Source organism: Balaenoptera acutorostrata, chromosome X (genome assembly GCF_949987535.1).
Source record: "Balaenoptera acutorostrata chromosome X, mBalAcu1.1, whole genome shotgun sequence".
In the NCBI taxonomy this organism is placed as follows: Eukaryota; Metazoa; Chordata; class Mammalia; order Artiodactyla; family Balaenopteridae; genus Balaenoptera; species Balaenoptera acutorostrata.
In genome coordinates this window covers 9,932,719-10,221,076 of record NC_080085.1, presented here as the reverse complement: position 1 = coordinate 10,221,076, position 288,358 = coordinate 9,932,719, and the positions used below count along the sequence as shown (strand labels likewise).

At 42.2% G+C, this 288,358-nt stretch overlaps 3 protein-coding genes across 4 annotated transcripts in view; all 3 read right to left on the bottom strand.

Moving 5' to 3' along the window:
- Nucleotides 1-9,911, bottom strand: part of TLR7 (toll like receptor 7) — a 22,474-nt gene extending 12,563 nt beyond the window's left edge. The window contains exons 1-2 of the mRNA XM_007180334.2: nucleotides 9,829-9,911; nucleotides 9,366-9,466 (exon numbers count right to left, since the gene is read on the bottom strand). Coding sequence (XP_007180396.2) covers nucleotides 9,366-9,368 — 3 coding nt within the window. The 5' untranslated portion in view covers nucleotides 9,369-9,466; nucleotides 9,829-9,911. The remainder of the gene's footprint in view (nucleotides 1-9,365; nucleotides 9,467-9,828) is intronic.
- A 17,042-nt stretch (nucleotides 9,912-26,953) lies between these two features.
- PRPS2 (phosphoribosyl pyrophosphate synthetase 2) lies at nucleotides 26,954-53,047 on the bottom strand. The gene is made up of 8 exons (XM_057538579.1): nucleotides 52,796-53,047; nucleotides 47,358-47,541; nucleotides 39,526-39,624; nucleotides 38,398-38,522; nucleotides 32,305-32,478; nucleotides 31,260-31,419; nucleotides 29,457-29,563; nucleotides 26,954-27,430 (listed from the first exon to the last, which is right to left on the bottom strand). Exons 1-7 carry the CDS (start codon nucleotides 52,915-52,917, stop codon nucleotides 29,471-29,473), a joined length of 957 nt encoding a protein of 318 aa, XP_057394562.1. The 5' UTR covers nucleotides 52,918-53,047; the 3' UTR covers nucleotides 26,954-27,430; nucleotides 29,457-29,470.
- A 52,809-nt stretch (nucleotides 53,048-105,856) lies between these two features.
- On the bottom strand, nucleotides 105,857-283,802 carry FRMPD4 (FERM and PDZ domain containing 4). Of its 2 annotated transcripts, none has more exons than XM_007180337.2 (16): nucleotides 283,687-283,802; nucleotides 201,480-201,640; nucleotides 196,876-196,978; nucleotides 152,218-152,263; nucleotides 143,790-143,894; nucleotides 141,100-141,207; nucleotides 136,305-136,436; nucleotides 131,583-131,702; nucleotides 125,497-125,633; nucleotides 122,045-122,171; nucleotides 119,472-119,561; nucleotides 118,582-118,764; nucleotides 116,393-116,531; nucleotides 110,919-111,986; nucleotides 109,267-110,556; nucleotides 105,857-107,649 (listed from the first exon to the last, which is right to left on the bottom strand). In XM_007180337.2, exons 1-16 carry the CDS (start codon nucleotides 283,722-283,724, stop codon nucleotides 106,325-106,327), a joined length of 5,172 nt encoding a protein of 1,723 aa, XP_007180399.2. In that variant the 5' UTR covers nucleotides 283,725-283,802; the 3' UTR covers nucleotides 105,857-106,324. The 2 variants fall into 2 exon arrangements, with proteins under 2 accessions (XP_007180399.2, XP_057394185.1); XM_057538202.1 differs by having other exon boundaries at nucleotides 107,521-107,654; nucleotides 283,687-283,790.
- Nucleotides 283,803-288,358: the final 4,556 nt, after the last annotated feature.

The window sequence follows — 288,358 nt, the reverse complement described above, 5'->3', positions numbered from 1 at the left end:
GATGACGCCTGCCACCTCCTGAGTGCAAGGTAAGTGTCTGCTGAGTAAATCAAGGCTTTGAACATTCATAAAATCCCACGGAAGGCTCAATGATCATAAATAGTAAAGTCTTTCCAAAGATCAGATTTTTGACAAGGGGACGAGGAGAGACCAGGAGGGCTGGGGGCCTCTAAAAGAAGGGTTGAAATGGAAAGAGAGCCACAGAAGAAAAGGGGATGGAGTCAGAGGGAGGCTGTGGGAAGCAGACCCGCAGAAGAACTCTAGGCAATCTGTTTTCTCAGAAGTTCTGCCCCCTTGAGCCCAAAACCCTAGTGAGAGCACAGAGCTCATCTGTCTCTCCTGGGAACAGACACAGCCAGGACGGGACTGTCCCCGTCTTATACTCAGTCGCTGAGTCCCAGCCCAAATGGCCCTTGGAACGCTGTATGCAAGGCAAGCCTTCTCTCGGCTCTCTGCGCAGGCTGCCTGGAACTCACAGACGGACCCTGATCAAGCAGGTGAGGAAGAAAACTGAGTCAATGAACAAAGCCTTTCTAAATTTGTTATTACAGAGAAATAATACCTTTGAGGCTTCTGAACGAAAAGATATTCTTGAGAAGATGACTTCAAAATGTGAAATATTCCTTTATTCCCGTGGAAATTTCTCCTTTCAAACCATGGGGAACTACCTGCTTCAGACTGAAGCTAAGACCTTCGCTTCAACTAATGCTATTTTTAAATGTAAGCGTTCGTTCAGCATAACGCCAGGTCTCTTTTTTTTTCATTTCATACAAATAATCCACGTTATTTTGTTTTTTTTGCTTTTTTGGCAGTGATTGCCCAAAACATAAGTCTTTCAGGAATTTGATTTGTAAAATAGCATAATACACCATAATAGGCCCGGCTTTAGTCATGAATCATAGCTAATTACACACGCAAATACACTGGGTAAATTTGGATGCTCAATTAGTGAGCTAATTATGGTAAAAATGGGAATGTTTGATTCTGTATGCACAGGTGTTCTGTTCTCTCAGTAAATCATCTCTTTTTGTTAAAATGGAAAATGTAGAATTCATGTTGAACCATCATCATACAATCATTTGTGTTTGTTTTTTTAATAACAACTGCCATTTATCAGGTATTTATCATGTGTCAGATGCCAAAATAGATACATTGTTTATATCACATCACTGAGCCCTGACAATGAAGGTGAAGAGACATAAATATTCCCATTTCACTGATCAGAAAACAGAGATCAGAGAGGCATTTTCAAACCAAGATTCAAACTCCATTTTGATCAATTATCTTCCATACTGTTCCACTTGGTATGATGCATACCTGCATCTTGGTTAATTTCCTTTTCAGTTAAAGGGTTCTTGGCTGTCTAATGTTTTGATATTGTGCTATTTGGAGTTTTCATAAGAAAATGTCCAAATATTAAGAAAAGACATTTATGATTTGACTGGGACCAACTCGAGGGGAAAAAAGAGACTTTTCGGATCATATATTTCTTATGAGTGCATTCATGCCCAGTAATGCTATGTTAGCATAGTTTATGAATTTATAAATTTAAAGGCAGGCTGAGCTTTAGCTTCATAATAAAGAAGTATATGCTCACGTAGTCATTCAACAAACATTACTGGGAATCTCCTCCATGCAAGGCACTACGTTAGAGGCAGTAGGGGAATGATAATGAGTTACACACCATTCCTGCCCAATTAGGAACCAAATTCCTCCACTGCTGCGTCTCAGAAGCCGTGTATATTCCCAAGCAGAGAACTCTCTACTTTCAGGGAATCCACGGCAGGGGAGAAAGAAGAGTTTGTGGGATGGGGGCTAGTCAGGCCTAAAGGTAATGCTGCCTGCCCACCCTTCAAACAGAAGCTTGAATACACAACCCTTTGAAGAGGCGACACGTGTCCCCTTAGATGCCTCATTTTTGTGGCAGGACTGTATTCAAAAGTGTATTCTCCTGATGTGAGATCCATTTTAGATTCCTGCTAGAATGTCTACGGTTGTAGAGCTATGACTCCTAATAGGAAAACACATGGACTTAGATGAGTCTAACTTTGTGCTTTGCTGACTGTTTTTAGCTTCAAGACTTTGCAAGCTCCTGACATGGATGCAATCTGAGGAGACAGAAGGACAGATGGCAGGAGGGAGGAACTGAGTTTAAGTGGTTTGAGTTTTGCAACAAGTTAGAGGAAGACCAGGATTAGTCTGACTTCTCATGTTTATGTATTCTGGGGCTTAGCTCCTGTGAACTCAAAGTCAGATCAGGAGTCAGCCTAGAGATTATCACAGTAAGTGAAGTAAGACAAATATCATATGATATATGTAGAATCTAAAAAAAATGATACAACTGAACTTATTTACAAAATAGAAACAGACTCACAGACATAGGAAACAAACTTATGGTTTGTTTGGGAAAGAGAGGAGGGATAAATTGGGAGCAGCGGATCAACATATACACACTACTATATATAAAATAGATAAACAACAAGGACCTACTGTAGAGCACAGGGAACTCTACTCAATATTCTGTAATAACCTACAATGGAATAGAATGAAAAAAAGAATATAGATACACACACATATGTATGTATGTATAACCGAACCACTCCGCTGTACACCTGAAACTAACACAATATTGTAAATCAACTATACTTCAATAAAAAATAAATAAAAATTAAACTTAAAGAAAGTCAACCGCTCTGATGAACACCTACTGACTGAATTCTCCTAAACCTTGACTTTCTCATCTACACACTATGGCGACTGAGCTAACTGACCTCAATGCTCCTTCCTAGCCCCCCAGAACCTCAGGCTGCTGTTCTTTCAAAACGGTCTAAGCAGGGCTTCACTGGTGGCGCAGTGGTTAAGAATCCACCTGCCTATTGTAAATAGAGCTGCAGTGAACATTGTGGTACATGACTCTTTTTGAATTATGGTTTTCTCAGGGTATATGCCCAGTAGTGGGATTGCTGGGTCATATGGTGGTTCTCTTTTTTTTTTTTTTTTTTTTTTTTAAATTTTATTTTATTTTATTATTTTTTTTTTTTTAAATTTATGGTCGTGTTGGGTCTTCGTTTCTGTGCGAGGGCTTTCTCTAGTTGCGGCGAGCGGGGGCCTCTCTTCATCGCGGTGCGCAGACCTCTCACTATCGCGGCCTCTCTTGTTGTGGAGCACAGGCTCCAGACGCGCAGGCTCAGTAGTTGTGGCTCACGGGCCCAGTTGCTCTGCGGCATGTGGGATCTTCCCAGACCAGGGCTCGAACCCGTGTCCCCTGCATTGGCAGGCAGACTCTCAACCACTGCGCCACCAGGGAAGCCCTGGTGGTTCTCTTTTTAAGGACCCTCCATACTGTTCTCCATAGTGGCTGTATCAATTTACATTCCCACCAACAGTGCAAGAGGGTTCCCTATTCTCCACACCCTCTCCAGCATTTATTGTTTGTAGATTTTTTGATGATGGCCTTTCTGACCGGTGTCAGGTGATAGCTCACTGTAGTTTTGATGTGCATTTCCCTAATAATTAGTGATGTTGAGCATCTTTTCATGTGCTTGTTGGCAATCTGTGTATCTTCATATATACACTACCAAATGTAAAATAGATAGCTAGTGGAAAACAGCTGCATAGCACAGGGAGATCAGCTCGGTGCTTTACGACCACCTAGAGGGGTGGGATAGGGAGTGTGGGAGGGAGACGCAAGAGGGAGGGGATATGGGGATATACGTATGCATATAGCTGATTCACTTTGTTATACAGCAGAAACTAACACAACATTGTAAAGCAATCATACTCCAATAAAGATGTTAAAAAAAAAAAAAGGCAAAAAAAGAATCTGCTTGCCAACACAGGGGACACAGGTTTGAGCCCTGGGCCGGGAAGATCCCACATGCCGTGGAGCAACTAAGCCCATGCGCCACAACTACTGAGCCTGCGCTCTAGAGCCTGCAAGGAACAACTACTGAGCCCATAAGCCACAACTACTGAAGCCCGCGCAGCTAGAGCCCGTGCTCCGCAACAAGAGAAGCCACTGCAATGAGAAGCCTGCACATGGCAACAAAGAGTAGCCCCTGCTCGCCGCAACTAGAGAAAGTCCACGCAGCAACAAAGACCCAACACAGCCAAAAATAAATAAATAAATTTAAAAAACAAAAAACAAAGAGGGAGGGGCCCCAAGCCCACGCCAAGGATGCCTACAGGGCCTAGTCGGCCATCCCAACAAGGAGCGGCAGGCCGATCCATTGCAAGTTTTTCAGCCAAAGAGTGCTACGGTCTGACTTCATGTTAGAAGGATCACGCTGGTTGCTGTGTTGAAAGAGACAATGAGGGGAAGCGTGGAGACCAGTCAAGAGGCTATTATGGTAATTCAAGCAAAAGCTCCAGCTGGCAGGGGTGGAGGTGGTAAGAACTTGCCAGATACTGGATAGATTCTGAAGGTGAAGCCAAAGCAAATATGACTTCCAAGTTCTTGGAAGAATGTGAGGGCAGGAGCTGGAGGCGGCAAACATTTCTGGGAACAAAGATACTGGTGGTAGTTCCCGGGGCCAAGAGGGTCAAGAGGATATATTTGAGGATGGGAAGCGGAACAGCATGTTGTAATGCTGGTGAGAGTGGGAAAAAACTTCCCAAAACCCCCATCATTAATAATAATGCCGATGAAGATGCAGGAGAGACAGGGGAGGGTGTGGGCGCGTTGAGCCCGGGGAGGAAAGCAGGGAGGTGGCCCAGCGCACTAGCGGGGAGACTGGCTTTGGCAAGGATTATGAAAATTCCACCCTTAGTATAAGAGTCTGCAAATTGGTTCACCTATTTGCATCTTCCTTTGAACCTGGGCAGGCTTTTTTCCGTATCTGGAGGAGAGCAGCCGAAGAAGCGATGTTGCAGACTTGCCAGGCTGGGACAGAAAAGGTGGGAGAGTTTCCACCTCACCAAGCGCTCCTTCTCTCCCGATCTCTTTGTCTCTCTCTCCACTTGAACTGGAGCTCTGAGCCACCAGCCTCGGAAGAAGCCCGGGGACAGCACAGCTGCCATATTGGAGAGACCACGTGGAGACAGTGGCAGCCCACAGCTCTGGAGTCTCCCCATCCAGCCACCAGACCTGTGTGGGGGCGAGTCCAGCCCCAGACACCGACTGCAAGTGGGGGACACACCCAGCGCCAGAGCCGCCTCAGTGAACCCAGTCAACCCGTGGGCCCGCCACACGTAACACTCCAGGACAGTGGTGGTATCAAGCCAGTGGCTTTTGGGGTGATCTGCCACGCGATGCTGGGTAACTTGACAGGAGGTGAGGCAGGACGGGTGGATGTAGAAGCTCTAGGCGGGCACACAAGCAGAGGGGAGCCGGTGGGCCATCCCTTCCAACTGCTCTTCCAATTCTCTGGTGCGCTCGGGGAAGCAGGAAGCTGGGTTATCAGCTAAGGGTGAGCAGCCGGCACGAGGGGCTGCGGGTAGAAGAGAGGGGAAGGTGGACAGAGCCCTCCAGGAAGAGGACGTTGGGTGTGATTACCTGGTGGCAGGTAGAACCTCTCACCTTTCTGTATTGCATCGGTATTCCCCTTCCGGTCTTTATTATATAATTTTGCATGGCTATGATCTGGTTAGATTTAATGACTTGCAGCAAAATTCTTCTCCATCCTCCGCTCATCTACCCAGTAGCCAGTCTGAAGGCCAACATACCAGACAAACCCTGCGGGCTGCTATGAGCCAGACTTCAGGGGACAACACTAGGTGCCCTCAGCTACTCCTCCCATTTATTTTCAAGATCACAGAGCAGAAAAAAAGCCAAGTTGCCTGAGTTGAAAAGGAAATGTTGGAATATGCAGTTCTGGTGGAGGGAGTCACCGAAACCAAGCTATGGAAGCAAAGGATGTCATGGGGCGGTGGGGATCCCGCAAATGGATGGGCTGCGTTGAACCAGAGGTGATGGCCAACTGGAGAATCAGGAGAAAGAAACCTGCAAGAGGCAAGGAGTGGGGAGCAATTGTGGGAAACCCTTGAATTTGAATTCACTAACCTTTTGTCATGTTGCCATGACACTGAATTGTTTGAGAACTAGATGTGCATTGTATACATCACCTTAGGGGCTAACGGAGGGCAGAGAATAAGGGAAGTTATGTGCTATTGTTTTATAGGCCAGCCTCCACTGGGAATTTCCCTAAAAGACTTATGACCAAATATCCCCTTTTCGCAAATTTTGAAATACTCCTAATTATAGGCTAACCTCTGTAAAGTATAATTACCATGGACATCAAAGTTTCATTATATAACAACCAAAAAATTAAGTACAAGGATATAACCCACTTACTTAAATAAAGAGACTTTTTATCATTTCCCTTCTACCATTTTAGCCCAACAGACCTAGCTTTCAAAATAAAAGAGTAAAATGATATAAAGTATCTTACATAAATTAGGAACTCAACAGCTACTATGCATCTCAACAGGCACCAAAGACCGTAAGATATTAAATCTTACGTGACATTATACCCTATCCCCCTTTTTACATAAATCACAATTGGCACACTTTTTTTGTAATGGGCCAGTCAGTAAATATTTTGTTTTGCAGGCCACATGGTCTCTGTCACAACTACTCAAATTTGTCCCTGCAGGGCAAAAGCAGTTATAGACAATATGTAAACAAATACACAAACAATAAAGCTATCGTGGGCACAAAAATTTGACTTTAATATAACTTTTATGGGCCACAAAATAGTATCTTCCTTTGAGTTTTTCAATCATTTAAAGAGATAAAAAAAATTCTTAGTCTGTGGGCTATACAAAAACAGGTGGCAGGCTGGATATGACCCACGGCCATCACTTGCCATCCCAGGCCTAAACTTTGGTGGGCTTCAGAGATATAAATGATCTATTCTTGGGGTGCAAAGACACTGGTTGGCTCATCTGTAATGACTGTTTTAAATTTCAACACCATCTTCCCTACTTTTAAACCATCAATTTTGATTAATTTAGTATACGAATTCCTTATTATCTCTTCGGCGATGAAGAACTTTGCTACAGTTAACTACTGTTGTTTTGGCATGTTCCCTCTAACACTCATCTCCCCCTTCCTGCATCTATTTCACACAGTGAGAAGCAGTTCAGTACTAGCGGGGGCTTCGTCAGTGGAGAGGTTTGATTGTCAATCCTTATTCTGCCACCTGAGCGCTCTCTGACTTCGGTGAATCACTTTCCCTCCTGAGCCTCTGATTTCTCAACTGTCAAATGGTTAGAACGCAGGGCTCTCTTGTGAAACTATTAAGAAAAATAGGTAACCCACTTACTCAGGCAAACCGTCATCACAGATTAACCAACATTTAGTAAGTGTCTAGTATGTGCATTAAAAACATCAGGAATATACGATACTTAATTTCTAGCTTGCTTTTTCCATTTACCATTATATCATGAGTATTTTCTTATGTCATTCACTATTCTTTTAAGAAATATGATTTGATGGTTACATAACATTCCACTTAATGGGTGGACCACAATTAATTAACCCCTTCCCAACACTGGACATGAGATATTCTCTTTGCCATGCTGCATAGACTATCTTCGTAAATTGTTTGCGACATCCCTGATTGTTTCTTTAAGAGTTTCTAGAAGTGGAGTTTCCATATCAAAGGGTCTGACCTATAAGTATTCATAAGATTGATTGATTCATAAGATTTTCCTATGCTGTTTGGCCTTTTCTATTTCTTCTTTTAAAAGTTGTTTTCATCTCTTTCCTTATAAAAGATGTCCCAATTTTTTTTCAGGAGTAAATTATCATAATTGAAGCCCACGGTGACTGACTGTGTCCCGGGTGGAAGTGTGCGCCGGGCCGGCTTGGTCGAGGTAGAGCAGAGGGGTCTCGCTACCAGAGTCGAGCTGCCCAGCCAAGACCACAAGCTCTTACCCTCTTGAAGCCCCAGCTCCCTCATCTGTGCCTCACAAGGCTGCTTGGAGGGTGAAATCGACACAGAGACATCCAGCCCTTAGCATGAATGCTCAGTTTGTAGTAAGTGGTCAATAAATGTGACCTGTCTTTATTACGATCAATCATATCATGCCATCCCTCAAGGGGCAAAGGCAGATGCGGGCATGGGTTTGCCTAAAAATAGACATCTGAGCTTCTAGGAAATGAAACTTTAAGCGGTTGCTTCCTTTGCAACATAGTGCCCTGTGGTTAACCCTTCATTAGACCTTAGACACGAAATGAGCCCAGGCGCCAACATTCAGATCCAGAAGTTAGAGTGGGTTCCTGGTGCAGGCACTCCATTGTGTCTAATTGGCGGTGACAAAATCATTTCAAGAAAAGGTCACTGATGTCTTTTTGTGAAGAACTTTGGGCATACCTAATAACGCACAGCACTTGCAAAGGATTTGAACATATATTTTGTTATCTGAGCCCCTGCAATGGCCCTGCAAGGCAACTGGAGAGGTGCAGTAATGATCATTTTATAGCCAAAAAAAGTTGAGCTTCAGAGGGCTTAGGTGATACGCCCAAGGTCCCCCAGGTAGTGACTGGGAGAGCCAGCACTGACAGACCCTCTCCTCGACTAAACTTTAGTCAGGCTCCTCTAAGTCACTAGGCCTTGATTTGGGGGCTTCTGTGTCCGTGTGGCCAGTTTTAGCAAGAATCCTGTTAGGTCAGTTTAGCAAGAATCCCTCACCACGATATCTGATCATCCTTGCTATCTGATCAAGCCTCTCATCCGTACCATCCCCCAGGTGATACCCCATCTCCCCGGCCCGCTTTCAGCAAGAGCCCTGTCAGGTCGGTCCAGCCAGAACGCCCCCTAACCCTGATGTTTCCTCTTAGTAATTTTCCAACCACTGACCCCCACTCTGCTCCTGGCCTATAAATCCCCATGTGTCTCTGCTGTATTTGGAACTGAGCCCAGTCCTATACTAAGGTCTCGTTGCCCCACCTGCTTTACCTACTGTCCGCTTCTGGTTTCTTTGACCATACGCGAGCCCAGGCTCCTGTATTCCCTGTCCTGCCCGCCTCCCCCGCTGCCACACACACATACTCGTTCAGACGCCACCAAATGCTAGAAAAGGCAGAAAGGAACTTCAGTGATTTCTACGGCGTTAAAGCCAAAAAGGTGAGGTGAAGAAAGTTAGACCCATAGAAGCTATTTCCCCAATTCAAACGACCGCTCCTCCTCAGGGTGGGATGCAGTAACTCCTGTTGGAAGTTGCACAGAGCAAGTATTGATTAATCTGAAATTACAAAAGACCCCCATGAGTAATCTTGATTGTGAAAAATCATGGAAGAAGTTTTCCTCAGCAAATAACCGAAGTACAGATACTTCAACATCTCTCTTGCCAGCCGGTTTCAGTTCTTCCCACAAAAAATGACAGGTAACACTTTTTAGGGATCTCTTAGCTGTCCTTACCATTTTTAGTCTTCTTCCAAAATGAAACAGAGAGGTCTGGTTGAAGAGAGCAGAGCATGAGAGGTGTCAAGATCAGCCTGAGATGGACCCAATAGCATCAACTAAGGTAAAGAGAAAACACCAAACTTTACATTTCAGAGACAGCAAAGTACTGAAGCTTCAAAGCGTGCTGGGAGCATGGCTCTAATACATGCTGCTGAAAACACCTATTAATAGTATTTACTTCCTGAAAGTTATCTAGACTAGAGACACACTCCAGAAAACCATTTCTAACATTATTCAAAAGTCTGACTTTATCTTCGAAGAAATGACATTTGAGACTACCAAAACTCATTAGATTCTAAAATAAATTTTTCTTTTGCATATGATTTGGGTTCCCTCTTCCTCGCCTCCCCTCTCTCTAAGAATGGCTCATAGATCTAGTTATTTAAATGATCTGAGTTTGTCCCAGTGTTGAAAATACCTTTCTTGGCTGCATGGAGTGATTCGAGGTCTGGAGTCTTCTGAAGTGAAGAGACAGGCTGCAGGAAACCTAGAGTCACAGAGACTCCAGGCTGCCAGCCGTGGAGTTTCCAAGTGCAAAGACAAGGTTAGGGGGTTGGGGGGAGGAGCGTGACTATTTAAGCCATCGCAGGCATGAGGTCTGCAGAAGCAGCAGGTTCCTCTTATTTCTACCACCACAATCGGGACAATGTCATGTCTAAGTCCAAGCAACCTGGTTGATCGATCTCCTTTTTGCTAGGAGTTTCTGCACCTCAGCACTACTGCCATTTTTGGTGAGATAATTCTTTGTGGCATCGTAAGATGTTTAGCAGCACCCCTGACTTGAACCCACTAGACGCCAGTAGCACTGCCCCTTGACAATCACAGATATCTCCAGACATTGCAAAATATCCCCTGGGGGGCAGAAGTGCCCCAGATTGAGAACCACTGTTCCACAAGTATCTTTTTTTTTTTTTTTTTTTAATGAGGATCTTGAATCAGATGCGTATGTTTGATTGATTGATTGATTGATTGATTGATTTTGGCTGTGTTGGGTCTTCGTTTCTGTGCGAGGGCTTTCTCTAGTTGTGGCGAGCGGGGGCCACTCTTCATCGCGGTGCGCGGGCCTCTCACCGTCGCGGCCTCTCTCGTTGCGGAGCACAGGCTCCAGACGCGCAGGCTCAGCAGTTGTGGCTCATGGGCCCAGCCGCTCTGTGGCATGTGGGATCTTCCCAGGCCAGGGCTCGAACCCGTGTCCCCTGCATCAGCAGGCAGACTCTCAACCACTGCGCCACCTGGGAAGCCCCGTTCCACAAGTATCTTAGAGACACGTCTAAATTTCCCTCATTCTGTCTTAGGCCCAGCTGAAAGGGACTCTGGTTTCTAAGCAGGGGCAGAGCTTCCAGTTGGTTCCCTCGCTTCAATGAAACGAGGGCAGCTGCACTCGCAGTCCAGGGTCATGTAAAACCTGCTTCTCAAAGTGGGCTTCCCGGGAGAATCACTCCCTTCTGAACTGATTATTGGCGCCTTTTGGAGGTAGAGTCAAAATATCAGTAGTTACGTTTAAAGGTCTTTAGTCCGCCTAGTCGCCCCGGAGAGAATTTGAAAATTGCCAAGTGTGCCACAAGAAACACAGCTGACAGCCATCAGCCATCAGGGTTAATCTACTGAATTGAAAAGTCAATAGTGCCCCAGATCAGCTGAAAAACTATTAGATACAATAATAAGTGATCTTTACTGAGAGTTTATTATGAACCAGACACTGTTTTAACTGCCTAATATGTATGATCTCATTAAATACTAAAAAAATGAAGTAAATATCTTATTATCCTTTTTTTTTAAAACAAATAATGGAATTAATGCAGAAAAGATACTGGACTTTCCTCAGGTCACATACCATGTAAGTGATAGTCACACAAGCAAAAATCAAATGCCCTCTTAGCAAACCACTTTGCCACGCAAACAATATGTAAAAATCAATAGCTTTCTCACATATAAACAATAACTAATCCAGATGGATAATAGGAGAGATTCCACGCAAAACAGCAACAAAAATATGAAATACTTGGGAAGAAAACTGACGTGAAACGCTTGGGAACGAAGCAGGTGGTAGACGGGCAGGGTACAACAATGCCTTACCTAGTAGGCTGCTGGCTATGGATTTGCCCCTCAAATCCACTCTCCATGCCTTCCCACCCGGCTCTGTGTCCCAAGAGGCTGAGCTGTACAAACTTCATCACTAGCTGGCGGACTTCCGGTTGGGTCTGGCCAATGGGGAGAAAGGTCAGAGTATTTACCCCTGGGCTCCCTCCCTCTCCGATGCTGTGGGCTGGCTGCCACCCTGCAACGATGCTCTTGTCAGGGGACGCTCCCCTCATGGCCACTCTTCCTGAATTCCACTAACTGTTCCTCCGCCTTGCCACTTTAAGCCTGGGGTTGTGAAGACTCAACCCTTGAAACGCTGCACCACTGTTGGGGATTTCCCTAAATCCTGTCCACACTGTCATGAATAGTCACTTTGCAAAACTCATCAATTTCTGACTCTGAGTGTGCCACTTGTTTTCTGTCAGGACCCTGGAAGATGCAAAGAAGATGTAAATAGATGAAGAGAAATAGATGGTTATTAGGGCTAGAGGTCACAGCTGGGCATTTTTCATTTATCACAAAGATTAGGGTTATGTTATCCATAAATGTCATCTCCTCTGGATAGTAAAGGGTACATGACCAGATATCTCTCATAAAAATGAGGCATTGGATCTGACTGGGTTAAGACCCCTGGTGAGAATAGTCAGGTAACTTCTGAATGAAAAAGTAACAAGGGGAGGATTTCTCTTCTCGATCTATAAATGCATCATAAACGCTGCATTGCCTACAATGGCATAGTGCCAGTACATCAGTGAAAAGGAGGAGATAGCAAAGTTAAGTAAAAGCACACATGGGAGGGACCTCCCTGGTGGCGCAGTGGTTAAGAATCTGCCTGCCAATGCAGGGGACATGGGTTCGAGCCGCGGTCCGAGAAGATCCCACATGCCGCAGAGCAACTAAGCCCGTGCGCCACAACTACTGAGCCTGCCCTCTAGAGCCCGGCAGCCACAACTACTGAAGCCCGAGCGCCTAGAGCCCATGCACCACAACTACTGAGCCCACGTGCCACAACTACTGAAGCCCGCACGCCTAGAGCCCGTGCTCTGCAACAAGAGAAGCCACCGCAATGAGAAGCCCGTGCACCGCAACCAAGAGTAGCCCCTGCTCGCCGCAACTAGACAGATGGCCCGCGCACAGCAACAAAGACCCAAGGCAGCCAAAAATAAAAATTAATTAATTAATTTTTTAAAAAAGCACATATGGGACATTAAAGTCACATCAATGGCAAAAGGAATTATTAAGATAAAGTTGGGCAACTGGCTTAAAGTTTAGAAAAAAATTAAGCTGTAGTCTTACCTTGTTTCTTACATCAAAATTAATTTCAAATGGCTCAAAAATTTAAACGTAAGACATTGAACATTAAAAGTACTGGAAGAAACCACAGATAAATATTTTTATAATCTTGAAGTGGGAAAGTCATTCTAAGTATGACAACAACAAACGAACACCAACAGCAACGACCCCCGAGTCTGAAAGAAAACATCAAAAAATTTGACTACATAAAAATAAATCTGCTTACTCATCTATAAAGTGAGGGATGAGGCTGTGTGATCAGTAAAGGCACACCCAGGTTTTATATGGTAAGATCCCGAGAGATTATGATACGATTATGCTTTCTTGTATTGTTATTTATCTTTGATTCTATCTGCTAGGTCCCCAATGATATTGCAGATCCCTTGAGTTAAGGATGCATTGTCCCCAGTATCTCGTCCAGAGTTGGTATTTAAAAATCATTCTTCATGATGATAAAAATGAAAGTGATCATGAAAATAAGAAGAATTTGATCACTTAGGTCAGTTTTGAGAAGAAGAGCTAGTCGTGGCCCCCGTGAGCTACCCGCATCTGGGTGACGTCGTGGGCCCAGGCCCCCCCAGGTTAGTTAGCTCAAGAGAAATGACTGGATGAAGAGGATAGAGTGCTTCTATTCATCTTGGGAGGACAGGCCTCTCATTGGCTGGGATACCTCATACTCGGTTTTCTAAGTCTCACCGCATTTCTTTTTTCCTTTTAGATAGAAACAAAGAAGATGGAAAGGGCCCTTGGTGGGGAGTTAAGGTTTAGTAGAGGGTTGGTAAATTTAGGAAGTTGGGACATGCCAATATTAAAAGATTCTTTGTTGTTTGTCTGAAGTTCAAATTTAATTGGGTATCCTGTATTTTATCTGGCAGCCCTAGTTTAGTGTCATATTTTAATCTAGGGAATTAAACATTGAAGGACTCCTAAGATTAAGTTTCTGAAATTAAAAGGAAGTCCAGGCTTAAGTGGCATCCAGAGTGGTGGGTGAACAAGTATACAGCTGAGTACAGAAACCCCAGGTTTGAGCCCCAGTGCTGCCATCTGACTCTGACATAGACATCAAAGGGGTTGAGTGGAAACTTAGCATCATACATACTCTCCTAAAGCTGTTGGGAACCTAAATAAATCCCTTAAATAAATTGCTCTAGTCCAGCTAATGCTGTGTTCCCAGCATGGGGAAGTATAATGTCTTAACGTTTCTCTATTTGGGCGAGCATGTGAATACAAACAGGACCCCACTGCTTCCCCAATTTCTGTTGGCTGTTTCCACTCTTGCATGCTGAAAGTCAGGGTTGGCTTGAGGAAAAGGAGAGAGAACTTTAATGACAAGTGTCATAGTATTTTTATAACAAGGCTGAAATGTTAACCCTTTCAGTTAGATAGAACCATGAACGTTTTTCAAATAAAACTCTTTACTAGAAATTTTCAAACTAACACAACATTGTAAAGCAATGATAAAACTAATAAAACCCCCATAAAAACTAATAAAAAAAAGAAATTTGCAGATACCATGAGCCTGCTCTTTGTAAAGGACACGTGGAAATAGAACACAGCCTCCATAGCTCCTTCGCATATAGTATATTTTTAGCATTGTAAAGTCCCAGTGTCATAATTAACCTTGTCTTTTGTTTCATTCCCCCCTTTTTAAAAAATTTTTAAAAATTTCTACTTTATTTTTTTTAACATCTTTATTACCCCCCCCCTTTAAACTGAAATGTGAAGCACTTCTCTGCTTAGTCCTGTAAGTTTCATTTTACCTTGAAATGAAAGTGTTCTGAAAAAGTCCTTGACAGGATATGCAAATCCATATAAAAAAAAACCTTCTTTCGTGTTGAGGGCTGGTCCCACATAAATATTAGAGTTTACCAAATGAGTCCAAAGGGTCAGATGCTTTGAAAAAAGGCCCTGATGCAAATAATGGAGTGGATGACTTAGTTAAAAAGAGAAAAGGTTATTTATGGAGGTAATGGTCGCTAAGCAGCTCTGCCTGCTGCCTTGGAAAATCAGAAGCAGTTTTGCCAGGTGGGCATCACAGATAATCCCTCTTGCCACTTGGTTTTCGTAGACTCATAAGTGGATTCATTAGGACTGAGGTATAGTGGCAAGAACAATTGCTTGGGATACGAGACATGGCTTTGTAATAAAAATGTGACCTCACACCCGTACATTCCTTCATGTTTATCACGCCATTGAGTTAGAAGCTCCATCACTCGCAAAGCCTAAGAATAAAACACCTGTGAGGTGTCTATTGTTTTTAGTTATTTATTTATCTATCTATCTATTTATTTATTTCTGCATTGGGTCTTCATTGATGCACGCGGGCTTTCTCCAGTTGTGGCGAGCAGGGGCTACTCTTTGTTGTGGTGCACGGGCTTCTCATTGTGGTGGCTTCTCTTGTCGTGGAGCACAGGCTTTAGGCACGTGGGCTTCAGTAGTTGTGGCACGCGGGCTCAGTAGTTGTGGCTCGCAGGCTCTGGAGCGCAGGCTCAGTAGCTGTGGTGCACAGGCTTAGTTACTCCGCGGCATGTGGGATCTTCCCAGACCAGGGATCAAACGAACCCACGTCCTCTGCATTGGCAGGCGGATTGTTAACCACTGCGCCACCAGGAAAGTCCCGAGGTAGCTAGTGTTAAAACCTGGTTTGCCCCCGAGGAAGCTGATACTCCAAGAAGTCATATATCTAATATGCAAAACCGGGTTGCAATTCATGTTTTTTTTGACTCCACTGCCCATGTTCTTTCTGAAAGTCATCTAATCAGCCAGGACCTCAGCAATTCAACCAGATAATAACAAAAAGTCCTTTTTGAGCTTATTTTCCATATTTGATGTAACCGTTCATATTAAAAGCTATCATGTTTCAATGATTTATTGCTGTGTAACAAACCACTCCAAAATGTATCGGCTTAAAACAGCAACCGTTATGTTTGTTCACCGTTCTGTCATTTGGCTGGGGCTCTGCTGGGCTGTTCTGTTTGTCTCAATTGGGGTCTTCCATGAGGTTGCAGTCAGACGGCTTTGTTCACCTGTCTGGTGCCGCAGTGGGGATGGTTGGGAGGCTGTGACTTCTTGCTCTTTTTCTTTCCATGTGGCTAGAGTGGGCTTCTTTTCATGGTGATTAGATCCTAAGAGTGAGCATTTCAATACAGATAAGCCCAAGTGTGCAAGCACTACTAAGCCTTGTTTGCGTCATCCTTGCTAATGTCCTACTTATTGGCCAAGCCCAGAGTCAATAAGGAAAGGCACTCCGCAAGAACGTGAATATTGGGAAGCATGGTTCATTCAGAACCACCAAAGTGATGGTCTACCACTTGTGATATATACAAGAGAAAGGTAAAGGGATATGTATTTAAGGCAAAATCTGTTGTTTCAGATTCTTTGAAGGATAGTGAATTCAAAACATTTTACTTTAGAATACTATGCAGCCTCTAAAAGTCATGTATTAGAATACTGAGTGAGAAAGGGCAGACAGCAGAAGCAAGAAGAACTACAATCCTGCAGCCTATGGAACAAAAACCACATTCACAGAAAGATAGACAAGATGAAAAGGCAGAGGGCTATGTACCAGATGAAGGAACAAGATAAAACCCCAGAAAAATAACTAAATGAAGTGGAGATAGGAAACCTTCCAGAAAAAGAATTCAGAATAATGATAATGAAGATGATCCAGGACCTCGGAAAAAGAATGGAGGCAAAGATCGAGAAGATGCAAGAAGTGTTTAACAAAGACCTAGAAGAATTAAAGAACAAACAAACAGAGATAAACAATACAATAACTGAAATGAAAACTACACTAGAAGGAATCAATAGCAGAATAACTGAGGCAGAAGAACGGATAAGTGACCTGGAAGACAGAATGGTGGAATTCGCTGCTGCAGAACAGAGTAAAGAAAAAAGAATGAAAAGAAATGCAGACAGCCTAAGAGACCTCTGGGACAACATTAAACACAACAACATTCGCATTATAGGGGTCCCAGAAGGAGAAGAGAGAGAGAAAGGACCAGAGAAAATATTTGAAGAGATCATAGTCGAAAACTTCCCTAACATGGGAAAGGAAATAGCCACCCAAGTCCAGGAAGCGCAGAGAGTCCCATACAGGATAAACCCAAGGAGAAACATGCCAAGACACATAGTAATCAAACTGGCAAAAATTAAAGACAAAGAAAAATTATTGAAAGCAGCAAGGGAAAAACGACAAATAACATACAAGGGAACTCCCATAAGGTTAACAGCTGATTTCTCAGCAGAAACTCTACAAGCCAGAAGGGAGTGGCATGACATATTTAAAGTGATGAAAGGGAAGAACCTACAACCAAGATTACTCTAGCCGGCAAGGATCTCATTCAGATTCGATGGAGAAATCAAAAGCTTTACAGACAAGCAAAAGCTAAGAGAATTCAGCACCACCAAACCAGCTCTACAACAAATGCTAAAGGAACTTCTTTAAGTGGGAAACACAAGAGAAGAAAAGGACCTACAAAAACAAACCCCAAACAATTAAGAAAATGGTAACAGGAACATACATATCGATAATTACTTCAAACGTGAATGGATTAAATGCTCCAACCAAAAGACATAAGCTTGCTGAATGGATACAAAAACAAGACCCAACACAGCCAAAAATAAATAAATAAATAAAAATAAGCTATCAAGTTAGATGTGGGTGAGATAAATAAAAAGGGGAAAATATCTGGAGAGTCTGTACTCAGATTGCTGTGCATATGTTTTTAAGTTCTCACTCCAGTTAAAATTAAAAAAAAAAAAAGATAAATAATAGCTAATGTATTCCAGGTACGGTTTGTGGAAGACAGGTAATCCTGGACCCATACTCAAGGGGTCTTGGCCCTACCTAAAAACAATTGGTGAATATAATTGTCAGGCACTGTGAAAGGTTTGAGATAGTACCATCCTTGCCAGCTAACAAGTTCATCTGCCACAGGTTCCTGGATGCTGATAGAATACAAGAGACTCCTGGGTCAGGGACAACGGACTTTTAGCACTCGTAGCACAGCAGGTACCGGTTCCCTTTGTCCCCCCAATGCCACGGAGTGGCTCTGGGTGGATGCTATGCATGAAGTGGGTTTGCATCACAGCTGAGGAACCCCGAGTTTAGAGAACCCAAACATTTGTAATGGGCTGCAAGCAAACCTCACTGAATTTTGCCCAGAGGGAGGCACTGTCATTATTAGACCGGACAGCAATCAAACCTGCCACCTGCCCCAGACAGGGACGCTACCTCTGTCTTCCAAAACTATCCACTATCTTCTGCTTGCTATATAAACATCCTTGAAAAGATTATCCAGAACCAAGGCTCTCAATGACTCTGCTCATGAGATGTACAGAACTGCAAGAGACCCGTGGAGAACTGTCTCCCCAAATAAGTCCATTTGTATAATTCAAGTTAAAATACAATATTTAAGTCACGTATAGATCCTTTTTTAATAAGAGTCCTTGGGTGTGGAGAAAAGGGAATCCTCCCATACTGTTGGTGGGAATGTAAATTGGTGCAGCCACTATGGAAGACAGCATGGAGGTTCCTTAAAAAACTAAAAATAGAACTACCACATGATCTAGCAACCACACTCCTGGGCATGTATCTGAAGAAAACCATACTTTGAAAAGATACATGCACCCCAGTGTTCATAGCAGCACTATTCACAATAGCCAAGACATGGAAGCAACCTAAATGCCCATCAACAGATGAATGGATAAGGAAGATGTGGTACATATATACAGTGGAATACTACCCAGCCATAAATAAAAGAATGAAATAATGCCATTTGCAGCAACAAGGATGGACCTAGAGATTATCATACTGAGTGAAGTAAGTTAGACAGAGAAAGACAAATATCATAGGACATCATCTCTATGTGGAATCTAAAAAAATGATACAAATGAACTTACAAAACAGAAACGGAGTCACAGACACAGAAAACAAACTTATGGTTACCAAAGGGGAAGTGGGGGGAGGGATAAATTAGGAGTTTGGGTTTAAAAGATGCACACTACTATATATAAAATAGATAAACAAGGTCCTACTGTATAGCAGAGGGAACTGTAATAAATATCTTGTAATAAACTATAATAGAAAAGAATCTGAAAAAGAATATATACATATACACACACATCTATAAAACTGAACCATTTTGCTGTACACCAGAAGCTAACACAACATTGTAAATCAACTACACTTCAATAAAAAAAAAATAGACTCCGTGATTTAATTGACTTTTTGTTGCTGTTGTTTTACTGACCGATGGTGTTGAAAAATAAGGTGTTAAATAAAACTGCTTCTATTACTTTTCTCTTGCTTCCAGCTTCCCTCCTAAAAACACTTTTTTAAAGGAGATTCCCATATTAATAAAATCAATGGAAATTCCTTAGATATTAAGGAGTGTGTGTTGAACCCATTATTACAAATGATTAAGTATTGTTAATTTTAACATTTTTTTGGTAATAACTCTATTTCCACCAATGGAATCTTATACTTTGTGTTTCTAGAAAATAAACATTGTCTTTTTCTGTCCATAAAACCAAAGCATTAGAAACAATTCAAATATTCCAAGTTACTAAGTGCCTGGCAATTATAGTTTTGGGGTAAGTGAAAACAAATATCAGAAATCTCTAATCTAGGTACATTTGAATCTTCAGATAAACTGAAAGCTGCTATTCTCTCCAAATGTCCGCAGAGTAGGCGTAACTTTTCAGCTGAATACAAGAATTACAATTAAGTGTAATTAAATTGATTGTAACTTACTAGAGTCAGAACCATCTTCTTCAAGAAGGAAAGGATCGTCCCCTGCGCGATGCGTGGGGGTGGGGTGGCGCGTGCGCTCGGCGCGCAGCACGGACTCAGCCATCAGGGATGGTTCAAACTTGGCTGCACAGTGGCATCACGTCATCGAGGGTCTTTAATAAACCTGATACCTGGTTGCTCCACAGGCCAATTAAGTCAGAATCTCTGGGGGGCAAGGCCCAGGCATCAATTTCATTTTCTTTAACAGAGGTGTAATTGACATATAGAATTATTAGTTTCAGGTGTACAACATAATGATTCAATACCTGTATATATCGCCAAATGATCACCACTATAAGTCTAGTTAACATCCATCACCACAGTTATACATTTTTTAAAATTAATTTCATTTTCAGCATTATTTTAAAAAGCTCCTTAGGTGGCCCCATATGCAACCAAGTTTGCCAACTACTAAACTAGAGGACTTAGCCTTACAGTGTAGTTCTCAAACTTCAGTGTATCAAACCCCGTGCCTGCCACACCCCTACACCCAGAGTTTCTGACCCAATAGGTCTGGGGTGGGGCCCGAGAATTTGCATTTCTCCTAAGTTCCCTGGCAATGCCGCGAGCCCAGGACCACACTCTGAGAACCACTGCCCTACAAAATTACCGGCACCTTAAAAACACCCATGACCCAGGGTTGTTATTTTAAATCTCCCCACGTTAGCATGACTATGAAGAAGGACCAGGCAAATGCCGTGAGTGCAACGAAAGACCTTTTTTTGCAAGAAGGAAAGCGAACAACCAAATCTGCAGAAGCAAGCATTCCAGGTTGATGGAAGTTACCGCCCCATATTTTGTGCTTTCTCTCACTGCCCTGAGGCTTAATGATAAACTCCTTCACCCTCGTGAGATAGTGATCAGAATGTTGGAGGAAACACCTGGGCTAGAGGAAACACCTCCAGTGGCAGAAGCAAGAGGCCCATTTACCACCCACAGCATTTCTTCTAAGGAACAGTGTGACCTTAACTGAGCCGGTCACTTCGTCTCTTTGGGCCTTAGTTTCATCTGTAAAATGAGTCTCAAATGTTCCATCTAACTCCGAAATCTTATCAATTCCACGACATTTGACAAGAGAGGTGAGTTGCTCTACGGTTTGACCACGTTAGACTCTGGCCATCTTATGAGAGTTCAATCACGGAAGGGCCAGGATACCCACCACCTGCAAGGCGCACGGGAATCTCTGCTCTCTGGATGTCACCGTTGAAGTCAGACTAAAATTCAGTCACCTCTTTAAAGATTACCTTAATCAGTTTCTTGATTCAAACAAAAAACGTGTCAGGCATATGGATGGATCATAAAATAAGTGGCTTTCGTGTCAGGCATATTTCTGTCTTTGACCAGAACAACTCAGTTTGATAGCTAACAAGCCAAAAGAATGATAGATTCCACAAACTTGTGTGGCCTTGTCTTTTCCCATCCCAACCCTATTTTTTATATATAGGGTGATGTCTCCCATTTCCTTCTTGAGGGGCCTCTATTCTTCCCAGTCAGAATTACGCTTTTCAAACATATACCCCCCTTTTTATTTCACACATGATAATATGCTGCACATACTTCTTTGCTGTGTTTTTTTAAAAGCGGGTTCCGCCTTAGCAACAGTTCTGCAGCTGTGCAGTAGGGATCTCACCCCATTTCATGGCAGACGTAGGGATCGGTGTTTGAAGCCCTGCATCAAAAGGATAATGCAATTATTTTGGTGTCAAATTTCATGTCGTAGCAAACACCGGTGTTTACGTTTTTAAAGTGACTTATGATTGCCACTGTCTTATCCACTTCGTTCTAAAATGCTTTTCTACTTGAGAGTGGACCAGAGGCCAGGGGCCAGGATGGATCTCCTCTGGAATTCTGACCTGAACGTCAGGAAGAGGATTAAGGAAGAAGGTCCTGGTTAAAATAAATCAATGGTTCTCAACCAGGGGCGATTTTTGCCCCCAGGGAATATTTGGCAGTATCTGGAGACATTTTTTGGGTTGTCACAAGTGTGTGTGTCTTGGCCCCCAGGGAAGAGGCGGTGGGCTACTACTGGCATCTAGAGAGTAGAAGCCCAGGATGCTGCTGAACACCCCACGATGCACAGGACGGCCCCATGACAAGGAATTATCTAGTGCAAAATGCCAATGGTGCTGAGCTTGAGAAACCCTGAAATAAATTATCCTGATATACACACTATTACATATAAAATAGATAATTAATAAGGACCTAATGTATAGCACAGGGAACTCTTCTCAGTACTCTGTAATGGCCTATATGGGAAAAGAATCAAAAAGAGTGGATCTGGGGCTTCCCTGGTGGCGCAGTGGTTGAGAATCTGCCTGCCAATGCAGGGGACACAGGTTCGAGACCTGGTCTGGGAAGATCCCACATGCCGTGGAGCGGCTGGGCCCGTGAGCCACAATTACTGAGCCTGCGCGTCTGGAGCCTGTGCTCCGCAACAAGAGAGGCCGCGATAGTGAGAGGCCCGCGCACCACGATGAAGAGTGGCCCCCACTTGCCGCAACTAGAGAAAACCCTCGCACAGAAACGAAGACCCAACACAGCCATAAAAAAATAAATAAATAAATAAAGAGTGGATCTGTGTATTTGTATAACTGAGTCACTTTGCTGTACACCTGAAACTAACACAACATTGTAAATCAACTATAATCCAATAAAAATTTTTAATAAATAATAAATATGTGCAATTCCCCCCCCCCCAAAAAAGAAAGAAATTATCCTGGGAGGCAAAAGAAAATGGCCAGAGGGACAAAGGGGGGCAGGAGCGGAGGGGCTCTGTCCCCGAGGGGAGGTGATTGACCCTAGAGAAAGCCTGCTGCGCCCTCCTTCATCCAGCTTCCCTCCCCCAACCCCATCCTGAAACGCCTCTGTCAGGGACCTTGAAACGTTTATTGAAGATAAAATTGGCTCTGAGGACAATATGTAATAAACTTAAGAAGCTAATAATCATAGGAAAAAAATGATTAACAGCAGAAGCGCACCAGAAATGGCTATGAAATCAATAGAGTATCTTAAACAGGTTTTTAAGCTGGAAGAGATGGAGTCATGCACCTTTTAAACAAGCGCTCCTTTGTTCTATTTACATTTTAATGCTGAGTGTGACTGTCTTGGTAGACTTGACATAAATGATTCTGACTGTAGATTTTTTTTTTTTACAATACTGAAAGAGAAATACACCAACAAAAATACTAAAAAAAAACCCCCCAAAACAAAAAAACAAACAACAAAAACCTCGCACTGTTGCCGTTGCTCCGAATGAATGATCATGTCTGCAAGGGCAGGGCGATCATCCTCCCACGTTGCCTACATCACATGCTTGTGTATAAAAAAATCCATGAAAACGCTAATGGCTTAATACATGTAAGCCTTGGTCACGTTATTTCATTTATCTGGTATTTACCTCAGAGCCCCATCCTAACACAATGGCCTCCTAGTAACTGCTCCATCAAGAACGAATGGGTGAGTGAGTGTGAGACCCCCTCCTTCACTTTGCCCGTGGAAGACATCATCAAGACAGCCCAGAAGACTACAGATACAAATCTTCCATTTGACATCTGTCTGAGCCAAAATGTTCATAAGAGCCAAAAGACAGAGGAGCAAGAGGTATTTCTCAGATGAATTATAGTTCCTATAACTTGCACACATAAAACAAAACACCTCCAAATGACAAGGGTCGAGACCGCATTTACGGCCGCACCAATGCAAGTCAGTAAGAAATTACTGAGTCACCAAAAACCAGCCTTCTTGTGCCATGGTTTTCCTCCATGTGCTCTTTTATTTTTTTTAATCTTTTAAAAAATTATTTATTTATTTATTTATTTATTTTTGGCTGCATTGGGTCTTCATTGCTGCACGCAGGCTTTCTTTGGTTGCGTTGAGCAGGGGCCACTCCGCTACGGTGCATGGGCTTCTCATTGCGGTGGCTTCTCTTGTTGTGGAGCACGGGCTCTAGGCACGTGGGCTTCAGTAGTTGTGGCACATGGGCTCAGTAGCTGTGGCTCGCGGGCTCTAGAGCGTGGGCTCAGTAGTTGTGGCGCACGGGCTTAGTGGCTCCACGGTATGTGGGATCTTCCCGGACCAGGGCTCGAACCCGTGTCCCCTGCATTGGCAGGTGGATTCTTAACCACTGCGCCAACAGGGGAGCCCTTTTATTCATAGGACACTGTTCATGAATTGTGTCTTCATTGAAGTGTTGCTCTTTGTAAGGCTATGAAAGCCGTCAGTGGGGAAATGAACGCACAGTTACTGCCGAGAGGGGTCTGTCCCTTTCAATACTTCAGGAGGCTGCTCTACAGCCCTGGTCCTGAAAACAGGATATTCTGAGGCTTCAGGACGTTTCGGGTCCTTCCTTGGTTCTTCAGACAAGTATACTGTCGGTGGCACTTCCTGAGTTCTTTCTATAGCAAACATACACTAAAATGTGCCCCCAAAGAATCCCTCTGATGATTTGACAAAGTGACACAAGTTCGGTCTAAGTCCTCACAATTTTTCTGTAACTCATGGTCAGTCTTAGCTTCGAGGCAAGAAGATAGTAGATTTAACACTCTCTGCATAGGGAAAATCAGAGAATCATGCATCCTCAGACACTGAAGGTCAAGTGCTCACAGACCTAAGAATCCCTCAAAGCACAGAAGGGCGACGTCCATCAGCAAATATTTAGGGCACTCTGCCTTCTGCCTGGACTGTTCCCCGGGGTCTCTAAAGACCACTTATGGCTTTAAAGACAGCTCTGCCAAAGGACTGGCAGTCAAGCCAGGTCTTGAATGCGTTTCCTAAAGGTGTCCCCCCTTTTCCCTCTTTTATTTGTGACTACAGCCTTCAGCTTCTACAGTTAATTGACAATGGATTTTTTAAAAACTGTGACGCCACAGGTCGTGGGCACGTTGTTGGGCTTGTCATATAGCCTCCTTTGTGTTGCAACTGGCACAAGATCAGAGCCATGCTTGTGAGATTCCTTAGCCAAGGTGGTGCTGGGGATCCAGAACTATCCACGTTAGAAGAAAGAGAATGAGAGTGACCGAGCACCCTGGCATGCCCAGGACTGCAGGCTTTCCTGGAATGCAAGACTTCCAGAGGTAGTACTGAGATAGTCCCCTGCAAGCCCAAACAAGTTGTTCACCTGGTAGAGAAGGAACCATCTTTGCCACATTAGGACCACAGCCTTCAGTTAGAAGTAGTCCAACTAAATCTAGCATAGAGGTCAGGGCCTGTCCAAACTGCTGGGGACTTTAGCAATCATCTACCCCTTCTTTTTCACAAAGATACTCAGACTCAGAGTGGTATAGACATTTTCCCCAGGTCACACAGCTTGCTGGTAGCATGTCAGGAACCAGACCCTAGATCGCCACAGCCCCAATTTAGGGCACTTTCCACTGCATTACACTTTTTGCTCTGCCAGTCTCTTTCTATTGCTCTTGTGGAATGAGTTCAGCTGGGTTTTCTTCTGACCACAGGACTTAGCAGTTAGAACAGTGAAAACTGCTGTTTATATTGGGCACTGCTTTTTTTTAATGTTGTGATAGTGAATGGAATCAGGCTGCTGTAAACAGCCTCAATTGGTCACCATCTCCATTACCACATGTCATCCATTCCTGTCATTTCTACAGCCCAGCAAAGTGTCTTCAACATGCAACCATTTGTCATCACCAAATGCTACCCTTGGTGGAGACGGTCACGTGCCAGGACAATGTACCCCTGGGTGAGTGGATCGTGTTTGTGACTAGCTCACAGGCACATGGATTAGCATCTAGAGAGTGCATGAAAATCTTGCTTCTTCATACTTCGATTCTCTCAAAGGGAAGAAATAAGATGCCTGTTCTAAAAACTGAGGTTAATGTACAAAACCATCGGTTCTAAGCTCTTTACAGATATCATCTCGTTTACTCCTCATCACATCTTCTGAGAGAGGTACTATTATCCCATTTCACATACAAGGAAACTGAGGCACAGAGGGGGTAAGCAACTAGCCCAAAGAGGGTTTGTTGTTGTCGTTGTCTTAACTCTAGTAAGTGCTGGAGTCTGTTTCTGAGCACCACGCTCTTTCAGGAGAGAAAACAAGAGTTCAGAGGTGACAATACATCAAACCAATCCAGAACATGGACTTGGAAAGCAAGGGAAAAGGTGGAGGGCTGTGCTCCCGGGGTGCAGGAGATAAACCAATTAGGTGAAGATCTGCAGCGAAAAGGAGCCACTCTGTCAACTTCTGCACGCAATGTACACAAAGGATAAGGCAGTACGTTTCAGCCCAACTTCCATCTTCACTGGCTATCCTCACTCTAACATAAGTACCAGACACCCTGTGCTGTCCTGCTTCAGCCCATGCTGGAGTACAACCAGTGGCTCTGGAAAATTCTGCTGTGAAGTACCATCGGAAACAGCAGTCCCTTCACAAAGCCCTGTCTCACCTCCCCAGCCTCATTCGACCCTCTGAACCTCTTAGTATCGCATCTTCCCCTTGGATGCTTAGCCCGTCCAGCCAGTAGGCCAGCTGGTGGGTTGGGTAGGACCTGCCATATGAAATCAAACACTTCCAAGGAGGCACGTGTGACAGCATTAATGAGGTGAAACTGTAAAGTTGGTGAAGTGATTTTGGTGTTTCCATCTCTCCATTTTCTTCCTCCCTTCTATTACATTTTATCCTGTTTTGTCTTAAAACTGTGATCTTCTCCAGCTGACTTGGTTTTAGTTCTTTATATTTCACTGGGACTTTTTAAGACAAACTGTTGCCACTCTCAGCATTACCCACACTTTAAAGCTGAGCTTTCCTGGGAGAACCGTAATTAGAAGTTTACTTTGTCCAGGACTTCCCTGGTGGTCCAGTGGTTAAGACCCTGCACTTCCACTGCAGGGGGCGCGGGTGTGATCCCTGGTCGGGGAACTAAGATCCCACATGCTGCACGCACGGTGTGGCCAAAAACAAATTTTTTTACTTCGTCCCCACGAGAGTAACTTAAAGTATCACAGAATAGGTGACAGTTGTTTTATGGGAGCGGGAAACTCAAACTCTTCCTGGTGCTTCTGAAATCAAAGCATGTGAAAAACTTCTATGGGGCTTACATTTAAGTTTGGTCCATTCCAACCTATGGATATTGAACACGACTACTTTGATGTATAAACACACAGTGCAATCTTCAATTTTATAGGCAACGTCTAGAATTCTTACGTGGCCCAGATATTATGCTTTGGGGCAAGGAGACTTCTCATCAGTTCTTCGGAAACACCTTCAGAATGGAGAAGAGCTGACTTCAATGAACTTCTGGCTTTTCTGTAACTTTATATGCTGGGCTACAGCCATGATGTAGCAAACACTTCAAGGTACCCATCAAAACACATCACTCCATCAAAACATATTACTCCACAATGATGATACAAAGTATGAAAGAAAGAAGGAGCATGATTTTATTGAAATGTTTTTAGTACAGTGTTGGAAGATCTTCGAATCCTGTATTCTAAACCAATACAAGCACTGCAAATGATGTAGTTCCGGAATCTATTTGACATCATATCTACCAAAGGAAAGTTATAATACAAATCTCTTTAAGATTGGTTAATGTAATTTAAGTTGGAAACTGAGCAACTTTGGTATATTCATATTTCTCTGGCTCCCCTTTTTGGCTAGATGTACGCCAAGTCAACCGCCATGCAGCAGAGTCAGACAGGACCAATGTATTTGGTGGTTTCACTGAAATGTTTCCACATAAGCAGCAAGGGATGCACAAGTTCTGGGATTAAGCTGCTCTCAAGGCCGTCTTCATCATCTTTTTTGAACTGGACCATCAAAATAGTTAAGGTCTACATTGCCGCTGCGCAGGGCTACGTCTAGTCTATTTGGTTGATAGATGTACCAGAAGTACTTTAAAATACAAAAGTGGAGATAAATAACCATAGAAACAATCAGTTCTTAATTCAGAGAATGACAATACCGATTTTTATATCTTTATCTGAAGATCATTATTTTAAAACTAGCTCTGTGTGTTAGACTCTTAAATCTTGGACGAAATGACTACCTTTAAATCAACTGGTTTTAGTCATTGTCAACATGTCTACACTGGGATGCCAAGCTGTCTACCTGCGTGCGTTCATAACTACATTTTCATTTCTCTATGCATAGAAATTTCAAGAAATACAGATATCACTCATTTGTCAAAAATAAAAATTACATACATCTAAACAGGCTCTTTACATATCTCAAATCAACTCTTGTCTAGATAGAGTCCATCGTATCGCATAGCTGACCCTAACCAGGCTACGCTATGATTTTTTCTCAAAAGCCCACTTAAGGTACAGCAGAATGTTATAGTTTCTGCAATGACTAAAACGATACTTTTAAACTTTGATTCACCCTCTGCTGTAGTGAAGTTTGAAACCTTAAAGATTGCTATTCAGGTTTCTTAACAACTTAAACAGATTTCATTTTTCCACCCACAGAATTTAGATCAGAGACTTTCTTCTCTTCAAGTTTTGAGATTCAGCAGAAGGAGGAGATTGTTATTTATTATTCCTGGGCTTTGTCTGTGCAGGGACATTTTCTTCTTTGGGGGCGGAAGCACTCAGTTGGTTGTCCACCAACGCGCACTTAGGGAAATTCAGAGTCGATGCTTGCCGCCTGCCACCGGGGATGGCGGCACCTCACTCAGGAGTCACCAAAAGCCACCTGTGGATAAAGCTATCTTCCCTCCACCACCACTCCCGGGCCACCATTTGAACATTAACTTCATGGAGCAACTAATGTTTCCTTATTTGTCCTTTTTTTGTAGGCCTTTCTCACCCACATTTTTCATGTAACAGCTTTAGTTAAAATAATCTGTTGCCTAGGAGGCTTGCTACTTGTGATTACAAAAGGCAAAAGACCATGAGATCAACACTAAGGAAATAATATTTAAATATGTATTTGGAGGCACCCACAAACAATTCACCTTGTTCTCATGTCAAAAGCAAAACAGAGATCAGACTAGTAAATGTGAGGGGACTTAGGGAAGAAGTCTTTGTTGTGATGGAAATCCACAACATGAAACTCTTGGAAAAAAGGCAAAGTAAAAGCTAGAGCTAAAAACAGGACATTAAAAAAAACAAGATGGCAGGACATGAGGTGTATCTGGGATGGACACAGCATGGATGTGACACTGAACTTGCAGACTACCTCAAAACAGTTTCTCAGTCAGCTCTATTGCTGAACATAATTTTGGAATTTTAGAACAAGGTATTTCAGAGAAGTGACAGTTATGATTTTTAGAAGTGGCAATAAAAAAATACTGAACTACATTGTCTCTGATATGTCTAACGTTTATCAGAAATAAACGTGTCAGTGGCCATCTTCAGCTACATAAAATTTGGTCCAAATTAAGCATGATAACCAAAATGGCTTATTGGAAACCTGCTCACTAAAACAAATACTCAAAATTCAGGGTATTACAAATTCTCTAAGGTTCACTTAGAAGCAAAAGGCTAATTCTCTACAGGGTTTCACCCAAATGTCCATAGGCATTATCATTCTATATTTACACAGAGGCTTTAACCTGAGGTGACCTTTGGTAACCCTGAAATACATAAACTATGAACTTCCACAATGGAATTATAAACTTGAAAGTTGTGGCCTCAAAGCACTGACAGAACAAAGGAAAAAAAGGTCACGTATCAGAACAAATCAAGATAACAAAAACATTTCTCATTTAAGACTGCTCACTTAAAGATCAAATAACCACTGCCCTCCCCACCAAACTGAAAATAAATGGTCGAGAGCTTTAAGAGGGGGAAAACCAGTGGACCTTGGAGTATACAAAGATCTGATGCTTTTGCATTAATATAACTGCTTAGTCCTAAAGCTAATAAATCAGACAAATGCACGCAAGTCAGAAGCCAGAGCAGGCTTGCTTCCACACCTCACATCCTGGATTTACAGTGGGACGTGGCTGAACAGGTAAGACACAGATTCACCGTTGTGGGTCCTTCGAATCGCCTCGGCCAAGATCATCGAAATGTCAATAACCTAAACACCAATGAAAAGACAGAAAAGAGGAGAGGAAAGTGGGACATCTCAGTCATGTTTAATTAGAAACTTAGAAGCCAGAAAGCCTAGAAACGCTCTCTCCAGCACATAAGATGTGCTGCTATCGAACCTCCCCGCAGCCATTTCTTCTGAGAGGACAGACAGTTTTGGGTCTGTCTTCAAATTACTATCCTGTACGGGATCCTGGAAGTGAGATTTTTCAGTGCAGATACTTCAAAGGCTTTTCAGGGCCGCTGTTAACCAGACACATCCTTTACTTTGGGTGCTTGTTGTTTTAAAATTAAATTTACTCAATCATTATGTGGTAGGTTTTTCTCTCTCTTGGTTTCTGAAAACACAGAAACTGTAACGTCTGACAGCACAGCTGTAATCATCTAACTCTGGGGTCAGCCTGAGAACAGCCACAGACAATACATAAATGAATGGGCATGGCTGTGTTTCAGTAAAACTTTATTTACAAAAACAGATGGTGGGCTGGATTGGGCCCGGGGGCCTTAATTTGCTGACTCTCAGCTACTGAGAATCAGACATGAAAATCTAAGGCATAGCTATTTTGACCATTTTCTAATGAATCTCCTGGTGCCGAATGAACTGTGTTGCTCTCTGATGGATGAGAAATCACGAAGCGGATCACTCTGACCCATCTTCATGCTCTAATGATGGGCATGGAGGCTTCCAGCAATGAAAGGACTTGCCAAGGTTCACCAAGACATAGAGGCAAAACGAGGACTCAAACCCCTTCAACTTATTTCAGGCCAGTTGGTGTAAAGTGATCACTGCCAACTCTCTGGGGGCCTCCCGAGTCAGGAGGGAGAGAAGGAGTAAAGCTCGGAGACCCCTGGCACAGCCAAGCTGCTTCTTTGTGTTTTCCTCCCCCATTTTAAAAACCTGTGGCAAAATACATGTACCACAAAAGTTGCCATTTTAACCATTTTTAAGTATAGAACTCAGTGGCATTAATTACATTCCCAGTGGCGTGTAACCATTTCCCAAACTTTTTCATCGTCCCAAACGGAAACCCTGCACCATTAAACACTAACTCCCTATCCCCCGCTCCTGGTCACCACCACTCTACTTCCCCTTTCTATGAACCTGACTACTCTAGGGCCCTCAGGAAAGTGGAATCTAGTTCACACGTCACACAATATTTGTCCTTCTGTGACTGGTTTCTTTCACTTAGCATACCGCTTTCAAGGTTCATCGATGTTGTTGCACGTATCAAAGTCTCCTTCCTTTTTAAGGCTGAGGAATATTTCATCGTATGAAGAGGCCACACTTCGGTTAACCATTCAACTGTCAGTGGACATTTGGTCATTTCCACCTTTTGGCTACCGTGAATAAGGCCTGCTGTGAATACTCGTGCATAAGGTTTTGTTTGAACAGCCGTTTTCAGATTTGGAGGAATAACCCTAGAGGTGGACCAGGGGGGTCATGTGGTAACTCTGTTTAGCTTTAGCACAGCCTGTTTCTTAATGTTCTTTACTTTGGCTTTATTCACTTACTATTTATAACTTTGACCTCTGCTGGCCCCAGCCTTTCCCGGACATCTAACATGTTATCATACCTTCCCATCACGGGAAGCTACAACCTCTACTGACATCTGCTTAGCAAGTGGTCACACACGCAAGATGCTAGTTGCCTCCCTGCTTGGCTCTGCCTGCAGTGTAGCCAGTACCTGAATCTTGGAGCAGTGTTTCATTTTGTCCTCTTGGGGAATAGTGTTTGTCACAACAACAGCCTCAAAGGCGGCATTATTTATTCTGGAAATAGCTGGCCCAGAGAAGATCCCATGGGTAAGGATGGCGTAAACTTTGGTGGCTCCGGCCGAGAGTAGCCTAGAAAATAAAAGAGAAAGAATTAAGTGCACACAAATATTCCTGAAACATTCTCCCCTTAGTGTGAATTTAAAAGCAACAGTGTGTTCCATAAAGGAGAACAGGAAACCAATTTCACTCACATTTATCAGTCTAAAACAGGATCTTTTAAGGTTATGTGCTGGCCAAACACTTTACATTCCCTTAAATAGGGGATTATCAGCCTTCACATCGGGCCCGGGTAATTCTTTGCTGTGCAGCACATCCCTGGCCTCTAGCCAACAGCAACGCCCCTCCCCTCAGCTGTCACAACCAAAACTGTCTCCAGATATTGTCAAATGTCTCCCAGGGAACAAAACTGCCCAGGTTTAAAAGAGTAAAGCCAAAATGTCACCATGTTGCCATACAATCAGTACACAAAACTGAGGTATTATACACTCTTTGTTCCGTTCTGTCTCTGAAACCTGCTGTGCATTCTACCCTCCCAGCGCATCTCAGGTCAGACGGGCCACAGTCCACGCGGGACAGCCCAGCTCTAAGTCCCTGGAAGCCAACAGCTGAGAAGGCTGGAGCGAAGGCGAGCCAAGGAAGCGAGGGCCTGAAGAGGCCGAAAGACTGTCTTTTTCCTCCTGTGCTCAGTTTCAGGAGAAGCACCTTCTCTGAACTTTTTAAAAAACACACTGAAAGTTCAACCTTGAAAATGAAAACCAGGCCATAAAGGGCCACAGTTTTTTCCCTACCGAGAAAAAAAAAAATAGGCCTAGAATTGACTTTGGTCTGAAAAGCTACTACTAAGCTATCAGTAATAATTAGGAAAAGTGAGCCTAGTTTTTAACAGCTGACATTCTTCCTTTCTTAATGAGACGCCCCACCCCTCTCCTCAGTGGTCCCAAAGCACGCGCATACTTGTCCGCAGCGTGGCAGATGGTACCGCATGTGTCGGCCATGTCATCCACAAGGATGGCCACGCGGTCCTTCACGTCGCCCACCAGCACCATCCGGTCCACTTCATTGGCCTTCTTCCTCTCCTTGTGAATCAAGGCAAATTCCACATTCAACCTGTCTGCGATTGACGTGACCCTGCTCAAAGACACAGACAGTCACAGACTCAGAGAACAAGCTTATGCTTACCAGGGGGGAAGGCGGCGGGGAGGATAGATTGGGAGTTGGGAATTGACATGTCCACACTGCTATATTTAAAATAGATAACCAACAAGGACCTACTGTATAGCACAGGGAACTCTGTTCAATATTATGTAACAACCTAGATGGGAGAAGAATTTGAAAAAGAATAGATACATGTATATGTATAACTGAATCACTTTGCTGTACACCTGAAACTGACACAACATTGTTAACCAACTATACTCCAATATAAAATAAAAAGTTAAAAAATATATATAGGGAAAAAAATTAGACTAATTCTGAAAACGTATTCCCAGAATATTAAAAAACTCTAGATTTATAAAGACACAGACAGATACATCAAACACTGTCAATACAAAAAAAATTGTGTTCTTCATAGCTGTATTTTAGGACTGTCGTGACCAGCCATACTCAAGATAATGCAAGAATCAGGCCTCCCTTGCAAAGCCAGGCCTGGTCTGGGATATGTATTAAGCAACCCAAGGGGAGAAACATGCTACGATGTGGCCTTGCGTTTGTGGCAGCTGGGGAAGAAAGCCAGGGCGCCTTGACCATGGGCTAAAACTCCTGGCTAAGAAGCTGACACTCAACAGGTTAGTGTTCGTGGGTACCTTTTAAAGTCAGGGGCACAACTAAAAGCAAGTTATTTAGAAACTACTAACTGCTCGGTGTAGGGAGCGGCCAGCGGGGACAAAGTCCTGGTGAGCGTAGCCATGTAATCTGTACGCTTAGGACAAGGGGCTTCACTGGACTCGAGGCCTCCAGAGATGGTAATCACAGGGCAAATGCTCAAAAGTCATCAGCTCTGAAAGGCCTGAACTGGCAAAAGGAGGAGAAAGTGGCCGGCCAGGCCTGCTGGTGAGCCCGGAACATTCTAGATTTTTCCTGTGAAGAATAGATTTCAATGATGAAACTTAGCGCAAAATAACTCCATAGACATAAGGTGACATGAAGATTTTCCTGTTTCACTTTTTGAAATGACGGTCACTCATGATGCAATTCAGCTGAAAAACTTTTGATTGAGGAACCAAAACATATACACTCACACACCCTAATTTAGTATGCAGTGCCTGGAGGATACAACCTCTGGACGCTTTTTAAGTCCTGGTCCCATTCACTGCGTCCTCCTCAGCTGGCAACCAAGAGTGGCGCCCCATGGGTGCTCTGATCAAGCCGAGTGTGGCCAAGTCGCTGAGAGGAACCCACTTTCTGGGGCCAAGAGGGCAGCATGAAGGGGACTGTGTACCACAGGTTACCCCTGCTTGTTTCTGAGAACATTCAACAACCAGTATTTTTTTAAATTGTGGCATATACATATATATATATATATATATATATATATATATATATAAAATAGAATTTGAATGCTGACCAAAATTTTGCCCCATAATCGCCCTAAAACATATACTACTATCTATATGCCAATTCATAAAAGATAAGCCATTTAAACTCCCATTAAGGAAAGCTAGTTTCTCAGAACACAAGACAGGTTTTCCCAAGAAAAGACTCTTGAACACCTTATGTATGTGCGTATATATTAAAATTTTGTTTATTTGTAAGGACCAGGAAGATCTTGGTACTGTGGGGAAGCGCCACCAGTTGGGGCTGAAGTTCCGAAGCAACTCAAGTCCAAGCATAACCTGCGTTCTACCATGTGATCCGCTCTCCTAAGCCTGTGCACAAACACACCAGCAGGGGGCGCAGAGGCCTGTGTGGGAAAGAGGCTGAGCTATGCGGTTTTGGGGGGTGGGGACAGGCGTGGAACATGAGTGGGGGAGCTCCAGCCACTTCAGGTACCCAATGGTAACATCAGAAGCAGAGAATAAAGGAAAATATCCCTGCAAAAAGCCCCCTGGGTTGCGAGAACATTCCTATTTCTCCGCAGGTTCCAACTCTTCTTTTCCTGGTGTATAACTGAGACTTAATACCTATTCCTAACATACGATGTTGAGACAGTGCATCATACAGAAATCTTGGGTGGAAAAAGCTAGGACAAAAATAATACATAGTTTGATTTCCATTTCTTCTGGATACACTATTACATTCTCTTTAAAAGAAAAGCGAAAAAAGTCAAATCTGAATTATTTCGTTTCACCAACTTCCCAGACCAGTTTTACGTTAATATTGACTATCTCAACAGTGGTGTGTTTCCTAAGGTTTATTTTTTTCTACCCACAAGTGACCTCTTGTGGCGATATTAAGTTTTGTGGAGATACTACGTTGTACCTGGAACAAATCAAGCCTCAAAGTTTTTTCTACGACAAGTTCCAATTTGTCAGATAGATATCTATTTTTCTTGGTGAAATATGACTTCTTGCATCAAAGAAGCCACAGATAACGTCAACTGTATGTATCATGCATTACCTGCGAGGCTATTTTGTCGGTTGGGGAACAGCTTACTCCAGGATATGAGGATGACAAGGATGTGTAGCAAAAACTGGGGAGGAATGGAGGTGGTAACAAATCTGAAATGCACGCCCCTAAAAAGCTTGCCTTTCCCGGCAGCGAGGGAGCAGGGGCGATCAGAGCGGAACTACTCTGAAGGAGATCTGAACAAAAACAGCATCTTGCTGCTGGCCATTTCCTCTGGCTAGCTGACTCTGCATTTTTTCAGCAGGAGTTGGCAAGTAGATGGGGGAACCTGGTATATAATAAAAGATGGTATTTCAAATCAGTGTGAGAAAAATTGATTATTGAATAGTTTTGGGGACAATTCAGATAGCTGGGGACAGGGGGAGTTGGATTCTTAATTCACTCTTTATTCCAAAACAGATTTCAGATGGAAGAAAAATCAAAACATGAAAAAGGAAAAAAGCAACCCTTAAAACATATGAAATCATGGGAGAAGAAAAATGTTAAGGGTGATCCTTCATAAACCCAGAAGCCATAATGAGAAACAGAGATAAATGTGAGTACATAAGAATGTTTTAAAAGTCTTGCAGAGAAGAAAAATACAAAAAGGGAAGAAGTGAAAAACTTGGGGACTTATTTGCTACACACGAGAAGCAAAGATGTCACTTCCTGCCTGCACAGAACTCCTAACAAGCCAGAGGAAGAGGCCTCTAGCTGACAGAACATGCAAAAGGTATGAACAAAATATAAACGTGCTAGAAGGAGCGCTCAACCTTATGCACGCAACTGGAATTTACAGGAGGAGATGCCACGTATCACTCAGCCGATCTGTAAAGTAAAAGAAGTCCGATCATCTGCTGTGTAAGCAAGCCTGTGTACAAAGTCACTGGCATCCATACTTGGGAATGTCAACTGGTCTATCTTCTTTTTTTTTAGTTGAAGTATAGTTGATTTACAATGTTGTGTTAGCTTCTGGTGTACAGCAAAGTGATTCAGTTATACATATATATATATTTATATACTCTTTTTCTGATTCTTTTCCATTATGGTTTGTTACAAGATACTAAATATAGTTTCCTCTGCTATACAGTAGATCCTTGTTGTTTATCTATTTTATATATAGTAGTTTTATCTGCTAATCCCAATGGTCTATCTTCTTTCAAAGACCAAATTTTGACCCTGTCCATCAAAACCTAAATAGCTCATGCCCCTGGACTTGGCAACAGCAGTTCTAAGAACGCATCCTACTTGTACAAGTATATGAAATGTGAAAGTGAGTGTCGTGCTGCAGGAATGTGCCTAAGAACATAAACAACAGCACCTACTAAAGAGGAACGAGAGACTGGTTAAAGGAATCACTACATCCGCACCCAAGGGACTATCACCCAGCTGCGAAAACCAAGAAAGCAGACCTACTGCACAGCTGCGGAACTGTTGCTAAGGCGGAACACGCTTTTAAAAAAACACAGCAAAGAAGTATGTGCAGCATATTATCATCTGTGTGAAGTAAAAAGGGGGGTATATGTTTGAAAAGCGTAATTCTGACTGGGAAGAATAGAGGCCCCTCAAGAAGGAAATGGGAGACATCACCCTATATATAAAAAATAGGGTTGGGATGGGAAAAGACAAGGCCACACAAGTTTGTGGAATCTATTATTCTTTTGGCCTGTTAGCAATCAAACTAAGTTGTTCTGGTCAAAAAAAGAAATATGCCTGACACGAAAGCCACTTATTTTATGATCCATCCATATGAACCGCCCAGGGAGACAATTCCCTAGACACAGTGGAGATTAGTGGTGGCCACGGGCTGGAGGGAGAGGGAGTGGGGAGTGACTGCAAATGTCCTGGAATTAGACAGTGGTGACAGGTGCCTAACTCTGAATACACAAAAACCACTGACCTGCGCACCTTAAACGGATGAATTGGAGGTATGTGACTTACATCTCAATAAAGCTGTTACTAAAAACAAGTTACATCTCATGCTCTCAACCCATGTGTTCCCCTCTAACCTTCGAGCAGGCCAGTGCATTCGCCTGCAGATTCCACTGTGTGACTTCAGTAAGTTTCTAAGTAACTGCAAGCATTTCCAAGAGAAATTACTCCAAAATGTTGCTCACATTCCCCTGTCGTCTTAAGCAGACAACACTCGGGGCTGCTTGCACCCGAAGGGGAGCTTTTAAGTTCGATTCTAGGTCCTTAGCTTGGCCATGGAGGGGATGAGGGATGGGCATTTGCATTTTAAAGATGTCCCCAAGCTTGATGGTCACCGCTCTCTCGTGGCAGGTTTATTAGCGTGCACAGACTTTCGAGCTTCCTTGCTTTCTCTCAGGACTGGTGGACGGAGCTCTCTTTCACCTCTCCCTCCCTGACGGAGGCCCCTGCCGGGGCATTAAAACTCCATTCCGCTCTTTCCCCCCCACAGAGAGCAGCTGCGCAGTTCTACAAGGTGACTCTGACTGAGTCGCCGCGCACAGTAAAGCACTCTGCATCGGCGTTCCATCATCTTCACCCCGATCCTCAATGTCTGTACTGATTGCTCTTTAATTCCCTGAGTCTCTGCAAAGCCCCCTGCATTTGCTGCTCAGTACCGTTAGTTATGCCATTCACTGCACCTGCGCTCTGATACTTTTAGTGCCATGTCAATTTCCGTCCAACATCCTCCTTTTACAGCCTAGCAACTATCCTGTGAGCCCACGGGGCTGGCTGCCCGCCGCCCTGTTATCTGCAGGCGCTGTGGCTCTCTGTGGGCTGAGCCCCCTCGGCTTCCTAACTGGGATCGTCAGGCACAATGAGGTGGTCTTCAGCGGGGAGTGCTTACTGAACAGCTGGGCTTGTGGAATTCTCCCTCGGCCGTGGCTCTGTGGCCTGGGGTCAATTTTCCCAGCATCGGGAAAGATTGGCTTTCCTCCCCAGGTTGCAGGGAGGGGTCTCCCTGCCATCTCCCTTCTCTCTGGAGGCCCCCATGAGGGCATGGGCCTCTCCCAAGCCACCCGCCTCTTCCTGGATCTGACACCCATACCCCAGGCCACCCCGAGCGTGGCTGTCAGCCTTCTTTATTTCTTGGCCACAGACATCTCCCTTTCTTTCTGGCTGCTCTGTGGACACGGATTTAAAAATTTTTCTATTTTGGCTTCCATTTCTAAGTGTTTGTAGTAAGAAGAACTAGCTTGGTCAATCGTGTTGTTAAGTAAAAGCCTTATTTTCCAATTAGGCTCACTGCTTTTATAATCAGAAATGAAAACTTAAAAAACTCAAAACATTCTTTGCTAAAACCAAATGTCTGTGTGTATTTTTTTTTTCTTTCATGAGTGTTGAAATGTTAAAGAAGACAGCTCTCTGCTCTGGAGGTGAAGCCTGTTGGTTACTTACTTGCTCATTTGCAAAATAAACTGTTCAGTAATTTAAGACATGCTTCCTCATCTAACACATACGGAAAGGAAAAAGCAGTCGGCAAACACACAAATCGAAATCCGCCTTGTGCCGCCTGGGCCTGTGCAGTACCTTTTGGCGCCCCCGGCGTCAGGTGAAACAATGATGCAGTTTCTCCACTCAGTGATGTTCTCCCGAATCCACTGCAGGACCGCGGGCTCCGCATACAAGTTATCCACGGGGATATCAAAGAACCCCTAAGGGGAGAAGCAGGTGTCACATTAATTACGGAGTTTTTGAAAAGATCTTCTCTTTCATGAAATAAAACTTGATTTTTTTATTCAAAAGAAGCCTTTTCAACTGACTCCCCTTTTTTTCTTTTTTTTTTTAATTTCTTTTTTTTAAATTGAAGTATCGTTGACTGACAAGGTTGTGTTACTTTCAGGTGTCCAGCAAAGTGATTCAGTTATTTATATATATATGTATTCTTTTTCAGATTCTTTTCCATTATACAAGATACTGAATATAGTTCCCTGTGCTATACAGTAGGCCCTTGTTGTTTACCTATTTTATATACAGTAGTGTGTATCTGTTCATCCCAAGCTCCTAATTTATCCCCCCCCCCACCTTTCCCCTTTGGTAACCGTTTTTCTATGTCTGTGCAGACTCCCTTTTCTTAATTCAAACAGAATTAAATCAAAAGATAGGTAAGTTCCAGAAGCAGATTTCAGTTCAATACGGGGACATGGTCCGTTATCTTATGATCAGCTCTATCCTAAGGAATAGGAGAATGGTTTTGTAGATCAGTGGGTGAGAGGTTTGCTGTTTCTTAAACACCTTATTATAAGCCAAATAAGTCAACATTCACTATATCACAGAGTATGCATAGTGTAATTTGGCCTGTTTACCAGATTACAGAACTAAGTTATGAAGAGTTTTAAAAAACCTACATTACGACTCTCCCATTCTAATTATTTTCCAGAAGTTGAGATGGAATTATAGAGTTTACTACCAAGAAGCCATTCCTGCTCCTCCAAAAGTGAGTAGAGGGAAGGTAGTGCTGGAGACAGGCGATATCAACATTAAATATATTTCTAAGTTCAGTAAAAAAGATGAAAATCCAAGAGTTGCCCTATACAAACTTAAAAACACACGTCGTGTTACCTCCTTCAAAAATTATTTAACTAACAGGGTGTTAGGATTTAACCACTTGCACTAAGCCCCCACCATAACCAAGGACAACAAAGAAAATGCTGGAACCTGGATCTGAGAGGCATGCAGGTCCATGGTGATGATGTGATCCGCCCCAGCGACCGAGAGCATATTGGCCACAAGTTTCGCCGAAATCGGAGCACGACTCTAAAATATAAAGGCACGGATTTTATAACAGGGGAGAGATGGAGACCTCCAGATTTCTCCCACTAAGATTTATAGAAGAAAGAGGAATCACAGATGCTTTATTACACGTGAAGAAAATTAACTTAATAATTCAAAATTAATACTTCAATAATTTAAACTTAGTAATTTAAATGATTTCATTATTAATAAAGAAAGTTATAGGTTATAATAGCAAAAGATACTCATCCCGTTTTATTCACCAAATATTAATTATTTACATCTACTACTGTGAGACAGTGTGCCTGACACTGGGTATAGAAAACAAATATCAAAGAAGCAAATAATTAATCATAAATACATGTAATATCACAATTTATATAATTCCAATTGTGACAACTGTGCAGAATAACAGGTCCCGGGAGAGACAGACAGACAGACAGACAAGAGCATGAAGGGCACCAAGTTAAAAGACACTGGTTGTCAGAGGCCCCTCTGAGGAAAGTGCTTTTTAAGGCGAGGCCAGCAGAAGCGGAAACCAGTGTTGCAGCAAGAGCAGCCCATGTGACAGCATGGAGGCCGAGAGATCACATCCAGGGACAGAACGAATCCTAGCGTCGCTACAGGCAGTGGTCCAGGACAGAGTGTGAGGGGATGCCGGGAGCGAGGCAGGGGCGCACCCTGCAGAGCCCTGAAGGCCAAGGCCAGCCCTTAAAGACGAGTTTCTGCACTACAGCTGGGAGCGAAGGCTGTTACAAATTCGACAAAAACCAGATCCAAGAAAGAACACCTTAAGGTGATGGATAATTTGATATTCAGAGAAACGGACGCAGCGTGACGCTGTATCCTCTCTGAAGGTACCCAACTTCTCCATAGCTTTAGGGTCCACACCATAAATGACAGACAGTAACTCTGTCCACGTCAAAACAACCCAAGGGACTATACAGGCGCGAGGAAACCTAGGGAGAGAGCTCAGCATTCTGCTGTGAACAGTGTTATTCCTATACAGCACAGAAAAGGAAATGTAAGCTTAACAGAAGATTTCATTCAAACTCACAATGTCACATGTCAATTATATCTCAAAGCTGAAAACAAAAAAGATTTCATTCAAAATAGTAACAAATGATCTCTGTTAAATACACAGACACAGACACACACACACACAGTATATTCATGTAAAAACACACAGGAATTATATCACAATGTGAACAGATTATTTTTATTTTCTCTAATAACACCATTCTTTTATAAAAAAGAAACCTATTACTTGATGATAATACACACACACACACACACACATTTTTTTCACACACAAAGAATGAGAGGAAACAGCCCAAATGTTACCAGTAGATGTTTCTAGAAAGTGAGATTATGGGGAAACAGTTTTCTAATTTTTTAAAAATTGTTCAACCTGCTCAACTACGTCACGTTTTCATCGTGTTAGCTCCCCTGCTCTGGTCCACATTGCCTTTGGGATAAAAAGCCCTCCCGCCTGTGCGGCTCTAGCTACTGAGACCTGGTCCGCTCCACCCCCATCCCTGTGACTCCAGGAGGGGTCCTCCCCGCAGTGGGGACTGGGCCCGCTCTCTCCCTCTTCCAGAGAACACTCTAAGCCTTGCCATTTACACCTGCACACCCACCTTACCCTTATTCCACCCGCATCTCTGCAGACCTGATGTGTTTGATCCTCCAGATCTGGTTCCAATCTCCAAACTTTAAGGTACTCCGAGAAATCTCAAGAGAAATGATCTATCCCTTCTAAAGGGACACAGCATTTGGTCCCCACCATATGGGACCACCTTATGCCGCCTGCTTAAAGACTGACATCAGAAGATATTTTACATAGGATGCATAATTCACAACTAGACTATGCGTCCCTCAAGGGCAAAGAATTGGTTTTGGAGATTTCCACATCACCTGCAGTCCCAGCTCTGTACCTTGCATATGACAGTTCTTCGATAAATATTTAATAACAGGATCTCTGTAACACCAAGTTTCCGAGGCTTAGTCACTCACCTCACTAACTGTGAGAATTATTTAGCCTAACAAAACTCCAAGATAATTGAAAGAACAAATCGATAGCTGGGAATCTGACTCACAATGCTCATCAGTTTGGGGCTCTTCCTCTAAGCTGATAACCTACGAAAAGAGTCCTCTGCTCTCCATGGCGTTCTCTCCATGGCGTTGAGCATTTCTTACTTCTGAGAGCCAAAGCACAGCGGTAATTTTTTTTTTTTAATACATTTATTTAGTTAGTTTTGGCTGTGTTGGGTCTTCGTTGCTGCACGCGGGTTTTCTCTAGTTGCGGCGAGCGGGGGCTACTCTTCATTGTGGTGCGCGGGCTTCTCATTGCGGTGGCTTCTCTTGTTGCGGAGCACGGGCTCTAGGCGCGTGGGCTTCAGTAGTTATGGCGCACGGGCTTCAGTAGTTGTGGCGCACGGGCTCAGTTGCTCCGCGGCATGTGGGATCTTCCTGGACCAGGGCTCGAACCCGTGTCCCCTGCATTGGTAGGCGGGTTCTTAACCACTGTGCCACCAGGGAAGTCCCAGGGGTAATTTTTAAATTCATACTTTCTGATCTTCTTCTTCAAACTCTGTTTTCAAATTTGGTTTTTGGACCGTCTTTCGCAATTTGCCTCAACCCCCAACTGCATCTTGCAGGAAAAATGATTCACAAGTTTCAACTGACTTTAGAGCCAAGACAGAGAAAAATTTGTATGACATTTCAACAAAGGTAGTCAAGGTACAGCAACTGAAGATAAAACGTTCGACTCCTCTAATGAAAAATGGATAAAGGTCAAATATTTTGTGAGCCAGACCAACCTAGACAAAGTCTCTCCAGAGAGTCCAGATTTTATTTAACGTATCGGCTGCTGCCCTGCTAAAAAGTGTAAACTTCGCAGGCTTTAAAAATTGACAAGATTGTAGAAATTTGTGTCAGCACAACTGTCCTCAAATTTTCCAGTTAAGAAATCAAAAGAAACTATTTGATCATTGAAAATAGAACATAACCTTGAAAATCTGGGGGAAAAAAAAAAAAGCTCCAAGTCTTCTACCCCCTCAAAAGTAATTATTTCCAGCTGTGCCCACATCATACGATTTTTAGCAGGGAAGGAAACTAGCAATTATTGAGCACCCACTATAGCAGAGGTCAGGGGACTGGTGCCCATGGGCCAAGACAGCCCATGCTCTGTTTCTTCACAACCTGTGAGCTAAGAATGGTTTTTAGGTTTTAAAGTGGTTGAAAACCAATCAAAAGCAATATTTTGTGACATTTGAAAAGTATGTGAAATTCATATTTCAATGTCCATAAATAAAGTTTTATTGGAACACAGCCATACCCTTCGCTTACATATTAAATATGGCTGTTTTCACACCAAATGGTGAAGTGGAGCAATTTCAACAGAGTCCCAGTGGTACACAAAGCCTCAACAATCGGACACCTGGTTCTTTTGGGAAAGTCTGCCCACTTGTGTGCCAAGCACTTTATAAATAGTACCAAATACCATCCTTAACTTCCAGAGGAGGAAACTAAAGACACAACAGAACAAGAGTAAATAATGGCACTAAAGGTCAAACCCGAGTCCACCTGACTCCAAAGTCTTACCCCAGAACTCAGACCACCCTGCACCACACTTTTTACAATGAATACTATATGTGTCATCATGAAACCTTTCCTCCACTGTCAGAACTTGCCCCTGGTTTCTTGCACATACAAATAAAAGCAAAAATAAAATTTGACAGATGTGCAGCACTTGCTTAAAAACAAGCAGTGAGGTTAAAAATAATGAAACGAGCTTTGAATCTGGTTAAAAGGCTCTAGCTTTTTCTGCGCTTCTTTGCAGGTAACTCTAAATAGATCGACTGCACAGAATTCCATTGTGTCTTAGACGCCACAGACAGTACAGTCCTATGGGAAGGAAAGGACAAGTCTGTGGGGCTCCCCAGGGCTCCTCCAGTGGCTGAGGAGGAGAATTTCTTTCTGAGCCCATAGAACAAGTGTGGCCGACGACTTCCCATCACATTCAAACACTACGTGGCCTTTAGCCTACCTAAGTGAAGCCAAAAGCGGGGAGAAGTGTTTTCCCCCATCACCCTGGGTCTCCTCATCACTCACCCTGGCTGGTATATGAATTACATATAGGCTCAGGCCATTTCTCTTAAGTGCTTACTAAATCCTTTGTTACCCTCACTTCAAAAGTTTCCTGATACAAAGCCAGCCCAGTTGGTCTAAGTAAAGAAATGAATAGTTAGAAAAGTTATTAGCAGCAATTTAAAAAGTCCAAAAGCACACCTCAAATAATAGACAAAATTAAAGATTTCCCTTTCGACCAGCATGGTGAGAGAAACAGTCTCTCTCCTTACTGCAACAAGAGTCAGCTTGACTAGAGATAGGTCAGAAATGATAGTGCCAGAACAATCGACATGTCCTGGCTGCCTCCAAGGTCAGTCCCAAAGAGCCAGGCTATACAAAGGGTGGTCAAGAGTCAGACTCACCTGGGACAGTTGGGTGAAAACTTGTTTCCTGGCATCATTATTCACAGAATCCCCTTTCATCTCTCAAGTAGCCTGACTTAGATGATAAATGATGTAATAATGACACTATCTCAGAGCTTGAACTGTCCCTAAATACCCACTTATTCACACATCAGTGACCTGTCAAGGCCCCCTGGAGTGGGCTGAATGGTGGCCCCAAAGATCTCAGGTCCTAACCCCTGGAGCCTGTGTGACTGTTACTTTATTTGGAAAGAGGCCCTTGCAGATGTGGTTTTACTAAGGATTCTGAGATGGGGAGATTATCCCAGAGGGCCCTGGATGCTACTGTATGTATCCTTAAAGAGGCAAGAGAAGCCCACGTGAAGATGGAAGCGGAGGTCAGAGGGATACGGCCTCATGCCAAGCAACGTGGCAGCTGCCAGCAGCTGGAAGAGGCCAGGAAGGATCCTTCCCTAGAGCCTCCAGACGAAGCATGGCCCTGCCGCACCTTGATTTTCAACTTCTGGCCTCCACAACTATGAGAGAATCCATTTCTGTTGTTTGAAGCCACCCAGTTGATAGCAGTTTACTACAGCAGCAATCGGAAACTAACAGAGGCCTCTGTGATTCCTTTTTTGCTATCAGCTTTCTCCAACAATAAGGTGCACCATTTCTGAACTCCAGATTCCCTCTGCTGCTACTGGCGCCGTCTCTCAACTGCTATCATGGCCTTGCCTCTGTGTTGCTGACGGTGACCAGCTTACCTCTTCCGTCAGCGGTTAAGTTCAGAAAGTCGTGGAACTGTCTGATCGGGGTAAAAACGAAAAGCAGCTACCATGTCGTTTTCAAGAAACACACTTACAGCAAAGTGACTAAGGAACAGTGAAAGGAAGGAAAGAAACTGGTACTCAAAATGGCCCCCAAAAGAAAACCCATCTCAATGTCCAACAATAGGAACATGGATCAAGAGACAGTTGAACAACACAGTTCCAGACAACAGTTAAGCCCACTGGGGCTTCAAGAGCTCTGGAGGGCTCTCCGTCAGCGTGGTGACAGAGGGCAATGCTGGCAAGTAGAGGCCAGAGGCCAGGAGTGCCGTCACATCCCCTGTGTGGCGGAAGGACACCAGGCACGCAGACCATGCTAGTTTCTCTATGCGACAAAGACTTCATTATGATTAAACATAAGAAACAAAGTTTGAAAATACAATCTTGGAACAAGAGGTAACTGCCAATCAGATACTTGCAAACAAAAAATGCAGGTGTCTCAATATTTCTATCAGTTAAAAAGAAAGTTAGGGTTAAAAAAAAAAAGAAAAAAACAAAACCCCCAAAAAAACCCCAAAAAAACAAGTTAGGGTTCCAAATCGTTACACAGTGGGAAAGGGCCAAGTAATAATAAAAGGAGTAATTTACCAAAGAAGCAGCAATGTATCAAATATCTTAGTGCCAAGTGCAAAAGCTACTAGAAATAAAAGGAAAATCTGATGACAAATGACAGAATACAGAATTTACTAAACCTCCTGTTGCATGGAAGAGAAATGGTAGCAGAATATGAGCTTCCCTATGACACAGACAAGAATGAAGATGCTGAACAAGCCCATGGAAACACACAAATGGGAGGAAGAGCTAAGACAACAGACTACACTGACGGGACGAAAGAAAGAAATTGAAATTTAGCAGCTAAACACACACATAAAACTTGCAAATCAAGTTTAGAATAAAAGCAGCTCCATAAATGACAAGTGGGAGGTCATATGCTTCACAGAAACAGGTGGGACCTCAGGTTTGGGCAGCTCACAAGCTAAAGTCAAGTCACAAAGTGACAGACACACACACAGCCCCCGCCAACACACACCCCAACATTTCATGGCATGTGGCAATTATCTGAAATTCACATTTCAACGTCCATAAATATATGTTTTATGGATTTATGTTATATGGAACTGAAAGGATTGCCGCGGAACCGACCATCTATTCATAAAATACAAGGCGGACAACAGTTTAAGAGTTGCTCCCCATAGAGAGTTGAATGGTATCCCCAAAACTCACGTCCACCCAGAACCTCAGACTGTGACTTCATTTGGAAATCGGGTCTTTGCAGATGTAACTAAGGTGAAGATAAAGATGAGGTCATTCTGGATTAGGGCGGGCCCTAAATCCAATAACTGTCCTTTTATAAAAGACGAAAGGACACACAGAGACACAGGAAGGCAGCCATGTGAAGACAGGCAGAGATGGAAATGATGCTACCAGAAGCCAAGGAATGCCAGGAGCCAAAAGAAACAGGAAGAGGCAAAGAAGGCTCCCCCAGAGTCTTCAGACGGCGTGCAGCCTGCTGGCACCTTGACCTCTGACGTCTGGCCTCCAGGACTGAGAGAGCACATTTCTGTCATTCTAAGTAAGCCTGCCAGTTTGTGCTCATTTGTTTTCGCAGGCCCAGCAAAGTAATACAATCCCCTTTCAAGTTCCCCTCCAACTCCAAGTTCTCTGATTCTTCTTGAAGGCAGAGGCCGTATCTTCTTCAGTTTTTCTAGAAACTCACAAAGCCTCCTACAGTGCTAGTGTTACAAAAAGAATAATTCAACAATATTAACTTCATTCTTCTTGCAAGGTTAAAAAGAGATAATGGTATAAATTAAACTTGGTATCTTGAGATAACTGTAGACTCATATGCAGCTGTAAGAAACAATGCTGAGATGGTGCAACCTTGCCTCAGTTTCTCACGGTACCATTTTGCAAAACTAAGGTAGGATATCACAACTGGGATCCTGACATGGATACAATCCAGTGGTCTGCTCAGGACTTCCCCCAGTGTTTTATAGGTGTGTGTGTGTGTGTGTGTGTGTGTGTGTGGGTGTGTGTGGGTGTGTGTGGGTGTGTGTCTAGTTCTATCCACCACCACAAAGATACAGAATAATTTCATCACAAGGACTATAGTAATGTGTGTGTGCGTGTTTGTGTTTAGTTCTATCCCCCACCACAAAGGTACACAACAATTTCATCCACTTTCATTATATGTAAAGTATAATAATTTCATATTATAGTAATGGTATTTTCATACCTGCAAAAATACACTTTATCTGTTTCTATATGTACAAATATTAACGTGATGGCTGGTCCAAAGACAAACCTTTGGTAAAGCCAACCAGAGAAAGCATATTTACTCCATGCTGACAGTAGAGAGCAGACATTTCCCGGGGATTCAGAGGTACACAGTGAGAAAATAAATGTAGCCGTTAAGGCAGAGCAGGTTCCTCCAACAGGAGCCCCGCCCCCATACCTTGTCCTTTTTGTCTTGGCGGGCGTAGGGGAAGCACGGGATCACGGCGGTCACCCTGGAGGACGACGCGATCTTGCAGGCGTTGATCATGATGAGGAGTTCCATCAGGTTGTCGTTGATTTCTCCACAGCCACTCTGGATGATGTACACATCTTCTCCCCTCACACTTTCGCCAATCTCGACGCTAGGGGAAGGAAGATGCCACCCGTTAATAGGAAAGCATCCCTGTGACCACCCCCAGGGTTGTGATTCCCTAGGACTTGGCAGGCGGTGGTCCTCGAGGGTATGACTTCTTCCACTGAGAGGAGACAGAGCAAAATCAGCGAAGGGACAAGTCACACGGGCGAGGTCCGGGGAGACCAGGCACAAGCTTCCAAGAGTCCTTACCCTCGTGGAGTCACAGAGGACGTGTGAATTCCCCCGGCAGCGAGCTGTGACAACACACGTGAAGCACTGACTCCCGGGGAAGCTCGTCAGAGACTCAGCGCCTGGGGTTTTACTGGGGGCCAGGGACTCGGTGTTAACCACGTGGTTTACACTGTTCAGCAGTGAGCTATGCCCACAGGGAATGGCGGGAAACCTCACGAAAGCTAAGCTCCCAGAAGCCAGCCAAGGGCCACCTTGCAAAGGGACCTTTTTCATATATGAGGGGATCCCATATGCTCTTTAGAAATTGTCTCAGGCCTGTTACATTAACTCTTTTTGGCTCAATACTGTATTTTAGTTTTTCACTTTCGTTAACGTTACACATACACATTGCTTAAAAAACTCCAATCGTTCTGTAAGGCTTAAAACAAATAAACAGCCCAGAGGCAGCCAATTTCAACTCTTGATATGGTCTTTAGATATTTACCTTCAAAGTCCCTCCCTTACGTTTGTATTGCTTCATCTGGATTTTTCATCTTAGGCATCACGTGTTGACTTCTCACTACGGAGGAGGAGGATTTACCTCTATCTCCTCCCCATCCCATCACCCGCACCCGTGTGCAGCCTTGCCATCTCATCTTGCCATCCTCCTGACATAGATCAGCATCTTCCAACTAAATCTGAGAGCTACATTTTAACTGTGTCAGTGCCATTCAGAGCTGAGTCATACAGTAAACTGAAAACCAAGTTTGTATTTCCCTTCTATGCACAACTTTTGGGGGTCTGTTTACCCTGGAGGAAATTATCCAACCTCTTCATCTACTAAGTTTTCCAAGTACTGAATACAAATGGCAGCCTCAACACTTGGCTAACAAACTAAATCCCACAATGTCAATGTCAAAGGCCTCGAGCGCGATCTCCATTCCTCGGCCTGCCCGAGTCTCTCCCTGAGCTGGCTCTCTTTCCACCTGTGCACAGCTGTCTCCTGGGATTCCCTCCACCCCTCTCCTGCCCTCGATTTCCCACTTTCTGTGCCCTTTCTGGGTGCACTTCCTTGTTTTACTGATGGGCATCCCCCAATAGCTTCTTGAGAAAGAGCAAATAGGAGCTAAAGTCTTTGAAAATTGCCTACCAGAAAGTTTCTGTATTTCAGGTATAGGATTCTGGGGGTTCAACAAGAGAACGAGTCAGCACACTGGCATACATACACAATTACCTGTATCCCGTCTCTTGCAATCAGAAACCCATTATACCCAATGGTATTGTTTTATTAAAAGAGCTAATTATTTCTAAAGAAAATGTAAATACAAATGGCATTTTGAATACCATATACCAAGCGGTCTATCTGAATCAACAGAAGCTTCTACCCAACTTTAAATAGAATAATTAGAAGACAAAAATGCCATTTTTCAAGTTGACAGGATCTGAAAATGAGTTTTGATAACAGTGGGACTTAACCCCGCACGTGCTCTGCCATGGATGGAAAGAGTACAATGCCAACCTCGGGAAGAGCATGTGACAGACCGAATTCTACATACTCCCTCCAAACTCGAGTACTAGGGAGCTAAGTGTAATGCCTTCGTGAACATCACATCAACTGTGAGGCGAAGTCAACCTGGAAATCACAGTATCATAGGGCTCAGGGGTCAATTATCTATAGCCCGTGAGCTGAGAATGGGGTGGGCAGAATAATGGCCTCCCAAAGACGTCTATGTTCTAATCCCCAGAACCTTTGAATATATATGTTCGTTTATAGGGCAAAGGGGAAGCAAGGTGGCAGATGGAATTAAGGCTACTAGTCAGGTGACCCTAAAACAGGGAGATTACCCCCGATTATTCTAGTTGGCCCAATGTGATTACAAGGGTCCTTAAAAATGCAAGAGGGAGAGAGAAGAGGTCAGAGAAAGAGATGTGAGGACTGACGTAGGGTCAGAGACGTGCTATGTGGCTGGCCCTGAAGATGGAAGAACGGGCCAAGAGCCAAGGAGAGTAGGCAGCCCCTGAGAGCTGGGAAAGCAAGGAATGGATTCTCCCCTAGAGCCTCCAGAAAGGAACACTGACCCGTGATGGACTTCTAACCTACACAACCGTAAGATGCAACAGCAGTTGGAGCCACCATGGGTCCACGAAGCCTAAAATGTTGTCTGGCCCCTTACAGAAAAGGTTTGCCAACAACTCCTGGTGTTATGACTGTTTAATCCCCGAATTTCAGCTTCTTTAGCCTATTTTTTTCTAAGGAACCTCAATCCCCATATGACTAGCGGTCCAGGGGAAGACAGAAAATACATACAATCACCATGGCAACTTCTCCCCAAAGCTATTCCTGCTTCTACTCGTAAAGATGGTCACGACTGATCTTTACTCTAGGCCTTTTAAAAACTGTGGCCAGGCGGCAGCGTCCACTGGTCTTTACTGACCCTGAAATAAGAAGGTTGATGAGTTTATCTGAGCCAACAACGAATGGGTGTGGTAATTAAAAGACGGCCACAGACTAACGCTTTTCCCATCAAGAAGTGCAGTCTATGGCCTCTTCCCCCGGATCTGGGAGGACTCCGTGCTTGACAACACAGTGTGACAGAAGTGACGATGCACTGACTTTGGGGCCCAGGCCTTAACAGACTGAGAGCTGCCACTTCCTGTGTTTTGGAATCCTTGTGCTTGGACCCCAGTTTCCATGCTCTAATAAGGAAGCTCCAGCAGCCCTGTGGGGAGAGGTGCTGAGCTTCCTAACCAAGCTCCCAGGCCAAAGCTAGTGCCAACTTACCAGCCATGTGAGTGAGCCAGCTTAGAAGTGGACCCTCCAGCCCCAGATGCCACCACACACGGCAGAAACAAGCCTTCCTTGCTGAGCCCTGCCCAAATGCAGGTCTGAGAGTCAAATAAACAATTAGTTTCAAGCCGTTAAGCTCTGGGGTGACTTGTTACACAACAGATAACCAGAACTTTGGGTCTCAGGATCCAGCTGGCTGCTCTGGGCATGTCAACTGACCAACCTAACGGGTTACAATAGACTTTCAGACACCATCATCAGTGCTGTCCTAGGACATCACTGTGGCACTTCAGTGATCAATTGTAAAGCTGAAGCCAATGTCTTCCTGCAGAGCTTAAATAATTTAGAGATGAGAAGGTAAAATCATGAGGCTCTGTGTCCAATTAGATAGTGTTTTTACAATGGGTAATGGGAGGAGTTCAGGACCAGGCGCCAAACCAGATTTCTGGTCTTGGTTCAGGGAGAGAGTCAGGAAGGGGCCCCTGAACATGAACGGTATCAATTCTCTCTTCCTTTTGCCCTTCTGCTTCTCACCTCTAGGACCACATGGTAAAAACCAGATCACTAGTGCAGTATCTGGTACAGGGAGTCCTCTTTATAAAAAAATCAACCTCTGGGCCTAGATAGTTCATGGGAAAGAGAAAAGTCAGGAAGTTAACCTTTTATAGTCTAGATATTAAAAACATAAAATGTAACTATATAGCAATTCCCAGACTTCATGCTGAGTGGTTTCTGACACCTCATGATTTCTAATTATTGAGTGGTAGTTATAAAATACTCAAAACCAAATAAAAATTTTTCCTTGACTTATATGACACCGCCTCCGGGAGACAAACTATCATCCCATTCTTCTGAAAGCTACTGCAACTTAAACAGGACTGCCAGATATTGTGGCATTCAAACCTGAATACACTATCCTTCTCCAGAGCCCTGGACTTCCTCTGAGACCTCTGGATAAAACTCTGCCAAGTGGAATTCTTTAGCTGAAGGACTCGTGCATTAACACCACCTGATACTCATTCACAAATGTTTCTTCACTTATATTATCATCAGGGTTGTGCAGTGGTGATTTCCCACCTGGAAGAAGGGTTTCCCGTAGCCTAACAAGCTGAAAACAACAACCTCCACCTTCTATGTAATAATAATAACCCCTCGGTATCTAAGCAATCTTTGCCCACCTCAAGGGCATCAAGCTTCTTCTCCGATGTTTTCTCCTAGAAATTTCTAGTTCTAGGTTTTACATTTAGGCCTGCGATCCATTTCAAGTTCATTTTTGAAATGGTGGGAAGTATGGATGGACTTTTTTTGGGTTTTTTTGCAGCTGCCAACAATTGTTCCAGCACCGCTTGTTGGAAATGTTGGCTGAACTGAATCTTTGCCAAAGATATCAAAATGATCGGTAACTCAAAAAAAAAAAAAATCAGTAAGTGAGTACAGTGGAAGATACTTAAGGGGGGGGGGAGAAATGGGACCAACTTGAAATTAGTCAAGAGCTGCGTGGACTCAGGCAAGTGGAAAAAAAGGAGACGCTGGTCCAGCTTCAGAGGGGGCCACCAGCCTGACTTCACTGAACAGAGGCGACCGCTTCCTGTGGACCTGAGACATGGGCAGCAGTTACATTCAAGCCATGGCCTTGCTGCGGGACACAGCAGAGTCCCAGGACGACGAAGAAGCTGAAAAGAAAAGGTCCATCATCTCTGAAGCAGAAAAGTTAGCATAGGGGATCCCAGCACGTGAGCCCTGGAGTTCTCAGATTCTTTAAACCCTTTGCAGGACCACAGCCTCTGGAGAACTCAGAAGTCTGCACTCTGGCAGCTCAGCACTGTCACCCGGGAGCTTTTAAAAAGCCGACCCCGCAGCCCTCGGACCGGAATCTCTGGGGCAGGGCGGGTAAGAGGCACTTTCAACGGCCCCAGGCGAATCCAGCGCGCAGCCGGGGCTGGGGACGTGGGCGGGACGTTCCCTCGCGCGCCCGTGGTTTGGGATCGGCCAGGCAGGAACGCGGACCTCGGGGCGAGCACGCCCAGGCCCGTCCCTCCCCGCGTGCCCCGCGTGCCCCGCGGTTCCCGCCAGCTGCGCCCACCTCCTCCCGTGCCCTGTGACCGCCCGGAGGTCGCTCTTCCGGGCTGGGGCCGCCCTCTTCGGCTTCTCCCGGACGCCGCGGCGGTGGCGCGGAGGCCGCGTAGTGGCCGTCCCGCCCCGGAAGGGGAGCGTGCAGCCGCGGAGGGGGTCCCAGGTAAGCGCCGGCGCCGGCCCGGCACCGCAGCCGCGCGCCCAGCGCCCTCCCCGGCCCGGCCCCCACCTGGTCTCCTGGTTGCTGAACTTCTTGGTGACCACCTTGCCCAGCTCCAGGCCCAGCCGGTCGGCCACGCGCTGGGACAGGTCCTGGTGCGAGCTGCCGCTGAAGAGCACGATGTTGGGCATGGTCAGGCGCGGGGCTCCAAGCGGCGCGGGGCGGCGGAGGCGGCGGTAACACGGCAGCCGGCGGCGAGAGCTGGAAAGCGCGACTGGCGGACACCGGCAGGAGCGGAGCTAAGAGGAGCTGGAGGGGGCGGAGCTGGAGGGGCGGAGCTGGGAGAGGCGGAGCGGGAGGGACGGGACTGGAGGAGGAGGAGCTGGAGGCGGTGGAGCTGAGGGAGGAGGAGCTGCGGGGTGGGAAGAGTGGGAAAGCGCAGCCGCGGCTCCCGGAGGAGGAGCTGGAGGGGGCGGAGGCGCGGCAAAGCGCAGCCGCGGCTCCCGGAGGCGGAGCTGGAGGGGCGGAGCTGAGGGAGGAGGAGCTGCGGGGTGGGAAGAGCGGGAAGACGCAGCCGCGAGCCGGGTAGGAGGAGCTGGAGGAGGCGGATCTGAGGCAGGAGGAGCTGGAGGCGGAGGTGGAGTGGGAAAGTGCCGCAACAGGACCCGGAGGAGGAGCTGGAGGAGGAGGAACTGAGGGAGCGGCGCGGGGGAGGAGGAGCTGGAAGGGAAAGGGAGGAAGCGGGGGCGGGAGGGGAAGGGGTGTTGGAGAGGATGGGGGCGGGAGGAGTAGCTGGAGGAGCGAGAGAGGGAGGGGCAGGAGGATTGGAGGAAGAGCCCGAGGGTGCTGCGAGGCGGGGGCTGCGAGGCGGGGGCTGCGAGGCGGGGGCTGCTACACACCGAGGACGGTAGGATGAGAAACCCTGGGGGGCCTGGCTCCGTGGGAGAGCTCCAGGCCCTAATCTTGACCTTTCTGGCCTGCTTCGCGGGGGAGAGTCAATGAACCAGATTAACTGGGCACAGAGGGAGGGTGAGGGAAGGGAGATGAAAGTGCCTCGCAACCAGGAGCGACCCCCCAACCTGGAATACCCCCAAACCCACTGCAGATCACTGGTGCAGATCACAGGGGTCTGCAAACTGGCCTGCAGGCCAGATCCACATGCTGCCTGTTTGTACCAGAGAGCTAAGCATTATTTTACACTTGAACATTTGTGTATGTATGTGATAATAGCTACAATACCATTGAACCCCAATTAAGAGACATATTATCCCCTTCAGAAAGGAACTCCTTTCCTCTCATTAGTGGGTGTGTACTGCAAAAAATTGTACTCTATTATTACAGTTTAGATTTCATAAATAAAAACATTGTGAATTTTTTTCTCTCTTGTTATATAAGTACCTACATAATATCCTCTCCATTTTGCCTCTTGGCCCTCAAAGGCTAAATTATTTACCATCCAGTGCTTAGTCAAAGAAAAGAACTGTCCAGGGTTCTTGAAAAATTCACAGCGCCAGTGACCATCTGAGCCCTGACCCCAGGTGGAGGGGGCAAGGTTGCTCTCGACGTGATGTGCGATCGAACAAAGGCCCCTCCAGATTCCTCATTTTTAGGTAGATGTGGTGGTCCTTGTGCCAGTTTCGCAACCTCCTGCCTGTCGCTCTCTCAAAGGCCTGACCCCAGGAACGCAGTCCGCCCAGGTGGCCCCCAGCTGAAGCCCTCCACACCCCTGGAGGCCCCGCCTTCCCTTCCCTCCCTGCAGACAGGAGCAAAAAGTCTTTCTCAAGAAGCAAATACACTCCCAAACCAACCTCTGGGCACAAACCAAATGTCGGGGAAGGGAATGTGTTACATGGGGGTGGAGGACTCCCGTGTTGATGATGCTGGTCACAGTTTAATGTTCCTCAATGAAAACAGATTAAACAGGTTCGATAAATGGCTGGGTTTTACCTAATGTTGCCAAGAATTGGCTCTCCATCAAGAGAAGGCCACTCGCAGGTGGGCTGTAGCCTGCTCTAATCTGACTTCATATTTTTGGGATTTGGGGGATTGTTGGGATTATTCATATCATTGGAATTTTTCATCTGGGTCCATGTACTTTGCAAATTAGACTGCCTAGCACATCACGTGTTTCTTTTAAACTCCTGCATCTGCCTGCTTACCAAAAAATTGTCCAAAGCGTTAATTATGGCAGCACCTCTGCCCCTTTTTCATTCCGCCTGGAGATGTATATGTGCTCTATTAATTTTGGGGGGAAAAAACCCTTCTTGCAATGCCTTATCTATGTATTCTATGGATAATTACCATAGCAATGAGATTTATACTCATACTCAAACATATGTTTAAAATTTTTATTGAAGGAGTCTGCCAATGTAATTATTTTAAACTCTCCTAATAAAATTTACTACCAACAGTATTACTATAATTTTTATGTCCTTAAAATTTCTCTCATAGACAAAATATATACACATTCTTCTCAGAGGGAAAGTGGCTTCTTGTTGGCATGGTGGGGCTGCAGTTCTTTGATAACAAAACGGATGGACTCTATAAAACAGTAGAAGTTAAAGCCCCTGTCCTCCAAGTCTGTTTATGGTCGGGCACTTGGAAGCTATGATTGAATTGTCACAAACCATGACTTCAATACTACCAGGGAGAAGCAATATCTGGGTTGGGGCAACTAATAAAATGGTTGTCGGTACAACACTTTGATGAGTTACTATGCTTAAATGCTGAGGGTAAACAAGGGGAAATATCCCACTGGGATGGATGAGAGTCATCTAAAATCACCATGAGTAGCAGACTGTCCAGAAAGCTGATCTTTATTTAAGTGTGAACACTTTCTCTCCCAAGCGCCTTTATCCTTGATCCATAGCACCCAGGTTGTGGGGACCTTGGTCTAGAGCGGGTCTCTCAGCCTTGGCACTACTGAGATTTGGGCTGGGTAATTCTTTGTTGTGGGCCCTGTCCTGTTGCTTGTAGGATGTTTAGCAGCATTCCTGGCCTCTACCAGTAGCACCTCCCCACCAGTTGTGACAACCAAAAGTGTCTCCAGACATTGCTAAATGTCCCCTAAGGAGTAAAATCACCCCAGGTTAAGAACCACTTGTCTGAACAAACCACTGACCCTTTCTTCCTCCATGTGAGCCTTTCCTTAGAGCTGCTTGGGCTTCCTCACAGCATGGCTGCAGGGTTCCAAGAAGATAAGCCTCAATGAGCAAGAGCTTATCCAGCCTCTGCTTTTATCCTGTTTGCTAATGTCCCATTGGCCAAAGCAAGTCACGTGGCCAAGACCAGCATCAAAGTGGTATGGGACAACATAAGGGCATGAATATTAGGTCCACCAGTCCACCAGCTGTCTACCCCAGTGCACTGACTTCTTGGACAGAATGTGGAGTTGAGGAAGCCCCCAAGAAAACGGAACACACGTTCAAAGACTCAAGACCCAGAGGATGAAAAGAACATCTACTATGTGTACATAAAATCTTAGACCATGAACATATTGTAAAGTATTCATTATTTTAAGATAAAATGTTAGTGGAGAAAATTAAAATGATAAGATATTTCCATTGTTGACTTCTGTCTTCATTGACTCATGGATAGGGCTGAAATGGGAAAGCACTCATTTGAGTTTGTGAACAGTTTCACATCTTGTATTCCCCGCATCATTTAGCCAGGTTCTTTCTGTATAGTGAGAGCTCTAAATATTTTCTGAATGAATTTATTTTCAACTATCCTAGGGCTGAGAATTGGAAGAAATGGCCCAAAGTCACATGGCTAGTAAAAGGCAATAAGGGGATTAGAATGCAGACCTTCTAGCTCAGCCCTTTGTTCTCTGGAACAGTGCTGTCCAAAAGAAATATAATACAAGCCATGTATGTAATTTACATGTTTAGTAGCCATATTTAAAAAGAGTAAAAAGAAACCAGTGAAGTTATCTTAATAATACATTTTAACCCAATATATCCCAAAATATTATTACTCCTACTTGTAATCAATATTAAAATTATTCATTAGATATTTTCCAGCTTTTTCATACCAAGTGTTTGAAGTACGATGTATACTTTACACCTACAGCGCATCTCAATTTAGACTTACCATAGTTCAAGCGTTCAACATCCGCATGTGACTGGTAGTTGCCATATTAGAGTGAGAAGCTCTAGAACACTGGTTCCTAAGAGCAATGCCAAGACACCCTGATGCATGCATTCTATCAGGTGTTTTTATTAGGAGTCTGACACTTTACAACTAATTATAAAATGCTAATGTTTATAAATGATTTAAATTATAAGTTAAAATGGATGCAAGTTTATTCTTCAATTAGTGGCATTTTCACTCATAATCAAGTATTTTTCCGATTTTTATTTCTATATCTTTTACTTTCTATTATTTAAAGAAAAATAATTTTTAAACAGAGAGGAGAGTAAAATGAACACCCATAAACCGATCACCTAGATTTGGCAGCTGTCACAATTTTGCTATATTTGCTTCATCTGATTTTTTCTGAAGTGTTCTAAATTACAGTCATCGTATATTCACCTGAAAATTATTTAGTCTGCATCTATAAAAAGATATGGATATCACATAATGTATAAAAATTAACTCAAAATGGATCAAAGCCCTAAATATAAGAGCTAAAACTATAAAATTCTCACAAGAAAACATAGGTATAAATCTTCATGGCCTTGGATTAGGCAATGATTTCTTTATTATGACACAAAAAGCACAAGCAACAGCAACAACAAAAATAGATAAGCTGGCCATCAAAATTAAAAACTTTTGTGCTTCGAAGGATACCATCAAGAAAATGAAAAGGCAACCCAAAGCATGGGAGAAAATGTTTGCAATTCATATATCTGATGAAGGACTTGTATCTAGAATGTATAAACATGACCACAACTCAATAAAAAGACAAATAATTCAAAAACGGGCAAAGGAACCTGCACATGGACGTTTACAGCAGCTTTATTCATAGCTGCCAAAACTTGGAAGCAACCAAGATGTCCTTCAGTAGGTGAATGGACACATAAACTGTGCTGCATCCAGACAGTGGAATATTATTCAGTGATACAAAGAAGTGAGCTCTCAAGCCATGAAAAGACACAAAGAAACCTCAAATGTGCATTACTAATTAAAAGAGACGGAAAAGGCTACATAGTGTATGATTCCACCTGTATGATATTCTGGAAAAGGCAAAACTACGGAGACAGTAAAATGATCAGTGGTTGCCAGGGGTTAGGGGGAGGGAGGGATGAATAGGTAGAGCACAGAGGATTTTTGGGGCAGTGAAACTATTCTGTATGATACTATAATGGTAGATACATGTCTATACGTTTGACCAAACCCACAGAGTGAACCCTAATGTAAATTATTGACTTTGGTTGATGATGATGCGTCACTGTTGGTTCATCAATTGTAACAAATGTAGTACTCTGGTACAGAACGTTGATAGTTGAAGAGGCTACCATCAGTTGTAACAAATGTAGTACTCTGGTACAGAACGTTGATAGTTGAAGAGGCTACCATCAATTGTAACAAATGTAGTACTCTGGTACAGAACGTTGATAGTTGAAGAGGCTATCATCAATTGTAACAAATGTAGTACTCTGGTACAGAACGTTGATAGTTGAAGAGGCTATCATCAGTTGTAACAAATGTAGTACTCTGGTGCAGAATGTTGATAGTTGGAAGAGGCTATCATCAGTTGTAACAAATGTAGTACTCTGGTACAGAACGTTGATAGTTGGAAGAGGCTATGCGTATGTGGAGGTATGCAGGAACTCTGTACTTTCCACTTGATTTTACTGTGAACCCAAAACTGCTCTAAAAAAGTCAAGTCCATTAAAAGAATGGAAAAAAAAAGTAGGCCAAGGATCTGAATAGATATTTTTCCAAAGAAAATATACAAATGGCTAATAAATACATGAAAAGATGATCAGCCATCAGGGAAAGGCAAATGAAAACCATAATGATACCACTTCACACCCATTAGGTTGGCTATAGTCAAGAAGACAGATAATGACAAGTGTTGGTGAGAATGTGGAGAAATTGGAACCCTCGCATACTGCTGGTAGGAATGTAAAATGGTGCAGCTTCTTTGGAAAACAATCTGGCAGTTCCTCAGTTAAACACAGAATTACCACCTGACCCAGCGATTCTACTCCTAAGTATATAGCCAAAAGAATTGAAGACAAGTACTCAGAGAAATAGTTTACATGAGTGTTTATAGCAGCACTGTTCCCAATACCCAAAAGACGAAAACAACCCAGATGTCTATCAACTGATGAGTGGATAAACAAAACGTGATCAGTCCATACAGTGGGATATTATTCAGCCATAAAAAGGAATGAAGTTCTGATACGTGCTGTGACATGGATGAACCTCGAAAACAGTATGCTAAGTGAAAGAAGCCAGACACAAAGGACCACATATTGCACGATTCCATGTCCAGAACAGGCAAATCCATAGACAAGTAAATTAAGGGTTACCTAGGGCTGGGGGATGGGAGGATGGAGGGTCTAGGGGGTGATGGCTAAGGCGTGTGGGGTTTCTTTGGGGGTGATGAAAATGTTCTAAAATTGATTATGGAGATGGATGCACAACTCTGTGAATATACTAAAAGCCATGGAATTTTATACCTTACATGAATAAATTGAATAGTATGTGAATTACATCTCAATAAGAGATATTTTTAAAGATAAGGACATTTCTTTATGACTCCAATACCATGATCACATCTAATATATTATGTCAGGTTGTCCTGCTATTAGGGATATTGAGGATGATACTGATTTAAGGTGGTGATGGTCTGATTCCTTCATTGTAAGGCTCTTTTCTACCCTCGCAAATGCTGATTTTCTAATTCTATCATCCCTTCCTGTCTACAAATATTCACTGGAATTCTCCAGTAAAGAAGAGCATCCCTTCATCTTCTACAGCTATACGTGGTTACCCTAAAATATAGTTTGTACTAGAAAATAAAGACAAAATTTCATTTTCTTCCTTTTAATGACCAGTTTTCAGAGTACGGAGTTTGGTATAAATGCTATCTCCCACTGAAAGGAACCAGGGTCCTTGGAGATCTGGCAGGTCCAAGGTCTGGGGCAGGGGATGGACAACATGACCCAAGACACCCTGCGTCAGCGCTTTCCAAGACGGGGAAGACTATGTCTGCAGGATCAGGGAGCCGGCTTGAAGTGGTTACTTCTCATCAAAAGTGGGATAGCGTGAACAGCAAAATTCATGGACTGATAATGGCCTAAAATGTACAAAATATCTAAAAAACAACAAGTTCATAACAGTAGGCATAAAATGAAAACCAGAAGTCAACCTCACGTGGACCCAATGAAGATGAATATTAAACTAATTCCTTTCCATGAAAATTGGTCATTAAAAGAGTTCGCTTTCTTGAGAGGCAAGGTGAAGGTGGAATTAGCCGATTTCTCGGGTAATTACATATAATCTGAGGCTGCCCAGGGGAATTTCCTTTTCATGTGGGTTGGATCAGTCACATGGGTTGGAAATTAGATCAAAGATAAAGACTCTGGTGCCCTCAGTGAATCTAAGAGAGCTGGATACGGCATGCATAATTCAAGCAGAGGAGTCCAGCAAGTTAAGTGGCACAGGAATTCCCAACCAGGGCAAAGATGGAAGCGTGAGGAAGTTTTATAATGGTGGTGCCAGAAGGTTCTTCAAGGGGATAGAGGGTTTTTGGGATTGTGAGAAGGTGGGGGAGCATTCTGACAAGAGGAGCAACACAAAGTCAGTTAAGTTGAATTGAGCTTCATTTTAGTGTGAGCCAAACAGAGAAGTGAAGGCTCTAAAGTAAGGACCAAAAAAGCAACTTGCTGCAAACCCTTTCTAGAATAAGGTAGCCACAGAGAGAAGGAATAATAACGTCACATGTGCATGTAACACTTACTACACTGCAGGCCTTCACATCAACCCTATGAGCTTGGTCTTATGACTCTCATCGCCGTTTCACAGGTAAAGAAACTGGGAAACAGAGCAGTTAGGTAACTTGCTCAAAGTCACACAGCTATGTAGCGGAGCCAGGCAGCTTTTACTACTGCACCCACCGCCTCTTACATCATTCCACCATGTAAGTGGGAGCAATTGAAGAAGGCTTTCCATTTTAGATCCATGTGATGTATAAAAAGGGTACTTCTTCCTTATGATAATATTTCTCGCTTCTAAAGTATCACAGTAACACAATCTTGATAAAGATTATCCCGCCCACCCAACGTTTCTTGGGATGTTGTTGGAATGCCTCGGCCTCTCTTGTCTTCTTTGATCTTTCTACAAGCTCTCTTTGCCAACATCCAGGCCCATGACCTGGTAAATCCTGATGATTTACATGCTCATATCTCCAGCTCAGACCTCTCTCCTGAGGGCTAGGCTTGAACATCCAACTCTATAATGGGTGGGCAAACCAAGGCCAAATTCTGTTCACAGCCTGTTTCATTAAGAAAGCTTTACACACTCACATGCAGATGAAAATTTTCATTGACATGTTGTCTATGGCTGCTCTGTGCCACAAGGACAGACTTGAGGAGTTGTGGCAGAGATCATGTGGCTTTAAGGCCTAAATATTTACTCTTTGGTCCTTTACAGAAAAAGCTGGGCCTCTTCAATGAGAAGTCTTCTTCTCCCCCCGCTCCAGCCTGCCCAGCTTTATTGAGGTATAATTGGCATATACCTTGTGTAAGCTTAGAGTGTACGATGTGTTGATTTGATACACTTATATATTACAAAATGATCACCACCATAGTGTCAGCTAACACCTTCAGCACATAATTACGATTTCCTTCTTGTGGTGAGAACAACAAAGATCCACTTTCTTAGCAATTTTCAAAAATATAATACAGTATTATTAGCTATAATCACCATGCTGCACATTAGATGCCCAGAGCTTATGAATCTTACAGCTGAAAGCATGTTCCTGTGGCCAATATCTTCCCCTTTCCCCCACCCCCCAGCCCTTGGTTCTGATCTTCCCATTACTTTTCATGTGCCGAGGCCGTTAGTTCTGTTTGCAAAGTCTCAACCTCAAGTCCGTTCACTTCTGTCCGTCTCCATGGCCACCAGTCAGCCCCGGCCTTGGCCTCCTGCATGATATTTGGTCCCAAGATCTTTGCCTCTCCAGTCCCTTTCCACGCAACAATCAGAATGATTTTTTTTTTTTAATCAAAGCTAATTATATCACGTCACTCTCCTGCTTACAACCTGTCAATGGCTTCTCACTGTGCTTGGAATTTGGCCCTGCTTAACCCTCCAACTTCACGTGCCCTCACTGAACTTCAGCTTCTCTTGTCTCCTTCCTACAACACAAACAGCCCTCCTGGCCACAGAACCTTTGCATATGTGCCTTCCTCTCTCAGGAAGCTCTTTCCACTGACTCCTCCATCACAGGCTTGGCTCCTTTGATGTCCTGGCCTCAGTTTATAAATGTCACTTCTTTAATCTCCCCACAAACCACAATTCTCTTTCCTCCCCTCACTCCCGCTCCACTTTTTCTTTACCTCCTTGCTCCCTGTGTTGACTGCCTTCATAGCATTTACCTTAATCTGTAATTATCATCTTGCTGCTTTTAGCTGCATATTACCTATTGACTAGACTGTAAGTAACACAGTCAGGGATTGGGTCAGTCCTGGTCACAGATTTATCCTCAAAGTCTAGCACAGGGGTTGGCCAGATGGTAAATATTCTCAGCTTTATGACCATAGGGTCTCTGTTACAACTACTCAAGTCTGCAGTTGTAGCACAAAAGCAGCCACACATGTAAATAAATGCACGTGGCTGTGTTTCAATAAAACTTCATTTATAGACACTGCAATTTAACTTTTGTGTGTCATGAAATATTATTTTTTCCCCTCCATATTTCAAAATGTAAAAACCATTCTTAGCTCAAAGGCTGTGAAGAAACGGGGGGCAGGTTAGATTTGGCCCCCAGGCTATAAGGAGTTTGACAATCCTTCATCTAGCACATTGCTTGGCAGATTCTCATCATTTTTGTTTTTCTTTTTTGGGGGAATAAAGAAGACAGGCAGGGAAGAACTTAAAAATCAGAAATATTCTCCAACCAATACTCCTTAAATTTGCGTGTGGAGAGAGCAAACACATGGTTAAATGAAAATGTGATTATTTTGCAATTGACATGATCAACATAGACAGCAACCAAAAGTCCCTTCATCATTTGGCATCTTCCTAAAGATCCACTTCTCTTTATGCTGTGCAGACAGAGCCACTCTCATAAACACTCCAGCGATAAAATAGGAATTAGTATCAAGTGACCCCTAGAAACTTCTTAGACCCATGAGGAATAACTCAACAAAACATGTTTTTCTGGACACACACACACACACACAAACACACCCTTCATCTTTCCAGTTCTATCATTGACTTTTTGTCCCTCTGGATTCTGAATTGCCCCATCCTTTTCTTCTCTTTCCCCAGAATATTGAGACACTTTTCCTTGGAGGAATTGGTAGTGAATGCAAAAATAGCACCCAGTTTAATGGTGCATCTGCTCTTAGTTGCGGTCGTTTTGTTCTTGGCCTCGTTCTGTAGACCGCCACCCTCTTTTCCTGCCATCATTCACGCCATTAGGGCTGTGATGTAACACCATTTCTCAGAGGAGTCATTTAAAAAGATACAAACTGTTTACGCCACCTAATGAATTTAGCAAAGGTAGTGGGGAAATGTTGAAAACAGTGTTTTCTTTGTATTCATTTTAAAAGTGTTTATTTTTGAAAATAGTGTTTATTTTTTAAAACAGATAAAATGAATACTTTTGGAAACCTTTTTCTTTTTCTCCAAAATAAAATTCTAAAGTATGTCAACGAGTTCAGCATGTACTTTCTGAAGGTTTATCATATATAAGAATCTGATTTACAAGCACAGCTTTTTAACAAAAAAAAATGTTCATTTCCCTGAATGCCAACGTATGATAACAACTACCTACCTATCACTTCTCAGAAGCGTGATATGATTTTCTTGATCTTTTAAAAGAGGAATAATGTGACCTTATTCAGGCTTGAAAAAGCTTCAGCTCAAGTGTCTTTGGGGAAAAAGCCACTCTTAGTCAATTATTAAACTCCATTGGCACTCCTTCAAGGTTACACTATCATGGCAAGAGACAGGCTGCAGCAAGCCACGATCAGGAATTTTAGTTCCAGCACACACCTCTGGAATATTTAGACCCTGAAACTGCAGGTGCTTTAAATTAAGTCAATAAAATACATTTAATAAACGCCCATCTTGTGTGAAACACAAAGCATCAAGTATAAATCCTATCAGTTTAATATAGAAAAAGTAAGGCAGCCAAGGTCAGTGGTGGGCAAGGATTTGAACTCCCTGTTTTCTGTGTATAAGTTTGATTTTTTTTTTTTTAAACATTGAAACACAGAAGATAATTGCTCACTCTTCGATATTGGATAGGGTGAGATGTCCTTTGGGAACCAGTGGGATGCTAAATATCTGATGCCAGGCCACTGGTGAAATGAATGTATTTTACGACTGCAACAGGAATAAAATTAATATAAAAATCATACGTAAATAAAATTATAAGTATGGTCCCTTTTAGTCTCTAAATAAACTAAGCTGTATCATCCAAGACTGCTTACCAAGTAATCTAAGGGGTACCATATTGCTCCTTAATTTTCTAATACTTTCCAAATCATTCCTGATTTTTAGAAATTGTCCACATGATCTTTTGTTTGATGCAGCTATGACCAGCTAAACGACGCGCCTGTCTGAGCTGTGATTTGACACAAGGAACCACGTCTAACTCATCCAATGATGCCCCCCTTATATGGATGTCACTAGGGCCCCAATGGCAGCTGTTGGATTTGTTGCAGCCCAGGGGCCACCAGGCTAGGTACTCCAGATCTCAGCTGGCTCAGCCTGTGGGTACCAGAGCTTTCTACATGGCGTGGAAACTATGAGAGAACTATGAAACGTGAGAACTATGGTTCTTCAGACATGGGGCCACCAACGCCCCCTGCTCCAGCCTGCTGGGCACCGTACACTGGCACTGCCCCCCCCACCTGCCTTCAAATCTGCCAGAGAGCCGTACTGTCTGGTGATTTCGTATCTAATCAGCAGAGAATGTATGTTAATAGCAACCATATTATTCTCAGTGCTTAATTCACTTTCAACTTTTGATGAACCAATAGCAAATTAATAACATTTTCCAGCTACTTTTTCTAGCTGGGATAGTAACATATTTAATCTCTCTATTAATTTACCAAGTCATGCAGCCTCCCCAATGATTGGTTATCATGACATTCGATGACATGGCAAAACCTGGCACTAAGTTTATATTAGAATGCACGTTATTAATCATTCTTACTAGTCATAGCAGCTGCTATCTTGCTGTTTACCAGTTAGTAGAGAAATACAACAATTTCAGGTTGAAACATGAAATGACCGATACTGAACCATTTATGACCTACAAAAACAGCTATTTCATGTGATTCCACCTGGCAGTTCTAACAACTTGAATGCCAGTACTCTAGAGTACACTCTCTGATAAATACGCTTTTCTCTTGGCCAGTGGTTCTCAATCAGGGACACATTTGCCCACTAGGGGACATGTGACAATGTCTGGAGACATTTCTGTTTGTCTCATCTTGGGGGCTAATGCTGGCATCTTGTGAGCAGAGACCAGGGACACAGCTAAACATCTTACAATGCACAAGACAGCCCGCCACAAAGAAGTATCCAGACCAAAATGCCGAGATCGCCGAGGCTGAGAAATCCTGCTCGAGGAGGATTTATAGACTAGATGGCCATGTATGTGTGTGTAGTTGCGTCTTACAGCTATAGCTCTTTCCTTTTCTTCTGGCCCTTTATTTGTGCTTAAACTTTACTAGTACACACCTTCTGTTTCATTAACTTGGTGAAGAAAAACCCACTGAAAATCAGAAGCTAGGAAACTGGTAGACCAGAGATGAATACAGAAGGCTTCCTGTGATTATAAAACAATATCTTAAGAGAAATTAAATGAGTGATGCCACTGTCTGCTGTGCCAACACGGAATTCAGGTCTATACCAGTTTGCTCTCATTTTCTTCCAAACTTGTCACCTACAAGCTGCCCTAACAGACCCTCTGATCTACCGACATTGGTTTACCCAATTGTCTTAAGATATCTTGTTCTTTCTGGAATTTTTGCTTTCATCCTCCCCACACCTGAACTCAGTTGTATATTAGACCTTCTTTCTCACTTGCGCCACTTACTACAGTAATGTTCATGGACAACTTGCTTGTTCAATGTGCGTTTTATGAAGTAGTTGATTGGACCTATTTTACACATGTTCTTTTATATACAGTTGACTCTTCAACCAGTATGGGTTTGAACTGTATGGGTCCACTTATAAGCAGATTTTTTTCAATAGTAAGTACCAGAGTAAGGGGTTGATTGAATCGTGGATAGAAATGAATCTCAGATCTGGAGGGCTAAAGGGCCAGCTATAAGTTATACACAGATTTACCACTGCGAGAAAGGTCTGGCCACTAACCCCCGTGCGTTGTTCAAGGGTCAACTGTAGTTTATTTTTAAATAAACTCTGTGTTGTGGAATCATTTTAGATATACAGAAAAGTTGCTAAGCTAGCATACAGAGTTCCTACAAACCCTTCACTGAGTCTCCTCTTACGTTCAAATCTCACAAACCAGGGCCCACTTGTTAAAACTAAGAAATTAACAGCGCTTCAATGCTACTAACTAAACTCCATATCTGATTTGATTTCACTACTTTACCATTATGTTTTTGGTTATTTTCTTCTGTTCCAGGATCTGATCCAGGACATCACATTGCATTTAGCGTGGTTTTTTTCCTTTTCTTTTCTTTTCAATTGAAGTATAGTTGATTTACAATGTTCTGTTAGTTTCAGGTGTACAGCAAAGTGATTCGGTTAGACATATATATATGTTCTTTTTCAGATTCTTTTCCATTATAGGTTATTACAAAATATTGAGTATAGTTCCCTGTGCTATACAGTAGGTAGTTTTTTTTTTCTTTAATATTTCTTATAGAGAAGAGTTTTTGAAAGAATAGCGATTGCCTCAATTTCTATTTCAAGGCAAAATGCAACCTGGAAGAAAACTTCATACTCTAGGCCACAGTTAGGAAACCAGTGTCCTGCGGTTCTGTTTTCTTTGGTCATCGTAGCAATGTCTCTGCATTGTTGCCTTTCACTTGAACAAGTTGCTGACTTTTAAAATAGAGGAGATTTCATCTAAAAGCCAGATCTTTGACTTCACTTGAAAAATCAGGAGATCTGGCAGCAATGGCCCTGCTTTTGTGTTGAGCCACAGTTGTTTGTCCCCAAGTCGAGGCTGTCCCCATTTGGGGGGCAGCAATCTCCTCTCTGCCACGTCCCAGCAGGCTCTGTTTTATCCCCACGGAGGCCAAATGTCGGCTGTCACTTTTCGTCTCTTTATGCCTCTGTTTGTCATTCCGCCCAGCCCTAGTCACACATTTCCTTTGCTGTCTTGGCTCTTGCAGGCGGCTGATTTAGCTTGTCTACCTCTAAGCCTTAGGACCCATGTAAATTAGAGGGCAAATAGCTGTCTGGCTCCAATAATCTTGGGCCTGCAGCTCAGGACGAGCCTGCATTTGGAGAAATTTAATTATCCTCGTAGACAGTGAAAGTGCTTTCACTGTTGAAGAAAAAAAAAACCCAAAGAGCATATCGAATAGGTCTGCACCAACGTTGCCTTAAGTTGGAGGCTGTTCTTAAGCAGGGGATTCTGCACCAGCCTCAGCAGAGCCTGGCAGTCAGGCCTGAGATGGGGGAACGGAGACCCAAACTGCACTCCTTATGGCAAAAGACCTGCGCCCTGCCCGGTACTTTTAGAGAATTAAATAACATCCCAATTTTAAAATGAATAATGCAGCCCTAAGAAAACAGGTAGCAGTGGCATTGCCGAATTTTAGATTTTTGTTTCAGATACTGTTGGTTGGCAATTCTTTTTTCCATTTGAATTGTATGCATATGTAGCTTGAGGTTTGCAATTTTAGTTTAATTCCCCAAATAATCCTTATTTTAGAAATATGTTTATATTTTCAATTTCTTCCAGAGAAAGGCCTTCTTATTGTATCATCATTGTTTTGGTAATAATTTTCCATTTTTATTGTGCGTTTTCTGTATAATTTGGAAAACCTAAAATATGGAAAGTATATTGGTCTCATGGAGAAGCATGTTGAAGGGAAGGAACTAGAACTTACTATTTTAGCATGACTTCCAGTGAACTTGTCTTTCTAACAGTAAAGGAAGTTCACAAATATTTCACTTCTTCGTTATTTTAGTGATACGTCTACTAAGATCATATATGGTTAATTTTTAAATTTGGGGGAAAAAACTCCAAAGGAATAGCTTCTTACTGTCTTGAATTAAAGATTACTGTATGCAAATCAGACCTTTAACTGTCTTAATAAACGAGTGTTTGACTACAGTTACAAAGATAGAAAAACTCAGAAAAATACTGGGGAGACTTCTGAAGAGAGAAACAAGGTTTTCCCTAGAAGTTTTCCTTTCCACGGCTCCCATACTTTTTCATAAAGGAGAACAGTTTGAATTGTGCCTGTTATTTTGAATGATGAAGAATAAAATCGCCAGTCACAAACTGTTATCCACCTATCTTCTGGAAACAAAATTATAAAACTATACTTATCATATTTGGCTTTCATGTATATTAAGCCCATATTACGCATTCTCCAAGCACTGTGCTAAGTGTTTGCATTCATTATCTCAACTAATCCTCACAAGAGCAGAAGAAATGTGAGTTACTATCCCTATTTTACAGATGCATAAACTGCAGGGCAGAGAGAGGAGGTCATGTGATGGACAGCTGGCAAGCGACAGAGCTGGGATTTGAACTCACGTGTATCCGCTCTCCCGAGCCTGTCCAGTGAACTACTGCACACACCATCCCTGCCCACTGCTATGGCTTTATGTTCCGTGCTTCCTACCTGTTAAGAAAAAGGAGCACAAAAGCATTTTTGTGTCCCCAGCCCTAGTCACCCCTGCCATTTCCATGAGCAGGAAGCTGGGTTCAGGGGTCCCCTGGCCTCTGGTTTCCCTGGCGCCTGCCTCCTGACCAGATCTCAAAGGCTCAGAGCTGGAAATACAGTAAATGCATATTTCCAATTCATATGCTTGTTTAGTCTATCCCCCTTCCTAAAGGGATCTGGGGCAGCACAGAAAGATGAAAACTGAACATACTAATACAAGATTAAAAACAGCAAGTGGATTTGGAAGAATTATGTTAGAAAGCCAATATCAAAGAGAACATTTGAAACCCAAAACAGCTCAGAACTTCCGGGTGGGCAAAGGAAGCCAAGAAGGCAAAGTAGTGTATGTGACTCCCCCGAGGAACGCTGGAGGGATGAGGGCCGATCCCCAGACTCAGGATTCTGAAAGAAGCGTTTTGACATTTACTAAAGATCTGGTTGTAGGAAGAAGTGAAAGGACCACCTGGCCAGAAGCTGGAAAAGCTCAGCTGCTCTGTTCTTAATCCATCAATTTTACGAGCTGTTATACACGAGGACAGACAATCCAAGGCAGCAAGAAAGGTTCATTCCCTTCCCTCCCAGGAAATGCTGGGTGATCCCCAACTGAAGGAGGCTTATGCTCACACATAAACATACTTCAAAGGTCATTTGAAACACAGAACTGATAATATATTTGCGAAGAGATCAAACATGTATTTGAAAATAAGGAGAATCAGTCTTTGCACAGAAAAATAAAGGCGAGAATGATGCTGAAGGTTGAGAAAGGGTCAGTGTGGATGCTCAGGGGAATAAACAAGATCTTTCCATTAGCAGAGCTGTTCATGTTAAGAGTACAGGCACGAAGTTCTTTTGAATATGGATGAGCTGAAACAAGCCTTTTTTTTTAAAAAAAATGTTCTCAGAGAAAGTATTTTTAAAAAGAAAGAAAGAAAAAAACAGATGTTCTTCATATGTCTGGAGAAATGACCTAGAACCAGTATGAAGCCATCCCAGGAGAAGCGGCACTGGCTTAGAAGTGACAACCATTAGGTTTGGCTGTGAGGACTCGAAGACTGAGCTGGTGGGTTACCGGCTCTCATGCCAGAAACACAAGTCAAGGCAGGCATTTCTATTTCTTCTGCAAGGTCTAGCATCAGAGCAGCCCCACCCTGTTACAGAAACAAGGAGGGGCTGTGATTCACATCACTAACCACATGGCTTCTGGAGTTGTGCAGTGCACAACCTGTGCACCCATACATGGCAACCCTGAGAAAGGGGAACCCCCAAGGGGCTTTGCAAAGTTTCTCTTTCTTTTTTACTGTCTGCTGGATGGACAAGTATACAAATAAAGAGCCAATGACTTGGACAATACTTCAGAGGGCTTAGCTTTAAATTAAAAATGATGCTGAAAAGGTGACTGTAGAATTGGGTTTTTAAACTAAATAACTGAAAATACAGAAAAGGGCTTTGTTATCTTAAGAAATTTTGTGGCAATTTTTTCTATAAAGAGGAAGCCTTTCACGCAGTAAATAATCATCTCATGTAATTAGAAAAATACAGGGGCTTCCCTGGTGGCGCAGTGGTTGAGAGTCCACCTGCCAATGCAGGGGACATGGGTTTGAGCCCTGGTCCGGGAAGATCCCACATGCCGCGGAGCAGCTGGGCCCATGCGCCACAACTACTGAGCCTGTGCTCTAGAGCCCGCGAGCCACAGCTACTGAGCCCACATGCCACAACTACTGAAGCCCCTGCGCCTGGAGCCCGTGCTCCGCAGTGGGAGAGGCCACCACAGTGAGGGGCCCGGGCACAGCAGCGAGGGGTGGCCCCCAGCTCGCCACAGCTAGAGAGAGCCCGTGTGCAGCAACGAAGACCCAATGCAGCCAAAAATAGATAAATTTATTTCTAAAAAAAGAAAAATACATATTTTTCGACATTCAATTTGCTTAAAATGAAGACCATTGAAATGCGTGGCTCTGGCTCTGAGTGGAGCCCTTTGCCCTTTCCACTCACACATCCAAGATCCCACTCAGACCCTCACACTCTCAGTCGTCACAGTGCTACCTCTGCTAGTAGCTTGTGCTGCGTCAAGGAAACAAGAGGCTCCTATACGGAAACTGAGAGCAGCCAAGGAGATGGCTGTGCTTACTACACACGGATTAGATGAGATAATCTATGCCGAATGCTCTTGCCAACAGTGAAGTGTCATGCTCACATAAGACACCATTGCATGGAATTACAGGCTAAGTACCCACAGGCTAGTGGTCCCTATGGGTGCCTGCACATGGGAACCCCTGGGGGAACTTCAAAAATTCTGATGCCTGGGTCCCTCCCAGAGATGGAGATTTCCCTGGTCTGGGATGTAGCCTGGGCTTTGGAATTTTTTAAAGACCCCCAGGTGATGTTAATGTGCAGACAAGTAGGGAAGAGGAACAGGTTTGCTCTGCAAACTTAGCTTCCAGCCACACCCGAGCTCCCACCATCTGGCTTGACAAATGTCAGAACCCACTGCCACAGTCCATTTCTCCCCCTTTCTCCAGGCAAACCTGTCACTGGTCCCTTTTGCATGGGTAACTATGACAACAATGATGAAGGCGCACAGTATAACTCAGGGTACTTCCCTGCCTGAGGACTTCTTAGGGGATACCCTTGCTGGATTACAGCACACTTGACAGAGAGCTTAGCCATCAATTTTTCTGATGTCTCTTTTCTTTCCTTTCCTTGCATGTGCCATGTACCATCTTGAAACTTTTGGCTGAACTACATTTCATTTTTGCATCAAATATTTTTGACCATCTGCTCTGCATAAGGCACTTACACCTCGCATTTCAAGAATCACATCACAAATAATGGCATGTTCAAGGGAGAAGATGTGCTATTACTTTGGCCACTAGATGGCAGGAATCTTAAGCCCAAAGCCCACAGTAAATCAGAGCATTCTTACTACAAAAACAAATCAATGGCCCCTAGGTGAGGATGGGACAGGCTTAGGTGGTGTTTTAAGGGAAATGCAGTTTATCTTTCAGGCCTCTAGACTTCCCTTTCCCCCATACGTTTGGGGGGCTCTGCTCCCATCAGGTACAGCCGGACCCCACCTGGGTGCGTGCCTCCCCGTCCTCTCCTCCTGCTGGGAGCTCCATCTCTCCTGGTGATCAGAATGGCGGGGTGCGCAAACTAAATGGTGGACCACGTGGATTACGCCAATCCCAGGCCAATGTATGCAAGCCTAGACATTTCCTTGTCAGTTCTCGCAGGTGAATATGGCTTTTTCTGCTTCCGTTTCTGTAGCCTCAGGTCAGCTAGGCCCTCTCCCTAAGCTTGACCCCTTGCGGAGACTATGTCCTTTTTATGCCTCAACTAAAATCCCCGCCCCCTAATTTTCAGCCCCCGAGTTATAAATTGGAACCGCTCTTCTCTAGCAATGACTCAAAGTGGTTTTGATACAGTTCGGTGGGACAAAAGATGCCTGCAGGACACCCATCTGACTCGTTCCCACTTTCAATGGAGAAAAGACATAAGTGGTAACAAGAGAATGTTGCTTTATAAGCATTTTTGGCTATAAACCTCTTCTTTAGTAATAGGAACGGTGAAGACTACCAAAATCTGCCTAATCCTTCCCGGGGCCCTGGCCATACCACACATATGAAAAGGTGTTTGGAAGTTGGGAAAAAAACAGTTTGAGCATGTTATTTGAAAATGCATATAAAATATTGTTTTAAAATAAGTTCATCAGAGGTCTCCTGATTTTTTTCAGATACCTGTAAATCTCCCAGTGGCCTTTGCTGTGAGGTGCGGGCACGTGGCTGAGTTCTAGCCAGTAGAACTTGAGCCGAAGCGACAGTGAACCTCAAATACTCCTCCACGGCCTTCCTCACGTCCTGCTGGCTGGAATGATGATGATAGAGCATGCTGGGAAGCCAAGTGTTGAAGCCGGGGGAGCTGCTGTCAGCCTGGGTCCCTGAATGACTCTGTGGAGCAGAGCCCCTCTCTTCCTTCTCCCCACTAACCCTGTACCCTGCACCCCCCTCAACTCCTATCCCTTCAAGTGTTCTGTGAATCAGAAACTTCTCTGAGTGTGAGTCATTACACTACATTTTGGATCTACTTGTTACAGCGATTTAGCTTACAACAAAGCATGTGGATGACTATATCTCAAAAACAAATTCACAAGAGTTGGGGGGAAAAAGCAAGTGGATGATTCCTATTTGGACTCTCAAGCTTAGGCACCTTAAACCTCGCTCTGGGAAAATGATAGGTCTCTCATCAGCATATATATACTTGGGTGGACGAAGTAACTGACAGGCTAGAGTAATACTTTACAACGGAAAGCAAAGAAAATCACATTCAGGGCAACATTGATTGTGTGCTCAGATCAATGTTCTTCCTGAAAAGTTTGGGAATTTCAGCTCTATGCAGGCTGTACGGTTCACAGCTTTCATTGTAGAATGCTAAATTAGAACTCTTGGTGAACCCTAGTCACATGCTAATTTTAATTCATGAATACCTTACTTTAGTAACTTTTTATGACTTACTTAGATGGAGAGCCACTTGAATACAGCCATAGATTAGAGGGAGATAGCAGCTTGGCGGTGGGTATGGATTGAGAGGAGAATCAGTGACCTGGAGAATTCTTCTAGATTTCCCACTACCCCGGACCCTGGATGAACTGTTTCGCCTCCCAGAAGCTAAGTCTTCTCACTTGGAAACCAAGGCAGTTGCAAGTACTGTAATCTCTTCCAGCACGAACGTGTTATGATTCTCCAGTCATTCATCTTTTGGTTTTGCTTTTTTTTTCAATTGAGTTTTACTTTTTATCAGTTAAACACTGATGGTTTAAAACAGGGGTTGGCAAATTGTTCTGCAAAGGGCAAGATAGGGCATATTTAAGGCTCTGCGGGCCACAGGGACTAACCCAGCTACTTAACTCTGCCCCTGTGGTGGGGAAGCGGCCAGAGAAAATAGGTGCCAATAAAACTTTGTTTGTAAGAATAGGCAGCTGGCTCGCCGGCCATAATTGCCGACCCCTGGTTTAAAGGGCCAAATACTTTCCTGCCAGGGCCCACAGTGCTTATCTGTGCAGTTTCCTACCCTGCACACCCCTGTGCTCCCCAATCCCCCCCTCCTGCAGCTCCAGTGTTTCTTGCCCAGATACAGCCACTTTCAACCCTTCCTTTTTTCTCCCTAATTAACCTCTGTATCTCTCAGTAATACGGATACAGAGCAAGCTCTGCCCAGGAAGCTTGTGCTGGTTCAATAAGCCGTCCAGGTGATTTACTTAAAGCTTGAGACTCCCCGCTCCAGAGGATTTGCTTGGTTATTTCCAGTATATGTAAAATATTGTTTAAAAATACATTTGCTTTTCTCTTAAGCCCAGTCTTCCTGTCACCAGCCCCACCTTTATCACTAGTTCTAGAATTTTCCTGGAACCACATCCTCTTTCTCTTTCTTTTGGACTTACTCCCTCATTTAGGGAGAGACTCTTCCACTAGCTTCCCGAGAAATGGGGCCTGGGAAATATATTTTTGCGGTTCTGCAAGTCTGAAAATGTCTTGAGCGTACATTCACACTTAAGTTCAAACTTGGCTGGATGTAGAATTCTTGACTGGAAATTGTTTTCTCTCATTTTAAAGGCTCTGTTTGATATACTCCTAGCTTCCATTGTTTCCGTCGAGAAGTTTTTGTATGAGGTTCTTTTCTTTCTTCACTTTCCCTCTCTGGAAGCTTCTGTGAGTTTCTCTTTGATCCTAGCATGGGTCGTAGCGTGGTTCTTTTTCCACCATTGTACCAGTCCCTCAGTGGATCCTTTCATTTATGGCCTTCAATTCTGGAGCAGTTTCTTTTTTAAAATTCATTCACTCATTCATTCATTCATTAATTTATTGCTGCGTTGGGTCTTCGTTGCTGCACGCAGGCTTTCTCTAGTTGCGGCAAGCGGGGGCTACTCTTTGCTGCGGTGCGCGGGCTTCTCATTGCAGTGGCTTCTCTTGTTGCGGAGCATGGGCTCTAGGCACGCGGGCTTCAGTAGTTGTGGCATGCGGGCTCAGTAGTTGTGGCTCGCAGGCTCTAGAGCGCAGGCTCAGTAGTTGTGGCGCACGGGCTTAGCTGCTCCGCGGCATGTGGGATCTTCCCAGACCAGGGCTCGAACCCATGTCCCCTGCATTGGCAGGCGGATTCTTAACCACTGCGCCACCAGGGAAACCCTGAAGCAGTTTCTTAAATTACTTCTATAATGATTTCTTTCCCTCCATTTTTTCTGCTTTCTCTTTCTGGAACTTCTCTCATTTGGTTGTTGGACCTCCTGGAGAGATACTTTTTATATCTTTTAATTTTCCATTTCTTTATCTTTTTGTTCTACTATCTGAGAGCTTTCTTCAATGTTTTCCTCTACTGAGTTTTTCATTTCTGTGTTTATATTTCATTTCTCTGTTTCCTCTACTGAGTTTTTCATTTCTGTGTTTATATTAGGTTGAACTATATGAAATTGCCAAATTTTTGATGACTTTCAACCTTTAAAAATGGCAATTTCATGTGCTGCAGACCGATATTTTAAATTTCCAAAACATACTCTTGTTTTCTGATTGCTTCCCTTCATTTTGACAGTGTCCACTTCTCATTTCATGGATGTAATATCTCCTCTGATCTCTCTGAGGCTCTACGAATGGTAGATCTGTTGGTGTGTTTTTATCTTCCTGTGTAGTCTTTCTCCCCAGTTACTTTTTTTCTGTCTAATTGTTTTGTTCTCTAATTTTCACATTAGAAGTTTTCCTTCACTGATAATAATATCAAATAATAAAATCAAACATCTTTAGAGCACTTACTATAGTAAGTGCAAAAACTCTTTTAAGTGCTTTAAGAATATTAACTCAATCTTAACAACCGTCCCAAGCTGTTGGAGATGAGGAAACAGGTTCAGCTATCTAAACTGTCTGCTAATATTTGAGACAAGGCACTAAAGAGAAGAAAAGAAGCTCTGTGCAGTGAGTGGGGCTTGTCAACCATGGGTGTCATTGAGAGCGATGGGGCCCCCTGTGGTGAGCAGAATAATGGCCTCCACAGGTATCCCTGCACTAATCTCCGGAACCGAACCCGAGAATATATTACTTTACATAGCAAAGGGGGACTTTGCACATGCAACTAAGTTAAGGATTTTGAGATGGAGATATTCTCCTGGATTACCCAGGTGGGCCTGATGTATTCACAAGGGTCCTTACAGGTGAAGGAGGCAACCAGGAAAGCCAGAGTCAGGGGAGATGTGACAATGGAAGCAGAGGTTGGGGTGTTGCAGGTCCATGAGCCAAGGAATGCAGGCAACATGAATCATTATGTCGTACACCTTAAACTAATATCAATATAATGTTATAGGTGTCAATTATATCTCAGTAAGAACGAAAAAAAACCCAAACCTATTCTTTGCTTAAGGGGGGTTTGGAATGGAACAGTGCTTCATTTTAATAGACCATGTTCAACTGGAAATCCCGGTCATTGAATTGATTTTTGTGTGTTTCAGCAGAGACCAAAAGAAATTAATAATGTGAAAATCTGATTTTTCAAAACATACACAACGTCCTTTGAAAATAAGTCAAATTAGCTATAGTATTCCATTTTAAGCATTCTAAAAAATATATTAAAACTTTTAAAGTTAGTAACAAGTCTGTATTTGAATACCTTTCTTCTTTTTTTTTTTTTTTTTGGCCGAGTTAGCATTTATTTTTTTTTTGGCTGCACTGCGCAGCCTGTGGGATCTTAGTTCCCCGACCAGGGATTGAACCCGGGCCCCGGCAGTGAGAGCACCGAGTCCTAACCACTGGACTGCCAGAGTTAACATTTCAGACCAAGTCTTTCTGATGCAGGAGCCCAGAGCCATCAAGCTGCACAATACCCAGAGGCTCTATTTGCACAAAATAATAGAATTCAATATGACTCCAAGGAACAGCGTCCCAGAACTGTGAGGCTCCCCCTTCCCCAAACTCCTTGTGTCTCTTTTTTTCCTTCTAGTTTTATTGAGACATAAGTGATATAATTATACCGAGGTATGATTGACATGCAGCACTGTATAAATGTAAGGTGTACAGCATAGTGACTTGACTTACGTACATCATGAAGTGATTATCACAGTAAGTTTAGTGACCATCTGTCATCTCATATATGTACAAAATTATAGAAATAGAAATATTATTTTTCCTTGTGATGAGAACTTTAGGATTTCTTCTTTTAACAACTTTCAAATATATCAATCAGCAGGGTTAATTATATTTATCATGTTGTACAGTATATTCCTTATTCCTTATTATGTATCTTATAACTGAAAGTTTGTATCTTTTCACCGCCTTCATCCAGTTTCCCCTCCCCCTAACCCCTGTCTGTGGTAAGCAAAAATCTGACTTCTTTGTCTATGAGTATGTTTGTTTGTTTGTAGTCAGAGTATAATTGACCTACAGTGTTATTTCTTGGTGCACAACGTAGTGATTTGATATCTCTATGCATTTCAAAATGATCACCATACAAAGATATCATGTAGTTATTGACTATATTCCCCACACTGTACCTTTCATACCCCCGACTCATTTATTTTGCAACCGAAAGTTTATATTTTTTAATCTACCTCACCTATGTCTTTCCTTCACCCTCCCCCTCATCCTCTCAGGTGATGACGTGTTCATTCTCTGTATCTATAACTCTTTCTGTTTTGTTATATTTGTTCATTTGTTTTGTTTTTTAGATTTCACATATAAGTGAAATCATACAGTATTTGTCTTTTTCTGTCTGATTTATTTCACTTAGCATAACCTCTAGGTCCATCCATGTTGTCACAAATGGCAAGATTATATTCTTTTTTATGGCTGAGTAATATTCCATTATAGATGCATATAGATATAGATGGATAGATAGATCACAATTCCTTTATCCATTCATCTATTGACAGGCACTGAGGTTGCTTCCATATCTTGGCTATTATAAACAATGCTGCAATAGGGGTGCATATATCTTTTCAAATTAGTGTTTTCATTTTCTTTGGATAAATCCCCAGGAGTGGATTTTCTGGATCATACTGGTTGTATTTTTAATTTTTGGAGGAATCTCCATACTGTTTTCCATAGTGGCTACAGCAATTTACATTTCCACCAACAGTGCACGAGAGTTCCCTTTTCTCCACCTCCTGGTCAACACTTGGTTATTTATTGTCTTTTTTTTTTTTTTTAATTTTATTTATTTATTTATTTATTTAGGCTGTGTTGGGTCTTCGTTTCTGTGCAAGGGCTTTCTCTAGTTGCGGCAAGCGGGGGCCACTCTTCATCGCGGTGCGCGGGCCTCTCACTATTGCGGCCTCTCTTGTTGCGGAGCACAGGCTCCAGACGCGCAGGCTCAGTAGTTGTGGCTCACGGGCCCAGCTGCTCCGCGGCATGTGGGATCTTCCCGGACCAGGGCTCAAACCCGTGTCCCCTGCATTGGCAAGCAGATTCTCAACCACTGCGCCACCAGGGAAGCCCTATTGTCTTTTTGATAATGGCCATTCCAACAGGTGTGAGATGATGTCTCATTGTGGTTGAAGGTGTTTCTTTGAAGTCTACATAGCAAATGACGGATTCATGGTCACGATCTGCAGAACATACGGCAAAATAGCACTGTGATGCTCCATCTAAATGAGCAGTTCATTTAGCCCACGTGAGCGCATTTTGCACTTAATTTATTCTCACAAGTTCATCAAGATGACGTGCTTCATAAAGCTAGAATATCCATAGAGGCGACACGGAGGTTCTTATGTGGACTAAGCCATAGAAGGCAACAGATGTTTCAAATGATCTCCAGCCCAAATAGCATCCCTTCCATGCTGTTTGGCAGCAACTTTAAGGCCTTATATATCTTTCAAAAAGATCCCAAGTTCTTGGTTGAGAAAAATTACTGCTCCTTCTCAAATGGGCCCCCCTATTTCCCACAGTTTTCATAAAGTGAATTGCTATTCCATGTAGCTGGAAATAAAGCCTGACTCTTAATCTTTCTCAGATGGATGTGCATGCTATAAACCCCTCTTTCTCTCTCAAATCTCACATCTAAAGCCTGTAACAAACAGAAAACCATATTTTAGAATACTTACCTTTTCTGGTCCTTAAAGCATGGGCCCTGGACCAGCAGTATCAGTATCACCTGGGAACTTGTTAGAGATGCAAATTCTTCGCCACGCCCCACCCCCAGGCCTAGTGAATCAGAAAGCTTGGGGCTGGGACCCAGTGTCCTAACAACTCCTCAGGGATCGTGTTGCACACTCCAGTTGGAAAAGTCCTGTTTTAGAGGACTGCAGGATAAACTGACAGCTACTTTAGCACCTGGCACAGTGTTTGACATACTGAAGATAGATACTCAATACATTTTTCAGAGAAGGAACCTAAGACTCACTTAAGACATACAATATTGGAGGAGACAGCCTAACAGGGCATAGTACAGGCTTAATACTTCTAAAGGATCAAAAGAATCTGAACATATATATATATTCAGTTATATATATATATATAACTGAATCACTTTGCTGTACACCTGATACTAACACAACATTGTAAATCAACTATACTTCAATTAAATAAACCCAAAAACCTAACATAAGCTGAGATTTGCCTTTCTGGCTCCACCATCCAGAAGCTTAGAGCTGCACGTGAATTCGGACTCCCTTTGTCCCCCTCCCATGGGGCCCTTTATTTTCGACTGACCCCACTATGCCTTTGGCTTGATCATGTGAGCAGCCTCAGAATCTTGGGAAACAGGCCAGGTATAGATTAGAGATAAGGTGCGTGAAGGGCCACAGGCAGCCCCGAGGCCAGGGTCAACGCACAGAAGCGAGGCTGGAAAAGTGACCTTTGATCACTCTGGCTCGCCATGAACACGAGGAAAAAGCAATATGCGGGGGCCGTTATCAGCTTGCACCTGACAGCAGGTCAGCTTGGGCAGGGCTCCAGAGCATTTGGTGTCATGGGGGTGCCAGCTGGAGCTGTGGGAACGGCAAACATGAACTTCTGGAAGGCCGAGATGAGCTCCTCTCTTTGATCAGCTGGACAGCTTGGGGGACTGGGGAGCTCAGTGAGGCCTGTCCCTCCCATTGGGGGTGCACCTGGGCTCCTTCTGTGGCCAGAACACTCATGGATCCTTTATATCCTGCAGCTACACTGAAGGAATTACTGGGATCTTTCCAGCAACTGTATCCTTGTCCTGTTGGGACAACCAAGCAGTCATTTACAACAAAAATGACTGACAGGTGGTGGTTTTAAAACGTGCCTGGAGGAGAGGGTGTGGAGAAAAGGGAGCCCTCTGACACTGTGGGTGGGAATGTAAGTTGCACAGCCACTATGGAGAACAGTCTGGAGATTCCTTAAAAAAACTAAACATAGAGCTACCATATGATCCTGCCGTCCCACTCCTGGGCATATATCTGCAGAAAACTCTAATTCAAAAAGATACATGCACCCCAATGTTCACTGCAGCACTATTCACAATAGCCAGGACATGGAATCAACCTAAGTGTCCATGGACAGATGAATGGATAAACAAGATGTGGTACATGTATACAATGGAATATTACTCAGCCGTAAAAAAGAATGAAATAATGCCATTTGCAGCAACAGGGATGGACCTAGAGATTATCATACTAACGGAAGTGAGTCAGACAGAGAAAGACAAATATCATATGATATCACTTATATGTGGAATCTAAAATACGACACAAATGAACATACCTATGAAACAGAAACAGACTCACAGACATAGAGAACAGACTTGTGGTTGCCAAGGTGGAGCCGGGGGGAGAGAAGGATTGGGAGTTTGGGATTAGCAGATGCAAACTATTATATATGGAATGGATAAACAACAAGGTTTCTGTACAAGGAACTATATTCAATACCCTGTGATAAACTATAATGGAAAAGAATATAACAAAGAATGTATATATATGTATAACTGAATCACTTTGCTGTGCAGTAGAAATTAACACAACATTGTAAATCAACCATACTTCAATTAAAAAAAAAAAGCCCACATATTCTTGCGAATGTATTCATTTTACTTCATCTTAAAACAATAATGGACTCCCTCTTTCGAGAACACCAGAATCACAACTAACTGCTGAACAATCATCGACAGGAGGACTCTGGAACTCACCAAAAAAGATACCCCACATGCAAGGACAAAGGAGAAGCTGCAATGAGACGGTAGGAGGGGCGCAATCACAGTAAAATCAAATCCCATAACTGGTGGGTGGGTGGCTCACAGACTGGAGAACACTTATACCACAGAAGTCCACCCACTGGAGTGAAGGTTCTGAGCCCCACGTCAGGCTTCCCAACCTGGGGGTCTGGCAACGGGAGGAGGAATTCCTAGAGAATCAGACTTTGAAGGCTAGCGGGATCTGATTGCAGGACTTCTAAAGGACTGGGGGAAACAGAGACTCCACTCTTGGAGGGCACACACAAAGTAGTGTGCGCATCAGGACCCAGGGGAAGGAGCAGTGACCCCATAGGAGACTGAACCAGACCTACCTGCTAGTGTTGGAGGGTCTCCTGCGGAGGCGGGGGGCAGCTGTGGCTCACCAAGGGACAAGGACACTGGCAGCAGAAGGTCTGGGGAGTACTCCTTGGTGTGAGCCCTCCCAGTGTCCGCCATTAGCCCCACCAAAGAGCCCGGGTAGGCTCCAGTGTTGGGTCACCTCAGGCCAAACAACCAACAGGGAGGGAACCCAGCCCCACCGATCAGCAGACAAGCCGATTAAAGTTTTACTGAGCTCTGCCAACTAGAGCAACAGCCAGCTCTACCCACCACCAGTCCCTCCCATCAGGAAACTTCCACAAGCCTCTTAGATAGCCTCATCCACCAGAGGGCAGACAGCAGAAGCAAGAAGAACTACAATCCTGCAGCCTGTGGAACAAAAACCACATTCACAGAAAGACATGATGAAAAGGCAGAGGGCTATGTACCAGATGAAGGAACAAGATAAAACCCCAGAAAAACAACTAAGTGAAATGGAGATAGGCAACCTTCCAGAAAAAGAATTCAGAATAATGATAGTGAAGATGATCCAGGACCTCGGAAAAAGAATGGAGGCAAAGATTGAGAAGATGCAAGAAATGTTTAACAAACATCTAGAAGAATTAAAGAACAAACAGAGATGAACAATACAATAACTGAAATGAAAAATACGCTAGAAGGAATCAATAGCAGAATAACTGAGGCAGAAGAACGGATAAGTGATCTGGAAGACAGAATGGTGGAATTCGCTGCTGTGGAATAGAATAAAGAAAAAAGAATGAAAAGAAATGAAGACAGCCTAAGAGACCTCTGGGACAACATTAAATGCAACAACATTCGCATTATAGGGGTCCCAGAAGGAGAAGAGAGAGACAGAAAGGACCTGAGAAAATATTTGAAGAGATTATAGTTGAAAACTTCCCTAACATGGGAAAGGAAATAGCCACCCAAGTCCAGGAAGCACAGAGAATCCCATACAGGATAAACCCAAGGAGAAACATGCCGAGACACATAGTAATCAAACTGGCAAAAATTAAAGACAAAGAAAAATCATTGAAAGCAGCAAGGGAAAAATGACAAATAACATACAAGGGGACTCCCATAAGGTTAACAGCTGATTTCTCAGCAGAAACTCTACAAGCCAGAAGGGAGTGGCATGATATACTTAAAGTGATGAAAGGGAAGAACCTACAACCAAGATTACTCTACCCGGCAAGGATCTCATTCACGTTCAAGGAAGAAATCAAAAGCTTTACAGACAAGCAAAAGCTAAGAGAATTCAGCACCACCAGACCAGCTCTACAACAAATTCTAAAGGAACTTCTCTAAGTGGGAAACACAAGAGAAGAAAAGGACCTACAAAAACAAACCCAAAACAATTAAGAAGATGGTCATAGGAACATATATATCAATAATTACCTTAAATGTGAATGGATTAAATGCTCCAACCAAAAGATACAGGCTTGCTGAATGGATAGAAAAACAAGAACCATATATATGCTGTCTACAACAGACCCACTTCAGACCTAGGGACACATACAGACTGAAAGTGGGGGGATGGAAAAATATATTCCATGCAAATGGAAATCAAAAGAAAGCTGGAGTAGCAATACTCAGATATCAGATAAAATAGACTTTCAAATAAAGAATGTTACAAGAGACAAGGAAGGACACTATGTAATGATTAAGGGATCAATCCAAGAAGATATAACAATTATAAATATATATGCACCCAACATAGGAGCACCTCAATACATAAGGCAACTGCTAACAGCTCTAAAAGAGGAAATCGACAGTAACACAGTAATAGCGGGGGACTTTAACACCGCACTTACACCAATGGACACATAATCCAAACAGAAAATTAATAAGGAAACACAAGCTTTAAATGACACAATAGACCAGACAGATTTAATTGATATTTATAGGACATTCCATCCAAAAACAGCAGATTACACTTTCTTCTCAAGTGCGCACGGAACATTCTCCAGGACAGATCACATCTTGGGTCACAAATCAAGCCTCAGTAAATTTAAGAAAATTGAAATCATGTCAAGCATTTTTCTGACCACAATGCTATGAGATTAGAGATCAATTACAGGGAAAAAAATGTAAAAAACACAAACACATGGAGGCTAAACAATATGCTACTAAAAAACCAAGAGATCACTGAAGAAATCAAAGAGGAAATCAAAAAATACCTAGAGAAGGGCTTCCCTGGTGGCGCAGTGGTTGAGAGTCTGCCTGCTAATGCAGGGGACACGGGTTCGAGCCCTGGTCTGGGAGGATCCCACATGCCACGGAGCAGCTGGGCCCGTGAGCCACAACTACTGAGCCTGCGCGTCTGGAGCCTGTGCTCCGCAACGGGAGGGGCCGCGATAGAGAAAGGCCCGCGCACCGCGATGAAGAGCGGTCCCCGCACCGCGATGAAGAGTGGCCCCCGCTTGCCGCAACTGGAGAAAGCCCTCGCACGAACCGAAGACCCAACACAGCCAAAAAAAAAAAAATACCTAGAGAAAAATGACAATGAAAATACGATGACCCAAAATCTATGGGATGCAGCAAAAGCGGTTCTAAGAGGGAAGTTTATAGCTATACAAGCCTACCTCAAGAAACAAGAAAAATCTCAAATAAACAATCTAACCTTACACCTAGAGGAACTAGAGAAAGAATAACAAAGAAAACCCAAAGTTAGCAGAAGGAAAGAAATCATAAAGATCAGAGCAGAAATAAATGAAATAGAAACAAAGAAAACAATAGCAAAGATCAATAAAACTAAAAGCTGGTTCTTTGAGAAGATAAACAAAATTGATAAGCCATTAGCCAGACTCATCAAGAAAAAGAGGGAGAGGACTCAAATCAATAAAATTAGAAATGAGAAAGGAGAAGTTACAAAAGACACCACAGAAATACAAATCATCCTAAGAGACTACTACAAGCAACTCTATGCCAATAAAATGGACAACCTGGAAGAAATGGACAAATTCTTAGAAAGGTATAACCTTCCAAGACTGAACCAGGAAGAAATAGAAAATATGAACAGACCAATCACAAGTAATGAAACTGAAACTGTGATTAAAAATCTTCCAACAAACAAAAGTCCAGGACCAGATGGCTTCACAGGTGAATTCTATCAAACATTTAGAGAAGAGCTAACACCCATCCTTCTCAAACTCTTCCAAAAAATTGCAGAGGAAGGAACACTCCCAAACTCATTCTATGAGGCCACCATCACCCTGATACCAAAACCAGACAAAGACACTACAAAGAAAGAAAATTACTGACCAATATCACTGATGAATATAGATGCAAATATCCTCAACAAAATACTAGCAAACAGAATCCAACAACACATTAAAAGGATCATACACCATGATCAAGTGGGATTTATCCCAGAGATGCAAGGATTCTTCAATATACGCAAATCAGTCAATGTGATACACCATATTAACAAATTGAAGAATAAAAACCATATGATCATCTCAATAGATGCAGAAAAAGCTTTTGACAAAATTCAACACCATTTATGATAAAAACTCTCCAGAAAGTGGGCATAGAGGGAACCTACTTCAACATAATAAAGGCCATATATGACAAACCCACAGCAAACATCATTCTCAATGGTGAAAAACTGAAAGCATTTCCTTTAAGATCAGGAACAAGACAAGGATGTCCACTCTCACCACTATTATTCAACATAGTTTTGGAAGTCCTAGCCACGGCAATCAGAGAAGAAAAAGAAATAAAAGGAATCCAAATCGGAAAAGAAGAAGTAAAACTGTCACTGTTTGCAGATGACATGATACTATACATAGAGAATCCTAAAGATGCCACCAGAAAACTACTAGAGCTAATCAATGAAGTTGGTAAACTTGCAGGATACAAAATTAATGCACAGAAATCTCTTGCATTCTTATACCCTAATGATCAAAAATCTGAAAGAGAAATTAAGGAAACACTCCCATTTACCATTGCAACAAAAAGAATAAAATACCTAGGAATAAACCTACCTAGGGAGACAAAAGACCTGTATGCAGAAAACTATAAGACACTGATGAAAGAAATTAAAGATGATACCAACAGATGGAGAGACATACCATGTTCTTTGATTGGAAGAATCAATATTGTGAAAATGACTATACTACCCAAAGCAATCTACAGATTCAATGCAATCCCTATCAAATTACCAATGGCATTTTTTACAGAACTAGAACAAAAAATCTTAAAATTTGTATGGAGACACAAAAGACCCCGAGAAGCCAAATCAGTTTTGAAGGAAAAAAATGGAGCTGGAGGAATCAGACTCCCTGACTTCAGACTATACTACAAAGCTACAGTAATCAAGACAATATGGTACTGGCACAAAAACAGAAACATAGATCAATGGAACAGGATAGAAAGCCCAGAGATAAACCCACACACCTATGGTCAACTAATCTATGACAAAGGAGGCAAGGATATACAATGGAGAAAAGACAGTCTCTTCAATAAGTGGTGCTGGGAAAACTGGACAGCTACATGTAAAAGAATGAAATTAGAACACTCCCTAACACCATACACAAAAATAAACTCAAAATGGATTAGAGACCTAAATGTAAGACTGGACACTATAAAACTCTTAGAGGAAAACATAGGAAGAACACTCTTTGACATAAATCATAGCAAGATATTTTTTGATCCACCTCCTAGAGTAATGGAAATAAAAACAAAAATAAACAAATGGGATCTAATGAAACTTAAAAGCTTTTGCACAGCAAAGGAAACCATAAACAAGATGAAAAGACAACCCTCAGAATGGGAGAAAATATTTGCAAATGAATCATTGGACAAAGGATTAATCTCCAAAATATATAAATAGCTCATGCAGCTCAATATTAAAAAAACAAATAACCCAATCCAAAAATGGGGTGAAGACCTAAGTAGACATTTCTCCAAAGAAGACATACAGATGGCCAAGAAGCACATGAAAAGCTGCTCAACATCACTAATTATTAGAGAAATGCAAATCAAAACTACAATGAGGTATCACCTCACACCAGTTAGAATGGGCATCACCAGAAAATCTACAAACAACAAATGCTGGAGAGGGTGTGGAGAAAAGGGAACCCTCTTGCACTGTTGGTGGGAATGTAAATTGATACAGCCACTATGGAGAACAGTATGGAGGTTCCTTAAAGAACTAAAAATAGAATTACCATATGACCCAGCAATCCCACTACTGGGCATATACCCAGAGAAAACCATAATTCAAAAAGACACATGCACCCCAATGTTCATTGCAGCACTATTTACAATAGCCAGGTCATGGAAGCAACCCAAATGCCCATCGACAGACGAATGGATAAAGAAGATGTGGTACATATATACAATGGAATATTACTCAGCCATAAAAAGGAATGAAACTTGGTTATTTGTAGCAATGTGGATGGATCTAGAGACTGTCGTACAGAGTGAAGTAAGTCAGAAAGAGAAAAACAAATATCGTATATTAATGCATATATGTGGAACCTAGAAAATGGTACAGATGAACCGGTTTGCAGAGCAGAAATAGAGACAGATGTAGAGAACAAACATATGGACAGCAAGGGAGGAAAGCGGCGGGGGGTGGTGGTGGTGGTGGTGGGATGAATTGGGAGATTGGGATTGACATGGATACACTGATGTGTATAAAATGGATGACTAATAAGGAAAAATAAATAAATAAATAAACAGTAAAAAAAAAACCCAAAAAACAAAATAAATTAGTCACAGGCATAAAATGTACAGTATGGAAAATATAGTCAATAACAATCTAATATTTTTGTATGGTGACAGATGGTAACTAGAGTATAGTGGTGATCATTTTGTAATGTATAGAAGTACTAAGTCAGTATATTGTGCACCAGGAATTAATATAGTGTTATAGGTCAATTATACTTCAAAGACAAACAAACAAACAAACTCATAGAAAAAGTGATTAGATTTGTGGTTACCAGAGGCATGGGCCAGGGGGAAGGAGAATTAGTGGAAGGTGGTCAAAGGGTGCAAACTTTCAGTTATAAAATAAATAAGTACTAAGGATGTAATATATAACATGATTAATATAATTAACATTGCTTTATGTTGTATATGACATTTGTTAAGAGAGTAAACCCTAAAAGTTTCACCACACAGAAAAAAACTTTTCCTTTTTTTAATTTTTGTATCTATAGGAGATGATAGATATTCACTTAACTTATTGTGGTCATCATTTCATGATGCACTTAAGTCAATCATTATGCTTTATGCCTTAAACTTATACAGTGCTGTATGTCAATTATATCTCAATAAAACTGCAAAAAAAAACCAGTAACGGCTAACGTTTATTAGGGCTTATTATAGGTCAGACAGTCTCCTAAAGACATCTATGAACTCATGTATTTCTTATGAAAACTATATGATAGCAGCTGTTTTATCCCCATCTTACAGATAAGAAAACTGAGGCGCATAAACATTAGGCGACTCACCTGAAGTCAAGGCTGGGATGCGACAGAGCTAGGAAAAAGGGAAATACAGATTTTTTATTCTATTAACTGGAAAAGTGTTTCTAACTCAAAAATAACTTCTAAAATCTACAAAATAAACACCTAAGTACAAAAAGATTTCTTTTATTAATGAAAACTTTTACAGTGATAAAAGACCTGGTTTATCTATAAAAGCAAGGCCCTACAGGAAAACTTTCCTTAATAAAGCTTGTGATAAAGAGCAGCAGTAAAAACACTTACCTGCAAGAATAATTCTACGTAACATTAAATCTGAAAATTAAAAAAAAAAATCATTTATAGCTCAGCAGCCTAGCCAGGGATTTGTCCCTGGAGAGTCATATTAAGCATTGAATTATGCGTCTCTGTTCTCAGCGCTACCTGGAAGGGTATTCTATTCTAATGATACTTCAAAGCAGCTAAAATTAGAGAATTAGCAGAAAGCCAGGGCCTAAAGGGCTATTTGGAGCCCAGGGTTTATTACTTTTATTCATTCAATAACAAACATTTAATGAGTATCTGCTCTTTGCCAGGGGTATCTCTGGTTGCTTGAGAAACTATAACTCATCTTTGGCCTCAAGGAACTCAGAGTCTTAATGCAATAAAGACATACCATTGCAGCGCATGAGTAAAAGACAAAGGTCCAGTGAGATGGGAGGTCAGACTTGCCTGGGCGGGGATCCGGAAGGTCAGAGAGCTGGGCCTACTTCATCTGAGTTGCGAAGTTCAGGCAGAGAAATTGAGGCTTGAAGAGGTTCAGAAATGACCCAAGGGGATGTAAATCACAGCTTCAAGACGCAGAATTGGAAGCCAGGTCTTCATACGCCTGATCCAATGCTCCTTCCTCCTTACCAACGTGAGGACAAATCTCAAATATAATGGGCTACCAACTCACTCTCATGTGGCAGATGGTTCCAAGGTGCTCCGGTTTGATCCTCTCATATCACCTGGGGGAACGTTTGGACTCTGGCAATCATGAGGGAATTGGTCATTGATTATGATTGTTTCAAGGTGACTCTTAGAGCAATGGTTCCCAAAGTGTGGACCCCGGACTAGCGGTGTCAGCCCCACTTGGGAACTTGGTAGAAATGCAAATTCCCTAACCCCACCCCAGACCGGCTGAATCGAGAACACTGGGGGGGGGTGTCCTACAGGTGATACTGATGGAGCTAAAGTTAGAGAACCACCATCTTAGAGAAGTTTAGGAACACTTACTTTCACATTTGTTTGCTTGTTGATCAGTTGTCCAAATGTTGTAGCTATATTTCATGCATTTGGTTAGTAGCGGGGACTAGGGTCTTGCTGCTTGCATGGCTGGTGGGTGAAAAACATCACACTAGCTGGGAGCTTGTTAGAACTGCAGCATCTCAGTCTGCCCCAGACCTCCTAAATCAGGATCTGTATTTAAAAAATGCCCAGGTGATTCATATGCACGTTGAAGTTGGAGAGCTGCTGGGCTAGATAACATCCATTTCCAAAGTTCAGGTTGTATAATTCTGTGAGTTTTAATGTCGTCACAAATCAGATTGTATTAAAAGTTAAAAAAAAAAATACAACTTTCCCCCTGCCCCCTGGAACGGTTTCATCGCTGTGGTAATACAAAAAAAAAAAAAAAAAAAAAAAAAAAAAGCCCTTGGCATTTCAGTTCATTTTTTAAAAAGACATTTATTTGGTGCTTGCTGTGTGTCACGTATTCTTCTAAGCACCAGGAATACAAATGTGAATAAGATGCAGGTACTTCACTAAGCAGAACAGATTGAAAAACAAAACCAAAAAACTAATACCATGTGCGTAAGGCAGTAAGAGAAGCGTTAACAAGACACAAGGAGCTCAGAAAAGGAAGTGTTGCTCTTGAGTAGGGTTGGAGGTGCAATCACGGAGGGCTGCCTGGGGAGGTGACCTCTGAGGTGTGACTGGAAAAACAAGTAGGACTTCATTAGTCGGACAAAGCAGAGGAAAGACTTCAAGATGGAGAGCTATTTTCCTTGGAAAAGGTCACTTAAAACTGTAATTACAAATTCAAGAAGTATTTCTCAAAAATCAATCATTGTTATACTTTTAATCTGTACCTATTCCTGGGTTGCCTCAGGCACTTATGACCACTGCTCTGTCTTCTGCTCTATATTCTCAAAGACAGATAAAAATGTCTTCCTGGATTTAGTTATTCTTTCCATTATGCTTTTTCATTTAAGATACGTTCAAGTGTGATTTAGTGATATTTTTACATGATTAAGTGTTATAATTATAATGTCTTATCTCACATCCATTTGCCTTTAACAGTATGAATATTGTATAATAGAAAAATAATTCTAAAATATAGAGTAATCCTTTACTTATAACATGAATGGGTGACATATACAGGCTAGGTTTCAAAAATAAAATTTTTTTCCATTCAAACTGCAATTTACTCCCAGGAATGTAATTCTTATTTAATGAACCTGAAAATAAAATGGTACTTTCACCCCATCACACACTAGAGAATGCAATTTACATATATTGCTCAATTTCCCCTGACCCCATCAGCTGGGTGGTTATAAAAGGGATCAACTTAATGGAAATTAACCATGGCTTGGCTGCTCTTATGCCCACCTAGTAATGTAAGATTTTTCTTTCCTGTTAATGTCTCATCCAGTTTTTCCTGGGAGTTCTTGATGGTACCTCATAGAAGTTCACCAACAGGTCTGCCCAGAATGTGTGACACCTGCCTCGTTCTTCTGCCTCAGTTTGGCCTTGTTGTGATCTGCTCCCTATGAGCTGGTGGAGAGCACCTCAGCCTTTCCCCACGCCACATCACCACAATAGAATCTGTGTCATGGCCAAGGGTGTTCCCCCTGAGGAGTCCCAAGTGAGCCAGGGGCAGAATGTATATAACTTTGATGTGATACAAATCACCGTCCCCAGTCTGTCCACCCTTTGTCATTCTATGCCTCAAAATATGCTGCTTGTTCCACAGGGTCTGATCAGAGATTTGATGCTGAGGAAATTGTCTACACCCGTGGAGAAAAATAAAAGCGGATTTCCTACTTCCCTTCATATTAAAAAAAAGTAGATTTCAGGTGGATTAAAAACTAAATATGGAGGGGAGAGATAAATTAGGAGTTTGGGATTAACAGATACATGCTACTGTATATAAAATAGATAAACAACAAGGACCTACTGTAGAGCACAGGGAACTACATTCAATATCTTGCAATAACCTACAATGGGAAAGAATCTGAAAAAGAATATATATAATATTTATATATATATATATATATATAATATAGATATATATCACTGAATCACTTTGCTGTACCCTGAAACTAACACAACATTGTAAATCAACTATACTTCAATTTAAAAAATAAATAAATAAAATAAAAGTATATGTTAGCAAATGTAAAAAAAACCCACTAAATATGAATGGTGAAACTACAAAGCAAATAGAAGAGAATGTGGGAGGATACATTTCTCATGGAGAATTGAGGAAGGACTTTTAAACAAAACCCTCAAGGCGTACATCATAAGATTAAAGATTGGTGGGCTTGGTTATTTCCATACTAAGCTTTTCTGTTTTTAAAGGAAACTATGGACGAAGATTACAAATGATGGATTGGGAGAAGATATTGGCAATGTCCCAAACCAATGAAGGCTTTACATCTAAATGCATAAGAAACATCTGCAAATCAACATAAAAAAAACCCCCAAAATACTCGATTGAAAATTGGGCAAAAAACATGAAAAGGAAATTAAAGGAAAAAGAACCCAAATGGTCAACAACGCTATGAAGAGAGGCTCAAACTCTAGAAATCAGAGAAAGCAAATTAAAACAATAAAGAAAGATAAATCCACAAAAAAGGCAAAGTCAGAAAGCTGGACAATGCACACTGTTGATGGGGTACATGAATCAACGTCTTGTGGGTGTGTAGACAGGTGCCACGCATACCGTATAACCCAGCATTTCTGTGTCTCTCTGTGTGGGTGTGTGCTGCTTGTTGTTACACAGGAGGATGTATGATGATATTCGTCTCAGCTTTGTTTGTAGGAGAGAGCCGAAGGTCATTAGGTGTCCACCCCTGGCGAAATGGACAAGTAAAGGTGGTGGATGTACGCTGTGGAATATTTTACAGCAATAAGAAACCAGGGGGGCCTCCCTGGTGGCGCAGTGGTTAAGAATCCACCTGCCAATGCAGGGGACATGGGTTCGAGCCCTGGTCCGGGAAGATCCCACATGCCGCGGAACAACTAAGCCCATGTGCCACAACTACTGAGCCTGCGCTCTAGAGCCCATGAGCCACAACTACTGAGCCTGCGTGCTGCAACTACTGAAGCCCACGCGCCTAGAGCCTGTGTTCCGCAACAAGAGAAGCCACTGCAATGAGAAGCCTGCACACCGCAACGAAGAGTAGCCCCTGCTCTCCTCAACTAGAGGAAGCCCGCGCGCAGCAAAGAAGACCCAGTGCAGCCAAAAATAAATAAAGAAAAGAAAAGAAAAGAAAGAAACCAGGATCTGACCAAAGAGTACACATAGCAACATGGGAGAGATCTTTCAATAATAATAATAATATGAAAATAAAGATCAAGATAATTAGAATGAGATCTATAGTACAGTACCATTCTTATTAAGTCATGATACATGCAAAGAAAACAACACTACATTTTTCTTTGAACTTACCAGAAGACGTGTTATTCAGACGATGGGCCTCCTGAATTGATCATTTAATTTCTTCCATTCCCTTCCTTCGCCCTCCCCTTCCCTCTCCCACCTCTTGGTCTGTTTGATTTATCCAGGTTGTGTGTGTAACTGTCAGTAAACACCCACGACCAACATTTTTCTACACTGTAGTCATGCTATCATGAAGAGGAACAGAACAACTTATAGAAGGTTTAACATGAGCCTAGTTACTCAAGAGTACTTCTGGGTCCTTTGGTTTGGTTAGTGTTGGGGAATATATAATTTATTGCAGAGAGAGCAATCAATCTCTCTTTCTCTCTTTGATCTCTATCTCTCTCATCTCTATCTCTGTATCTCTCTGCTTATCTCTCTCTCCCTAAGAAACCAGCCAGCCTGCTTTGGTAGCCTGCTTAGAAGGAAACCTCAGATACTCAGGAACCGAGCAGAACTGGAGAAAGCAGATGCGGAGCATCTTACACAGCCTGATGCTCGATTGCTTATCTTGCTCTTGCAATCGCCATGGATCGTTGGGCCTGCCTAGGAGGGAATCAATATCTGGCAAAGTTGAAGAATACCTATCCATTTCTCAAATTCCACACTTGAGCATACCTCCTGAGAAAAATCACAACACGTATGCACAAAGAGACAGGTACAAGAATGTTCATTGCAGCAGTGTTTTTAATAGCAAAAAATCGTCAACAACCTAAATGTCCATTAACAGCAGTATCTAAATTCTAATATGCAATAGATGACTGTAAAGCAATGAGGGTAAATGAAGGAAAGCTCTCTCTCTAAAAGGCATAGATCTTTTAGAAACTGATGTTGAATAACAAAATCAAAGTGTGGAAGGGTATGTACAGTATGATACCGTTTACATAAAGTTTAAAAGCATGTCAAACAATATTACACATTTTTAAGGACATGTAATCATGTGGTAAATATATGAAGAACTGCATGGGACGGATGGATACAAAAGCAAAATCAGGCTTGATGATATCTGAGGAGGGAGAGAGACACATGGGACTGGGGAAGGTTACTCAGAGTATTCCAACTGTCTCTGATGTTTATTTCTTTACAACAAAGATCCAAAGCCATATGGTAAGTTGCTAGGATCTGACAAATCTGGGTGGCAGGTACATAGGAATTGACTGCAGAACATTCTAGATAATAATGTATGCTTCAGGTGTGTCATACAAAAATCACAATACAAATCGATGTTTGCTAAAGTAGAGAAACGAAGCTACCCACACATGTAGTCGTGTACACGTAGATCACGGCTGGGTCATGAACTATTCACCCATGACCTCCACATAGTCCATTGCTCACATTGTAACCAAATCAGAAAAATGTCAAACCAGCGCTCTGTAGTGCATTATAAAGAAGTTCATGAAAACAATGTAGCTGATATCTCTGAACAAATATCTGTGAGTGGTTTGCTCTGTTCACTGAACACTAGATAATGGCTAGAGAGAAAACTGAGAGGAAAAACAGAAATAATAGAAGGGAAACAATCTAGAATTGAAGAAAGGCGTGAACTCTCAGCAGGAAAAGAGGCACTAAATTCCAAGCAGAATGAATGAAAGAAAATTCCAGACCTAGACACAACCTTGTGAAATTCACACTGCAAGTAAACAGAAGAAATGGATCTGCAAGGCGATGGGGGATACGCTAAAGGAACGAGAAGAACATTTAGCAAACTGACTTAAAAAGACAGTGGGGCAATGACATCAATCCAAGGGATGTCACTTTGAACCTGGAATCCCATATGCAGCCAAATGATCAGTTAAGCAAAAGGGCAAAGTAAAGGTATTTTCAGACATGCAAGATTCGGAAAGGTTACATTCCATGTAATCTTTACGGGAAAATTCCTCTAGGCAATACTGGATACAGGAAACTGTGGAGTCCCTTCTAAGAAAGCTGGGAAGGGAAGTCCTAGGATGGTATTTATTCAGATAAAAACAGGTTTATACTAGAAAAGGAAGTCAAATGGCTCTGGCAGGGGGGATGCCTCCAGGAAGAGCTTATTCCATGGAACAGATAACACGATTGAGATGCCGGACCGTGTTATGGCTTTGGTGGAAGCACACGGGACAGATTAAACATGGCTGCAGACTCTTTGTCACTCCTCCACCTGAGAGGTGCAGTCTAAATCTCTTCTTGATTCTGGTCTGGTCTGGTGACTCAGTTGACCAATAGAAAGTTACTGAGTGACATTCCAGACTAGGTCATAAGAACTGAAGCTTCTGCCCGGTTCTCTTGGGACCCTTGCTCTTGAGATGCTCCATCCTGGAAGCCAACCGCCGTGTAAGAGGTGCTGCTAGCTCGAGATTGCTGTGCTGTGAGGAGCCCCAGCCTCATGGAGCGGCCCCATGAAGACCCTGTTTGACAGCCTCCAGTGAGCTCCCAGCCAGATGCTAGCCACATAAGAAGTCATCCTGAAGCCCTGTCAAGCCTCAGGTGACTCTAGCCTCAGTCACCACCTGAATGCAACTGCATGAGAGATTGCAAGTGAGAATCACCCAGCTGAGCCTATCCCCAGACCCAGGAGAGATGCTAATAGTTCTTTAAGCTCCTACATTTTGGGGTGTTTTTTTAACGCAGTGCTAGATATTCAGAACAGCACATTTTAATTCTATCAGTAAGAAAAAAGGAAAACCTATAGAAACTTCAGGGTAAGTATTTTAAAAACCTAGGAAGTAAATACAGAGGAACCTAAATATGACATGATTTTGAAAAATCAATGCTATTTAAGGAAAGACAGTCTATCTTATTTTGATGCTTTGAACATTCTTTCAAATGACTTGGGAGCCACGATATTGAGTGTGGATAAAAGGAATCCTCTTAGCACAATAATCATCACAATACAAACGCTGGTTACTGGCTTGCAAATTGCAGATCCAACCGAAGTCAAAGCGTGAATGACTTCATTTTAATGACAGAAATGAAAATGTTACCAACCTTGACTGGGAGGAAACAGTAAGACACACTTGCCCTTCTAAGAAGGAGGGATCAGCTTTAGTTAAAGGGACTCCATGAAGGAATCACACTGAACTTCTGTTAGGCATATCTATGAATATTCTGCCTGCTACAGAACTTCTCCAGGTTGAGTGCAATTCAAATTGTGTTCTGTCTTTCTCGTCTTATGAAACTTCTTCCCTTGACGTCTCCTGATGTTGAAAATCCAATCTCATGAGAACTCTCTTAAATATGTATGCAGCCTGTAGTCATCTCTTTTGGAAATATTAATCAGAGCCTCTCTGTATTTCAATATTTAAACACATTTTAAGTCATTTCAGGTTCAGTCACAGGACAAGGTTTAGTGCAGAAAAGAGTCGTGCTTCTTAAATTCTATCTGTTGGTAATCATTTAATACAGTGATTTTCAAACTTGAACACGCATTAGAATTATCTGGCGGCTTGTTCAATCAGATTGGTGGGCTGCCCCCAGAGCGGGAGTCAGCAGGTCTGGGTGGAGCGCAGGAATCTGCATCTCTAAGTTTCCAGTGGGTGATGCTGCTTGCTGCCTCTGGTTCAGGGGCCGCACTTTGAGAACCACCGATTTAAGGTGTAATGAATTCACAGTTCTTCTTTCCTTCCACGTATAGGGTTCTCTGTTTCACCTTCTAGAAGAGCTCTGGATAACGTCATGGTTTTTGCAAAAGCAGTTGACCATGCTGTTTTTCCAGGCTGCAGTGGTTGACAAAATATTGATCCCTAAACACTGCGGCAAACATTGCTTTTCATAACAGTGTGAATGATGTCAATGTGATGGTACTGATGGCCTAAGATAGGAGGAAGGAGTGCAGAAGTGGGGAGGTGGAAAGAAAGATCGACTGTGGGAATAATTAGCTCCATTCCACGTCGCTAAGGAATCAACAGAGACTGTCTAAAGATGATTGAACAAGAAGCAGAGATGTAACTATAATATTTAAAGTTAAATAGATAATGAAGAATAGACACAATAATAATATCCCTATTAGACATTGGTTAGGGGAGAAGAAGGAAAGGTGAGGGGTAACATAAATAAGTGAATTCCTTATCTTTCAAGAGGTGATTGGTAGAAATTGTCCAAAGTCGGTAAGTCATCCACATGGCGTGGCAAAAAAAAAAAAAGTTGGTAAGTCAACAAATTATATTATTTAGAATTAAGGAGAAAACCACTAGAAGAACTAAAAATACAAACTGGTGAAATGGGTTGTCTCTTGGAACTGGGACCAAGGGTGCAGAGTTTGGGATAGGAGATGCTTGCTTTTTCTCCCTAAGTTCTTTGGTGGAATTTAAGCTTTTAAAAAATAATGCTGTATTTATTTGATTAAAAACAATCAAGCTATCTACTTGGCCAAAAACTGATGAACAAAGTTGCAATTCCGAGTTCAAATCTTGATTCTGACTAACATCCATGATTTGGGGCAAGCTATATTTGGAGTCTCTAGCCTCAGTTTTCTTTCTTAAAAAAAGGATGACACCTCGAGAGGTACAAACCATTAGGTATAAAATAAGCTACAGGATATATTGTACCACATGGGGAATGTAGCAAAAAAATGAAAAGTAAAAAAGGGATGATAATAGTAATTTCTCAGAGGTTGTTCTAGGAAATAGATGCAATAATTATGCATGAAAGTCATTTGGCATAGTACCTGGCACATTTGCCTGATTAAATATTAGGTGCTGTTATCATCAATGTCATTATAATCGTACCAGTAACAGACTGGAACCAAATTTTCAGTAGTGAGGGACAGAGGCAGAATGGAAGCAGAAAAGACAAATCTGGTCCATGCATGTATTTCTGGGTTATGTGACACTACATTTATTTACATCACAGGCACGTGCACAGGTGTGTGTGTGTGTGTGTGTGTGTGTGTGTGTGTGTGTGTTTGCCTTGTCACAGCTTTCTCAGAAATCCAGGGAGTATGACGGAGTACTTCAGTATAGTCTGATGCAACAATATAGCTTTACATAGCTTTGGAAAATAAAGGGAGAGAATAAAGGGTCACAGAATCTAGAAAGAAATGAGCCCTGCTTCATATTCATCTCTGCTGAAGCCCACAGGGAGGAAACAGCATCCTTTCAGGGTACTCTGGCCAGGAGTTCCAAGTGGTCATGGAGGGCAGTTGAACTTCAATGTGTGGGCTCCACTCCCAGATGAATAGCTTAGGAGCAAGTGACCTGGGGCCATTCATCCCCCTTCCCCTAAATACTTGAGAAAGCCACGGTTATGTTGGTTAAAGTTCAGCATGTTTTACAGTTCATCTGCCAGTTTAATTGTTCGATGTAACCTGACTTCAAAGTCATATTTGACTGTAAAATGAGTGCAGTGAAAAAAGTCATATTGCCACAGAAAGTTTACCTATGGATTTACCACTGATGCACAGGTCAGTACATCATAATTATTGGAGTTTCCAGCCCCAGAGAAATTTGGCATATTAACATGGAAACATATCTAGAGAATGGGCCAGGGCCAGGACAGAGAAGGCCAAAGGCTGTCCACGTGGCCTCTGATGACTTATGTCAGAGCTCCGGGTCCTGAAAGCCTTTCAAGTTTGTATTTCAAGTGTCTACAATATTTCTTCTGTTCAGAGGAATATGTGATCTGTTGAGTTTGTAGCTGAAGGAAAAGCCTTGGATGGCATGGCTGACAGACCCCAAGGTGGTCCCCATGATTCCTGCCCCCTGCTGTTCATGCCCCATATGGCCCTCTCCTGTTGAGTGTGGGCAAGACCTGGGACATGCTTCTAACCAATAGAATATGGCAGCGGTGAAGTAATTTTGGAGATGTACTTAAGGTCCCCAATCAATTAATTCTGAGTTGATCAAATGGGAGTTTCTCCTGGGGGGACCTTACTTAACCCTGAGGTCAGAGATTCGCTTTGCAGGCTTGATAAAACAAGCAGCCATACTGGAGCTGGCCCTGTGCCATGGGACTGTGGGCAGGCTCTCTGACCTCACGGCAGCCTCTGGTCTCCAGCCAGCAAAACAAGAAAATGAATTATTCTAACAATCTGAATGAGCTTGGAAACAGAGTCACCACTAGCCAAGCCTTCAGATGAGGATGCAGCCCAGCCACAACCCTGTTTGCAACCTTTTGAGAGCCTGGGCAGAGGACCAGTTAAGCTGTGCCCGGACTCCTGACTTCCAGAAACTGTAAGATAATAAATATGTGTTATTGTAAGCTGCTAAGTTTGTGTTAATTTGTTACACAGCAATAGAAAACTAATACAGAAGGGTGGAGTGGGAGTGTCAGGGGAGACAAAGAGGGCAAAGAGGACAAAGGCAGGAAATAATAGATAGTGGAGATTAAATTTAAATTGGCTTTCATCAAACTCTGAGCTCACATCTTCCTTTATTCCTTTCTACTCTGTATATATTTTAGACCTCAGAATGGATTGGGCCACATCTGAGTGGCCTTGGGATGAGGCTTGGAACCCAACCAAGAAGGAAGTTGGGCCCAAGAACTGGTGGAAAGATGGGGAAAAGCAGAGGAAAGTTCCAGCTCTGGACTGAGGGCTGGTGTGGCATCAGAGTGTGTTTTCAGGAGGGACATATTTTAGGGAACAGAATGCACATGCTGATTGTTAGGTCAGTATCTGACACAACACTTCCCATACGCCAATGCCTATGTTAATCATCACCAACTAATGTGTAGTCAAAATTTGCAGCAGATTTTCAGATCTTGGGGAAGAAACAGTCATCCATGCAAATCACACATCATCATCTAAGGCATCCAAAGGCTAAGAACAAGTGTTGTTTGAGTCTCTGTGTGTGTTGGCATTGTTCAGGGGCACTCAGGTGTCTTTTTACTTAGGGCTTACCTGGGGTTGAGGAAAGGATTTGGGTCAGAACTCGTGGTCTAACGAGGGATAGTCTTCATCTGCTACCGTTTCCATTACATACACCATTTACATGTCTCTAGCAGGGCCTGTGTGAAATGGGTGTCATGTGTACTAACTGATCAGAGTTAGTTCCTTCCCCCCAAATCTAGACAAATCTTCCCCAGCAGCCTACCCGTTTCCCTCTTAGAATTTGCTGCCATCTGTCATTATTCTGTTTATTTTTTACCTTTTTGTCTGCTTGCCTACTAGAGCTTCATTATCCAACAGGGTAGCCACTAGCCACAGATGGGTGTTTAAATTTAAATTAATTAAATTGTATAAAGTTAAAAATTCAGTTGCCACATGGAAAGTACTCAATAGCCACATATGGCTATTTGCTACCATATTGTACACCAACGATTTATAAAATTTCCATTATTGTGGAAAGTTCTACTGGACAGCGCTGACTGCTACCCGTTTAGCCATTTTCACCACGGGCTTCAGACCCTTTAAACACCTGAGTACAGGCAGTCCTCACTCTGCATGGGTCTGATATACGTGAATCTCCATTAACACTGTTTAGCTAAACACCAGTCCCCCAACGACATGGTTTAAACTTCGGTTGCCATGGTATGTTAACTGTGAATAACTGCATAAAGTACAAATTTTGCTACTAGCTTTTTTTCTGTTTTTTTGTAACCTCTTTATTGGAGTATAATTGCTTTACAATGGTGTGTTGGTTTCTGCTTTATAGCAAAGTGGCTACTAGCTCTTTAATCCAAAAATCACTATATAAGTAAAAGCTGTGCATGATGATCAGTGACCAATCATATCACTTCTTTCAAAGTCTGCCAGTGATTGGTCACTGAGCACCTGCTATTCAGTTCACGCACAGACAGCAAAGCACGTCGTCGTGCCTCCTCCCTTTATCCTGAGTGATAAAGCCATATAACGTTTTATAAAAAATGGATGATTGAAAGAGGGAACTGGCCAATAAGGACGAGAGCATAACAAAGAAGTAAAAAGTGGTTACTCTGGAAGTGAAATTAAAATCAAATGTAAACGGAGTAATAGAAGAAGTAGGTGACTGTGAGAATGTTATCACTGCCCTCATTTGAGATTGTAGACATACAGGCCAGAGGGATGCAGTGAAGGCGAACTTAGTGACATAAATAAGGGGAGTGGTTGTGATGAAAAGGATGAAGCTGTCCCCGAGGAAGTGACACTAGGGAAAAAACACTCACATTAAGGAACTCTTAGAGATACTGCACAACATTGAAAGCCCCAATGATAAAATATTGGAAGCCGATCCACATTTAGAAAGGAGTATGAAAATTTGCCAAAGCATAGAATAGATGCTCATTCCATACTGTAAGTTACATGATGCAGAAAAGGCAAGCACTGTTCAAACTACTCTATAAGGTTTTACAAAATGACCCATTTTAATTCTCAAAGTTTCCAATGTTTTAAATTACTGTGTACAGGTACTAAATAAACAGGCATTTTACTATATTTTTCATATCCCTATACATTTATAAATGATAGTAAGAGAATGATATTTTGACAAAAATCTTTGTAAGTCACGGAACAACTGTAATTTTTTCTGATTATTAAGATCACTTTACACATTTTGGGCTTGCATGGTCATCTTTACAGTCCTGCACCATCACGCAAAGTGAAGACTGCTTATACTTCCTTTGAACCCCTCCTTTCTTAAGGAATAACAAAGCATTATCCATTCTAGAATGGGCACTCCCTTTTTGGCAGGGACCATGTCAATCATATTCATCACTGTACCCTGCCTCTGGCACCTAGCACAGTGTTTGCCCAGATTAGGACTACTGCCGAAGCTAGTTCCGCCTAACGTTGTACGTGATGATAGCGCAAACGGCATTCTGGACCAGAATTTTGGTTTAGACTATAGAGTGGAAAATGAGGGGAATTCCCTGGCGGTCCCGTGGTTAGGACTCCGCGCTTTCACTGCCGAGGGCCCGGGTTCAGTCCCTGGTTGGGGAACTAAGATCCCTCAAGCCTTGTGGCACAGCCAAAAAAAAAAATATATATATATATATATATATATTTATTTATTTATTTAATATATATATATTTTTTTATTTTAATGCTTTAAAATTAACGTGTAACATAAAATTGAGATGCAATTATAAATATGGTGGAAAGATTAGGAAAATTTCACCCGAAGGCAGCAGGTTAATTTCAAGCTGAATGGTGAAATAAGCTACTTGTGATAATTGGTTATCTATTTCCCTCAGCTAAGCAGGATTTAATTAATTCCATTATTTTCTGCAGCAGAAACAGTTGATAAAGACATGGATTGTTCTTCCATGGATTTCCTATGTACAGGCTTCGAAATTTATTTATTTTTTAAATTAAGATGAATGGATAAAGAAGCTGTGGCACATATATACAATGGGATATTACTCAGCCATAAAAAGAAACGAAATTGAGTTATTTGTAGTGAGGTGGATGGACCTAGAGTCTGTCATACAGAGTGAAGTAAGTCAGAAAGAGAAAAACAAATACCATATGCTAACACATATATATGGAATCTAAAAAAAAAAAAAGGTTCTGAAGAACCTAGGGGCAGGACAGGAATAAAGACGCAGACGTAGAGAATGGACTTGAGGACACGGGGAGGGGGAAGGGTAGGCTGGGATGAAGTGAGAGAGTGGCATGGACATATATACACTACCAAATGTAAAACAGATAGCTAGTGGGAAGCAGCCGCACAGCACAGGGAGGTCAGCTCGGTGCTTTGTGACCACCTGGAGGGATGGGATAGGGAGGGTGGGAGGGAAACGCAAGAGGGAGAAGATATGGGGATATATGTATATGTATAGCTGATTCACTTTGTTATAAAGCAGAAACACACCATGGTAAAGCAATTATACTCCAATAAAGATGTTAAAAAAATAAAATAAAAATGAAAAAATTTTAATACAGTTTCTAAAGGTTACTTTCCAATTTTTGAAATGAAAAAGTGAGAGAGGTAGGCTAAGGAATAGGCAGAATAAAAAGTGTCCAACTGAGTGATGTTCAAGTTGTTATGAATAAAAATTCAGTTCAAAAGGTAAGATTCCAACTCTTTGATCTTTCAAAGCTGAGAAGCTATTTCTGTAATCTGACTTGAAAGTTTTATCATAGTTTTTGGAATGCCAGAGGGGAAACCTGCACAGAAATCCATAAAACCAAACTGAAAACTATTCTCACAGACAGACACACACACCTATCTACTCAAACACCTGTCCTGCACCTCTATACACCCAACACACTCACGCACACACACACCCCCCAAATCAACCACTTTCACAGCAGAGATAAAATCAGGTTAGAGGAGAAATAATGTAATAATATCCATGTATTTTGATCCCTATGAAGATTCCTAAATATTTGGAAGAGGTGAGGAATCACCTGAACATAGCTAATTTGCTTTTTTCTCAATTTCAAAAACAGTTAACACAATTATGAATGGTGATAATCAGTCCAAGAGAAAAAACTTTTCCATTGCCAAATGGAGAGTAATCCAGGAGGAATAAATTAGTGTGACATCTTGAGTAGCTCAGAAATAACATTCAGAGAATAACTGACATTTAGAAATATATAAAAGAGGAACAGAAATGAAAATTGTCTTTCCTAAGACAAATTATAATGAAAGATGAGATTCATAGCAAAAGGAATCAATCTATTGTAATGTTGCTGTAGCTGGTCATTTCAATATTGTCAGTTTTCTTTTTTTCTGAAACATAATTTCTTTTGTCATTAGACTAATATCAGCTGGGCTGAGGGGTCTGTGTAATTTTAATGTCTAAGGCAACTGCATTAGTTGCTGGATTTTACTAGAAGCCTAATACTGTGGCGGTGGTTCATCTGACCCTTGTCTTTCCATGTCAATCAGACCCCTCCGGCCAATCCACTTACATAAAGTATGGTGGAACTGAGACTCAGGAGAAGGGCAAATGTGTTCAGACTAACTCTCTGAGTCAAAAGTGAAACTCCTAAACACCTACAATAATAATAACAATAGCATAGATATAGAAAAAGCTGAAAGCAGATGCCCCAAATTGTCGACAATGACTGTCTTTGGGGGTTGGGTTTATAGGAATTTTCACTTTCTTCATCATTTATTTCTGTAACATATTAATTTGGTAATATTAGGGAAATATTAATTTTAAAAAGCGTGAAAATGGCATTATGATTATGTTTTAAAATTCTTATCTATAGGAAGTGCTTACCGAAATATTCATGGATTAAGTGCTATGATGTCTGGGATTTGCTTCTACATACAGTTTGGAAGGAGGTGCCTAGAAACAGAGAAAAGATTGGACATGAATGGGTGTGTGATCAGTACATATTGATTCATTATATGATCGTGCCTATCTTTGTATATGTTTGAAAGTTTTATAATAAAGGATGAATAAAAATGATAGGCGGTACATCTGGAAAAATAGGCTGGGGACTAAATGTAAAGGACCTCAGGGACAAGGAAGTTTCATTCTCTGCTTCAGTGGTCTCCGAACTTTAGTGAGTGCAACCCTACCTGCGACAATATTATTGCACACATGCATCAGGCATATGCTTATTAATTAATTGATTTATTTAAAATGATGTACATATACCACTGTACTCTTATGCCATTATAAAACATACACAAACATAAAAAAGGCTAGATAAAAATAAACACAAGTATCATTCTAATACATTCTTCCTACACTCTAGTGGACCTGGACCCCACTTAGGAGCAGCACATTTAGCGATTGGGGGGCTCTTGAGGTTTTCTAAGTAGCAAAGAGTTTGTTTATAAGAAACAGAAATGTATTGGAGCACCCAAAGGTAATGGGAGATTGGTTAGAAAGACCCAGAGCTATTTCACTGAGGCCTCGCAAAGAACTGAAATGGACTGGGGTGGTGTTCTAACTGTACATGTGATCGAACAAGGATCATCACTTCCTCGTATATTTCTTTTATACATATGCAATACACTCATGTATTCTGCAGAGTCAGGATACAATACGTATATAAAACAAACAGCCCCTACATATTACCTTGGGCAATATATTTAACGCAATGCTTATGATGATAATAATATCTAACACTGAGTACTTACTCTTTGCCAGGTATTGCAGTAAGAACTTTCTATACATAATTTTACTTAAAACTCATGACAATCCTATGGAAATAGATCTTATTATTGACTTCCATTTTACTAGAAGGAACTTGAGACTGAGGAAAATTGATAAAGGGCTAGAAAACGGCAGAGTCCAAATTTAAATCAAGAAGTTTCTGACCCCAAACCACATGTCCTTAACTACGAAACTATATTGCCTCCATAGGGAATTAATGATAGTGTCCAAACCATAAGATCGTCGTGATGATTAAATGAGATAAGATATATGATATGTTTAGCACAATGTCTGACATAGAACACAATCCTATCAATATGTATTTTCGTATACAGAATATTTACCAAAAATTTTCACAGTAAACATCATTAATATTTCTCACTATCAAACACCAATATTTATAATTGTAATCAAATAATGTTTTATTATTTAAACATTATAATAACACGTCTAAACTCCTTTTGTTTGCTACCACCTATAAATATGTGTGGCTTTTGTTATTGAGTCTCTATGGAACAACTGACGAGAGAGACAGCAACTAGGGACTGTGTTATGCCTACAGAAATGGAAATATTTGCACTGGGCACACTCCTGTCATATTCTAAGAAGCCACCTACATAAATAGGAGTGTGTGTAGCTTGAGCACTAAAAGAGCCACGAAGTACATATGTACATATCAACTTTATTTTACAATTGCAGACTTTGCATCCTTTTGCTTTGACCCAAAGATACATTTTTAGAGAGACGATGGTTCTAAAAACTTCTTTGCATTCTGTCAGGTTCACTTAAAGCAGTCAAGTTTACCACTCTTTCCCCCCGCCCCCAGCTTTCATATTTCTATCAGTCAATCCAGATTAGAACATTTCATAAATACTTTTATTATTTATTTAAGTATGGCTTCCATATTAGAGTAACTATCTTTCCCTGATTTTCTGGAACATTCCAGATTTGAAATTTTGTCCCAGCGGTGTTAGGTTGTCATTGCAAATTTGGTTGGAAGCATTGGCTCCCGTAGAGGTGATGCACGAAGCTCTTTGCTTTACGTTACTGGACCTGCATTTACTTGTGAGGATCATTAAATGTTCCTTTTCATAATTTTGCAAATACTTTACTAAATGTTCTGTCACCCTGAAGGGAATTCTAGAGAGACGGTGTCTTTGGTTTGTATATTTTGACATTGATTCAAAGCAGATCTCTCTTTTCATCAAACAATTTAATTTTGGTATTATTAATTCCTTTCCTTGCATGCAATTAGATAGTCCCTAAGTAGGTATCACCCAGGAACCTGCCCCTCATTCCCTCTGTTCTTCTATTTGGGAAGTATTTTAATTCTGGAAACATCATGAAGAGCATTTGTGTTGACACAATAGAATCCACTCCCACCCCATTTCTAGCCCAAATGGCGTAAGCCAAAATGAAATATGTAGGATTCCTGGAAAAAAGCATCAGATAACCAAACACTATGAGCAAAAAATTAATTTATTATATATATTCTCTAATAATTCATAATAGCTTTTTGAATTTTAAATGTCTTTTTGCTATTTCCAATGCTTAAAAATCATAGTTTTAAAACATAAGTACTGTTTTATATACATGGTGATTTTTCTTTTCTTTTCTTTTCTTTTTTTTACTTCTAAATATGAATGATATGGTCTCCAAGTATCCACTTGGAAGGAAAGGGGATAGGATTCATTGTTTTGCTCCAACACAGCAGAATTTAAAGTTTCACATCACATACCTGGAGTTTCGACTATATGAAAAATAGCCAAAGATCACCACTTTCTTGTATATTTCTTTTACATGTATATATATGTATAATATAAACAGAATACATCTGGATTAGTACATTTCAACTTTTCATCAATGTGACTTTTATCTCCTATTTCATATAAAATAACAAAATATACAGAGAGAAGAAAGGAGACATCTGTTCATCGTACACATAAAGTAAATAAAAGTTCATGTATGGCTTTGCAAAGGTAGATTATGACGTGACTTTCATACTTTATTTATTTAAAAGCATCTTGAGAGAACGTGTTAGTGTGCTTACGAGAGCGGCCATGGTGGTTGAATGTCGCATTGAGAGTCCAACATTGGGATCCCCAGTGGTCTTTCCGGTGGCTGCCTCGGCAGCTTTCAGGAGACAGATGTAGTTTATGACCACCTCATCGATCTTCGCTACAATTTCCTGCCGCTGTGTCTCTGAGTTCACAACTTTAACTAACCGCATGCAGGCCTCTGTTAGGCAACAGAGCACTTGAAAGCTGGAAGTCATAGCTAGGAGCATCTCCTCTGGACTTTTCTCGGCCATTGCCATTTTCCTGCAGGCACTTCCCAACTGTCTGGACTCAATGGATAACAGCTGCTTGTACTGAGAAAGCGTTAGGTCATACGCTTCAAGGCGTGACTCCTCTTTCTTCCCCTTGGTCGCCCTGACAAGGCAGAGCAGCTCATTGGCATCATTCTGGGCTGCGAGGAACCCATCGGGCATTGCATATGCGCTCTCCTTAAGGGCATTTATCCTTGCAATCCGGGCATCAAAAGCCAGGTTGCTGAAGTCCACATCATCTGGGCCACTCAAGTCTTCGGCCCAGACCTTCAGCACTGAACCTCTGGACAGCTCCCCTCCTTTCTTCTGAATTCCAACAGCCAGGGCTGGGCTGGTTGGGTCCGGCATGGCTTGAGCCATCTGTGGTGGAAAGAGGCAAGAGACTTGGAGGGTGGCCTCTCCCTCCTCCTCATCCTCGTCACCATCTTCATCCTGCCCTCGGTTCAGGAAGCAGTAGCTGAAAGGTCCCCGGCATCTCCAATTGCTGCCTTCCAGCTTCCGCAAGGGCAATGTCCTATACAGCTTTGAGTTTTTGTGAGCCGCTGGGGACCTTTTGTGAACTTTCCCCTCAGAGCTAAAGTGCATCGAGCTTTGGGAAAAACTTTTGGTGAGCTTCTTCCCTAGGGGGAGTTCTGCTCGCCTTTCTGAACTGGCCTCCTGTGCTTCTGTGATACCTGGACACTTTAAGCTGACTGCACCTTTGCTTCTCTCCCGGAAGGTCTCCAAACTTACAGATCCCGAGAGGATACTGCTGCTACGTCTCAGAGCCCTCTGGCTGGGGGGTGCCCTGAGGCTCCCCCCTCTCAGATCCAGGGGCCACCAGCTCACAGCCTCTCCGTAGGCCTGGTTTGCTTGGGAGAAATCAGTAGGGTCTTGATTTGGAATTGGCACCTTTGATTCCGAGTGAATGTTTGATGGTAGCAGGGTGGGATCAGCTTTAGGATGTTGAGACCAAGCTGAAGGCATGCCTCCTCGTCTCTCCTTCCCGGGCTCTGTCAAAGCTACACTAGGGGTAGTAGGAAAACAGAGAGAATCATTAAGCACCTCATGGGTGGTCATTTTTACTAAATCTCTATGTGATGTCTGTCATCTCCCAAGGATGTACTCTAGAAGAGCTGCCATCTGCCAGGGTCGACCTGCTTTCCAAAGACGACCTCCTGAAATCTTTTAATAGATTTTAATTTTAATATAGTTTAAGAAATACTAGAATCTCTTATTCCTGAAACTATTGATTCATTTGGCGTTGTCTAGAAATCACAAATATTTTGAGGGAGACAGTGGAATTTTATGAATTGCCTTGTTCCCAATATTTATCTATTAAAGCTTAGACACATAATGAGCAAACACACATCTTACATATAGATTATTCAAACATATTTATGACATTTAAGTTCCATTTCAAGGAGTTAGGTTAATCCCGGCATCGGTTACCTTCTTAAAAAGAAGTGACCTAATTTAATTAATGCAAATTAGGTATATTCACCTTTTAAAGAGGACCCCATGAGGTTTGCCTGGTACAGGGTTTGAAGTTGAGACACTGGGGAAAGTCCCAGAAAAGTTGTCATGTGAGGACAATTATCTCCACCTCACAGAATTTTTGTGAGAAGCAAGAGGTTAAGTTAGGTGAAAGCTCTTTGTAAACTGCAAAGTGTCCTTTAATGAGTTTAGAGGTAAAGATGCTAGTTGGGAGGTGAGTTTAGTAACATTCATAGACGGGTTTCCCAAGGCAGGTGAAGCCAGTGGTGAGTTTTGAGAAAGGCGATAATCTTAAAACGGCGGGAATGGAAATTAACCAATATAAGGTCTCACTAACATCTATTGACCTATATGGAAAAGACGCTACTGAGGATATAATTTGAAATTGGAAAGTATGAAATAGTGTCTGCTTTTGCCACACGATGGCCGGCCAAGTGGATCTCGGAGACGGATAGGTGCCCACTGGGTGGCAGAATGGTGAAGGCGGGCACAGAAGGTGGCTGTGTTCGTGCTTCTACCTGCGTCTATATTTTATTATTTTGGGGAAAATAAAGCACCTCATCGTGCATCCCCCCCAAACCTTCTAGACACTGCGGTAGGCCAGACACTTCAGAATCCTCGTCTAGGAGAGTCTTACAGAGTAGGGAGGGCTCTGGAAGTATTGCTGAGAGGCAAAGGATCTTCCCCAATCTCTCCCACCTCCCAGATCCCCTGCTCTAACTTCCTTCCTTGCCTCTTGAAAAGGAAATGGCAAAATGAGAAATCCGATATCTTGAGAAGGAAATCAAACTTTTGCGATTCTAGGCAATACGATCTTAGAACTAAAAGTTGCACTGGGCGCTGCTGAAAGTCTACATTTAGAATTTAGGGAAAAAATGCTGCTCCATCAAATTGTAAAAGCAAGACAGAGCAGGAAGCTAAAGGCCAAAAATGCCATTTCCACTACCGTCCAGACCTAGAAACTTCAGTATTTATTCAACACTGGGGGAACGAAGATTGACACTTAACCTGGCCACAGTTCTGCAGCCTTTTTAAAAAACCCTTTTCCTTTTCTTCCAGACTTTGTTTTTAGGGTTTGTTGTAAATTTGGTTTACGTGCTCCTGGCGGGTAACGCAGGGCGCTAAACCCATCATTGCTGTACCTGTGGTTTCCTTAATCTTGGGGAGTCGATGACATCCGTCTCTCAAAGTGCCAAACAGGGGTTCGGCATTAATGGCCGTGTGCAGGGCAGGCACCGTCATCCGCGGACACATCCCTTCTGTCTGTGGGTGTAATTCCTTAAAGGCGGCTCCGTGGTTGGGAAGCCCGGTGGCTCTCTCCTCGGAAGGGATGTAGCTCACGCCTTTCCCGGAAGCCTCAGGAATCAGGTGCTTCCCCATGGAGGGGCAGAGCGGAGACTCCACCGGAGTGGCACAGGTGCTGCCGCTGCTACCCGTGCCACAGCCCGCGTCCACCGAGGAGCCTTGAGAGCTCTGTAGAGAAAAATGGCCCTCGCTCTGCAACGACGACATCCGCTTGGCCAAGTGGTAGTCACAAAGGCGGCCCACGCTCTCCTCCGCCGCGGGGAGCTTGGGAGGATGGTCACAGGTGGACAGGTCAGCATCGTCCGGGTTACCCAAGTCTTTGGCTGAAGACACACAGGTCACCTCTGTTAAGAAGTGGTCCCGCTGGCCAAGTCCTGAAACCTCAATGGCTTCTCCATCAGGAGCCCCATCGTCCTTCCCTTCGGTCTCTGTGGTTCCCATGGCCAAAGCTCTGGGAAAGGTTATCCCTGTTGCTGCTTCCAACCCACTTTTTTCAGCCATAGCCCCCTCACTGGCCACGTACCATCTTTGGCTGTCCTTGCGAAAGGCAGTTCTCTCCAGGTTAAAAGTGCTCAGGTGTTGACTGTCCCTTGAAGACACACTAGCAAATTTACCTTTGGCGTCCTCCTCCGCCTCTGCCGTTTTGGTCCCCTGCTGTTTCTTCCCTGGCATGCTCCCATTAAGGGATGCTTTCCCCTCCCCATCGGCCGGCTGGCTTTTCCTTTTGCTGGTGCAGGAATATGCCATCGGCCCAATGTGCAGTTTGCCAAAATAGTCAGTGACTGACTTAGTCTCCATGGTTTCGGGCTCCATCTCCATGTGGTCCGAGTGAAGTATCTGCTTGGAAGGCACAACTTTGGGCGGGAGGTCGCTCACCGGACGGGCAGGGAGGGCGTGGGAGGCCTTTGGAGGCAAGGCCCCAGCTGGGCTTTTGGAGGTGGGGAACTCTGTCTGCTCTTCCGCAAGGGGGTGGTAGCCTTCGTGAGTGGCCAAGAACATGCGGGAGAGGTTCTCTGACTGCTTCTGGGCCGTGGCCAGTTCAGAACTCTCCGTCATTTCAGAAGAGTTAGTTTCATTGCCCGAGTCTGAGGAGGACTCAGGACTATAAGCCCGCAAGATGGCTACACCTGCAGGCCGTAAAAACAAGAACCGGTTAATGGATGCGTCACAGGCACTAGGAGACATGTAAGAAAATGGGACTCACTATTATTAAAACAAAAAATACCAAGTTTTTCCCTTTTCAGTAAGGACTCTGAGTTTATTGCACAGCTGTTCCGGAAATGGGGGGGAAAAAACGTGCCACGTGTTTTAAAAAAAAAACCACCAAGGACACCACACACACAAAAACCCCACGATGGTAGTTTCAGCACGTTTAGGAAACGGGACATGCGTGACATGAAGGACACATGACAGGACTCCAAGGGCGGATGGCTTGAAAGGATGAAATGATATGGCTATCAGTGAATAAATGTAACAATCGTGAAAGAACCTGAATTGTCACTGGTCTGCTGATCTTCTGACACGGACAGAGCTTCTAGAGTGTCCAGCGTGGAAACGACGGCGTTATCCAGGCCCTTCTCACACTTGCCCTCGGCGCTGGTGGGCACAGTGTCGATAAGGGACACGGGGATCTCGTCGTTCTGCAGGGTGCCACCTGCCTCCTTGTCCTCCAGGAAGGAAGCGGCCTGGCTCTGAGAGTCCTCCTCGTCGGAACTATCTCTGAAGCCAGGCGGAGGCGCGGCGATAGCCATGTTCAAGGAACGCAACAGGAAGTCATCCTCATTGTCGTCCCCTTCGGGAGGGGGCAGGGACGTGAGGTCAATGATGTCATCGCTTGAGCCAGACAGGTTGAGGATGGCCGGCTGGTTCATCTCTCCCACCACGAGGTCCTCCTCGCAGCTCACCTCGTCCTCGTCCTCCGCGTCATCGGTGTTCTCTGCGTAACAGATGTCGTGCAAGAGGGGCTCCTCTATGCCCTGGGCGGCCTCGAAGTTCTTCACGTCGCCTATGTTTGCATACACAGAATTGGCCACGAACTGGATGCTCTCTGCGTCTGGAGTGAGATCCAGGCTCTTCGTGTCATTGGCACCGCTGATGTAGAGATTCCTCTGCTTCTCCAGCAGTTCCGGACTCTGGTCCAGTAGTCTTTCATAGCCGAGAGTCGGGGGAGTGATACCATCATCCAAGGCGAGATCTCCAAAAATAAAGGACACTTTAGCTCCTCTTGGAGGCTCCTGTGCTTTCTTTAGAGCTTCTGGTCCTGAGAGAGTCAACAGGGACCGCTGAGCTAGACTTCTGTAGTCGGCCTTGCACGGAGCATCTCCCGGCTGGGTCAGCTGCTGGCTGAGCTCGTCTGCGCTATAGGTGTTGTCCATATACAAGTGCCGGTGGTGGTCTTTTGGACACAAGGTACCATCCGGAATCTCAACTGCCTTCTGCTTTGCATCTATGTATGTTATCTGCGCTTCTTGCTCCCCTTCGCCAATGAATGTGGTCACTTGGGGTATACAGTTCCAATCTGGGCCAAGGAGGTTATGCTTGCCTTTATTTTCAGTTCCTAAAGAGAAAGAGTCATGCAAAGACACATTACTGTGCTGTCTGGTTTCTGGGGGGCCTTCTCTCTGTTTCTTAACTTAACGGCTTGTAGCACCACTTTTGTGAATACGGTTGTTATTCAGCTTTCCAAATACGGTAGCGGTCGATTTAGGCTTCAGGTGCAAGGATTTCTTGGTTAGGAGAATTGATACTGCAGAAAATAGAATTGCTATTTGATAAAATAGAATACCATCCGAGAGTAGGGAACTACAGTTTACTTCCATCTGATCTCTGGTTCTAGCATTAAAAGGCCTCGTTTATGTCTATAAATGTGAATATACAACATGCCTTTAAAATTCCTTAAAGGCGATAGTCCAATAGGCTGTTATTCCAGAAAACAGATTGCCCTTTTCTTTGTGAGATCTAACATTTCCCGGTTTGTACAGGGAGATGTTGGACTTTTTCCTCATCGAGTTAAGAGAAGGTCAAGGAGCCTCATACTTCTACCACGTGTTTTAGGAAATATTGTAATGATAAGGTAATAATAAATATATACATATAATGTATATTAATAAAAACTAATACTACACATTGCAATGGTGGCACCAAAACTTCTCTCTTTAGCCTTTTCCTGTCCTTGTGGGTGCGCATATTTTTTACGCATAAATGCCAGTACGCATGCCTGTAAGCACACACGCACACACAGGTAGGACGTAGAAGGTGGAGCATTCACAGGTAATGTACCCTCTCTGCTATTTCTACGCATAGTTAATACTTTGATGAATTTCCATTTTTACTTGTATCGTGAAAACTCCTGAAGATTTGTTTGATGTTCTTCAAGAATTAAAATTGCAAAACTCTAATTTAAATACCATTGTTTTCTTTGATCTTCAAGGGTCTTCCAATAGAGAATTCGGCTGCGGAGATTCTGCTCTGATATTTACCAAGACAGGGCAGCGAGTCATTGTGTCAATACTGCTTTGTCAGTTCCAGAGGTGACATTCTGAGGAAGTGTTAGGGTCACAAATTGTCCCATTTGTTTCCTCAAATTGCCCTCTGGCCCAAGTTTGAATAATACTGAAATCAGATATACAAGAGATACGGGAAAAAAACCAGTTTTACTGAAGAGGTTTTGGCTCTCTCCCAAATATACAATGGACTCAATGCTGCACAATGTTCCGAGTCATCTTACTCAATACATATATTTTTATGAATAGCAGGTAAAGATAAAATTTTGAAGACACTGAGTTACACACCAGCCATACTTACGTGCTACCTTATAACAAATACACCTGTCGGGGTTCAGCACTGTTTTATTAACAGTGGCATGGATTATGACTGGCTCTGTGTGAGTGAGAGAGAGTGTGTGTGTGTGTGTGTGTGTGTGTGTGTGTATGTGAGGAGTGTGGATTGTTGGGAGGAGGGAGAGTGGTTCAGCAAAGTCATGAGACAGCTCTGGGTTTAAACCAGGGGTTGGCAAATTTTCTCTGTAAAGGGTTTAGGTTTTGTGGGCCAACAGCTCAGTTGAGCAACTACTCAACTCTGCTGTTATAACACGAAAGGAGCCATAGATGACACATAAGCAAGTGGATGTGGTGACTTGAATGGTGACCCCCTCAAAAGCTAAGAATGTGACTTTATTTGGAAAGAGTCTTTGCAGATATAATTAAGGATCTTGAGATGAGATCACCCTGAATTATCTGGGTGGGGCCCTAAAATCCAATGGAAAGTGCCCTTACAAGAGAAAAGCAGAGGGAGATTTGGGCCACACAGAGAAGGAGGGAAGACCGTGAGAAGACAGAGGCAGAGACTAGAGTCATGCAGCTACAAGGAATGCTGATGGCCACTAGGAACAGGAAGAGGCAAGGAAAGATTCTCCCTGGAAACTCTGGAGGGAGCGTGGCCCTGCCAATGCCTCGATTTTGGACCTCTAGCCCCCCAAACTGTGAGAGCACAAGTTTCTGTTATGTTGTCCCCAAGCTTGTGATACTTTGTTACGGCTGCCCTAGGAACCTAATACAATGTACAAGTTTCAATGAAACTTTATTCACAAGAGCAAGATTTGATCCATGGGCCATACTTTGCCCACCCCTGGTTTAGACCAACAAGAAATCTGAATAGGTCAGCAGGCTAAAAGCAAGTTAATAGACTTTCCTAAGGCTCAGAGATGCTTAGCTATGTGGGTTCAGGGATTCTGAAAGTACTTGAAGGGTTAATTTTCAAGATAGTGAAGAAGAAATAGGGGCTTACTGTTCCTGGTTAGAGATCTTGATGAAGGTCTTTGATCAATTTGAGACAAGAAGAAAATACATACTCACTCTTGGCTTCCTTCCAGGAGGGTGTACTGATTTGGCTTCTGGAATGGTTTTGGAAACACAGAAGGATGTCTCCTTCTAGGGACGAGCTGGCCTCAACAGACTTTGCTCTGTAATAGTTTTTGAGTCTCAGGAGATCTCTGGGGGATTTCTGAGGAGAAGGGAGCCCTTTCAGCCATTAGAGGATCCTAAGTCCCGAGCTGCAGCTCTGCTTGGGTCAACCAGTTGCTTTTTTGGAGCGTGCCATCTCTCTCACTCGTCCTCCCTTATTAAACACGCACACGCACACACGCCCGCCCGCTTGCGTGTGCTATTTGGAACATGTGCCCTCGCCCTCATTCTCACTGTCGAACCGAGAGAAATTACCGAAAGGTTGAAGTTCTAGTCTTTCTCCACAATAATATAATACTTTTTGGAACTACGTTTTTGCCTGTTGAAACTCTGTTCAACATCACATTGTGAGTCACTATAAAGTGGACAGAACTGAGGCCCCTCGGTTCTGTAACCATTTGTAGAACGGTAGGTTTGGCTTTCTTTTTGTACCCATACAAACTTAACAGTCCGTGGGGAAAAGGTTTGATTTTCACAAGAAATTTTACGATTTTAAGATTTAAGATTTTCCAATGTGAAAGGATTGTGTTAAATTGCGGAACTGCTCTTCAGAATTTCAAGCGTCAGCGTTCAGTTGCTCTAAATCTCCTCGCTCAATGAAAACATGTGGTCGTAAAAATATTTACCACCTCCTTTTTGAACCTACTTATTTTTAATCATTTGTGTCTCTTAGAAACAACAGACACTTCGAGGTGGGGTGGGATGAAATCTAGCCGCAAGTCCCAGCTGCCTTCCAGCAGGCCTTGCTCACCTCTCTTTCTCTCTGGTTTTCCTTTACCCTTTGACGGCAACTGTTTCCACTTAACCAACCGTCACAATAAACTGCATGCCAGTCTGTCTGTGTGCCCAGCTACATATTACTATATATTCATGGAATAATTTCTGTTTTCTGCTAAGTTTAAAACGAGGGGATCTTCCTTCCCTTCTTTTTCCTTTCCCCCTTTTCTCTCAGTAACAGTGACAATAAAATATGTTCTTAAGAATTTCCCTTTCTTTTAAAAGAAACCCTAATTATGGAGCCCCTGATTATACTTTTTTCATGGGTCAGTAGCTCTGGCTTGAATGGTAGGGTCTGTCCATCAGCCATATTTCCTGAGGGTCCACTATAGATGGAGGAAAAAATTCAAACACTGAAGAAAAAGGTTCTAGAACATGCAAACTATTATATATAGAATGGATAAACAACAAGGTCTTACTGTATAGAACAGGGAACTATATTCTATATCCTGTGATAAACCATAATGGAAAAGATTATGAAAAAGAATGTATATCTGTGTATGACTGAATCACTTTGCTGTACAGCAGAAATTAACACATTGTAAATCAACTATACTTCCATAAAATAAATTTCAAAAAAAAAAAGTTCTAAAATAAATAAAAACCATCCACCCTCAAAGAAACTATCAGTTTAACAGCTGCAGCCCTCCTTATCCTCACTTTGGAGCTATTTCTCCCTGTCAAGTCGCTGAGATGAATTATTTGATCTTTGCCATTTTGATGCTTCTGCTAAAAAGCGAAGATGGCTTCCAGGGTCCCTTCTAGAGTCTGAAGTACAAGGGCTGGGCAACTCTCAAGTCTTCCTGTTGTAAGGCTCCCAGAATCCTGGAACCTTAACTAGGGACCAGCCCTAAAGCTGGGGGCTCACAAGACCTACTGGGCATTCCATCCTTAGTTCTCTGTGCCCTGGCTCACCTCTAGAAGAATGAGGCAGTAAAAACTTAGCCGTAAAGGCTGAGGCCTACACCCTTCACAATAATTAAATCACTGCTTTGGAAGCATGCACCCAACATTGCCAAGTGATGTGTAAAATATGATGGAAAAATCAACATCTTCGTTAAAAAAACCTAGACCATATCAGAAGTAATTGGAGGGTTTTGTGTTACATTTGGACCCTAGATGTTTTTATGTGTACAATTTTAACTTTTCAAGAAATATCCTTATTATTGTTGTCGGTGGCGTGGGGAAGGGAGGTCGGTGCCTCGTGAGTTTAGGAAGAGAATACCTGTCTCCTGGGTCCCTGCGTTTTTCTTGTTGGCCATGTTAAATATCGACCTCCTGGAATCCACAAGCAGCCGGTAGTATCCAGCCGTTAAGCAGGCCAGGTTCATGGCATCGGAAGATTCCATCAAGAGCGTGATGGGCTACACAAAAGAGAATGTTTTGGTTAAAACCATTCCTCCTTTATAACCTCCCTCAAGGGACAACGGCTACGTTTGTGCTTATGAAATGTGAACAAACGGAGTTTTGGAGCGACTGTTTCATTGAAGAAACACAAATGGGGAAAGGTCAGGTATAACAGAGAGCCTGACTGAAAAACGTTCAGGTGACAACATTTTGAAAGCCTAGACATTTGGAATCTTTCCCAAGTCATATTGGATTTAAAAAAAAAAGACTGGCTTTGTTCCAAATAGTTAATATTTTTAAAAGTCATAGTTAAGGAGTCAGTTACTAGTTGTGAACCCGCCATCTGAAAAAAAATCACAGGAAGATTAAGTTTGGGTTCGTGGTGAAAATTCATGTTGAAGTGAAGCAAAAATCAAGTGGAAATTACTGCTAAGACTGAATGAAAAGTGTCAAAGAGATCCAGGAAAATGATGCTTTTAAAAGAAACTGTAAATTCAGAGGAGGGCAAAACAGACATGGGAGTTGAGAAAAGGCCCTGCCAGAACTTTCTGGAAACTATGAGGTTACCATATAACTGGACGTGGATCTTGGGCATATAGGGAAGCAATTATCCTCGTTGAGTAAGGAAGGGTGGACTTGCTGGTGTGTTCTTGTGGAAAGAGAGAGAAAGTGAGAGGGAATTAAGGGAGCAAAGAACAAGCAGACACCCAGAGAGGCACAGTAACAGCGAGATGACAGGTCTCTTGCTTTCACTGCCAGGGGTAGCACCCTGGCCTTGGCTGGTGAAACCTAATTTCCATCCAAAGCCCCTATACTACTTGATGTGCTGCCTTTTCCTTCCATTTCAACTGTGGTCTCCCTCCAAGCCACCCCACAATTCTTTTCAGTAGGCAGGAAACCATCCATAGGGTCTTGTCACCCATTTCTGTTGGTGATAGATTATCCCTGTTATCAGGTCTGTGATGACTGCACCCGATATACCCTTTCTTCCGCCTGTTTTCCATGACAGGCTATTGTTCTCAGCATCTTCGGTTATGGACCGGGACAGGCACGCCAAGTCTCCTCTTGGACTTTCTTTGCCATGAAGTCAAGGGCAGCGCCCTGGATTCAGCCCATGAAACGCTCAGGCCAGCACGCCTGAGCTCCATGCTCGCCCTTTCACGCTCGTCTCTTCCTGCTGCACAGCACACCGAGTCTCCTCTTTTGCTGTGCAGAAGCCCTTTCCCACATCCTCCTTTACTCTTAATCCGCCCCTCCCACGCCCTGGTGGGCAGGAGGCTGGGAGCGGGTTAGGGGTAGGGGTAGTTCTCACAGCACCCCTCCTGGTTCACCCTGTTTCCTCTGTGGACTCACTGTCTCTCTTTGGATCCAGTGCCTTTTCTCTATAGAAACATCAGATACATTAACACTGCCAAAATCCAATGACTCATCTATTACAAACTGGGGCAAGAAGGTGGGGACAGGGGACCTGGATTACTTCCTGTCAACTTCTGTTTGGGGAGGAAATGTCTGCCCTCTGAGGACAATCTCAGATAGTTGTTTCAAATGAAATGGCCGTGATATTAAAGGGGCCAGATGTTCAGCCAGCACTAATTGCTAGAGCATGAAAAGACAGATTGACTAAAATACTGTTTCTCCAAAAGAATAAGCACATACAGATGCAACCTAACAAAAGGGAAAGGGGGTTCTGAACAAAGTTGGGAAAACTCTCCCTGACTCTATACAAGAGCCACAGATTCTAGCAAGTAAGTCGGGAGACGTGTCCCCTACTCTCCATGTATGGTTCATGCACTCTGGAGCCAGAAGGGACTTTAGAAATGAACTCGCTTGCTTTCTCACGTAGAGGTGAAGAGATGGAGCCCAGAGAAAGAGAGTGACTTGTCCCCCAATCACACAGCTATCTAGTGAGGACTGGAGCCCTCACACCTGAGATGGGTGGACTTCTGCACCCGTTGCGCCTTCCATGCGCTGCACATGTTGCAATTTTGCCTGCTTTATAAACATCAGCAGCATTATCAGGAAGCAAGGCCATGTTCAAGGCCACGTGTCAGTGTCTGAAAGACTCACCTTCACGTCCAGCACATGGAGCTCCACCCTCACCAAGCTCTCCTCTTCAGTAAACATCTCAATCCTATTGACGTGGCTGAAGTCAGCTAAAAGAGCCACCAGATTGGTTTTGGTGTTTATGACATGGCTTATGCCATAGCGGGGCCCCACCAGGAGGGTCACTTCTGAGCGTTTCTCGGCCTGCTGAGAAAGAGACGTCGACAAAATATTAAAAATACTAGACCTCTGGGAATTCCCTGGAGGTCCAGTGGTTAGGACTCCGCACTTTCACTGCCCCGGGGCCCCGGGTTCAATCCCTGGTCGGGGAACTAAGATCCCGCAAGTCGTGTAGTGCGTCCAATAAATAAATAAACAAAATTAAATAAAAATACTAGACCTCTGAAGCACCAGGCAAAGTTGAACCTGAGAGTCTGTTTTTATAAGATCACATTTTCTTTAGAAAGTATTCCTGGGTTACATTGTACTAAATCATCCAATCAGAAGAACCAGATATATGATTGCAGCGAGGCTCTGATAAATTATGAATAATGTAGAAAGTAAATGCTATCATAGCACATATATTCATTATCATGAGAAGCTTTTAGAAATGAGGATTTTTTTCCTCTTTTTGAAATCATTCTGGCCCAGTGATTTAAAAGGAGGCCACTGTGAGAGCGCATTCTCTCGGCTCTTCACATTTCTTTTTCTAGGGCATTCTGCAGTGGCGTTATCTAGCTTAACATTTCTTCTGATATTTTCAGACTGGGGTGCAGTCAATTAGAAATAAGGGCTGGAAAAGATTCACAGCTGATTTGCTTTTGTCATCAAAGACAGCTCATTCAAGAGAGCCTAGGCAGTGACATTTTGCAGGCCTCTGTGGCTTCCATGAAAAAGCAAGGAAAAGAAATTACCACTAATGTTGCCTTGAACACACGGCCCCCATACAGTCGAAGGTCACTGAGGAACTTGAGATAATGGACCTTGGCTTGCAGTGCGGAGAGCTGAGGAGAGAAAAGAAACCTCAGGTGTTCACTCCATCGGGTGTGACTATGTTCCTGCTGGACACCAGCCGAAAACAAGGGCAAATGAGAAGAATGCTTCTACTGCCAACAGATGGGGTGTGACAAGGGCTCTTCATGAGGAATGAAAGTAAACTGCTCTGTATTTGGTTTCCTGATCAAGGGCCGCAACAGGACATCTAGATTTAAATCTTTTCGTTTTGGGGGAAAAATATGGATTTGCTGGGCCAGAGCATTCAACAAGTCAGAATGAGATGATAGAGTTCTCCACTGCAATGGCTGCCTGCAGAGTTTGTGGGAGCTGCTGTGGGTGTGATTGAATACACACCTGCAATCCATAGAAAGCCTTTTAAATGGGCTCTTCACTCCCATCTTGTTTCTTCCAGTCTTTGCAAGTTTTTAGGGAAAGTGAACTTTCTGAGCACCAATCATTGTGGAAACGTTTGAACTCACTATCTAAGTCAATTCCAAGAAATGACTCCAAGAATTCAATTCCAAGAATCTATTGATTCAATTCTAAGAATCTATTGAGTTTCATGAATGATTGACAAATGAAATTTTATCCAGGTAAAATTGATCTTTATAAAGACTTAAAAATGCAGATTCCCATATCCTGAAAAAGTACTTGATTGAAAAAAGTCCACGTTTCAATCTAAAATATGATACAAAACTACTAGACATGAAATGGATAAAACAACAAGGTCCTACTGTATAGCACAGGGAACTGTACTCAATATCTTATAATAAACCATAATGGAAAAGAATCTGAAAAAGAATATATACATATATATATATATACACACACACACACATATGTGTATAATTGAATCACTTTGCTGTACACCTGAAACACTTTAAATCGACTATCCTTCAAAAAAAATTTTTTTTAATTAAAAAAAAAATGAAGAAAGAAAAAAAAGTCTGTGTTTCATACCAAATGTGGCAGGAAAGTTTGTTAGGGGTGAAATTTTCCAACGAGGTGTAGAACATCAAGTAGCAAGGACTGTAAAACTCTGTTTTCAGTTGCAGATAACTTGCCAACTCATTTATCAACCGTACCTCAATGTGCTATCCTTTATATAATTGTAGTTTAGAACCAATCACCCAGCCGACTTCTTTCAAAAATCCAAAGCACTTTGCAAATTGATTTGAAACCAAACCACTCACTCTTAACTAGAAAAAAAAAAGACCTTTATAGAAGGACAGTGATAGATGGACTGATCTTAGAGCAGTTTTCCAAATTATTACAAAACCAGTGGGCCAGGCTTGGAAGAAAATCACACCAAGTCAATTAAAAGAAAGTAGCTTTGGGCAAGTCAGAACTGATACTTAGAACATCTTGACCCATGACATCCTGCTATATTTCCATAAGCTGAATGCTTACAGAAACTGGGAAGTAAGTCAAAGGTGGCTGATAGTGTGTCAAAGTTGATCACACGTTTAAAAAAGTCATTGGGGGTGAGGGGGGAGCAGAAATAAGTATGTGTTAGCCAGTAAAAAGGACTTAAAATCAGATACTAAGACCAAAGAACTACCCACACAAATGATTTGTATTAGAGTCACACACGTTTCTATGGCTGATGTCATTGAGCATCTGTTCTTGGGTTGTCAGACTGCCTCCAATTTTATAGGTCCTGGATTTTAAGGCTCCTTCTCTTTCTGGTTCCTGAAACCCTTTGCTTTTATTACCAATAAACATAACTCTCTATTCTGACCAACAGTATATTTTAAAATGTCCTTTGTGTCTCTTTTACTTGATTAAAAAAAAAGGAGATTTTAACACTAATGATGGTGAATGACAGAACTAAGTTTATCTTCTCTCTAAAAGTAAGATTTAATTCAGTGGTTGTCAATTGGGGGTGATTTTGGCAAAATCCAGAGACGTTTTTGTTTGTCATGATTGAAGGGGTGGGTGCTACTGACACCTCACGGGTAGAGGACAGCGACGCTGCTAAACATCACACAGCGCACAGGACAGCCCTTCTTCGCCAACAAAGAATGATCTGGTCCCCAATGTCAATAGAGCCAAGGTAGAGAAACCTTGGTTTAATTCATGTGGCATCAAGTCTACAGGGACCCTTAGTAGCTGCTGTGCACTTAAGCTGGTCTGAGTGGTAAGCGAAAAGATGATGAAAATAAGAAAATATTGTGCAATTCTATCCTCTAATCCCAAGGTCTCAGAGGCTTTGCAAGGTTCTCCTGCATGCACACGTGAATGCACACACAGTCCGTACAATAAGGAGTCTATAGCTTGCAAGGAATAAACAGGCCTCCATTAGAATACTTAGCTTTCATTTAGTCTTAGAAACATGTTAATAGTTAAAAAAAAAGAAGGTTATATAGTGTTACATCCTCTGCAAATCTGGTGCTAAGTATTTTATTCATGGGCTAATTTTAAACATTTAAAAAAATGTATGCAAGCCTCTTTTTAAAATCCATTTTCTATTAAGATGCAAATGTGATACCTTTTTACCGGGTGGTACCAAGTTTTGATTTGCTTTGACAAGGTGTGAAAGTGCTTTCTTTATGTTCTTCTCTTTCATGCTTTGCAGCACAGCAGAGGGAAGAAAGGTCTCTAATCCCCATTCTTTTCTGCAATAAAGAGCATATCTTTAATTTCACATTCTTGTGATGATTAGGTATCTAAGACAAAATGGCACTCTGATGTTTGTTGGAACAAATGAACTCTTGGTAAGGCAGGGAATGGAGACAAGTCCCCAATTTGGGAAGCAACTTTTAATTTATACTCAGGAAACATACTATTTGATCATTAATCCATATGTTTGCATTTTAAAAGAAATATATTCTTCACTCTCCAGAGAGAAAGCTAACGAGGCATTTGGTACCAACGGAAATTGAACAGACACTTTATCCAACCCACCTCTGAGTCTCTTAGAGTTCATTCACATATCTGAGTTTGTACTTCCAACACCAATTTCTCTCCATCCCTTTGTTTATTCCCATTGTCACCTCTCCCTGTCTGCCCATGCTCTGTCTTTCTGTCTTCTCTTAGAAGGACAAATATAGCTCCTTCATGCTCCCAAACCATTCCTTCCTCCCCATCTCCCTCATCAATGGCGATTTCTCCAGAAACACACAATTCTCTTTTCTCCCACCCAGATAGTATCTATCTAACTCCCTCCGTCAACATTTCTTGCTGAGGAGGGGAGGGGGTTGCTGGTGTGGAGTCAGGGTAGGGTGCAGGACCCTTAAGCATGTCTGGTACTGACAGGGAGATGCAAACATCACTCATAGGTGTGGATATACAAGGAAAAAAACAAACAAATGGGCCTGGGCTAGTATATTCTTGCCAAGAGCCCATGTTCCCAACAATGACTACAACCCTATCCTAGGAAGGTTCCATATTTTGAATTCTAGGAAATTTATCCTGATTGGTCATGTGCCCAACCAGTATCTTCTAAATTATGTGAAGACTTTCGAGAAGGTTCTGGTTATCTCTCCGGCTCCAGATCCTCTCTAAAGAAGGGTAGGAAGACAGCTTTCCCCCACTTGACCATTCACACCCTTTTCACTAGTTAAGATGGTGTTTTTTGTGATCACTGCTTTCTTCCTTCTCCTTCTCCTTCTCCTCAACTTGTACTTATTATTTTCACCCATCATTTGGCACTCCTTATGGGCTACCCTGTAATTCTACTTGTATCATTATTTTACATCATTACTTTTCATTCTCTGTCTTGTCTTTATAATCAGATCACAAATTCTTCAAAGGTTAAGATTATTATTTACAGTATTTTCTTTTCTCTTAGTATAAATACAGTAAGTCCCCTACATACGAACCTTCAAGTTGCAAACTTGCAAAGATGCGAACGTGTATTCGCATCAACGTCAGGCGTGAGTGAAACTGCAGCTTGCCCTCCGTCTCCTACTGCTGACGGTCCTTCAGCTCTACCATCTCCTACTTCCTCTCCCTCCTCCAGTCAGTAACTCTTCTTGCCTGTTCACTAGATGCCAGCCCCAAAAGTACGCCAGCTGTTGTACTGTACTACTGTACTTTTCAAGGTACTGTACTGTAAGATTAAAAATGTTGTCTTTATTTTTGTGTTTGTGTTTGTTTGTTTTTTATGTATTGTTTGTGTGCAAAGTATTATAAGCCTATTATAATACAGTACTATATAGCCGATTATGTTAGTTGGGTACCTAGCCTAACTTTGTTGGACTTAGGAACAAACTGGACTTAACCAATGCGCTCTCGGAACGGAACTCGTTCGCATGTAGGGGAATTACTGTATCACATAAAATGCTCAATGAACATTTGTTGGGTGAATGAATGAATGAATGAGAACATTAATTAATCATCATAGACTCTGCAAGGTTCTTAGGCAAGTTAGTTATCTCTGGAAGTTTTTGATTGTACCATGCTCAACCTGGTAAAATGTGGGTACAGAAAGTAGGAACAGAAATGCATTTCGGTTGTCTGAAAATCATCTCAAGTTGTGCAGGCCACCTTTTCAAGTGGGATCCAGTTTCATCTGTTCCTAAGAACCTCAGAAAGGGGAATGGATGAGTGTGTGAATGGATCCACTCAAGCGCGAGACCCCTTTGTGAGCCGAATCTCTCTCGGGCTCCAGTCCTGGCATGTGTGGCAAGAGAGAAAGAGACAAACCATCTGCAAAAAGGAGTGGACTGAGATTGGAAGGCCTGGGGTTCTCAAGCTGCACACAAGGATCTGTCCCTAGGCAGTGACAGGAGAAGCGAGGGTGGCAAGATCAGGGGCGCTGGGAGTCAGCAACCTGGTGCTCTCATCTTCCCATCTTCTCATCTCTGCAGGCTCGCAAACCCATTAAGAAGACGTCATTTTACTCCGTGGGGGTCGACCTGGGGCTGTGGAACTCAGAAAGGCTTTACAGGCAGCCCACGGGAAGCTTCTGTGGGATGTGGAGTTTCAATCAGCCATACGCCACTTGGAGGTGGAGACGGAGCAGACGCTAAGGCCTGTAGTGTTACGTGTTCAGCCCCACCATAAACTTTGAAACATGAGTATTCCTTTTTTCTTAGCATTAGAGCTGCCAGGATTAAGAAAATGGTGGCTGCTTTAGGCTACTGGATCACCTTCCAGCAGGAAGCATACAGACTGGGAGATAGAGGGTTCTCTTTTAAAGGACGACTCTTATATAAGCTCGTCAACTGAAGGCAACATAAACTGCTTTTTTCTAAGAAGAGGGGATCTTTTCCGGCTAAAGAGGTAGTACACTGCTGTTGTAAATGCCATATTCAGCAAGAGAAGGCATTTATTTTCCAAACAGCATTTGATTCATGAAACAAAGTTTGTGTGGCATCCTTTCCCACGCTGTCATAGTTCTTTATTACAACTACCATCCTTCCTGATTAGGACTCAAAGAATTACTTTTTATACTGCATTTTGATCGTCTAAAAGTAATCTGTGATTATGCACACCATTTTCTAAACACAGGTCTTCAAATGATCACACAAACTAGAGCGCGATGTGGAGTCCCACCGCCTGTGTTCGAATCCTACCCCCTCTAGTTAATAGCCAGTGTGACTTAGGCAAGTTATTTAACCGTCTGTGCCTTGGCTTGCTCATCTGTCAATCCTACTGATTTCATAGGGAGGTTTTGGGAATCAAACAGCTTAACGTCTGAAGAGTGCCGAGACCAAAGCTTGGTTTAGAACCAAGTTCATTTAGGAATTTAAAAATGTATGCTTCATTTTAAATGTGACCCCCAATTTAACCACAATTCTCTAAAGGTGGACTATGTAAGAAATGGTCTCTTCCACCGAAAATGAACAGAATATTCATATATTTTGCCTCTGGTTAACAAATGCTCTGCCACAAACAACATCAATTTTGGAAATAGACACACACATCAAAAATACCCTTAGGCATTAAGGAGGCAGCATCTTTGTCTCCGAAATGGCTCCGAGAGTCAACACTTACTCAATGTACTTGAGGGAGATTTTCTGCGTTTGCTTGGTGGTCACGGTTGCAATGTACATTTGCAACGCCGCCAGCCGCAGGGCGATGTCATATTTCAGCTCCGGCCCAAACCGCTCCTGAACGACATCGTTACAACTCTGAAAAGAGACCAGCAGAGGGCGCAGCTTGTCAAAGGATGCACTGCGTTGCCTTAGAGGGACAGGTGACAGGCGTTTCCCCACTGTCCCACCTTCACTTCCAAGGCAAGGGGCTAAATGTGGAAACATTTTCACCGCTGCTTAGAACCGAGTCAGTATTTAAGTGCACGCACAAACACAGAGACCACACAAACGTTTAACATTCATCACGAGCGAGCTGCTATTTAAATATTTAGCTTTTTGTAAAAATAATGAGGAAATTAGGAACGGAATTTCCAAACACAGGTGCCACGACTGAACACGTGAAGCTCTAGTAGCACGATGTGGCTTCTGTAGCTAGGCTGCCGGGATTGGAATCCTGGGTTCCAATCCTCTTTTTCCACTTTAAGAGGAAAGAATCCTCTTTCTCTACTTACATCATGTGACCTTGGGCAAGGCCCTTAATTGTTCTGTGCCTCGGTTTCCCCTTCTGTAAGTTGGGGATAATACTTCCCATTCGCAGGGTTGTGACAAGGATTAAATGAGTTAACAAGCCCTCAGAATTCCATCTGGTAAACTGGAAGCGCTCACACATGTTTAGAGCTGTCATCATCAGTGTCACCCTCTTGCTATCATCCAGAGTGGCTTCGGGGAGGAAGAATGACCAAGGTGATGGAAAGCAGCAGCTCTGGACCTACACCTGCCTCGGGGTCCTGGCTTTACCAATGGCTACCTCTGTGCATAACCTTCAAGCAGTTTACTTCGCTCTTGCAGCCTCAGTTTATTCATCTGTGCAATGGGGATTCATACCAACTACTTGGCCGGAGTGGACAGGGTGGTGAGGATGAGGTGAGATGCACGCTTTGTCACAGCGCCTTGGCGCACTCAGTGGAGGGTGGCTCTTGAAATCGTCAGTCCGTTCCAGTGGTGACTGCCCCCACTGAGACTTTGAGGGAGTCTCTCGGCTTCAGTTTGTTCACGTGTAAAAGGGTGACACCTACCTCACAGGGTTTGGGGTGAGCATCAGATTGAAGAGGGGCTGAGAGGGTACTGTAACGTGTCAAGCCCTCCAGGACCACAAGTGAAGGGTCTGAGGGCGCCATTCTCACTCCTGCACAGAGCGAACACTGAGCCGAACGTTGATGGGAAGCACGGTGCTGCTTAAGTATATTCTGCATGTGTGTTTACTTATTTTCGTTATTGGAAACCAGGCTCTTGGGCTAGAAAATATATTTAGTCTCTTTCTCCCTTCTTAATTCTCTGCCTTGTCCCCAAAAGATTTCAAATGAAAAACTGTATCAGGATTTGTTTGGCTCCTTTCTAAGTACCTTTACGACCACTTCATGTATTGATTCTACTAAATGGGAACATGTACCCCATACGGTTTCTGCATACAGTATTTGCCCTTCGGATACGTCCCCCTGGGACCCTACCTGCCTGCTCTGGGTGCCTGCCTCGCAGCCCATCCCTCACCCCCAAAAGTGAAGCCACATTCCCTTCCCTCCATCCTTCACATGGTTTTCCACCTTCGCTTTTCCTTAAAATCCTACATCTATCTGGATTGCACCGTACTCCTGTTGGAAGTGGGTCTGATTAGAGGCAGGAGACAGCGTGGCTCTGAGGGAAGCTGCCATTTTGTTTTGCTAGTCTTGGATTTATTTATTTGCTAGTCTTCAGTTATTTCCAAGAGCCCAGGGTTGTCTACAATGGGGTACCAGGGGTTTGAGGGTCCAGATAGGGTCATTTTACAGTCTCGTGAGGGATGCGGGGGAGCAAGTCTCTTGGCAAAGTGCCAGGCCATAACACGCACTCGAAGAACCAGTTTTTGGATAAACCATTTTGATAGATCACTTTCTTCTAGGACTGCTACTGCATGACAGCTTTGAAACAGGATTTTAGCATAGGATTTAGAGACAAAAGCTCCAAGCTGGATCCTAGGCTCTGTCAACTACCAATCAACTGACCTTGGATGTAGCACTTCATCTCTCTTGAGTCTCAGTTTTCTTATCTGAAAAAAAAAACGGGCTAACAACAGCTAACTCTCAAGATTGCTAGCATACCTGCAAGGATGTTTCATAAAATGGAATGTGCTTTATAAAGGTGAGTCATCACTATCACTTGTCCTGTGAGTTGTGACTGCGGTTGTTTTTTCCCACTCCTGTTATACCCTGTATTTCACCAGACTTCTGAGTGGATTCTTTTGTCAAGGTGATTAGTCACTTAATTACATTATATAATTAGTTCAGACTGATCCCGGAGAACTAGTGTGATGTCTGACTTATACATATTTTTGGTACAAATTATGCATTTATTACTCTCAAGTACATTATTTAAAATATAGTTATACACACAAATGGCGGTCATTGTTTTGCTAAACAGAGGTCTCGACAGACTCCGCTTCAGACCTACAAAAATTCATTTATAATGAACATGTGAGATATTAAAAAGGAAACCAATACTGCTAAAGTGTTTGAAAACATTTTGTAGCCTTATCATCCTGTTTACCAACTGGTTTAACCATCTTTGTTTTAATAGACAGTGGACAGCTAAATGTCAGCATAGCTTATTATAATTATGAAATAGAACAGTCTGGATTATTAGGGTTTACTGTTATTATATATGCTGAAATCTGTAAAATACTTCATGGTCCATTAATGGCTAGGAGATTCTTATATATTATCACTATCGAAACCTCTGTGGTCATTGTCATGGCTTGTCAATGGCCACTGCCCTCATTAAGAGCCCACTAGGCTGAATTGATTTTTGTCTGTGTAACATGATAGACATTGTTTCTGTTTCCTCTCTTGTTCTCTAGGCTAATTTTATTGCATCTTTTTAGTACCTTAAAATCAACACTCGGACACAGCACCATTCGCAGGCCCACTGACATATGCTACACAGATATGTAATTTTAGACATACTGCACGTTCTGTGATACAAGGCATTTTGAAACAGAGGGTCTGAGTCCAAGAAATTTTCATTTCCTATTCTCAGTGGAGGATATATGAGATGATGGTAGATTAATTTTGGCCTCTATCGCCCACCATAACACGGCTCCCCCCTTCCTCCCCCAGCGCTGGCTACTCCTTGAAGGGATAGCTAATCCACCACCTGTGCAACACCCAAGGGGGGAAAGCGGAAGTGTCTTCGGTCTTCAGCTAGTCCCAGGGCAAGAGCCCCAGACAGGTTTTCCTGTTCTCAGGACAGTCCCACACGTAGAAAAGATGTGTCTTTTGAATAAGAAAGATTCCCATGAACTGCATTAGATTTGAGCAAACACCTCAACTGCTTAGCAGTACTTCTGGGCTACTTAAAAGGTCTCCCCTCCCCAAGACAAACGCAACCGGGCTCTTCTTTTAGAAATGCAATGGACTTGTGATGTTGCAAACACAAGCCAAGTAAATGGCTTTAAAGCATCATCTTGTTAATGGGATGAGTATATAATTATAGAGAATGACAACTGAATGCATCTCACGTTCTACAGCCACGTACTGATCGGCACCTGTAACTACTTATTTGCAACTAACAAGCTAAAAACATAGCACGTGACATGAGTTGCCGTGGCAGAGCCCCGAGTTGGTTCTCAGAAGGAATATGGGAAGATGCAGTAATAGATCAGCTGAGAATCAAGCTGTCCCGTGCAGTCAGGTCTGGGTTACCTGGCCTCTGGGGAAGGGGGGATAGTGTAACCCAGGGAACCAAAGTTTAACATTTAAGTTCATTGTTCTGGGTAGAAAATGGAGTGAAGTGCACTGCACATTTCTTTATTTGATAAAAAGGGTATATGGAGCAGGATTTGCCTTTTTCTGATGACTCCGGGTTATCTTCATAAACAGTAATCATCCTTCTGAGCTGTAAATACCACACCACAGTCTCCTCCAAAGACCACTGAGGTGGGGAACATTTAACAGGCCTTTCCCTGAGTGCCCCCATCTGCTGGAATGTTCTAGTATGTTCTGCTTCTTTCTCCTCCCACTTAATTTCTGTTCTCCAGGGCTTATTGCCATTTAATTTATGTCACTGTTCCTAATTTCTGACATCTGTCTTGTCTACATCTCTCTGCCATCTTCTATCTGTTTTCTTTTCACACCCAACTTTTTAAAGATTACAAAAGCTTTGAAATATACAAGAAAATACTGAGAATAGTAAAACAAATACCAGTATATGAACTACCCAGAGTTAACAAATGTTTCTTTTATTTTTCTTTTTCCTACGTTCTTTGCTTTTTACTTCTTACTTAGGGCTCCAGCAACCTTTGGCTTATACAGATATCCCCCAGCCAAAGAGAGCATTGTTTTTGGCCTCACTCTTGCGTTTTCTCCTGTCTTTGTGGTGGAAGGTTACATTAAGGTTTACAACCTCTTTGAGTAATTCTAATGTAGATGCTTAAGCATTAGGTAAGTGGGTTCTTACTGTTTAATGTGATTATATTGGGAATTTAAGTAAGAGTAATGGGAAGCAGTTATAGAGAAATATAGGAACATCGCCTAAATATCAAGCAGATAAGTTCCCTTTGGGATAAACAGCAAAGAGTCTCATTTCTGGAAGTCTTGTTTTTTGAAAATTATATCCCAGAATCAGATATAGACAGTCTGCAAAAAGATATATCTTCTTAAAGTTTTACTGTCTTGAAATGAATAATTCCATTACAATGAATATCACGATATTTCAGAATAATCTAAGCACCAAATAAATGAATGAACAAAATAAGTAAATAAAGGAGAAGGGAAAACTCTTTCTTACAGGAGAATGCCAACAAATAACTGAAGAAGAAATAACGGAATTAGACAAATCATCATTTTCAACCATCACAATAATATTTGGGCAAGAATCATCAACGAATACTAAAATGAACAGGTAAAAGGATAATGAGAGTTGCAAAGTGACTTTCCACAAATTACTTATTAACTATAAAAGGAAAAGTGGTAACTTCTGGAGAACATCAATTAATATGAATGTTGACAAGAGTCAGTGTGAACCTTATCACGAAGGGGACAAAATGACATCACATGCCTCCTGATACGATGCACTAAGGAGGGCATGGAGTCATTCATGTTGTTGTTCTGCCCCCAATGCAGAGACTTAATCTGATCATGAGAAAACCCCAGAGAAACCCAAATCGAGAGGTTTCTACAAAATAACTGATCAGCACTCCACAAAACTGTCAAGGTTGTGAAAGTCAAAGAAAGGCTGAGGCATGCTCCAGACTGAAGAAGACTAAAGTGACATGCCAACTAAATGCAAAATGAGATCCTGGAGTAGATCCTATCCTAGAAAAAATTGATATAAAGGACCTTTTTGGGACAATGGGCAAAATTTGGATACAGACTGTAGATCCAATAATGGAAATGGATCAGTGTTAAATTTCCTGATTTGGTTAATTGTATAATGATTATATTAGAAAATATTCTCATTACTAGAAAATATACTGATGTATTTCAGGGTAAATGAGCATGGTTTTGGTACCTGACATTCATATGGTTTAGGAAAAAAATCGTGTGTGACGGGGGAAGGGGAGGACGTGTGCACACGCTAAAGATAGGGTAAATGTAGTAAATGGTAACAAGTGGTGAATGTGGGTAAAGGATATCAAAGAGCTCATTTACTACTCTTGAATCTTTTTCATAAGGCTGAAATTATTTCAAAATCAGAAGTGAAAATTTAAAAAGCACCATGGAACCTCACTCAATATTTTGTAATCACCTATAGGGGAAGAGAATCTGAAGAATATATGTATATGTATGTATGTATAACTGAATTGCTGTGCTGTACACCTGAAACTAACATGATATTGTAAATCAACTATAGTCCAATAAGAAAAAAGCACCATGGAATCCTTTTATAATACACTGAGCTTGGGGTGAGGGACGAAGAGAGAGAAGATCCCAAACGAAAGAATTCAGGGGGGAGAACGCCACAGTTAATCCATCCCACAGTGTTAATATGAAACGTGCCCTGGTTCTCACGTACCTGAACATACAGATACTCGAAAGCAACTGGGTCTCGCCTTAAAAGGTCAATTGGATCCTTTGGGACGAAGCTAATTCGGAAAAGACATCTCATCTTATGCGAGCTGGGCCTCTGGGTCACCTAGAAGAGCAGACCAATGACAAGAATCCTTCAGTGCCGGCAGAAAGGGCTGAGGGGCAGAAGCAAAGGCAGCTTTCTTTGGACACTGAGGAAGGAAGCGGTTGAGGTTCTTTCAGTACTTGTCATACATACTCACTTCCTGAACACTGCACATACCTGTGACCCAGGTCACGTTCCCCCAAAGCAGTCCCGGAAATGAGGGACTTCAATAAGGAACTGCTCCCAGGAGAGGCCAGCGAGGGAGGGAAGCAGGTCAGACAGGAGAGGAACCTGCTCAGGTCAGCCCAGCAGGGGTGGCTACAGGCTGTCCTGAGGGAGACTCTGGTGGGAAACTTACACCACGGAGCCTCTGGGATCACAGGTAAGTCATTGGTTTCGGGCTGTCCCAGGGGGATGTGAATTTCCAGGTACGGACAGGATGGGCGCCAGCAGTCTGAGGGCGGTCCTCTGAAGAAGATCTGCAGATGCTGGCCGTTGTGACAGTCACACACTCAAGCGAGGCTGGGGGTAGGGGGTGCAGAAGGGGACCCGGGGGTAGGAGTGCAGAGACTGGCCACTACAGTTTATTACTGTGTAACACTGCTGTGGGTTTTTTCCTCAATTAGACTCCAGAAGGACGGTAGCAATGAAAGCATGACAGTGGCAACTTGGATGACATCCAACTGGAAAGCAGGAGGACAGAAGTTCTGGCCCGTTCACTAAATTTGGAGTCCACAGGTTTCCAAACTACCCAAACTTCTGCTATCATGATTTGTCCAAATTGTTCAAAGGGGCTTAGAATACACCACGGGTCCTTCAGGGTTAAGGACCATGGATCATTTTGAGTTGCTTTCCTTTTCCCCAGCACGGTATGTGCCAGCTACTAGGTCTTAGTTTCTTAATTCTTTTTGCAACAAAAAGGAATCGATCAATGAACGGTAGGTGCTTCATACACAGCTGAATGAATGAAAGACACTGGACTTCAAGAAAGAAGGTAAAAGAAAAAAAGTAAAAAAATAACAAACAAAAAAAGATTAAAAAAAGAAAGAAGGTAAAAGCTCTTCAATTTCCCTTAAAGAGGTCAGTGCGATGAAACTAAAACCCTGCAGCAGGAACCCACACAGTTGTTCTACTTGTAGTTTTGTGCACTTGGATGTACTTTTTAATGCGCTTGCATGCGGTTTCATGTACTTGTAACTACTTTTATGCAGGGGACAAACCTGGCAAAATAAAAATGTTTGTGAACTGCAATTTAAAAGTTCAAAATAGGGAGTTGCCTGGTGGCCTAGTGGTTAGGATCCTGGGCTCTCACTGCTGTGGCCCGGGTTCAATCCCTGGTTAGGGAACTGAGATCCCACAAGCCACGCAGTACAGTCAAAAAAAAAAAATAATGATCAAAATAAAATAGTAATAGCTTTATTGAGTTATCGGAGTGCGCATGCACACACACACATTCTGAGAGTTCCCATTGCTAACTTTGTTATATAGAAGAATTTCAAGGGGACTACACATCCCACGTTTAAAGGTATACTGGGCATCCTGAGAAGCAGTAACACTGAACCAGCTTTCTGGCTGTGGGCAGGACTGCAAAGCTGAGTGAAGTCAGGAGCCCATGGGATCCGGGCTGCTCATCACTGGCTGACGGTAAAGCAAACCCCAGGAAGAAGGATGCGTGGGACTCTAAGAGACCTGGGGTGCTGGCAGGGCTGCTGTTGAGTGTCACAGTGACATAATGGTGTTTTGTTAGAAGGTCCTGTCTTATGTCAGAAAGTCAGAGATCATCATATCTCTGGCTCCTTTAATTACAGGTTAGAATCTGTCCTGAATTTTCCACAAGCCTCCTTGAGTTTATTTTTATCATTAGTAGGTTACACTAGTTTTGGGAAATAAATGAATGTAATGCAAAAACGTGCTTTAGACTCATTAGAAATGGCAGTCCAGGAGAATTACAGTCTCTAAAACAAGCAACAAAACAATTTCTTGGAAACTTTAAGTAGTATGTAACAACAATGTTACTTTCTAGACAGAAGTTTAGTGTCAAACTGCCAGAAATTCAGGTAGAGTCGCTTAAAAGTTCCTTGGGGGTTTTCATCACAGTTAAATGTTTTAAAATAATTTTTGTTATTGGACAAATTCCTTATACTTACTCCCCAATTCTATCATGCTTATAAATATTTCATGGGTCAAATTTTTCATATGTATTGAATTCAAAGGCATATAGCTGGTTTGTTTCAGGATATTTAAACAATCAGTTTTCTAGAGATAATACTTGAGTTTTAGCACTTTGCTTGTAGTTCTGATTAAAGACAAAACAAAGCCTCTTCTAGAAAGATAAGGGAAGAAGCATTGTTAGAGGCTTTTTGTTTCCTTCTAAGTTTTTTGTTTTGTTTTGTTTTTTGGGTTTTTTTTGGTGAAGCCGCCCCGGTTCCCTGACCAGGGATTGAAGCCGGGCCACTGCAGTAAAAGCGCTGAGTCCTAACCACTGGACTGCCAGGGAATCCCTCTAATGTTTTTTTTTTTGAAGGCATCATTACATTTATTTTCGGCCCTTTATGAGTCCTACCACACCAAGCCCCCATCCCCCCGCCTCACCCAGCCCCACGCATTCCCACGCGTGGCCTGGACCAGAGGGACTACAACTCCCGGCAGGCTTTGCAGCAGGAGCCTGTAGCCAGGGTCTCCTGGGAAAAGTATTGCAGGTCGGCTTCGCCAGCACGCTAATTAAAAAGGCCAGTAGGGGAGAGTAAATTAAGCTCTGATTAGGAGATAACGGAGGAGGTAAAGCAAAAAGACCTGCGCTTTATTCTTGGCCCTTAGGGAAAAGGAGTTTTGACCTTGCTGCCCGCGGAGTAGGAGGGTGGCCAGCGCCAAAAGTCCTGATGGAACAGAAAGCCGGGGGTTGAAACTCCTCCTCTAATGTTTTAAAAGAAGTCTAAAACTTGGAAATCAATCCGGAATGTGAAGTTATGGTTACCTAGCATCAGAAGAGACTTTGAAAGAACCTCTGTCCAGCTAAATCAGCATGAAGCTTTCCCATAAAGGCTGGGTGGTAGGTAGAAGTTCAGGGCGAAAGTAGAAATAGAAATATCAAAAAGTTGTGGGTGGTTTCATTAGACTCATAGTAACTGGCTGTCTGCCCACATCCCCCTGGCATTTACTGCTCCAAGCTGAAGGCTGTTTGTTTACTGCAGACACCTGTGACCATCTGCCAGCACAGGGCAACCCAGCACAGCCAGGGAGCAGCTGTCCTTAGGAGCAGCCCACCCCCAACTATGGACGGGATGTTAGCGTACGAAGCCCCAGCCCCCTTGCCCCTCGGGTGGGGTACCTCGGAGGCACGCTCTCTGCTGGTTCCCTGTGTCCCCAGCAGGATTGCGCTCCACGTGCCCACAGTGGAAACTGGCTTGATTACACACTCTTTATTGGCGTCCCCATTTTCCCATTTCCCCTCCCATTGCTCTCCCAGTATTTCCCGATATCGCCTCCCAAATAAACCACTGACATCCAAATCCTTGTCTCAGGGTTGGCTTCTGGAGGAACTCAGAGCCAAACACTGACCGTTCACATGCGGGATTCGGTGTATCAGGGGTTGTTCCCCTATAACAAAGAATAAACAACTCATCTGTTTCCAAGCATGTTTTGGCACAGGTTAAAATAATAAACAATTAGATGTGATTTAAAATATCCAGAGGTAGATTTAAACATGATAAAAATAAAAGGTCAAGTTTAGAGAGAGGAATATAAATGAACACAAATGATAACTTTGTAACGAATTCATTGCATCCAGTTTTACTAAATTGAGAGAGGCAGGGATATCTGTGGGACCTGAGTGTAGCTTTTAACTGTGCGACAACCAAAAGGCAATTGAGCGTGATGACACTTTCTGCTACTCCATCCGTCTGGGGGTGACTCGACTCCCTGCCTCTCCTCCCGGTGTCCCCTCACGCCCCCCTCCATAACGTCCCCTCTTCAGTGAACTCTCCTACATAAGAGGAATTTGTTGAAATCCCTTATACATCCAACAAAGACCCTGCTTGTGTGGAATCACAAGGAAAGTCAGGGCGCTGTGCTGAATTCAGCAGCCAAGCAACCCGCTTGTCTCCCCAGAGAACAGATGGGGGTGGCATCTTGGTGACCAGGAGCTGGGACACATTGGTGGGCCACATATTTACAGTGGGCACAATGGGGCAGGGATTTCAGGCTTCCAAAAACAGTCTGAGGTAGGTACCCGGAACTTAAAAGAACGAAATATGATTTTGGCTTAATTTAAATAATCGCAGAAAGCATTTCTTTTTAATAGTTTCTAGAGATCAACTATCAAAACAGGTGAACAAGTCATTACCATAACATAAAATATAATTCTGCAGAGCCATATCCCCAATGAGTCACTGCTGAGTCTTTGACAATTCTGTTTGTGAGATCAACTGACAGTCTATGAAAAATTGACAAAAGGGAAACATCACCTTGAGGTGTCAAATCCGTTGTGAATGCCAGTGCTTCCTATAGTGGGGCTGCCCAGGGCTGCGGGGAAGGTATTTAAGGGATTCAAGGACAGCGGAGCTCCGGGCAGGGCAGCCTCTACTCCCAGGGGCGGCACGGGCACTGGGGGCATAATTCACACACCTGAGTTAGGGTCTCCTGTTCATGCAGCAAGAGCAGCTTCGTTCCGGCCCCTTCCATCCTCTGCTCCAGCATGAGGGAGAAGTGTTCGATGCCTTTGATGGAGAGCTTCTCTTGAAGGGTTAGGATGACATCCTTACAGAGGAAACAGACAAGATGCGATCAAAATCAAGGCAGCCCTTTTGTAGATTCCATATATAAATGAACTTATATACAAAACAGAAATGGACCCACAGACATAGAAAACAAACTTATGGTTATCAAAAGGGAAAGAGGGGAGGGATAAATGAAGAGTTTGGGATTAACATACACACACCACTATGTATAAAATAACCAACAAGGACCTACTGTATAGCACAGGGAACTATACTCAATATTTTGTAATAACCTATAAGGGAAAAGAGTCTGAATATATATGTAACCGAATCACTTTATAGAGCCTAGCAACAGATTGTGCAGTGTAGTCGGCTCAGTTCCCCTCCTTCTAAATGGGGTGGCAATTAAACCACCTCTGAAAGTGGTCTACCCCAGGGCTCGGCCTGCATGCCAAATCCAGTCCACCACCTGTTTTTGTAAAATAAGTTTTATTGGAACCCGGTCTTGCTCATCTGTTTATGTATTGGCTGCTTTCGTGCTCTGCATGCGCAGACCTGAACTTGGTGGCAATGGAGGCTGTGGGCCTGTGATGCCTAAATTATTCTATCTGCTATCTGGCCCTTTACAGAAAAAGTTTGCCGACCCCTCGCCTACCCCTCTGTAAGAGCACGTGGTAGCGGTGAGGAACGTGGGCTCTGGAAACAGTCTGGTTTCTGCCCTGGCTCTACTTTGTATTAGCTGGCAGCTTAAGGCAGGTTACTTAACTTCTAGGCACCTTAGTGTCCCTGTCAACCGGGGATAATAATAATACCTGCCTCAGAATAGATACCAGGACTAAATGAGTTCATACACAGACAGCATTTATTACAGCACTGCTTGGCACACAGTTAGGGCACCATATTGATAAAAGAAATGTTCACATAATGAGGTATGGGGAAGCCGTTCTGGCTTATGCATGAGTTAACTTGAATTTTTTTTTTTTTTTTTGGCTGCACCAGGTCTTAGTTGCGGCATACGGGCTCATAGTTGCGGCATGCATGTGGGATCTAGTTCCCCGACCAGGGATGGAACCCGGGCCCCCTGCATTGGGAGCCCGGAGTCTTACCCACTGTGCCACCAGGGAAGCCCCAAGTTAACTTGAATTTTATGCTAATTTGAACAGTCTGTTTGTGGCCTATCAAACATTGCACATCTGCCTTAATTATTAAAGAAAACGGCACATTGACCAGAAGTCAAGAATGTCCACGTTAAAAATAAAGATTAAATGGCTCCCTTCCTGGGACACCAATGCTGGTCCTGCTTCGATGATACGACTCCCTTCCCAGGTGCCAAGATCATACTGACTCGCTGTGTACATGCTGGTCTAGTTTTTTTGAAATCCTGAAGAAATGTATTCCTGACTTGTTTAATGTCCTTTTTTTCTGACAAGATATAAAACTGTGCTCGAAAACCATGCTTTTCTGGAGCAGTTTCTCAGAGTAATCTGGGAAGCTGGCTTCCAGGCTATAGTCCTCAGTTTGGCTGAAATAAAAGTCTTTTCTATTCTTATTATTGATTGTTTATTGATTATTTTTGTCGACAATGATGATATACATATATTAGCTTTTATTTTAAGTCTCCGGGGAAGGTAGAATGAGCAAGCTTTGTCAGCAATCCTTCACAGGATTAAACATTTATGATCAGAAAGGTGTTCTATACACAAGCACGAGTGGACTGCAATGTAAACAAACGTCGTCAACCATTACTTTTTCATGTACTTGAAAACTAGGAAATGATCTCTCTTCAAGGATAATTAATACTCAGACGCTAAAATCCCACAGAGCAACATTTGGCGATTTCTGGAGACGCTTTTGGTTGTCACAACGGGGCTGGGGGTGCTACCGGCATCAAGGCATTTTCTGGTCCAAAGGATCGACAATGTCAAGGGAGAGAAACCCCGCCATACATAGAAGATTTTTTTCTAATTGCTCTTTCTGGGGTTTTGATTCTTCCCCATGGACCATTTTCAATTTCTTCTGGCTCCTTTAAAACAAAGATCCCCATACCTACCCACCACCAAAAAAATCATTCAACAGAAATTCCGTGACTATACTGAATTTCATAAAAAGATTCTGTTTCATAATTTTTGCTCAAGACCCAGAAAAGAGCAAAGAAAACCAGCCTCTGTGTGGCAACACGTATTTTATAAAACATTCTCCTGAATCACCAGGGAGGGCATGTGATAGCAATAGTGTTTCCCTATTGTGACTCTGTAAGCAAGAATTTTGGCAATTTTTATTAAACAGCGTCATATCCCTTTCATACCTATACTATTTCCACTTCACGCCACCCAGTCTGCATCTATTGTGATAATGAGGCTGTTAGGCACAAGCTAAGACAGCTTTAATTTGATGTGAACTCTTTGCGTTGCTCCCCATCTTCTCATTGTCATCTGCCATCCTCAGGGAAATCAAACTTAGTCTGGGGAGGGTTCCTATAATAAAGAGGCCAGAGGGAATTAACAACAAGGCTCTCTTTTAAATTTAGATTTATTTCTGTTAAGAAATGCATTCAAGTCTTTACCTATATCTTCAGATGGGTGAGGGCTCCAATGGCAAGGAGCTTTTCTGACCAGTTGGTATCACAGAACAAGACACAGTATCAGAGGGAGTTGAAACAATGTAACTCTTTTGGGTTAGGTCAGGGGTCTTCAAACTAGAGCCTGGCCCCTTCGTTTCAAATCTGGCCATGGCCATTCATTTACATATTATCTGTATAGTAAAGGATGAGTCTTGCCTGAAGAAAGGTTTGCCTCTTTGCCCCTGGCTCTTGGGAGGTAACCTCTAAGCCCTTGGAGTGTCCTGCCTGATATGCCTTTGTTCACTGAGTCGGGGGCGGCGGGGGGCCGGCAGCAGGGTGTCTTGGGCTACACTGGATAGTCTACGCTAACGATGGGATTCATGGTGGGGACCGTGGACCACGTGGTCTCAGCTCACCTCTGGAGGGGCAGGGTGCTAAGGTCAGCCACACAGGTGGGCAGCTGTGTCTAAGTGGACAACCCCCAATAAAAATTCTGGACACCAAGGCTCGGGCGAGCTTCCCTGGTTGGCAGTACCCCGTGCACACTGTCACACATCAGTGCTGGGAGAAATAAGCACTGACGGCATGACTCCCCAGCGGGGGGGGGGGGGGGGATGACTGGGAGCTCTCTGCCTGCTCTCCGCCGCTCTGAGCGCCTTTTCCCCGTGTTGATTCTAATCCGTAGCCCTTCGCCATAATAAACTGTAACTGCGAGGATACCAATTTGCTGCGTTCTGTGAGTGCTTCGAGTGAATTATTAAAGCTGAGGGTGGTCTTAAGGACCTCCTGAACCCACCTGTCTCCGGCTGCTTTCATGAGACAAGAACTGAGTTGAGTAGTTGCAACAGAGAGCAAATGGCCCACAAAGCCTAAAATATTTACTCTCCAGGCCTTTCCAGGAAAAGTGTGCCGACCCCTAAGTTAGTTGATCAATACTTGGAGTAACATCTCACTATAAATTGATTTTGAGTAGGACTAAAGGAAAAGGGCTTTTTCAGTCATCACCACTTAAAATTAGCAGTCTTGTACAAAGGAAGTTAATATTTCATCTGGAATGATTTAAGGATGATTTAAATGCTCCCTCATCAATCTAGTATTGTCTGCTCTATTACCTGCTAAATCACTACCTGTTTCAAGCAATTCAGAACAAGCTGCTTGTGGTATCATGGCAACAAGAATGCACAGCGAGTTGGCCTTGGCGGACATAATTCCACTCATAAGGCCTATGCTGATAATTTTTAAAAAATGAGAATTAGAGGTTGACTGTTGGTAGATGTTTTTTAATACAAAGTTGATATTTTCTTGATACATTACTGTACAGATCATCACTAGGTACCCTTTTTTTTTTTTAACCTCAATAAAACCCCTTTTATTGTGCCATTTGAAGAAAGCCTATTTTAGGCTGATAGAACATTAGGGTGCAATCAATTTCTCAACACACCTTTGTCCAATAAAATAGAGAATATGCACTTTTCTTCCCCAGGAAGGAAACATGGGGGCAAAGAACCCATACGCTTTGTTATACCAGGTGAGAACTCATTGGGTAGAACTCACCTGTGGCTCTGGAATAACAGGATTGCTTTGTGACTCTTCCTTTTCACCCCCCTCCTAAAAGTACACCTCATCTCTGCCTTTTTATGAATCATTTCCATGAAACTGGTTAGAGCAATGGAAAGTAAATGTTATCTTTACATTATTCTAGCCCTTGTTTTTGCTGGACACCAAAGTAGCAAATACTCAATTAACATCTAACATCTTAATCATCTCCGTGGCTGCCATGGCTGAGAAATCATGCTGGCTTTGGGCAGGGTGCCAAGCCTTCTTGGTGACAGTCACACTATTTTAATTAATTTTCAGCTGTATTAAAATGACTAGCCCTAGTATCTCATGACTGGTAGCATATTATATTGTTTTGCAACACACACACACACACACACACACACACAGAGCAGAACCTTGTTAGTTTAAATTTTTTGTTTGGGTTTGTGTTTAAGTATTCACACACCTTATTTGGAAACAACCAAAAAAATCTCAGAAATAAACAGATAGTTCTGAATGAAGGTATAGCCGCACAAGACTCACAGTGGGACTTCCACGCCGTACCTGGCAGTGTCCAGGTACACAGTTCAGCGGGTCCTCTTACCTTTATGGAGGTGGTGCAGTCAAAGCGAAACGATTTGGTCTGCCCATTTTCCAGATAGACTTTCAGGACATTTGGCATAAAAAGAAGTGAATTATCCTTAACAGTTTCCTATTTAACAAAAAAAAAAAAAAAAAAAAGAAGAGGGGGTGTAAGTCAGTTGAATTAGGATTCTGCCCTTTGTAGAAGCAGCATATATCTGCAATTTATTCTAATCACAGCATAAAAAAATAAAAAATCAAACTCCCTAAGGCCAACCAAAGTATCCCTTTGGTGATATCTGAGTTCAGCTGTTCACAGCAGAATTCTTCTCTTCTAGCTACAAATAACTCAGCTGAATCAACTAAAAGACCTTTTCCCGTCAGAAGATTGATCAGATGAGTTTTTTTTTTTTTTATTTAAATCAAGGTTTCCCACTGGAAAACGCAATGACAGAAATAATACCTTTGTAATTAGACCACAATGGTTGGGACCACAAGGCCAGACTTTAGCAGAGCAGCGTGTCTTAAACAGAAAGAGGACCAGCAATGATGATGTCTCACATGATGCCTGTTGGCAGGGGTCATGATGACGAATCACAAGCATTAACAAGCTTCAGGTTTAAAGTAATTTTGTGAAATGATTTTTAACCCATTTAGAGATGTTCCTCAAACTCCAAGGGGATATATGAGGAACGGGTTAGTGTGTTAAAAGAATAAAACACTGTCTGTAACAAACACATAACTTAAAAACAAGTCAAAAAGAGATGCTTGAAGCGCAACCAAAAGTAAACAAAAGACACACATTCCTTTGAATTTTCTCTTTAACTGGAAGTAGGGAGAGATGAAAGGGGGAGCAGGAAGGCAAGTTGGGTGAGTTCCACGAACACGTGGTTGGTCATGAAGTCACAGGAGTGGAGGGGAAGTCAGCAATCATGAAAGCGTAAGTCCCTTGTTTTACAGATGAGGAAACTGAGACGAGATGGCCAGAGATTTGCTAACGTCCTACAGTTGGTCCATGAGAATTCAGTCCCTAAGTATGTCCGTGACAGGCTCATGCCTTTCGCTTCCTGTTTCTTTCTCTGACTCCCCTCCCCTCCTCTCTACTCCTGAGGGCTTCACACACGACGTTCCTGCTGCCCAATTCACTGAGTAAGAGTGGCTCCAAGTCCAGGAGGAAGGCCACACAATGACTCAGAAAAGCAAGAGGAGACTGGAAAGGAAGCCGGTCACAAAGGCTGAGGGGCAGACAGCAGACCGAATGTCCCTGCCATGCTCAGGCCTGTGGTGAGGCCACGGAGGCTGCAGGAGATGATCGACCCCCAGAGCTGTCCCCACACACCAGCTGCTTTTTATCCAGGGACAAAGGGAAGCTGCCACAGCAGCTCCTGGAATCATATTCTCTCTAAAGATGCATAAACTGATTGCCCAATCTCATGCTCAGAAGCTTGAGAAAAGATGAGGTAAGTTTCCCACGACCCTCTGTGTCATAGTCATTCCTCTGGGACTGGAACGAACAGCCTTAAACTGGGACAGTCTTGCTATGAAATGATAATTATGGTAACTCTGCATCCAGAGTGCTGGGGATTCACCGAGAGGAACAGAACAGACCGAGAGGAACAGAACAGACCGTGGTGTGAAAGGGGGCAGAGGGGATGGGGTGGGAGATGGCCACTGGGAGGACAAGGCCACAGCTAAAATGTACATGGGGCAGCACAGTGACAGCCTGAGGCCCCATCCCACAAACACCACAACAGTTTGATAGATTGGCCAGTTAAGCCCCTGGATTCCGAGTGGGGCAGACGCAGGTCAGCAAGTTTTGGCCAGAAGACACTTGGCACCATGAGTGCCTTGCCCAGGATATGCAGGCCTCTATCTTCAAATTCAAATCCAGGACCACCCTCAGGGAAGAGTCTGTGGCCCATAGCAAGTATATCATGGATGAGATTTTTATCTCTTTGAGTTTATTTAAACAACAAAACTTCGACAACAAAAGGCGGCATTTCAAAGGTCCAGAAAATATGAGCACCCTGGACGGTAGCTTTCTAAAAACTAAAAATACTAGGCTATATCTTTGGGGAAAAAATTGAAACTAAGCATCCTATCAATGTTTGCATCATTCATTTTGAAGATCAATTATGTGCCTGAGTAATCATGATTCCTATCAAGACCTATGGAGGGAGGTCTGGGCAGTATTTCTTCACTCTTGGTTGCATATAGGAAACTTTTCCCATCATTTTAACTTCTTCCCATTTTGATTAGTTGAAAGAACAGAGACATTTTATTTTGGATAAGGAAAACCTCAGGGGAAACCCTTCTCAAAATATAGAATGGGCTGTCATATGGAAGAATGCGTAGTTGGCAGAATGGGGAGAAATAGGTGAAAGTTTCCAAGAGGCACATTCTACTCAACATAAGGCAATGTCAAGTGATCTCAAATCAAACGAACTCCTTTGTAAAGCAGCGAAGTCTCTAACTCTGGAAGCGCTCAAGGAAACACCGGACTACGATGTATTCTGGGTTTGCAAGAAGGAATGGAGCTGGCACAGCCTGGCGATCTCTCAAGCCGTCTACAACCCTGAGATTCGACACGCCTGTGAAATCCAACAACCAGTTCTGAACTGATCATTCCAGCGGGGCGACTGGCTCTGCTTAGTGCAAAGCCCCTACCTCGAGGCCTCTCTTTGAGTCACCAGCGGGTGTCTGTCAACTCACCGACACTTGGCCGTTGATGATGACCTCCTCGGAGAATCGCACTTTGACTGGATTGGACTTTAACCTTGCCTTTTTTGCAGCACTAATAAATGCTGATTTGGGAGACTAGAAAATAAGAAAACATTTGATCTGATTATTGGTAATGTAAGGCCAACCTTGTAAGAATTGTTTTCCATCTTTATCCTCCCAGATATTTAACATTTTTGGTAAAAAGTGTTTGGTGCATGCCCAATTCAAGGACTAAATACAAATTATGGATGCAGTTGAAACCCTGTTAATGCTCATCGAGCAATAAGTTTGATTTAGCCACCAGACCAGAACTATAAACAGCATGTTCCATGTTCTTACTGAGCACATTTCCAAGGACCTTTTAAAATGACAGTGGTGGAAGGACATAAATCCTGCTTTCAACACAGAGCTTTGAGTACCATGTAGAAGGTGAGGTGGTAGCCAAACCTCATGTTGGGTTTATGACAAGTTGCTCATTAGTTATGTATTTTAACAAGGTGGAGAAGAGCCACTGATAGTTCTAAAATGATTGATAATCCTACTGTTATTCACATTAACGGTATATGGGCACGTGAGCAGGTAAGGGTACACACATGCACACGTGCCAAAGCTCCCACGCTTTATGAGCCCAAAACTTGAGTTTCAGCCTCTTACTGGTAACCTGTGACCCTATGACCTTACTTAGAAGTGAAAGGTAGAGAGGAGACCTTGACTTAGAAGTGAAACTCAACTGAATCACTTTGCTGTACAGCAGTAATTAACACAACATTGTAAATCGACTATACCTCAATAAAATAAATAAATAAATAAGAAATAATATCAAAAAGAAAAAAGAAGGTCGACTTCATGTTCTGCCTCATCTTAGAGGCCCTCTGTACTGTCTTTCATTGGAAAGAGGGGCTGAGGGATTCAGTTGGTCTCCCTCAGAAATGGAAAGGACAATGATAAAACCTGCTTAGAGGCTGTGATCTTGGTCAACTGCCTTCATCTGAGAATCAGCCTCAGGGCATAGTTTTAACAAAGCCCGAGGGGAAGGGAGCTCACGTGGTAGGTGAGCTCCCTACCATGCTGCAGGCACCGTCTGTTTATTTTGAAAAAGAACTGCATTCTCTACTGAACCTAATATAGCGGTAAATATTTAGCTTGAATCATACAACTGCAATTTTATAGATTAAAATGGTCAAGTATTGGAAACGGCACATGGTTCAACCTAACGTTTTTCATACTATACAGTTCTAAGAGATTGAGGCTGTTGTGTAAAGAATTCTGGTAACTGACTCTAGAATCAACACAGAGGTTCAACCTCCCGTGTATTGCGTTAATCTCAAAGCACAGAAGCCAGTTAGGGTGTCCCATACTTTGAATTTCAAGTAAAATGAAAAAAATAAAAGGACTCCCATCTTTGTCAAATACAAGTATACTTGAGATCAGTTTAAAAACAATACGATGGAACGGATAAGTTAAATGTGGTCTAGCCGTACGATGGAATACTATTCAGCCACAAAAGGAATGAGGTTCTGATACATGCTACAACACGGATTAACCTCGAAAACATCATGATAAGTGAAAGAAACCAGACACAAAAGGCCACACATTGTATGAATCGATTCCACTTATATGAAATGTCCAGAATAGGAAAATTCTGTCTCTATGGAATAGAGACAGAAAGCAGATTAGTGGTTGCCAGGGGCTGGGGAGGGTGGTGGGGAGAATGAGGAGTGACTGTTTAATGGGTATGGGGTTTCCTTTTGGGGTGATGAAAATGTTCTGGAACTTGATAGAGGCAATGGTTGCATAAGATTCTGAATGTACTTAATGCCACAGAACTGTACACTTAAAAATGGTTAAAATGGTAGATTTACGTTATGTGTATGTTGTTATAATAAAACAATCATTGTTGGAAAAACAGATGATAAAACATGTGGATGTGTATTCCTGGGTGGAGTTCTGCCTTAATGCTCAGAAAATCCTGTTATTTCAAAAGTTCCCCTGTGTCTTAAGGGCGGCATAGATGGATGCTTTGGCCTCCAGAGCTTCAATTCTTCCACTTATGCAAGATGTTTTAAGAGAACGGCTGCCCTTTAAAAACAAAATGAAACAAAAAACCAGAAAAACTCTGAATGGCTCCTCAAAAGAGTAGCTTTGAACATGCTCAACGTGACTTTTAAAAGTCCTACTGCAAAGCCGAAGTCATGGGACAGGGATGTTCTCTTCGGTACCATAATTACAGGCCAAGCTTAGTCATGATGAATGAACAAATCATACAGTAGGGAGTTCATTTGCTTTTGATATGCCATTTTTTAGCTGAAGGGAAAACATTATTCTCCCGTAATGATTTTAAGCAGGGGATATTTACGTTGGCACAATGCGTTTAGCTCAAGTGAAGCGGCTGTAATAAAGCTACCCAGAACAGACACTGCTAATTAGATGAGATATTTGAATGCAGAAACACCCCACTTCCCCAGCATTGTTTGGGAATGATGTATTTCACATGTGTTCAGTGTGCCAGATACTGAGGTTTATTCCTCTATGCATCTGAATTTTTAAATGTGATATTTTACCTTATTTTTCTAAAATGTTACATAATTCCTTGCCTCAATAAAAAGTATATTTAACAGAATGTAGTTTCTATGCATCTCATTTGATGTATAATCTTAGAATGCAGTGATGTTCCTATGGAAGTACATAGGGTTATTTGCCCCTAAAGTGGTCCCATAGAGCAGAACTGGTGAAGCTGGGGATGCTTGTCTCTTCTGTCTATAGCTATTGCATGCCCACTTCTTGGAGCCTCATTCCTGAATTTATTTCCCATGCCCTAATGACAAACCTGGTAATCCAGGAAAACCAGAAAGAAAACTAGATAGCCAAGGTAGTTAAGTAAATATTATTTTATACATATTTTGAAGTCAACAGACCTGGGATAAGAGTCTAAGAATCCATACAAGTTGCATTTTTCTTGTTCTGGATTTGTGACTATTTCATATAATGGATACACATTTTAAAAATTACTTTGTGGTGATAAAAACATTAGCTCTACAAGTCTGAAAGTTACTGAATTAGAATCAGTAAAGTAATGGCTTCTTCCACTGGCTGGAGTTACCTCTGGTACATGGGGTATGCAAACCAGTCATAACTGCAGTTTTGACTCAGATCTCTCTTTGTGGCTAAAAAATATACAATGTGTACCACCCAAAAACCTGATAAATTAATTCCTGGCAACCTGCCGACCAATAGGTGCTGATCACAAGCACTTCATATCCTGTGGTGGAAATGACAAATAATTACTATTTCGAATAATCAGATTTTCCGGCTGTTAATTAATTTTAAGATTAAAAGGCCTCTAATCAACCCCTGCACCTCTTTCCAAATTCGCTGTTGCTAAGATGGCCACGATAGATGGCTGACATGCTCCTGATGCTCTTAGAAGTCATTAGAACTTAGTTTGAAACAAAACTACATACATAAGATAAATTTCTCAGGGTATATGCTACCATACGACCCAGCAATCCCATTACTGGGCATATACCCTGAGAAAACCATAATTTAAAAAGAGTCATGTACCAAAATGTTCATTGCAGCTCTATTTACAATAGCCAGGACATGGAGGCAACCTAAGTGTCCATCCACAGATGAATGGATAAAGAAGATGTGGCACATATATACAATGGAATATTACTCAGCCATAAAAAGAAACGAAACTGAGTTATTTGTAGTGAGGTGGATGGACCTAGAGTCTGTCATACAGAATGAAGTAAGTCAGAAAGAGAAAAACAAACACCGTATGCTAACACATATATATGGAATCTTAAAAAAAAAAGGTCATGAAGAACCTAGGGGCAAGACGGGAGTAAAGATGCAGACCTACTAGAGAATGGACTTGAGGATATGGGGAGGGGGAAGGGTAAGCTGGGACAAAGTGAGAGAGTGGCATGGACATATATACACTACCAAACGTAAAATAGATAGCTAGTGGGAAGCAGCCGCATAGCACAGGGAGATCAGCTGGGTGCTTTGTGACCACCTAGAGGGGTCGGATATGGAGGGTGGGAGGGAGGGAGACGCAAGAGGGAAGAGATATGGGGACATATGTATATGTATAATTGATTCACTTTGTTATAAAGCAGAAACTAACACACCATTGTAAAGCAATTACACTCTAATAAAGATGTTAAAGAAAAAAAAGATAAATTTCTGAAGCTGAAGTGTAAGGTCTTGAATTTGCCATCCCTGTAGCTCTAAAGGACACTTATATAGTAGGCACTGAGTACATACTTAGTGAGGACTAACTAGCCAACAGTTATCACCGGATGACTTAGTTTGGACTTCCCCCAAAGCAGACCCTAAGAGCAGGATTCACAAGCAGGTAGCTGATTTGGCAGACGCTCCCAGGGAGCATGGGTAGGTGAGCAGGGGAAGGGAGACAGGGAGGGTGAGGAAGCCAACGAAGCATTCATTGTTAACTCAGGCACCACTGTGAGCAACTGGCGGTTAACCCTGCTGGGAATGTCTGGGAAACAAGGCAGGCTGTATGCCTCAGGGTTACACTGACTGAGGAGAGAGGGAGCTGGGGTATTTATCCATCAGCTCCTGTCAATCAGTGATGAAGTGGCTGCTCTTCTGAGAGTGAGAATTCCTAGTGGAGTGCTCAAAGAGCACTTCTGGCCTGCTCCATGAGCATGGCCCTGTGGCCAGAAAAAACCCACAGGCAAAGAATCACTGGTGCTCTCAGTTGGAAATTGGGCCGGCATGCTCAGCATGACACATGCCAAGGGGATATGTTCTGGGTTCTGATAATATCTACTATGCTGGAGCTTCCATGAGGAGGTGTGTAGCCTCCCTCAGGTATGTGGAACACAGTGGAAGGTAGACAGGAGGTGAGAGGCAGGTAAGCAGGTCTCTCAATTCTTTGGCCTAGAAGAAACCTGAGGGAAGGTGAATCATGGTAGCTCAGGGATGCCAGAACTGAGAGTGACTTAGCCCAAGTCCCACTGACTTGGGGTTGTATGAGGAGAGGTTACAGAGACTCTTTAAATACTCTCTGTCTCAGGTAACGTTGGACTGGAAAGCTCTGAAAGTTCTAGACTCGGGAACTATGGAAAGGAAAGAGGGGAGCAGCTGGCCAAGAAAGATCTGGAATAAAAATGCTAACAGTATAAGGGAAGAAGATGGTGTGTCAGAAAAAAACAAATAAAATCCATGAGTAACCCAAAAATTCCTCTTCTAAAATTCAATCCTGAGGAAAAGCTATTAAATACAGATAAAGATTTATACACAAAGATGTTCTTTGCAGAATTATTTATAATAGAAACACATTAGAGACAGTGGGCTTAATGATGGGTGTTGATTAAGGAAATCTTGCTTCAATGTAATGTTTTACAGCCAAGTATATAATGCTTATATAGAATCCTTGATGACATGGGAAAATGCTTGATATACTAAGTAAAAGATGCAGAATAAAAGTGTACATGTAATATGATCTCAACTGCTGACAAGGCATTAGAACAAAAAGACTGGAAAGAAATAGGCCAAAATGTTTACACTGGTTGTCTCTGAGGATAAGTATTGCCAACACATATTTTTCTGCTTCTGTATTTCCTTCTGCACTTCCACAATTTTTCTCTAAGAAATAAAGTAAAAATGGTGGAGAGAGAGTCCTCCATAATACTTAAAATAAGAAGGCAAAAACCTGTTAAGAATTATTTCTTATCAAAGAATTTTAGGAATCCTAAGACTTTTCTCCCAAGCTCCCTTGACCTGGGCCTCACTGGAGATTGATTTCTGTGGCTGGGTCATGTTGGGGTGCCCTGGGGACACGTGGAGTATGGCAAAAAGGTGTAAACATCGGCTCTCTGCCTGGACCAGATCTTATTATGCGGAAGAAATACAACATAAAAAAATGCTGACCAGTAAGTTGCAAAGAAATTAAAATGCTGAATGCTATTGTCTGTAATAAAAGTAGAATTTATAGACTTTCTTTTGGTCTGGTGGGTCCTCTGTTTCTGTATGTCAATTCTGGTTGCCAAGAGAATGTTCAGCAAATACATAAAACCTTTAAAAAAAAGCCATTTGCTTGTAGGAAAATCCAAACACAAAAATATAAAACTTCACAGTCTCCTTTCCCATGTGCACCCCTCTCTCCATTTAATGTATCTATTTAAGTAACTTTGGGGTTTCAACTCTTATAATTCAGAGGAGGAGAAAGTCACTTTGGACTGGATAAAGAAGGGAAGACTTTAGGTGTGGGACACTGGTTCCCAAGTGGGGGTGATTTTGGTCCCCAGGGAACATTCGAGAGTGTCTGGAGACATTTTGGTTGTCACCAAACCCAACAGTGCTGATGTTGAGAAACTCTGGGGTAGCATTTAGAATTTGTGCTGAGACTTGAAAGGTGAGAAGGATTTGGTGAGCCGAGGAGGTGGCGGGTGGAGTACGTGATGGGCATTTCAGGAAGGAGGGCTGGTCAAAGTTGAGAATTCATCTACAATGACTGGTCGGGAGAGAGTGACTCTGGGGAACAGAGGTGCAACCGTTGGCCATAAGAACAAGCAACACTCCTGAATGTTGACTTTCAATATAGCACAACAGCAGGAGCCAGCTGAACTCCTAGAAAATTCCAGGTTATCTGTTAAAAGGAAGTTCCATGATTCATGGAGAGTAATGAGTATTCATATGAATAACAAGTCATGCAGACTCAAATGGCAAAAAAAGCAAGCGAAGCAACAAGACAAAACCCTTAACTTAAATGCAAAACTCCTCTAAGTTTACTGTTTGGGCGTAACATGCGACCCCACATTGGAAAAATAACCTGGTTTGGAGTAAAATGGTTCGGATCTTGCATTACTAAGAGGTTATAAAGTAGAAAGAGAGAATTCAGGAAAGACAATGCAAGCTTGTAGTTCTGCCAGGAATTTAGAGTTGGTCCATCACTTGCATATGTTAGACATTCACATTGGCTTTACCCAAATGCATTTGTTCATTGCAAAGAAATGAAGAAGTGTGGCTAGATTTGAAGTAGGTGTGAGTGACTACTGGGTTAAATGGAACAATCTAAAAACAGATGACCTGTACTTCATATGGAAAGAATCGCCAGGTCACGAGGTGGTAAAGCAGGAACGCCCTTGGACGGGATGCCACCTGACCTCCTCCTTACACAGATGAGGAAATCGGGGTCCAGAGCAGGTGTGGGAGTCGCCTTTTATACTGCTGGGAACTAGATCTCAAGTCTTGGTTCTTTAACCTCCTGCTGTCTCCTTAGATTTCAAATCCAAACGTGTGTGTGTGTGTGTGTGTGTAGCTGTGTCAAAGAGTTGGGACTAAAAGTAACATTCAATATTAAACTGTGCTTTTAATATATGTAGTAATGACCCTACATGGCATAACTTGTGGTCTTGGTTAGTTCAATTTGTGATCTTATCACAAGATTGAACACATATTTTTTTCCTGCCTAAAATGACTAGCCCATAGCGCTTAGAAGGAAAATTCCAGGACAGGGGAGATGAAGAGTTTGGTCAGAAGATGGAGACTGGCAAATGCCAGAGCCTCTGAATTGATGTAGAAATCTCTATGGGGAAGAAAATAAAAGCATAAGTAGGTTGGAATCTCTGCCACTCCATGTGAAGGCCACACAAGATATTGACAGCAAACGTTTGGGGAAAAATCTGAAGGAATTTGCCTAGTTATTTTTTAGTTCACTGACCATGTATGAAATTCACAAGCAATGGCAAATCTATAGAAATAAATAAATAGTAAATTAGTGGCTGCTTGGGACTGAGGGTAGGAAAAGGAATTCATTGTAAATGGGAATGAGGAATCCAGTTGGGGTGATGGACGTGTTCTCAAACTGGATGGTGGTGATGGTTGCGTACCTCAGTAGACTTTATAAAGATCATGGACTTGTACACTTGAAATGGGTGAATTTTACGATATGCGAATTACACCATGATAAAGTTGTTTTTAAAAAAATCATGGGAACTGAAAGCAGTACGATTTTAATCACTCCCCGCCTTCCTGACAAGGCCGCTGAAATGTCCAATGTCTCCACCAAATCATTTAGATGGGGGTAAGAGAAACAATCATGCTTCAACTTCCTACAATTAGATATTCCCTTTAGACTTGTGATGCTTAAGCTGGAAACTTAAGAATCACAAGGAAATTCTTGAGTTTTGTGTCATTTCTAGATGTGAGAGGCACATAGGACTGAAAAGCTGATTTTCAAGTTATTTAGGAAACGCATCACTTTCTTTTCTCTCCAATGAAGGATTTGCTATCTTGGAGTACAAAATACACATAACCAAGATCTTGGAACTGGTACTGTGAATGCATGTTATTTCTCTCTGCTGTTAGTCACTGGAGTGGAGTGGGAGGAGGAGACTGGAAATCGGAGATCACACACAGGCACTTTTACTCACAGGACACTTACAGGGTAAGGCTGAATGACAGTGAGGAGTATCGATTCTTTGCAGCTTCTGTAAGAGAGAGAAAAAAAATATTTATGATATGTACAAAGCCTGGACTCTAGCGGTGACGGTGCTCTTTTAAAACAAAATGTGTGATGTTGGCGAATGTTCCTTGGGCTCCCAGGGCAGAGAATCAAAAGGCTCACAAGTGGGCTTTCAGACCACAGAGAAAACTGGAATCAAATGTTCAGCCAGTGGAAAGCTTCCTATTCGGTTTATATTGGGTGATATTATCTGCGACACCAAACAGCAGAGCCCTAAAATAAAACTCGCTGAGGGAAGATTGGATTTTAAAAGCATCAACTCGGTCTCTCAAAATTGATTCTCCCCTTCCGATTTTCCTTTAGCCGCTTAAAATGTCTGTGTAATTTTCTGGAAGGGGATAGATTTTAAAAAATTCTATCAATTCATTGAATGTCAGTATCTTCTTAGCATCATGAAAGAAAAATGTCACTGTAGGTTTCTTATGTAAAAACAGTATCCCAGCAAATGTGACTTCCCATACCATGTGGCTTTCTAAGGCTGCAGTAACAATGCCTACGACCTTGGGCCGATAAACATTTCAGGTGGGCGCTCATTGGGAAATACTGTTCACCATTGGGAACACTGTGTGGCCAAAAGCAGAACAATGTAATCTAACGGTTTATTTAATTTCCCCCAAGTAACCCAAACCTTTCAAATAACTCGAACCCTTGGGGAAAAATCATATTATGGGTTATAATAGTTTTTCTTCCTTCCTTCCTTTGTTCCTTTTTTATCCTGAGTAGGAGAAAGGTCACTTGCCATTTTGTTGAGGTGGAGCTGAGTTTTTTTACTTTAGGAGGTAATTAATTACCTGCTTTTGTGATTTCCTGCCCAAATGACTAAAGCGAAGGGGATCTGTGGCAGTGCTGTTCTCTTGGAGAAGCCACGACAAATTGCATTTCTAGCATTAAGTGCTCTTCAGCCCCTTACTATAAGCCCCTTGCCTGGGGAGGACCATGTGACTTGACCCAGCGGCGGTAGGGGTGGCCCCTGACCGAAGGAGTCAGGGCAGCGAAGAAGAGAAATCAATGGAGAGGAGAAAGAGGACTAGAATTCAAGAGCTGGAGGAAGAATTGAATCAGAACTGATGGTGATGGTGGGGAGGGCCCGTCTGATCCCATCAATTCTTAGTTGCCAAGGGCTGGCAGAAAGCCCCAATAATTGGAGTGGCAGACAGTGTTCCCATTAGAAGCACTAATAGCGCGACAGTGTAATCAAATGAGAATTCCCAGTGGATGGGATGAATGATCTTGCTTTGCTGGTGGCCAAGGAGCCCCGTGTAGCAGTTCTGGGGAGCAATCTGGCACCCCTAGGCAAACTTCAGCGCCACGAGCACTATGACCCGGGCATTCCACTCTGGTTTACATCACAAAGAAATTCTGCCGCTAGCCTTTAAGGGACTGCGGATGAAGATGTTCCCTGCCGTGGAAGGCATGGAAGTGAAGCAGTGGAGGCAAGGTGGGCGTCCAGCTCTAGGAGGGTGGGCGTGTGAATGTAGGGATGGAGTGTCGTGGAATGATGCGGCAGGAGGAATCAGAGTGCGGCAGCCGCGGTGTGGGCCTGTTTGTCCTGCCTGGCCTGCTCTACCCAAGGCTGCCCCCAGAGCCCTCAGCAGCAGGCAATGGGCCCAGAACTCATCGTCAGGGCACAGCTGATTGGACCCGAGTGCTGGAATGAGGCCATCAGATGTCCCCTCTCCAGAAGCAGAACTAAGAGACACAGACAAAGAGAGTTGGGAGCCGAGTCACATTCATGACTGAATAAGAAAGAGTAAAGGTTACAGATGCCAGGGGTCCCCTGAGCAGGCCTGGTTCCCACCATTCCTGAGGGCTGTTTGCTCACCATTTTACATCAGTAAAACAGCTAATGTAAAATATTTCACTATGATATCTATCATCAGTTCTGGGAATGGGCTTTTATCTCTCTTTTCTCTCATCTACAAGTACTTAATTATTACTTGCCAGACAAGAAGAATTAAAGCCACAATGCTTTGGGTCCCTTAGGATTCCAATCCTAGAGGGAAAAAAAGATAGAAGCTACAAGTGTTCATATGTTACAGGGCGCTACGATGACTGAGGCCTCATGCCAATCACCCCTACATGCCAAAACAGGGTGCTACATACTTTCAAAGCGGGTATTAAAAACCACAGTTTGGGACTCTCATTCATCTTGGGGTCTTAATCATGACTTAATTTTTTAAAATGGTAACAGGGAGAGGCCTGTGGAAGCAGCACATGCCCAAAGAGCAGAGGCTATATTTGCAAAATTATTACCCTTCCACTGAGACAGGCCTTAAGTGTGCAATTCCTGTGGACGATATCTGGACGACACGGTAGAAATGGTGCCCTTGGGTCATTTAATGAAGGCATTGCTCAACTGAGCTTCTTCCAGGGGCAGGAGGGCCTTAGTAGAAAGATATAGAAGCTAAGCAGTGCTGGACATAGCCAGCCGTTGGGTACCATCTGACTCAAGGGAACTGCAGTTGGAACAACTCAAAAGAGAAGTCTTCCAGAAATCTACAAATGCGTCCACAAGTCAACCTACATGATCTTCCATGGACAGAGGAAACCAATGTCGGATTACCTTGGTGCCAATCGAGTGAGAACTTTCCTGCTTTTTACCTCACTGTCCTGGCCTCATTTCAATGTGGAAGGAGCCAAAGCTAGACAAGAATGTTGGGGAACGCCCCTTAACCCAGTGCAGGCTTCCCAGGCCGGAAATAGGGGCAAGGGAGAAATTCTGTGGAGTTGGCAGCTTTGACTATTACATGACAATTGAACATTTTAATTACAGATTACAGGTTGTTGTGATTACAAGTGTCCAAGTGATTGGAGAAATTTTCGGAAACTGCTCAATACGTTTGCAGACCTGCCTGAGATTTTAATGAAGACCTGGCCCTGGAGAGCTCTTCTGAATGGGCAATGGGGGAAAAGAACAGTTGCTTTACGATTCCTTCCTCTGAGACCTACTTGCTACACTTATCCCCAATTTCTCTTTACTTAAACTGACTTGAATAGATCACATTATTTGAGTCCAAACAATCCTTGACTAAGACAGTCTGTGCTTAGAACCTGAAGAAGAAACAGTAAAAAGGTAAATGCAAGAATGAGGGGTATGAGGTGGTAGGATGGATGTGCCCACAAGGCTGTGGAAAAAATGCTCATTTTTCCTAGAGCAATGCTCAGTGGCACTGTATTTATTTGTTCATTTCTGGAAAAAGAAGAAAATATTCACAGCTCCAGTGCAGTCTGTTAGGAGCAGACAAGCCCCTGGAGGAGGACTCATTATTCATCTTAGATGCTAACAAAATAAGCATAGAGTGCATTAGCTTCCTAGTGTTGCTGTAATAAATTGCCACAACTTAGTGGCTTAAAACAGCACAGATTTGTTATCTTACAAGTCTGCTGGTCAAAAGTCTGAAATGGGCCTCTCTAGGCTATAAAATCAAGGTGTCAATAGGGCTGCATTCATTCTGGAACCCTTTCCAGATTCTGAAGACTTCCTGTATTCCTTGGTTCATGGCCCCTTCCTCCATCTTCAAAACCCAGGCAAAGCAGCATCTTCACATTTCTCCCTGACTCTCCTGTCTTCCTCTTTCACCTATATGGGCCCTTGTGATTACATTGGGTCCACCTGGATAATCCAGGAAAATTGCTCCATCCTTAACTGAATCACACCTGCAAAGTTACAAGCTCTGGGGATTAGGATGTGGACGTCTTTAGGGGATCATTACTCTGTCCTATCACAGAAGCTAGCTTCTTTAGTTATTTAGTGCTGCATAACAAATTACCATAAACTTAGCAGCTTAAAACAACACACATTTATTATCCCACACTTTCTATGAAGCAGACAGATGAGTATGAGATTTGACTTGGTCATCTTTTTCAAGTTCTCTGATGAGATCACAATCAAGTGTTGCCCAGGGCTGAGGTCTCATCTGAAAGCTCAGTTGGGAAGGATCCATTTCTTGTGGTTTTTGGCAGGATTAAATTCCTTTTGGGATTGTTGGACCAAGGGCCTCAGTTCCTTGCTGGCAGCTGGCTAGAGGTCATCCTCAGTTCCTTGCCACATGTGCCCCCTCAACATGGCAACTTGCTTCAAAAAATGATCAAAGGAGAGGGACTCCTTTGGCAAGATGGATGGAATGTATAATCTTAGGTAACACAATCATAATCATGGAAGTGATATTCCATCAGCTTTGCCATATTCTGTTGGTTAGAAGCAAGTCACAGGTCCCACCCATATTAAAAGAGAAGGAAATACACAAAGTTATGAACATCAGGAGGCAGGGATCATCCATGCGGCCATCTTAGATTCTGTCTGCCACACCAACAAAGAAAGATTCATAGCCAATTAACCTACAAGTATCTCAAAAGTAGTGTCCACCCATGACTTCACCTTACACAGAATTTTCTTCTGTCAAGAATGTCAGGAAGAAGCATTGATCAGTATACCTTGTTTAATTTGAAAATGGGAACCATTTTTCAAAATACATCTATTATATTCACAGCATTTAAATTCTTTGTGTCTATAGTAATTCCCTGTAACTTGCCTGAAACATAACCTATATTGATTTTAATTTTACCACTTAAGGAGTAAATGAAGTTATCTGAATTGAAATAAAACATTCCAATATGTTATTTAACATTAGGACTGGGGATGTGTTTTTCTTCCATTTTCTCTTGCCTATAATTATTTAATTATAACCTGCCAGACGAGAACAATTAAGTCCATAATGTTTTGGATTCCTTAGAATTCCTAACCCCAAGATCCTAGGAGGAAAAAAAGAAGACCTAAGGCATTTAGAACTAGCCTCAACAGGAAGATTAGAATTCAGAATGAAAGATGGTACATTCAAGTAATCAGATAACTTCTTCTTATGAGGGCTTAAAACAGCTAGGGACTTGAAAAAAAATCCAGTTGGAAGCACATTTAGAGAAGTATTATTTCATAATAAATGCCAAGTGAATTTTCTACTTTTAAAGAGTAATTTCAAATTAGAGTGCCAATATTTTTTAAATGGTTGAATTTGAGAAAAACATCATTTTAATCCCTGTATCACAGTGCTGACCTGCAGAGGAAGATACAGTCTAACCTACCCTAAATCACTCCTATCAAATTTGCCTTTAATTCCTCTCTCTTCATTCCTTTAACAGAAGTCTTTTATTTTTTGATGGTAAGTCCCTTGAAACATGTTTGGGACACCCAGCATCAGGGCTTGCAGGGCATCCTTCGGCACCACATCCCATTTTAAAATTTCATTGGATGGGATTCTGTTGTGGCAAATGAATAACCTCAGATTCTAACGAGGCTTTCACTATTAAAATCCCTTTCAACAATGAAGCTACAGTTGGTGTTTGCTTTCTCTTAGAGCAGGATAGCTTGGCACCTTTCTTAAACTGACTTTCCCACTTCATATTTACATGATCTTTTTTTTTTTAAATAAATAAATTTATTTATTTATTTTTAGCTGCATTGGGTCTTTGTTGCTGTGTGTGGGCTTTTCTCTAGTTGCGGCGAGCGGGGGCTACTCCTTGTTGCGGTGCGTGGGCTTCTCATTGCAGTGGCTTCTCTTGTTGAGGAGCACGGGCTCCAGGTGCGCGGGCTTCAGTAGTTGTGTCACGCAGGCTCAGTACATGTGGCACACGGGCTCTAGAGCGCAGGCTCAGTACTTGTGGCACACAGGCCTAGCCGCTCCGCGGCACGTGGGATCTTCCTGGATGAGGGCTCGAACCCGTGTCTCCTGAATTGGCAGGCAGATTCTTAACCACTGCGCCACCAGGGAAGTCCTTTATATGATCTTAATATTGCAATACATAATCACATTGGCATGCGCTATTGTATACTTCCCTTCTAGACCGACTAAACGATTCCCTTGACTAACTCAGAGATCAATATGAATTTACGTTGTGAAGAGCAATGAGATTTCCTTAGAGACTGGGAAAACAGAACAAAATGAAGCATAAACAAAAAAACACTAGAATATAAAGAATATATTTTATGTCAAAATTCAAGAGTCTTGCTTTAAAAAAAGTCCAAACAAGTTAACGAAACGATTTTAAACTTCACAAGTAGAAGGAATCAATTCATGAAGGCTGAAAGGTTAGGCTTTTAAAAGGCAAAATAAAGAGGTAATTTAAGGCGATATATGAAAGAATTTTGTGAACTGTAAAATGACATCCTAACAAAACTCGAAAGACTGATGTGTGGTATTTTTATTTGGAAAGAAAGGTGGTAAGGCACAGTGAAAGGGTGTTTGAACTCCCACTTCTAAGGCAAATGCGTGCACACATAAGGGTCTTTCTTCTAACTGAACTTCAGAGTTCTTCAAAGAGATTAGAAAAATATTCTTTTCTGCAAGCTGGTGCATTTCAGCCCTTAAACTCTCTGCTGGTGGACAGCCCTGTTTATGTAAATAAGAACAGATTAACAGCATTTCTCCAATGACTCTTTGCTCAGTAGAACCTTTCTGCAATTGTAGGGTATTATGAAGCCACTGGGGCGCCTTCTATTTTCTCTTCCTACCTGAACCTGGAGATGTGAAAAGAACACAGAGATTTCTGATGCCTAGCCATAATATAAAGTCAGCCTAGCCAATGGCTGGCAAAGCTGGAGGAAAGAATGTTGCCCCTCCTTTTTAGAAAAGTCACCACAGGACTACTTGAAATGGAGGTTTAATGCAGTTGACCTTTCCACTGTTCTAAACAGAGACTGCAATTATCCACTGTATCAATTCCTAACAGGTACTGTAGCCGTTAGCTGGAGAGAATGGAAACAGCTAACACACAATCAAGCATGCAAACAAGGTCAACACATTACGGCTAAGTGTGATCTGTCATGGACTTCATGAAACATTTGCACTCTCCCCATTGTTGCTGAACCTTGCTTTGCTTCGATAACTGCAAAGAAGAGGAACAGGGTTATTTGTCATTTTTCACTTAGGTTCAAGGGATGCTGAGAAAGAAAATGGGCATAATGAAGCCACCATAGTCATCAGGGCAACAAAGACAGAGGAGATGAATCAAAGAATTCACTTGTCCAGGAGCACTGGCTTGCCTTCTACCTATTGGACAGACGAGGTCTCTCCCACTACCATTTTCCCCTTGAGTGAGGGGTGATACTGCTGATGCAACTATATGCTGCCTACAAGAGATGAACTTCAGCTTGAAGGACACACATAGGCTCAAAGTAAAGGAAGGGAAAACGATATTCCGTGCAAGTAGAAACCAAAAGAGAGCAGGGTAGGTATACTTATATCAGACAAAATAGACTTTAAGGCCAAAATGGTAACAAGAAACAAAGAAGGTTACTATAATGATAAAAGGGTCAATTCATTAAGAAGATATAATAATCATAAATATATATGCACCTAATATCAGAGCACCTAAATATGTTAAGCAAATACTAACAGATCTGAAGTGAGACAAGTTTGGTAGCCAAAGAGAAAATGATGAGAATTTAAGGAAAGGAGAATTTATTACTTACTAAGTAATATGTTAAAGAGTTCACCCTGAACAACTGTATGATCATACTGTTCATCTTTTCCCATCTGTGATACAGAGGCTCCAAAGATGGCCCTCAATGAATTATACCTTTTGGTACTCACACCTTTGTGTAGTCTTCTCCTGCTGAATCTGGACTAGTTCTGTGACTTACTTTTGACAAACAGAATATTGCAGAAGTGACACTGCATGACTTCCAGGCCTTGGTTAGAAGAAATCTAGAAGCCTTGCAGTGTCCACATGGGTATCTTGGAACGTTCACTCTGCAGGAAGCCAGCTGCCATTTAAGTCCAACAACCCTGTGAGCCCCATGTTGTGAGGAAGCTGGCCCCGTGGAGAAGCAGCATGGGGGGGAGGGAGACTGGCCTGGCCAGCTGCAGTGGTGTCAGCTGTCTAAGTCCAGGCGACAACACGTGCGTGAAAAAGCCACCTTGGATATCCAGTCCACATGAGCGACGGCAGTGAAAACCATGTGAATGAGTCCAGTCAACCCACAGCCTCATGAGATAAGAAACTGTTTGGTTAAGCCATGACATTTGTTGGGTGGCAGTAGAAAACTGGAACATCATCTGTCCGTAAAGAGTCTGAAAATTATGTTTTTTAAAAACAGGCAATCAAAGGAGTCAAATGGTTTTGAAATTGAACATGTCTCCCTTATCGAGGAAGGGAAAGTATCCAGCCTTATGATTCCCCAGGATACTGGAATGGATACCCACACTTTAAAAAAAATACCTGTCATACAAACATGTGGAAGTGTGGAAAAGGACGTTCTAACTGCCGGAGGTGGGGCTAGCACAGTTGTAACATTAATTATGGGCTTTTGGAGATTGGGGTGGTGGGGAAAAGAGCTACAAACTTAAGGGAGAGGAAAAGACCCGCTCAGAGTCTTGGACCAAAAATGCTTCACTACAAAGAAGAATTTTAAGGGCACAATTGGCGGTGCCTTGTGGGGTATGTATTTGAACTTTGCAGAGAAAGGATTAAAGCACATTGTAATTTTAGGTGTAGAATTAAATAGCTTACATACAACCAATGACTTGAATATAAACCTAGAGAGAGACCAAAATTCTTTGAAAAGTCTAATTCACAGTTTACTGAATGCATTTAAGGCTTAGGCTGTGGTTTTCTTTGTGAAGAATATTAAGCTATTCGGTTAAAATCCATATAAATGATGCAGTGATTATCAAAATTAACATTTTAATGAAATTGTCTCATTTCAAGCCCTTTATTTTATTGTATTTTTTAAACCTTTGCAGTAAAATTACAGGTTAGGCACTCTGATTTAGAAACTGCTACTAAGAGAGTTTTATTGGCATATAATATTTGTTTTTGGTTTGACCTAAATTTTTTGTCCATTTAATTCATTTTTTGCTGAATGAATATTGCCTTTGGCCTTTGAATTACTTAATCTTTAACTAATGGATGAAACTGGTACTTATATTTAAGATTCATAAAGGGCAGCAGGATCTCTGGAGATAAAAATTAAATTATTTTATACACCTGTGTGATACTAAACAGCTCTTGCCTCATACATTCCTTCAATAAGTATTTATTGAGTATCTAGCAGGTGAAAGGCATTTGGGATACAGCAGTGATTTTCAATGGGGAATGATTTTGCCCCGTAGGGGGTATTTAGCAATGGCTGGAGACATTTTTGTTCGGCACAATTGGAGGGTGGCTGTTACTGGCATCTAGTGGTTAGAGGACAGGGATGCTGCTAATATCCTACAACGCACAGGACAGACCCCCCAAAACAAAGAATTTTCTGCCCAAATGTCAGTAATGCTGAGACTGAGAAACCCTGGGCTACATAAGACGTAACCCCCCCTGCCCCCAAGGATAACCACTATCCTGGCTTCTAACACCATAGAATAGTTTGATCCCCATTGGGAACTTATATTAATATAATCACATAAACTATTTATTTTCCTTTCTTCTTCTACTCAGCGCTGTGTTTGAGATACATCCAAGTCGTCACGTGCCATTGTGTGAATGTACCACAATTTCCTTATCCATTTTACCACTGATGGACATTTGGGTGATTTTCAATTGGAGGCTGTAAAGAATTGCATTGCCATTAACATCAGTCTTGTATGTGTCTTTTGGTGAATATATGTATGCATTATTGTTTGGCATATTCCTAGGAGTGGAACTGCCGGGTCATAGGGTATGCGTGTGTTCAGGCCAACACCCTCTTTTATGTGGCTACGTCATTCCTTCCAGATCTCGTGATATCTGTATCTCTTTAATTCTATTGGTTCTAATAGTCTTCCTTTACCTTATTCTTTTACTCTTTCTCAGTGTCTGAGTGAGCTCCTTCTATTCTGCCGGCTATTGGAACAAGCTGCGATCCATCAATACATGCTGCCATCTACACACATACTCTTGAGGGCATGTGGAGAAAGTGCCATTATGACTGAAAGACATCACTTTGAATAAGCGATCAATTTATGTCTCACAAAGGAGGGTTTGGAGAAGAATGTCTTAAAGTTACTTAAGAAGTAGTTAAAGCTTTGTCAGCTGAGTGAGGGGTGCAAGAAGGCACAAGCATGCAACATGCAACAGGCCCAAGCTAAAAGCATTGGGAGTCCCAAAGTCCTGGTGAGAGGTTCGTAACAGCTCACCATGACGTCTTTGGAAAGGAGAGGGTTAATCTACATCCTCTCATTCATTTCTGGCTGCTTGACTTGCTTCCAGTATGAAAGCATTCTTCCCATCCTCTTTCTGCCGGTCTATATCTTCAGGGATGTGTTACTTGAAGAGTCCAATACCAAAATTTCCAAAAGCATTCTAGTTGGCTCAGAACATCTGAAGAACTCTCTAAACCAATGGCTATTTACATTTAAATTCACTAAGTAAAATAAAATAAAATTAAAATCCAATTCCTCTGTTACACCAGCCACATTTTAAGTGCTCAATCGCCACAATTACAGGCTATCATATTCCATCACTGCAGAATGATCTGTTGGACGATGCTCTTCTAGATGCTTAGCTAGAGATATTTCCCCAAGGACTACCAAGATGATCCTCCTCCAAAATTTTAGCATGATGCCTATCTTATTCTAAAGGAAGGGGGCAGTTTGGCCAGCTGGATCCGATTGTTGGAAGGCAAACAGAGATAGAAATGGTGTCCAGGGACAAGAAATTACGTTGTACAAACCTTGCAGCAGCCCAGTCTCTTGAAAACAAATTTTTCTAGTTTATCCCTCAAATTAAGAAATACTATATTTTTCTAAAATAATATGGTTTCTAAAGATTGTAAGTAATACTGTTTCAGTATTTCCCCAAATGTATTCACTGTGCCCAAGTGCACAGAAAACTGGCAAAAACTTTGAATAACACCAACAATCATAAAATAAGAACTAAATTAAGAGCTAATATATCCTAAATGATTACCACATGCCAAACATTGTACTACTTATGTTACTTGTGTTCCCTAATTCAAGCTTCCCAATAACCCAGTAAAGAAGGTGTTGTCATGTCCATTTTAGAGATGAGAAAGCTGAGGTTCAGAGAGATCACTTACAAGGTCCCAGTTCACACACTCAGTAACTGGCAGAACCAGAACATAGATTCTAAATCCAATGTCCTTAATTGTTAAGTTGTTCTGTGGAAATTCTGATACGGGTCTACAAGCACAAAACTTAGAAGGCACCAGAGTGGCATTTCGGCAGCCCTGGTAATGCTTCTAAGGGTGATGAGTATTATTAGTACTTATAAGAAGCTTCTATTTCTCATATGATTTGGGGCAAATTGCATCACCCCACCAGGCTTCACTTCTTTCATCTGGAAGAGGAGGGAGCTTGGACTAAAGTAGTGGTTTCCAAACTGTGCTCCATGCAATCCTTCTGAGACAGGGACACGTGTCAGTGGGAAGAGCTCTGGATACTCCTGTGTCTTTTCAACCAGAAATCCTCCACTGCTTTATGCACTGGGACTGTGGGTTAGGTTTCTGTTGAAGAAAGGGTTCTACTGCTAAAAGCAATAGGAAAACCAATGGATAAAATGATTGCTACTGCTTCATCAAATTCCAATAAGCCTTAGTCTGCAATTCTAAATCCAATTTTGAGTTTCCATGAAGGTGTCCAGCATCCTCGTCTAACTTAGAGAACAAAGGTTTATTGGATTGTGTTGCTTTTCTATTCTTCACGTTTTAAGAATGACAATAATATTGTTTCTAATTTTATATTGCAAATGTAGAGCAATTCAGTAATAATCACAACACCCTAGGAGTTAGGTAATACTATTATCCTCATTTTACTGATAAGGAAATGAGGCTCAGAAAGGTTACAGCACTTTTAATAAAGTCACATGGTTGGAAAGTGGTAGCATTTACTTCCCTGACCCTAGACTTTGGGCTTGGCCAATGCCTGGCTTTGGCCAATGGAAGGAGGTACAGAATGCCAGGTCAGAGCCTACACTTTTAGAGGCCTTGCGTGTTCCTGCTTGCCCACTCATGCTCTCCATTGCCATGTGCATACCATACCCAAGCTAGCCCCCGGTCCAAAGAGGATGAGAGACTTGCGGTGTAGTCCTGAACTGATCCTGCCTCTTCCACGCAGGCCCTCCCCAACCAGTTTTCAGATGCGTGAGAAAGAAATGCTTACTTCCAGACACAAAGGACAAATATTATATGATTCCACTTTTATGAAATAATTGGAATAGGCAGTTTCATACAGGCAGAAAGTAGATTGAGGTGACCAGGGGCTAAGAGTAGAGAGGAATGGAGAGTTTTTGCCTAACGGGTCCAGAGTTTCTGTTTGGGGTGATGAAAGTTTTGGAAATGAGTAGTAGTGATGGTTACACAACACTGTGAGAATAATGAATACCTCTGAACTGTACACTTAAAAGTGGTTAACGTGGCAAATTTTACATTATATATATTTTACCACAATAAAAAAAGAGGAATGTTTGTTGTTATAAGACACTGAGATCTTGTGGTTATTTGTTATGAAGGAATAGCTGACTGGTACAGACTCTATCTAATAGTATGATAGCTATTATGTAGAGAGAAGAATGAGAGTTTGATGGGACAATGAATATGAGTAAGAGAAGAAGAAAGAGGGGGAAAATATCAGACTCAACATCTGGTTTGCTAAATGAAATCTCTCCATGTTAAAAATAAATTGGGGGCTGGGCCATGGAAGGAACAGACTGTTGGGGCAATTACAAGAGACCATTTACCAGTGCCTTATGCCATCTCGGGGTCATTGTCATGGAGGCGCTGCTGTCATGGGTTATGTAAGATGATCAGAGGAATTCGGTAAGCTGGAAACACTTTGAAAACATTAGAAAATTTGAAGCCAACACAAATTTGGAGCCTGCAAGCTTGGAAGAGACTAGAAAGAGACAGGTAGTGTCATCTGCCAAGTTGAAGCTGTTAGAAAGTGTAGTTCATATCCCGAGACAATTCTTGAAAAAAAAAATCACATTCTTATGCAATTCAAGTCAATTTGCCTTGAGAGCTGCTTTCCATTTCCCTCTTAGTTCCGAAGATATTTATGTTCGATTCTGCTCTCTTTCAGCGCTGACTCCACCTTCCTCTCACCAGCTCTGCGGTGCTCGCTCAATACAAGAATTTAATATATTTTTAAACGATAAAATTAAACAAAGGGCCAGAGACTGTGATGGAATACGTGGCACAATCACAAGTGGGAGGTGGCAGTTGAAACCTTTTTTTTTTTTTAATTTATCTTATTTATTTATTTATTTATTTATTTATTTATTTATTTATTTTTGGCTGTGCTGGGTCTTCGGTTCGTGCGAGGGCTTTCTCCAGTTGCGGCAAGTGGGGGCCACTCTTCATCGCGGTGCAGGGACCGCTCTTCATCGCGGTGCGCGGGCCTCTCACTGTCGCGGCCCCTCCCGTTGCGGGGCACAGGCTCCAGACGCGCAGGCTCAGCAGCTGTGGCTCACGGGCCCAGCTGCTCCATGGCATGTGGGATCCTCCCAGACCAGGGCTCGAACCCGTGTCTCCTGCATTAGCAGGCAGATTCTCAACCACTGCGCCACCAGGGAAGCCCCTGAAACCTTTTTTATACATAGGCTGAGGGGCATGAGATTGTTCAAAAAATGAGGTGGTAGCCAAAAGTCTCAGCAGCAAGCGATGTGATTGAAAAATGGATATAATAATCATAATCATAACGGTAATAATCATAATAATAGGCCTGTTCAGAGGATTGTTGTGAGGACAAATTATAGATGGGGGAACTGCTTTTAGTATCTTGGAAGAAAGGTGTTATGTAAATTCCAGTTCTTTTTCTTTTAACTGCTTTTCCTTAAAGACTGCCAAAAAAAAAAGAAAAGAAAAGAAAAAAAAAAGATCCTAGTGGGTGGATGAGAGCAGGGATTGAGGGAGGAAAGGGAGAGAAAATAATTTAAAGAAGCAAGTGACAGAAGTACTACTTGGCCATAGCTTTGGCTTTAATAATCTTCATCAACCTAGTCGCACAGCTATGTAGGAGGTGGGGTGACTGCGAGATTCTTTCCCCCCCTCTTGCTCCTGGCCAGGAAGTATCTAGATGTTATGTCCATTTTTCTAAGAGCATCTTCTCTATCTTGTTGAAAGGGCTGCTGCCTTCACTTCCATCATTGTGCCCTGTGTTTTTAGCACTGACTGAGAATATTCTCCCCAGGGAACTATAAATGCCGGGTCCCAAGGGCAGATACGGATACTGGGTGCTCGAGGACAGTTAGTGTGCAAAGGCCAGTATGTGCAACTGTTGTTTGAAACTGAGCATTTCAGAAGGCAAGGCTGAAGAGCAGCTTGTTGCAATTAACGGCGAGAGAAGTTAAATTCCTATCTTGGACTCCATGGGGATGGCTGACTTTGCCATGTGAGATGGTAACGAGAAGCTTATGTTTTTCACAACCAGGGCATGAACTGTTTTTCAAATTAATTCATTCAGGGACTTCCCTGGTGGCGCAGTGGTTAAGAATCCGCCTGCCAATGCAGGGGACACGGGTTTGAGCCCTGGTCCGGGAAGATCCCACATGCCGCGGAGCAACTAAGCCCGTGCGCCACAACTACTGAGCCTGCGCTCTAGAGCCCGTGCGCCACAACTACTGAAGCCCACACACCTAGAGCCCGTGCTCCACAACAAAGAGAAGCCACCGCGATGAGATGCCCGCGCACCGCAACGAAGAGTAGCCCCCCGCTCGCCGCAACTAGAGAAAGCCCGCGTGCAGCAATGAAGACTCAATGCAGCCAAAAATAAATAAATAAAATAGATACATAAATTTAAAAAATTCATTCAATAATAACCTATAATGGAAAAGAATCTGAAAAAGAATATATATACATGCATATACATATTTATATATATGTAACTGAATCACTTTGCTGTACACCTGAAACTAACACAACATTGTAAATGAACTCTACTTCAATTTAAAAAATGGTTTAAAAAAAGGTAAAAAAATAAATTCATTCAATAACCATATTTGGGGAAAATGACTTTTTAATCAAGAAATAGAATGCTCTTGTTTCCTTTCTCCTTGGTCTATTTGGAAGCAATCTTGAACCATCTTACTGAGGTATTATGTTGATCACACCATTTCCCTTCTCAAAATTTCCAATAGCATCTCAGATTCAAATAAGATTCCCAATCTTCTTCTCCCAGTAGGGGATACTCCACTTATATTTCAGTTTTAAAGACCACTGGACTTCGTTTAACAAATGTTTGACAATGCCCTACTATGCATCAAAGACTCTTCTAGGCCATATGGATACACCAGTGAACAAAGAAAAGAATCCCTGCCTGTCTGGGATTGTCATTCTATGGAAGCACCTGGGGCTCAGGCATTTGAGCAGAGGATGCCCTAGCTGGCTGGGAGTGGCCTGGGCAAGCCCCTTCCACCTCTGGCCACCTGTATTCTCATCCAGAATATGCAGAAACTGGACCGGACCTCAAATGACATGGGTTTCTCCTAGAGACTCAAAGCTGCTTACCCATCCGGTGGATGAGTCCCCTATATTAATCAAGCAGTTTTGTTCAATGTCATTCACCTAAAACTTCCTGCACCCTCTTCTTCCACAACAAATGGTACCCCAGCCTCTTTCTTCAGGACACTCTCCAGGAATCACTCCTTTCAAGTCTTCCCAGATTACCCCATCTGTTTCCAGGCCTACTAATGTCTATGGTAACCTTTCAACATCCACGGACAGCTCTGCAGGGGCGGGAGGAAGGAAAGACTCTGCTTTTCCTTAAAGAAAAGAGGGGACAGAAAAGAAAATTGGGAAAGGGGAGAAATAGCTTGCTTGGCTACCTGGAGTCACATGGCTCGGACTGCTTTTATCAGAACGTTTCAATATGCACGGTCAGGATCTACATGGGGCCAACCAGTGATCATTTATTTCACACCTACTGTATGCTAGGAACTGTGTAAAGCACTTCACACCCAGTATTTCTCATGTACTCCTTGAAGTATGTTAGGGATTCGGGGTTATTGTTCTCATTTAGAGATGAAGATACAGAGGCTCTGGAAATTAAAATACTTTGAGCCCAGGAGCCAGAAATAATTTAAAAAAAAATCCTAATTTATCAAAGCACATCTACTCCTGCTGCAGGAGGAGGGTCTTTGCTAGAGACACAGCGGCAGGCTCCACACTGGGCAGACCAGTCACAAGTGGCAGGATGAAGCAGGATGAGGGATGAAAGACGCCTTGACCCACACGTCTTCGCAAACGCTGCTGCCTGCTGTTGTTATTAAACCATGATTGTTATTATGAGTAATTCCTATCTCCAGAGCCCCGAGGGAGAACATTCCAGAAGATACAGAGGAGAGTCTAGCCCAGTGATGGAGTCGGCTCATTTCACTGCTGTGTAAAGAATTGCTCCCCGCCTCCCCGCCCCGTGCACGTTGCATGTTCTCGGAGCTTCTGTCTGAGCTCATCATCCCTGAGGATCCGAGAATAACTCCTGCAGGAGCAGACAGGATGCTCTAAACTGCTGTCAGCCATGAGTCTGGGGAGCCTGGGAGTGTGACGCTTTACAAAGCAGGTTTCTAAAGCAGGATCTTGACACCTGTCTAGGTCGGCAGCCTCCCAGGATGGATTTCAGTCTCCCGGGTCTGACGATCGCTCTCTCTCAGGCCTTGTCAAGTCACGTAACACTGTCTGTTGCCTGGGTGTGCGTCCTCATCGGTATGGTTCGCGTGGGAGACGATAAGGGAACATCGGAAACCATCTGAATTCAAGTCATCAGAGCTATGTCAGCTCCCATTTATTATTTATCACCGACTGCACCAGGCCTCTGCTGGGCTGCTTGACCCTCGTCCTCTCTAATCTTTAAAAGCACTCTGCAAGGTAGGTTTCATTATTTCCACTTTACATGTGAGAAAACAGGCTCTCTTCAAAGAGGTTAAGCATCTTGTCCGAGGCCACACAGCTCACTCGAGGTACAGCCAGGAATCCAACCCAGGCCACCTGCGCCAATGTTCTTTCCCTTTGTCCTTGGGAAAGTCATTATCAGTAATCAGAGCGCCCACATCCCAAAGTTTTGCCTTTCTCTGTTGGCTCATTTGAGCTGCCCACTAAAGATACATGCTGTGTTCGTCTTGACAGGCTGCAGAGCATGTTCCCATATTATGTCTTTTAATCTCCATAATGCCACTGACAGGTAAGTATCACTTCCTCCATTTGGTAATTGACTAAACTGTGGTGCAGAGAGGCTAAGCAATTTGACCACCATACCCAGCAGGGCAGGATTTGACAGCTGTAAAGCAGAGCTTCTGTTGATGTCCTGGAAACACAGAATGGGGAAAGAGCAACTCCAGCTTGTGGGAAATAGGAGGACAAATGGTGGAGAGCCACAGGGAAGGCAGCTTTGGAGCTCGATCTGGATGGATGGGTAAGAGCTTGACAAGGAAAGGGGTTCCCAGGAGCACTGAAGGTGCAAACAGTTCTACAGGTAGGAATGCTTTGGGTCTGGTTAGGGAAGAGTGCATTTCTAAGCGTAACTAGCACACAAGATGGGTGGGTGGTTCTTGAGAGAGAGAGGAGGTGAAAAGGAAGGCTGGGGAGAGCTGAGCAAGACCCTGTAGATGCAAAGAATCCTAGAGAGAACCACTCTTCAGTAGGGGAGTCATTACAGAGGGAGAGGATGCTGTCAAATGGTAAGAGCCGGCGGAAAGTATCCTGTGCATAGGAAACCAACGGGAGTTACAGATGAAAATTTAAATGTATGAATGCAGTTTGTGTTTTTAGGGGGTGTCTTACAGCAAAGAAAGCTCTAAAATGCCTGTTGCTACTATTAGAATTTAGGAAACCCATTCATTTTTTCAGAAAGAAGCCAGACACGGAATAAAGGTTTTCAAAACCAAGCAGCCAAATCGGGATCTCATTCATCCATTTATTCATTCATTCACTTTTCTTTTCATTCAAACATTTAGGTACCTGGGACCATGCTAGGCTATAGGGAAATGAAGAACATAACAGGTTCCTTGTCCTCAAGAAGTCCACAATCTAGACTGAAAGATTAATATCATTGCAATGAAGGTGTCATGTAGAAGCATATATGGGTACATGGCGGCATGAAGGGGGAGGCGGTCAACCCTTCCCAGGGAAGAATTTGCAAACTAGGAGATGCTTCAACTGGTCTTGAGGGATGGAGGAGTTTATCAGGCGGGTAAGGAAATGAAGGAACTTTCGGGCCGCGGGAATAACAAGTCCAAAGAAAACAATGTAGGAGAGAAAACCGTGCACTTGGGGGCTGCTGCAAGTCTGGTAAGGCCATAGCAGAGGACAGGCAGGGCATGAGGCTGACCAGGAGTGTGGGCCCCATCACAGAGGGTCTTGAATCTATGTAAGCAGTGTGCACTTGATCTCAGATGGCTGTGACCCTGAGGTGGCTGCTTTAAGTTGGGGGCTGATAGAATCAGTTTTATTCTGAAAGGTTCCCCAGCCAACAGTGCAGGCAAATGTCAGGGGTGTCGGGGAGAAGGTGACTCAGTGATAAAGTCATTGCCATATCCCAGGTAAGGCAGAATGATGGCTTAAACTAAAGATGTGGAGATGGAGCCGAAGAGGAAGGGAGATATAAAAACGATCTGAAGGAAACCTGTGTCCAGAGGCCTCACCTTCTGGATGATGTCTACGAATGAAAAGGTAAAAGGCACAGATGGAATTAGTGAAATGGAAACTACAAATGAGGTTGTTCTGGTGCCAGAAGTAGCTGGGGCTCCCAGGTGTTCCTAGCAGTTAGTGATCACAGCCACTACCTCCCAACCCACATGCATCAGAACTGACACTCTGCAGAGCTCTGCTGGGATTGAACTTGTACTTGAATATCAATAATCAGGCTGTGGTACTGTGGAGAACAGTACAGAGATTCCTCAAAAAACTAAAAATAGAGTTGCCATATGATCCTGCAATCCCACTCCTGGGCATATATCCAGAGACAGCTCTAATTCAAAAAGATATATGCACCCCCATGTTCATAGCAGCACTTTTTACAATAGCCAGGTCATGGAAGCAACCAAAATGTCCATTGACAGATAAATGATAAAGAAGACGTTGTATATATACACAATGGAATACTACTCAGCCACAAAAAAGAACGAAATAATGTCATTTGCAGCAACATGGATGGACCTAGAGATGATCACACTAAGTGAAGTAAGTCAGACAGAGAAAGACAAATATCATATGATATCACTTATACGTGGAATCTAAAAAAATGATACAAGTGAACTTATTTACAAAAGAGAAATAGACTCACAGACTTAGAAAACAAACTTATGGTTACCAAAGGGGAAAGCGGGGGCAGGGAGTGGTCAATTAAGAGTTTGGGATTAACGGATACACACTACTATATATAAAATAGGTAAACAACAAGGACCTACTGTATAGCACAGGGAACTATATTCAATATCTTGTAATAACCTATAATGGAAAAGAATACATATGTGTGTGTGTGTAACTGAATCACTTTGCTGTACACCTGAAACTAACACAGCACCTGAAACTAACACAGCATTGTAAATCAACTATACTTCAATTAAAAAAAAGTCAACCAAGGAAGGATTAGAAAAAAATAAGAAGGCAATGGTAAGAGCTCTGAACTCTTGCTGCAGTTGATAACTTTTACATGCATGTTAGGGGAGGGGGGAAAGTATAAAATAGAGAAATGTTATTTCTAACCCTGGCAAGGAATAGCGATGATGCCATTAAAGAAGCTGTGATTCAAAGACGGCACGCACAGAGACAGCTTGTAAACAGCTACAGGACAAAATGTACCTTCTTACCAGGAGGAAGAATCAGGTTAAGGAAGAATAGGTACGTAGCCCAAACACAGCTACCTGAAGACAACACCCCAAATCTTATGAAACCTAGCAATGCCCTAATCCTCTGAGAGTTGACAGATTTTCAGTCGACCACGATCATATTTTCATTGATGGGAAGAGGTTGTGGGACTTCTATTAAATTTTTGAAGTGTGCCTTCCATGCTTGAATTTTGCCTCAACCTAGGAAAACAATTTACTCTAATCAATGGCTATAATTTCTCCATGGCAAGGCTTAGAGAAATCCCGTTTTCCTGTCTATTGGGAAATACTGCTTTGAACGTGAACTTGGACCACAGTAACCTTGCAACTGAATTCTGAGACCTTTCTACTTTGTATTAATAGGGTTTATAGGGTGCACTTGGGCTGACTATATGAAGAAAGTGTTTCACTCACAAAAGCTCTCCAATTACTACATGAAGAATCATATAAAGATAACTTTTCAAAAGCAGATATCCATTGGGGTTAAGAACAAAGAAAAAAACAAGCAAAAAGAAGTAGTGGGTGGAATCATTTCCTTGCTATAGAACCTAAGAGCATAGCTTAGGTTATTTCCCTCCACATGTCCCCAAATAATAACAGATTAGAGTTTTTGTAGTACCATTGCCTCTTCTTCTTTCTACTTTCAAGGCTATGAAGAACAGAGAGGGTATAGGTTGGTGATCTCCATTTTTAATCATCCCATATTTTCCATTCCTGCCACCAAATGGAAGCTTAACTTCATGTCCAGAACCAGAGTGAATTAAAAAGGATGCAAATGAAAAATATATGCAACAATCTTTTAAAAATATGAACAAATTTTTGTCTCTTACACTAAGTATTTTTTTTTCTTGAGTTTCATTAATGTCCAAGGGGGATCAATATTCAACTAGGCAAAATAGTAAAAAAGTCCCATAGGGTGGTGAGGGGATAAGAAAAGGTGAATATAAAAATTGAGTTAAAGAGTGAGAGTTTTCAAAATTACTTGATGCCTAATACAAAAATACTATGCATAGAAAAACAATATGAAACAAAATACAGCAAGGTCTGAATGGATCATAATATGTTGGAAACAATGGTAAGGGATTAGCAGGAAATATAAACTAGGTAGGAGACTATTACTATGTGAATATTATTTTGATAATATTATAAAGCCTTGTTTTTCATATTTGATGAACAGTAGCAACATTAAAATTATCACGAGACATGATTATATAAACACACATTAGGATTTCTTTTAAAAAATGCATTTTCGGGGACCTCCCTGGTGGTCCAGCGGTTAAGAATCCGCCTTCCAATGCAGGGGACGCGGGTTTGATCCCTGGTCGGGGAACTAGGATCCCACATGATGGGGGCACCTAAGCCCGTGCGCCACAACTGGAGAGAAGCCGCAGCTACTGGGCCCGTGTGCTCTAGAGCCCGTGCACCACAACTAGAGAAGCCCATGCGCCGCAGCAAAGACCCGGTGCAGCCCACCCCTGCAACAAAAAAGGCATTTTCTTTGCCCAGATGAGACCTTAATGTCTCCTTTTAAACTCATATGTCTTTAAACATACGCCGTATAGCACTGTTAGGGGAACTGTGAACAGAACAGCTGAAGTAGTCGATTTGCATAGTTAATAACTCACCCTTTACATGCTTTGCTCTCATTCACGTGTAGTTTCTCCGTGTAGATGAACTGCTGTTCATTTAAAGAAAGGGAAATAAGAGCCCTCCATGTAGATTGCAGAAAATGATTAAACAGGAATGGTACTTCGAGCTTCAGTTTGAAATGTGGCTAGCTGGGTCACCCTTCACCTTCCAAGTTGTGCCAGATCCTAACCTGGGCCGGGTCTGCTGCTTGAGGAGACTTGGGTGGGGGTGGCTGCGGCTTAAGATTCCATTCTGGGGCTTCCCTGTTGGCACAGTGGTTAAGAATCCTCCTGCCAATGCAGGGGACACGGGTTCGAGCCCTGGTCCGGGAAGATCCCACATGCCATGGAGCAACTAAGCCCGGGCGCCACAACTACTGAGCCCGCATGCCACAACTACTGAAGCCCGTGCACCTAGAGCCCATGCTCTGCAACAAGAGAAGTCACCGCAACGAGAAGCCCGTGCACCGCAACGAAGAGTAGCCTCCACTCCCTGCAACTAGGGAAAGCCCGCGCACAGCAACGAAGACCCGATGCAGCCAATAAATTAATAAATAAAGAAATAAATAAATAAAATAAATTTATTAAAAAAAAAAAAAGATTCCATTCTGCCTGAGTGGAGTAGCGAGGGCACCAGGGGAAGCCCCCTGCTGCCCTCTCAGCTACCTAGATGCGAAGATGAGCCAGGTGTGGGAGGTCTCGTTCAAGCCTGGGCCCCTCAGAGCACTGCCGTCCAGTCTATGGCTAAGCGCAGTTCTAGAATCTCCTGATTTCGAATCAGGATCTGAGAAATGTTGGTGAGTGGGTCCCCCATGGATACCTGAGACAAAATAAATGTTAGGGCGACAGCAAGAGCCCCACAACTATTTTGAATCCTATACTGTATGTCCCCAGCACTGCTCTCTGTATAGTGTATGTAGATACACATTTAATTCACATCGGAAAGATTTTAATCAGTGGCCTGAGACAGGTTTCTTATAAGATGAAGCTCAAAATTAGCTCATTTTTATGCATAATACTAATTAAATATAAACTTTGTCAAATATAAGGAACCAGGCTACACAACTGCAGGCATATCTTCCTAAAACAGATCATTTTGACCTTTTTTTGTGGCCTGATTACACAATTGCCCCACATATTGGTGTGAAAAGATTTACTGTTGGTGGTTTTGTGTGAAAGGCACTAATTCAACTGAGAGTTAAACCCATGTGATGATTACTATGGGAGGCCACACTGTTTATCCCGACAGCATGATGACATGGTCTCCAGTGCAGCGTCCATGACTTAATAACAGACAACTCTGAGCAACTTAAGCTTTTCTACTCACTGAAATTATTTCCACCGCCTCCAGTTGGCTCATCTCATTGACTGGCACCATCACTGACCCAGAGCAAAAGCTTGAAACTTTAGGGGACTTATACTCTATGCCTCACTGCTCCTCCATCTCCGCATCAAATACACTGCCGAGTCCTAGTGACCCTTCCTCTGTGACACACTTTGCTCTACTCCCAGGATGACTCTGGTCCAGTCCTCTGGCTGTTACTTCTCACCTGGTCTCTTCCAAGAACTTCTAACGGCTTCTCTGTTTCCATCCTTGTCTCCCTTATTCCATTCTCCATGAAGTGCAGCCAGAGTGATACTTTAAAATGCAAGTTGGATGATCTGACTCTACTGTTTAAAACTTGCCAATGGTTTCCTCTTTTTCCTAGAATAAAATCCAGACTTCTTTTCATGGTCTAGATCAAGGGTCAGCATACCTTTTTTGGAAAGGGCCAGATAGTCAACGGTTTAAGCTTTGTGGGCCAGGTGGTCTCTTGTTACTACGCCCCCCTGCAGTTGTAGCACAGAAGTAACCACAGACAATATGTAAATGCACATGTGTGGCTATGTTCCAATAAAACTTGATTTACAAAAACAGGCAAGGGTCCAGATTTACTCACTTACTTACTTACTTACTTACTTACAGGGAAGTAAGTCAGAAAAAGACAAATACCATATGATATCACTGATATGTGGAATCTAAAATATGACACAAATGAACTGATTTATGAAGCAGAAACAGACTCACAGACTTAGAAACAAACTTACGGTTACCTAAGGGGAAAGGGGGTGGGGGAGGGATAAATTAGAAGTTTGGGATTAGCAGATACATGCTACTATATATAAAATAAATAAACAAAAAGGACCTACTGTATAGCACAGGGAACTCTACTCAATACTCTGTAATAACCTATAAGGGAAAAGAATCTGGAAAAAGATATATATATATATATATATATATATATATAAACTGAATCACTTTGTTGTACACCAGAAACTAACACAACATTGTAAATCAACTATACTTCGATAAAAAATTTAAAAACAAACAAACAAGCAAACAAAAACAGCAAACAGGCCAGATTTGGCCCGTGGGCCACAATTTGCCAACTCCTACTCTAGAAGACCCTCCATCACCCACCCAGTTCCTGTCTCTCGCTCTTGTCTTTTCACACCACTTTTCCCTCTGTGGGCCAAGGACAGCCACGATGTTCTTATTTCTCTTCTCCAAACACTCTAAGCTCTTTCCCTCCCTCCACTCTTTGCCTGGGTGACTTTTCCCGCCCTCTCAGTCACAACTTAAATGTCACAGCCTCATTGAGGATTTCCCTGAGTCTCCTATTCCTATGCCCTCATTCTCCCTTACGGTGTCCTGTTCTTTTCCTTCATGGCACATGGCATCACTTGTAATTATCTATGTGTTTGTTTGTTTCACCTCTTACTGTCCATCTTCCTCACTAGACCATGTGCTTGAGGAGGGAAGGGACCAGGTTGCCACCCCATAACCAGCACCTACTGCCATGCCTCGCACACAGCGGGTGCCTAATGAATATTTACTGAATGAATACATTTCATCTCTTTGAGTCTTAGTTTCCTCACCTCTAAAATGGCAGCGACAGTACTTGCCTTAGAGGATTGCTGTGTTGATTAAATATGTGAAGCACCCAGGGAAGTGCCTGGACTCAGACATTTCCCTTGCATTTGGTTCTCTTTTACACAGATACACTTTTAAAGATTAGAAAAGCATGGTTTTCTTCTTATAGCAGATATTTTTATAGTTCAATTAATTCACTCAATTATAGTTAAATTAATTCACTTTATTCTAGAGATAACTGTCAGTGAATGTGGAATGTTGGGCTAGAAATGAATGCTGGAGTACGTACAGGTGGTCTCCGATATTTGATTTGATGTGTTTCCAGAGAACACAACAGAACTTGAACTTCTTATGCACCTTTGTCTGCTTAAGGTGTCCTTGGGACCCCTAGGATGTGTTGATGGAAGCAGCAGGAATAAATCAAGTGCAAGGAGGATGAAAGCACCAGAGGCGATCAGTATACAGAGCACACATCCGGATCCCAAGGGCTTTCACTCCCAACATCCAGCACCTGGACTTGACTCTTTGTTCAAGAAATACCCTCAGGCTACTGAGTCGTCATTGCCCGGGAGCATGGAGGGAGCGTGGTGAGCTAAAAGTACCTGGGAATTTACATTTCCCAATGGGCAGTCCCTAAACAGTGACTTGTCCTGTGGTGGAGTAGAATTACAAATGTTCTATCTGTCTGCCTCTGATGGGACAACTATTAGGTGTGACCTAGGCACTGCCCAGAACTCCCTTGTGGAATGAGCCAAAGTTATCCACCTGGGACTCTGCCTGATGCGACATCTTTGTTTGCCTTCCTTTTCTTCCAGGTCTTACTTTCCCACTCCCCTAACTATTTTTCCTGGGAACTCTTCCCTTTAGGTCACTTGCACATGGATTCTCATCTCAGGGTCAGCTTCTGGGAACCCAACCTGTGACAGTGAACAAGTGCTTAATGATGAAAACCTGGTACTTTCTCTATAAACTGTCATTTCAATCCCACGTCTTAGTGGTCAAACTTTGGGTGAACTTTTTGTGGAAGGTATACATAGTAGACAAGTCCGGCTTACTTGAAAAGTTTAGATAAATGCCATTCGACAATTTCTGAACTAGAAAGAGCAGGAGAAGAAAGCGCAAAGTATTTGGAGCTTTGCAAGTAAACCAGAAACAGACCAGATTAAAAGCAAAATCTCCACGGCAAGGTCATGCTGGGAACGTTTTCTCTCCATCAAAACATACTGAAATAACCATCATTAATAAGGATCATTCTTTCAAAAGAATGACTGGAAATGTTCCTTTAAACCGAAGAAATGCCAATCTGCATTAGTCTTACATAAAGATTTCTCTGAGCAAAGAGGTAATTACAGCCTGACAGATGCCTAAAATAGCCTTGATTCTGTGTCTCTTTTTCAATCCAGAGGTGGGCAGATACCGCCCTGGTGCCTCTCTGAATTATAGCTTGTAAAACTTAGCAGAAAAAAATGAGATCTACTGAATCGCAATGTTGACGCTACACAAGCCTTGTAATACCTTCTCCTGCTGTCTCCTCTCCTCACTATCCTTTAAGCAAATGAAAAGTCTAGGTTTGCTTCTCCGGTGGTAATGGTGAGAATCCCTTCTTGTGTTGGAAACGGTGCTACACGGTTTCTGCGTGGTGTGGTACAACGGTTCTCAGTTGGTTCACGTGGCATCCATGTTCCACCCTGGGCTCTGCTAGTTACTGGCTCTGGGAAAATACATTCCTTGAGCCTCTACAGCCTCAGTTAGAGCATAAAGAAAACCTTTCCTGTGAGTCCACCGTTTTGTGAAGGTGAACGGTACCCTTTACTCATATATATTAATCATGGAAGAACATACAGCATGAAAACAAGCCTGGCAGCAGCAATACCTTCAGTGGGTCAAGTATTTCCCACACTACTTTACGATACTTTACTTTGCAGGAAGTCAATTTTTTAAACCTAGGCTTTGATGTCCACAAGTGTAACATTCTCAACATTTGAACTTCATATAGCAACTCACAAATGTATCATAAAAAGTGAAAAAAAAAAAAAAGTGGTCTGCTGTTCACTTCCAAGAGAAAAAAAATAAACATTCTGTTTTCAACAGAGCAGCTATGTTGTATTTTTCCATAATATATGATTATTTCCTCTTTATTAAAAAGAAAGCAGGGGCTTCCCTGGTGGTGCAGTGGTTGAGAATCTGCCTGCCAATGCAGGGGACACGGGTTCGAGCCCTGATCCGGGAAGATCCCACATGCCGCGGAGCAACTGGGCCCGTGAGCCACAACTACTGAGCCTGCGCATCTGGAGCCTGTGCTCCGCAACAAGAGAGGCCGCGATAGTGAGGGGCCCGCGCATCGCGATGAAGAGTGGCCCCCGCTTGCCGCAACTAGAGAAAGCCCTAGCACAGAAACGAAGACCCAACATGGCAATCAATCAATCAATCAATCAATAAATCTTTAAAAAAAAAAAAAAAAAGAAAGCAGGATTTTACCTGAGCCTGGGAGAATTACTATTTGTTTATATTTGTCTGCTAGGTCTGCTAGAGAATTACTCAAATGAAAGTATTATATGACCATAAGAGATACTGAATGTTTATATGTACTTTTCTAAAATTAAAACTTTTTGATAAAATTTGTAGCCACTGGAGGATTATGCCAAGTTGCTAAAATAGATTTTGAACATCCTTGAGTTCTCCCATAATAAGAGAGAAAGCAATGAGGATGGCAAAGCCAAACCCAGGGACAACAACCCCAGCACAACTAGGTGGGGAGATATCTCTATGAGCGCCAAATAGGAGCTGGTGGAGATAAACCACCAAGGCATCTCTGTGGGAGATAACGGAGGGAAGGGAAAGGGGCGCTGATGACTCGGAGACCAGAAATACCCCGGAGTGCCTACAGGTCCTCACGAGAAGTTGGAGATCCACCTCCAGGGGGAATGTGCTGCAGACACCACTCATAAACAGGGTGACTGCCACCAAGGCAGAACAGTGAGGCACAAGCACACAGTTCCCTGTATTACTGCCACTCTGATCCTATAAGAGCGAGAGGTAGCATCCACATTGGCTGTATTCTGATAAGGTGGATGTAGCACATCGATCCACGACAAATGGGGGGAGAAATTAGAAAGTTTATGAAGAGCAGAGGTAGGTCTTATAGGCATTAACATGAATTATGAGTATAACGATATTAGTTCAAATCAAATGTCCAGGGAGAGAGCAAAAAGGCAAAGAAGACGTTACTTAGCTAATTTCAATAATGTTCATAGCAAGAAAGCAATAGACAATAGCCAGAAAATTTAAAAGGTGAGTAGGTGGTGGTGATGGGGAACTAGGCTATTACACAAAGGCATTAGTCTAATGACAGCCATTAGAACAAAAATATACATCTTCCTAATTACTGTGTGTGTGTGTGTGTGTGTGTGTGTGTGTGTGTGTAAAAACATGATGATATGATGTAGCAATTGGTAGGAGACAGAGCTAAGTGAAAAAAGCAAAGTGAATAAAAGTGTGTCTAGTTTACTACCGTTTCTAAGAATGGAGATAGAGTATGTGCTCATATTAAACAATGCAAGAACGAAACACAAAATAAAATTTAAAAATAAGTGTTACATATGTGGAAGGAAACAGGGAGGAGGGAACGGAGGCAGAATTTACACGTACTTCTTTGAATATACATTTTGTAGATTTAACTTGGGAATCATGCAAATACACATAATTATAAAACAAAGTTAAAGAAAATCCCTAAAAATTGCTTGCTAAATGAAATAAAGAGCCTGTGTATCCAGTTGGTGTCAGGGTTATAGTTATACATAATTTTCAAACAAAATCAAACAAAAGAGCCATCCCTAACAATTGTAAGTAAAATGAAATAATTGTACCTGTGAATCCAGTTAGAGGAAGAATGACACAGAGAGGAACTATCTCAAATGATTTTAAAACAGTATTTTGAACGTCCATGTGGGATATGCCATAAAGACAAATAGGACTGCAATAAAAATATCTTAAAATGTGTTCGGTAATCAGGTTATTTGCAGTAGTGCTGTCATTCTGAGGCTGGTGTGTGGAGAAATGATGATGAGAATTGGGACACACAGTTTGAGAAAAAGGAGACAAAGATTTAAGACAGATGAGGTTACATAAAAACCTTTTGTCCTGATTTTGAAACAGACATGTTGGTATGAGCTCATGATGTATTTTATCTTGGAAAAATGTACACAAATGTCTTCGTTCTGTCAATGAGCACAGTAGCACTCAGATTACTAAATATAGTTTCCCACTAGAAGGAGTCACAGCTCCTTGGAGAAATGACAGATTTCAGATGTGGAGCAACAAACACACAAGCAGGACCTTGAGTATCTTGTCTTATCGGACAGTCAAAACACTAAAAGAGACTATTAGGGTCCTATTGAGAGGACTCAATAGCACTCTGGAAAAGGCTCTCACTTACCAAAGAGGAGACAAACTGAGCTTCAAGAAGAAGAAAAATATCAGTGGATTTAAATAATCAAATATACTTAAACCTATGAGTTCATAATGATACTTTAAAAAAACAACAACAACAACCTGGTTTTTGGGAATGCCAATGAAACAACTAACTGTTTTGAAAACTGGTTTTGAAGAGTGGTAAATAACGGGACAGAATCAACTGGTTGTCCTGCCTTTCATATGAACTATTCCTCAGGGGAGCCAAATACTTTCTCTTTAGAGTTATTCAGCTTATAACTGAAGAAGAAATGATGGAATTAGAGTATCACCTTTTTCTAATCATTCATGAATTGACAGATCTCGGCAAAGAATATCAACGGTTGCTTACATCACAGAAAGAGATACAATCGGACACCATGCACCTCTAGAGGATGAAAATACACAGCATTGGGACAAAGTGAGAGAGCGGCATGGACATATATACACTATCAAATGTAAAATAGCTAGCTAGTGGGAAGCAGCCGCATAGCACAGGGAGATCAGCTCGGTGCTTTGTGACCACCTAGAGGAGTGGGATAGGGAGGGTGGGAGGGAGACGCAAGAGGGAGGAGATATGGGGATATATGTATATGTATAGCTGATTCACTTTGTTATACAGCAGAAACTAACACACCATTGTAAAGCAATTATACTCCAATAAAGATGTTAAAAAAAAAAAATACACAGCATCCTCCATAAGACAGCAGATCAGATTCTTATAGGAAACATCGGAGGACAGATCATGTGACATGACACTCAGTGACACAGTCAGCAAAATTCAGCCTCTGGGAATCTCTACAGGACAAAAAATTTGTTTCTTTAAATATACATAAATTATTTTGAAAGACAATAAAAAGAGATGGAAGGAAAAACTACAGATTAAAAGAGTCTTAAAAGACATACTGACAAATCATAGAATATGGATTTTATATGGATCTTGATTCAAATATACTGCAATAAGAAATTATTTTACGAGACCACGGAAGATATTTGAGTACTGACTGGATATTTGATTCAGAAAATACTGTTAATTTGTAAGGTGTGATAATGCTATTGTGGGATTTTATTTTTTATGAAGAATGCTATTCCTTAGAGACACATACTGCATTATTATAGATGAAATGATGCAATGTCTGCAACTTGCTTCAATGTCATCCAAGGGTGGGGAAGTGTCTTGGGTATGGATGACTGGCCATGAGTTGATGGCTACTGAAGCTGGGTGATGGGAGCACGGGTTCACTATGCTATTCTCTACACTTAGGATCCTGTTCAAAATTTTCCACAATAAAATGTGTCCAGAACAACCTGCAGCCATGAGTGACTAGCTGTAGTGGCAGTTGTTTCCATTCTTTTGGTAATAGCCACCAGATTTCCTTTGCAGAACTAACCTCCCCACTCTTAGGTAGGGATAATCCAGGCGGGGCTGATCCCACCTCCACTGCACGACCTGGACCTAGCCCCTCTCCCCCAGCGCCCCCCAGCCAAGGCAGAGTCCACTCCCTGAGCGCCAATCGCTTGTTTAGGGGTGGAGTGTCACCATACCTGGCCAGCGGAAGTCCCGTCTGGGAAGTGTGGGTGGATTTAGTAGGAAACGGTGGTCTTTCACCCACTTGGGTTGTTAGGCTAGTGGCATGCAAGTCTAGAGCTGTGGTTTAGCCTTACCACTACTGGGAGAGAGCGCTCCAGAGAAAGAAGCCAGGGCAGGAAGTGGGCGGAGCCAAGAGATGGAGGCCGAGGGATTCCCAATTCCCTTGTGCCTGAGCACCTGCACCCCACATCCTTTTGCGTTCCACCAGCCAGCAGATTCCCCTTTTTTGTTTAAGCCAGTTTGAACTACATTTCACTTCTACCTGAAAGGCTCTTATTAATCACAGCTATGCTGCCTTTAGGACATACTGTATATTTGAGGGCCTAAGGAGAGGAACTTCACGGGGAAAGAAAATAAATTACAGGGGAAGGCTACTTTTAAGGCCCTCCCACATATTTTATTGCTTTGCCAACTAATGGAAACTGGTACCTCACAGTGTTTAAGAAACATAATACACACAGGAAATTAAAGGGTGAGAAATGTGCGTTGCTTTTTTTTTTTTTAAATCTTCGCACTTTTGGAAGCTTTCTCCAAACGTGGTATTTTTTATTATAAATCCCAAAAGAGGTTTCCTTTGTTATTGTGTTTAGCTATTCAGTTTTAAAATTACCAAGCTCTAAGTTACCCAAATACCCTGAAGTGCTCTATCAGAAAGAACATTCCAAATGTTATTTCCGGAATTCAGAGTAAGCTGATGTTGTTGATTGGGTTCACTGAAGAACAGTTTGTTCCACCTCTAATATCCTTCACTTAACATTAAATATAAATGAAAACACCCTGGGGTAGGGTTTTGGAGCATGTGATGAAAACTCAGCTCTGACATGCTACTTGGAAAAATCCAAGAATGCTCAGCCCACAAAGCAATCCCATTTATTAGACACAGAGATGTAGACTCTTTTGTGCATAAAAATATAAATAAAACAGCAGCAAGGAGCTAAAAGGGAAAGAAGGATGTTTAACAGTGGTAAGTTCTCACATGGGGGAAAAATTAACAAACCTTTTGTTTTCAAGGTCCTTTATTATTTGACCTAGAATCGGTAACAAATTTCACCTTGGTTGTTTAGGCTGGAGATTCTCAGAATACAAAAAAGCAAAGGTGTTGAAATAAAAGTGAAATCCTATTTGGAATCATAACACATTACAATTGCTTCTGTCTAAATGACAAGATCTACAGTTTTGGGGTACTTTTTTTGTCTAACCATATATATCACATGGAGAAAATGAGTCTATATTTTATCTTTTAAGCTGTTATCAAATGGCTTCTTGACTGCTTTTTAATGTCTACTACATGGTGGTATATAATTTGGCACACTTAATAAAGACTGATTGAAAACACATAGAATACTAATAACAAGCAAAGGTGTTGAAATTAAGGCCAATTTGAGAGACATGAGCTCATATGTTTGTATGTGGAATTGAAAAGTATTTCAGAGTGGAAAAATGGCACTAAAGAAAGTGCCCATTTTCCTTGCTTCTGCATTTTATCCAACATTAAAACAAAAGACTAGGTAGTTTACACTAGTTGTAAGAAATATCCCATTTCTTTGTATTTCTAAATAATGTACCTTTACTCTGAACTCCTGCCCAGTTGGCTGGTGGGAAACATTCTCAGTTTTGTCTTGGGAGAGTTCCCCTCTTGCCTGGGTCATGCAAGGGTCCTGGGGGTGTTATTCAGCTCTCACCATTCAGCAAAGATCCTCTGGTGGCTGAATCCACACATCCACCGCAGACTGGCCTGCTCAGTGTCTAAGGGTCCCTTAGACAACAAGCGGCAACAGGGAGTGGACATTGGGCTGACTTCCTGGCTTCATCAAGTATTGCTCAACTGACCTTGACCAAATTACAGAACTTTCTAGTAGACTACAGAGTCTTGCATTCAGTTAGCACTTGTCTAATCCTGTTTCCTTAACCATAAGTTGAGTCCAATTACCCCCAGTCACAGAGATGTGTCAGGATTTGTGTATGTGGCCCAGAAAAGGGCTTAGTAAATGGTGGCTGCTTCCCTTTTCCTTTTTTTTTTTTTAATTTCAGTTCAAGTGCCTCTTTCAGCAGCTTCTGTTTGCATGAAAAAACAAGGTAGCAAAAGAGTGTCAAGGGAGTACAAAATCTATCTCTGTATCTTACTTGTTCAAAGAATCCTTTTCTGCCTCAGATTTTAAGCCAGTACATTTTTATAGATCCTAAAATCCACTGTCCTACCGTTTTATTTATGAACATGGGGGTCTCTGCTACCACACCAGCTGGGTTCCCAGCAGGGAGAGGGGTGGATCTTGATAATTGCTACCTCCCTGGTCCCTGCTCCCTGCTCTGTTGCTTGGGAACAGGGACAGGACTTGCCTCATTACCTCTCTCCTCTCTTCTCAATCATCTCATGGGTATTCTGCCATCTTGGAACCTTCCACCCACTGGAACCATTCACCTGCAGGAATTTGAAAATTGCACCCTCTTGAGAAAAAGGTAAGACGTGCTGACTACTGGTCACAGTACGCTTAAGCTGGAAGCATCTCATGTCAGTCATCTCCAGTGCTCCTCAGTGGGGTAGGGGCACCCAGTGACTGGGGAGCACCACCAGGATTCAGGGGATAAGGCCACAGATGTTAAACGTCCTGCCATTCAAAGACAGAGAGAGCTGTACAATGAAAGATGGTCTCAGATGGAACGCCTATGGTTCCCCATCCCCACCTTTTGAGGGGTGAGGACTCTCAAGCTGTTACACGCTCATATTGACAGAGCTGGTTGGGAGACGCCTGGTGTAGAACCATGATCTTCTCTCTCCCAGGTGCAGGTCTATTTTGCACTACCACACTCTCTGCATCTTAAGGACAAGAAGGGGGCACAGTGATAGTACACAGCATGGATGCTGATTCAGTTACAAAAGGAGAAGGATGTTTATCTTCAAGTTCATACGAAAACGATCACAGAGGGCATAAATATAACCCTTAGAACCCCATACAGAAGGGCAGCAAACACTGATTTTCCCAGAGGAAAGACAAGTTATTGAGTTTAACGTAAAACTAGAGATCATCTTAAGTGTGGACATAAATGTGATTCTGGTTATGTTCGGTATATGATGTGACACTCGATTAAGACATGGGGGGCAGGTTTATTCCAAAAGGAGAATTTAAACCACTTACCAAATACCTTCTTTCAAATCTGTGAATGGAGACTAAGGTGACGTGAGGAGACTGAGAACAGTGAAGTCAGTAGAAGTGAGGCAGACAGAGATGATACAGTAAATGCTACTGATGGAGTGATGGAGATATTTGGAACATACGATGTGTCAAGGCTAAAATCAACACAGTACGCAAAAGCATGAGACAAGCAATGGACCTGCTTCTGGCTTGACATGTGTGTAGGTAGATTCATCCATGTGGCTGCCTTCTTGCCATAGGAAGGGGAGCAGAAGTGCTGTCTGTACCCCCTTCTGGGCCTGACCTGAAGAAATCTTCATGGCCCTTCCAGCCTCCTCCCCTTCTGCATTTTGACGGGGACAAACCAGGAGCTAGGTGTTGAAGATGGCAAAGTCACAAAAGGGAGAGGGTCTGAGTTAGGTCCCCAGATTACCCCCTTAAGGAGAGCTATCCAGCAATCAGGAGTACCATTCCATCAGGAATTTATGTGATTGACAAATAAATTCCTATTATGACTGAACCTTTGTATGGGTTTGTATTTGTTACAGCAGCTAGTGCTATCTTAATCCTGGTCCCTGTCATTAAGAAACACACAGACTGGGACTTCCCTAGTGGCGCAGTGGTTAAGAATCTGCCTGCCAATGTAGGGGACATGGGTTCGAGCCCTGGTCCGGGAAGATCCCACATGCTGCAGAGCAACTAAGCCCGCGAGCTACAACTACTGAGCCCGTGTGCCACAATTACGGAAGCCCACGCACCTAGAGCCCGTGCTCCACAACAAGAGAAGCCACTGCAATGAGAAGCCCACGCACTGCAACGAAGAGTAACCCCCGCTCGCCACAACTAGAGAAAACCTGCGTGCAGCAACGAAGACCCAACACAGCCAAACATAAATAAATTTATATTTAAAAAAAAACACACAGACTTGTGACAAAGACAAGTTTACATATAACGGTAACACTGTGTGGTACAGATTATAATAAAAATATATGTACAGGGGAATTCCCTGGCGGTCCAGTGGTTAGGACTCTGTGCTTTCACTGCTGAGGGTCTGGGTTCAATCCCTGGCTGGGGAACTAAGATCCCAAAGCTGTGAGGTGCAGCTCCCCCCCCCAAAAAAATACACACACACACACACACACACCCCCCTCAGTGCATCAAGACATGGGAGTAATTAACTACTTTGGGGGGTGATTAGGGAGGATCGGGAAAAGCATCACAGAAGTCTTTGATGTTTATCTATTTGTTTGTCTCATTACTTTTTCCCTTCTCTCTACCGTCCAAAAAAGGATTTTAGGTGCCCAGGAAGTTCATATCATTTGCTTTATCTTTATTATTATTGCTGGCAAAAAAAAAAAAATATGTCCAGCACCCTCTGCTTTATTTCTCTGCCTCTATGTCCTCTTATCTTCAGATCAAGTCTCTTTCAGTTTCACTGGTTTAAGTCAGGGGTCGGCAAACAACAGCCTATGGGCTAAAGCCGGCCCACACTCTTGTTTGTGTAAATAAAGTTTTATTGGAACACAGCCATGCCTGTTTGTTTACATATTATTTATGGCTGCTTATATGCCACAACGGCAGAGTTGAATTGTGACAGAGACCATGACATGCAAAGCCTAAAATATTTACTATCTGGTCCTTTCCAGAAAAAGTTTGCTGACCCCTGATTTAGGTCATTCCTAACCTAATGTCAACCTCAGGAGGGCACACGCCAATAGCCCTGCATCTTTCCACACCCCCTGCGCCCCTCTGACACAACACTCTTGTTCCCACCACAACACACTGCACACTTCATCCCACTGCTGCACATCTGTGTGGTCCCAAGTCAAGTTCACTGCCAATCACTGCTGGGTTCTAGCACCCCAGGGATGAGCCCTGGCTGCCTTTGCAAACCCTGAGTTTCAGGGCTTTTAATTGTTCCCCAAGTTATCTTTAACCTAAAAGATGAGATTTCTACCCAGGATCCTCTCTGGTTTTGGGTGACTTCCGGGTTTGTGCTCCAATCTCCCAGGAGCAGCAATGACGGCATCTGACACACAGAGACCAGCTGGTGACAAGTCACAAAGCGCTCCCCTGTACATTACCTCCTTCGACCCTTAGACAAAGCCTTAGAAGTGCAAATTCTAAGCGATGATGCTGATGGAGACCTGGGCAAAGACAACAGTAACTCAGATTTATGAAGAGTTCCTCATGTGCTCTTACCCTGCTAAGAGCTTTACTCACTGTGGTTTACTGAACTCTCACAACAGTGCTAGGAGGTAGGTCTTCATTTTATAGGTCAAGAAACTGAGGGTTCAAGAAATTAAGTCGTTGCCCAAGGTCACACACAGTTAATCTAATGCAGAGGCAGGACTTGAATTCAGATTTTTCTGATTTCTACACCATATGTCTTCTCAATGGGTAGCAGGACAATATTTTGAACTATTCACTGCTGTTCACCTCCATGCCCATTTCTTTGCTCTGCCTGGTCAGCTCTATTTCTTTGACCATTTGGTCAGCCAGACCACAAAACACTCATCACTGCAGGACAGGGTTGTTACAGAAGAAAGTAGAGAAATACACAGGTTCCAGGAGCTCAGGGCTAGGAAGGATATTCGATAAATGAGAGTGAAGCTCCCTCCTCTCCAGAACGGAGACTAGTGAGAGGCTGGGGGAGATGGAGAGAGTCTTGGGGCAAGCAGAAGAGCACCAATTTGTGGGTGCCTGGGAAAGGACAGGCGTGCTCCCCCTCTTTTGAGAAGCTGATCCTCTGGGAAAAGTCACTTAGGAACCTCCACAAAGCCTTGTGGGATTAAAGAGCACAACGACGGTGTCTTCTTTCCTAGTCAGAACCCAGAAGGTGACAAGATCCCGGAGGGAATTAGCCCTGGAGTGTCCCAGTATGGCTCAGGAGGGGCAAGTGCACCCAAGATGACAGAGACATGGCTTCGGAAGGGTTGACAGCAGTGGACAAGGAATGACACAGTAGCTCCCTGCCTATGTGAGTGATCAAAAGCGGACCAGATGGGCACAAAGATATCTCAGCGAATTCTAGTGAGATGGATGATGTGGCCAAAGAGGGGACACACTTCACCTCTCCCAGTGCCTCCTCCCACTACACCCCCTCCCCCCAAATGTAGACTCAGCACCATGGAAAATGGGATGAATTGACCATACATTAGGATCAGGATTTGAAATAAAATCTGGATTATTACAGATAACAGATAAATAACAATACACTTCTTGCACATCTGAGTGTGTGGCCTGAGATTCTTGCCAACCACACCCTCCACTGTGTTGCCTGTAAAAACAGGATCTGGGGGCTTCCCTGGTGGCACAGTGGTTAAGAATCCGCCTGCCAATGCAGGGGACACGGGTTCGATCCCTGGTCCGGGAAGTTCCCACATGCCACGGAGCAACTAAGCCCATGCGCCACAACTACTGAGCCTGCGCTCTAGAGCCCACGAGCCACAACTACTGAGCCCGAGTGCTGCAACTACTGAAGCCTGTGTGCCTAGAACCCGTGCTCCAGAACAAGAGAAGCCACCGCAATGACAAGCCCGTGCACCACAAGGAAGAGTAGCCCCTGCTCGCCCCAACTAGAGAAAGCCCTCACGCAGCAACGAAGACCCAACACAGCCAAAATTAATAAATAAATAATTAAAAAACAAACAAACAAACAAAAAAAACAGGATCTGGCTTTGAGTACCTGAGACCCTCTACTGAAATCTCTAGGGAATGAGGCTTATACCTTGATCCCAAGCATGTTCTGATCACAGGCTCACCAAGATAATTTTTTTTTTCTTTTCAGCTACTTATACAAAGGGCATGGAAGACTTTATAAATTTGTAGTTCTAAAGGAACATGGCATAAGGCCAATAATTATCTTCATTTTTTTTCTTAATACAAGTAAGGTACTTGTTAAGTTAATACAAGGTAAAACATGCGGTAGTGTCAACCATATGAGATAACTGAAAACATGCCCTAGTTTAAATTTTTTTCTGGTTCTTCCATCTCCAACATTTATTTTCCATACATGAGTCGCATAAAAGTATCTATAGTAATGGAGAGATTTAATGAGAGAGTGGGAGATGGTTATGAAAATCTAAGGGACATTAAAATAATCTGGGTGAAGTCATTTTTCTCATTCATTTTCATCATATGTCATTATAACCTTTATGAACTATGGACTCAAATCCTTTTTTCTACACTATCCATATTAGAACGTTTTCCCACACTTTCCATCTTCTAGAATCGCCGACTTCTTTCTCCCCAGGCTCTGTAATTCCCAATTGTCAGAAAATGTGTACACTGCAAGTGTGTATTAGGTGAGACCACAATCTGTAGTGTCAGCATACCACGGGGCTGCTCCTTTGTGTTTCCACTGAAAGTGCTTGCTGGTTTTACTATAATAAGGCTTTATTATACCATACATCATCATGCATATTTTATGTGCAGGATGCTCAGTAGATGTTTTTGCTTTGTTTTTTTACTACGCAGCACCGTGAGGCATCTAAGCCCAGCTGAAATTAGACAGGAAGGTGACCTTCTGAATATATTCTTCTGCAGACACAGTGCTCCTGGAACATGATCTGATTTGACTTTCCATTATCATTCTGATGAGGAGGGACTGACAAAAAGACAGATCTCATTGTTAGATGGGTCCCTTCTAAATGGCTTATTTCACTCTTAAGCTTGCCAGGCTCCCGCTGACCTCAACGAGCAGGTACTCCTGAGTGCTTCCTACTAAAATCAAGGCAAATGTTTGGCCAACCTGGAATAGGAGACAGGCTATTTTTGTCTAATCCAAAATTGGAGTGGAGCTGTCTATGGGGTGAAGGCACTAAGACCCAGGTTCTAGAGCTCATTTCCAGCTCTGTTGTTTGCTGGGCCCACCAAGTAAGGACTTGATATGCCAGATAGCCAGCTTGGTCCCAGTAAGTTGTATTGGCTTTCTTCAACTCCCACTGCATGCCCCCCTCCAGGCCCTGAGCAAGTGCCCAGGTTGAGCAAGTCCTTCAACCTCTCTAAGCCTCAGTTTCCACTCTGTTATGTGAGTACAATTAACAGTACTTGCTCGCTGTTGTGAGGACTACGCATGATGAGTGGGTTAAGAGCATTCACTCAGGAGCCAGATTGGGTTTCCCTCCACCTCTTACTAGCCATGGGATCTTGGGAACATCCCTTACCCTCCCTGTGCCTCAATTTTCCCATCTTTAAATTACAGTAAATGGGTAAGCACTGTACCCATTCACCATTGTGAGGATCGAATGAGTTTTAATACACAGAAAGTACTCAGGACAGGGCATGATAAGCACCACATAAGTGTAGCTGGTCTTCACACTAAGGAAGAGTGCTTAGCAGAAGGTTTAGCATAGAACAAGGACTTAAGACATGTTAACTCTCATCATCATTATTAGTTGGGATAATAACAATTATTATATTTATATTAGTTTATATTATATTATATATTATAATATATATATTTTTAAGTGTCAAAAAGTTACCCTTAACAGTTATACACAAAGCTTTGATCTTGATTGTAGAAGTGAGTTGGCTCATTGCTTTTGTAGGGATGTAAGTGTTCCAGGAAAATACAAGTCCTCCCGAATAATCTTCCTGCTCTTAAAATGAATATTTGACATTGGTTGGCATGTGTTTATGTATATTAGTTACTTAGGTAAAAGGAATGTTACTAAAAACTAGTGTTCTTATCCTCTGTGAATTTAAGTAGTGATTAGTAATTTATCATCTATTTTTATTTCTTATAGTTACTTTCTAATCGGAGGAACCCTACTGCTCCCCAGCAAAGCTCTCCAATTCCAGGTTATTAGTAGAGAAGGGGTGAGAGATGTGGGCAAACTTGTGTAGATGGGGCCACAGCCATGGCACTGCTCATTAATTAGATCAGCTGGAATAGTCAGCTTAGGTGGTAAGAGAAGACAGATGGAGGAATAGTTAGCTGCCCCATTTCAGAGGAGGGGAGAAGGCGGAACTAGTTTCCAGTCCATGCCTTGGGCCTTCTTATGATGGGGTGGGCAGCCCTCAGCTTCTACTGCTGCAATGGAAAGGGAGCCAGCATTTCCAGAGCCAGCTGCTAGGGCTCTACAACTGGGGTTGGCTTCAGGGGGGTCAAGGAACATTCTGATATACGCAAGACTATGTATACATGTGGATTTTTCTGGGTGGAGGTATAAGTCCATGGTGTTTATCAGATTCTCAAGGGGCTCCCGAATCCCAAGAGACTAGCACCTCCCGTCTAACGTGAGCCAGATTTCTGCTGCTGCCTTGATGAGGTGATTGAGGGACGGCGGGAGGAAATTTTGAGACTGTGGTCCAGGACGGCATCTGGGCAATGGATATTTCCATGTCTGCCAGCTGGAAAGGGAGTGTCCTTCAGGAGGGTCTGGGGCTCCCAGAGACAAGGGGAAGATCTATTTTACGAGCCTCTCTCCATGCATAAACCTGCCCTTCCACGCTGGGCCAACGGCTACCCTTTACCACATCACTACATCCCTGCGCGACCTTGTCCGCCCCTACCAAACATTCCCACCCAACACCACCCGTCCCCCAAATATGGTGCAATTAACTAGAAGTCTCCTCCTTGAGGGCAGGAATCATGTTTTAGGTATTTATACATTCCCAGTACTCTACATGACATTTGCTACTTGTTAATGCTCACTAATTGTGAGCACTGTAAATTAATTAAAGAAATTAATTTAAAAAATGAATTTAATTGGATTGGCTAGCCTTGGGGGATGGAGCGTGATTCATAATGTCTATGAGCAATTATACGCCATAGTTTTTAAAAATAAAATTTTGGAGACTGTTTTAAGTTAATTTGTCTAGTTGTGAAAAGCCACGGGAAATTATCCTTGGATACTTCTAAAGAAGAAAGATATGGTAATTTGCAAAGGGCATGAATTCTTCAAAGATTTCACTCCTCCACCACTACAAAGTATGAGTTAGAGTTAAAAATCTAGAAAACTATGAAATGAACGGAACTCATCTAATTTCAGTGCAGCAATTATAGCTCTTTTTGAGGATACATGAAAAAACCCAAATGTGGTTACTATAGCAGTAAATTGGTCTCCAAGAAACTCTTTCATTTTCTCAAGAAAAAAAAAATTTTACAATAGAGCAGCCAAATGATAAGAAAAATAATCCACAAAGAAACATAAATGTATCTGGAAACAAAAAATGATCCATGAGCAAATGTGGCAATGGGAAAAAAAGAGAACAAAATAAGACCAAACCACGTAGGCAAGTAAATGGATGCCAATTTTTAAAGAGAGAATTTTATAGTGTTATTAAAATGATGAGTGTTTTCCCAAATTTCCTCAGTGGCTAAGAAAATGAGATATTTTATCAAACAGAAAGGGAATTTATCTTGTGTAAGATACAGATGTTAATATTGGCTGAGAAGCCTAATAAAAAAGAGATTATTTTATAAGAGCTGAATTTTCAGGTTAGCATACATATGGCAGATAGATGACTAAACTGATGGGAAGGCACAGGAAACTTTTCTAATGGATGAACTTTTTCATTAGTGAGAAGAAATACATTATTTCAAAATTCTGGTTTAGTGAATTTGAAGGTATCTGCTCTTCAACACAATAACTCCACAACCAGCTGCATTTCACCTCTGTGAATTGCACTGTATCACTGGGCGTAGATTTATTTGGTTAAATAAAGTACCCTGTTACTTTTATAAAGGTAAATTTATTGCCTTGAGATTAAAAGGGAGTAAGTTTTAGGATGACGTGTTCACCATCTCAGTAGCATCTGGGCCGATGTGTTTTTATCACCAGCAAAATCCTTTCAAATCTGACAATTCCCTCAAGTGGCCAATGGGGGGCTTGTCTGTCTTGAGAGGTCCCACCTGAACAGGTGTCACGTAAGCTCCCTGAAGGCTTTGGCTCACCTGTCCCCGTGGATGGGGTGCCTAGCTTGGTGGCCTGCATCTATAGTAGGTGCCGGAGAACGTGTGATAAATCGGTGAATAAAATGAATGTTTTTCGGAGGGATGGATTCATTAGCTGACATTCAAGCTCACAGAAGAGCTGCAGGAGGGCTTGGGGAAAACCATCTAAACCGGTCGTTTCCGAAGAGCGCTCTTCAGAGCACACTCGCTCCCAGCACATCGCTAGTGGGCACCTGCTATGGGCCTGGCGTTGGGCCAGGCTGTGGGGACATGGCAGAGGACAACACAGACAAGGTCTCTGCTCTCACGGAACTCGGGATCCAGGTCACCTGATTCTACAACATCAAGCGTCATTCCTGATTCAAACTGTGTCCTTGTCATCCAGCAGTGAGACACCAGCCAAGGGACACTCAGACCACATTCTAAAGTCAACTGCAAACAAATGGGATTCGCCAGAACTTTCCAAGAGGAGGCCCAAAGTGGTGAGCTACTGCCAGCCACCTCCTCCTCTCCCCCTCTCCTTCTGGAAAGGGTTGGGGAGAACCATGGAGCTGTGAGAAGGCCGCAAGGCCGTGAGAGTTCACGTCCTCCCCTCCGGGATGAGGTCAAGTGGACATCTTGAAGAATAGCCGGTCTGGCTGGTGCTGTACCCAAGAGGTCTTGTAGGAAAGGTAGTGCCAAGAGGGTGCCCTCCTCTCCTGCCACCAAAGAACCCACAGATGAGCCTCACAGAAGAGCCAGCATGTAGGTACTGGGGACGTGAAGGGAGGCGACAGCCAATGCTCATCAGAGAAGCCACAGTTCACCCAGAGAGGGCTCAGCTCTCTCTCCCCCACTCTGGGGATGGGGAGGGGACGGGTTGTGACAAGGGCAAGAGGGTTTTCTGTACCCGCTTAAAAACGATGCATGATTTCCACGCCAACCCATTTCAAACACAACCCCGTCATCAAGTATGTGGGAATCTTGTTTTAATCACAACCCCATCCGGAGAGAAATTCTCTGCGTATATGATTTGGGGTTTTAATCTAAACCAAAGAAAATGTGATTGGTTACCTTAATATTTCCTAAAGCGGGGGTTAGCATACCTTTTCAGGCAAGGCCAGATAGTCAATATTTCCATCTCTGCGGGCCCCAGTTCTCTGCCGGGAGTACGCAGCTCTGCTACGGCAGGGAGAAGGCCTTCTTAGATCATATGTAAATGAACAGGTGTGGCTGGATTCCAAGAAAATTTTATTTATGGGCTCTAAAATTTGAATTTCATATGATTTCTCTGTGTCACAAAATATTCTCTTATTTTTTGCCCAACTCTTTAAAAATTGCAAAAACCATTCTTAGCTCCTGGGCTGTCCGAAACAGGTGGCAGGCAGGCTGGATTTGGACCGCAAGCTGTTGTCTGCTCTCTCTTCTTTTAATTGGTTCATCTATCCAACAAATCTTCATTGAGCTCCATTACATAAAACGTCTGATAGAGACTTTTGTTTACAGAGATGCCATTTTCTTCCACGATGCATTAAACCAGAAGGGAAAATCTTTTTTGGAAAAAAAATCTTTCTAAATGCCCTGGAAGGATGGCTAGGACATGATCACATGCTTAGATGGCTTTTTCTCCATTTCTGTCCTGCAGCCAGCAATTCAGTCACAGCAAACACAAACAGAGATAGTTTATTTCTTCTGTCATCCTCTGAGCACAGAAATCAACAGGACTGATCACAGAAGCGCGCGCCTAGGGGACAACACGATGACCGTGCAACCTGTCATCAGCCCCAGCGTGGCGCTCCAGGATGCAAGCCCACATAAGGCTCAGAGCCCGCCCACACGAGGTGCGTTCCCGCTGACATCCACACGCATCTCAAGAGAGAAGTGGTTCCAAATGGTTGCACTGCAGCTCCCTCCCAAGGGCACAAAATGCGGCATCGCTCCTGACCCTGGTCTTCCTGGTCCCCAGGAAGAATGGTGGTGAGTGCCCCCGGGTGCCCAACACGAGGCGCAGTGCCCGCTCCCATGTAGGCACTTCCTTTAGAGATTTGGATGCCCCAGTGAGGACAGGCACTTTGCCAGCCAGCTGCGAAGGGTCCACTCTCTGGAGCCTACACTAAAGTAGGGTGACCAGGCCAACCATCCGGGGACGGAGGGCCGTCTCAGGATGTGGGCCCTTCCCTGCTAAAACTGGGACGGTCGGTTACCCTAAAAATAAGCCTTCTCTATTTCTACTTCTCTGTCTTCTCACCCTCGTCCCAGTTCTTCCCAGGAGGTGTGACGATCCAGCACTTCAGTGTAAAGCAGAAGCTGAACTAGGCTTGGGAAAGCAACTTTCTCCAGAAAACCCCAGAAATACTCTACTTTTTGCCTCTCTCAGGGTACAGATGTACCTTTTGTTATGAGAGAGCATAAATGTTCGAAGATCCCATTCTCGGTTTGAAGTGTTCTGAGAGCCTTAACTTCTGATTCCATCTCGCCTCAAAAGATCCGTTTATAAAAGACAGATGTCACACAAGCCAGTCAGTATCCCCCAGTGCCCCGCAGCACGAGGGGGTCCACTCATCTAACAGACACAGCTTCATTTGGAAAACTTCTAAAGACCCCTTTTGCCCTCAATTCACCATGGGGGTATAACTCTGGTGGGCTTCGAAGAAGATTCTTGACCAATATTTTACCATCACATAAAATACATTTCTGGCGCCCCCGTAAGAATATCACATAACAAATGATGTGCATCTATGCTGAAACTAAACCAATAAACCAAGCACATTTTCAAAACTGTCCTACTTTTGACCTGACGATCCTTTTTCCTTTGTTGAAGATTTCAAAATTCAGTAATGAGTCAGTCAAGTATGAAAAATCGGTGAACTGTATGTTTGTGTATCCGTAGGATAATGTTTAGAAAAGTACTGCATGCTGATCTCCTTGATTATGGAATATCAATGTGTTAGTAATTTTGGAAGGAAACCAAAACGCAACCCTTGGATGGAGCAATGGAAATAGGACTATTTCATTCAGCCTATGCACCTGGAATGTTAACAGAGCGGGCAAGTAGGTGTCTCTGTTTACTTAGCCTGGTTTTTTACATTAGAGGGCAGTACCAACAGCATTTTCAAGGTGAACGTGTCAGCTGGGGTTCCTGCCCCGAAGTGGCCCATGGGAAGCCCTTCCTCTGTGGGGTGAGGTCTCAGAGCTGCACAGCTGCCGGACGGGGCCCCGGTGAGTGAGTCGCCTACCTGACCAGGTCGATGACCCGTTCCCTCGGCGCGGCACTAACTGGCTCATCGTTGATCATTACAATCTGATCTCCCGGGATCAGCTTGCCTTCGGAGGGGCCACCTGGAGACAAATGAGAGCGAAGAGCAGGTGAGAAGACCACTGGTCATCCATCCATCTGTAGCCTCCTCTCCCTGTCGTGATTCCTTGTGAGCAATGGGCGCTATCAGCAAAAGCAAAAGCCACCCAGAGAATGGGTGTTCTCTCCATCGTCCTTCTCGATGCTAGACAGAACCGGGGAGGGGCGAGCTTTGGAGAAGCTCCTGGGGCCCAGGCTGCACCCTGGCCAATGACATCAGAAGCTCCAGAGGCAGGACTCACACATCAACATTCCTCTCAAACTTCTCAGGTAAGGTTGAGACTGGCAATGCTTCCCATACTTTAACAGGCTTATGAATCAATCACCTGGGACCCTGTTGCCCTGCAGACTGATTCCGTAGGTGAGGAGGGGTGCGGGGTGACATGTTGCATGTCTCACAAGATCCCAGGGGCTGCTGAGGCTGTCAGCCAGCTGACCACACCCTGAGTATCGGGACCCTTAGAAGAAGGTATTCCCCCGACAGGTAGCCAGTCAGCTGGGTTGATCCCCGGCAGCCAGAGTCGCGACCACCTGAGCACACCTGGATTTGCACACAGTTGTATTTACTTACTCTGTACAACGAGGGAAATGGCACTCTGTGGCGGCCCGTAAGGCAGCTGAACATAAGGGTGCTAGGAAGGACTTGTAGGATTGGGTCTTGAGTTACATGCTTTGGGAGGAGGGTTCAAGAAAGTGGGGCTTTGCTCTCAGCAAGTGGGGGTAATTCTATCATGAGCATCTTAATAATTCTTGCCTAAAAGGTGGGAGGAAGGAAGCTGGCATTGGTAAAGAAGCAGCAGTCCCCTGTGTCAGCTAGGAGATGAGGGTGTTTGGTCATTTCTGTGGTTTGGACTGTGCTGGGATGTTTGTGGCGGGGCTCATGTGTGACCACAGAGGACTCATGTTTTTGTCTTGATCCGTCACAGCCTCCTCCAAATGTTTTTCCAAGGAGGAGGTAGAGAACGAATATTTGTTGAGCATTTATTGTGTACTAGGCAACAGGATAAGTGTTCTAACTAGTAACCTCTCTAAATGCTATAATCCCTTCCATATAATGACATAGGTGAGGCTCACACAGGGGCAAGAATTGCCTGGAAGGGTTGAACTGGATGTCACCTTAGGTCTGTGGACACTTCCAAGTTCAAGGTGGCCAACATCTCTTTTGAACTTGCTCCTGTAACTCAAAAACTGGTCACTGCCAGGTCTCTTGACACATAAAGACACAGCTGCATGAAGCACACATCTGTATTAAATAAGACCTAAAAACAAATACTTCGATAATATGGATTATCTTCACATGTCTAATGGAATTACTCCCCAAATATTGATCTGGTGCTTTATGGTACTGGGATTTTAATTTTATTTCCAGAGGTCTATCTGGATAATAGGCGCAGCTGAAATGTTATCTTTCAAATATTATCACTTTTACTTCATTTAGTAATTGAAACGAACACTTCACAGCCAGAATATGGAACTCATATTCATTTCAAGATGAGGGAACTGAGATTCAGTGTTTGCACACATAAGGAATTCTGAAAATCACTTGAGGGAGTTTTGATGACGATTGGATTACATATGAGCAATGACTCAAATTCAGTCAAAGAAATGGTTAGATGTCAGATGCTGGTCAAATACAGAAAAATCTCTGAACTGTTTGGAGAGTGACGTTAACTAGTACTCTGATGAGAAAACCATGTGCAGATGAACAGGGCTTAGTCTTACATTTGACCTATGCTTCTGATCAAATGGAAATACTCTCGTTTGAGCAAGAATTATGGGAGGAAGCAACACACAGTTCCTTCCAGAACATGAAACAGGGGCACACTTCAGAGAACGCCCATGCCCTTTACTCTGAAAGCTGGCTTGTCTACTATAGAAAAATCTGGTCTTACCATTGGAATCACTTATCATTGGAATCACTCAGTAGAGTCATTTTATGATAGACACAGTTTATGTGACCAGCATTTTCACTCATAAACATGACTGGAAACAGTGCTCTTTGACCTTAGTTTGCACTTTTTCTATTCTTCTCAAAATTGTCGAACAGTAGGTGAGAGAGTCTGACTCTAAGGAAAGTTGAGGGCAAGCAAGGGAAAAGGATGAAGGAACAGTAAGGCGATAAATACAAGAAAGCAAAAAACCAGACCCAAATCTCCAGTTAGCTCTGGGGAGGACACACACTTTGGAGAATCCCATAACCAGAGATGTTACAGTGTCCCACTATTACAAAACTGCATGCTAAATGGGACACCATTTAGGAAAAAAATATGTGTACGCACACATATACATATATATACATGTAATACATTATATATATATGAGATACATACTATATGCAAATGTATGCACAGGATTGTCTACTATATATATATATGCTCTCTATATATATGTTAATAATGGTTAACTCTCAGTAGTAGGAACTCAGGTGATTTTTTAAAAAACTCTATCCTCTATACTGTCTACATTGTTTTCTTTTTTCAGGAAAGCATATGGATTATTTCATTATTATAAAAAACAACAAATCTCTTTTATTTTTGAGAATAAAATTCTCAGTTGCATTGAGTTCAACAACTATGATCTATAGCTAATGAAATAAAAAGCTCAGCAGACAAAGTAAGAAGTTGTGTGGTGAGGCAGTGGTAGGAGTGAACAGGGAAGTTATTCTTTTCTGCACAAGTCTAAAGGGGTTGACTGCATTTGCAGTGCTTGCCCTGGGGCAGAGTGTGTCAAAATGAGGAAAAATGGAATCAACTTTAATAATCTATACTAGCTCACTAGTTGGCTTTCATTTCCCTTAATTGACAGACTCAACTGGCCAAATATTTTAGAGTTTAATAATAATAATAATAATAATAATAAACATTCCTGGACTATGTACCTGGCACCCTTCCAATGCATTTCATTCCCTCCCTTAGCCCTAGAAGGTAGACACTATGATCCTCATTATCCAAAGGATATAGAGAAGTTACATCAAACTGAAATGTAGGGGAGTTATTGCAGAAGCTAAAAAAAAACCTAATAAGGAGCAGAGGCAGGATTCAAGTCCATCAAACCCAGGAGGTCTGATGCCATAGTCTGCGCTCTTGACTACAGCATTTTACTTTTGAACTCTGTTACTGATTTGCAAAATCCTGGAGAAAGACAGCACAGAAGATACTTTCCTTTTGTCTGAAAAAAAATCCAGTACAAGTCCATTAAAATAAGTATATAAATACATATAATAAATAAATATTAGAGCATTGTTTCTGGAAGGCAAAGGTGGCCCACGTCAGGCCATGGCACCATAGTCCAGTATATTCAGCTGTGTTGATAGTGGAACATTTATATACTGAGAATGACTGAGACCAAGTGCATTAATTACCTGACCGTATGGTAGAATTTAAGAGATTTGCCACACACTGTATCAGTCAGCATTTACTGTATAACAAGACACCCCCAAAACCCAGTAGGGTTTCCTCTCATGCTTATGGGTCTTTGGAATGACTGTGGATTGGCTGATCAAGGGCAGGCTTGGATGGGCAGTTGTGCTGTACACTGAAGGTCAGCCTGTACTTAGCTGTAGGCTGCAGGCTGGTTGCCCCACATGTTCATTTTGGGGCTCGGGCTGTGAAGGGGTAACAGCCACTTCAGGGAAACTCTTCTTATGGCCGTGGCAGAAACCCAAGAAACGAGCTCAACTCCACAAGCATATTACAAGCCTTTGCTTATGTCATCTTTGCTAATATGCCATTGGCCAAAGTCAGTCACCTGGTCCGGCCCAAGAGCAATGGGGTGGCGAAATACATTCTACCTCTAGTGGGAAGGGAGGGGAGCACATCTTTGCAAAAGAATCCAACCACTCCAATGATCTAAATCAGGGGTCCCCAAGCCCCGGGCTGCAGACTGGTACCGGTCCGCGGCCTGTTAGGAACCGGGCCGCACAGTAGGAGGTGAGCGGCGGGCTAGCGAGTGAAGCGTCATCTGCCACTCCGCATCGCTCCCCATCGCTCGCATTACCGCCTGAAGCATGACTCACATGACTGCCTGAACCATTCCCCGCCCCGTCCGTGGAAAAACTGCCTTCCACGAAACCAGTCCCTGGGGCCAAAAAGGTTGGGGACCACTGATCTAAATCCTAGAGAAACTTAAACACAACCTTCTGCTTTTTCACTAAGGAGTTCGTCGGGAGCTTACTGAAAACAGCACCGTGCCTGCCTCTTAACGTGTGCATTCATACATTAAGAAGTGGGTCATTTCCATGGTTACAAATGATGGATCCGTGTTTTCCTAAGTCTGGCGATATGATGGATTTGGAAGTTTAAAACCTCGTTTGCAGAGCCATTTCTGTCCCTCTGGTGGTCTGGCTCTACCCAGGTGATGGGAAAACTCAATTAGACTTCATAGCCTGAAACAGAACAGTATTAAGCTTGTGAAATGGAACAGTGGTCATGCTGGCAGGGGGTGGTGGGTGGTCCCGGAGACCAAGCCTTGGGGTTGGGTGCTTACCTGGTGTTACTGAGCGGACGACCACTGGCTTTTCACTCCCTGCCACGAAACCAAACCCCAGCACAGGGTCCCTCCTCATCTCCACCCTCCGAGGAGCCGGAGGGATGATTTGGCAGCTCTCCAACCGAGGGTCGTCAAATGGGATTGCCTGTGTCATGTGACTGTGGGAAAAGCACACAAAAGAGAAACTCGGCGTCAGTGTACGTGTTTGGCAATGGCCCGGCGACCGCATCCTCTCTAGTTGTAAAACCTTCTATTCTCTGTTTGGTAGAGAGTGGGGAGGATGTGGGGAGACCCACTGTCAGGCTTCTCACATGGCTGCCTTCTTCCTTGAAAACTCTAGGCCCACTTCTGCTTGAGGCCTTCGTACTGGCTGTTCCCCCAACCTGAAATGCTTGTCCTGCAGATGTGTGTATGACCCACCCTCACCTCTCTCAAGTCTTTGCTCAAATGCGAGCTTCTGAAAGAGGACTATTCTGGTCACACACTTTAAAATCACAGCCTTGCCTCCCCACAACCAGATCCCTTCACCCTCGTCTACTTTTTTTTTTCCCATAGAACTAATCACTTGCTAACAAGCTGTGGAACCTACTTATTTTGATGCTTATTTTCATTGTTCTGCTCTCCATACTAGAATGTAAGCTCTGTGATGGCAAGGAATTTTGTTTGATTCACTGATTTATCCCAGGTGCCTAGAACAGTGCCTGGCATGTAGTGGATTCTCAATAAATAATTGAATTAAATAGAGAAAAAGATATTTCTTTGTGGAAAACTATCAAATTATAACTGATGTGCTGAGAAAGAACCTCAGAGGGTTCTGGACATTTAGTAGGTAATGCATACGGCTTTTGGCTCCAGTGAAATTGAAGTGATGGGGATCGTTTTGGTGGCAATAGGTTATCCTGGTGTCAAATACAGTTCCCCTTTCCAAAGAAGTTGAAGAACTAACTCTTGGCATTTCTGTTCCAGAGAGACTTTCAAATGATTTAAATGAATCTTTTTGTTAACACTTAAACTTCAGAAGTCTTATCGATAATCAAACTTGAAAAATGTACAGCATTCAAAAATTTTCAAAATGCTTCCACGAATAGCTCATTTGATCCACAAAACAACCTTGAGAATGAAGGAGCGGAGCAGGTATTATTATCTGCATTTTGCCAAGGAGGAAACTGAGATCAAAACAGTGGCTTATTGTTACTCAGGGCCCATGGTTGGTATGCCAGAGAGTTGGGTTGAAAATCAACTTCGGTGACTCTTAATGAAGTCTTCACTCATGCACATCATCCAAGGCAGACTTCTTTTGGGGAAGAGTTATTAGTTTGAACACTAGAAATCTCCTTAAATATGTAAGCCAAGATTATTTCAATGACACGGCCTTAATTCAATTTTTTTCCCACTAATCTTCTTCAATAAGTAAAAGAAGATCATTTTAAAATACCTTGAAAGATGCTACTCCATATGCCATCTGGACAACATATCGTTCAAATGTAATAAAGAAGGACAGAGAAGGAGGAATCCTACTGTCCTTCAGTGTAATGAGTAAGAGTTAAGAAAAATCATTGAAAACCCGCTAAATCTGTCCTTTTGGCATATATCGCTGGCTAGGAAAATAAAAGTTTAAAATCCCTTTGAAACAGAAAGGAAGGAAATGTCTTTTTGATTTAGCAGTTTGTGATCTGGAACACTAGGAAAAAGAGAAGTGTTAGTTGCTAAGGAACCCGTTGTGTGCAACGTGCTGACACTCATCTGTTACCGTGTTTCATCTTCACAGCCGCTGAGATAGAGGGAGTTTGACCCCGCCCACCTCCTCTTTGTAAATGCCCAGAGAGGAAGAATAACTGGGTCAAGGTCACACGCTTCTCAGGTGTAAGCCAGGTGCGATTCACACCAGGTCTTCTGATTCTGTGTCACGTGTTTGACCAGCTACATAATTTGCAAGGACAGTACAAAATGAGAATGCAGGGGCCCTCCTTCCAACATGATTAAGAACTTCAAGACCGCAGAAGGTGAAACCCAGCCCAGGGCCTTCTGTGACTGCATGGGTCACAAGCCCATGAAGCTGGCCTTGGTAGGGTGCTATCCCCAATGTCTCACCACCATTCTAGAAACATCCAGGTTCAGAGTGGTGGTGTTATAGGGCCAAGGGGGCAGGGGCTGTCTTCTGTGAAACTGTAGACGTTTGTCTGGACCCAGAGAGTAGACATGGCTACCATGGTGGGGCACGCACTTGGGACGAAGGGAGGTGGGCAGACCTCAGGTGGGCAGAAGGTCACATGGAGAGGCCTGGCAGTCTGAAGGAAAGAATTCAAAACCCTGATTAAACCAGCAGAACCTATATAGGGTGAGCCCCAGTGTCCAGGGTAGGAGCTGCAGATGGGGCCCTGGGCGGGAGGGACTGAGACACAGGGAACGGGTGGGGAAGTCAGGGCTGGGAACTAGGACACAAGGAGGACCTCTCATACTCCTACGGCGGGCCCTGCTGGGCGGAACTTGACCCTCCACATTGATCTCTCACAGGCCTGAAACAGGCCCGGCTGTGTGTGCCTGGGAGAGAGTGGGGCTACCTGGGGATTCGTGGCCACTGTTCGGTTCTCTTGTGTCCTCTGTAAGACGGCTCCATCTCAGCGTGTAACAGAGAAGAACAAGTTGACTCCATGTTGGAGCTATTACTTCAGCTCTAACCCTTGTGCTCTGTTGTCTGTGCTTAGTCATGCTGCCTCTGCGCCTTTGTAAAAGAATGCTGCCTACAGCCTGAAATATACAGGATAGCCCATTCTCAAGGCGCTGACCTTTAAAGGTACAACACTTTCCCTTTTATATACAGATTAAAAGTTGCAGAACAGAAAACAACAAATGCCTTGTTGGAGGTTTATAGGAACATTGTGACCAGACCAATATAAGAACAAAGGATTCCGGCACCAAGAAGTTTGCAATAACCAGACACACCCCCTCCGCCTTTCGTACAAAAGAATTCTAACTCCAGTAAGATAGTTCTTTGGGACAGTAGTCCACCATCTCCTCGGTCTGCTGGCTTTCCAGATAAATTCGCTATTCCTTGCCCCAACAACTCCTCTCTTGATCTACTGGCCTGTCGTGTGGCGAGCAGTGCGAGCTTGGACTCAGTAACAAGAGTGTGCTGTACTCTAGCTGCATTTGGAAATGAGTCTCTCCTTTTATCCCCAGAGGGAACAAAGGAAAAAAGGGAGGGGAAATCCACATGTTTTTGGCCCTGAGTTCTGAGTTTGCACCAGAATCCACAGAAGGCATTCTGAATGATGAAGGTTGTAGAGGTGACGTGACTTGCTAATGGTAGTAGGAGTTGCATTACAGAGAATCAAACTCTCAATTCCGACTGTAGAGCGGGACTGGGAAGATGAGTCCCCATGCTGCTGCCAATACTGTGAAAAGCTTCCAGGAGTGGTTCCCAAACTTTACTGCATATTAGAATCACCTGGAGAGCTTTAAAAAGCCCTAATGCCCAAGTTTCATCCTAGACCAATCACATGAGACTATCTAGGGGTGGGAGCCAGGATCAATTTTTTTTTAAATTAATTAATTAATTAATTTTAGGCTTCATGGGTCTTCGTTGCCGCGCGCGGGCTTTCTCTAGTTGCGGCGAGCCAGGGCTTCTCACTGCGGTGGCTTCTCTTGTTGCAGAGCACAGGCTCTAGGAGTGCGGGCTTCAGTAGTCGTGGCACGTGGGCTTCAGTAGTTGTGGCTCGTGGGCTCTAGAGTGCAGGCTCAGTAGTTGTGGCTCACGGGCTTAGTTGCTCCACGGCATGTGGGATCTTCCTGGACCAGGGCTCAAACCCGTGTCCCTTGCATTGGTAGGCGGATTCTTAACCACTGTGCCACCAGAGGGGCCCCTGGATCAATTTTTTAAAAAGACTTCCCAGGTGATTCCAAAGTGCAGCAATGTTTGGGGATCATTCACCTGCCCAGGGAAGAGTGTGTTCTAGAGCCTTCTGGACAATAGGAAAAGGGGACTTGACTGATGTCCCTGACTACCTCCCCTAGCATCCATTGCAAATGTAAGTTAAAATATTTAAAACATCTCTAGATAGATTATCCTCTTTCCACTACATGATAAAGTAATAGTCTCCAATTTTTAATTCATCATTCACTTAATGAGTATTACAATATTATTTTATTAATACCTGACATTTATTAAACACTAACTTCATGCTAAGCCTTTTTCGAGATGCTATCCATATGTTAGTTCATTTAATTCTCTAAAACAACTCTATAATGCATTCATTTATTCATTTAGTCAACAAATGTTTATTGAACGCCCACTGGCTTCTCAGTTCTGGGGGTACAAAGGAACGAAAGCAGAATAAAAAAATAAAATGTTCACTCCAGTGTGCAGAGACAGGGAATAACCTAATAAATTGGTAAAACATATGGCATATCAGGTCATTTTAAGTACTAAGGAGAAATACAATGCAGGGAGGAAGGCTGGAGAGCTGCCAGGCGAGGGAACTGTGAGATCATGCTAGGGGTCAGGAAATGTCTGGGGGGAGGGGCATTTCGGCAGTGCAAAGGTCCTGAGGTGAGCTATGCCTGTGAGAGCATGCCTAAGGGACGGCCGGGCAGCCGGTGGTGGGGGGAGGGTGGAGACAGTGAGGGGAGTGGTAAAGAAGTGATGAGGGGCTGAAGATGACCCAGGCTCTTAGAAGGACTTTGTGTTTTGTTGTGAGTGAAACGGGAAGCTGTTTGAAGGTTCTGAGTGGAGAAGTGATGTGATAGCTGCCACACTGAGAACAGACAGGAGGGAGCGCTGTTAAGCAGGGAGGGCATTTCAGGGCCCACTGCATCAATCCTGACAAAATATCATGGTGGCTTGGACCAGGGTGAGGGCAGATATGGCAAGAAATCATTGGGCTTTTAACATATTTGGAAGCCACTCTGACAGAGCAGGGGTGGGACTCCTACTCTGGAACCTTCTTCCTGCACACACAGGATGGTCCTAGGGAGATGGACCTTTAAGCACATTATCTAATGCAAGTCCCATGTCCCGATGGATCCAAATTGCAGGAGACATTTTCTCTGGAGCTAATGTTTCACGGTCTGTACAGGAAACACACAAATGCCCAGGTATGGGGCCAACACGAGAACTGGTGTGGTAGTCTGGAATGAGACTGTGAAGCCAGACTCTCTGGGTTCAAATCCTGGTCCCACCACTTCCCAGCAGTGTATGTGGACAAATAACTTCATCATCCTGCACCTCAGTTTCCTCATCTGCAAAGTGGTGATAATAATGGAAACAACCTCATAAGATCATTGTGAAAATTAAATGAATGAATAAAAGTCAAGCACATAGCAAATTCTCTGGCATGTAGGAAGCACTCAAAAAGCATTAGCTGTTATTTTCATCTCTTGAGGGCAATGAACAGAAAGGCATACGTTTCAGACATTATGAACTCATTCAATCTTAAAATATGAAGACAAACTCAACGTTTCAATTGCCTATAGCCCAACTCTCGGTGAAATGCCTCACAAATCCTGGGTAAGCTCTGAGACTTCAATCTGAAGAATCACGTCAAATGCAATGACACAGGAAACACAAATATATATTGATATGCACGAGGCAAAACAGTACCAGAATACAGAAGAATAAAATCTAGGCTTCTCTAGCAACTGAATCACGGTTAGTTAAGTTTTCCTCCGCCACGTTTCAAGGACTATTAAGTGACCTTGGAGTCTAGGGCTGGGGAATGAGGCCGGGTCATGGGGAAAGTGAGAAGCACTAAATCCGTTTTAGGGAGTGAGACCCAGGAGCAGGCCCTTTCACCTCAGATGCTGCTGTCCTCTGTGTCAACAGAGAATCTGCCCTTGGTCCATGTCACTTTCCCACCCCAACAAGGTTTGAAACTTACAAGCACGTGCATAAGATGTGGTTGTTGCCTGTTCTAGTATTTTCTTTTTTGTTTATGATTTTTTAATTCTTTTTGTTTTGCTTGCACTTTGAGGATAACCTTCCAATGGCATTATCATATTCTTGCTAAACAGGTTATATTTTCAGAATACATTATCTAAAAATAATCAACCCCTGTCTCTTTTCCAGTAAGAAAGGATCCACACTAAAATATTCCCCCATGAAACATCATTCTGTTCTTCGTGTTAGGCAAGTACCTTTTGGCTCTCTCCTTGCAATATTTTTAATAAAGATTTGAGTACTTTTATAATGAGCTGAAAAAGCAACATCTTTTTACCTGCTGAACATGCTTCAGTGAATTCTGATGCTGAGCCTTGAAGAATACAGCTGATGAGCTACACAAACTTTCAGCCCCTGCCCCAACCTTCTCCAACAAACACACACAGATCGGCCAGAAATCTCTGACCTAAAAATCCAGAGTGCATTAATTGAGATGGAAAATGTGTCCACTGAGATCGAATGAGCAATCTTGCTATTTCTGAAAGATTCATTTCAAAAGGAATGATGGGAACCCTGCTGCCTAACTCCCCACGACAAAAGGAAAGGGCTTTCTTTGAACTCTGGGAGCCTTTCTTCCTCAGCAGAAATAAAAGACTGATACATCCAATGTATCACAAAGAATTACTTTGACTAGTAAAATGTGCCCTGTAAGAAAACCTAAAGTAATTTCAGTTTACCATGCACTCATTAGAGCCAGTGAGGTCCTTTTTTGGAATATGTGCTGAGTAGAAAGATTCTGGAAGGAAGAACCAAATTTAGAAGCCATTCCCTTTGGTGTGGAGTTAAAGAATCTAGGAAGATGGTGGCAGGTGGGACCCCTGGGTAGTTAAGACTGGAATGAAAAGGAGTATAAATAAACATACATGCCTCAGTTCTGCTTGAGAAGGTCATTGTTGGTGTGACCTTTCAGGGATGGGCAGCTGTGATTCCATGAGAGCATTAAGCATCAATATATAATAGTCTCATCTTGGTAGCCCTGGTGTGGATTGCAGACTAAGTTATTCTTCGTTTGCTTCCCAGGATGTGATTTGCCACTGGACACCACCCTGCTTTTCAGTGCCTTCCCACTGGACACAGTACGTACTTCTCCACCCCTTGACTCTGCTAACATCTCATTGCCCAAAGCATGTGACATGGCTGAGCCCAGATGTGACAAGCAAAACCCTCTTGTTTAGCTGGGCACGAGCTCTTGCTTTTCTCTTGTCACCATGAGAAGACCTTCCCAAGGCAGCTGCCACCCTTTCAGCTTGGGCTCTGGAATGGACACATGTAGAACAGACCAGAGCCGGCAACTCAGTGAGGAGCCAAGTGGAGCAGAGCTGTCCAGCACCTCAGCCTAGATGAGCCAGCTGAACGAGGGGTAACAAATGATGATTGTTTCATGACACTGAATTTGGGGGATGTTTGTTATGCACCAAAAGCGCACTCATACAATCTGTAATTAGTGTTTTCAATAGTACTTAAAAACCCTGAAATGCCACATCCCCAAAGGATTCTCTCTACCACCTCTATTCTCTACACCATTTATGGCTAAATGTGCTACATTTTACAAAAACACTATCGACACTTCCAAAGGAAACTTCTCCCCTTATTATCCCAGTTGACATGGCAGCCACAGGCACCTCATGACCTATTCTTCATGACTTTCTCATATCTCTGAACTGGACTTAGGTAGTCGTGGCTCCCAAGCCAACAATTCAAAAGCCCTGTTGTGGCCTGTGAGGGGGCTTAATAAGAAAGGCTCTGGACTTCCCTGGTGGCACAGTAGTTAAGAATCCACCTGCCAATGCAGGGGACACGGGTTTGAGCTCTGGTCCGGGAAGATCCCACATGCCGTGGAGCAACTAAGCCCATGCGCCACAACTACTGAGCCCGCGTGCCGCAACTACTGAAGCCCGCGTGCCTAGAGCCTGTGCTCCGCAACAAGAGAAGCCACGGCAATGAGAAGCCTGCATACCGCAACGAAGAGTAGCTCCTGCTCGCAGCAGCTAGAGAAAGCCCACGCGCAGAAACGAAGACCCAATGCAGCCAAAAATAAATAAATAAATAAATTTATTTAAAAAAAAAAAAGAAAGAAAGAAAGGCTCTGAGCAAAAGTGCTGAGCGAGACAAACTAGAGCTCCCCAGAATAAGAATGTAAGTAGGAAGGAAAAAGAAAGCAGAAGTGTGAATTACTGAGGTTGATAGGTCACAACTGAGAGGGATCATGAGGTAGATTAGACCCCAAGATAGGTTTCCAGCAAGTCAAAATTACGATGATGTGTGTGACAAAATAACATATTGAAAAGAATTTTTGCTTTGTTCTCATTGAGTTTCTTCCTCTCCCAGGTCTAGTAAGGTAGACAGGCTTCGTTCAGACCCTTGCCTCAGGGAAGATGCATTTACCAGGGCCCAGAGAAAAAGCTGATGGCAGAAAGCCTCTCTCCTGACTTGTTTCGTGAAAATCTGAGCAACTTGGCTTAGGAGTCAAGGGCAGAGGACCCCTGTGAGGTGGCAGAAAGTTCAGGAGAGAGAGCTTGGTGGTAAGTCTAGCAAAGCACCAAGATGCACAGGCTGAGCCTAAAGAAATGGCAAAGTCAGTGAACTTCAGGGGACCATGCAGGCTCAGACTGCGGTATCTTAGGACTGAAGAACACAAAGGCCTGTTTGAATTTCTGTTCTGCAGAGATTCCGAGGACTTCTGAATATTCGACATGATTATATTCCAACTGCCAAACAGCAGAAATGTAATATGATGACACTCACACACGAGTTTAAGGGTAAGATTTATATTGGCTCTGTGAGAAAACAGAAACTCTGAATAAACAGCGTCTTTGAAGGAAAGGAGAAAAGGGAGTTGGAAGAGAAGTGACGCCACTTGGAGAGAAACCATACTGTGGAGTGACGTCACGCAAGGAGATCCAGGAAGTCCTGCTAATGAGGGTCCTGAAGCTTCTCTGAATCTCGAACTACCTCCTAGAGCTGCTTCCCATGAGGCTAGGAGGCTCAGCCACGCGGCATTTCCATTCTCATACGTCCAGGAGATTCCATCTCTCTTAGGATCTACAGTATGTATTTTTATACTCAACTCCCCCCCTTCCCCCTCCCTGCTCCTTTTTTTTTAAAACAAATCCCAGCAAGCCTCTGTCCTTTAGGATCAAAAGAGCCCAACCAAATCCCACCACTGAAGATGAGTTAAATTTAATATAAACATAGATAACTGGACATGATGTGTTTCCAGGTCACATAACACAGTGAGTCTCAGGCTTTTTGCCTTCGTGAATATGCAGATTATGGGTTCAGAGGAACTTAACCTTCACTAATCAATTCCACAGGCCACTGTCAGTCAATTCCCACAACATGTCAGGAGCATTTAAAGATTAAGAACTGTTTAGTCAAGCTTGGAAACTTACATAGTACTTAAAAAGCCAAGATAATCCAGAATGCTTAAACTTAGAAACCACAAAATGTTTGGAGGAGTATTGTTAGAGAATTTTAGGAGGACTTGAAAGAAATGGAATTTTTCCTTAACGGGTAGACTAAATATAAAAATTTTCAGTTCTTTTCAAATTAATATATAGATTTAATGCCATCTAATAAAGATATATCAACAGTCCTTTTAAAGAATCCAACAAAGAGAATTCTAAATTTTGTATGATAATATAAAAGAACACTCTGAACAAGAACAACACTCTGGTTGTCGAGCCCTACAAGATACTGCGATACTGGGACAAACATAGAAAAGTATAAAATGATGGAGTAGCAGCTTTGACTACAACAAAACAAGGTTCCAGGGTAAATTTAGAGATGAATGCCCGCTTGAAAGAATTCAATGCAAGCTTTGGCACCAAAGAAAGTGAAGTGCTTTAGCATGTCAACAACATGGCTGCTTTCGAAACAAAACCATTAAAGTACAGTAGAGTGACTATGACAATCTTTTGTCCTACACAGGGGTTGTTGGCTACCTGGTAACAATGAACTAAAAGAGTCCTCTCTTCAGAGTAAAGGAGATATTATAATAATGAATGAGAAAGTAACTTATTTTGTAAAAGAAACTTGGATTGTGGTAAGAATATAGGGAAACATGTTTGGAAATGATTCTACCATTATGTGCTTGTTTTACTGAAAATTATACAAATCTGTATCTATCAAAACAGCAGCCTTTGAAAACTTGAAAGTGAATTTTTCTAACCTGTTTTAAAAAACCTGCAAATAAAGCATTTCAGCGAATTGTGGACTCATTCGTTAAATATGATAAATGGCAACATCTTCGATTTGGTTTGTGAGAACAGTTGAAGGACATCAAGGAATACGGAAACTCTCCAGCTGAATTTCAACAAAATCCCTTGCATGGATGGAATTGAAAAACAGTATTTCCTGATCTAATAAGCAAGCTGGTGAAACACTTTGTCCATTTGCCTCTTCATATGTTTCTGCAGTTCCCTTTTTCTCCAACGACAATGACTGAAACCAAGTAAAGAAATAAGATGAACTTGCAACCAGACCTTCAAAATTTATCCATGAAGTGGTAAACCAAGATGCTCAAAAATAAATAAGCACCCTCAATAACTCTGCTGTCATTTAAAATATCATATAATTGTTAATGCAGCAGTGATAGCAAAAATGTTTACAAGTGATTAAAATGTATATTTCACCTTCAACTCATTTTAACATCTATTCTTTACAGCCACGTATATTTTATATATATATAGTATGAATAAATGAATATATATTAAGGGGGCACGTGTTTAAAACTTTTTTACTAATAGGCATACAAAAGCACCAAATGTGGACATTTCTGTTCTGTATGATCTAGGGGGTTCCTGACTTACGGTGTGGGCCCAAAGGATGTTTTATATACTCATACATGATGGACATAGTCGCTGATATCACAGAGCTCATCACAACGCTTGAAAAGTCCAGCTTTCACATTTAGAAATATTCAGTGGCATTTTCAGAAACCTAAAAATGAAGTTAGAGTGCTGCTGGTGGGAAATGGTGCCTTTCCATCCTGCTTATCTGATCCTACCCCAGCCACCAAGATGAGAGAGTGGCCCCAGGTTTGAGTGACTAAGGGACAGACAAATTGATGGTTCTTACATGTGCTCTTGCTGTGGGCTCCACTAGATTGAACCCTCTGGGGTTTGGAAATCCAACCACCACACATCTAAGATTTCATGGATATCTGTTGCTTACAGAGCATAAAGTATTGCATGGCTGGGCAGACTTTTTCTTCTTGATTGATTACCCTTTTTTTTTTTTTTTGGACCTATAGGAAAATATATTTTTGAACAAAAGACTTGATAACAATGAGCAAAGCCTTTCTCAAACATGTTAAAATTATCACTTTAGATCTGAGAGTTTTCCTCCATCAAATTGGATTCTACCCATATTTTAGTGCAGTACTTGGAGGGGGGAGGGGTGAAGACACAGGAGGTCTCCTTCCCATCCCAAGGGGCTGTTGTATATCCCTGTGATCTACGCATATTCTTTGAAAATTTATATTATAATTTTATACTTAGAAAGTGAAAACAATCCCATGGTTCTTATAAATTCAAGCTGTAAGGGTGTGTGTTACAGAAACCCTAATCTAAGATAATATTTTAAAACATGAATTGATCTTTATAAAAGAGGTATTTTTAGAGAGACGATTAGGCGCACTTTATAAATTTCATGATCTTCTAATCTTTACACAAAAGATTTCAAAAAGTGATTAAGTGGTAAGGGCTCACTTTGACGACTAAGAACTTCTGATGGAAGTTAAATGGCATTGGTAAGGAAATCACAGTATCAAAGGTTTAAGCTAACAGTCCTGTGTTAATTAAAAACTTGTGATCTCTTAATCTTTTCTTCATTAAAATAATTATTCCTACCCCCTACCTAGAGTATTTAGTTTTCTTAGACATAAAACTACATAACTGCCCAAGGTTACACATCTTTTCTGTTTTGGGTTGGTTTTGTTTGCTTATGTTTCCCTTGTTCTAAGCCCCATAACAAGAGAGCTGAACCTCACTTCCGCACCCCCTAGATCCACGCCTGGCTCCTTTTCTATGTGTCCTGTGTGCTGGGAGCTTTGATCCTGTGGGTGGCAACATGTGGGCCCGCTGCCCTCTGGCTTCCATTGGGTTCAACCAATGGGAGGTGCTGACAGGGGAATGTGAGGTGAGGAGGAGAAAGAGATCAGGGTATTTCATCCTCCAACTCCCTCCTTGGTTTGGTGCAGGTCTGAAGTGACTTCATCCACTGATTACCATTCCAGTCACATCAGGCCCCTTGAGCATAGTGGTGCTAACGGGTCCCAGCTGCCGCTAGTGCCTGGGTGCCTCCACGGGACTTGTTGCTTTCCTTGTCTGAGCCCACACTCATCCATTTCCTGCCAGAGCCAGGCACCGTGCCTCTCTCTTCCATGAAGCAACCTTGTAAGTCCCAGGAAACAAACCCTGCCCCTTGGACGGCACAGATGGAGTCTCCTTGAGTTGGCTTCCAGTGAAAAATATAATTCTAGCTTCTTTTTTGATTCTTAGCCAAGAGATAATAAATACGTCTGCTTTGAGAGCAGCATTGAGATCAATTATCCAACTAATATTTATTTACAATGCATCAACCATACTTAAATTTACACCAATGGTTCTCAAAAACAAACAAAAACAACAAAAACCCTCCCCAAAATACCTATGAAAAAACCATTTCTTTCTGAATGAAACATATTTTCCACATATAAACCTTTAAAGACAGTGAAGACTTTGAATTCATGTATTGACCACTGTGGAATCCATTTCTATTTGCCTAATTTAAATGAGATGCAAACTCTTTTTATCTTAATTGAGGCATGCTTTCTTTGTCTCTCTGTCAAAGTATTCTTAGTAAACTTTTATCTTTGGTTGACATTACATACAGTCAAATTTGCAAGAAGAGAATATCACTGAATTTGAGAGCCGGATGAGATCTTGGCTAATGCTTTTATGTTTTAGAAGAGTTGACATGCTCATTTGAAGATTTCGTGTACCATTTTCTTTCAAGTTGGCAGAAACCGACTTTTCAAATTCAGTCAAAATCAGTCCCTTTTGTTATTTATGGTGGATCAAATGTATCGACCATTTATTCAACAACTATTTAATAAAAGCTTTCTATCTGCCCGGTGCCCAGGATGTGGCTATGTTTCAGACCAACAAGCTTATATTATAGTTCAGGTATCGACAAACAATAGCCCATGGGCCAAATCTGATCTCTGCCTGCTTTTGTAAATAAAGTTTTATTGGAACACAGCCACACCCATTTATTTATGCACTGCAGCTGTTTCCATGCTATAATGACAGAGTTTAGTAGTTATGAGAGAGACTGGCCCACAAAGTCTAAAATATTTACTATCTGGTCCTTTTCAGAAAAAAATTGTTAACCCCTCTTCTAATGGAAGGATTGATACAATAAAAATCAAATAAACATGAACTATTTCACATATTGTCAGGGGCTGGTAGTTTTTATGAAGAAAAATACAGCAGGATAGAGAGTGAAAGAGGGAGTGGATTGTTTTAACAAGATGGGAGTGGAGGCCTCTCTAAGGAGGTTATTTCTGAGATCTGAATGAAGTGAGAAACTAAGCTGGGGGGATACCCATGAGAAAAACATCCCAGGCGGAATAAACAGATGTATAATGACCTTGAGAGAGGAGTCTCCAGGCCATCGTTTTAATCACGCATTCGTTCCTTTATTCAAGGAAGCTTTAGTGAGCATCAGTTTACTGTGAAGTTCTCCTTGGTTCTATGCCTTCAGAGAAATTCCCCACCCTCAAAGAAACTCCAAACCCCTAAGAGGTGCCAGATATATAAACATCTGAGTATAACAGATTGCTAGAGGCAAATGTGATGGAAGGGTTCACCCCATACTGTGAGGGTACAATCCATGGGGGTCGTCAGTCTAACCCAAGGGCAGTGAATGGGGACCAGGAAAGACTTCACACAGAAGATGCCCATGACGTCAGTCTAGAGATGTGAAGCGGTAACTACCAAAGGGAAGGGAGTTATACTCCAATCCAAGGGAAGAGTAAGCAAAGACATAGACGCATAAAAGAAACTGGTGTTGGGACAACTGTAAGTGTTGCTTGTTGGGTAATGGGGCAGAGTGTTTAGGAGAGAGCACAGTATCGAGAAGAAAGGAGGTTAGAGAGGAAAACTACTAGCCGTGTTGGAATGCTGTCCAATATCAGCCATACACCCTTTATGTACACAAGAGCACATCCTTCCTGGAAAGGTCAGAGGCTCTAAAATCTATCATATGATTAGGATCTAGTATGCAATGAGTTGAGGGAATAAAAATCCTGAAATTCTCTCCATATTCTAGAAGACGAAGAGTAGGATATCTTAGAGAATAAAGTAAACATAGTCCTTAAATATTAACTTGAACCCACATATTATTAATTTTATTTATGAATCAGACTATTATTCATTTTGAAGGTTATAGTTCAAAGGACCACAGAGTTTAAACAGAACCCAGACTGATACATTTTTCCAGTCATGCTTTCAGTTTTAGCAAATGAGATACAATAAATCAAGGATCTATTAGGGCTTGTATAAATTAACATCCAAAATAGATTCCACTAATTCATGATCAAATTTATCCTTCAAGGACTCAGTAATATTTGTCAATACCACCAAAGAAAACCATTTCAACAATTAGTCTTTCATCCAGTTCATCTACTCAGAGAGATTTTTGTCGGCATTAGATGATGAATTTAGCGCCTGCAAGATGCTTATTGACTGTGCCTTGTGAATCTAATTGTAGGATCTAAAAGGGCAAAATGTTTGTCAGTTTCCTTAAAGCTGCAAAATCCCTACAGCTAGGCTGGTAATCAATTACATTAATTGAGTTCAATTCAATGTGTTTAAGAGATGACTTTTATGTTAATGACACTCTAATGTGTCAGAGGCAATAATAGTCAAGTCACATCCTTGGGTTGATTGAGATGCTGAGCAGAGCCTGTAGCTCTCAACCTCGCCTCTCACCATCAAATCTAGATATGCATTATTCCCAAGAACACCCAACCTTAGATTGAGATTTACTGCTGATTAAAAATTTAAAAGACAGGTAATCTAGGCAGGTAGCCACATAATAAACATTCGGAATCATATGCTCTGTTTGGCAATAATCAATATGAACAGTGTGAGATCTGGGTGAGTGTAAGTTAATGGGAATTGAATTCGAGAGAAGGCTATAGAATACTTCAAATACCACTAGGGAAATTTCTGGAGAATTCATTGGTACAACCACATTAGAAAACAATTTAGCAGTAAGCCCAAGCTTTTTTATTCTCAACCCTGACTTTGGAGCTATTGGGTAGGACCCAGGCACATGGATCTTCAGATCATGTCAATGGTCCTTCCATAACATTTGTTAGGTAGTCCTGTGGTTTCAAAAGAGCACTCCAGCTAGACTAGAAGTGCCGGTGAGCAAGTTCAACCTCAGGGAAAAGCGCTGGGAGGAAACCAGAGTATTTCATTGCTCAGACCCCATTCAAGCAGGGAAGCCCTTCCATTTCAGTAGGTGGAAGACAATAGTCAGTGAGAGTAGAATGATCACTATCTTCCAAGATAATGAATTTCCCACCACCTGTCTCCATTTGGAAACAAAAACATTAAAGTTAAAATAATTAAAGAAAGTGTAACAATGTTCTGATATTTTCCATGATATCTACTTTGATGCTATTTGCTTAAAAATATTTTAGTTTTCGGACCCAACTTAGATGATAACCTAAATCATACTTTAAAATCTAGTATTACACAGGAATCTGTGTTTTTAAAAGGCACTCCAGGTGATTCTGGTGCACGGTTTAGGATTACACTTTGAAAAGCCCTGGCTTGGGGCTTCCCTGGTGGCGCAGTGGTTAAGAACCCGCCTGCCAATGCAGGGGACAAGGGTTTGAGCCCTGGTCCGGGAAGATCCCACATGCCGTGGAGCAACTAAGCCCGTGCACCACAACTACTGAGCCTGCGCTCTAGAGCCCGTGAGCCACAACTACTGAGCCTGCATGCCACAACTACTGAAGTCCGCGAGCCTAGAGCCCGTGCTCCACAACAAGAGAAGCCACCGCAATGAGAAGCCTGCGCACCACAATGAAGAGTAGCCCCCGCTCGCCGCAACTAGAGAAAGCCCACGCGCAGCAATAAAGACCCAATGCAGCAAAATATATATATATATATATATATATATAAATTAATTAAAAAAAAAAAAGAAAAGAAAAGCCCTGGCTTAGTGGGAGACATCCAGGAAGAGAGCTCAAGAGATGAAACAGCCAGCCAACCTCCTTATATCTTGTACCTTGCAGCTCCCCACTCACTACACAGATGGCGGGAATGCCACCCTCTGTTATATTATCTTGATTCCCAGTGACTTTCTTGAGAACCTGAGTTCCCAGATGGAGGAGCATTTATGGGAGGCAATAGCAATTCTTGATGACAAACAATCTGATGACTTGAATAGACATTTGCCATTACGTGGGTATGAATCCAGACCTCTGTCAAGGACTGGAAAACATATAGATTAGAGGCACATGTTTTAAAACTCTTCTGTTGCACTGTTGATAACTGATGTACCAACATCTTGTGGACAAAGGAAACAGCTCTTCATTGCTTTATTTTAATTTCCTGTGTTGCTCCCACACAGACTGGAGCTGCTGGGACTTGGGAACATTCGTACCTGAACAACTGGAGTCCAAGCCAAGTTTACTTTATAGACCTTTCGCTGTGGCCATTTGCGTTTGCCTTTTGTCTCACTAAGAGAACTTCTGGGAAAATTTTACTTCATTTTATGTTGTTAGATTCATTGGAATAAGCTCAAAATATCTCAAGCTTTCAGAGGCCATGCATGCTTAATGGCATATTGAAATTTTTAAAGAGCTCAATTACTTTCCAGAATAATTAACATGTGTCAGCAGTATCCATTTTACCAGATGCAGATTTCTTATGATCATAATTGATGTTTAACAAAATATGGAACATAGGCGTTTTCAATGACATATGTTTAGCAATTTTATGCATGCCTAATTGTCACAATAGTATTCATTTAATTCAATTTAACTGAAAACTACTTTCAACCTTTATTAGTGTGACACTTATTCTCTGGGCCACACAAGCCATAGGGGAAAGAAATCAAAGACCCAGGATAAAACTCTGGGAGATTTTGCCCCAATCCCTCTCTGCTTTTAAAAAAGGGCATTAAAACTTTATGCTCTTCTCTCTTCCTCGCAAGTGGTTTCCATTCTCTTCAATAATTTACAATTATTTATCTAACTTTTAAGTCATTATTTTTAAAATCAGGCACTGTGCTAGGCCCTGAAGAAGAGAACCAGTACCATTACAGCAGCACGTGCTGCTAACATGCACTGAGCTTGCCAAACACCGTTCTCGATTATATATATGTATTAGCACATTTATTTTCACAACAAACCTACCAGATGTGGAGTATTCTTATCAATCATAGTTGAGGACACTGAGGAACAGAGCAGTAACATTTAAGCTATGAAAGTACTAGAAGAAAATACTAAAGAACACATTTAGAGTTGGGGTAGGAAGGGCGTTTCTAAGTAAAAATGTGAAATCTAGAAGCTACAGAGGAAAAGACAAACAGGTTCAACTACACTGTAATTTAAAAAGGTAAAAACATAAGCAAATTTATAAGACAATGCACTGGAAGAAAACATTTGCAACATATAGGACAGAAAAATATATAATATACATAATAGAAAAAGAGCTTGTACAATTCAAAAAGAAAAGATAATAACCCAATTAAAAAAAATGGTGAACTATATGAACAGGCACATAGATAAAAATAATGTAAATGGCCAATAAGGTTCTGAAAGACACTCATTCTCACCAATAAATGCAAAGTAAAATAATGATATACCACTTTTTTCCCCCCTGAAGTAAACTGTAAGGTGGTACAACCTGTTTCTGAAGGGCCATCATAAGCTTTCAAAATTTAAATGCATATAATATGTGTCTTAGCAATCTCATTTCTAGGCCTGTATCCTATACAGTAACTGGGTAGAGCTATGTGCCCAAGGATATGCACTGCAGCACTTCACTGGGGAGAAAAAATAGAAAGAAACATGAGAATAAAGGAGTTCTCTTAGAAATTGAATATGTAATTTCATAGTCAATTCAATAGAAAGCTTGAAGAATGAATTTTTTTAAAAAATCTTACAGAAAATGGAACAAAATGACAAAGTGTTAGAAATAGAAGAGAGAAGAAAAAAATTACAGATGATCAATTCAGAAGATCCAATATACGAATGATAAGAATTTCGAAAATAGGTGTTAACTCTTCTCTAAATGTTAAAAAAAAAAAAGAAATTCCAAAATAGAAAAGACAAATGGGAGAAAGGAATTATCGAATAAATGAATCTGAATAGTTCATTTAGCCTGAGCGCCCTTAGCCTGACAATAAAAGCACCTTCACAGCTGGATGCATCACAATGAAATTTTAATATACCAAGGATAAAAAAATTATCTTTAGAGCCACAGAGAGAAAAGACACATTGAGGATAATGGAATGAGAACCAGATCATTATCTGACTGCAGGACTGGAGGCGTGAAGGCAATGTAACTTGACTTAAATCTTCGGTGGGAAAATCATTTTCAACCTAGATTTCTATGTCAAGTGAGAAGGCAAAATAAAGATATTTCCAGACATGCTAAGATTTAGGAAGTTTACTTCCCACACATCTTTTCTAAGCAAGTTATCTGAAGATGTGCTCCAACAAAATCGAGAGAGAGAAGGACATGGGATCAAGGAAACCATGGCTGCTACATGGGATGAGAAAGAAGCAAAGTCAGAGAACGACGTTCTGTGATGGCCTAGGGAGTCACCAATCCAGATTAGAGCAGGAGGAGAAACTGAGGAAGGAGCTGAATGGGAAAGAAGGTGGTTTCAGAGATCTGACTCTACTCTTGAGAAGGACAAAGTATTTAAGGCAGGACATGCAAGGGGGGAAATGAAAAAAAGTCAGAGACTGCTAGAAAAACAAAAAATTGTAAAATAGTTGCAATATAACCAGCAATAATTAGCTAAACAATGAATAATATTTTCTTAGTAATAAAAATTAAAACTCTTCATTGAGTTTTTTAAAAAATTTATTTATTTATTATTTATTTTTGGCTGCATTGGGTCTTTGTTGCTGCGCGTGGGCTTTCTCTAGTTGCGGCGAGCGAGGGCTACTCCTTGTTGCGGTGCAGGGGCTTCTCATTGCAGTGGCTTCTCTTGTTGAGGAGCACGGGCTCTAGGCGCGCGGGCTTCAGTAGCTGTGGCTCGCGGGCTCAGTAGTTGTGGCTCACGGGCTCTAGAGCGCAGGCTCAGTAGTTGTGGCGCACAGGCTTAGTTGCTCCATGGCATGTGGGATCTTCCCGGACCAGGGCTCGAACCCGTGTCCCCTACGTTGGCAGGTGGATTCTTTTTTTTTTTTTTTTTTAACAGATTATTTTAAAGGATTTTCTTTTTTATTTATTTATTTATTTGTTTATTATTTTTGTCTGTATTGGGTCTTCGGTTCGTGCGAGGGCTTTCTCCAGTTGCGGCAAGCGGGGGCCACTCTTCATCGCTGTGCGGGGACCGCTCTTCATCGCGGTGCGCGGGCCTTTCTCTATCGCGGCCCCTCCCGTTGCGGGGCACAGGCTCCAGACGCGCAGGCTCAGCAGCTGTGGCTCACGGGCCCAGCTGCTCCGCGGCATGTGGGATCTTCCCAGACCAGGGCTCGAACCCGTGTCCCCTGCATTAGCAGGCAGATTCTCAACCACTGCGCCACCAGGGAAGCCCGGCAGGTGGATTCTTAACCACTGCGCCACCAGGGAAGCCCTAAAACTCTTCACTGAGTTTTAAAATTTAGAATCAACCTATAGATAAGGCCCAAAAGACTCATTAATGGTTACAGGACAATTGTAAATGTTTCCAACCTTCGTATTATTAAAGACAAAATATGGAAGACAAAAGGGAGGGCTAGGAGAAGTAAGCAGGAAGAGTGCACGGATTCTATTTTCATCTACTAAATGAAAATTACTAGCATCAGAACATGCTGTTTTCAGTAGAAGGAAAAAGAAATAAAAGTATAATCAATCACTTAAAATCAGTGGTAGAACTACACTGGAAAAAGAGGTGTGTGAAGAGGTGGGGGACAGTGTGACCTAGCTCTTCTCTGGCAGAGTAAGCAACAGCAGATAGGGTCTGAAGTTGGTAATCCTACAAATACCAGTATAAGCATATTATTTAGATCAGGAGTTGGCAGATTTTTTCTGTAAAGCCCCAGAGAGTAAATATTTTAGACTTTGCAGGTCATATAGTCTCCATCACAACTACTCAACTCTGCCACCAGAGCACAAAAACAGCCAGGGACAAATGTATAAAGAATGTGTATGACTGTGTTTCAATAAGACTTTATTTATAAAAACAGGCAGAGGGTCAGATTTGGCCTATGGGCCATAGTTTGCTGGGCCTAGATCTAGATATACATGGGAAATCACCACATTTACAAAGACAATAGAGCATAATTTTCCAAACTATCATTAGGGACACCTTAAAGATGAACACTTCCTTCATTTAGCACCTAGAAGGAATCCTCTCTCTTGATTCTCAAAGTCATGTCAAAAGCACAAATGCTCCACTAAGATTAAACAATGGTAGCCTTTTCCCAATCCTTAGGACAGGAAAGGTCAATGGATGAAATGCACTTAAAATTGAAGCTTTAATCCAGTATCTCTCCAGGTGAATCACTGATAAGTGCCTTCTTTTGGCAATTTTAGAATCGAATACTGCTGAATTCTGAACCCCTGGAAGACTGTGTAATATCTCTTCATTTTCAGTCTCTGCCACAGTAGAGAGCACAGAGTTGGCGTGCAAAGAATACTTGGAAAATACAGATATAATGTAGCCCAACATATCTGTTCAGTTATTTTAAGTTTCATGTACCAATGTTTCATGGGGTTTCACAAAGAACTCCAGAGATGTCATGCCCCATTTGAAATTTTAGAACCATGGTTTTAGTTTTAAACTTGGTATAGTCAACTTGGCTTTATCTAGTTAGAAGAATAGAGAAGCTATCCATCAAGATTATGAATTAAGGTTAGAAATTTTTGCAAGGCTCCTTTCAGGCTTTAGAATTTCATGATGAATAACAGGTCTTTTCATACAGGTATGTGAAAAGCTATTAAAAATATTTAAAAAGCTGTTAAAAATATTTTTAAGACAAAACTCAAAATGTAATTGTTGATAATTGGCACTTTTGAAAGTTTGTGAGCACTGTCTTTGACCATGGAAGAGGCAATCATATTAAAGTTTCCTGTTATTTTTCAAGACATTGCCTTCTCTCCTGAAGTTTAAAAAAAAAAAAAAAAATTCCCATGGGAATTTAAACTCTGTCGGAAATGAATTGCTTGTTTGTATAACCCCTACAAACACCAGATCAAAGTTAAAGCAAAGAAATAAACCTCTATGCTTTCAGTTCACATAAAGCCCGGTCTACACACTGGAGCACAACCACATTTCATCATTTAATTATAGATCGTTTCATATGATAATTATGCAAAGTAGACTTTCATTATGTCTCAAATTGAGCCCTGAAAACTGTGGGTTTGGTAGAAATATCTGGAGATCATTCTACCTCTCCTTTTCTGAAAAGTGTTGCCTTTGAAATGTTAACGCCTATCAGTATTCTTTCATGAGCATAAAATCATGCACAATTAAGAAGCAAATTAAGCATGAAAAGGCCATGACTCACTTTTGATAGCCATGTCTCGGAAAGGGTTTCATGGGGTAAAATTGCACAAAAATGGAGCTTGGGTAGGCAAAGGGTTTGAGCACTTGTTCTCGGCTCATATTGAATTTAGGGGTTTATAGATAATAATAATATAATTGCTAATACTTTTTATCTTACCCATGCTGCGTGAAAAGATAAGTATTTTGTGTGTGTGACTATTACTGCAAAGTGGAATGCAACCCTTTCTGTATTCAAGTTCAGATATATTAAAACCTGAGATTGTTCACACCTGTGTGCCTGGGCTTCTGTCGCCACAGGGTTTTCCTGGAATTCTGAGAATTCGGGAAGGAGCTGCTGAGTGGATGGTGGCTTGATCTCTGGAAAGATAACTGCGCTGCCCAATTTCACAAATATTATCATTAGACAACAAAAGGTTCAAATGAAATACCCAGCTGGTGTCGGAGAATTACTCGCTGTGCGGGGAGAACTCCCACACAGTGGAACGCGGTGCAGAATCTTAGTTGTACACATTATGAATGTACTAAATGTCACTAATGGTAAATTTTAGGTTATGCGTATTTTACGACAATAAAAAAAATGCATTGAAATATTTCCTTTTGAGGGACTAATTTTCTCCCTGAATTTCCCTTCTGGGCTCCTATGGGGCTTTGCCTGGGAGGAAGGATAATATTGAAAAGAAATAACAGCTCCCTTGCAAAGTACAAGCATTACATTTCCTGAACCATTATGCACATGATCTTTCCCAAGGAAGGGAGTGGGAGAAGAAGGAGGGAGTAGGGTATCTATGAAGGAAGAATCCGAAAGAAAAGACGATATAATGAGTGCGACCTGGTAGTGGAAGGTTTTGCAATAATGTTTGGGCAGGTTCCTGGCCTGATAAGTCATGTTTGTGATTCTGAGCAGCGGACTCCTTGCTGTGGAATTAGCTTTTCGTCCTTGTAGTTCTTTGTATCATTGAGACAGCAAGTGACAGCTAAAGTCTATGTCTACAAGGTCTGTTTAATAGTTTCAATAGCTCAATTAAAAAAGATTGGCCACTGATCCAGATCAAACTTGCAGGCAGCACCCAGCACTGATGAACGTTCAACCCTGCAGTAAATACTAAGGGCGTGGTAAGAGACCAAGATGCAAATGTCAGATCCCAAAGATGTCACTTTATGTGAGGAACCATAGGAAACTATCTCCTTGGCATTGGATCCATACTTCCTGGGTTAAATGACAGCAAAGACCAAGCTTTAAGAGAGGTTCAGACTGAAAGATGACTGCCTGGAACCAGCTGGTTGGCAGAGGTTCTAAGTGACTGGGCTTAGCTTCCAAGTGGATTTTTAGCTCTTTGAATATCTGGCCAAAGCTGGTTCTCCAGCTTTTCGTCAACTCTTGGCTCTGGCAACCTAGAAGAGGAGGACGGTCACAGCCTGCAGTGTGAGGGGGCTTGATGGGTTGAAAACTGATTTCTGTCTACAAAATCCATGAAGTTTAAAAAATGAAATATCAAAAGCATCGTTATATAAGGATGAAGACGTAGAGCTAAACCTCAGCTGCCAGGTGGGACAGAGCATGCCCATTCTACTCCCCGACTCACCATCACTGCACCTGGGCTGCACTGGGGGACCACAAGGATTTGGAGGCAAGGTCAGAAAGAGGTCGCTCCTGAAGCTGGAACTACTCGAAACAACAAATAGATCTGCTGAAGTAACTCTCCTTAGTAGATGGCTTTGAAATGTATCCCTGATGAGACTAGGTTCTGCAGTCTAATCCAATTAAGAAAACTAAGATGCTTCTCAAGGGCTATCAACTACTCAAGTGCACTGTAGCAAGTATGAGACAATTTTTGTATTATCGTAAAAGGGTGGAAGGGTGGTCTGAAGGGTGTTTAAATAAAGCAGGATGGAAAAAACAGATTTTGAGACTTCATTCAGCATTGCCAAAGAGACGGCAATATTTTATCTATTATAGAGTTAGATATATTTTTTCACTAAAGTAAGGTTTTATGTGTTAGACTGAGGGATAGTTCATCAGGCATTTCTATACATTAGATAAAATATTTCCATGACTATCCAATTTATTTTATTTTACTTGAGTCAATACTCTTCAAGCAGTTTTTCTCCCCCTATCTATTACTTCAGTTTTGCTGGTACCTGGATGGAACCTGGGGATATTCATTCCTTGGAAGGTGGAATCCATTGTGAATGAATAAATAACATCTGATTTGACATCCTAATTCTTTTGTGCAGCAAGGTGACACACGTATGCATAGACACATGGCCATATACATATATATCACGAATTCTCCGTAGGGGTGATATCACTTCCAAGAGGGTGAAAACTGGTTCTTGGGGGGAAAAGGCACAAAAATCTTACTCTTTTTATATATAAAGCACCAATATACATGTAGTATATAAACTTATATAAAGTATAAGTGTCCATGGTATTACAATTTCATTGAGGGGCAATTAGGGAAGAATTGTCTAAAAAGGCTCCCTTCGGTGGGGGAGATAATAGAAAAAAAAAAAAAATCAAGAAACAGTGAGAACAAACATACACACTCTATATGTATGTATGTATGTATGTATGTATGTATATATTTCTGAATTTCTGAATACATACTAGGTATAAACATATTTACAATTATATGATCAACTCATAGATACATAGAGATTTTATATCTATAACTATTTTTATATCAGTTTGGGATTTTGTGTGATTCTGTCAGTTCAATATGATGATCATCTCAAAAAGCTATGCCCCAACTTAGATCTGCTAATTACCCACTTCACGCAGTGGGTAAAACCACACAACACGAGCCACTGAGGCACATCCTGGGCGGATCTCAACGCAATCTCATCTCATCAGCAATGCCGGAGAGTGGGTAGCCCTCACTCCCACCCAAGCAGCTCTCCCATGTGGTACTGGGTTTAAATGACTAATGACTCCCTCTTCCTCGCCCATCCTAGCGCCTCAGCTTTGGTGAAATTTGATGGCTTCAGGCTCTCCATACTCTCTCATCTCTCTGTCCACACAGCCCTCTTGTGGAACGTCTCTTCCACCATCTTCATCTGAAATAAACTCCCACAGACCGCCAACACCCATCTCAAACGGAGCCTCTTCCCCAAAGCCTTCCTAAGCCTCACTCTAAAAAGAATGCCTCCCCACTCCACAAGCCCCCCTCACTTTGTTTCTACTTCTCCCACTGCATTTAGCATATTTTGCACTTAGCATATTTTGCTCACATGACAGCTGTCTGAATAAAGGTCTTCTCTCTTCCACTGAAGTGTAGGCCTCTCTGGAAGAGAAGGTTGTTTTTTGGTGATTTATTTTAGAAATCCAGAGCACCTACCACAATGCCTGGAATGAATAAACTGTTGTGGATTAAAACCAAACTGTCATCTCTCCCCAGTAGCTAATAAACACCTACTGAGCACGCACTAAGTATGAGGCTTCTGCTTCTGTGGGAAGAGAAGGATGATGACCGAGATGTGGTTCTGTTCTCCAAGGGGTTTAGAGTTCAGTAGGTGTCTTAAGACAAGGCTAAGGATTGACGATTTCACAAGGATCAGAGGCTTAAAGTGACAGCTACCATGGAATTCAGGCCATCCTTGGCCCCTCAGAGACCTCTGGCCAGTCCAGGTGACAGACAGAGCTCATTAAACTGGCCTCAGAGTGAATGCCCGCTCCTACACATTTACTTACTACAGACAGAAAGTGGCTACAAAGTGGTGAATTCTCCAAATGAAACGATCTTAGTTTCCTTTTCAGTTTCCAAACAATGTGCTGAAGCTGATTTCCAAACTTTCAGACCCAACACCCATAGCAGTGGGTTGGAGAGAGCCAGGGTATGGAAAGAGCTCCATCACAGGGTCCCATGGACACCACGGAGAAGGCGCCCTCCAATCACTTCATCCTATAACCCGGACAACGGATTTGTTTTTCTTGCTTGACTTCCCAAGGAAGAGAGCCTGAGGGTGCCGCCAAAGTGCAGGAAGGGACTGACAGGTTTCTAGTTTCACAGATTTAGCCTGCAGGCCTTAAGCAGCTGAGGATGTGGCGTGGTATAAACAGAGATTCCCCCAGACAGACGGACCGCCTCCTGTCACCTCTCAGACCCAGACACGTACCAGGAATCTGCATTAATGGGGGGCTCTGTTCAGAGCAAGAATCTTGTTTTGCTTTTCTTCCTCAACTTAAGAATGATTAATCAGATGTGTGGATTGACTCTCCTTTCCTTATTTTGATTGCATTAAGAAAAAACTCCATCCAAGTTGAAGTCAAAGCCCTTATTTTCACTCTGAACTTGGCGGTGAGTGAGAAGGTAAATGTTTTACTTTCATAAAGAAAGAGCATTGGTGACTGGAAGTTAGGGGTTTGGGGTCTACTGCCATCCATTAAATGAGATTTGGGAACATATCTGGGGTCAGTTCTCCCCAGAATTGGGCACGAAGCTGGGTCTATAAGCACAGATGTGCACTGTTTAGTTTCCTACTGCTGCCGTGACAAACTGCCATAAATTTAGTGGCTTAAGGTCACACATACTTGTTATTTTATACTTCTGGATGTCAGAAGTCTGAAATGCATCTCACTGGGCTAAAATCAAAGGGTCTGCAGTGCTGGTTCTTTTCTGAAGGCTAGGGGACAATCTGTTTCCTTGTCTTTTCCAGCTTCTAGAAACTGCCTGCATTCCTTGGCTTGTGGCCTCCTTCCATCTTCAAAGCTGAAAATGGCTGGTCAAGTCGTCTTCACATTGTATCACTAACCCTTCTGCTTCCCTCTTGCACATTTAAGGAGTCTTGTGGTTACACTGGACGTACCTGGGTGACCCAGGCTATTCTCCCTGTCTCCAGGTCAGCTCATCAGCACCCTCAATTCTATCTGCAACCTGAATTCCCCTTTCTCATTTCATGTAACATATTTACATGTTCTGGGGGATTAGGGCAGGGACTTCTTTGGACAGCTAATCTAATGCATCTTCCTGGGGGGAAGGGGTTACTTGCTGTCAACGGATTCCCAAGGGGGAAGTTAAGAACCACTGGATTCCATGTTAAAAGGTTTCTTGAAACTCTAACATAGTTTGATTCTACGAATGTTATTGACATGCTCCAAGGTAAAGGATTTAAGCTCATCTACCTGGGCCTCAACTTTATCCGGACTGAGTAATAAAGAGGGGCACAGAGAGATGAGCTATGGTTCTGAAAAAATAGGTCTTTACTTAGAAAAATTAATTGCTTTTTTTTGGCCCATCAAGAGAAAGTGTCTTGGATGGTTTTTACAACTGACTCAACAAATGAGGAAAACAAGAGGATAGCTGACCTGCCAGATTCATGGAAGACTGAGAGGCAATTCTGATGAACCAGTACGCTTTCAGCATTCGAATAATCATGCACATTAATTAGGTTCTCGATGAAGGGCACCCCTGGAGGGACCCCCTTGATATGTCGTTTCCAGCAGGGAACGATGGATCTGGTCGGGAGGAGAGCCAGACAGCCGAGCTCTTGTGAAATCAGAGCTTCTCTTTATAACTCTTATGAGTTATTAGAAGGTGAATATTGATATAAAAGCTGTCAGGAAGGGAGACTTGTCTTGATAGATTTTCCTGTTTAATGAGTACCCTTAGGAGATAGAAGGGTGTCAGAAGAAAAACCTAATTTTTAATGTAGCATTTTATTGGGTTGAAGATGTTAATGAATCCCAGCTCTGAGACTTCTAGCTACCTTTCAATGTGTATTTAAAATGCTCCTCCGTGCTGTAGGTTCCTTTGAGTTTAGTCTGATCTTTCCACGTCCCAGCGTGTACTCTTGGTCTCAGAACCCCTTTACATGCTTCAGAATTACTGGCAACCTCAAAAAGCTTTTGTTTAGATGGGTTAATGTCAATTGATGTTGACCATGTTGGAAATAAAAACTGAGAAATTAAAAAACTACTTATTAATTCAATAAAAGAATAATAATATACCCATTATATTGTAACACAAACAACACATTTATAAAATATAACTGTATTTTCCCAAACAAGAAAAATTCATGAGGAGAGTGGTATTGCTTTCCATTTTCACAAATCTCTTTAATGCCTGGCTTACAGAAGATGGCTGGATTCTCATATCTGCTTCTGCATTCAATCTCTTGTGAGATCACACATCCAGAAAATGCCTCTGTATCCTTGTGACAGGATGTGACTGAAAAGGGCTACTAATGTCTTAGTAGTACTACAAAAATAGTTTTGATATCACGCACCCCATGATGGGCCTTCGGCACTCCCTGGGGTCCCCACTTTGAGGACAGCTGCTCGAATACATTTTTCATCAGGGAGTTAGTACTAGATGGTCCCTTGATAAATGACAAATAAACTAATGGGCTGCAGAGAATGTGTGCTGGGGCTGAAGCCAGAGAAAAAGTGAAGTTTTATTCTATGATTCCAAAATATTACCACTTTAAGTGAATTTAGTCTTTGAAATATATAGTAAGAGGCAGCAACAGTTTGGGGGCTCTGGTCTCCCAGGCAGTCTGTCTGTTCTGCCTTCTCTCCCCACGATTCCTTCTACATGGGTCTGGTCTCCTTCTTACCCTTCATTTTGTTCTGAGAGTTTTCAAGCTAGAAAAGTTTTTAAGCACCGATTAACTAGTGACCTAGGAATAAAAGCCAATTTCCTTTTTAGGTCCCTTTTAATAAGTAAAACAGGGAGAGCGCGCTATTACGCTTTAAAGGTAAAAAGTCAAAGCACTTCATCAGTGTCTGCCTTGAAAGTTTCCTGGCCTTGCCATTCAACTGTATTAAGCAACTAATTTCAAATGTCTTATTTTGTTCCACCTTGAATATCAGATGCTGCTGGGAGTCAAATTTTGAACAACTTTTAAGATTTCATGTAGAAAATGAATTGTTAGCTACTCACTGTTAGGAAGCTTGAACGCAATGGTTCTCAAAGGGAGTAATTTTGCTCCCTAGGAGACCTTTGGCAATGTCTGGAGACATTTCTGGTTGTCACACTGGGGGTGGGGAATGCTACCGGCATCTAGTGGGTAGAGGCCACAGATGCTGCTGGACAGAGCCCACGGCAGAAACATCTGGCCTCAGGTGTCAATAGTGTCGCAGCTGGGACTTCCCTGTTGGTCCAGTGGTAAAGAATCCGCCTTCCAATGCAGGGGATGCGGGTTCGATCCCTGGTTGGGGAACTAAGATCCCACATGCCGCGGGGCAACTAAGCCTGCGCGCCACAACTACTGGGCCCTCGCGCCTCAACTAGAGAGCCGCATGTTGCAAAACTACAGAGCCCACGTGCTCTGGAGTCCACGTGCCACAACTAGAGAGAGAAAACCTGCACGCCACAACTAGAGAGAAGCCCACGCACCGCAACTAGAGAGAAGCTCACATGCTGCAACTAGAGAGAAGCCCACACGCCTCAATGAAGAGATCCCGCGTACTGCAACTGAGACCCGACGCAGCCATAAATAAATAAATATTTTAAAAAAATAGTGTCGCAGCTGAAAACCCCTGCTCTAAAGAATGACATTAATTTTCAGATCTTACAATGTGTCTTTTTCTAAAGGCAGTATCTATTCTAAATGGGACCCTAATCACTTCTCCTTCAATCATATCTCTTAAGGAGAGATAACATGATTATCTTAATGTGTTTATAATAAGATTTGAAAATGGTTGAGGGAATTATACGCTCAGTTTAACATATGTCACTTGAAAAGAGGGACTCACCATTATCTGGGAGGCCATGGGTTAACCAAGCTTGAAAAAAGTAAAAGTAAACCGCACAGAGTGTTTCCTTGTTGTTGCAAAAGTCACCAGAGGTTTTAAAAATCTAGACCAAACTGTAGGCATGCAATGGTCAATATCAACTGATACTTCCCTCAACCATTTTCAAATGCAATGCCTGGCACTTGGGGACCAGGGACTCCTTTCTTTAGGGAGCCCTTTGAGCAGGAGTACTTGAGGAACACACCTGGAGAAACCCTGTCTTTTTAAGGCAAAGCACGTCACTTCAGAATTTTATATATGTCAAGTGAAAAATCCAATAAATCATATCGATTTTTTCTTGCTATTTTCTTCAATTTATAAAATATCCCCTTTGTTGAAAAGAAATAGAAATAGAATCACGATTATTGTATACCAATGTTCACTGCTGACCACACAAAATAACTCTTTTTGAAGCAAATTAAAGCTTCGGTGACCTCATGATGAACAGACCATAGCTTTAGAGCTTCAAAATTTTCCATCGAGTGAACAATAGTAATTAGGCAATCCCTTTTCAAAGTCCTCCAAATCTAGGAATACGTATCAAATCATGTAACTATACACACAATTGTTCAGATGGTGATGAGTCAGGAATAGAAGCTTCTGCTGGAAAGGTAAGAAGGAGAAGGCCATGGGCCTCTAATGGAGCACTCCAGAAAAGCCAGAACATGGCCTGATTATGGGCAATTACAAAGTGGAATTAAAATTTATCAGCTATAATCATGGCACAGAATTGCTGTTCTGAGCTACAGTCTCCAATCACTAAGACACAGTTCATCACAATAGGAGGCCTGAAATGGCTCTTAGGAGGAAGGAGAAACAGTCAGAAAAGGAGAGAAGAAAACCCACCCTTGTTTCGTTCCCATTAAGCCATTGTCAAGTTCAATTTCATGTAAATGCACACTTAAAAATATTACACACAGTCCATATTTCACTTAGTGTGCTAAAGGTTCAAATATTTAAAAAAACCGTTGCCATAGCAACACCTATCGGCAACTAGCATAAATATGTTTTCTATGCAAGGGTTTTGTTGTTGTGATCATTTGTGTAGTTTTCATTTAATTATTTCACAGAGCATTGCCTGGCTGAAGACTGAATTATTCATTGTGGGAGAAGAGAGCTCAATAGTTCAATAAATTAAGGTCAGGCTTAACCGCTGGGTAGAGAATCTTGTACTCAAAGTTGAGGTTTGGATATATAATAGATTACTTAGAGACATGGAAAACACAAATGGTGCTTATTTTTATTTACTGAGATAACAGTACTTCTATGTTTTGTACTGTGGTTCTGGGGAGAAAAAGCTGAAAGTAGGAACCTGTTTAATCTGTAAAGCTCAGAGAGAGAGAGGAGTTGTACCTTTTCAAAGAGATTACCAAATGGACACTGCCCTAAGGGGCTGGTGGGAAGGGTGTGTGTGTGTGTGGGATTTGTATGGGAGAGGCCCTGGGCTAAAATCTTAGGGCAAGTGGCTTCACCTCCAGGCAACGCTTGGGAAATTTACATGTACCCAAATGAGATAACAATGTAAAAATGCTTGGCCAACTACAAAGTGCTATTCAATTTTTAAAGTGATACAAAATATAAACATGAATTAAGAGTATAAGTCAAACAGAGGGTAACTAAAGCAATTTAAACTTACTGTTTTTAAAAGATACCTGGTTTTAACCTGTCAGCTTGCAGAGCGGGGGCAAAACCACAGAACTACTTACGAGTTGTTGGATTTAGATGAGGAAAGGATGTGGGGAAGGGAGAGAGATTATTTTATGCCATTTAGTAAGAGGGATTCTTTTGGTATTGAGCCTTAATCTATTTGATTGTTATTCACAATAGTTATTGCTAGCTTAAGGCTTATAAAGCATGCCGAGTCTCTTAGGTAAATGAAGCATGCTGAAAAATTTTTGAACTACAGAACTAAAAGTTAAAAGACTTTGATATGCAAGGAATTACCAATATCATATAGTACCTTTCTGTAACCATTTATCATTCTAGTTGCTATACACTGGTGTGCTTATCTTCAACTTTTCCTACTGCTAATATTTTCTTGCTAAACAAAAATAAAGTGTGTGTGCAGATTCAAGGCTATTTTTTCAAAACCACTATGTCCTGGTGGTCTCTGGGGGGCAGCAAAGAAGCCTCTCAATTTTGTGGCTGTCATGACTAGATTTTTAGACAATCTTTCTAGCAATGTTGATAACTTAAAATATACATAATTAGGTCATTCTTGAAACAGTCAAGAGTAGGCAGATATTATTATAAACTGAGACTCTCCATGTAACATTACTGGTTAAAAATGTCCGATCTTTCACAAGCCACAGAGGAAAAAAAGTCCAGTGTCTTCTGTGTAGCAAAGTAGGCCCTTCAGAACTGTCCCAAAGGGGCCACCAATCCTAGCACAGGGAACACCTAAGCCCTGTCATGGTGAAACTAAGCAGAACCCTATGGGGCTCCTGGGCAAAGAAGCCTTACAAACAGTTGCTAATCAGGGAAGGGAGGAGATGCAGAGACAAGAGAGGAGTAGTCAAGAAACAATAGTGCACCCTTGGGGCAGGGTCCTGGTTCCACCTCAAGGGATGCACATAACAATATCTTTAAGTTCTTCTACAGAACTAAAACCCAACAAACTAAAACTTCCAACAAATGGAAGATGTTCCCATTCTTCATTCCAGAGAGAAGGTCATGGTTTGATAGCCTCAAGAAGCTCATCAGGAGACCACCTGAGGCCAGATTAAAGGAGTGCAGCCCCTGCACACACCCTGATCCTTATGAGCAACCCTGCCCTTGAACCATTGCTATAAAACTCCTCACCAAATCCTCCCGGGCTGGGACACACAGTTTTTCAGGGTAGGAGCCCGCTGTGTCCGCCTTTGCCTGGCAAAACAATAAAGCTATTCTTTTCCACTTAACCGTCTTCAGGGTAGGGTTTCCTCTACCCTGGAAAACCCTACTGGATTTTTTAATCCTACTACCTAGCACACAGTAGCCCCTAAATGTTTAAAGAATGGATGAATGCACATGTGTATGAATGAATGGTTAAAGAGAGCTAGGATTTTGAGGTATTATTTTCTCAGAAAAATCAATTCTATGTCACAGAAACATCACAAGGGGACATAGGTATTTCCCTTCAAATAAAACCCTTATCTTATCTTAAACCCAAATGGCTCTGGGACAGCCAGTAGTGGAGGGCTCCTGGTTGGTATTGTGCAAATCTGTTGCCCATGAAGGTGGCAGTAGTATAAGTCCACCTTCCTCAGAAATCCAGAACGGTAAGAACACAGTGATTTACTGTAATAGCTCAGACAATGGAAATCCGTGGCAGTTCAGAATTTAGCTGTGCATGATGGAAACCAGCTGAGGGAAGAGGAAAAAAAAAAGTACTTCCTTTTAAAACTAGGACAAAGAAGGAAATGGATAATGGCTTACCTATCTTTGCGGGAAGAATATACTGAAACAGAATGAAGAAAATCAGCATTAATTCCTATTTTCCATCACTGATCTTTGGGTTATAGCGAAGATAAGAATAGAGTATGCTTATATTGCAAGTGTGAAAAGAAAGGTGGCTTTCTCATCACTCAGAGCTGAGTTGTGAGGGCCAGTCTGGTGTGTGAGATCTTGGGGAAACTATTTTTTGCTACTTTCTAAATGATCCCCAAACACTCCTCAAACAAAAGTGTTGCCCAAAGAATCATAATTCCTAAATCCAAAGAACAGTGGGCAGTTATTGATACCATCTGCTATGTAAAAATCCCACCCTCCACCTCAAGAGAAAGGTGAAAGACTTTGGATATATAATTTCTTACCCATTTTAATCTCCAAGTTTTAGAAATTCAAGGCAGTTCATTTTAGTGCTCCATTTTTGTTTGATTTCTTTAAGTTAAATGGGAAAATATTTATTTTTCCGTCATTTCATTCCTGTCAGCTTGATGAAAATAATCGTACACTAGAAAATCCATATATTTAAAATTATGATATTGTGTTGCTTGTGATATTATGAAGTGAACTCTTTTGTAGGAACAATTCAAGCATATTAAGTATTCAGGAGGCAGTCACGGTGGCAATGTAAGCAGATAGGCTAGGGGTCCCCCAGAGAAAGAGAAGCAGGCATGGCGTTCTTGACATAAGAGAAGCCATTTTTGGCCTAAGCCATTTTGTGATCTAAGCCTGGCCACAATGCTTGTCCTTGAACAGGTCTAATTAATGGTCTTAAGAAAACAAAAGAATGCAGGAATGAACACTGTTACCAGGCAAGAGAAGTAACAACAGCAAAGATAATGAATCAGCTGTAAAGACTCCCAGTTCTGTTTCAATGGTAAAGATTAGCCTGAAGCACTTTATTGACAGAGTTTTGCAGAATTCAACCCCCCTTCTAGGGCTCAATCACCAGATCACCTAAGGAATGATGATGTTGACCTTTTCTGACCCTTGTGACTTCAATCAACTAAAGCTTGGACTCTGCCAACCTTTGCCCCAATTCTATGCTGAATTCTGCTCTGCTCAAGCCCCTTCATGAATATGCATGTACCCTTAGCTTAAAACTTCCCTAATTTTGCTGTTTGGGGAGACACAGCTTTGGGAAAGATCCCTGGTGTTCTCCTTACTTGCTGCAAGTAATAAACCCTTGCTTCTTCCGATCTTTGGCTTGGTTGCATCTTTTGGCTTGATAACCCACCAAGAGGCGAACTCAGTTTTCGGGTAACAGTAAGATTAGAAATCATAAACAGAAAACAAAATGCATGGTATCAAGAATTTTCAAATTGTTTGGGAGGCCTGAGTCATCCCTAGGGTTTGCTAGAGGTTGGAGGTGGTCTAGGACCAGCAAAGACTCAAACCTGAAGCCAGTGACAAATCTTTTCCTGCTTTTGCCGCATTCCATTCCCTTCCCTTTTCAAGGGCCCACTGTATTCATATTACCCCTTACTGGACGATAATTGAGTTCTATAGCGTAAGACACTGGGTCGTGCTACAGAAAACACAGTTTTCAGTCCCTGCCTTCTAGGTGATCCAGAGCTCCTCCTCTGTTGATGGCTCTACATTTGGAACTGTTTCCGAGGCCCCCGCGGTTCATACACCCTCATTGCCTCCAACTGCTCAGTGCTCTGCCCGTGGAATGACTGATACGATGAAGGAAACTGTGTTTCAGAATTAATGGGGCAAAGCTTCACTTCATTCTTTTAATACATTTTTAATTTTGGAAATGTTTTAGATCTGTAGAAAAGTCACAAAGATAACAGAGTTTCTGTTTACCACTCACCCAGTTTTCCCGAAGTAAAAACCCAACAACGGTACATACGCATGAACTAAACCCCAGATCGTATTTGGATTTCATCAGTTTTTCCATTAACGTCCTCTTTCTGGTCAGGATGCATTTCAGTTGTCATGTCTCTTTAGTCTTCTCTTATCTGTGACAGTTTCCCAGTCTGTCCTTATTTTTCATGACCTTGACAGCTGTGAGGAGTACTGGTTGGGTATTTGATAGAATGTCTCTCAAACTGGGCTCGTCTGACATGTTCCTCATGATGAGACTAGGTTATAGATTTGGGGAAAGAATGTCACTGCGGTGAGGTGCCTCTCTTATTACATTATATCAGCAGTCCATGCTCTCAAAATGGCTTATCACTGGTGACGTTAACCTTGATCACCTGGCCAAGGTGGTGCTTGCCAACTTTCTCCGCTGGCAAGTTATTATTATTTTTTACCCCTTCACATACTCTATTCTTTGAGCTGACACTCAAGGAAGAGGGGGTGGCCGCTAAGCTCTCCCTCCTGGAGGGAAGAAGTATTTCCATCAATTATTTGGAATTCTTCTGTAAGGAAGATTTGTCTCCTCTCTCTCATTAATTTATTTATTAAATAAATAAATGGACTCATGTCTATTCGAGATTTACATTGGGTTGTAACACAGTACTATGTGATTGGATAAACAACAAGGTCCTACTGTATAGCACAGGGAACTAAATTCAATATCCTGATATATCCAATATTGGAAAAGAATATGAAAAATAATATATATGTGTATAACTGAGTCAGTTTGCTGTCCAGCAGAAATTAACACAACATTGTAAGTCAACTCTACATCAGTAAAGTTAAAACAAAGACCCCCCCCCCCAAAACAAAACCCAATACCATGTGATTATTTTGTTGCTCAAATTTTCCAGGTTTGGCCAATGGGTGCTCTTTTAGGTTGGCTTCTGTGTCCCTCTGACTTGTCCTTATTTTTTTTTTCTCTTTTAACATTTTCTTATTTTCTAGCACTACAAGATTCTATAGGCTGTACTTTCCCATTCTGATCCCCAAACCAGCCATTTCTCCAAGGAGCCCTGCTTCCTTTTATTGGAAAATGGGATAACTCAGTATAAGAGGGGCCTTAATAGGAGTCATGTGCCTTAACCTGAAAGTTGATCTTACTTACTGATTCCAAGTACAATGACTTATTGAATATAAAACTCACTTACTATATTCCATAAGTACCTACTTAGTGAAACTGGATACTAAATTGTGCAACTGCAGGTTCTGAGACAAGCCTGTTGGGGAAAAATTTTGTACTTATATAGCATGAATACTTAGAATTAAACAGTGTCTGCACACAGTAACATCTGGCTGAAGAATTCCTTTTTGTCAGATGGAATAAACTCTACCAGCCCATGTTCCATCATTTGTCGTTGTGTTACCATAAAATAGAAATCTGAGCCATTTAGATTTCAAAAAACTATCATCCAATTAATCTCCGGTTTTGTAAATGTTTGAAGCAGCACACTTACTCGAATCTGGAGAGTAAATCTCATGTAGGGCAAGTGTGATGCCCAGACAACACAGTATCATCCAACAAGCATCTTGAAGATACCTCCGTATTACAACTCAGATCTTAACCACATCTAACGTTACTGAAAAATGCAGTTTGCAGCAGTGGTTCACAACGCCATTGTCGGGACACGATGGGGTCAGAATTACTGGGGAAGTATTCCAGACCAGACAGCATTTAGGAGAAAGCCAAGTTCCCCGAGATTTCCATTGGACAGCTAAATTTGTGTGCCAACAAATAATGCTCCATGAATATTTCCATGTTTCCCCATGGTCAGCACTGGCACCTGGGTTAAAGGATGACAGAATAGCAACCTTCAGGACTGAGGCCTTGGTAGTGATAGAGTCTTGTGTCTCCCTGGAGCCCTGTGCCTACATTCCAGGGTGCTGAGGTAGAGACCTTCCCCTCTCCTTCCCAGAGAGCACTTGTTCCCATTTCAAAGCAATGTCATCCTCTCTCTCGCCAGAGGGCAGGATTGGATACATGTGGCAGAAGGTCCTATATAAGCTCTGGGTTTCATAATTGTGGAGGTCCTCTCCTGTGATGCAAAGCCCGGATATACAGGTAGGCACATCTGGCTTGCACTGGTCTGCCCTGGAAAGAAGTGGGGCTTTGGGAAAAGCATCTCTGTGAGCAGTCTGTCTCTGATCCAGAGGTCTGGCGTGTGTGTGTGTGTGTGTGTGTGTACACTTACATACATGCAACTATAACAGGCTGATGTGTTAGACTGAGAGAAACATTTCAGACCTTTCACAATTTCAGGCTCAACCCTGAGCACCAAGACTCCAAGGAAACCAGGGCTATGTTTCCATAAGCACCCACTGGTTTGGTGATACCTGTCATTTTTGGCTGTTATCTCCCTGATTTGTCTGTGCCCATACTATGAACGTTGTTAAAATATTTTGGATCTCACCCCTGATGAGAAACACCAAACATACTAAGCTCCAAGGCTTCACCTGGGAACTGTCTTTTCCTTATTGAATGCAAAGAGAAAAGAGACCAAGATTTACTTCTGCCCAGACAAGCCTCAAGACAGCTTTTAGTCAAATCTGTTCTTTCAATGGGGCTTTGCTCTGGGTCTCAGCATGCAAGGGCAGTTCATGGGGCGTGTGTTTATGTGAATTTTCAACTCAATTTCCTGTGTTTCATTTTGTTTCCTCTTTCAACTAACACCATCTGAAAAGAATGAAGGATTTAATCATAACACTTTGTACTTCTTTTGCACATTTTTTCCTCCCAAGGAGTTAAAATGACTTCACACTGAGTTCCTCAGAGATCAAGAAAGAAGTCTCTGAGGTAGTTAGACTGCAAGTATTTTCATAATTGTCCAGATGAAGAAAATGGGGCCAGAGATATGTTTGCCTATGGCCAGTATCAGAAACCAGCAGTATGGGTCAATTTCCTGGATATCACAATGGAGAACATTCAGAAGGGTTCACTGTATCATTTGAGTTAGTAGAAAGAACCGTAAGAAAATAATATTTTCAGGTTACAGAAAGATTTATATTCCAAGCAGCCCACTCTGCCCCCATACACAGGTTCATCTAAGCAGGAGGTAGGTTTTTAAGCCTAAATCACATATATTAAATTAATGGAAAATGAAGTGCAGTCCCGTGAACAACTTTGTTTCGCTTACCTAAAGAGACTGAACTGGATATTTGATAAATGAATGTGGGACTGGGATCTGTAGACGTGAGTTGGTTGATGTCTATCAGAGAAAAATATATCTCCCCAGTTTCTACATACCTACTACAACTGCGGATGTCTACTCAACCTCTGGCTAGACGGCTACTTAACATCTAATCGTCACAGAGTCAACGAGAGCTTTTAGTGTAAGAGACGTTCACAGACCTATGGCATTACGTCTTGATTTTTCTTTTCAAATATAATGTACCATTTAGCAAGTCCTCCTAGGTTCTCCTTACTTTTGATCTGTACTGTGGATCACCCCGATGTTCATCTTTCAAACACCACTTCCTCAGGTTCAAAAACTGTGCTGCAAGGGAATGCTGTGAGAACCATGAAAGCGCCACTTTCTGCTCAAAGACTTTGAGGTTCACCAGGCTTAACCTCAAACCAACCCAGCGCCTATAGCCTTAGTGGCGAGTGCATGAGCCTATACAGTCATATGCAAAATTCTATGTGTGCATAGTCTAGGGGCAGGTTCAGTACTGCCATCAGATTCTCCAAAAGGGTATCAGACCCAAATTAATAACTTGTGCTCTAAGGCAATGTTTTCCAACCTTAATTTCATTATCATCCCTAAGGAGACTTTTAGACCTTTTTTCCTAATAGAACCCCCCCCACATGCCATGAAATTTCAACATCAAAGATTTACCATATAGATGCTTATGTACTATAGTTATATATATGCTTCATACATAAAGAGTAAAACGAAACTTGTCCCCTACGAAGCAATTTTTGCCCATTTAGGGGTGACATCAGCCTCCACTGAAAGTACATGGTCTACAGGGTCACAACCAAACTCCCTCTGCCTTGTCCCAGTGCCTGCAGGCTCCGCTCACTCCAGCTCTAATCCTACCCAAGCTGGCAGTTTATCAGGGACATTGCCCAATGTTCTGGCCTCAAAGTCACCGCCACAACCATAAACTCCAGCAATGCTATGAAGTTGATATTAGACTCTTGCACTCACTGTTCCTCGAGCTATCTCAAGGCATTTCTATCTCAGCAGCTTATTCATAGCATCGTCAGCTTTGGCGTGGTAGTGTTTTCCCCTTGGAACTCTCCTTTTCTTCCATGACACACTTCAGGCAAATATAAACTAGTAGCATGGCATGATTTTTAGGAGTCCATTCTTTGGAGTAGATGGTGGGTTTGCTTAGACCCCGCCATGAGGAGATATATGATTTTGAGCAATGGCGATAACAATAATGTTTATGCAGTAAATAGCTACTGATTTTGCCAGGGACACTTCTTCTCAGTTCTCTTTTGAGGAGCCAGCCATTCACCTCGCCCCCCAGCCCACGTCCATACTGAGGTGACCCCAATAACCTGGCCCCTGTGGTAGACGTATGACTTAGGTCTGGCCAATGATCATATTCCATCAGGACTGGCTACCTAATTTGTGGGATGCAGTGAAAAATGAAAATGCAGGACCCCTTGTTCAAAAATTATTAAGGATTTCAAAGTGACGGCAGCAGAGGATTAAAACAAGCATGGGAGCCTTCTACGTGCAGGGTCCTGTGAGATTGCGCAGATCACACACCCATGAAGCTAGCCCTACATCTCATACTCCCAGCCACAGCGAATGGTACAGGAACAGACACACAAGCAATAGAGATGACGTTAGACCTGTACTTTGTGTGGGAGGGACTACTAGGAAAGAGAAGCACTCTTGCTACCAGTCCGAAAGCTTGTAAGAGGTGAGCCTGAGACTGATGGTGGCCAAGAGAATCTGCCTGAAAATGAAGCCAGCCCAGAGGAAAACAGGCCTATGAGAAAGAGCAAGAAATGACTGAATTTTGAGACCAGAACATGTTGGAGTCCTTGGATACAGCTCTACCCCTGAATATAAGCCAACAAAGCCGTCTTTGTTCTCAAACCAGTTTGAGTTGGAGTTTCCGTCACTTGCAACCAGAAGAGTCTTGACTAACAAAATTATGTTTCAGGTTGTTGGGAGGATGGGCCCTGGAACAGATAAATATTATCTTTTCTTCAAACTCCTATAACACTTTGCCAATCTTCTTCACTTGGTATGCATCACACACTGCTTTACGTTGCTAATTTATGTTTAGGATAACTAGATTTTAAGCATTTTGAGAACAAAGGTTATTTTTATTATTTTTTTTAGAAATTAAAAAAAATTTTATTTATTTATTTTTGGCTGAGTTGGGTCTTCGTTGCTGCGCGCCGGCTTTCTCTAGTTGCGGCGAGCAGGGGCTACTCTTCAGTGCGGTGCGCGGGCTTCTCATTGTGGTGGCTTCTCTTGTCGGGGAGCACGGGCTCTAGGCACGCGGGCTCAGTAGTTGTGGAATGCGGGCTCAGTAGTTGTGGCTCGTGGGCTCTAGAGCGCAGGCTCAGTAGTTGTGGCGCACGGGCTTAGTTGCTCCGTGACATGTGGGATCTTCCCGGACCAGGACTCGAACCCGTGTCCCCTGCATTGGCAGGCAGATTCTTAACCACCGCGCCACCAGGGAAGTCCCCAAAGATTATTTAAAAATATATTTCATAGGACCTAGAATAGTACATGATTGTGTCAAAAATATCATGTGAACTGATTGCTCATTTAGCACCCTGCAAGAAAATTAAATACAGATAAATGTGTTGACAATATATAATATAACTTGACAGAGGCAGAAAATTCTCTGAGCTGAAATACAAGATTTTTGAAGTTTGTAATTTATTATGACTTGTAGCCAAAAAACTTTTCTAGGGATATACATCCAAGGGGAACATGGGATTCAATGGGAAAATATGTTTTAACCGATTGATGTATTTTTTAAAAATTGTTTCAATTGTGAATGATATATTGAATTTTTTCAGTCTTCAATTCATTGAAAAAGTAGAAATATTTAAAGAGATTTTTAGATATTCATACTTGCTGACTTCCTCAAGGCCCGTGAAAAGTAGGTGAGTAATATTCACAATTTCCATTTGACTGAGAAATTAATTTTAAAGCTGTTTAAAAAGATGAGGGAAGATGCAAACACTAGGGAGAACACCTACTCTCAGATGCTAAGAAGTGGCAAAAATATATATACACACCAATTATTGTTCAGACACATGCCATGCCAGGTTTATAAAGTTGCAACAATAATCTACTGAGACTCACTGGACATAATCAACATTTGCAGCTAACGAAACAATTTATTTAGCTCCAAATTTTCATTTTATTTTCCTGTTTTGCTAGTAGTAATTTCCAAACGGTTATACCATTGCTCTTTTGCATTTTTAAAGAAATCATGAACTATTTACTTTTTTTTCTTAGAATTGAGTCGTTATGGAGTCAAATTGCTCTAAAGCCTTGTCAATAACCCTCTTTTGACACAACAGTGTAAATCAACTATACTTCAAGAAAAAAAAAAGTAAATAAAAAAATAAAAAGTACCCTCCTTTGAGGTCCCTCAGGTGACTGTTTTTTTTTTTTTGGGCTACCTTCTAAATTCTCTCTTTCTGATTTCCTTTTCCCTCCATCAATCAAGGCTATTCATTTTTGCAAACCTCTGGGTTTGCAACTCTGTGGTTTTGGTATTTCTAAGAGAAATGAACTTCAGATAAGAAAACAGACATATATATTTGAATATAGGTTTTGACAAGGGGAAAAATATTAATTATGGAGTCATAGACTTCTATATTCAAAGGGGAACAGTTCCCAATTGTGTGTGTACAGTCTGAAATTTTACCGTGAGAGTTAAATCGATATTTCCTTCAGTAGATTTTGAAAAAAGTATCATGAATTATTACTAAATAAATTCTGTCATTTCTTAAACTCAATAAATTTGAATGCACTCTGTAATTGCAAAGCATTTTGCAAAAGAAAACTCTTCTTTTTTTTTTCTCAAGTATATATTGGATTTTTCCTGGACTGAAACAGGGAGGGCGTATTGAAAACAGAGTAGACATTTTTACTCTTCAGAGAACAAAACCTAATTTGTAGACATCAATTTTCCCTTCCCTAAATTTACAATTTAAAATAATTGCTCAACTGTAACAGGGAAGAGCTAAATCGGACTCCAGGTTCGATCTGTTTCTTTGACTTTAACCTTTGCTTTTCGTTGCTTTTGTTATTATAATCATACATAATGGCCTGCCTCAGGGAACCCTGCCCCTGAATGTTAAACCAAGTGCCTTTGTATATCCGGACTCTGCCCACCTGTGGATGACTGCAAGAAGGAAGAAATTAACACATCCCCTCCCCGAGGCTGGCCGTTCCTGGGGATATTTGCAAGATTTATGGACTTTTTACTTTACTTCCTCATCTCCTTCCCCTCTCTGTGTTATAAAAGAAACTGGCATCCAAACCCTGATAAGATGGTTTTTCAGAAACTCTAGTCTGCCATCTTCTCGGTCTGCCAGCTTTCCGGATTAAAGTCGTCTTCCTTGCATCGACCCCTCGTCTCCACTTCATTGGCCTGTTGTGCAGCAAGCAGAGCGAACTTGGACTCGGTAACACGACCGAGCAAGTCACAAGCCCCCCACACCATACAAGTTTCTATAACTAAATGCTTATTTGAGGAAGGTACAGTCTTTCTTAAATGAGTTACATGAAGACTTCGACATAGTGTACCATTATGCCCCAACTAAAAAGTTCTTTCGCTGCTTTCCCAAATCTCCCATTTTCTTGTTAACTTTTCCCAATTAAATAATCCTTTCTATAATAATTCTTTCCCTTCCTCCAATAGTTCTCTTTTGCTTTTGTTTTCTCAGAAGCACTATGGATTTGCTAGAAGGTATGCTTATTAATGAGCCAATTAACCAATAAAAGATTTCTCAGCCTAAATGTGGCACGGTAGAGGATGTGGAGCCCAAATAACCTTTCTGTGCTTAAGAATTATCTTGGGTAATGGATAGGCCATTTTGGGCAGTTTCAAAATTGGAAATTCTGACATTTAACTGATTCCTCCTTGTTCAAATCTGGATGCCAGTATAAAATTCAAGCATAACACCTATAAAATAGTACCATGCCCTGAACTTGGCCTTTTTATTCTTGGAGGCTATTTTAATGTTTTCCTTCTGCGAATAAGCCCATTTAGTCACTAAGGCTGCTATTTACTGAAAGACACTGCTCTTGCTCAGCCTTCTTATGTGTAGGGACAAACAGTTCTGTGCTTTTTCTCTGCTATCTCCTTTTTAAAACAAAATGACTTTAGAAAAAAGTTGGTATCTATTGTGCTATAATAGATATCATTTAGCAAATACAGTTTATATTTTAAAGACAGAGCACTTTTCTTGAGGATATGTCTTAAATGAAAAGCACACAATATCTGGTTTTCACTATAACCTTACAGTTGCAGAGATAGATAATATGCACTGTTAGTGTGTTGTTTACAAAACGACACCTTCAGTCATCTAGATGTCTCTAGGTCGTTTTCTTTTCTTGTTCCTTTTTTATCAATGACTTGTTTGGCAGGACCCTATTCTTTTTCAATTCCACATAATGTACCCCCAACTTTTTATAAGGGGAAAGCATATGACAGCTTTGCATGAGCAATCAACCTTGTGAATATCAAATGAAAGACATACAGGTTCATTGCATCCCATAAAGGGATGTACAAAATGGTGGCTGTTATTATCATGCACGAATGGTTTAGTTGGTGACTTTGGGGAAGAATGTGCAAAGCTTGATGTGCTGTTCATCTCTAATTGCAAGAGACTGGAATTTTGGAATCCTTCAGACTTAGAATCAAATCTTGTTTTTACCATATACTAACCATATGAGACTTCAAGTGACTTCATCTCTGAGTCCTGTTGTCTCATTCCTTAAAAAGGGGGCGGGGGGCTTCCCTGGTGGTGCAGTGGCTGAGAATCTGCCTGCTAATGCAGGGGACACGGGTTCGAGCCCTGGTCTGGGAAGATCCCACATGCCGCGGAGCAACTAAGCCCGTGAGCCACAACTACTGAGCCTGTGCGTCTGGAGCCTGTGCTCCGCAACAGGAGAGGCCACGATAGTGAGAGGCCCGCGCACCGCGATGAAGAGTGGACCCCGCTCGCCGCAACTAGAGAAATCCCTCACACAGAAATGAAGACCCAATACAGCCAAAAATAAATAAATAAATTAATTAATTTTAAAAAAAAGAGGGGAGGGGAGGGCACAAATGATGCCTAACCCAGAAGATGCTGTTAAAATTAGATGAGTTCACTCTGTGTTACAGAACTGGATCTACAGAAGACTTACAGTAACTATTTACTGTCTTCTCCTTCCAAGTCTAGCCTGCTAAACAGGTAAAATCCCTGGTTCATGAGATAGAAGGTGTTAAATTTTTTTTTTTTGACGTGGACCATTTTTAAAGTCTTTATTGAATTTGTTACAATATTGCTTCTGTTTTTTATGTTTTGGTTTTTTGGCCGTGAGGCATGTGGGATCTTAGCTCCCCGACCAGGGATTAAACCCGTACCCCTGCATTGGAAGGTGAAGTCTTAACCACTGGACCACCAGGGAAGTCCCTAGAAGGTGTTAAATTAATGAAACAAGGAGGCCATTAGACGGAAGTGGCTCTAATGAGGCAGAGGTCAATGTAGGCAAAGCAAAATCTAAGCCTGATAAATGCCTCAAGTTTACAAAATCAAAACCTAAGGACAGGGCTTCCCTGGTGGCGCAGTGGTTGAGAATCTGCCTGCTAGTGCAGGGGACACGGGTTCGAGCCCTGGTCTGGGAGGATCCCACATGCCACGGAGCAGCTGGGCCCGTGAGCCACAACTACTGAGCCTGCGCGTCTGGAGCCTGTGCCCCGCAACGGGAGGGGCCGCGATAGTGAAAGGCCCGCGCACCGCGATGAAGAGTGGCCCCCACTTGCCGTAACCAGAGAAAGCCCTCGCACGAACCGAAGACCCAACACAGCCAAAAATAAATAAATAAATAAATAAAGTAGCTATAAAATTAAAAAAAAAAAAAAAAAAAAACTAACATTTAAAAAAAAAAAAAAAAAACCTAAGGACAACCAATCACAAACAGTCACCTAGTCTTTAAGCTCTAGCCAATCAATAATTTCCTTGCTCTGCTTTTGGATGTTCTCTATGTAAGTTTTTACCCTGGCTCCTGGCTATGGCGCGCTCCTAGGAACTTCTGACCTGGCGTTGCCCGATTTGAATTGAGTTTTGCTCAAACGGACTCTTAAAAATTTTAATATGCCTCAGTTTAACTTTTAACAAAGGGGAGCAGAATATGCCACCCCAAAATATGCTTCTTTGGCATAAGGATTATTTTTGAGAAAGAGCAGACAAAGAAAAGCTCTGAAAACAGAGCAGAAGTTACTCTTTTGTAAGAGACATTTACCTTTAAAAGGGAAATCTCCACTTGTAAGGTTGCCCGCCTCTCTGTACCAGGATGAACAGGGTGACTCTGAATCACAAGAACTCCTGAACCAGAAGGCTAGGACTTCAGTCTGCATCACAATCTTACCCATGTTTACTGTGCTCTTCCTGGTCACCTCCCACAACTGGCCTTCCCCCATCCTCAACTTTTTTTTTTTTTTTTTTGGTCTTTATCTTTAGATGGCATGGAAGGTGATGGCTTGGGCTACTTGGGGAGTTTTACTCAGTTTTCCTGGGTATTTCCCATGTATACAGGAGATATACATGTTACTAAACTTCTGTTTTTCTCCTGTAAATCTGTGTTTTATCACAGGGGGTCTCAGCCAAGGACCTAGGAGGGTACAGCGAAAATGATATTTCCTCCCCTACGAGAGGAATGCCTCTGAATCTATCAGTTTGTCTGAAGCCACACACAATATATTTTTCCAATATATTTCAAATTGACTTTTAAGAAAGGAGTGATATATATTTTACTGAAGTTATATATTCAATCTCAAAAAATATATAATATTATAATGAAGTCTCCTGACATTCATAATACCATAAAACCGGATTTAAACCAGAAAGTAAAAGCAGCTCTTTTGCCCCTTTCCTGTTTGCCCATTTCTGTTCCCCTCTAACCTTGAAAGAACCTAATTATAGGAAAGAGATCACTAGGCAATTTAAACTCCTGACTTATGTTCTCCTGAATGCACACCATGCCTTGCCATTTCTTTTCATAGATTAAAAGAAGTAAGAATGAAGAATTAAGTAGTTAAAGAATGATTAGATCTCTACCCACAACAGTCCCCTTAGCAATCCTGCAGGCAGATCACGCAGGCAAGATAACATCTGAAGAAAGAGTCAGCCAGTCTTCGTGCAATGGAGAATGATGCAGAATCCAACCTCCTGCCTTGATGATTCACTGAGATTCTTTCCCCCCTTTTCCTTTTAAAAACTGTCCTGGCTGAGCAGAATGTTAGGAGTTGGTCTCAGGACATGAGTCTACCTTCTCCCCAGATTGCTGGCTTTTCTGATTAAAGCAATTTTCCTTTCTATTGACACTTGCCTCTCGATTTATTGGCTTTTGAGTGATGAGTAGTTGAACCTGAGTTCCGTAACAGAAGGAGGAAAAAGGAGCTTTTTGTTGTGTGGACTGATAAACACAGTAGAAAAGACCCAAAGGGCCCCAAATCCACTCTGACCTCTATGACTCACCAGTTATATGGGAGTTGAAGATGGAGGTGAAGGCTCATTGACAGGACGAGAAGATCATCTGTTCTTACCCCAAATCAAGAGTGGTAAGTTACAACTTTTAAAAGAAAGAGGAAAAGTAGTAAGAAGAAGAGGGAAGAGGATGGTGGATATTTTGGATGGAGCTCTGGCCCTGAGAGAAAACAGCCCACACTGAGACGAAGCAGAGCATGCCTGTCAGGGAGTGGGGTGGGTGGGACTCACACAGCCACCCAGAGAGGGGGGCCTCCTGACTTTCCTGATTGCCACCCTCAAGAACACAAGAAGAAATACATTTTCTTTTCTGACCTAGTATGCATGTATCCGTATATATTTATTTATAGTGAAACAAAAGTTTTCCAAAACAATATTGATACTACGAACAATGTACTCTTTTTTTTCTTTTTCTATTTTAATCTAAGTCATGTTTTTAAAGGCCGGTTGTGACTTAATGAATTGATTTCATGAGTCACAAACAGGTCATGGCTACCTTCTGAAAAAAATGATGACCTAGACAGCCTTTGGAAATCTTCCATAGATATGGTATTTTAGTAATGATGCTAGATAATGTTTGTATATGACAAAAGTCTGTATAAAACACTATATTACACATAGACAGATTTTCCTCTATCATATTTTCAATATGAAAATAAACACAAATTAAAGCATAATATTAAATATAAATATACATACATGTACATATAAATAATGTTTTTCTCTTACAAGGAATGCATTCTTTATAGCAGAGTTGACTCCTTGCCAAATTTTGAAATCTGTTTCTATGTCTCTTAATATGTCTTTTGATTTACAAATATACAAATGCAAGCACATACTCACAATAAAGAAAGAAACCCAAAGATAACTACTTCTGTTTTATTGCCCCCCTGAGATATAAAGTTACAAAGCAAGGCTCTGCCTTCCGTGGCTCATATTTTCCCATATCAAACCCCTGAACCCAGAGCTTCTTGGGTCAGGTCACTATTTCTGGAATCCCCTCAATATGTCATCACGGTAAAGAATATGCTTTAGAGACTGTTGGAAAGCTGCAGTCAGAAACATTTTTCAAAGGCACTGATGTTTGTAAACATCCTGTTAAGTGAAATAACATGGTGTGTTTGCATGTGTCCTTCTAGAATGCTGACATAGAATAGATACAAAATAGGTGTGTGGCAGCAAGACTTCAGCTTTGTAGAACTAGAATGACTTGATCTTTAATAATAATAAAAAAAAGATATCTACCATAATGTTGATCTTTTTCAAAAATCGTTTTAAAAAAAACAAGAAAAAAGTATAACCATGTAGGTTTATATACTTGCTATAAGTGCGTCATAAATTAGGTACTAAACTTTCTGGAAGCAAATGCTGAGGGAAATCTAGCTATGTACATAACTCACGTTGTCTATAAGATAAACTCAGACCATTTATGAGACGAGCAGCTACTTTGAACACTTAAATTACATAGAAGTTTCTCCTGAAATGCTTCTTCATGAGGAAGCTGGGCAAGATTATAGACACAACTAAGACTCCAGTTTTAATGGAGCTGGTCTTTTATACGATCTAGCAGGACCTGGGCCTGTACAGACAAATGCCACCTACAGCTTTGGAGGGTTAGGGTGCGGACCTGGGGACCTGGGTAAGTGGCAGGGGGTTGAAGGCTAGTGTTGAGGGGAAGGGACCGGAGGAGAGGCAAAACGTCATGTCTACACTACATGGAGTACGTTGCTGCAGTTAAAAGCAGTGGACTAGATATACCTTTGAATATGGATGGCTCTCACAAAGTTAGGGTTGCACGGCACTATTTGTAGTAGCATGAGACAAGAGACAACCCAAATGTACATCAGTATTCTCTGTAGCTGCAAAATGGAGTGAGGACTGTGCCTAGAGATCTCTAGAAAGTGATCTCCAGAATATACTGTGAAGTGAAAAACATGGTGGAGCAAAGCATCCTTTGTACACTTCTATGTATTTTCATATAAACATACGAATACATATGTCCGCTTATGTTTAAAAACAATGGGAGGATAGAATAAAAACTAGAAAAAAAAATAAAGTAAAATATGACCTATGAGGAAGAGGCTAAACAAGGTGGAGAGAACAGGGAGGAAATTTCGTCGTCTCTGTATACATCTTATTTTGTAGATATCACTTTGGAACCAGGTAAACATTTTAAACAGTTATAGAACAAGATTACACTTAAAAAGGAATTTTTATAAATAAAAGCAAAATGAAACAAAGGAATCTGCGAATTAAGTTGGTGGCATATGTGCAAAGAAAGGAAACATTTCAAGTAAATTTAAAGCACAGAAATTTGACTAAACATTTCTAGTGTTTTCCTAGGACAGAATAAAATGAAATATGTATATATATACATATATTCACGTAAATACATATGTACATGAGATATAGGTGTACCATATATATATTCATATATTGATATAATATAAAAGGGAATATATTAATATATTAGAATATATGTACTATATTCATATATACTTAAGCTTTCAAAGAGAGAATATAAACACAGATATATATTTGTATCAGGAGGGAGACTTATATGGATCAAAAATGATTAATGTTCTATGAGATGAGGAATATTATTAAATCAATCTTCTGCACCCAAAGTCCCAAAGGAAAAAAAGTGCTGTGTATATACAGAGAACAATTGTTTTTGCTACATCATTTGCCTAAGAAAATGAATCCTCTTTAATAAATGAGTTGGAAAACTGCTTTCAAAGTTGAAGCTGCTAACACGGTACTATGGATCTTGCACTTGACATGCTATTCTGAAATATTCAATAGTATACCTCAGTGAATGCAAAATAAATCATTCCCCTCTTTTCTGGGGAAAGATATCAGATATAATGCTCTTCTTCATTTTTTTAAATATTCATGAGATTTTTATTCTTCAGAGAAGATGCTAAAACCTTTAGGTCATTACACATCATTTCAGTACCGGAATTTTTTTTAACACTTTGTCTTGGTTATTTCCCATACCTAACATAGAACTCTACTCTAGAATATTAACAGAACTTACTGTTTATCAATTTTATAGGTTTTAATTATGGTTTGAAAAACGCATGAATCTGAAGCCTCTACTACACGCCGGCCACTGTCCAATATGTAGTTATAGCTTGTTACTTTCCTGTTAGAAAAGCATTTCTCCAAGGTCCAAAGTGCTCTATTTAAGAAAGACATAAATTACATCTTTTGAGTCTCACTAAAATTGCCCTATCACATATGTAAATATTTAAGCTATGATAACAAAAAAAAAATCATAGATCCTCAGGTTCGGAGATATAAATCTCACTAACTAATTTTATGTATGAGATGCATTAGTCCCCTCAATGGTGTCCCCTGTAAATGGACTACATCTAGAAGTGTTCTATAGTAAATAATATATCAGGGAGATTACTTCTAAAATAAAGGCAGGGGTTCTGTGGTTCAAAGAATTTGGAAAATGATGGGCTGAACAGCATGAAAATGCTTTCTTCACTCAGAATATATCATGCTAATGAGCATTGTCATTCTCAAAAAAAAAAAAAAAAAAAAAGGCAAAAAGTAAGGCAGAGTTTTCCAAACTTGTCTTCCTTGGAATCATTTCCTTTCACAGTTTTTTGCTGGACTAGTGTTCAGTAAAACATTTAGGATAATGCTGGTCTGTTGGTGCCTGGATACTGCCAACGACAGGTAATTAGATTCAGCAGCATGATGGCCATTAAATCTTTTTGTAGCTCCGATTCAGAACTTCCATTTTCTGAACCAGATGCAGAAGTTGGCAAATTTAGAGTAAAAAAAAAATCCATTTATGAAGATACACTCTGGGCTTTTGCATTAGAGACCTTATGCAAAATATACACTCATTTTAAGAATTAATCGAGAAAAGGCACATTAATATCAGCAATAGAAGATAAATGAAAAGTACCTACAATTTGAGTAATCTAATTTTATGGGAAATTAAAAACACTTAATATTGATATAAGAAGTAGAGAATTTTTGAACGTGCATATTGTAGGAATCAGATTTGTGAAATAAATCACATTTTTTCTTCTCAAAAACTTGGAATTAGGCTGGGTTGTTAGTACTTCTGAGCTGACCCAGGGGAGGAGAGCTCTGGGGGGACCATATGCCATCCTCCCATCCCAACTGATGGAATCCTTTGTTGTACTGGCTAGAAGTGATGGCTTTTCTATCTAATAATCTGGGAAATCTTATGTGTGTGGACATCTTCAGAAGAAAGCTTATTTTGCTGGTGACAGCATTCTCCCAATGCTGCACAGAAGATCCCTGAGGACACAGGTGAGAACAGGAAGTTTTTCAAAGAAGTACAAGTGCTGCAAAAAAATCAACCTGGGACTCTGAAGGAGCCAAAGTGTGCTTCAGAAACATTTACTCTTGTGGGAACTGTCCATGGTTCTGAGCTGTCTCCTTGAAAAATCATGATGAAGGGTCAAGCCCCCTAGCTGTCTAGGCCTTATTTGCCTTTTTTTTTTTTTTTTTTAAAACCAGCCTTCCCCAACCCATGCCTGGCCTGACACAATTAAAGCATACACCTTCTGCCTGGCCCAAACAGACAAGACCTAAGCTTGTCTACCATGCCTTCAATTGTTGACTGCCCTGCTCTAGACTCGTTGCCTATCTCCTTACTAGTTACCAGTATATTATTTCTCATTCAAGCAGGCCACAGAGAGGTGGAGAAAAAGCTGACAGGGATGTCATGAATTAGTGACAACATCTAATGAGAACCAAGAGACAGGAGTGGGTAGAATTCTGTCTGATCACCATATTGGCATGTTGAGAATCACGTTTTCCATAGAATGAGATATAATGCCAGACTCTAGCATTTAGCAGCTACATGACTTTGAACAAGTAAGCTTTTCTGAGCCTCAGATTCAGAAAGTGTTAGACCACCAGGTTGCAATGATTGACTGGCGTAAGGTGTGAAAGCATAATGCAGAAAGCTGGATTTGTACACTAGAAAAAGAAGGCCCTCTTTGCAATCATTTTAAAGGTTATAAAGCACCCTTTCCATTTAAACTCATTTTTTCCCCATCTTACAATGCCCAGATATCAATGAGATCCCTTCATCTTTAGTTACAATTTAGTAAAGCGATACCTTGCAGCAACCTTGCATTTCAATAACAGTAATGTAGTAGGGCAGTATAACCCATGGGGCAAACTTTCACTTGAGGATATACACATTGAGAAGCAATTAGTGATACAACAAACAGAATTTTAAGGTCTGTATTTTCCCCTATTTTAGAATTCACAAATATATGGAAAATAAAGATGCTGAGAAATATATGAAGATCATAATTATGGGTCTTATTTTTAAGTACTCAACAGTGATTTACATCCAGAAGTTATTAAAATGGACATAATGCAGTCAGAACCTCTGATCCTAAAATCTTTCATTAAAGGTCTATTTATTTTTTGACAAATTAACCTATCCTGTGCCAACTTACTTAATTTTTAAAGTTGGCTTTGTTATCGCAAAAACTGTACTTGATCATTGCAGAGAAGGTAGAAGATATAGATTAAAAAAAAAAATCACTCATTTTCCTACAGCCTAATTAAAATTTGTTAGAGTATTTTCCCATTATTTTCTCTGTTTAAACATTTTGTATAAATTAGTGGGATCATACTTCCTAATGTCATAAATATTTTGTCACAAAATTTAAAATTCTTTATAAGAATAATTTCAATGGTTGAAAACCAGCTTGTAACAGGTCTACCACACTATTTAATGTTTACTATAAAGTTAGGTATTAAGTTTGCTTTCAGTTTTCTCTATTACTAAAAATATTCCAATAATTTAGTTTTATACATAAATCATTTTTACATTCTTGATTATACCGAGAGGATATATCCCTTGAAGTAGTACTACTGGGCCAAAGGGAATGAATTATTTTTTCTTTTAGTTGTAATATTTTATATATTTTATTCATATAGTATCAGAACAATAATTTTAGGCCACAAAATTTTCAAAACCCTTGATAATCGGCTTACTCTATGTAAGTGACTTCAACCATTTATTTGATTAGCACTTTGAAAAAGTTTATCTGGGAAGAGGGGGAGCCCAGCAGAGAGTGGCAATACACAAAGCTCAGGCATTTAGTGTTATTTCATCAAGATATTTTTGGTTGAGGCAAGTTACATCTGCCATGAAATCTTCGTGTGTTACATTTCAGAGAGCTTGCTGAACGGAGGTGAAGGGGGCAGTCAGCACGGCCTCAGGCTGGAAGGTGGCCATCACTGCTGATGCACCACCCAGGGTCCCTGGGCACTCACCCTTCACACCTAAAGCTTTCTGCCGGAGGGCTTTTATTTTGGAAACAGGGGCACCTTGGCCTGAGAACAGTACAAAAAGGTGTCAAAGTGTTAATGCTCCCTGGGAGTCATCCTTCAATCAATGACAAAAGCCCTGCATGCCTGCCCCTTGGTTGGATAACTGTGAGGTTTGTTCTCCCCTGCCTCCAGAGGCCTCCAGAGGGAATGAGCACAGGAGTCATGTATTTGGTAGTGCACCTTTCCCTCTTTCTGTGTGTGTGTGTGTGTGTGTGTGTGTGTGTGTGTGTGTGTGTGTGTGACAGGGTAGGTCTCTTTGGTAATGTATCACTTGAGTAAAGATTTGAAGAAGACAACGGAATGAGCCTCATTTATTTATTGATTTATTCTCCCGCCCATCAGCATTTGGGTGGTCCCCAGGTTTTTGCTATGGGAACACTGCTCTGAATATTTTTGTGCAATCTCCTAGTACACCTGTGCAAGAGCCTCTCACCTGTACATAGCTCTTCTGCTAGATGTCAAATTCCTCGATTGTAGAGAAGCGATCCCTACAGGCTGGGGAGGAACACTCTGGTTAGGAATGGGTCCCAAGTGTCCCTTGCCGTTGATACCTTCAGCCCCTCCAGGCTGCTGGATTTCGAGCCCTTCCAGTGTCCCAGGAAGATGCTGTTGGTCCATCTGGAGCCCTCATCATTGACATGTCACTAGTGAATACCTTGGGAACTGCTGCCATTCTGGCCTCCGCGTGTACACAAGCAAAGCCTCCAGGACAAAGCCTTTGACAGAGCCCTGACCTAGCTGGCTGCTGGGGGCTTATAAGCAGGCGCTGTCACAGGGGTCCTGAAATTGGAAACTGGACTGTCTGGCATCCTCTGAATGGGAGAACCTTGACTTTGCAGCAGGAACCCCGGAGTTATAGCACCAGCCCCAGCACTGGGAGGAAGACGAATTTGTTTTTCCAAATGCCAACATTTACTGAGGATTTACAATAAGATAGACATTGGACCTGACAGCTTTTTGAGCACTAAAGCGGAGATCAGCCAACTTCCTGAAAAGGGCCAGATTGTAAATATTTTAAGCTTTGCAGAGCATAGGGTCACAACCACTCAACTCTGTCATCCTGGCCCCAAAGCAGCTATAGACAATAAGCACACAAACAGGTGTGGCTGTGTTCCCATAAGACCTTATTTATAGACGCTGGAATTTAAATTTCTTATCAAAATATTCTTCTTCACTCCCTCCCAACCCTTTAAAAATGGTAAAACCATTCTTAGCTTGCACACCTACAGTAACAGATGGTGGGATGTCGTTTGTAGGCCCCTGCACTGCAGCGATCCAGAGCACAGCTTCTGCAATCAGACGACCTGGGTTTGAATTAGTTCTGCCATTTGCAAGCTGTATGACCTTGGGCAAGCCACTTAACATCACTGGGGAAGTATCACTACTTTGGAGGACTGTTGTGAGGGTGACTTGATCAATGAAGGATATGAAATAAACATTTAATAAATATTAACTTTTTTAAAATTTATTTTATTTTTGGCTGTGTTGTGTCTTTGTTGCTGCATGCGGGCTTTCTCTAGTTGCGGCGAGCAGGGGCTACTCTCCGTTGCAGTGCGCAGGCTTCTCATTGCGGTGGCTTCCCTTGTTGCGGAGCACGGGCTCTAGGCGCATGGGCTTCAGTAGTTGTGGCACGTGGGCTCAGTAGTTGTGGCTCGCGGGCTCTAGAGTGCAGGCTTAGTAGTTGTGGCTCACGGGCTCTAGAGCGCAGGCTCAGTAGTTGTGGCTCACGGGCTTAGTGGCTCCGCGGCATGTGGGATCTTCCCGGGCTCGAATCCGTGTCCCCTGCATTGGCAGGCAGATTCTTAACCACTGCGCAACCAGGGAAGCCCCTGTTTGTTTTTCTTTTTTTAATTGAAGAATATGAACTGTTTTTAATCATTAGTCTTGCCATATTTACATGTAAACTCCACCACGATCATACAAGTCAGGTACCAGTGTTTTAGTGGAGGACGTGGTCAGGGACAGGTCAAGGTTCAGCTGGACCCAGCTCCATGGCGTTTGCTGGGTGGACCCATCTGCCACTTCTCCCCTCTGGGGTAGCACAGTTGAAATTAATGGATCATAATATACTGTTGCATGGGAAAAACAGGGGGAAAAATCCCTGTATTCCCAACTGCAGCTAAATTATATGGTAACCAAATACTTTTTGTGGGCTAGTCTGGAATTTTGCCACCACTTTTAACATTATTTCTATGGCAAAGTACATTCCATATTCCACCTTCTGGCTTACAAACCAATAACTGGGAAACATTCTAGCCATAAGAACAGACTACAATAGAGCTGCCTTGTGGGCTATTGAGAGAACAGGAATAAAGACAGTTGGGAAGAAATAAAACTCTCACAATTTGGGATACAATATATTTCAGTAAATGATGACTACGATACAACTAAACTTCATTAGGAAACGATATGCCAAAATTTGGACAACTCTTTCATTATCACTCACTCCCCCCCACTCCTCCCCCCACCGCTCCTCGCTCCTCCCCCCACCACTCCTCCCTCCTCCCCGGCAGGGCAACTCATGCCACACAGTTTCCAAGGGAGTTAGGCCCATTTGAATTAATCTTGGAAATCTCGGGGGTTTATCCTATTTGAATGTTGTTCACTGCGACTGCCCTAGGGCACCCACCATCCAGGAAGGCTTTGATGTATCTTATACTTTGGTCCTGATGACAGGAAGACAGAAATGAGAAAAAGCACTTATTCTGCAGCTGAACCAGGGGGAATGGCTGAGTTTGAAGGAGCTGGGGAGAACACCTCTAGAATCAACAAAAGTCTGTGATTTTGTGTGCTAATAAAAGAGCCTTACAACTTGTGGTGACAGGCCAGACAGGTAGGCAGAGAATTCAATCGGATCAGATTTCAATATCCAAGATCAGGTTGTGTCCTGAGAATATGAAAGAAGCAATATTTTACCAAGTTCAAAAATGTTAAAATTACACAGAAAGGGTATTTATACTTCCATAGAGGCAAAACTATGCAAAATCCAGTCATGTGATGAACGATGGGGTGGGGGGGTGGTGGTTGCAGTGTTTCTGAAGAAAGGACTAGTTATCTTACATAACTCAACTGCAGGGAGCTGGGCTACCTGACCGTACGCTAGCAACCAACGGCAGCTCGCCGTATAGCGCTGGGACAACCCATTAAGGCTCCTGAGAAGGACTTGGTGATTCCTGGCTGATACTGCTGGTGGTCCAAAACCTCCAGCATGCTGAGAAGGCCACCCCCAGATCTCAAGGGATAAAATGACAGTGGGTGTGAGAAAAATCACCTTGGATGTCTATTCCAAGTTTCAACACCCCAGTTAGAATCTCTGGTCAAAAGTCATCTCAGTAACTGACACTGCATTTGACTTCCTGAGTGCCTGAGCATCTTTCAGCCCTGAGAGGCTTTAGAATTGAGAGCAGAAATAACTGAGAGATTCGAAACCACCATATTATCACTATTTCTTGCTTAAGGCATCTGGACAAATGGTATTTCTTGGTTAAGGCATCTGGACAAGTGGTATTGTCTGTCTTGTAATAGTTAAGAGAATTTGGCTTATTAAGATGTTAGTTGTGACTCCCAGCTAAAGTATACAATTGAATGACTGGTTTAGCTTTTTTATTTTAGGTTGAAATCTAAATAAATTTATATGCATATTCAAAATTTTTAAAAAACACCTCTGTTTCACCATATTGATAAGTTTAGTTTATTAGCTTTGTAAGATTTATTTTGAACCCAGGAAGGTTTTGTTAATAAATTCAGACAATGCATGTATTTAAAGAGTAAATAGAATATATATATATAATTAATATATATAAATATATATATAAGTATATGTAAAATTAAATTCCTTAACTTATTGAAGATATTTAAATACCGAAGTGAATAAATTGGACCAATATTGTTTAAAGGCTGCTAAAAACTGATTGCTCAAATATCCTATACTCTACTTAGAAACTCAACTCAAAAGCCAGAGGGAAATTAGTTTGAAGTTTAAACTGTAAAGCACTGAATGATAATTATTTAAACAAAACAACCCCCTAAAGAGTCTTGTCTGGAAATAAAAGATGCCCTTAGAGGCACAAAGGCCTTATATCGATAAGTGAAAGGGGACAACGATCCTATTAGGTGGCTCAGCCTGGACCATGCAATGAGCTAAATCTTCACACTTTGTGTCTCTTATCCTCACAGGTACACTCTGAGTCAGGATTCAACAAACGTTTTCTGTGAAAGGCCGGAGAGTAAATATTTTGGACATTGTGGGCTGTATGGCCATGTTGTAACCAAAATCTGGCCATTATACAGCGAAAGCAGACATGGACAATGTGTAAACAAATGGGCATGGCTGCGCTGCAAGATAACTTTTACTGCCAAAAAGAGGCTACAGGCTGGACTGGGCCCTTGGGCCACAGTTTGCTGACTCCTGCTGTAGGTGAAGGACAATTTTACCCATCTTGCTGTTGAGAAAACTGATTTCAAGTTGCTATGGTCTGAATATTTGTGTTCCCCAAATTTCATATGTTGAAATCCTAACCGCCAAGGTGATGGTATTAGGAGACAAGGCCTTTGGGAGGCGATTAGGTCAGGAAGGTATTGCCCTCATGATTGGGATTCGTGCTTTTATAAAAGAGACCCCAGAGAGCTGACTCCTTCCTTCCACTATGTGAGGACACAGTGAGAAGGTGCTGTGTATGAACCAGAAAATAGGTCCTCCCCAGACACCGAATCTGCCAGTACCTTGATCGTGGACTTCCCAGTCTCCGGCTCTGTGAGATTATACATTTCCGTTGTTCAAGCCACCAAATCTCTGGTACTTTTCATAGAACACCAAATGTAATAAGACAAGGAAAAGGTAAATGATCTGGCCAAAGTCCTATAAGCATTAAGGGTGGAACAGGCACTTGACCCTTGTCCGATTCCATGATGTCATGTTGCCTTGGGGGGTCAGGTAGTTGACTTCAGTTTCCTGGTCTACAAACCAAAAGATCTCATTTCCGATCACCTTTACTACCTCTTCCTCATACTGGAATTTTTAAACACGTTTTTTGGCCATGGACCCCTTTGACAGTCTAGCAAGGCTATGGGATCCCTTCTAAGAACAAAGTTTGTAAATACATAAAATACACAAAATTACAAAGGAAATTAATTATACTAAAATATGGCTATCAAAAATATATTTAAAAAATGGCTGTAGCAGGCTTCTCAGTCTCAGTCTCAGTCTCAGCACTATTGAAATTTTGAACTGGAGAATTCTTTCTTGGGGGAGGGGACTGTCCTGTGCACTCTAGGACGTTTAGCAGGTCCCCTCCCAGCTGCGACAACCAAAAGTGTCTCCATATATTGTCAAATGTGCCCTGTGGGGCAAGATCTTCCCTTACAGACAACCACTGCCCTATTAATAGATGTGCTTCTTCGTTAGCAGGTTCAATGAGAAGATATAGTGGAGGGTCTAAGAAGCAGTGGTGAGCATCATGACATTTTGATATTTACAAAAACTCTAATGTGACATCAGATATATTTGTGGTTTCTATTGGTGACCAAGTCATAGGCACTGCAAATACTACTCTAGTCTGTTTATATTCCTGACTGAAGAAAATGCTCACTGACAGTCAGAGGTCAGTGAAAGTAAAAACGTAATTCCACCCCTTGCCATCCTCCCCAGCCCCTCGCCCCAGTGAAGGTTCATGGAGTGTGTGAATTCTGGCCACAGAGTTCTTGGAGATCTATGAACCTCATGTTGGGAACCTGTCTTCTAGTTGAGACATATAATGAAGATATGACACTAATAAGTCAGCCTGTACATAATTAATTTTCACAGATGATAGAGATCATTTAATTTAATGTACTATATTACAGCAAACAGTGACTCAGGTAGGGTAAGCGGTTTCCTCAAGGTGAGGCAGTTGCTTAGCAGAAGGCTTGGGATTTGGGCTGCCTTGTTTCTAGCTAAGCCATCATCCCCCAGTGACCCACGTTGACTGCTTTTCTCATTTGTTTTTGTTACATACATTGCTGACCTCCCACACACTGCCAATGATCAGATCTGAAATTCCTACTCAAAAATTGGACTTGATCCCTGACATGTGAACCTTAATTGATTGTGGATGTTTGAAGGCTTTAAGGAACAAGAGACTAAAGATTAAATCTGAGGATGTAAATAAAGCATTAAGCTAAGAAACCTGACTGGACGCAGAAGGGTGTGGTGAGAAGGTCAGCTTTGATGGCTTCATCAGGGATCTGGAGGAGGGGAAAGACAGCAGGCTGGCCTCTCCTCACATATTACTATTGAGTCGGAGGAGCTGGAAGCATTATGGAAAGGAAAGGTAATAAAAAGTCACCCAGGGGTGCCACGAACAAGGGCAGGAGGTAAATGAAATTCTGGATTGATAGGCGGCTGACAACGTGACTGTGTCAACAACAGAGATATCAGCCAAGTCACCGATACTGAATGACACCTGAACAGCCTTGCCATTCAGTGTGGTCCATGGGTCAGCAGCAGCAGAATTGTCTGGAACCTCATTAGAAATAGAGACTCTCAAGCCCCACCCCAGGCCTCAATCAGAATCCACATTTTAACTAGATCTCCAGGTGGTCCGCTTTAAAGTTTGAGAAGCACTGCTTCAGAAAATCTGAAGTCCAAGAAACCTGAGAATTGCCAAGAAGTATGATTGTACCATTGATAGAAAGTTAAAGGTAAGGTTAATGTAGGATCTGAAAAGAAGTTACTTTTTGATTTGAGTTTCTGGGAACATTTTTTTTAATATTCCCATATCCCTTACTACAATTGAAGGGATGCTAAATAGCTTCAATAGCCAGACTAGTAGTTGCTTTGCACAATGTTTTAGGATAAAACGCTGAGAAATCTAATAGGTTTCCAAAATGTTGATATGACTTGCACAAAGAGTTTTGTTCTCTAAATAAACTATTCTTTCCTAAAATTTGTTAAAGCAGGTGGAATAACAAACTGCTGACGAAAACCATCAAAGCCGTGGATTATCATTAAAAAAACCCGAGTGAATTTTCTACTTGCTTTCCTCTTTGTACTGTCACCTTAGCCATCTGAGGGTCTTATGACTTCCTTCTACCCATTCTCTCCTCTGTCCCAAACTGATTTCTATCCTGCATTCCCTTGCATGTTTAACAACGCCATCCACACATCCAACCACTCATCCACCTATCCAGCCACACCCACACATCCACCCACCATCCTTCCATCCATCCATCCATCCATCCATCCATCCATCCATTCACTCACTCGTCAATCCATTAAGCGCCAACCATCAAGTACCTGGCACCATTAAAATACTGAGATTCTAAAGTTAAATAAGACATTGTCCCTCTATTAAGATGCTTTTATTCTCTTGAGATAGAAATTACAGAGAAATCCTTGGCTCTTCCATATCCCTCCCTCATTTCTCAGATCTTACCTGGCTCTGATAATCCTGTCAATTCTACCCCGAAAACATCTTGACTTTGAACTTTCCATCACCATGGCCTTCTTTTCCCTATATCTTATTTTACATCATTATCAACTCTCCTTGAAATATTATCTTATCCTCTATCTAATATCTCCAGCAAATTCTCTACCTGCTTCCACAGTTCCTTTCTAAGGCATGTATTTCACCACATTACTGTACTAATCAGAGATCTTCAGTGGCTCTCTAATTACCAAATGGTAAAGCCCAAGCTCTGTGGTATAGCATTCAAATTCCTTTGCCTAATATGACTCCAATTCATCTTTCTAGACTCATTTCCTCCCACGACAATTCCCCATCCCTGACCACATCTCCAACATTCTAGCCATAGCTCCTGGAATATATCACACAGTATCACATCCCTATGCTTTTCATTACGCTGTGTTTTAGACTTGGAAAACCACTCCTACTTACTTCTTTTCTTAAGATTCAACTCAAATGTCACCTTTTCTGGGAATTAAGTTGGGGAAAAAGAACTTTCTCTGAGTGTCAGAGAAAGTTCCAGAGAAGAAGTGACATTATGTTTATTTTTAACTGTGAGAGAAAGTGGCATTCCCACTGGGGGATCCATCATGAACAAAGACATCCCTCTTTTCCATATTCTCATTGGGTTTTGAATCTGACTCTACTATAAGATTTTCTATGTCACATTAGAGTTAAAGGTTGATGTACTCATGTTCCCAAGCTCATTGTGAGCACCTTAAAGACAAGGGCCACTTATCAACACAGTTGTACTCTAGTGAAAACATGATAACTGATAAATGTTTGATGAATAAAATAATTATGAATCCAGCTTCTAAGATGGCCCCCAATGATCCCTGTCTTCTGATATCAGCTGCCTTGTATAATCTCCCTTTGGGCAACTTGCTTGTAACTGATAGAATATGGCAATGCTGAGGAGATTATCACTTTTGTGATTAGCTTGTAAAAAGTATGGTTTCCATCTTGCTAGCAGACTGTCTCTATGGACTTCTTGGATTGCCTGTTTTGATGAAGTGAGCAGCTCTGCTAGGGAGGCCCACATGGCAAGGAACTGAGGATAGTCTCAGGCAAACAGCCAGTGAGGAACTGAAACCTTCAGTCCATCAAACCTGGAGGAGCTGAATCCTGCCAATAACCACTGAACGAGCTTGGAAGTGCATCCTTCCCCAGTCTAACTTTCAAATGAGACCCTTAGCCCCAGCCAACCCTTTGACTGCAGCCTTTTGAGAGATTCTGGGGCAGAGGACCTACCTTAGTCATGTTTAAATTCCTGACCCACAGAAATTGTGAGATAAGAAATGCATGTTGTTTTAAGCCACTAAGTTTTGGGGTAATTTGTTATTGTAGCAATAGATAACTAATGCAGTGAGCTGGGTGGGTTGATAAATAATAATGACTCAAGAATACTTACGAAGGGCTTCCCTGGTGGCGCAGTGATTAAGAATCCGCCTGCCAATGCAGGGGACACGGGTTCGAGCCCTGCTCTGGGAAGATCCCACATGCCGCGGAGCAACTAAGCCCGTGGGCCACAACTACTGAGTCTGCACTCTAGAACCCGCGAGCCACAACTACTGAAGCCTGTGCATCTAGAGCCTGTGCTCCGCAACAAGAGAAGCCACCGCAATGAGAAGCCCGGGCACCGCAACGAAGAGTAGCCCCCTCTCGCCACAATTAGAGAGAGCCCACGTGCAGCAACGAAGACCCAACACAGTCAAAAATAAAATAAATAAAATAAATAAATTTAAAAAAAGAAAGAATACTTATGGATGATCCTGGATGCTCGGTTAAAAATGAGTATGAAAAAGAGTCTTTTTAAGGTGAGATTAGTTAAGGACTCCTAATGCTGGAGTTTTATACATAACGCATCCATGCTATAAAGAATAATCCCTTGGAACAAAGGTCAGGATACTTCAAAGAGGAATCTTCCACTTAGAAACACTTGCTATCTTTCTTCTCACCTTGGTAAGTGTTTCTAATATGAGGAGCCCAGTGCAGTCTGGGTCAGGTCATGGAGGCTTTGCAATCATATCAGAAGTGAAAGAAGCCACCAGAAGATTTATTACTGTGAGGGAGATGAGACATCTTAGCTCTGTCCTCTACTTCCTCCTAGAGGCTCTGTCCTCTCTCTGATACCCTCCTGCAGTGCTCTTAGATATAATTGCTGTGATTATTTTGCCTCAACTAGATTATGTGTCTGGCACACGCTAGATGTTTAGTGAACATTAGTTGAATGAATGAATAAGTAAAGAGATGAACAAATTTAAGCTCCTTGAAACCAGCGCCACATTTTGTATTTTTTCCTACTTCTTGAGGTGCCTAACACATCCTTTGGCATATGGTAATTGCCCAATAAATTCCTGTTGACTGATAGGTTGATGGGTAACAACGAAAAGTTGTTAAATGCTACAAGTTATAACATGAGAAAACATTTCGATTTCCCCACTAAGACAAAGAGATTTCCTATGCTTTAAAATTTCTTTGGAATGAAAATTTGAGAAGCCTCATCTAACACCTTAGGAAAAATCCCAACCATGGCATCTCAGCTCTGTAAGGAAGTTGACCAGTAGAACAAATAAATATAGCAAAGCATTGTGGTGATACATTCTAGACAGTTTGGAACTAATCTTTGCATAGGTATTTCAGGTGTATTGACCCAATGAAGATTAGGCTTTCATCTACATCTGACTATCCTACAGGAGATAGTTAAAATGGGAGAAGGCTATTTTTCTTGAGTGGAAGAGTTCTCAGAAATGCAAGAGAAAATCAACCAACTAACTACAAACAAAACAACACCCAGATTCCAAGGGCATGGTGTTTTCCTTGTACTTCACAAAGAAGGAAGACAAAGACCAAACTGTAACTCAGATCTCTGATGTTGGGTAAGGGCCAATTAATATTGCAAGTCCTAAGCCCAAGGATTAACAAGGATCATTTACAGTAACAGAAGTAGTACCATTAAGGTAAACATTAACAAAGGAAGAAATGAAGCTAAACACAAGGTGACATAAGTGGAAACACCTCTAGTGAGTTCTCTAGGCGAGGACTCAGCCAGAGAGGTGCCACTAGCATGTCATCTTCCAGCAGGTGAAAAATCACTAACAGCTTTAATAAAGCACCATGAGGCATCCGGGACCACTGTAGTTATTAAACGGATATTAATCCCTCAAGAGATGTACCAATTATGAGTTTACAATTTAAAAGACAAAATAATCAACTAAGGCCAGTCTTTTCTTCAGGGTTTGCTTGACTATTTCTTCCCAGCTTTCCAAAATTTGATCTTGGTTATATGATAACGCATGAAGCTGACTGGATGTAGCAGATGAAGACAGACTGCAGATCAGAAAAACCATTCTTCCATATTTTTTGACATCTAATTCTAGGACTGAATCTCAGGAGCGGCACTAACAACCTAATGTGTTGTGAAAGATGAAGAATTTAAGAAGTGCCACCTGTGAGTAATTCTTCTTAATATGTACGCTGATGTACAAGGCAACAATATTATTTTAAAGCATAAGAAATCTTCTTGGCTCAGTAGAAATTTAGACTGCTTTCTCATATGATAACCTCTTCTGGAAATTTAAAACCTTTCTATTGTCACCCACAGATGATCTCTCTTGAAAACACAAGGTGCTTCATTGGTTACAATTTCCACAGTGTTGTCAAAGGCACGTCTAAGGCTCATTCGACCACCATACGGCTGCTGTTCACGCAGGAGGAAGATACAGAGAGTGTGTTATGAAGGTTGGCACTGGAGGGCCAGGGAAAAGGGTCCAGAGGGAGACATCTGAGGAGTGCGAGTGACATTAGGGTTACACTCAAGAGGAGTGCGAGTGACATTAGGGTTACGCTCAAGCCCTTTCGAAATGGACTTCTCTGACTCAGCAGTTTCTGCACACCTCACCTCAACAGCTAACACTGGACTTGCCCCAAGGGACTCTTTGTGAACCAAGAGGCAAAGTTGGGATTGTATGAAGAATCATACACCAGGATAGGATCTCAGTATAGGCTCCTGTCACTCACTCTGGCTGCTCTAGATTTCAGGAGCAAACATTAAGACCAAAGGTGCTCAAAATTACAATTCAGGGCACATGACTGCTAACGTCAGACCCAGCTCTCGCTGTTGGGAGACTGACACAGACAAACTACACTTTGATGAATTGGTCACACAGAGGGAAGTGACCCAGCAGGGTAGCCTGCAGAGGGCTATATGCTTGTGGGAATTGCTAATCAGGGCTGCTTCTGCGACAAGGCACCTCGAAGGCCCCAGAACATTAAACTACCTCCTCTGTAGCACTCTCAGACAGAAAAACATGTACTACAAAATGTTTCAGGAAATAAATAAGGGATGTTTTATCCAGAATATATAAAGAACTCCTACAAATTATTAAGAAGATAAATGACGCCATTTAAAAATGGGCAAAAGGGGGCTTCCCTGGTGGCGCAGTGGTTGAGAATCTGTCTGCCAATGGGTTCAAGCCCTGGTATGGGAAGATCTCACATGCCACGGAGCAACTGGGCCCGTGAGCCACAACTACTGAGCCTGCGCGTCTGGAGCCTGTGCTCTGCAACAAGAGAGGCCGCAATGGTGAGAGGCCCGCGCACCGCGATGAAGAGTGGTTCCCCACTTGCCGCGACTAGAGAAAGCCCTCGCACAGAAGCGAAGACACAACACAGCCATAAATAAATAAATAAATGGGCAAAAGATTTGAATAGATATTTCTCCAGACAAGATAGATACATGGTCAATAAGCATATGGAAAGACCCTCAACATCATTAGCCGTTAGGGGAATGCAATTAAAGACAGATAATCACAAGTATTGATGAGGATGTGGAGAAACTGGAACACTTACACATTGCTGGTGGGAATGGAAAATGGAAAACAGTTGGCAATTTCTTTAAAAGTTAAACAGAGTTACCATATGATCCAGTAATGCCACCCCTGGGTATCTACCCAGGAGAAATAAAATCATATGTTCACACAGAAAGATTTTCACAGGAGTGTTCAAGCAGTGGAAATAACCCAAATGTCGACCATCTGATGAACAGATAACTAAAATGTGATATATCCATACAATGAAATGGGATTCAACCATAAAAGGAGTGAGCTACTGATACATGCTACAATATAGATGAAACTTGAAAACATTATGCTAAGTAAAAGAATCCAGCTGCAAGAGACCATATATTATATGATTTCACTTATATGATGTGTCCAGAATAAGCAAATCCATAGAGACAGAAAGCAGATTAGTAGATACCCAGGGTTGGGGAGTGAGAACAGGGAGCGACTGCAAATGGGCACAAAATTATGCTGGGAGTGATAAAAATGTTCTAGAAAAAGATATTGGTGACAGTTACACAACTGTGAATTTACTAAAAGGCACTGAATTGTACACTCAAAACAAGTGACTTTCATGGTGTGTAAGTTACACCTCAAAAAAGTAGAATAAAAACATCTCTTATAGTTGTATATATCCGTGCTCACAATACTCCCTGATCTTCTTTATTTCCTCCCTGATTCATTGGCTGTCCAGGAACATGTTGTCCAATTTCCACACATACGTGAATTTTCCCATTTTTCTACTGCTACTGATTTCATACCAATGTGGTTGGAAAAGACATTTGATATGTTTTCAATCTTCCCAAATTTGTCAAGACCTGTTCCACAGGCCACCATACGACCTATCCTAGAGAATGCTCCATGTGTGCCCGAGAAGAACACGCACTCTGATGCTGCTGGACGGAACACTCTGCACGTGTCTGCTAGGTCCATGTGGTTCACGGTGTTAAGTCTGTTGTTTTCCCCAATGATCCTGTCTGGATGATCCATTCACTGATTAAAGGGGGGCATTGTAGCTCCCTACTAACATTGAATTGCTGTCCATTTCTCCTCTCAGCTCTGTTCATTTTATGTGTCAACTTGACGAGTCTAAGGGATGGTCACATAGTTGGTAAAACATTATTTCTGGGTGTGTCTGTGGAGGCGTTTCCAGAAGATATTAGCATTTGAATTGGCAGACCCAGTAAAATCAATCACCATCACCAATGAATGTGGGCAACATTCAATCCATTGAGGGTCTGAAGAGAACAAACAGGAAGAGAAGGGGTGAATTTGCTCTTTCTGCTTGAGAGGGAATATCCATTTCTTCTCCTGTCCTTGGACAGCCTCCATAATTCTGTGAGCCAATTCCTTGTAATAAATCTCTTCTTACATATATCTCTATATACCCTATTGGTTCTGTTTCTCTGTAGAACCCCGACTAATACACCTAATACACTGCCACACCTAGAACTTTGTACATTTCAAAGTGACAGGTATGAGGGATGGAAAATACACATCTGTTTCTACGCACCAGTCCCACTGATGATATTTAACTTGAAGTCTGTTTGGAGAGCTTGCTTCCTAACTTGTTCTCCTCCTCCTTCTCTTCCTAATAATTATAATAATAATAATAAATAAAATAATTAACACTTAAGTACTTCCTGTTCTTAGCACTTTACATGAATAAGTCATTTAACCCTTGTTCAATTCAATGGAGTAGGTGCTACTCTTGTGCTCATTTTACAGATGAGTAAAAGAAGGCACAAAAGGTTAGGCAGCTTGTCCTCCATCACGTGACTGGGGAATGACACAGAAGATTCAACTCTAGGCAGCGTAGATCCAGAGCTCACACTCTTAACCACCTGGCTTTCCTGTACCTTAGCTTTTATTCTACAGGTAATAAAAACCCTCCATTATAACATTATTTGGAGAACACTTTCCTGTAAATGCACCCATACGGAACACAACAATCAAGTGTTAGAAGGGATATGGGTAATCTTAACCAAAAGAGTGTTTGAGCATCTCAAGGAGGTATCACACAACCTGAGCACTAAAACTTAGGTTCGTATGTTTCATGAGAGAACACGAGGCCCTTGCTTAGAGCTGATTAACTTTTATCTCAGTAAACTGGGATAAACTCCCCCAGTAAACTGGTTTCCTGGTCTTGAGCAGATTATAAACTATGAATTAAAAGGGAATGAGGAAGTAAGATATTTGGGGAAGGGGCTGCTATTATTAGAAGGCAGATTTAAAGCTCAAAGATGTGTGAGCAGTTTGCCATGTGGTAGTCCTCCAATTTAGAAAACAAAAGAAAGGAAAAGAAACAAAACAACAACAAGACCCTAGAGAAAACAAACAAACAGCAAAGGCAAAATGGACCCTCTCGGAAGAAGGACCAAAGGGAACCCTCCCTTCTGAACCTTGAGTGTGGCTCAAGAGAGCATAAAAGGAGGGAATTGTACATTTGGAAATCCTTCCATTAAACCAATGGCTACAATAAAATTCTAGAGTTTAAAATTTTAGCCTGCCAGTATTAGAATAATATAGTTTTGTGAAGAATTAGACAAATGAGCCCTGAATTTGATGTGTGCATTAGTGTCAATGCAGGTGAATTACCCTGGTCCCTCACAGCCCTCTCTCCTAAATGGTCCTTAGACCGTGTTTGGAAATTCCACCTGGGGAACAATTATTCAAATGCACTGCCACCCAATCAGGTGTCTTTTATCAAAAACCACTTCAGACCCAGGCCACTGCAAATGGCTGTAGGGGGGACCTGGTGAAAGTGCCAAATGGGGGTTGAAACTTAGCTGCCTCACGGAGCTCAGAGACCCTTGAAACCCAGCACAAAGATGCCACTGGACGGGACACAACAGCCCAAAGCGGGTACCATTTGTAATTCACACAAGAGCTGCACAGGCTATATGAGGCTCAGACGTTTTTTTTAGAAGTAGGCAGATCACAAGCAAACAATGAACACATTTTAAAAGTTATTATATGCGCTAAAGGTATTTGGACTATAATTCAAAGGCTGCCAAAATACATTTGAACAAATCATTCCATAGTTGCCCATTTTAGTTATAAAACAGATCACTGCCTTCCTACAGCCCCGTGCTATTCCAATGCATTTTACTTTCTCCCAAGCCTGTTTTCTTTTCATCTTCCTCCAGAGATCCAGTCAAACCCTCTCCTTGTAGGAATTTAAAAGCTTCCTTGGCTTTATCTTCCCTTTGCTCCTTTATTGTTCAGTTCTATTTCCCATCCCTCTCTCCCCACGGTCACCCTCTGACCCTGGAGATCTTCAAACCCACATTTTTAATACTTACTTCAATAATTTACATAATAGCACTCTGACCAATGACTAGAAAATAAAGCCTTTAAGAAATATATCATCCTGGAGACAGTTCTAGTCTAATAAATATTTAACCTAGAAAAAAAGAGGCAGAGCTAAAGGTGAATAAAAATAGGAAAATAATTGCTTAGCAACATGACGGAGTTTTAACCCAACTCTACAAATTGTACTGCAGATGTGAAGGCATCTTTAATTTCTAATAATGGTGGAGGGAAAGAGTAATCATCTTGAATATTTAACAGTATACTGTCCTGTATGTCCCAAGTATTCTATGGCAAGCAAGGTATTATGACCACTAGGACCCACGGAAAAAGAAAAAGAGACTGCATGGCTTTCCAAATGCCTTTTTGCAAGACAGGTTGAGGATTTTGAGCTGAGGGTCATCTCATTACAGGTATTACAGAAAAGAGGAGTGAAGGTGACCCAGGTAAAATTATGAAGAAAAATCATCACTGAGCTAAGAGAGATTATTTTGAACAAGATCTGCAAACTACAGCCTGTGGGTCAAATCCTAACAGCCTCTGTGAGCTAAGATGATTTTATGTTTTTAAATGATTTTAAAAAATCAACAGGGACTTCCCTGGCAGTCCAGTGGTTAAGACTTCGCCTTCCAACGCAGTGGGTGCGGGTTCGGTCCCTGGTCGGGGAGCTAAGATCCCACATGCCTTGGGGCCAAAAAACCAAAACATAAAACAGAAGCAATATTATAACAAATTCAATAAAGACTTTAAAAATCGTCCACATCAAAAAAATTTTTTAAAAATCAACATAAATATAATATTTTGTGATACATGAAAATTATATGAAATTCAAGTTTCAGTGTCTGCAAAGTTTTATTGGAACACAGCCATGCTCATTCATTTAACGTCTATGACTGCTTGGTAAGTCACTAAACTACTCTGAGCTAATGGCATCAACCTCACAGAGTGGATGAATAAATCTCCTTAATTCACTCATTCCACATGTGTCAACTGAGCACCTACTCCATTTGGGCCCTGGGCTAGATGCTGGGAATACATCAGGGAGCAAGACAGACGCTTTCCTTACTGTCATGAAATTTGCCACCCAACTGGGGACCCAGACAATAAACTAATAAATACACACACACACACACACACAGACAATAAAAAATAAAGTCTATGCCTGCTTTTATGCCATGATGCCAGAGTTTAATAGTCGCAATGGAAGCCATATGACCCATCAAGCCTAAACTATTTCCTATATGGCCCCTTTACAAAAAAACTTTGTTGACCCCTAGTCCTGTTGGGAAACCAACTCTCTCCCAAGTGGTCCAGGTAGGAATGAAAATGATTCAACTCACACTTTGGGGGTAGGCTCTGTTTGGTGTAAGCCAATCAGCACCTCCCATGCCCCCTGGCCATTATGATTGGTTCAGGTGTGGTTGTGTGGCCTCCAGTCTATTCAGTGAGAACCCAGGGGCTGAATCTGAGAATGCTGGGACACAGCTTCTCTCTCTTCTGGATGGTGAGTGTGAGGATGGGAAGGGCTGCAGCCATGAAGAACGAAACTTGAGGAAGGCAGAACAGAGGGAGCCCAGAGAGATGGAGCAGAGCTCTGACGACTCTGAGATGCTCTTTAAACCTCTTTTGAAGCTGGCCCTGGCATTCTGTGTATTTATAAAATGGTGGTAAAAAACACATATAATTTACCATCTTAACCATTTTGAAGTCTACAGTTCACTAGTGTTTTATATGCTTACATTGTTGTAAAACAAATCTCTAGGACCTTTTAACCCTGCAAAACTAAAACTTTATACTCATTAAACAACAACTCTCCTTTGTCCCCTCCCCCAAGACCTTGGTAACCACCATTCTACTTCCTATATCTATGAATTTGACTACTCTGCATACCTCATATAAATAGAATCATACAGTATCTATCCTTTGGTGACTGGCTCACTTCACATAGAGTAATTTTCTCAAGGTTCATCCATGTTGTAGCATGTCACAGGACTACCATCCTTTTTAAGGCTGCCTAGTATTCCATTGTATTTATTTACCATATTTTGTTTATCGATCTACGTGTCAATGCACATTTGGGTTGTTTCCATCTCTTGGCTATTGTGAATACTGCTGCTATGAACATGGGTGGGCAAATAGCTCTTTGAGACTCTACTTTCAATTCTTTTGGATATATATCCAGACATGGGATTGGTGGATCATATGGTAGTTTTATGTTTAGCTTTTGGAGGAACCATCATGCTGTTCTCCATAGTGGTTGTATCATTTTACAATACTGCCAGAAATGCATAAAGGTTCCCTTTTCTCCACAGTCTATGAGGCCACCATTTTTTGAGAGTAGGCATCCTAATTATCTCATAGTGGTTTTGATTTGCATTTCCTTGATGATTAGTAATGTTGAACATCTTTTAATATGCTTGTTGGCCATTTGTATATCATCTTTGGAGAAATGTCTACTCAAGTCCTTTGTCCATTTAAAAAATTTAGTTATTTGATTTTTTTGTTGTTGAGTTGCAGGAATTCTCTATAGAATGAGCTGGGAATTGTTACCTCCTCTTTAATTTTCTGGAAGACTGTGAGGAGGATTAATTCTTTATATGTTTGGTAGCACTCTCCAGTAAAGCCATTTAGTCCCGGGCTTTTCACTTTGGGGAGGTTTCTGATTACTGATTCAATTTCCTTACTAGTTATTGCTCTATTTAGATTTTCTATTTCTTCATGATTCAGTCTTGGTAAGTTTGTATGTTTTTAGGAATTTATCTACTTCTGGGTTATCCAATCCTATAATCCTTTCTATTTGTCACATTGATTATAATGTTGTCATGTCTCCTTAGGCTATGACAGTTTCTACCACTATTTTTTAGGTACATAAACCAAAAAAGATATTCTTTTTATTGTTTAAGATAAACTGGTTAAAAATTTTCTGTTTCTTGTAACTCACAAGATTCCCAGCTGACACAGTTTTCTAGTATAGATCATTTTATAATGAGAAAAGTGAGGCCCATAGTGTCCAAATGATTACCCAGCATCACACAGCTAGTACTAAGAGCTAGAATCCTAGCCCAAGTGGTTTTACTCTTTAATTTCTGTGCTTTATGATTCTGTGCCACCTGTTGCTGGGAAACACTGCAATCAAACTACCCCAGAAAGGTACCTTCATTATATCCTGAATTTTGGAGCTCTTATAAACAGCCACACTAAGATATGGATCATTGACAAGGCCTTGATGAACTTTATAATAAGACCAAATTTTGGTAGTGAAATTTCTATATCAATAAGTTAAAGAGAAATAATTTTCACTCACTGACTTGTATATCAGCATCTTTCCTAACAATGTACTGAATATATAATGCTTTAGGAAAAGGTCTATTCATCCATCCAATAATGCATCTATCCACCTACTCATACATACACACATCTAAAATTGAACAAACATTCATTGACCACCTGCTATTGCCCAGACAATACTCTGGGCAGGGCACAGCAACCCCTGTTGACCTCTTTTATCTCCTGTAGTGGAACAGTCAGGCATCTCCAGCAATTTTTGGATTCAAACCAAATGGTATCAACATATTTAAGTTCATGAATCCTTTTTTATATTTTGTGGGTTCTACGTAGAAATATAGGCTTGAATATGTGAGAAATTGAAGTTTGAATGTTGAGCTAAAAAAGAACCAGCTGAGGAGACATGAGAAGGAATCTTCAGTGAGTTTGGAACAAAGGAAGGGGGATGGTGTCATGGAAGCCAAGAGAACCGCGTAGAACAGAACAAAAATAAATTGAGGACCTTTATATGGGAGCTTTATAAAATTCCAAAAAGATAATGAGTAGAATTTCTTTAAAACATTATGGACAATTAACGTTTTGAAAGTACAATGGGGCTGTTTCTCCGTAGACCATTAGTATGAGCAAGTTGCTATGTAATTTTCAACTCCCTAATAATTATTTGTACTTGCATTTAGCATTCCATTGTGACTGGGCTTCATAATGCTGTCATTTCCTGTCCCTCCATCCTCCTCCCACGAAGGTGTTGGCTGAAGGTGGGGGGCGGGGAATCGTGATACTCACATAATAAAAGTTCTACTTTTCTCATAGATTTTAACAATGCTATTCCTAGAATACCTTTTAGAGGTAGGTCATGAATGTCAGAGCGGTACAAGAACTCTTATTGACAATAGATACATCATAGAGCTTTCTGGCAAGAGCTAGGAAAAAAATGGGGCTCTGGAGTCCTTTTTTAACTCCCTGCATGACTCAGAGTGCAACCTCAGAAAAGACTTCTTTTCTAATTTCTTTCATATATGAAATAAGTGGCAGCTCCCCATTCCACGGGAGGGTTTTGAAAATTTATTAATTATTGAATTAAAAACATGAGAATGGGGTCAAACGCATGATGCTCTAGAGCAAGGTTTGGCAAACTATTACAGGGCACGAGCCAAATCCAGCCCCCAGGCAATTTTTGTAAGTAAAGTTTTATTGGAACACAACCATGTCCATTCGTTTCCACATTTCCTGTGGCTTCTTTCTCACTACAGTGGCAGAGCTGCATTGTGTTAATTTGCAAGAGAAACCACACGGCCTCCAAAGACTAAAATAATTTGCTGTTCGACCTCTTATAGAAAAGGTTTGCTGACCTGGCCTAGAGAAGTAAGGGCTGGGGGTAGGGGAGGGGGGGAAGTGTATATCTTAGGGTGACAAAAGCCATCCTTGACAGGGCATGGAGATTGCTTTTGGGGGACCCAATAGCTAGAGGCAAAATTTCCTCTTTTCTGTTTTCTGTTTTCCTCTTTTCTACTTTTCTGTTCAGAATGAAATACATATACATGTGTAACCTATGAAACACAATTGTGTAATTTTGGCAATCCCTCATATGAGTTACATGCTCTTATATTTGCATCTAAAACCCACGTTGCACAATATATAAATGATTGGTAACATTCATGCTAATAATTGAAAATTTTAGTTTTTCATTACTTAGAATGGCATTCAATAACATATAAAAGACTATGACATGTTGACAGAGAGACAAGAAGAAAGGGAAAATCTTTACATTTTAGTACCTTTATGAGCACTTTTATCCTGCTTTTTGAACAAGGGGCCTGCATTTTCATTCTGGAATGGGTACCAAAAATTCAGTAGCTGGCCCTGCATATTTAGCCATATCCTTTAATATCCAACATTTGAGAGTCTCTCCCGGCCTTCCACATTGGAACTGCTGTCACCAAACCTGCGTTCCGGCAACGACTGAGTGGTGCAGCCTGTGACACAGCTATGGGACACGGCTACGCTTGACTCATGCTCATCTGAGCGTCCACTGACACAGAAAGTACCACCATCCCTCATCCTTGCGATTGAAGAGACTCTTCCCTAGAAAGTGGCTATTGATAGCAAGGTTGTACTCAAGCTTTGCAAGGTAACAGAGGACAGGGCTTGGGAGGGAACTGCTGTCTCCTACCCCCTGCTGGACCACAGTAAGGCGCTCTGTCACAGCCCTCTGCGACTCCTCTTAGGTAGCAGTGCAGACAGTAATGAAAAGCCACCTGCCACAAAGGTGATTCCTTGTCCTCTTCAGTTCAGCCAATTTTCTTGGCAGTAATACCCACAGGCCCCACGTGGCATTTGGGACAGGCCAGAATTTCCTGCCTGTGCCCCAGCCTTAGGTGATCATATCAAAATTGCTCTCTGCAAGGGCTGGCTCAATCCAGAAGGAAGACATGCAAAGGCCACTCAAAGGAAACCAAGGGGTGGTAGGCAGCCCCAAGCTAGTATTTTAATTACAGGCTGTGATGGAAACCTGGTCATCCAGGTGCTTCTCATTTTCACAGGCTGGCCGTTCCTGTGATTCCAAATGGACTCTGTGACCCACCTCATGTACATCCCCAGGGGCTACATAAAAGCTCAGGAGAAGACAGAACCCACCCCGTCCAGCAGCTAACCTGCTGTCTACAGCTCCGCCCGAATGTGCATGTCCCAAATCTGCCGGAATCAAGTGGCCCAAGGAACTTCAGATAATTACAATCCCTTCAGATACCTTGGCCTGCGGGACAAATAAGCCAAGTGTATTAGGGATTTGTCCTAGAATGATGGCCAGATTAAGTCCACCAGCAAAGTTTCAAAAACAAATGTGCAGGGAAAATGAAACCACCTCCAATAAGGGAGAAGTCTGCTGAGCACAGCTCTGTGTGCCACATGCTAAGTTAGATCTGGAATGATGGTGTCATTTCAGAGCTTTCCTGTTAAAAGCCCTTCCATCAGCTCTGCAAACTTACCTTCCAGCTGGGAGCAGTGATTATTAACTCAGCGGAGAGGTGCTTTGTCAGATTTGAAAGAAAACAAATCTGCTTCAATGAAGGGAATAAACAGCCCCTAATGTTCAGCCTGGGAAGCTTTTGCGTTGACATGACATAATTACCTTTCATTTCATGTAATGATACTATCACATTTACTTTGTTCCTCCAATTCCAAAATTATAATATACCTCCCTCCCTTGACTGGATGCTTGGGATCCTAAGGAACTCATTTACCTAAATGGCATTTGCTCTTGCAATGAGGCAATTATTTGCATTTTATGCAGAATTCACTGTGTGCACTTGGAAGCAAAACATTTTATCTAAGAATTCTTCATCAAAAACACAAAAAATGAGGCAGACTGCCTCTTCTCTAATCTAATGCTAGTTCTTAACTCTTTGGATATTTAAAACCACACAAAATAACAAAGCAACCCACCTCAAATAGATCTCTCCTATTGCCTTTATTGTCACAACTGTTGATTTCTACAACGTGGCTCTGCATTTTATTACCAGAAACAAAGGGTAACAATTTGAGTCATCTCTCAGATTCGTTTGTCCTTTGTTGAATTTAAATTAAAAATGTAAGCTTGATAAAGCAGGAAATTGACATCTGCTTCAAATATGAAATTAACCCAGGGGTTGGGTGGTACAATCACAATATCCACATCCAACTTTACAACTTAACTCTTCTTGACTTACTTTGTTTTAATTTTTGAAGAAGGAAAAGTTCAAGGGCACTCATCACAGAATAACTGATTACTGGACTCATCCACAGAATAACAGTAAGACTCTCTTATGAAATCTTGGGGTAAAAATCAAGAAAAAAGTAGCAAAGACTAGCCCTGGAACTACCAAACAATATTTGAAAATAATCAATTGCTTCTTTCCTCTTTGGGACATTTCAATTGGACTAGATAAAGCCCGCAGGGAATACTTAGAGGCTCACATTTTAGGATGAGGTAAGGTTTTGTCATTTGTAATTTTCATGATGACAGAATCCTGTCACGCTGACTTGACTATCTTCTGGTTAATAAAAAGGCACATACAGTGCTTGTATTTCTTCAGATTATTCTTTTCTGGAGATAGATGAGCCAAAAACACATTTCACATTGACTGAATCTGCCACTGAATTGACTGGCAGATAGCAATGGCTAAACATCTCCCAAGTTGGGCCAAGGCCATACTGGAAAACAAAGTGGAAGTTTCCACATCTCATTACTAATCCCCAATATTCAGGTTTCAGAACTGAATTCTTCTGCATTAAGAAGATAGTGACTTGGTTTAATTGCCCCCCATGGGAATTGCTGGTAGAATAATAGAACAGTGTGTCTTGTCCAATACGCACGCAGGACTACATTTGTGGACTTACAGGGTGAAAGTAGCCAGAAAACCAGCAGGCCAAAAAAGAAAATAAACAAAAAAGCCTCTTAATTTTAGAACTTGAAAAATGAGGACATGTGGTTTGGAAATGACCCTCCAGCCTCCTCTCCCACTACCCACCCCCATCCCTTTCCCCAGACTCCAATGTGGCTCATCTTAATCATGTATCTTGCCAGCTAGTGTTTTGATATTTATTTTGCTCACGTTTAAATTTTTCTTCAATTTACAAAAACCGAATTTCCAGATTTACAAAGCACATTATCTTTGCATTAACTCTACCCACCTCCACAGTTAAATAAGGATGTATTACTCCATTTAACTCAAAAATGGAAAATAAGGAACTCACAGCGCTCCCTATTCTCTGACTGTGAAACATACTATGTGTCTATAAAGAGCTTAAAAGAGACATCGCTTGGTTGAGAATAATGGTTGGCCTCTCTGTAGTGTGAGGCCCATGGCAACGGCCTGCATCCTCACGCCCACTCCCAAAGGATAGGATTGTCTCCTCCTTGGGGCCTTCCCCTGTATCTACAGCATATTGTATTATTTCATACATCACTTCCACCACACTCTAAGATCCTGGAAGGTAAGACTGTATCTTGCTCATTTTGGTAACTTCATCATTTAGCAGTGCTCAATAAATGTTGGGGGGAACACACGTTAGGTGTAACCAAGGAGTGCTTTTGCGCATGGCCAGACAACCAGGCTGCCCAGGCCATTTCTAAGGATGCTGAGGGGGGAGGGTATGGCAGACACAGGTGGAGATGAGCTGAGCTGAGCATACACTGATTGGGCTGGGGAATCCTAGGGGTGGTGATCAAAGCTTACTATGGATTAAGCTCCATAATAGAGCCAAAAGAACCGAGGCCTGAGTCTGACGGTGTGATGCAAACATGGGTCTGACTAGCCATAAGGACGTGGAGATACCAACCCCTGTGAACCTCAGCTTCTTCTGCAAGAAGGAGGTTCCTCTATGTGCTTTAACTACCTCACAGGACAGTTATCAAGATTAAATGCAACCTTACGTCTTGCAAGAATTTTCTAAACGTTGGTAGTGTGATATATAGAGTTACCTTATGTTGTCTAAATCAGAACACTCTGAGAGCAAAGGGGGGTACCATCAGTAATTATGTGAGAACAGTACCCATAAACCAGGACCCTCCTGGGCAAAGCTGGTTGTATGGTCACTGGTGGGTCTATCCACCTCTATCTGTATTCTGTATCCATTGATATCTATATCTACAACTCTGTATATTTATAGCCATCTATATCTGTATCAATATCTATGTAATTATACTCCATAACTTTATCTACATCTGTATCTCTACTCATATCTACAACTATATCTATATCCACCTACATCTATTATTTATTGATGCTATTATTATAAGAACCATCTCAGAGTACCTCACTTTCTCTATTTCTCTTAACTTCTCTGGCCGTCCATTGCTCCCTCTATTAGCCATTTCTCACCAGGACACTCTCTTTCCCGAGACTCTTCTCTTGGTAGTTTCTCTCTTCCCATCTGCTTCTCTCCCTTCCCCTCTTCTGCTCTCTTAACTGGTAATAACAAGGACCGAGAAATTTTTATTTTGCATCTGTCATGTTTCTTACACAATGTTCTTTGCTCTTCAAAAAACTGTAATTTGTATTTCTCTAAGAATACCAACAAAACTTGTCCTTTCTTAATGGAGAATCCAGTGTATTTGAACAAGCAGTAGTTTGCGACTTGGTACACGTGCGTAAACTTTGGGAAAGCCTTTTGATTAGTCCGAGATTCAGTTTTAGCATCTAGAAAATGGGGTAATTATTCCACATTAATGCAAAAAAAGTGCTTTAGAGCAGCCTCCGTAGCTGTTCATTAGAATCAGCTGAGAAGTTTCTGAAACTATTCCTAGGCTCTATCCCAGATCCAGTGCTATGGACCGAATGTTTGTGTTCCCCCAAATTCTTATGTTAAAACCCTAATCCCCAATGTGATGGTATTAGGAGGTGGGGCCTTTTGGGAGGTAATTAGGTCATGAGAGTGGAGCCCTCATAATGAGATTAGTATAAGAAGAGACATAGAGAGGTGATTTCTCTTTCTCCTATCCTCTGTTTATGTGAGGATAAAGCAAGAAGGCAGCTCTCTCCAAACCAGGAAGAGGGCCCTCACCAAGAACCCGACCACGAGAGCACCGTGATCTTGGACTTCACATCCTCCAGAACTATGAGAAATAAATTTCTGTGTTTAAGCCACCAGTCTCTGGTATTTTATTATAGCAGCCCAAATGGACTGAGACACCCAGCCATCGGGATATTTTACTGCTCCTTGGGCTATTCCAATGTGTAGCCAAGGTTGAGAACCACTAGTCTGCAGACTATACAAAATTATACAAATGTACATTAACATGTGCATGATGGCATTTAAATTTTTTTAACCCTATGGATTAGTAACTCAATAGAAGACAGGTTATCCAGCCCTACTCTAAATAACTGTGGATAGGAGAGGAAAGATGAAATTTGAACACATTTTGAACTACCCTGGGCCATATTCTGAAAGATTCATAACAATAGAATTATCTCATTATCAACTCTGAGACTCTAACTTTGAATAGGTGAACCCTGGTTCCTCCCATAGCTTTGTCCATCACTTAAAAGTAGTTGTACCTCCATCAGAAAGAATTGTCTGATGTGAGTTATCATTTAGATCTTAAGACAAGATAAAAAAAGAAGACATCTCTTTCAAAGAGAAAATGTAAAAGAGTGGGAAATTAAATGCAAAGGTGCTAATTACTAACCACAGATTAATTTTCAAATTGTTCTTTTAACTTCTAAAACTAATGAGTAGAGATATACTCCATACTGCAAACCAGGCTCCCTGGAAACTTTGGTACTTAGAGTATCTCTTTGTAACGGACATCGCTCAGTAGGTAAGAGAAAAAATCAGAATGATTCTCATTATTTATAAAACTCATTAGTGACAAAGAAACAATAAGCACTTTCAAAAGAAGTACCATTCTTGACATCTTAAAACAGTGTCTCTGAGAGGACTGTGGAAATTTACTTTTCAAGTAAAAAAGCTCTACGGATTTTAAAAAGTGACACCAGTGACTTTGTTTTAAAACTTGCTGTTTAGTAATCAGTGCAGGTTTCTCTATTAAGTTGCTGATCTGCTCTTTCATTTTGCAACAGCTGGCATCAGGCCAGTGTAAATGTTAAATTGACACCTGGGCTGGCCCTTAAAAATGTCAATGACACTGATGGAAACGCATATGTGTAGAGCTAGCTGGGGATCCCCGAATCTCTAAACAATAGGCCATAGTTTGGGTTTCTGGCTATTGCTCAAATGGCTTGGAATACACAGGAACCTCAATCCAACCAAGGACAAGGAAAAATCCATCTTAATCAGAGAAGTCTGAGCTGTACCTTTCTAAGTTCATAATCCATGTCTTTTAAAACTACATTTCTTTGGCAGAAATTTTTACTGTTTTGAGTTAAAGCATCTAGGCCACCTCAACTGTGCCAATTACGTAAATTCATAACCATGTTACAAAATAGATGGCACAATATAATATCAAATAATATCATCTTTCTACCATTATGAGGGACTTAGGCAAACTATTAAAATTAATGAATCAGGGCTTCCCTGGTGGCGCAGTGGTTAAGAATCCACCTGCCAATGCAGGGGACATGGGTTCGATCCCTGGTCCGGGAAGATCCCACATGCCGCAGAGCAACTAAGCCCATGTGCCACAACTACTGAGCCTGTGCTCTAGAGCCCGTGAGCCACAACTACTGAGCCCACGTGCTGCAACTACTGAAGCCTGCACACCTAGAGCCCGTGCTCTGCAACAAGAGAAGCCACGACAATGAAAAGCCCACACACCGCAATGAAGAGTAGCCCCTGCTCACCGCAACTAGAGAAAGCCCGCACACAGCAACGAAGATCCAACACAGCCAAAAATTAATTAACTAATTAATTAAAAAATAACAATAATAAAGTAAAATTAACGAATCAGAATCTAGGATGTAAACAAACCGTTGGCCTTTCTTCGTGTCTTTGAGCTTTCTGAGAGATTCCGTCCCCATTGCCAAGATTTCCACCATAGTTTCTCTATGAGCACATCCCCAGGAAAGCCTTGAAGAGCCAGAGGGTCACTTCGCACAGGCTCCCTGGAGTGGATCAGATTCAAGGTCAACTTTAATCTTTCCAGGATGGACCCAGGAAACAAGCCCCTCAGCCACCAACTGTACTCTTAAGAAAGGTCCTCTCCCCTCTGCAAATCTAGGAAGGGGAGAGATCTCGGCTGCAGAGACTAGGAAACCACTGGCAACACTCACGTTGAGTTCTTCCCTAGCTACTTTCCAACAGTCCTAACTTAGAGGTGCTGGGCTGTCCAAAAGACCAAATGCTCAAAAATCAATCTTGGCAGATATTTCTATTTTTATAAAGATGATCCCCTACATCACATAGATCCTATATTTGCTAATCAGTCCATAGTCAGCCTGGTTGGAACAAAGAATCAAGCCTGTGGTATTGAAAGATTTCTCCCCCCTTGGCCTCCAACCTCTGCTCACTTGTATTAGGGTAGGCCAACCATGCTTCCTGATTTCAAATCTATTTCACTAACTTCTCATAATTAAGAACATTTCACTTTGGAGAAGCAAACAGAGTGAACTCTTGCTGTTTTGAGAGGTGCGATATAAGCACTTTTTTCATACAACTGCAAAAAACCAGAGCACTACAGCCTCTGTGAAAAACAGTTTGGTCATTCTTGAAAAAAGTAAACATCAAAGTACCATATGATCCAGCAATTCCACTGCCAGGTATATACCCAAAAGAATTAAAAGCAGGGATGCAAACAGATACTTGTATACCAACGTTCACAGCAGCATTATTCACAACAGCAAAAAGGTAGAAACAACTCAAATGTCCCCTGACAGATAAATGGATAAAAAAAAGTGATCTATCCACACAATGAAATATTATTCAGCCTTAAAAGGAATGAAATTCATAGATGTTCTACAACATGGATGAACCTTGAGGACATTATGCTAAGTAAAATAAGCCAGATAAAAAAGTACAAATACTGTATGATTTCACTTATATGACGTACCAGGGGCTGGAGGGAGGGGGAGTGGGAAACTGTTGTTTAATGGAGACAGAGTTTCTGTTGCAGAAGATGAAAAAGGTCTGGAAGATGAAAGTGGTGAGAGCTGCAAAACATTGTGAATGGGGGCTTCCCTGGTGGCGCAGTGGTTGAGAATCTGCCTGCCAATGCAGGGGACACGGGTTCAAGCCCTGGTCTGGGAAGATCCCACATGCCGCGGAGCGGCTGGGCCCGTGAGCCACAATTACTGAGCCTGCACGTCTGGAGCCTGTGCTCCGCAACAGGAGGGGCCGCGATAGTGAGAGGCCCACGCACCGCGACGAGGAGTGGCCCCCGCTTGCCACAACTAGAGAAAGCCCTTGCACAGAGACGAAGACCCAACCCAGCCATAAATAAATAAATAAATAAATAAATAAATAAATAAATAAATAAAATTAAAAAACAAAACAAAACAAAAAAAAAACATTGCGAATGTAGTTAATGTCACTGAATTGTACACCTAAAGGCAGTTAAGATGGTACATAAAATTTACCATTATGTTATAGATAACATAACCATTATATATATAACATAAATAACATAACCATTATGTAATATATATTTTACCACAATTTAAAAAAAAACAGAGCACCACAAAAAATCCAAAACCTCAGCCAATGTTAGTGGGACCAATTTATAGTACAACCTGTAATGCACATAATCCTTTCAGCTGATTTTTCTACTTGCAGATGAGCCAGTAACATTCCTGTCTTAATCATTTCTACAAGGCTTTCCAAATGACCCTCCTCCATGTCAAACTTTAGTTACTAGCCTCAGACAATCAGTACAATTGGCCTCGGACTCAATAACACACATGTTTGCTCTGGCCAAGGAGTACCTGATACCCTGGGAATTGTTAGCCTAAGATGGCGCGTGTCCAAGAACAAAGCAACCTCATGTCACAAGATATGGAAGGCCCAGGGGATCACCTGCTTGAGTCACGGCCTCCAAGTGCCTAGGAGTCCCCAGTTTAAGTATGCTAATTCTCCTGGGCCAAGGGTCAAAACAGAGACATCCCCAAAGCCAAAGATTAAACTGTTCATGTCATGTGTTCAACCTACTTGATGAAGCAGTCTCGTCCATCCCGGTTTGCCGTCATCTCCCATCCATAGGGCGGCACCTGGTTCAAGCCCCAGGTTCCCGAGGGAGGTGGCCAGCCTGAAGACTTTGTCCTGTGGCTGGAAAAAAGAAAAGCAAAGCATCATTACACCTGACGCCGGAACACTTCTTCTGAGACAAACCCCAGAAGGGGCACAGGACATGCCCCTCTCCATTACGGGCTGTGTCCTCAGCTGACAAAATGAACGATTAGAACGTTTTTGTGTCAGGTACCACGCTCAGTATCTTTCTTTTTTTTTTTTTTTAAAGGATTTTCTTATTTATTTATTTATTTATTTATTTATTTTTGGCTGTGTTGGGTCTTCGGTTCGTGCGAGGGCTTTCTCCAGTTGCGGCAAGCGGGGGCCACTCTTCATCGCGGTGCGGGGACCGCTCTTCATCGCGGTGCGCGGGCCTTTCTCTATCGCGGCCCCTCCCGTCACGGGGCACAGGCTCCAGACGCGCAGGCTCAGCAATTGTGGCTCACGGGCCCAGCTGCTCCGTGGCATGTGGGATCTTCCCAGACCAGGGCTCGAACCCGTGTCCCCTGCATTAGCAGGCGGATTCTCAACCACTGCGCCACCAGGGAAGCCCCAGTATCTTTCTTTATAGTATCTTGCTAGCTGTTCCCAGCTGCCCTGTGAGCTAAGTATACTCATCTCGTTTTACAGATGAGGAAACAATGAATGGCTCACAAAGCTTAAGTAACTTTCCTGAGGACACACAAGCCAATTCTGAACAAACGTTTAGCACACTTTCCATGGCACTAGGCATTCCTGGGACCAGACATTAGGACGGTTTGGCATATAAACAGATATCACACCACAATATAAATGCACAAATGAAAATAAATTCCTGTTTTTATGGATCTTAAACAAATAACCCCAAGTCTCAGTTTTCTGGACTCCTGTGACCAAAATACAAAATTTCCACTCATATTAACCACACTCCAGTCAAGGTGACTGGTCATAAAACCTTAGACAAACTCTCCATTTATGTTGCAATGAAAATCCACACATTAACTTTTACAGTTTCTAGTCCATACCTGAAATGTGACTCGTCAGCAAAATGAAAGGGTAGGTTAAGGAGAATTTTCTAGAAGCCTGCCTTTCCAAGAGCAAGAGGAAAAAGGAAGTGACTTCACGTGACAAGCAGCTGTGATGGGCAGCATTGCACAGTGACAATTCCCATCCAGAGGCCTAAGCCCAGTTTCTGGAACATTGTTGAATCTTGGCCGCTGCTCTGCTGCCTGGGACCTGCAGAAATTCCACTGTCCTCTCATGAGCACCAAAGACTCCTTTAAAGCTCAACCGTGGGAAGGAAATACATGCTACCATTTTAGGATCAACCAACTTCCTTCATCATTTGTCCTTTGGCTCCAGGTAAAGCTCCCCACTCCGGATGGCCTGTTAGATGTTCTAGGTGGTTCCAAATTGCAGACAGGAACCAAAGTGTGTATGTGTGTGTTCGGGGAGCAGTGAGGACACTTCCAGGGCCTCAGTCAGCATCTCAATAGTGAACCTGGGAGCCCTTAGAAAGAGGCGCCCCTCCCCCTGCACCAGGCATAACATGCACAGCTTATACAAACTGTCCATGGCAGTCCTCCTGCAGCAAACATCCAAATCAGGGGTGTCAACCTGTCTGTGAGGAGGGGAGGCTTTTAACTTCCCAGGATGCAGGGCATCTCACCCCCGACCTCCACCCTCACCCAACTCACACAGCTGACCATGAACCGATGCTTCTCCTCAACGGAAACCAGCCCCATTTCCTGTAAGTTTTCTGGAGAGGAACTAGTTTGCAGAATTTTAATAACCTCCGTTGCCTTTCTTTAACTTCCTTTCAGTTTTCCCACATCCTTCAGAAAGCGTGGGGAGCAAAAGAGTTCACAAATTTAACACAGGTCCCGCCAACTTAGAGGCCCACCACAGGGCTAATTCCCACCCGTGGACTATTACACGAACAGACATGCCAAGTTTTTGTTCCTCTTCTCTGCACCCAAGCCAGCAGTGGCAGTTTCCTCTGGTGGTGTTTGAAGAGCGAGCTGCTTGCCTTCAGTGAGAGCCCATGGCTTGGTCCCCCTGAGGTTCTACAAAAAGCCCGCCAATTTCTCCACAGCAGCAGAGGACGCATTTGGACCAAGCCCTTCGAGGTATGAACACAGTGTATACTGTTGTTAAAAAGTTTTGCAAAAGCAAAAGCGAAAGTACAGTAAGAGGTGACGCACAGAATATTCCTGTAAGTGAAAGGAGGCCTATATAGAGAATGCAACAATTTATTCCGGATTAGTAAATTACATCCAGTATCAGAATGTTCATCTTTCCCAGAGGGGGCGAACTTATTAAAAACAAATAAACTGTCTGCTTTTATTTTCTCTTTTCTTTCCTTTCATTCTCTTTTTTCCCCCTGAAGTCTAAATCACTAAAAGAAATATGCTGGCCTCCTAATATAATTTACATGTAAAATACAGGGTTATAATAATGAGCAAGAGGGAGCCTGAATTTTATTATAAACTACATTGTCCCGTAAGGTATGTTCAGGAAATAGTAAAAAAACAACAGTTCAGCGAGATGTTTTCAAATAAAGCCTTTTGTCATAAAACACCAAATACAGTGCTAATACTGGAAAAAACACTCACTGAGTTAATTCGGGGCAAGGGACATCAACTGCTATAAAACAAATCATTGAATAATTAGAATCAGACACGACTACATGTTTGCCTGTTAATATGTTGACATAAAATACATGGGTCGGAATGACATTCGTAGAACTTAGCAAATTAAAATTAAAAGCAAATTAAAGTGCCAGTAGGAAAAAAAACCCAAAAAACCTCTTTTCTAAGTATCTAACCATACATTCTCAAATCAAAGACGAAGGTCAAAATTAAGGAGGGGTTTGGCTCCTATGTCTGTGTAGTGTGGTTACTGGAAGTCCACCCCAATATACAACCTTGGAAGCAGGCAGTTGCTCTCCGATGGGAAGATGCTCCAGGGACCTCCTTTCCTGGCTCCCACCTCTGTGGCTGCACCAAAGTGTCTACCACTCCCAATTGCCCCCCACCCCAGTGCTACTGAAAGAGAGTTTTTTTCTACCAGGAGTGCAAAGAGCTGGCCCCTGGAGAGCAGCGGCAGGGCCAGTGCACATAAATGTAGAGTCTTCTGGGCCTTTTGCTTTAGAGCCTCCTCAGATGCAGAGATTATCCTCAGTATGGACCAGGTGCTGCTATAAAAATACAGTCCTGTGCAGAACTCCTCACTTCTGGCTGTAACACTGACCCTGTGTCCCAGTGTGAGATGCATGCCCTTTATTTCCCCCCATTTCAGAAAGAGCCCACTCTGAGTTCCTGGGCATCCTTCCCAGGGGCTGAGGCCTCTTCAAATTTCTCCTCTTTGAATGAGGTCTTACTTTTCTTGTCCAAAGACTTATTAGCCTCAAAGGTTTTCCTGACTCCCTCTGTGGAGGCTGAAGACTGTCGTGTAAATAGGAACCCTGCAGCTCTGCTCAGCTGCCGGCATGCAGGTTGGCCCCATGGAGATTATTTGAAAGGACCCCTCTAGCCTAGGGTTTGCCAGATTTAGCAACTACAAACACGGGACACCCAGTTAAATGTGAATTTCACACAAATATCAATTTTTTAGTATCAGTGTATCTCACATAATATTGAGGAATACTTACACTAAAAAAATTATTCATCATTTATCTGAAATTCAAATTTAACGGGGTATCCCGTATTTTATCTGCAAACCCTACTCCAGCCCCTCAAATAAACGAGCACCCAGATTCTCTGAGAGTATCAAAGAGGCTAAAATATCACAGCCTAGAATCTTTCTGATTTGCCTTTACCTTAGTAGCAGGACTGAATACTGCTACCAATGAGTCTAAAATGTGAAAAGAAGTACCCTCAGCTACTTGACTAGATTCAAACCAAACAACAACCTCCTAATATATGTCTAGGGGTGCATGAGGATTACAAGTGGTCAAAATCCAGCATTTTCTGTATTTCCCAAATTGAGCTGACAAGAACCCATCTTGCAGTTTTTGTTAACGATTACCAGGCTCTAGAAATTATGATTCAGCAGGTCTGAATTACAACCAGGAATCCATGAGTGAGTGTGTGAGTGTGTGTGTGTGTGTGTGTGTTGAAACAAGTAATCCCGATGACTCTTACCTTAAAGTAGGGTTGCTAGATTCAGCAAAAAGCAAAACAAAATATAGAATGCACACTTAAATTGAATTTCAAATAATTTTTAGTATAAGTACATCCTATGCAACATTTGGGACATAGTTATACTAAAAAATAATTATTTGCTATTTATCGAAAATTCAAATTGAACCAGGCATCCTATATTTTACCTGGCAAGCATGAGGTGTGGGAAATACTAGTCCTTGCTACTCAAAGTTTGGGCTGAAGTCCAGCAGCACGGGTTTCTCCTGGGTGTCTGTGTGAAATGTAAAATCTGCATTCAGTCAACAGCCCTAGGTGATTCATATACCCACTAAAGTTTGCTAAGTGCTGCCTAAATCAGCAAAGTTTGTGAAGCCTCACCACACATTGGAACCACATGGGGGAACTTGTAAATGACAGATGCCTGGGACCAAGGCCAAGCCATTCGAGTCAGAATATCTGCGGATGAGGCC

Bases quoted from the DNA above. Each gene is read 5' to 3' on its own strand.
- FRMPD4 (XM_007180337.2), bottom strand. From the start codon at position 283,724: ATGACGGCAAACCGGGATGGACGAGACTGCTTCATCAA. The intron at 143,895-152,217 runs GTAAGTGTCCTG...CTTATTTTCTAG, and splicing joins CTGTCATTCAGCCTTACCCT to TCTCCCAAATCAGCATTTAT. The intron at 110,557-110,918 runs GTTCTTTCACGA...TACGGCCTGCAG, and splicing joins GCAGACCAGTGACAATTCAG to GTGTAGCCATCTTGCGGGCT.
- PRPS2 (XM_057538579.1), bottom strand. From the start codon at position 52,917: ATGCCCAACATCGTGCTCTTCAGCGGCAGCTCGCACCAGGACCTGTCC. The intron at 38,523-39,525 runs GTTCCAGCATTT...TTCTCCCCTTAG, and splicing joins TGCATGCCTCTCAGATCCAG to GGGTTCTTTGATATCCCCGT. The intron at 29,564-31,259 runs GTACTGGCTACA...ATTGGTGTTTAG, and splicing joins AACACTGCTCCAAGATTCAG to GTTATTGACATTTCGATGAT.